This window comes from Eurosta solidaginis, chromosome 3 (genome assembly GCF_040869045.1).
Source record: "Eurosta solidaginis isolate ZX-2024a chromosome 3, ASM4086904v1, whole genome shotgun sequence".
Lineage (NCBI taxonomy): Eukaryota > Metazoa > Arthropoda > Insecta > Diptera > Tephritidae > Eurosta > Eurosta solidaginis.
This window is the reverse complement of record NC_090321.1, coordinates 10,839,023-11,047,218: the sequence shown is the minus strand read 5'-3', so window position 1 is coordinate 11,047,218 and position 208,196 is coordinate 10,839,023. Positions and strand designations below refer to the sequence as shown.

At 36.4% G+C, this 208,196-nt stretch overlaps 7 protein-coding genes across 21 annotated transcripts; 3 read left to right on the top strand and 4 right to left on the bottom strand.

Annotated features, from left to right (window-relative positions):
* Window positions 1-1,483: 1,483 nt before the first annotated feature.
* Window positions 1,484-55,610, bottom strand: sei (seizure). Of its 3 annotated transcripts, none has more exons than XM_067770748.1 (16): window positions 55,486-55,610; window positions 54,517-55,408; window positions 53,282-53,525; window positions 48,295-48,476; window positions 44,447-44,467; window positions 33,679-33,833; window positions 30,715-30,835; window positions 30,511-30,631; window positions 22,828-22,946; window positions 22,571-22,761; window positions 14,568-14,710; window positions 12,685-12,878; window positions 11,170-11,264; window positions 8,663-8,784; window positions 8,308-8,599; window positions 1,484-1,671 (listed from the first exon to the last, which is right to left on the bottom strand). In XM_067770748.1, the coding sequence occupies exons 2-16, from the start codon at window positions 55,405-55,407 to the stop codon at window positions 1,548-1,550; spliced, it is 3,015 nt and encodes a 1,004-aa protein (XP_067626849.1). In that variant the 5' UTR covers window position 55,408; window positions 55,486-55,610; the 3' UTR covers window positions 1,484-1,547. The 3 variants fall into 3 exon arrangements, with proteins under 3 accessions (XP_067626849.1, XP_067626851.1, XP_067626850.1); XM_067770750.1 differs by having other exon boundaries at window positions 1,484-1,647; XM_067770749.1 differs by lacking the exon at window positions 44,447-44,467.
* Window positions 55,611-67,067: 11,457 nt separating this feature from the next.
* On the top strand, window positions 67,068-71,511 carry gammaSnap1 (gamma Soluble NSF attachment protein 1). The gene is made up of 7 exons (XM_067777312.1): window positions 67,068-67,332; window positions 67,380-67,447; window positions 68,140-68,255; window positions 68,316-68,510; window positions 68,568-68,638; window positions 68,701-69,088; window positions 71,354-71,511. Exons 1-7 carry the CDS (start codon window positions 67,277-67,279, stop codon window positions 71,429-71,431), a joined length of 972 nt encoding a protein of 323 aa, XP_067633413.1. The 5' UTR covers window positions 67,068-67,276; the 3' UTR covers window positions 71,432-71,511.
* A 2,913-nt stretch (window positions 71,512-74,424) lies between these two features.
* ttv (exostosin glycosyltransferase 1 ttv) lies at window positions 74,425-117,203 on the top strand. Its single transcript, XM_067770751.1, has 10 exons — window positions 74,425-75,798; window positions 94,531-94,683; window positions 94,956-95,030; window positions 95,214-95,340; window positions 97,626-97,745; window positions 113,649-113,752; window positions 113,825-113,975; window positions 114,038-114,457; window positions 114,519-114,835; window positions 114,914-117,203. Exons 1-10 carry the CDS (start codon window positions 75,008-75,010, stop codon window positions 115,020-115,022), a joined length of 2,367 nt encoding a protein of 788 aa, XP_067626852.1. The 5' UTR covers window positions 74,425-75,007; the 3' UTR covers window positions 115,023-117,203.
* LOC137246216 (uncharacterized) lies at window positions 86,900-89,132 on the bottom strand. 2 transcript variants are annotated; one of them, XM_067777311.1, is made up of 3 exons: window positions 88,531-89,131; window positions 88,350-88,453; window positions 86,900-88,282 (listed from the first exon to the last, which is right to left on the bottom strand). In XM_067777311.1, exons 1-3 carry the CDS (start codon window positions 88,561-88,563, stop codon window positions 86,950-86,952), a joined length of 1,470 nt encoding a protein of 489 aa, XP_067633412.1. In that variant the 5' UTR covers window positions 88,564-89,131; the 3' UTR covers window positions 86,900-86,949. The 2 variants fall into 2 exon arrangements, with proteins under 2 accessions (XP_067633412.1, XP_067633411.1); XM_067777310.1 differs by having other exon boundaries at window positions 88,350-89,132.
* On the bottom strand, window positions 102,670-108,647 carry LamC (Lamin C). Of its 2 annotated transcripts, none has more exons than XM_067770746.1 (4): window positions 108,018-108,647; window positions 104,037-104,631; window positions 103,141-103,955; window positions 102,670-103,071 (listed from the first exon to the last, which is right to left on the bottom strand). In XM_067770746.1, the coding sequence occupies exons 1-4, from the start codon at window positions 108,416-108,418 to the stop codon at window positions 102,960-102,962; spliced, it is 1,923 nt and encodes a 640-aa protein (XP_067626847.1). In that variant the 5' UTR covers window positions 108,419-108,647; the 3' UTR covers window positions 102,670-102,959. The 2 variants fall into 2 exon arrangements, with proteins under 2 accessions (XP_067626847.1, XP_067626848.1); XM_067770747.1 differs by having other exon boundaries at window positions 103,224-103,955; window positions 108,018-108,646.
* A 1,915-nt stretch (window positions 117,204-119,118) lies between the features above and the next one.
* Window positions 119,119-136,879, top strand: LOC137246214 (cocaine esterase). 4 transcript variants are annotated; one of them, XM_067777307.1, is made up of 5 exons: window positions 126,682-126,776; window positions 130,080-130,228; window positions 130,307-130,399; window positions 132,791-132,958; window positions 133,029-136,879. In XM_067777307.1, the coding sequence occupies exons 2-5, from the start codon at window positions 130,106-130,108 to the stop codon at window positions 134,715-134,717; spliced, it is 2,073 nt and encodes a 690-aa protein (XP_067633408.1). In that variant the 5' UTR covers window positions 126,682-126,776; window positions 130,080-130,105; the 3' UTR covers window positions 134,718-136,879. The 4 variants fall into 4 exon arrangements, with proteins under 4 accessions (XP_067633410.1, XP_067633409.1, XP_067633408.1 ...); XM_067777306.1 differs by lacking the exon at window positions 126,682-126,776 and having other exon boundaries at window positions 129,983-130,228; XM_067777309.1 differs by lacking the exons at window positions 126,682-126,776; window positions 130,080-130,228; window positions 130,307-130,399 and adding an exon at window positions 119,119-119,608.
* Window positions 136,880-139,896: 3,017 nt separating this feature from the next.
* On the bottom strand, window positions 139,897-194,383 carry LOC137246213 (Krueppel-like factor 7). 8 transcript variants are annotated; one of them, XM_067777298.1, is made up of 6 exons: window positions 194,144-194,383; window positions 185,347-185,656; window positions 164,058-164,093; window positions 161,839-161,896; window positions 140,566-141,549; window positions 139,897-140,509 (listed from the first exon to the last, which is right to left on the bottom strand). In XM_067777298.1, the coding sequence occupies exons 2-6, from the start codon at window positions 185,356-185,358 to the stop codon at window positions 140,337-140,339; spliced, it is 1,263 nt and encodes a 420-aa protein (XP_067633399.1). In that variant the 5' UTR covers window positions 185,359-185,656; window positions 194,144-194,383; the 3' UTR covers window positions 139,897-140,336. The 8 variants fall into 8 exon arrangements, with proteins under 8 accessions (XP_067633399.1, XP_067633398.1, XP_067633401.1 ...); XM_067777297.1 differs by having other exon boundaries at window positions 185,347-185,633; XM_067777300.1 differs by having other exon boundaries at window positions 185,347-185,566.
* Window positions 194,384-208,196: the final 13,813 nt, after the last annotated feature.

Below are 208,196 nucleotides of genomic sequence, written 5' to 3'. Positions count from 1 at the left end.
ACTTAATTAAGCTGACTCCCTTATTCATTTAGAAGGCACTTAGGGCATACAGGTAAGGGGCCACTGAAAATCAGGTGCGTCAGTGGCCATGGTTTTTGAGGGTGGGACAAGGCACCGGGCGTCGCAACAACATCCGCGGCGCCCCCTATATATATTCGGCCTTTGTTTTTTTCCTTCCATTTTCAGCTTTTTATTTTAATTTAATTTTCAGCCGTTTTTTTGATTTTGATTTCAGAGTTAGTAACCGGTCATGTCCGGTTGGTAATTTTTGTTGCGCTTAGTTTTTTTTTTGAAGTGATTTTTTTTTTGAATTTAAATTTTGAATGTTGTAACGGTCTGTCCGTGACATCCGGTTCTGCCGGATATTGTTTTATTTTGAATTATAAGCGTTTTGAGTCGGCGCTGCGCTTTTTGACAGTTGATTTGAATAGGCATGATATGACCATTTTTTCTGTTTATGGCGCAGGAACAGTAAGGTTGGCAAGGACCCGCCCCAGCCGACAATGACTAGCCACTGTGCACCACAACATCATGCCGACCGCCTTCCTTACTGCTTCCACCGAAAATGCGAATCCATAACACCCTTTAATCATCACCTAAGATCAGAAGTTATTTCACACACACATGGCCAGCAGCCAGCTGCTAGGTTAGGTTGAACTGGATAGGTATTTGTGAGTGTTGCCAAGTTAATGGTTAAAAATGCATACATCTCTTGAAAAAACGTTTTCGTAAATTTTTTTTTAAAGATTTCGTTTTTAAACAGTCACTTATATATATAAAAAAGGATGTATGCTTGTATGCAGGCTTGGACTCCGAAACCACCCCGCCGATTTTATTCCCATTTGTGGGATCTATCCGAACAAATTTTAGTCGTGGTTCGTTTGCCTGAAATTTGATATACATATGTATAGATAACCCTTTGCCTAGATTGGTATGTACCACCCTTTTTTTCCGGGAAATGTCCCCGGGACCGACTGGGACTGGGACAAGGATGGGAATGAGACTGCGACTGGGACTGAAACTAGGTCTAGGACTGGATTGGGACTGGGACTGGGACTGGAATTGGAACTCCGGCTGGAACTGGGACTGACACTGGCACTGGGCCGGTACTGGGACGGCGACGGGGGGCGGGCTTGGGACTGGGACTACCACTGGGGTTAGGACTAGGACTTGGACATGGACTGGGAATAAGGGATGGAGAAGAATAAGAAAAACTAGAGAGAAGGGAAAAATGGAGGAGAAAGAGGTAGAGTTTGACGAAGATAGAGATATAGGGATAGATGAAGCCCAAAAGAATTGAGCGAAAACATGGATAGAGAGAAAGAGAAAGGTGGAGGGATGAGTGAACCAAAGGATAACAAAAAAGGGGAAAGAGATAGTAAGAGTTAAAACTTATGCAGATAGACAAAAGTTAAGGCGGGACAGCCTCTGCCGGGTCTGCTATTTTAACATAAATGTAGCCTAAAAAAATTAAGAACGTCGATTTATATGAAAAGTTAAGTTACATATTTATTGGTTTTCGCAATATATGCAATAGCGCTTTGATATCATACACTGTCCAGCTCATCCCATGATTCCGTTGTAGCTATGGTTGCGTTCGGAGTAGCCAGCACCTTATCTGGAAACAAATTATATTTGGACGATTCCCTGCAATACAAATGCATTATATTCCTGAAATAAATGTATACATACATATTTATATGTATATATATATACGAAAAAAAAAAAACCAACGTATTACTTCATTCCCTCCCCGCGCATTTCCTGATAGCTTGAAAAAAGGCAGGTATAAAAAACAGGATATATATAGTGCGGAAAATCCCATGCACCCAGAACCTAAAGTCTAAAATTAATGCAAAAAAGGTTGCTAACATTAAATTGATAATCGCTCCTAAACAATCCTACATAAAAAAACAAGTAAGGAAGGCTAAGTTCGGGTGTAACCGAACATTACATACTCAGCTGAGAGCTTTGGAGACAAGCTAAGGGAAATCACAATGTAGGAAAATGAACCTAGGGTAACCCTGGAAGGTGTTTGTATGACATGGGTATCAAATGGAAGGTATTAAAGAGTATTTTAAAAGGGAGTGGGCCATAGTTCTATAGGTGGACGCCATTTCGGGATATCGCCATGAAGATGGACCAGGGGTGACTCTAGAATGTGTTTGTACGATATGGGTATCAAATTAAAGGTATTAATGAGGATTTTAAAAGGGAGTAGCCCTAAGTTGTATATGTGAAGGTGTTTTCGAGATATCGACCAAAGTGTGGACCAGGGTGACCCAGAACATCATCTGTTGGGTACCGCTAATTTATTTATATATGTAATACCACGAACAGTATTCCTGCCATGATTCCAAGGGCTTTGGATTTCGTTCTTCAGAACTTTTTCATTTTCTTCACTTAATATAGTAGGTGCACACCCATTTTACAAAGTTTTATCTAAAGTTATATTTTGCTTCAAAAAACCAATCCAATCACCATTTTTCATCCCGTTTTTCGTCTTTGGTATAGAATTATGGCATTTTATTTTTAATTTTTCGATTATCGAAAAAGTGGACGTGGTCATAGTCGGATTGCGCCCATTTTTATTACCGAGATAAAGTGAGTTCAGATAACTACGTGAATTAGGTTTCGTAAAGATATATCCATTTTTGCTCAAGTTATCGTGTTAATGGCCGAGCGGAAGGACAGACGGTCGACATAAAAATTGGGCGTGGCTTCAACCGATTTCGCCCATTTTCACAGAAAACAGTTATTAATAATAATAATTTATTTATTTACGGTCTTTAAGACCTAGTTCAAGGTAAAAAAAAATATATATATAAATATATGTATATATATAAATATATGTATATATATAAATATATGTATATATATAAATAAATTGTATACATTACATGCTCAATGACTTACAGTATAAAAATAATTTTGCTTTAAACTTATTAATATTTTCACAGTCTTTTATCGCATTTGGTAATTCATTGTACATTTTATAACCTATATATTCTAAAGTCTTCTTAGCGAACTCCGTTCTTACTCTAGGCAGTCTTATATTTCCGCTGCTTCTAGTTCCATAGTTATGTATTTCATGATTAAAATGTATTCTCCCGTTCAGATAATTCGGTGTTATTCCTAATTTCATATGATGTATAAATTTCAATGTGAAATAATATATCGACTGTTTTACACTGAGCCAGTTTAACATATTTAGCATTGTAGTTTTTGGTGTTCTAAGCGAACATTTTAAAATTAATCGCATTGCCTTGTTTTGTTGTATCTGCAGTTTTTTTATTTGTGTGTCATTTGCTAATAGCAGGATTGTTGGACAATAGATAAAGTGCGGTTCAATAATTGATCGATACACTAATAATTTGTGTCGTTGACTAATATATTTACAAGTTCTGTACATAAAACCAATTTTTTTTGCAATTTTGTTTTCTAAATAACTTATGTGTTCTCCAAATCTAAGGTTTTTGTCGATCCAGACTCCTAGGTATTTGATCTTGTCTACTTGCTGAATTTCAACATTTCTTATCTTCAGAGTAATATTGCTAAGGTTATTGGCACCCATAATGCTTTGATTTTTGCAAAATATCATACTTTTGGTTTTATCCACGTTCACTTTCAACTTTCTATGGCATAGCCATTTGTAAAGGGAGTCTAAGTCTTCTTGCATTTTCGATACCGCAAAGCCCGCACTTCTTTCACTAATGGTTATCAATGCATCATGCGCAAATAGTCGAATATTGCAATATTTCAAGCATTCTTTAATATCGTTAATATATATTGTAAACAATAGCGGTGCCAATACTGAACCTTGCGGTAGCCCAATATGTACATCAGCAACCGGTGAAACTGCACTTCCAATTATCGTCTTCTGTTTTCTATTACTCAAATAGCTTCTGAACCATTCCAAGGATTTTCCTCTTATCCCATTATTAAACATAACATTCAGCAGTTCCTCTCTATCCACAGTTTCAAAAGCACGTTTTAAGTCTAAAAAGACTGAGATCACAACTTTCTTATCAGTTATATCCTCTTTCCATTCCGCAATAACCATATTCAGTGCGGTTTCGCAAGAATGGCTTTTCCTAAACCCAGATTGTTCAGGTATAATAATTTGGTATTTATCTAGATATGCCACTAATTGATTTTTAACCACCGTTTCCATAATTTTTTCATCTGCGGGTAGCGTATTAATTGGGCGCAGTTCCTCTGGCCTTACTGTATTTTTGACTTTTTCCGCAGGTACTATAGTTGATACTTTCCAGCAATTTGGAACAATGCTACTGTTTATTGATTCATTTATTATATCTTTGTAGAAGTGAGCAATGTAAATCATGGCATCTTTAAATACCCCTCCGACAAAAGCTTTTTTCCACCATATTTGTTTCTAAAAGATTTAGTAATGTTCATTATATCATCTAACTCTACGTCGGTGAATTGAAAAGTTTCAATTGCATTATTTACACTTGTTTCTGCCGCAATTGGAAATATTTCAATGCTATCATTAATTTCAGCTATGCTCTGTACAAAAAATGTATTTAGGGCATTGGCTATATCGTATTCCTTCTCGAGGCATTCACCGTTAATTACTATTTTGCTAACGACCTTTCTGTCATCGGTGAGCTCAGCAAGATGTTTTAAAGACTTCCACATCCGCTTCATGTCTCCTGCACTATCGAGCACTTTATCTTCCATATATTTCTTCTTTTTATACATAACAGTTTTTTTATATACTTTTTTTATGCCATTATAATCCACCCAGTTGCCAGTATTTCTAGCAGTATTATAGAATTCAAATTTTCTTTTGTGCAGTTCCCTTAGCTCACGGTCATACCACTTATTCCTCAGTTGTATTTGGATCCTCTTCTCATACGTCAATGCTTGCATAGCTTCAGTTAAAATATTGTTCAGGATCTCAGTTCTACGTTCTATTCCTACATGAGACACAGAGCTAAAGTCGCACGTTCGCAGCAGATTTAAAAGATTTTCAGCGCTATAGTACTCCCAGTTGGTGACAGTAGCAACTTTTCTCATTTTGCAATATTTAGCTGTTGGTACTTTGAAATGAATTGTTTCATGATCGGAAATTTTATATCCACTTACATGTTCAGTTTTAACTTGCTCATTATTGCTGAAGAGTAAGTCTATTTTCGTAGAGGAGTGCTCAGTTATTCTTGTGTTGAAATTTATTCTTTGTACCATAGCCATTTGTGCAAATAAACTTATAAGCTGGTTTGAGTATGTTGATGATATATTCATATTAATGTTAAAATCTCCAACTATTATAATGTTGTCAGATTCCCTGAGGTGTTCATTGATGACATTGTTTAAGTATGTCATGAAGTCAGCATCACTGCTATTTGGTGAGTGATAGAGTACACCAATTTGCCATTTTAACGCATATTTTTTAAGTTTTATGACAATGCACCACACATTCCTGTCAATAACTTTATTACACACTATGCTATATTGTAAATTTTCATGTACATACATTAGAACACCACCTGTATGTCTACTGTGGGAATCGCAGCGGATGAATTTATATGTGGAAATGCATAGCTCAGAATCCATGATTTTATCTGTTGTACATGTTTCCGCGCATAAAACAATGCTGGGTTTTTTTATTTCTATAAGATGTTCCAGCTCTAGCTTATTTGCTGTAATACTATTAATATTAAGATATATACAGTCCAAGTTGAGCACTTTGTTACGCAGGTCTGTTTTAGTTTTTGACTTCTGCTTTGTGGTTACAGATTCCCTCGTTGGTTGCTAATAGCCAATCTTCCTCTTCCTTGCTATGAGCTTTTGTTGATACACAGGACACATTCTGTCCATGGAATCGTGATTTTCGTCCAGTCCCAAATTTAATTCTTTATTTGCCCTGATGCAGTTGATGCATTTATTTATTGCTTCTTTATTGCATACCACATATTTATGCTCACCCAAGCATTTTGTGCATACTTCTTTTTCTTTGCAGTCACTGGCTTTGTGATTGAAGCCTTTGCATTTGAAACAACATAGTACTTGAACTGCATCATATACTCTGCACCGCTCCCAGCCTACATTGAGCCTTTCTCCGGCAAGTATATTCATAAAAGCTTCAACCTCCACTTCAATTACGGCATTATAGTAAATTTTCTCATTTTTTTTAACTTCATATTGCTTGACAATTTTTATGTCTGTTTCGGATAGACAATTATTCTGACGTTTAATTCTCTGGGTAAGCTCATCATTATCATACTTGAAATTTATACCAGTTACAATAACGGTTGGTTTCACTTTCATAGGAATCTTCACATTGTAGTTATTTCCGAGGCTGTTCTCAATAGCATTTTTTATTTTCTCACGATCGTGGTCATTTGCACTCTCTACAATCACTACACCGCTTTGTCTTGCTACTATATTTGTAATTTGTAGCTCCTTTGGATCGACATTCAAGTTTAGATCATTTTTGGTTTTTTCAGCACCTTGCTTTGTATTTGGCTTAACTATTAAGGGAACAACTTTTCTAATCTCTGGCAACGCTTTTGTTACACCGTCATAGAAGCTATGCCCTAACCAAATTTCACAAGGATTGGTAAATTTTTGTTCGACTTATGGCATTAAAAGTATTCTAGACAAGTTGAATTAAAAAGGGCGGAGCCACGCTCATGAAATTTTATTTTATTTTTGTATTTTGTTGCACCATATCATTACTGGTGATAAATGTTGACATAATTTACTTATATACTGTAAATATATTAAATTTTTTGTTAAAATTTGACTTAAAATTTTTTTTTTTTTAAAGTGAGCGTGTTCGTCATCCGATTTTGCAAATTTTTATTTTGCACACAGTAATAGGAGTACCGTTCCTGCCAAATTTCATCATGATATCCTCAACGACTGCCAAATTACAGCTTGCAAAACTTTTAAATTACCTTCTTTTAAAAGTGGGAGGTGCCACGCCCATTGTCCAACATTTTACTAATTTTCTATTCTGCGTCATAAGGTCAACCCACCTACCAAGTTTAATCGGATTATCCTTGGTAATGAATTAGCGCACTTATTCGGTTTTTCGAAATTGTCGATATCGGGAAAGTGGGCGTGGTTATAGTCCGATTTCGTTCATTTTAAATAGCGATTTGAGATGAGTGCCCAGGAACTTACATACCAAATTTTTATTAAGATACCTCAAAATGTACTCAAGTTATCGTGTTCAGGGACAGACAGACGGACGGACGGACAGAGGGACGGACGGACATGGCTAAATGAATTTCTTTTTTGGCCCAGATCATTTTGATATATAGAAGTCTATATCTATCTCGATTAGTTAATGCCATTACGGGGTACAGTTATGCGAACAAAATTAATATACTCTGTGAGCTCTGCTCAGCTGAGTATAAAAATAAATACAAGGAGAATAACCTCCGAAGAGATTTTAAACCCAGCTTCTCTTTCTATTTGCGTCGTGCTCCTCTTAATTTTACCTATAAATTGGCGGAACGGTACTGACATGTTTTACGCCGACTCCGAACGGCATCTGCAAGGTAGGTGTGGTAGGCGGAGCACACTAACAACATACCACGCGGCCGCCACGTCTATAAGTTACGCCCTACCTAAGCTTTGTTTCTGTTAAGTTTGGACTAGATTCAGTAACTGCCAGTTTTTAAATGTATACTTTTCTTTCAAACAAATTATATGAACCAAAAGTGTACTTTACAAAATTCACGCTTACTGAATCTGCATAGGTTTCCGTTGCGTTTTAATCCATTTCTGTAGAGGAAGTGTTTAAAAAAATTGTATCTTCTTTTTATTTTGCCGTTATGTGTCATTGTCTCGGTGCTTTGAACTATGTGTGAATTATAAAGTTTGTAATTCTTTTGGTGATTTGCAATTCTTTTAATGATTAATCGCAATACACCTCCCTTTTCGTACAAGTTTTCTAAAAACATCGGCCCATGCACCTCAAGGGGATTGTATTCTCTTTGGCATCGGAAATTTTTCAAAAATTTCAAGTCTTCAGTTTAGCAGGAACCTACGTAAAAATCGATCGTAAGATTCCAAGCTATGAGTAATAGGTCTCTAAGCTATGTTCAAAGTTTCAAGTCTTAAACTGATTGGGAAAAAATCTCTGCTCACGATACCTACATCACTTTCTCATGTTAAACCGTCATCGGGCTCTGAATTATGTTCCAACTGTCAATACTCTAGCTCCACGGGAAGATACTAAAAAATCGATTGCAAGATTCTCTAATATTGTACTGAAATTCGCTAACTTCATGTTTGTCCGAAACTAATAAAAACGAAATAAAAACTTACCTTCGATGAGTTGCATTTCCTTGCTGCTCCATGTATAACGATACATCTTGTAATAATTTATCTTGAATAGTGTTGTTAGGCAATTTGTTTTGGCGTATCCATGTCGCTCGTTGTTTTTGCTTCTCAAATGTTGACAAATTAATTTCATTGATATAGTTCACCTTATGATTTTTGTTTATTATTTCCTCGACATTGCTTTCCTGAAGGCTATGCTGCCTTATATTTCGCCGATTAATTGAAGTTGGTCTGACTTTCGAGTTCTTATATAAGGGATGCATATTTTCTATTTCATCTGTAGAACAAATTACAGAGTTATATATTTAAATATTGATATTATTTATGTTCTTATTAATACCTTTTTTTTGAATATCAAATTGATGGCCCGACGTGTCTTTGCCCTCGTTTATAGAATCTCTGTTGGAAACTTTAACCTGACATGAATTATTCTTTGGTTTGTTTTTTTGATGTATGCCAAAACTGAAACAAAATGCCATGATTGGAGTTTATTACTTTTTGGACATCGCTCTAAATAGTTGAAGAAATTTGACCAAAAAGAGTTAAGTAACTTCGTAATGTATCTTCACCATACATCATATTGAAATATATATATATATATATATATATATATATGAGCTATAAATTGTCTGACGAAGAGCTGTCCCAGGCAAATAATGGGGCACCCACATGAATAAATAAATAAATAAATGTAAGGCGCGATAACCTTCGAAGAGATCTAAGGCCGAGCTTCTCTTCCAATTTGCGTCGTGCTCCTCTTGATTTTCCCTACAAATTGGCCGGATGGGACCTACATGATTTTATGCCGACTCCGAACGGCATCTGCAAGGCAGATGAGTTTTCACTGAGAGCTTTTCATGGCAGAAATACACCCGGAGCGCTTGCCAAACACTGCCGAGGGGCGACCCCGCTTAGAAAAATTTTCTTCTAGTTGAAAAAACTTATTTCTAAAAATTTTGATGTTGCTTTGCTCGGGGTTTGAACCCAGGGCGTCCGGTGTGGTAGGCGGAGCACGCTACCATCACACCGCGGTGGCCGCACCCACATGAATAGCTTAGTGATTATATACATAAATGGGTTCCAAATTGGTTTGGTTGTTAAATAGCTCAGTGACATAAAATGTAAAAAAGTAAATATGCTTCAAACGATCTTGTACCTAAAAATAATTTCATTCAAACGATAAATATGAACCCGTCGAATTATTCATAAAAATGATAATAAATTGTGGATACTGGTACTGAGTAGTCACTACACCTTTTCTAACAGTGCTTTAGTAAATATCATATTGATTTTTGAAAGCCTCAATACGAATATAGACAGCATCAGTTTAATTCTAGAATATATAAGATGCTGTTTAGAAAAAATCAATGCGATTCTAAAAAGCAAAGCATGTACTTGCATAATGTGAACAATATTAGCATCACTAAGTGATACTCACATCACTAATCTGATACTAATTAAATAAAGGCACAACAACAATAAAGTAAGCTGCCACTCTTGTGTACATCAAATCAATCATCATTTACTCACATACATACAAGGCAACGGAGAGATACGGACAAACACATGTAATCATCGGCCGAAGTAGTACTAACATATACACACGCATATGGCTATGCAAGAGGGTTTAAACTACAAATACACACGCATACAGCACCAAGCAGGAGATTCTAGAAGAAGAAACGTCTAGACATTTGGAGAAATATGCGGACAAGGCAACGGAGAGTATAAAAGCAGCACAAGCTGAGTAGTCAGTAAGCAGTTTGATTTAAACACGCAATTAGTTCTAAAGTAAGAGTTATTATGAAGTACTCTCAAAGTAGTCTAATAAAGACCATTTTGCATTATTGAATATTGGAGTTATTTATTCCACATTTAAGCGATTCGAACGTTAGCAGAAGGTTTGGAATAAGCGGAATTTCCCTAAATTCGTTACAATACATATGAAAAGTCAAACGTAATTTAGAAAGTATTAAATGTACTTTAGAAAACATCAACTGTACTTCAGAACATGTCAAATATACTTTTGATATTATACAATATATATGTAATTATTGTTTACATTTAGGCAATTCACAAGGTTCCTTTTCGCCTTATGAGCGTTGCTTTAATCAAATTTTTGATTGGAACTCAAATCTTAAAACTCAAATCTTAAATTTTTACATGAATATGATTCTGTTGTTGTTGTTGTAGCCTTGCTTCGCCCTATCCAATAGGCGCGACCGTTCACCAATTGTCATTAGTACCCTCTAACGGGTGTCCAAGGAAACTTGCAGTTTCAACAAGACTGAAGAGTGAAAGGGGCGTTAGAGACGTTGGTTCCACATTGCAATTAAAGAGATGGTTGGTGTCATGACACCTTGCAAGCAGGACATACATAATGTATGTCGGGGTTGATTTTGGATAGGTAAGAGTTTAACCTGTTACAGTATCAGTTACAGTGCCGTATTTCCTCATAATGCTTGCGGAGATAACTTCTTAAACCCCTGGGAAGTGTGGTATCTTCAAACAGACGTCTGTTGGGATGCCCAGGGTATAATACGATATAAAGATATTTTTTCGAATCAAAAAAAGCAGGGCAAGCGAAAATTTCGAATAAAAAACCGTGCGGTTTTTAATTCCTAATTTTTTATTCGATATTAGTTAGACCTTTTCGCTTGCGTCGCTTCTTTTTAAACTTTGGAAATTAATTTGTTTGAAAAAATATCGCGCGATTTCTTATTCCAAATTTTCGAGTGTGGCACTTTTTAAACCTTGGAGAGATCAAATGTCAGTTGACGTAAGTTCCAGTGACACCATTACATGTCACCTTAAATACGTTATTTACTTTGAAATTGTACCACTTACATTCTTATGGATGTTATATCGCTTGTGCTCCTCTCCCTATCTAAAGATTTTGCTCTTAAATATCTATGTTTGACTTCCACGCCAGCTTGAAAGTCCTATAATTATATAAATTATATTTTATATTACTTAGAAGCTATAAATATTTGTTCTATAGCATAATTTATAGTGGCTACATGCAGAAAAACAAGCACAAACTTTATGACAGACGACTGCAGGCCATCCTAGATTTAAAAGTTTTGGTAATAACTACACTGGTTTACAGCCAAAATGCACCAGAATGACATTATGAAATTCCTATGTAAAATCACCCCCTGATTTCGAAATTATTTTTAATTCTATGGTAACGTTTTTGAGATATTTACGAATATCGGTTTTTTCGAAAAAAAAAAAAAAATTGGGTCCACTTAATCATATATATCTCAAGAACAAATTGAGCAATTCCAAAACGGTTTGAAGCTTTGAAAAGGTAATACAATTTCCTATTAACTGTGCATACAATACTTTTTGCTGGCCCTGCAGATTCAAAGATAACGAACAATCATTGTGGATTTTTTCAATTTTTTTTGCAAAAATATAAAAAAATTTGTACTTTGCGAGGAAGGATCTCGAAAACTTTTTATTTTTTTGCAGATTTGTTTTTTTCCCTCTAAGCTCTGTTTTATTACAAAAAAAATAAGCTTTCACTCAACAAAATCGATCGACTAATATAAAAGTTATAAGCTTTCATTATTTACTTGAATGCTTATAACTTTTGTATTAGTCCATCGATTTTATTGAATGAAAGCTTATTTTTTTTGTAATAAACCAGAGCTTAGAGGGGAAAAAACAAATCAGCAAAAAAATAAAAAGTTTTCGAGATCCTTCCCCGCAAAGTACAAGTTTTTTTCATATTTTAAAAAAAAAATGGAAAAAATCCGTAATGATTGTTCGTTATCTTTGAATCTGCAGGGCCTAGCAAAAAGTGTTGTATGCACAGTTTATAGAACATTTTATTACCTTTTAAAAACTTTAAACCGTTTTGGAATTGCTGTTTGTTCTTGAGATATATATGATTAAGTGGACCAAATTTTCTTTTTTTTTTTGGAAAAAACCGTTATTCGGAAATATCTCAAAAACGTTACCATAAAATTAAAAATAACCTTGATATATATATGATTAAGTGGACCAAATTTTCTTTTTTTTTGGAAAAAACCGTTATTCGTAAATATCTCAAAAACGTTACCATAGAATTAAAAATAACCTTGATTTTCGAAATCAGGGGGTGATTTTACATAGGAATTTCATAATGGCGTCTCTGGTGAAGAAAAAAAATTGGAATTTGTGATCCAGTGCTATTAATCAACAATCAAACCAGAGACCAGTTTAATTTGCTTGGCAGAAGAATTAAAGTCGTTATTAAAATATTTTAGGATCATCATTGTTTTAATATGACTTTAAATTTCATTCAATTTTGTCCGTTGTTATCTTCCAGCATACGTGTTTTCTTCGCATGTAGCGACGAATGAATCTACTTACATCACGCATATTGTAAGTCAAAACTAGATTATTAGCAAAACTGTCAGAAAATTCCGGATATAAATCTAATATATCAAGTAAATCATCCCTATGAATTTTATGAATGTCGCAATAAGTTAGAGCACGAACATTTCCATTTGATTTTCCTATAGTTGAATAATGACAAGGGTTTTCTCCAAAAATGTCATCTTTACCTAAATAAAAAATAAACAAATGATATGTTCAACATTTTTTGGACAATAAAATAAAACACAATTTAAAGATAGCAAAGTCAAACGCTTCTCTTGTTAATTTTTCCTTGGCAAATATTTTAAATATACTTAATTTCATATACATATTGTAACGAATATCATCAGCCGAAGTACAAACTACAAATATATGTACATGTATATAGCTGGTAAAGAAGCATGTAGTTCACGAAATTACTAGACCTTAGAAGAAATGGGTGAACGAGGAATCCGAGAGTATAAAAGTAGCACAAGCTGAGGCATGACTAACCAGTTTGATTTAAACACGCAATTAGTTGGGAAGTAAGAGTTGTTGTGAAGTATTCTCAAAGTAGTCTAATAAAGACCATTTTGCATTACTGAATATTGGAGTTTTTTTCAACAGTTTAGCGATTCGAACATTGGCAGAAGGTTTAAAATAAAAGGAATTTCACTAAATTCGTTACAATGTGTACATATAGTATTAACCCTTACATATATAGCGCACTCGCGATTTTTCCATTTTGTATATGAAAAAAGGCCGTGGACATTACTTTCCTTTTTTCAGGCGTTAATTCCGCTGACATTACTTCCATTTATTAGGCGTTAAATCCGGAGACAATGTTTAATAACGCCAAAATTACTTGGCTGGATCAGAAGACTACATTGTCCCATAGCCTAAAGAATATGGAAATAGACCGCCCACGTCAATGAGAAGACTAAAGATCATGTTGTTGAGCAGAGTATGAAGGCTTGTAATACGAAAACTCAGGATTGACGGTATGCGGTCCTAAGACTCAACATTTACCTATCTAAAACAAGCGTTTAGAGGAAGGCTCATTGAGCAGAAAGAGGTGAATGGTAAAAAATCTATAGCGGCATAGGTTTTGCTGCAAGAAATCGAAGCTTATAGATTTACCTGATGGCAAATTCAGTATGTGAAAGAAAAATCTACATTTCAAACCTTACTTTCTGCCATATTATGAAATATGATAGACAGTAAGTGAACCTTTTTGGTATAGACAGCAGTATGCTGTATAAACTTTTCCTTAATATATTTTTTCCTTTAACACATGTTTTCACCCCGTAATCGTTGATGTTAATAAGTTAACGGAGACTTTACAAACATTTTTATCCAGAAGAATACGCGAACAGACCTACATATTTATATATCGCCACCTAGATCAAAACCGCGATCAACTCAAACATCGCAATGTTCAGAAAACGCGAAAAACTGACTGCCTATCCTATTTCCAATATTTATCTTTGGCAAATCAAATTTTTGTAAATCGAATGCACAGTTCGGTAGGTATTGAATTGGGAATGCCGGAGGTACTCACTACTTCGAAACTTCACATTTTTGAGTTAGCTCCTTATTGATCTAAGTATGCGATATTATCATCTCTATGGTAGCCAATTTGTATTTGTATTTTATTTGAAAATTTGTTCCTAGCACAACAATTTTGACAAATTATTTAACAGTGCTAGTCATAAATAACATGAGCTATAAAAATTGAACATTTATAATAATAAATTAAATTTAATTAAATATAACATAATAATTAAATATTTATGTATTTTTAGATATAAATCTTAAAACTATAAAAAATAATTAATAAATATTGATTAATAAATATTGATGTTGAAAAAAATAGTTTTAGTTACAAAATATTATACCTAGAATTATCACAGTGTTGTTATCTCTTTGAATTTCAATAGATCCTCTTGCGATAAAAAAGAGGGATGTTAAAACGTCCCCTCTATGTACCAAAACATCTCCTGGTGGCGCATGCGTAGTTTTGAACTTAAGTGATAGCGCTCTGAAAGTATAGATATGAATAAGTGTATGCTTCATGCATAAATATACATACATACAACACAACAAGTAAATTTAATTCCATATTCATAGTCGACATTATAATAATTGTATAATAAATATGTTAATTAAAAGTAAGGACGGAATTTTATTCGGCTGTGCAGAAGACTTTATACCTTTCATGAATGGAGCTAAGCAATAATCTTATCCCATTCCTAATACTCAAATTATAAGCTGTATAAGATATGTAATATATATATGTGTACATTAGGGTGGTGAATTAAAATTTTGTTTATATATTTCGGGGCAGCCTCCTAAAATATGCCAATTGATCAGAAAATGATTATTGCAAATTTTCAGGCCAATCCGATAATGTTAACACGTGCCTCATTGAGGTCAAAGTGAGGAAAAACAGTGATTCTTCAGAAAAAATTTTAGTGTTTCGTCAGTAAAAGTGAAACCATTTATGCCAGGAACTTCACTCTTATATCATTCGATAGGTGCTTTTATTTGTATTAATTTTGATCTTAACAATCTATATATATAAAAAGAAGTGTACATTTTGATTGTCACTCCATAACTCGAGAACGGATAGAAAGATTGCCATGAAATTTTTAGGATAACTTAAAAGGAACCTGGAGAGTGTTTGTGAAAAGTTTTTTTTTCGGGATGTGGACCAGGGACCGATTTATTCTAAACTGTCGTATATATGGCTCGCTTTGCCTGAAATTTGGTATGTAGGTAGCGCTATATCTAGAATAAAATGTCGGATAATTTTTCTTCCGGGAAGTGGAGCAGGATACATATTGGTGACTAGGGTCTCGAGAAATAGGACAAAAAGTGGACCCGGGCGCCCCTAGAATGTGTTTATACAATATGGATATCAAATAAAAGCTGCTGATGAATGCTTTAGTACAGGGTAGTTTTCATACCTACTGGTGACTAGGGGCCGAGATATAGGCCAAAACGTGGACCCGGGCACCCCTAGAATGTGTTTATACAATATGGATATCAAATGAAAGCTGTTGATGAGTGCTTTAGTACAGGGTAGTTTTCATACCTCTCGGTGACTAGGGTCACGAGATATAGGCCAGAACGTGGACCCGGGCACCCCTAGAATGTGTTTATACAATATGGATATCAAATGAAAGCTGTTGATGAGTGCTTTAATACAGGGTAGTTTTCATACCTATTGGTGACTAGGGTCTCGAGATATAGGCCAAAACGTGGACCCGGGCACCCCTAGAATGTGTGTGTATTTTGGATATCAAATGAAAGCTGTTGTTGAGAGCTTTTAAGTAATTTTCATTGTGATATTCGATTTAGTCGCATCAACCTGGCAAAACTGATAAATATGCATGCGAAGCCGAAATAAAGACATGAATTAATAATACCTACATACCTATTTACATACGTCCTATTCGATTTGCCTGAATTTGGTATATAAATTTGCCTATATTAGTATTTCCAATGCTTTTTTCCGGGATGTAGACCAGAGACGGACTGGGACTGGGATTAGGACTGGGACTGAGACTGAGACTCGGAGTGGGACTGAGGCTCGGAATGGGACTGGAACAAAATACATACCACCCTCTGGGACTGGCAATAAGATATGAAGAAGAATGAGAAAAACTTGAGAGAAGAGTAAAGAGAGAAGGAGACTGAGAAAGAGAATGAGACGAAGATGGAGATAGATGAAGCGAAAAGTACGGAGGGAGGAGTGAGTACAAAGATTAGGAAAAAGTGTAGAGGGGCGAGGGAGAGTTAGACGGAAAAAGCTTATTAAAATGTATGCAGATATACAAATTTAGGGCAGAACAACGTCTGCCGGGTCTGCTAGTATTTTTATAAAACGGTTATTTTTGGCAGTATTTGGCAATTATCCGATCAGGGTGAACGCATTAAGATTAAGATGATCGGATAAATGCAAAACACTGCTAAAAATAACCGTTTTATAAAAATATTGTTAAGATCAAAATTAATACAAATAAAATTACCTATCGAACGATATACGAGTGAAGTTCCTGGCGTAAACGGTTTGCTTTTACTGACGAAATACTAAAATTTTTTCTGAAAAATCGCTGTTTTTTCTAACTTTGACCTCAATGAGGCACGTGTTAACATTATCGATTGGCCTGAAAATTTGCAATAATCATTTTCTGATCTATTGGCATATTTTAGAAGGGTGCCCCGAAAGATAGAACAAAAATTAAAATTCACCATATACCTTGTAACCACCCCAGTGTAGTACATAGCGACATTTTCGATAAATATCAAATAAATAACACAGGTGGGCAAAATTGCACTTTTCGTCTGTTGCATGGGGTTTTTCTTTTCTTCCTCACTAAATTGGGGTCGCTGATTTCAAATCTGCCCTCAAATTTCTTCTAGCAGCTCGAGTTTTTGAAATACGGGTATCATAAAAAACACTTCTGACATATTACCATAGTAAGTGTAGTAACTGCTTAATGCATTGCGGTATTTATTATGAGTTTATCATTTAGAAATAAATTTTTTCAATTCGCTTTTCAGTGAAAACTCATCTGCCTTGCAGATGTCGTTCGGAGTCGGCGTAAAACATGTATATAGGTCTCGTCCAGCAAATTTTTAGGAAAAATTAAATGGAGCACGACCCAAATTGGTAGAGAAACACGGCCTAAGATCCCTCGGAGGCTATCGCGCCTTACATTTAATTTGTATTTATTTATCACTTCAACATACATTCCTGGTTTTTAATTGAAAAATAAGTATTTTGGACTAATTTGGATGTGATCTCCTATTCATGCAAAAAAAGTACAAATTTTACTTCTTATACGCGAATTTGACGCATTTGTAGGTGAATAATCTTTTTTTTTATTAGGACGGCAGAATAGTTGCCATATATGAAAGCATCTGGTGAAACTTGATCTGATAAATTGAATAAAAACCTGTTTTCTGGAAAATCAGTTGTATCGGGGATAAACATATGCATTAGTGGGGACCAAAATATACCCGATCACTAAATTTCATTAAGATATCTGAAATATTTAGGGCCTAGTTTGCGTTCAAACAAACAGACATACAAAGCTAAGTCAACTCAGCTCGTCATCCTGATCATTTGGGTACACTTATTTGTGGAGCCTTTCATGAAAAGTATACAAATAATAAATGTAGGGAAATATATGTATATTAGGGCGGGTCAAATTGATTGGGGAAAAAAACTTCAGGTGGACATCCAGTTTCTGAATCTATGGGTCATACTGAGTAATATTGTCCATGGGACCATAGGTCTTAAATGAATTTCGAGCCTCTCTAATTTTGTTAGAAAATTTTATATCCCAATCCGAATCCGAATTTGACATTTATTTTCATGTATTTTATTTGTGATAGCCGCTATTCCGATTGGGATATAAAATTTTCTAACAAAATTAGGGAGGCTCGAAATTCATTTCAGACCTATGGTCCCATGGACAATATTACTCAGTATGACCCATAGATTCAGAAACTGGATGTGCCTTTTCAACAATAAATTTGACCGACCCTAATGTATATGTGTTACGATTTATTTGTCTTTTTTTTTTTTGTTTTCGGGGAAAGTGGTCCAAAAATCTCCTTCGTCGTTTTGTGGATGCTGAAACACAATTCCTCAGCTTTCTTCACTATCCTTGGACTGATTTCGCATACATCGCTTATCGGTTAATACTTCTTGTTATTGATGCCATCCAATTCACTTGATTCGATAGCAAATCTGTACTTTATTATCTGCTGGTGCTTTAATATTTAACGACCAAAATTCAGCATTGAATAGTTGCCATTCCTGTTGCTCCCATTTTTGTGCAGTAAAGAGTAATATATATGTATATATTTGATAAAATACACATATGGTATCGCTGCCACTTACATATTATGTTTATAACATTTTAATTTTAGTATGACAAGTGTACCACAGTAGATGGTATCGTTTTATTTTTTATTTTATATTTTTAATCTTCCATATTTTTTAATCTTTTTTCTTGTAATTATGTTTTATTTCTTTAATTTAATGCCGTAATTCAAATGTAAGTGAAAATTTGAAAACTTATAAATCAATGTTAAATGTTAATATGTGTAATTGTGATAATTTCAAATTAATGTTGTTGTTTTTGTGTTTTTATTGTTAATAAATACAGAATTGCTCCAGAAGAAGCCAAGGAAATTTGGCGAAACGTCGAGCTGTAAGGTGAAATAAATTGTTTTATTTGCACTAGTTCAGAATAGATCGGAAAAGCTTAACAAAAATATATGAAAAATACTTTTCATTTGTATACTCATCCTATAAAGCTGTTCGTGTACAAGAACATTTTGAGATTCAAAGTTTATCAGGTGAAGCATATAAGTGAAAAATTTAAGTGAAGCCAAGTAAGTATGTATATGTCATAGCATTTTACATTATAGTAAAGAATCACAAGCTCGATTTAAACAATTTGTATAATGATGCAAAATCAGCTTACTTCGAAATATGTAAATACCGAGCTCGTTAAAAAAGCTAAATAAACCACGAAAAAATAGTTATAGAGATTGAAAAAAGATTAATAAAGTAAATATGTATATTTTAATTAAAAAAATAAATAGCATTAAATGCGTATATTCCAATGTCTCATTTTTAAAGGTATTTTTTGTTTTTTTGGATGTCGAAAAAGCTCAGACCAAAAATTTTCAAGCAGCTAATACGGCAAAAAAATGGAACTATCTCATTGTATTATATAGTATTATAATCATATGATATATGTAAGTCAAATCGAGTAATATTGATATTCTACTTATATACTTTTGTATGTGTGCCCAAGTATAAGCAATTATGATAAATAAGTAGTGGATATTATAATAATTCTATTTGTAAAGTATTGTAACAAATCTATTAAACTCAATTGATTGTTTTATAATAATGACTTATTTTATCATCGTATTACATAAGCTCTATTAAACTATATAGTATATGATAATGTATGTACATGTGTAATTACATAGGTATATATTTAGGAAATTTATAAGGTCTCTTATTTGTCGTATGTGCAAGATTATATTCAAAACCATGGGAACAACTTAAAACTTAAGATTTTACAATGAACACTTTTTTGAATTGCCTAATTATATGTTTGGACTCGCTTTGTAAAAGCGGATTTACATAAGTGGTCGGTTCAGACCAAAGAACGCGTTAAGGCGTTTTATAGTTATCTTATGGTGCTGTCAAAACAAAACAAGGCGACCAAAGCATTTATGTAAAGGGCCAATTAAACTTCCTTAACCTTATCGCATAGTCATAACCATAGTTTTACTTATTCATATCAAACTGGCATCACTTATTGGTGCCTTAACCTAAAAATTGTGAAAATTTCATAAAAATGAAGAAAACGTAAAAAAATACAAACATATACCACAAGAAATAAGTTTCTCAGTCAAAACGTATCCAAAACAATAAATAAAATCTACAAAAAGTTAATAAATTCTCGACCTCAAATATTTTTAGGTTATGGATATGGCGAAAACCCAAAAACCAATTGGTTGGCTATGATATGGTTATGGGTTTAGCGTTATGGTATGGCACCATTAATCGATTACATTGATTTCCATAAGGTTGGATCGATCAGCTGTTTTATCTGGTTATGGATAAGACACCATTAATTGGCCCTTTAGCCTAGTGAGCAAATGAAACGTGCCATGTATAATGTAAAAATGGCACATTTTATTATAAACAAATGTCATTCGAATTGTAAATTTGTTTCAAGAACGCAAAGTTTTATTCTTTCATACAGTTTCATTACATAAATGATATTCAAAAACCACAAGGACGTTAATTTTTACAGCTAGGAGTTTTCTATACATGTATGTATGTATGTAAACATAAATCCATCAGCCGACTGTTTTTGGGTATCATAAAATCCCGAAAAATTAAAATATTGATTTACATCTGTTTACAACTAAACATGCGAAATTGTTTTAGAGACGTTCACTTATGTAAGAGAAGTCAGAATATTCTCGAACTAATGCAAATTTAAATAATGGTCAAAGACTTTCAAAAAAATAAATGATTATAAAAATGCAAACTTTTAGTTTTTACGATCATTATTTAATCTAACTTTTGCTTCCTGCTGTTTAAAAATAATGATTTAAACAATTCGTAGTAATTGGTGCGAAAAACAAACGCAGGGATTTATTGGGCGGCGTGTTAAACGATAAAAAATGAAAATTATTGATTAAGTGGGATTATATGTGATCGAACGACACAAAACAACGCATTGTAAAATATAAAATTAAGGGAAGAATAGCGATTAAAATCATCATCAACATCGCATTGCTAGTGCTTTTCAAATTGTTCTCTAATGGAATTCTAACCTAGTTCTCCAACCTAGTTTTCGATTTAAGTGCATTAGAAAACTGCATTAGAACTCTAAATGTTAAATCCAAAATACATTTCGCCGCTGCGTAAACAAAAACAGGGTCGTATCGATCAAAATTAATTTTTTTAAATCACATAAGCTCACAAATGTTGAAGCGGAATTATGACATATGTGAGCTAATTGAAATGCGTACTCATTAGATCTATAATTTAATATTATTTTTATTATAGCGGCCGCCGTGGTGTGTGATTATAGAGTGCTACGTCTGCCACACCGAACATCCTGGGTTCAAAGTCCGGGAAAAGCAACAACACTTTAGAAAAAAGTTTTTCCCATTAGAAAAAAGTTGTGTAAGCGGGATCGCCTCTCGGAAGTTGTTTGGCAAACATTTTGAGAGTATTTCTGCGATAAAGAGCTTTTCAGCGAAAATTCATCTCTTTGCAGATGTAATTTGTTGTCGCATAAAAATGTAGGAAGGAAAAATTAAAAAGTATTTCGGAGGTATACTGTGCCTTGCTATATACATTTTTTTTATAAATACTTTGACAGTTTTATATTTAGAGATTGAGTAAAAGTGGTTTTCGATAGATGCTCGTATAATGATGCGGGTTCAGTTATATGCACCTATCAAACGTTTGATAACTTCATAACTAAGGGAGATATCAAAAAAGTGCGAACGAGGAAATGGTGTTAATAAATATACTAATACAATATCCAATAACCAAAATTAAAAAACTTAAAATTACTTATGTATGTATGTTGACGAAATGACAATTTTCATATTCTGTTTGCCTATGCTGTTTTCAGACCAAATCACATTTTCAACTTCGAAAATCGTTGAGCCTATTCAAACTAGGGCTGGGACTATCCGCATACTCGAATATCCGAATATCCATACGGATATCCGTTGACACGGATAAAATCCGAACGGCATGGATATCCGGTTAATATTTGTGAAACTATCCGGATATTAGGATTTATGAAGATCCGCTTAATAACCGTACTTTTGGATACCCAGTGAAAGCAACAAATTTATGTACCATATATATTTATTTAACATTAATAACAATAAATGCGTGGGGCATTTAAATCAATTAACAGTGAATACAAAAAAGGCTCGTATTGAGAAATATGTAATATGATGTTAAATTATTTTCTTAATAATAATTTAATAATCTACAAACATATTTTGTGAATAATTTTTCGATGTTTGCTTCGTTCAATTCTGATATGCAGATATTCAACTTTTATATTCCAGTATCCGGACATACGGATATCCGGATTTTTCGTTTACGAATCCGGGTATGCGGATAGCCGAATTTTTTGCTTTGCTATCCGGTTATTCGAATATCGGGTTTATCCGAATAGTCGAAAAATCCGGATGCAGTTCACAGCCCTAATTCACACAAGCGGCAGTTTATATTAAAAAACATTTAAATATGCACAATAATAAGTTTGTAAGTGATTATATGATTTAAAGTATATACTTTTTATTTGTTCAAACATACCTTAAACAACCGGGACTGGCTCCTGAAAAAGCTGAGCATGTCGTTAGCAGTTTTCTATTTAAATGTAAGCAAATATCAGCTTGAAGGCATTCCGGAAATCCTTTTAAAACCGAATTCATGTCTATTCCGTTCGTGTAGGACCAGGCGTGCTGAAAATATTCTTCTAATCGTTGTCTAAGTGGATTTGGAATCTAAAATTAAGCATTCGATCTCGTATTATGGATGTTTTCCATTTTGTACAAATATAATCGGATTACCTGATGAAATCTAATAAATTCACGCACTCTCAACATTTGTGTATGATACCTGGCAGTACCCGAGTAAAGTCTTTGTATTATTGCAGAAACATTTCCAAATATGCTCGCATACATGAGAGCTAAAAAATTAATTTGTATTTTATACAAAACTTTTTGTGTGAAGAACATAAACACTCTCAGGTATACCTAGGGATGTATGCATATACATCTATAGCTAGGCTTATTATATCCCAGCGAATTCATAGAACGACAATTAATAAAAAGCAAAAAACTTTGTAATAACCCTGCAGCGGGTTTTAGGTACAATATTAGCTTTGCGTACCAGTTACGGAACTAGTTTGAGTAGTTTATTATGCTACATATCGCAGCATTTGGAAGGGACTTTGGTAGTGAAATAATTCACATTTCCTGACCCTTAAAATCGTAGAGCTTTATTTTTTTAGTTGAGAAACAAATTCACTGCCAAAAGTTACAAAAACTTGAATAGAGAGCTGGCAAGTGTCACGCTTTTTGAGTTGATCCTTATTGGTATTATGTGTGAAAGGTAGGCCAAGTTACAAGCAATAGTGTTTTACCGTCTACAGGCTGTCTCGTCCTAGCGATACACCAGTGGAAAATTAGGCAGTAGTTAATTTCATCTCGAAGGACAGGATCCAAAAAAAAAAAAAAAAAAACTTGCAAACTAATTAGTTCTGTACTAGTACATTTCGCTGCAGGGCCATATGCATGTATGTTGCATGCTTATCTAACATTAAAGAAATATCGGAATAGGTGGGTATGAACATATGCATACAAAGCATATTATTAGCTCAGAAGTTCAAGTTAAAATAGTTTGAGATATAAATTATAAAGAAGGAAGTACCAGTTCAGCGTACACTGGGCAATCGTGACAATCCAGCAGAACAAAATCACGGTGCTATGTATGTATATGTTTAATTCCAATAAAATACGCAGAAACATTCTCTAAACAAAGATTAAGGAAAGTAGTAATTCTGATTTGGCGTTATGCGCCTGAATAAGCTACAGGCGATTTTGTGAGGTCATACATCTTTAAAAATTAGTTTATATATTGACATAGCGTATGCGATGAGAACGTCCGCTGCTAATGCACTTAGTACCTCGTACCTTAGTGAAAATACCTTCCTTGCATATTCTAATACAGAAAGAGTTAACACTCGCCGCACAAACACTTCAAAATATCTCTGAGCTAAAGAGCACATGTAATATGAAAATTCATAGGAAAATCCCGTATTGCAATTACGCCCTGCAATGGTCCCTACGCGCAGAATCTCACGAAATTTTGAGTTGTCTATTGTGAACAAAACTCTTTGGGAAACAGGGAATCCATATACTTACCCTGACTGAGAGGTCTGGTTCACGGATGGATCAAAATTGATGACGGTAGAACGGGCGCTGGCATGTATGGGCGACTATTTTTCAGGCAGAAGTGGTGGAGAATGTCTACGAATAGGCTTAATTAACCTCGAGGAGTAACCTTATTATGTCAGACAGCCATTTTTGCCTTGCAGTCTTACATAATTACTTCCAAGCTATATAAATATTGAAGTCCTAAATGATGTGGGGGCCAAAAAAAAGGTTTTGTTAGGATGGGTTTCGGGACATAAGTTAATTGAAGGAAATGAACAGGCAGACTACCTAGCCAAGCAGAGTGCTTTAGCAGCATTCTATGATACGGAGCCATTCTGTGCACTCTCAAGGGCACACACTGGGCAAACCATGAGCAACTGGGAAACAAGGTCGCAGTGCATCGAGGCCAACAATAATAATATTAAATAAGTATTAAAGTATGACATATTTGAATAACTTTAACATTGACCTCGAATACCTTTTAAGGGAGTATGTTTATCGAACATTGTGAGCAGGTCTTTTGTGTAGAGCATCAAATATCAAGCACAACCACTATAATCAGTATTATCAAAATATAATTATAAATAAAATTTAGAAACTCCTCACCATTCCAGTGTCTGAAAAAATTAGTTTTTTGCGATTTTCAGCAAAACGTTATGTTTTATCAGAAACATATATGCACAAAAATTGTAGATCATAAATTTATCTATAAAAAACGTCTCAATAATTTTTTTCCTACGTACCACCATATGTGAGATATTATGATCCAAAAAGCCGTACAAGGCCAACGCGCCGATTATTTCTTCGACTACAGCAAGTACTTCGTCTTGTCTTCCTAAACACACACTTTTTTGCCTCTTTGTCCCGTCCAGAAAATACAGAACTTATGGTGCGTTTGATAACTTGTCTGAAGCGTCGTTTGGTTTCGAATAGCTCGGACAGGTCCCAATCCCTATGAAGCTGGCTGTGTAGCTCAAAGTCTTTGGCATAGCTTTCACTGGTAATTTAAATGCAGTCAAAGCATCATACAAGCAACTCCTTATCGAGCTATCTAAAGTTGGTTTGAAGTCAACAAAAAGATGGGACGTGTAGGTTCGCTTACCGCAAGCCTTCTTCAGATAGTAAGATCTGGTAGAAATTAGACTTATTACGTTTACATGCTACTTTAAAACGATAGATTTTGAGAACATTGCCTTACACTCATAAATTAGCTTGTACACTGAAAGAAACGGTACTAGTAAAATCAACAAACTGTTCTGTTGTTCTTGACTTAACGGAGATTCGGTGAAATTGATCGAATTACGGTTAATTCGACCGAGTTCTTTGTCAAGCGAACAAATTAGTTTAGTCATTTCAACAGAACAGAAATTGTCGCTCTCAAGTTAATAAAATTCTGTAAAATTGACAGATTCCTAATCAATCTAACTGATTTTTTTGTTAACACAACTGATCTCACTGGTCATTTCAACAGCGATCAACAGTCAATACATGAGCAAATTTCAAAGAGAAGAGAGAGCTCACTGCGCTCTCTACTTTGTACTTATGATGATGGTGCCACTTAAAAAAAAACACCAAAATACGAAAACCACCAAATCGAAAAAGACACAAAATGGGAAAACAACAAAAAACTTGTTTTTCAGTTATCAATACAAAACGAAAAACTCTTTTTTGAATTTACTGTGCAAAAAATTATGAGATACCGGGACACCTATTTATCGGGTACAATTTTGCAACTTCTCCTCCAAGCGAAATGCAAAATTGCGCCCTCTTGTTGCAAAAGTTTTGTTTGAACGAACAGGATTTTTCCAAAGTTAGTAACATTTTCTTGAAGTTTTTACGAATTTTCACTCCCGCAAACGTATCTAATAAGATAATAAAAAACATCCTTTTTAATGTTGATTTAAAGTTTGAGTTGTTTTGGAATCGTTTCAACTTAAAGTGTTACGAAAATTAAACTTGTCGAATTACATGTAAAGTTACTTCAGTGGTGAATTACCTTCCTGCGATTTAATTCTTTACTTTTCTATAACTTACAAGTTCTCTATTTAAAATGTTATGTCAAACATTTATACTAAAAGTTGTGTTCGAAACAATCAAGTGTGGCAACTAAATGCGAGAGAAGAAATTGAGAATGGGCTGAGCTGCAACTGAAAGAATTGAGAAACAGTTTTGTGACTACTATTTTCATTTCTATTTGCAAAGCGAAGTTAAAAACTATAAATTAAATAAATTATAAAATATAAAATTTGGGTAAAGTGTGTTTAATAAAACAAAATAATAAAGTGTATAATGTTTAATGAGTGCCAGCATATTTGATGCGCGCCCAATTGAAGTACGGTTAGTAAGTGCAGCCGTGGTGTGATGGTAGCGTGCTCCACCTACCACAACGAATGCCCTGGGTTCACACCCCGGGCAAAGCAACATCAAAATTTTAGAAATAAGGTTTTTCAATTAGAAGAAAATTTTTTTAAGCGGAGTCGCCCCCGGCAGGGTTTGGCAAGCACTCCGAGTGTATTTCTGCCATGAAAAGCTCTCAGTGAAAACTCATCTGCCTCGCAGATGCCGTTCGGAGTCGGCATAAAACAAGTAGGTCCCATCCCGCCAATTTGTAGGAAAAATTAAAAGGGAGCACGACGTAAATTGGAAGAGAAGCTCGGCCTTATATCTCTTCGGAGGTTATCGCGCCTTACATTTATTTTTTTTTGTCGCAACAACTTTTTTTTGCTCATTTGACTACTAAAACGGTCAATTACGAATCAACGATTTGAGCACAGTTGATTCAACATCTTCCCTGCAAAAATCGTTGGATCATGTGGTCCACTGGAGTACTTACCATTATACTCCACTGTAATGCAGCAATGGACCAACTCATGTTTCTACACGAGCATATTGTAAGCCGATCATTGCTCGTTTTTAACGATTGCAATCACTACACGATGTTTATTGGACTGTGGGTATTCCATGGATTACTCTGATGTAATGCGGAGTTGGAGTATATGGTCCAGTCATAGGGCATCGCAATGTTAATTGGACCATATTTTTTGTATGAATTGTGGTTAATTTTGGAGCACTCGGTTGGTCCATAGCGAGTAATCCGTGCATGCATGCATGGAGTACTCGCGATTTTTGGAGGGTTGTTGCGATGGATAAAAATTTACAGAAATTTCGGTTGAATTGACCCGTATTTCGGTTGATTTTACTAGTCTTTTTCTTTCAGTGTAGTTTATTTGGCGTTCTAAAACTGGGCCTACTTTTTTGGTGCGGCATCCGGAGAAGCGTATTTAGGATTAAGAATCCGGAACTAAACTTATTTTGACCGCCTTCAAGTTATGAGTAAACGAACCAACGCACATAGAGTTTTAATAGACTTTACCGAATTTTTGTAACAGGGCAACTCAAGAAAACTTGCAAATAAACGTTTCATTTGGGATGTTTCCATGGTTACGAGACAGTGTGAGTGAATTGCTTTAATATCGAAGTAACGGATAAATTCAATAGTTTTACTGAATTTTTTAATGAGTACGATACGCGTAAGTATCGAGTACTTTCCCTCGATACTTTTTTTGGTATCGATTACTTTCCGAGACTCTTTTAAATGAGTACAGGCAGCGAATACGGGTACAAGGTGGTATCTGGGGGCATGTTTCCCAACTCGATTCTTTTTTATCCTCAAAGAATGTTAGGATGTTGATAATCTAATTCGATTCTTTAAATCATTTACCATACCTAATTCTGTCAATGCATATGTGACCCGGTCTATGAAAAGGTGGCTTATGACTAAAAAAACAGCTGTTTTCAGCTATTTCTCGCAAAAAAAAACAGCTGTTAACAGCTGTTTCTCGCAATTTCTTTTTTGAGTCATAAGCCACCTTTTCATAGACCGGGTCACATATTACAAATATTGTAATCTAGTGAACGCTTCCATTAAAAATCGTGCCCGTACACCAGGTTACTTACTTACTTAATTGGCGCTTAACCGTCTAAACGGTTATGGCCGTCGAACAAGGCGCGCCAGTCGCTCCTTCCCTCCGCCAACCGGCGCCAATTGGTCACATCAAGGGAGTTTAAATCGTTTTCCACCTCGTTCTTCCAACGGAGTGGGTGGCGCCCTCTACCTCTGCTTCCATAGGCGGGTTCCGATAGAAATACTTTCTTGGCCGGAGCATTATCTTTCATTCGTAGAACATGGCCCAGCCAGTGAAGCCGCTGCGTTTTAATTCGCTGGACTATGTGGATGTCTGCGTATAGCTCGTACAGCTCATCATTAAATCTTCTTCGGTACTCACCATCGCCAACACGTAGAGGTCCATAAATCTTTCGAAGCACTTTTCTCTCGAACACTCCCAAAGCCGCTTCATCTGCTGTTTTCTAATGGTCCATGCTTCTGCCCCATATAGCAGGACGGGTACGATAAGTGACTTGTAGAGTATGATTTTCGTTCGCCGAGGGAGGACTTCACTTTTCAATTGCCTACCTAGTCCAAAGTAGCATTCTTCGCTGGATTTCAGAGGTGATGTTGTTGCTAGGGCTGATGCTGGTTCCCAAATAAACGAAGTCTTTTACTATTTCGAAATTATGGCTGCCAACCGTAGCGTGGTTGCCAAGGCGCATATGCGCTGACTCTTTGCTCGATGACAGCAGGTACTTCGTTTTGTCCTCATTCACCATTAAACCCATCTTTACCGCTTCTTTTTGGAGTAAGCAGAACTAACGGGGCGGTTGTTTAGGCCGATGATATCAATGTCATCAGCATACGCCAGTAATTGCACGCTTTTATAGAATATTATTCCAGAGCGGTTAAGTTCTGCAGCTAGTACAATTTTTTCCAGCATCAAATTAAAGAAATCGCTCGATAGGGGGTCACCCTGTCTGAAACCTCGTTTAGTTTCGAACGGCTCGGAGAGGTCCTTCCCAAACTGACTGAGCTGATGGTGTTGCTCAACGTCATTTTGCACAGCCGTATAAGTTTTGCGGGGAAACGAAATTTAGACATAGCGGCATATAGGCAGCTCCTTTTCGTGCTGTCGAAGGCGGCTTTAAAATCGACGAAGAGGTGATGTGTGTCGATTCTTTTTTCGCGGGATTTTTTCCAAGATTTGGCGCATTGTGAAAATCTTGTCGATAGTGGATTTACCAGGTCTGAAGCCGCACTGATAAGGTCCAATCAGTTTATTCACGGTGGCCTTCAATCTTTCGCACAATACACTTGACAGGACCTTATATCTAGTGAACGTTTCCATTAATAATCGTGCCCGTACACCAGGTTACCTGCATTGAAATTCTCAAAACATATCTCGTCTTGATGTTACCTAATAAGTTATCTGAATGTTTGTTAACTTCACTTAAATGATATTCTGAATTTCATGTAATAAAAATGTAACAAATGTGTTATTTTATAATTTGGCTGCCAGTGGCCATATTACAGCAACATACAATTTCCTTTCTAAGCTGGTTCGTATTGTAAAATCATATATATTATTTCTAATTGCTGTTTTTTTTGTACGGGTCCCTTTTTCGCTCTTATTTGGAATCCAAATATATAAATAAAGTTTTGGTTGTAAAGATGGATGTTCGGGCTATTAGCGAGCTTTGTTTAGCTATATTTTATTAAAATAATTTATTAAAAATAAACGATTGTGAGCACTATTGTGAATATTTGCACTGCATTACCGGCAGTTGCTACCATACCCCAAGAGGGCAGCGCAAGCTGTAAGAAGTTTTAATTGATTGATAGAACAGCTGATTTCTGTTGATATTTGATAAGAGACTTATATTGGTTGCGCAAGATGCGCACGGGTCCGGCTCGTATTGATTAATGGGGATGGCTAAGTCAGCTCCTGATATGTATTTAGCAAGGTGCGCACAAAATATCTACAAAAAAATTATTCAGAGTTTCCTATTCAGCGTAAATAAATGTTTTTATGTAATTTACATGCATTTAATTTGAACACGTATCATTATTGAAATTAAATAGCACCATACAACTTTTTGCCTCTATGCAGCGCTTCGGTTAGCTCCCTCGAAAAGAAAAAAAAACAGTTTTTATTTAAGTAGCATTCACTTAGTTGCCCTTGAAGGAATGTGGGCAGGAAGAGATTAAGGAAATTTGTTTCCTATTTGTTAATTTTAAACAAAATACAAATAACATACCCGGGCAAGTGAGGGATCAAATCTGGTGAAGACTAAATATTTCACATTTAGTAAGTATAACGATTAACGTTACATGAAACAATTAACCTATCATGAATTTATTAACATATCATTGAATAACGTGCTTAATATTTTAAAAATTAAAACACATTTTAGTCTACTTACATCCCACGAGCATCACACAAATTGTAAATACTTTTTCGGCGTCAGTATTTGGAGCAACATTTCCAAACCCGACAGAAGTCAATGATGTAAATGTAAAGTAGAGTGCAGTAATGTACCTTGACTAAATGTTAATAATTATATATATACATGTATGTAAACGTAGCTTTTTGTTTTTCAATAATTAAATGCAACAAATTTGAATACCTTAATTGTTGGTCCACCGGTGTTATTGTCGAAATATGGTTCTTGAATATCATTCCCTAGTGAATGCAACCAACCAATGTTTTTTGTTAAAAGGGTTCTTTCGGCATTTCCTATAGCATACCTAAATATTTACGTTAACTGATATTCAATAGACGAGGTGTGGCAATAAAGTGCCGCAAATTTAGTTATAATTTTAAAACTGGCAATACTTTTTCATTCGTCATCATCTGTCTAAAAGGAGATTTTCTTTTAGTAAGAGTTCAAAGTTGAGGTAGATAGCACGTTTGGTTTGTGTTTTATGCGTATTTTTTGTAACCTTTTTAGTGGCATAGCAACGTGCTGCGAGCATCTGTTACACCGCATTCAGAGCGACAGCAGATACTGAATGAGTTGGATAAACAAAGTCAACAGTGGGTGGAAAAGAGTGTGGAGCTTCCAACAAAAACGAGGACGTCAAACTCACATCTGAAGGCAATGTTGATTGTTTTTTATTTCTTGTTTATATCAACGGCATCATTCATCGTGAATACGTTTCCGCTGGCCAGACAGTGACTGGAAAAATCTATGTTGGCGTTTTGGAGAGGATGGCTGGATCTTGCATCGGCCGTTTCCTCGTTCGTCTTGCAAAAGTTGTTGGCGTAAAAAGGCATCCCAACGTTGCCTTAATGTACATATATAAAAAACTAATTCTGTGTGTGTGGTACCTATGGAAACGTATTTCCCACACTTCAATCATCACCAAATTTTGGCTATAGGTTCCTTCGGTCAACACGAAGGTTTTAGGCTAAAAATAATTTCGATATATAAAAGGGGCGTGGTACCTCCCATACAAATGGAATCTTTGGTACTGCATAACTCTGAGGGTATACATGTCAGAACATTGAAATTCAGTAAGGAGTTATATAAGGGCAATACCTAACACCACCAAGAAAATGTGGAGTTGGGAAAAGGGGGGCGTGGCACCTCCCATACAAATGGAATATATCATACTGCATATCTCTGGATGTAGTAATGGTAGGGTAATGGTAAGGAGCTATATGACGTTAAGTCCTAACACCTCCAGTTAAATGTGGAATTTGGAAAAAAGGGGCGTGTCACCTTCCTTACAAATGGGATTTTTCAGAACTATGGCTGCCGTACAAACTTAGGTTATTTTAACACCTAAAGTTTGACTGCATTGTTGAGTTTGACTGTTATTCCTTTTGAACGTTTAGTAATCTGCCGCCGTTAAAAAAATTTGATAGCTTCAGTCTATCTACATCTATATATGTGACTCGGTCTATGAAAATGTGGCTTATGACTCAAAAACAAACAGCTGTTTACAGCTGTTTCTCTCAAATATGGCTGGATAGGCCACACATTACGAAAGCCATACGATGACGTTGCACATGCTGCCTTAACCTGGAATCCTCAAGGGACACGATGCAGGGGCCGACCAAAGATGACTTGGAGGAGAACGGTTCTTCAGTAGAGTGGCAAATCGTTTAACGAATTAAGGCAAATAGCACGAAATAGAGATAATTGGAAAACTTTTGTTGAATCCTTAAGCTCCTAATGGAGTATGGAATAATAATAATGGCTGCCGTACAAACTTAGGTTATTTTAACACCTAAATTTACTGCATTGCTGAGTTTGGCTGTTATTCTTTTTGAACGGTTAGTAATCTGCCGCCGTTAAAAAAATTTGACAGCTTCAGTCTATCTACATCTTCTATAAAAATCAAATTCTGTGTGTGTGTCCCTATGTGTCCCACACTTCAATCATCACCAAATTTCGGCTATAGGTTCGATCAAGACCAAGGTTTTTCATATTTCAGAATAAAGAATTTTAAATTTAAGTTTTTTTTTGGCTATGCGAACGAGCAATCTTAGCTCCCAAAAATGATCATGTTAACAAAATCATTGGTCGCATTCAAAAACAAATCCTGGTGAAGTGGCGAAATATAAATCGATCGACACAGTTACAGATGGAGATCAAATTGTGAATTATCCAATTGAATTTCTAAACTCTTTAGGACCACCTGGAATGCCTGCGCATATATTAACTTTCAAAAATTGGCTCATTAATCATGCTTCTTCGGAATTTAGACCCACCAAAATTGTGCAATGGAACCAGACGTTGCCTTAAGGAATTAATGCCGAATGTAATCGAAGCAACAACCATCAGCGGTAAAATCGAAGGTGAAGATGTGCTCATTCCACGGATCCCAATGATTCCTACAGTTTTGCTATTCAATTTTAAGCTCTTACAGTTTCCTGTACGCCTTGCTTTTTCAATTACAATCAACAAAGCACAAGGAGAATCGCTTACTGTTGCAGGCTTAAATTTAGAGAGTCCGTGCTTTTCCCATGACCAGCTATATGTTGCTTGCTCTAGAGTTGGAACGGCAAAAAATTTGTTTATCTTTGCACCGAACGAAAAAACCAAAATATTGTGTACCCACATGAATTACAATAAGATACAATAATAAAATGTTTTAAACGAAAATTTCACCAAATATGCGTACAAAATTCAATTCAATTTACAGAACAATAAACTAAATTATGAACAAACAAAACATAAAAAATAACGCAACATTCATTCGATTTCGGGCGTTACAACGTACGACGGGTATAGCAGTCACTCTATAGCCCCGATAATGATCCCTGCGACCTTTTTCTATTCTCCAAGATGAAGTAGCACATCAAGGAAACTCATCATGATGGCGTAGAGGAGGTCCAAGAAGCTGTAACCGTGGTGGTAAAGGGGCTAGCCTCGAAGGACTACCAGGGGTGATTGCAATCATGGGAAAAACGTTGAAATCGTTGTGTAGTGCTAGGGTGAGACTATTGTGAAGATCGATGATAAAATTTTTTCTGAAACTTCATTTTCTAGTTTTTTATTGACAAATTCCCTGAACTTAATTGCCATACCTCTTAATATAGGAAATTATTGCGGTTTGATGGTATCTATACATTTACTCACCAAATACAAGCCAACCAATGAGCGATTAGTACAAAAGTCGCCATAAGTAAAACTAACACAGCAGCGCCATATTCTGAATACCTGTCGATTTTTCTAGCTACTCTTACTAGTCTAAGTAATCTAGCAGTTTTAAGTAATCCTATCAGGGTAGTGGTCTGCAAAAAAGAAGAATAAGTTAATAAATTATTTAGTTAATGTTTAGCGCATTCTTAATTGTGTATAAAAGCATATGTGCGAATTGGGGATTTTAACCCCGAGGAATTATATTAGTAATAATAGTAAATAAACTTAGCCGCAAATCAACGACTAAATGAAAAAATTAAATGTGAAAAAAGTGCGACTGTTCCCAAGTTGTCGTTTTTGTTGCAAAATAGCCGAATACTTCATAATATGAAGAAAATTCTGAAAATGCGATAATCTATGATATATACAATTTTTATTTACGCTGACCTCATGCAACTCAGATTTTAAAACTGTCAACTCAGAAAGAAGATTAAGTTAAGATTTTGTATGTGCAAGAGGTTGTGCTTGAAAAGAAGCAATTGCAACAATTTAGATTGGCTTTATTCTTTTCTTACGAAACAAATCAAAAACTACACCTTTAAAATTTTTGTTTCCTATTCAAATGTACATATGTATGTACATATCAACTCATCCTAATAGAAAGGTCATCACATCAAAATTATGTTGAAAAGACATTTCTCCACGAAATTATTAATAAATCCGCGTCTCAGGAGATACACGAAGCTTTAAATCCTTTTTAAATTACCAAATGCCTTGACACTTGTGCCTAAATTTGATATCATTTCCCACCTTTTATACTCAGCGTGCTTTGCACACAGAGTAAATTAACTTAGATTGGATAACGGTTGGTTGTACAGGTATAAAGGAATCGAGATAGATATAGATTTCCATATATCAAAATCATCAGTATGGAACAAAATTTTGATTGAGCCATGTCCGTCCGTCCGTCCGTTAGCACGATAACTTCAGTAAGTATTGAGATATCTTCACCAAATTTGGTACACGAGCTTATCTGGACCCAGAATAGATTAGTATTGAAAATGAGCGAAATCGGATGATAACCACGCCCACTTTTAATATATATATAACATTTTGGAAAACACAAAAACCTGATAATTTAGTAAATAATGCACCTAGAATGTTGAAATTTGACGTGTGGACTGATATTGAGACTCTTGATAAAAATTTGAAAAACAATTTTAAAATGGGCGTGGCATGGGAATCAATGATATTTCACTTATCAAGTTTTATTGTAAGAGGAAATGGGGAGAAATTTTTGTTAGACGGGCGGTGCCACGTCTTATGTAGAAAGGTAATTTCTCTGAAATGAAATGTACAATTAAGATTCGCGCTGAGTATATAATGTTCGGTTACACCCGAACTTAGACACATTTACTTGTTATACATATAAGGTGCTATGAGCTGAATCATGTACCACACTTTTGGAGAACTGCTCGTTTATGGCTGCGAAGATCGGTCATATTTATCCTACACTGCCGTCCATAGGAAAAAGTCATTAAATAGTTTTATCTGGTACACAACAAAAATTATTGAATATGACCTATTATATGACTACATATATGGAGAGCCATTATCATGTAATTTTGGTACATACTTCTTTTCGGAGCCCGAACCGCCTACATGTCTTATTATTTTAAAAGCAGTTAGGCAATTCACAAGTTCTCCTGTTCGCCGTATGGGCTATACTTTACTCACATTTTATATTGGAAACCATGAAAACAACTCAAAACTTTAAAGTTTAACATGTATACGACACTCTTGTGAATTGCCTAAAGTAAAATGAAATTGACTGCTTCTCTGTTCTTCTTTTCGTACAATTGTTATGCTTTGAAATCATTCCTACAGCAATATTTTATTATAATGTTGAAATCGTGCCAGTTAGAGGCCAGTATCGTTCAATCTGAGAATGAGGAAGATGCTGATGATACTGCAGTAACAACCAATAAGATTGGTTTCAGGCTCAAACGACGGAATAGCTTTTAAAATACCGTAGAAAGATTGTTGTGAATGGTAAGTGGTTTGGCATGCCCTTCGGGTGTATTTCTGCCATGAACAGCTTATCTGCAAAAATTTATCTCCCTTAGCAGATGTCCTTCGGAGTGGGCATAGAACATGTACATAGGTCGTATATCGCACTAAATTATTATCTATATATATAAAATTCAAATTATGTATGTATGTATGTATGTAGGTATAGATCGAGTTGCGTCCTAAACGGATCGACCGATCACAACCAAATTTGCACAACCCACTAGAAACCTTCAGAGGATGGTCACAGGCTAAAAATAATATCGATTTATAAAAGGGGCGTGGCACCTCCCATGCAAAATGAATATTTGGTACTACATAACTCTGAGGGTATTCATGCTAGAACATTGAAATTTAGTAAGGAGTTATATGAGGTCAATCCCTAAAACCGACAAAAAAATGTGGGGTGTGGGAGAAGGGGGCGTGGCACCTCCCATATAAATGGAATTTATCATACTGCATATCTCTGGATGTAGTAATGGTAGGATAATGAAAATTGGTAAGGAGCTATATGAGGTTAAGTCCTAACACCTCCAATAAAATGTGGAATTGGGGAAAAGGGAGCGTGGGACCTCCTAATAAATAAGATTTTTCAAAACTATGGCTGCCGTACAAACTTAGGTTATTATAACAGCTAAAGTTTGACTATAGAGTTGTTTGGCTGTTATTCCTTTTGGCTGTTTAGTAATCTTCCGCCGTTAAAATTTTTTGTTAACTTCAGTCTATCCACATCTTCTATCTATCTATATATATAAAATTCAAATTATGAATGTTTGTATGTAGGTATAAATCGGGTTGCGCCCTAAACGGATCGGCCGATCACAACTAAATTTGAATCACCCACTAGAAACCTTCCAAAGATAGTCATAGGCTAAACATAACTTCAATATAAAGAACGAGAGTGGCACCTACCATACAAATGGAATGTTTGATACAGCATAACTCTGGAAGTATTCATGCAAGAACATTGAAATCCAGTAAAGAGTTAAATTGGATCAATCCAGAAGGGGCGTGGCATCTCCCATACAAATGCAATAATGAAAATTGGTAAGGAGCTATATGACGTTAAGTCCTACCAGTACCAGTAATATATGAAATTAAAAAAAACAAGCCACCGTGGTGTGATGGTAGCGTGCTCCGCCTATCACACCGTATGCCCTGGGTTCAACTCCCGACCAAAGCAACATCAAATTTTAGAAATAAGGTTTTTCAATTAGAAGAAAATTTTTCTAAGCGGGGTCGCCCCTCGGAAGTGTCTGGCAAGCGCTCCGAGTGCATTTCTGCCATGAAAAGCTCTCAGTGAAAACTCATCTGCCTTGCAGATGCCGTTCGGAGTCGGCATAAAACATGTAGGTCCCGTCCGGCCAATTTGTAGGAAAAATCAAGAGGGGCACGACGCAAATTGGAAGAGAGTCTCGGCCTTAGATCTCTTCGGAGGTTATCGCGCCTTACATTTATTTTTTTTTTTTTAAAAAAACAAAAAAAAACAAATGGGAATTTCCGAACTATGGCTGCCTTAAAAACTTAGGTTATTTCAACACGTAAAGTTTGATTGCAGAGTTGGGTTTGGCTGTTATTCCTTTAGTATTCTTTTATGTTATCTTTAGGGTCGGCATTTTCGGATACGCCTGGAGGAACCGGAAAAAAACATTTCTGTTTAATTTGATGTAAGAGCAAAAAGAGAAGTCACTATGGCAGTTGCTTTCTCAGATACCGCGGATACCCTTTGTGTGGTGGACGTACAACTCCGCATTTAAATGACCACTGTTTACAAACATCTGATACACCGATGTGCAACATAAGCAAACGGTCAGGCCAAAGTGAGGGTGTGCGATGTATGCACCACGACTCATAAACAGTCGGTGCAAGTTTTAGACCAAACCCCTAAGAATTTAAGGTGTAATCACCATCCCAAAGGTGGTGCTTTCCTCTTACTTGCTGGAGCAGCCGCAGTTGAAGTAAATGCGTGCTTTTTCGTCTATAGACGGCTTTACGTACAACTAGTTTGCATACAAACAGACAGACGGACAGACGGACATGGCTAAATCAACTCAGCTCTTCATCCTGATTATTTCGGTATACTTAATGGTGGGTCTATCTATTCTCCTTTAAGGACTTACAATTTTGGGTTTCGGGACGAAATTAATATACCATTTCATTTTCATTTTCATTTCTCTTTAGAAATATGAGAGGGCATTTTGGCGGAAAAACTTCTGCAGCAGCTTTTGCTAAACAACTTCTTGAAATTAATATTCCTATTTCTTTACTAACAGATTTGATTTCTTTTCCTGGAAGTTTTTGAGAAATTATGGCATCACCTGAAGCTTTAATAGCTAATGTTTCTTCCTAATATTGAATCTATCTTTACAAACTAGAAATGGCTTTGAGAAAAGGCGATTTAGGCACCTTAAAATGAGGATGTTAATATCACAAGAACAACTTATCACTCTATTAACACAGTCGTGGAAGAGTCCCAAGCTGCGCATATCCGGTTGAGTTTATTTGCTCTTTTGAGCCATCAGAAATTTCTCCTCATCGACTGATCCTTAAAAAGGGCCCATAATATCATAATATATATGCTTTGATATTTCGATTCTCCACGCTTATGTAGTGGGACTAGGCTTTTCACAAAACTTTTATGAATGTCATTGAAGCAATTCATTTTATCGGAAAATTTCGGAAAATTTTAAAACCAAGGATTCCATTGATACCGATAGATTTTTCTTTTCAATTTAGATGCCTTAAATTTCCTATCCCTATCAATGAAGCTCAAGGACGATCATTAGCTGCAAATCGAGGGATTGATGAGCGCAATACAAACCTTTATAGCTTCAGGGCTTCTGCAACTCAATTGTCAACCTCACCTACGCGAGGAGAATCCTGTTACAAATATGAATATATCATACAACAACAGTCATTAGTTGTAGCAGAAGTCAATCTTACCAACTCACGTTTTACCCAGTTACGCGTAGCCCGCATATTTTTATAGAAACGTGTGGTAAAACCCACGGGCATAAGCTAGTAACTTTTATAAAATAAAGTTCTGAGTTCATAGATGATATAGATCTCTGGTATACATTTTCAGAAATTGGACCTTTTTAAGATTATTGATCTAGCAGTTTGTGGGAAAATGCGTATACATTTGTATAAACAAAAGATTATAAAATCGTGGTTATGTTCATTTATTAAAGAAAAAACTACAATAAATTTTAAGTTAAATAAAATAATTTATTAAATTTTGAAGAGCTCAAGGCAGTTTAAAAAATTGAAACACAGTTTAAATAAAATGTTCATACTTCGGTTTAATAATTTGATAATCTGGAACGATCAGAATCCTTTCCGAAAAAGGGGTATAAATCAGGCAACAATCCTCAAAATCTTGTTGGAATAATCTTATCATTATACCAAAAAAACCTTAATGAAACGCTTTGCTGCCTCCTTCGCTTTCAAGCGACAAAAGCGTTCATGTAAATTCGCTTTTTTTAAATGGAAATTTTATGCCACATTTACATTGAATCCTTAGTAGCATGCTTTAGTTTATAGAATATAAAGCTAAACGAAAAGTTGAGATTATGTTAACTCATGGCACAGTTAAAGCGTCAAAGGACCATTGATTGAACTCATCTGTCTGGCGAAGCAACGCAGCAAAGAATTTTTCTCCAAACGCTAACAAGAAATTTTTTTGTCAATGAAAGTGCCTGTGAAATCCACTCTGTTTAGTCCATTGTGTGTTATTGGGGTGGATTTAGATGGGATTTGCGTTGAACGGTTTACAGATTGCTTCACTTTGAAAAATAAATACTTCAATATATGGTTTAAAATGAATTTACATATAACGAATTGCCAAAAGTTTCGATTTCGGCATATGAACGCGCTATATGGTAGAAAGATCCTAACTTCTTTTTTCGTACATACGTCACACTAACTCTGTTCGGCAAAGCCGTATCTAAACCGTTATTTATATCCATGTCGGACTTTATGTGCTATTTTGCTACACGGGAAAGTAAAAGCGGAGTCATTAGTGCCGTTTGTCGTATCGCTGTAGTCGTATCCCTAACGTAATCAGCTGTTTATCGTTACGGAGGAAAACCAAAAACCAATTGGTTGGCTACGATACGGTTACGATCTTAGCGGCACCAATAATCGATTGCATTGATTCCCATAAGGTTGGTCGAATCAGCTGTTATAAGGTTACCGCACCAATGTCTGCAGCTTAAATCGAAGCAAAAAGTTGAGATATTTTTATTATATGGCGTGCTTATCTGTCAAAGTTGAAGCATTGGGTAAAGCGTTCTGGTAAATACGGTTTTCCATGGAACATTTTTCTCAGCATTCAATTTTGCGTGTGACGCCTTAAATCGGCGCTATTTGAGTGAGTTTAATTTTTCAATTGTTTACTATACTATGTTCAAACAGAAAAACTAAATGAGGAAATTTCGATTTGAATTGAGTGGTGTTCATACAACTCAATTTAGCTTACACAATAGTAATTTGATAGCTGGTTGGCTCAAAATGTACGTGTTGGTATTAGACGAATAGAATGGAATGAAAACATAAAACTTTGAAATTTTTGTGTGTTGTAAGAAAATCTGTTCAATGTGTTGGTTTCATTTTAAGTTTGCCATCTTCTTTTGACAATCCCTAATCCAGTGAAATAAAAAACATCAAATCAGCTGATGAGATGAGCCAACCATATAGTTGAGCCATGCGTAACTGATGTTTAAATCTACTCAATGAACACACTTTACAACGTTGCATTTGCAGTTTGAAACAATTTTATTTAAGTTGGCAATTTATTATTACAATTTATTATATGATAAATTGCGTAAAAATTGCCCAAATGGTATAAATTGCCAATTGCCATTGTGTGTTTGTACATAGTATTACTCTTATTCAATAATCGAATGTCCCTAAATTACAATTTTTTTTTGTCAAACTTACATATGCTGCTACAATTATACTAGGTACAAACACACGCCAATTTAATTGGCAATTTATACCATTTGGGCAATTTATTACGCAATTTATGATCTAATAAATTGTAATAACAAATTGCCAATTTAAAAAAAATTGCGTAATAAATTGTTTCAAACTGTAAATACAACCTTGTAAAGTGTGTTTATTGAGTAGATTTAAACGTCACTTGCGCATGGCTCAACTATATGGTTGGCTCATCTCATCAGCTGATATTATTTTTTTCATTTCACTGGAGTAGGAATTGTCAAAAGAGGATGGCAAACTCAAAATGAAACCAAAACATTGAACACATTATCTTACAAGACACACAAATTTCAAAGTTTTATGTTTTCATTCCATTCCATTCACCTAATTCCCACACGCACATTTTGACATTCTGAACACAGGTATGTTGTTGCTGTAGAGATGAGCCAACCGGCCATCAAATTACTATTGTGTAAGCTAAATTGAGTTGTATGAACACCACTCAATTTGAATTGATATTGCCTCAATTAATTTTTCTGTTTGAACATAGTATTACAAAAATTTTCTAGGCTGTTTTTTTTTTTTTTTTGATTTGGAATTCAAAACTCATTGCATATTGTACTATCAATATAGGAGTATTACCATTGTGAATTCATACAAGTGCCGAATGTTTGACAAAAACGTACACAATAGTAAACAGCCTCCATCATCTGTTCAATCGATGTTCGATTACTTAAATTATTTGCTCAACAGTGTTTTTTGAAGTTTTTTTAGACGACTGGTTTATTGCATTATTTACATATTTTAAAATGTTTGCTTAACGGGCTGCTCAGATTTTATCTGTTAACCAGATTTCAGAAATGAATAGAAATATGTAGTCTGATTTTCAGTATACACATTTAAAAGAAAATCTGATTTGAGACACAAATGGGCAATTCATGGCAGTTCAATTTAATAACCGCGAGCAAAAACAAACCTATTTTCCATTCTCTGGCCATTCGCGACAGCCATTCTCCATGTCAGCTATAATTTGACAGGTAGGTATGGCAATGGAGGGATAGAAAGATTTTTCACTTGTATGAATTCACAATGAGCATTACATAAATGAGAAACATATTATTTTAGAAAACATTAGTGAGAACACTTTTTTCAGAAAGCCAAAATACAGAACTCAAAGTGCAGAAAGCAATCAGAAAAAACAAAAATTAAATGCTTGCTCAGCGTTAGGAGGCATATCCAATCATTAGGACTACAAAGACAACTAGGCAATTCCCAAGAGTATCGTATTAGGGTATTCGTTGTCAAATCTTAAGATTTTAAGCCATGGTATCCAATATCAAATTTGATTAAAACATATCATATGCGACGATCAGGAGACCTTGAGAATTGTTCTATATTAAACTGTGCAACTTTCGCGATGAACTTGTTAGCTCTTGCTTTTGTTCCATAGGAAAGGATTATTGATGCACTCATTTCATATCCGAAATGGACTGGATAATGAAGAAAAGTCAATTTATTCAACTCAACCTTTCCTAAGGTCCGGTTTTCCAGTGCGATTTTAAACTCCAGTTAAAGTTGACTAGAGTTTAACTCTGAAACTGCGGCCGTTTAAGCTGAGATGAGCAGTAAAATTTAATGTTTTTAAACAAAGTGGCAAGGTTAAACTCTAGTAAAATTTAACTATAGTTTAAATTCGCAGTGAAAAACCAGCCCTAAGTTTGCATTGGCGATTATCTTTAATCAATAATAGCTGTGTTTTTTTTTTACACGTAAACGTCTATACGCTTAAACTTTATATGGACTGCTAAGCGTCAAACTTTAAATACACCTCTGAAATTGCTGCGTATAAAATGTGTACTACTAAATTTCAATACGCATTATACTCAGATGTAACTGAATATGTGTCTTTGTGTCACCCTCTACACTAATTCTATGTATTCTATGTGTGTCCACAGTTCATCGCAACTGAATCAGCTATATGTTATACCGTATGGCCATCAGAGGGTTGTGTCTCCGCTTTTCAGCACACCCTGTAGCTGTAGCTAGTTATTTAACCACTGCCGCTAGATGGGTCTCCTAAGCATTATCTAAGCGAGGATAGGCGTTTTTTTTCACGCGCAAACGTAAACGTATACGCGTGTATAAAAAAACACGGCTAATAATAAATTAATTTTTTAACCGATAATAGTTACTGACTGCGCTATGACCTTTATAAAAAAAAAAAAAAAAAATGCCACGACTAGGTATAAAATCTTTTTAAATAATGAATGCACGCACAACCTAAATATATAGGCCCGTAATCATAGTCGCTGACCCTTTAGTTAAAATCTTGCCTAAAGTAAAAATGGGATTTAAAATTTTGGTCTGTCATAGACATATTAAACACAGTTCCAGCTAAAATAAGCATGGACAGGGTATCCACATGAAAAAAGGGTATTGATTGGCGCTATGAAGAAATTTTTTAGAAATTTTAAAAGTTCACCCTGTTCCTTACAACCGTGGTTACTTGACTCCACGTATAAAAAATGGTAATGGACCTGTGTAAGTCCATTTTATGTTAGAAAATCATTGAACTCAAGTCGATCATGACATAGACTAAGAGGGTGATAAAGGGGGCAAGTAGTTCAGCGGCGCCCATGCCAAGCAGTTCTTCCTAATTCTTGTTGTATTCCGTGTTTTATTTCACGCTTTCTTTTAAGAGGAATTGGGAAATGTAAATGGGAATAGAAGACACGAAAGGAAATGCCAGCAGAATTGAATTCAAGAATTCTGTAATGTAATTCAATAATTAGAAGTCGGAAATAAGAAATTGTTCTTTTATTAATAGATATTCACAAAAAACCGAATAATTACCCTCAAACGGCTGCGAAACTGGTGAAAATTGTATCAGCACAAAACTCCTTTTTAGTTAATTCTTTTCTGTGTACAACAATATCACCACAATTACATCAACCACATGAAAGTCTTCAACTGTTTTTTTTTTTTGTTTGCAAAAAGATCTTGACAGAGCGGAAGCATTACTTTTCCGCCTTCGGATTATTGCTTCCGAAATTAAAATGCGTCATTTGACACCTCTCCCGAAATTTTTTGACATGTATTAAAAATCGACGCCTGTGGTAAATAATTCCTTCCATTGAATATTTATTTTTAATTTAATGCCAAAATCCGTATAGGATGCTACTTTTTCCTCAAAATGTACTAAAATATCAAAACTCACAAATATCTTGGAATGCGAAATAGTCTTAATTAAAGATTTCGCATATGTGGAGCCAAATAACCATCGCACATTTTAAGATTGTGTAATTTTCGTCACAAACATATTAATACGCATTCTAGGTATAATAAATTAGCTCCTGACGTATATTTGCTGTCGGGGAAGCATTTTTTCACTTCCGTTTAAGTTTATCGCGTTTAAATAGCAAATTGTTTAATTTCTCGCAACTTTTGACAGCAGACCACCAATTTAAAACATATTTTAAAAATTAAAATCGAGCTCATGTCATTTTAAATTTAAAATATTTTTTAGAGATAAAATAGTGTTCAAGTGGACTATAACAGACTTAAAATGATATTTAATTTAGAACCATGTTTAAACCAATAAAACTCTATTTTATTTCGACTATGATTACGGGCCATAGTGTAATGGCTTAATTGTGGAGTTGAAGCTACTGGGGAGGAGTTACAGCGTTTTAGACATAACATAAGTAAGTAATTATGCTCAAAAGCTCATTTAAGAATGATTGTCTTATAATACCTCTTCATTATCCAAGCCGAGCTGTAAAACATTGGATATATAAATAAATTAAATTAAACATATAAAAAGTTCAAAAAACATTGCAAAATCAGATTAAAGATCTTATTTTATCAATTGCCTACAAGTACTGTATTTTATAACTTCGTAGAAATTAAATTTTATTTTGAAGTTTACTTTGCATATAGTACTAAAATGTTTTGTCTCCTCACATTTACATCAATGGATCATAATTTTGTTAACTATTTCATATTTTTATACAATTTCACTAACTTTGCCTTGGCCAAGCGAATAAAATTAGGTTTGAGATACGGGTGTGGTTTTTGACTTTGGGATCTCATGTAACCCGGAATTATTTTTGCATATTTCAGCAACTTTATTTTTCAACAAAAATGGCCTCCCTCAGCAGGAACTCAATACGCTTGGGGTGAGAGAAGCCGTTTTTGAACAAAATCGGAGATGAAGCGCCGAAACCCAATTCTGAAATAGCGCGTTTTTGGATCCAAACCTGAGATGAGCGTTCTTCAAAACAATTTTAAGATAGAGGTCTTCGAACTGGATTCCTATGTAGATGGATATTCCACTCGTCGATTTGTGGTTGTATTTTAGAGAGGGTCAACGACATTAGAAGAAGTCAGCTGGATTTTAAGTAAGCCCACTGGATTTTAGAAAACGTTAGTTGGAATTGGAATGTTCTGTTGAATTTTATAAAAGGTCGTCTGGTTAATAGAAAAGTTATCTGCATTCTAGTAACTGTAAAAAATTCGCATTTACTCTTCCGCATATCTAATCTAAATTTTCTAAAATCCAATTGACTATTATTATTTAATATTTCCATTTCATTTAAAAGGCTTATATTTGGCCAATTTGACCTCATGGAGGATACGAATTATGCTTGGTTTTCCAAATGTTACCATAAGTACATATAAGTAGTAGAAGAGGAAAATCGTTCCAATATACATCATTTATCCACCCTGTCGGAAAATCAACAAAACAAGAGAAGTAGTAAAAGACTCTACTGCATTTTAAGCCATAATTCGGAGTACCTGAACAATTTTGGGCTCTTACGTAAACTACTTCAAATCTTCGATCACCATCGGGAAATATAATAAGTAGCTTTTCATCAGCCATTTTTATCTATGCGGAATAATTAGGCAATTTTTCCAAAAAAATTAGAATAAAAGATTTTATTATTCGAAAAGCCCTACCACTAGTTCTGAGCTACCGTATGGGTACTTTCAAAAATAAAACGAGAACAAGTAATTCAATATTTTTCTCGAAAGTGCTTAGGGTAAATCTAAGCTTTATTAGTTTGATTCATGCTAAAATTTCCAAAAAATTATGAACATATTGTTACGAATATTAGCAAAACTAAGGGGTGCTGCTATCTCTAAGCCGATGCTAAGCAGTGACGTGATTCACATCAATAATTCAATCATTATGTCTACACTATGTACATACCCGCAGCGGAGATGAGATGCCCAAACACATGCAGACATCTTATTGAGATGCTCCTAAATGTAGGCAATTATAATTGTGGAAGTGTCGCTCACACATACAAGCGCATGGGGTGTGAGAGAAGCTATACAAATTATACAATTGTAGCTACACTGAGAAGTTTGAGAGCTGATGGACTAGTAGATTCTGGAAGCGCCTAGAAGATGCGAACAGAGAGTATAAAAGGCAGCAGATGTAGAGGCGCTGGAATTCAGTTTGATTTGAGCTATCAATCAGTTTGGTTATTAAGCAAGCTATTCGTTGCACAGTTTGAGTGTTATTGTGAAGTACTTTAATAAAGGCAATTTTGTATTATTACAAATTGGAGTTATTTATTCAACAGTTTAGTGATTAGAACTTAGCAGAGGATTGCAAATAAGAGGATTTGCAAGTAAATTCGTTACAATATTTTGATTGTTGACAGGGTATTTATGATGCAAAAACTTCTTTGAGTCTAATCTAATGTACCACGTTCGTGGAATCCTAGGCGGCAAATATATACGCTAGCAAATAATAATCATACTTTGCGGGATATATTCCAAAGAGATTTATGCCGTAACCGAACGGCTTTTGTAAGTCAGATGAGTTTTTACTGAAAAGCTTTGTATGAAAGAAATACACTCTGCGTGATTGTGCTAACTCCACACCACGGCGGCCTCATGTAAACATTAAAATTTATCTTCCCTATAAACACAAATTTGTTCACAAAAAATGTTTTTATAGGGCGTATAAACCTTAAATACTCGAAAAGGCCAATATTGTTCATGCAGAAATTTACTCCGGCCTTAAAAAAACCTTTTCGAAATTATTTTATCAGCAGGCCTGACCTCCCAAACTGTTCGCTCTTATGTTTTTTAGCTCAGTTAAATTTAATTTATATCTACTTAACAACAAAACATTTTGTAAAATAAAGTAAACGAGCTAAAATATACTTCAATGCTTCATATAATAAATAATAATAATAATCATAATAATAAAACAAGTAATTACATTAAAAAATAAAATAAATTGGCGCTAGACGGACTTCGTCAGATACTTTACGTTTTCATATATGTAATTTGTGGTTTGCTGTTGTCGCATTTCTCCCACAAAGTGGGGGACCTGCATGTTTTATGTTATGGCAAATGTTTTTTTTTTTTTTACAGACAAGTTTTTCAGGGCATAACTACGCTCGAAGAGCTTGCCAAACCATATCCCAGAGGCGAACCTATTTAAAAATTAGTTTGAAGTATTTTTTACATTGCCCAACAAACAATGAAGTCCGCTGAAGATTATGTTGGAGAAAGACTCGAGAAACAGTTTTCGAACAAAATGGGACCTAGTTATCAAATCAAAGAAAGTTATAGTTCTCCAAACGAACTCCAATGCATTTCTTCAATGGGACTCTAATGTGTGTTGAACTTCTCTAATCATTCTTGATCTCGAGCCAAGATTATATAACTAGTCACTTTATGGAAAACCTATTAGGGGAAAACCTATTCCCGTAACACACCGAAGGTTTTTGGTTCAGGGTCCGGGAAAAACAACGTCATAATCTTTAGAAAATATTGCTTTCTTAGTGGGGCTCTCGGCAGTGGTTTGGCACACGCTCGGGGTGTATTTCTGTCATAAAAAGCTACTCGGCATAGAAAATGCATGTCTCGTTTTGCCAATTTGTAGGAAAAATTAAAAAGGATCACGACGAAAACGGGAAGAGAAGCTCGGCTTAAATCTCCTAGAAGGTATAACGCGCCTTGCATTTTTATTTAAATTTAAGTGGCAGAGTTCGAAAACAAATGCTCAGTATTTTTCTCAAAGCCAGCAATTCACGAAATTGCCCAGAGCTAGATCCTTTGGAGTTATATTAATGTGGTGAAGTGAAACCTCAAGTCAAAAAAGGTGTGCGACCATTGGAAAACAGTTCACAAAAAATGTGGAAGAGTACCCAGAAAAACCCCGTCAAGCAACTTCGTAAGCGGTAAAATGGCATGCTAAGGGAAAACCTCGCGACATTTTCAAAAAAGGGTTCTTATTGAAAATTCGTTACTCACTACCAACTTTATGTTATTTAAGGAAAATAATAGGTACCTACCCGACTAAAATAATGGTAGTCAATTGCTTGCTTTTTAGAAAGAAGCAAATATATGTATAAGCGTAAAATTTACGTGCATACTCCTTATATTAGAGAAATTTGTTCAAATTTGTAAATGGCTCGTAAATTTCTCAAATCTTGTTAGTAATTCAAAATCAATACAAGCCTACGAGGCTTACACATTTTGCAAGGTATCGATGTATTAACGACTTTTGATGAATTGTCCTATTGTTTGAACTATAAATTTTTATAAACTAGCAATTTTTATAATTTTTTAATTTACCTCATCAGTATCACTTCCAACCAATAATAAATCGAATGGAATTGCAGCCACTAAATCGATCAGGAACCATCCACTCAAATAGTGTACCGCGATACGTCCGGGATGAGACACGACTTCGTCTTGGCCGTCAATGAACGTAGTTCGAAAATTTATTAGTATATCAATAACAAACGTAACATCGACTGAAATAAATCAAACATACAGATGCTATTATTTATCGGACATGAAAAAAGAAATAAAATAAATTCTAGCATTCAATAGAATTGTCCAGCATCAAAACATAATCCCTCAAAGAAATCACTGTCATAAACAGCGAAATTCGCTAAGTTTTCATCGAACACAAATAAGCAACATTCGTCAGCAACCTGCGAAAACAGCTGAGTACTTTAATGCTTGCGCAATAGATGTAAACGAGCTGGACTCGTTGTGTCCCCACATGACACCAACCATCTCTTGAATTGTAATGTCGAACTAACGCCTCTAACACCCCTTTCATTATGGTCCACCCCTGTCGAAACAGGGACTCCCGTTAGAGGATATTGATGACAATTTGTGATCGGTCGCAGCTATTAGCTGGGGCGAAACATTGTTACAACAACAACAACAGCCGGACTCGTTCCCATCTTTCGCAACCAACATAAAAGTCTCTTATCAAATATCAACAGAAATCAGCTGTTCTATCAATCAATTAAAAATTACAGCTTGCGCTGCCATCTAGGGCATGGTAGCAACTGCCGGAAATGCAGTGCAAATATTCACAATAGTGCCATAATACAAATATATTTCATTGGGTGCTCACAATCGTTTATTTTTAACAAATTATTTTAATAAAATATAGCTAAACAAAAGCACTACGACCAAAATTGCCCAAAGCTCGCTAATAGCCCCAATCTCCATCTTTACAACCAGAACTTTATTTATAGAACCAAATAAACGTCGTGCTTAGATTTGCTGACTTATTGTTTTTAATGATAAAAAAAATACTTGGCACGAATTACCCCCAAGGAGATTTAGGCCGAGCTTCTCTTCCAAATTGCGTCGTGTCTCTTTTAATTTTCCCTAAGAAGCTTTTCATGGCACAAATACACTAGAGTGTTTGCCAAATCACTTCCGAGGGGCGACCCCGATTAGAAAATTTATTTCTTATTGAAAAACAGTGTATTAGCCAATCTTTTGACCGCGTTGTAGATAAAATGAAAGACCTATTAATTCCCATAAGTTTGGATCAGCTATTATTTTTATAGATATAGTTAGTAAGCTGGGTCAATTTATTAACCTATATCGCGCCATCGATTTTTCGATAGGTTTTGGGCTCAGGAAAAAAAAGTTCCACTAAGCATACCCAAAAAAATATTTTTCGAGCCTGCAAATTTGAGTTTTTTGACTTTTTTTCTTTGATATTTAAGGTTTTTTTCATGACCTACTTAAAAAATTTTCATTTGATTTTAAAATTTTCATGTATACCATGATACAAAAAATGGAGGTAGTTCCATTTAGTGTAACATTAGCCACTTGACTTTTGCGGGGACAATGACAATATCACAAAAAACAAGCTACCAGATTGAAAAATGTTACGAATTTTTTTAATTTTGATGGATTTCATTTTAACGAAGACGACTAAATTACTTTCATAGTTATTTTAAATAGAAAAGAAAAAAAATGAGTCTTGGAAATATTTTAATACAAAATATCAGCCTGAAAAAGAAGGTTTTTAATACGTTTTTCGAGCTCCTGAAAATTGTTTTGGTGGAAGAAACATGGATCGAAGTATGCAAAGCAAGCGAATATAGCTTTCTTAAGTATCCGTACGTGTGCTCAGAACATTTTGACAAAACATACACGTTTGTCCTTATAAACCGACACCGCAATTTCTTGATAAATTGGCTACAAGTCCACATTTTTAATTTTTTATTTATTGTATAATTCAAGCGTTGCGCTTTAGGAGGGAATTGTCAAACCATTTTTTAGGGAGAACATTACCCTCTAGCTCTGCAGGTTAGCCACTAGTTTTGAGAGTGTTTTTGCCTGTTGTACCAGGGGTCACTTTGGGGCAGCCCCGCCTATACACATTCTGTGCGCTTTTAGCATTGTCATAGATGTGCAGACTTTGGAGGTACGCTTTTTTCCAACATGCCTTGAGAAATATCCACTGTAGAGGCATGATAATAGGGACATGCTAGAACAAAAGGATTTTTCGTGTATTTTTTTTCTGTCTACGGGTCAAGCTCCCATAAATATATGAGTCATTAACCAATGTATGAGTCATTATCCACTATTTTTCAATAAAATTGCATGTTTTACTTTATTCTCAATCGATATATATACACATAAATCGTGCTAAAGCATATTATTATTGTCTCCGATGACCATTGCGTTTTAATCCTAAAGGAAATTTCCATCACGAAAAACCACAATTTCGCCTTAAACAGTAACGGTATGGCAACGCTTCTGGCAAGACAACAAACATATTGTAACGAATGTTAGTAGCACTGAGCAATGCTATCGTCTCTAAGCCGATGCTAACCAGCGACGTGAATGCACATCAATAATTCAATCATTATGTATCTACATAAACGAATAAATAATTACGTCTACACATATGTACGTATACGAACATCGGAGCGGCAATGCACAAATACATGCATATATCTTATCTGAGTTGTCACAAGAGAGAGCAATAATTTGTGCACGTAGTTGTGGCTGGCGATTTTGTAGCCGAAACTAACTAGTAACTTCTGGAAATAGAAGAGCCTAGATGTATGCAGCGTAAACTATAAAAGTGGCGCAGGCGAGTAAGAAGTAATTCAGTTTGATTTGAGTTGTCAAGCAGTTTGATTAAGACGATATCTAGCGAGCAATAGCAGTGTTATTTTGAATAATAGAGTTTCATTGAGCTATCAATCAGTGTGGTTATTAAGCAAGCTATTCGTTGCACAGTTTGTTATTGTGAAGTACTTTAATAAAGGCCATTTTACATTATTACAAATTGGAGTTATTTATTCAACAGTTTAGTGATTCGAACTTAGCAGAGGATTGCAAATAAGAGGATTTACAAGCAAATTCGTTACAATATTAAACTTCAAAAATCCCCAAATACGTCAAAAAATTTTGAGTGGAACTACCTTCTTTTTTGTATCATGATGTATACCCTGTCCGACTCAAAATTGTCCGCTAAAAACTTTGGCGACGGACGTACGGACGGATATGGCTAAATCAACTAAGCTCGTCCCCTGATCATTTTGGTATACTTATTGGTGGGTCTAACGGAAACATATACATAAAAAATGATTTGGAGCCTTGAAAATGAAAAAAATCGATTTCGGCCAAAACAAGTCCCAAAAACCAAAAAAAAATTTTTTTTAAAAACTGTGAATGCCAACTTTTTTATCGCATAATTTTAAGTGGGATAGGAACTGTGAGACAAGTTCGTTTCTGAAGAAACCCTTAAAAAATGGCGAAAAGGTATATTTTTTCACCAAAACACTCCTCAAAACCCAAAAAATATCTTTTTTTTTTCAAAAAACTGTTATCGCCAAAGTTTTTAGCGGACAATTTTGAGTCGGACAGGGTATACATGAAAATTTTAAAATCAAATGAAAATTTTTTAAGTAGGTCATGAAAAAAACCTTAAAAATCAAAGAAAAAAAAGTCAAAAAACTTAGATTTTGCAGGCTCGAAAATGGTTTTTTAGGGGATGGTTTTTTTCCCGAGCCCAAAACCTATCGAAAAATCGATGGCCCGATATGGGTTAACTTTCGTCCATGCAAATCAACCCAGCTTAATAGTTAGGTCACAGCCTGTTAAAGCTCGGTATAGATACACATCGCAAGAAAAGAAAAATTCCATACAAAAAATCAAGAAATGCTCAAGAAAAATGTCGGATGTGAAGTAGTATCCTCTCTCAAGAAATCTCATACGCCTTTTCTAAAGATTTTCACACAAGAAATCAGGGCCGAAACTGTTATTCCTTTTATAATATAATTCCTTGCAAAACTATTAATTTTGGACTTTTAATATATTTGGATCAAGATAAAAATTATTTTCGGATTTTTATTTTTTGAGTCCGATAGAACTAGTTAAAGTCCAGAAATAAAGTTAAATCCGTACTTTTATTTTTTAAGGTCAAAATAAAAGTCCCGCTTGATAACAAAGAAAGGGCTTATCCGAAACAAACAATTTTTTTTTTTAATTCGGATAGGCCGTTTCTTTGTTATCAATCCGAACTTTTATTTTTAAAAGTCCGAGTTTAACTAGTTCTATCGGACTAAAAAAATAAAAATACAGATTTTACTTTTATATGTGGACTTTTATGGAAAAAGTTCGAAAAATAAAAAGGATGCCTGATTCGACATCATATTGCTATAGGGATACCTGGGAACTCAAACATTTTCACCTAGGGACAATTTTTTGACCAGGACTTTTTCAACTCCGGAAAAAAAAATAATTATTATTTTCCGTCCCTGCAAGAAATATATACGAATTTTTTTCTTGAGCGTGAGAGGTATACTTTACCTATACAAACACCACCTCGTTTTTAGAAATTGCATTTTTGAAAAATTGTGGGCGTGGCAAATGTCAAAGTTGTGAAAAATGCGTGAAAAATTACGGTAATAGGTACCTTTGAGCTGTGATAATTACGGAACGGCTCAACCGATTTCAAAGATCTTGATACCATTGGAAATGTATTCAAATCGACTTTCGAAAATATAAACTGTAAAAATATTTTATTACACTCAAAAATTTTACACTGCAAAGCATTTTTTTGTTTGTTTTTAAATGCTTGATCTTTGAAGTTTTTTCCAAGTTTAGTTTTTAAAAAACTTAAAAAAATGGTTTTACAGCGAAATAAAAATTTCATCAAAATCTGAGGGGTCGGGTTCAATGCATATCGGTTTTGAAATGAAATTCATCATATGTGGAGACCACGTTTAAGGCCTATGATTGTCATGCGTTCGAACAATTCACGAATTCCGTGTTTCGTACTTACCAATCAAATCTACGATGACAAGGGGATCACTGTTGATATATTTATTTGTACGTCTTTGATAATCGGGTTCCCCAAGTAAGAATGCAGCTACATATGGTGTGAATATGGCGGTGTATATTACAAGTATCAGTATTATCCAATCCCAAACGGCTTTAAATGGCGAATAGTGTAATATTGTCCATTTGTGATATTCGGTGTTGTCAATTTTTTTGTCTGGCAAAATCGTTGAACCAAGTGATAGGACCTGGAAATTTTTATACAAGGTGTCCTAAATATGCAAGATACATATGTTCATTTTTGCAAATATATATACATAAGTACTAATGATTCATTGCTTTCATTTTGTAATATCAGGATTCGGGGTATATGCTAGAAAAAGCTAATACGTTTTTCACGAAACTCTCTTCTTTTGGAAATTAATAATAAATTAATGTGCTTTTAATATAGTTATTTACTTTAAACGAAATGTGTTCATCTATGTATATTTATACGTACATACTATATTGTGACGAATATTATAATCATTAAGCGATACTACCATCACTAAGCCGATACTAAGCAGCCACTCGTATGTACGTAAACAAATCAATCATCATGTGCACACATACATACAAGGCAGCAGAGAGATACTCACAAACGCATGTCATCATCAGCCGAAGTAGTACATACGCATATGGCTACAAACTACAAATATACATGTATATAGCTGGTAAACAAGCATGAAGTTCACGAAAGTACTAGACCTTAGGAGAAATGGGTGAACGAGGAAACCGATAGTATAAAAGCAGTGCAAGGTTATGCAGGGCTAAGCAGTTTTGATTTAAGCACGCTATTGGTTGTGAAATATAAGTGTTATTGTGAAGTACTTTCAAAGTAGTCTAATAAAGACTCTTTTGCATTATTGAATATTGGAGTTATTTATTTAACAATTTAGCCATTCGAACGTTAGCAGAAGGTTTGGAATAAGCGGAATTTTCCTAAATTCGTTACAATATATATTTTAAATCAAACCGTCTGTTTGTCTGTCTGAACCAGTTAAACAAGGCAAGTTTTTAATGTGGTTTTAATTTTGAAATTCGTTCCGTTTTCGACGTTTTAAACTTGCCTTGTTGCACTCAGACTTTGAATTTGACAAAACTTTCTTTGTGAATTGCGTCTTACATAAGCGCAATAAAGTGTTCAGGGTTAATCCTATTCAGGGAAAGGAAGGTATTTATTAATGTTAAATAACTTACAGCTTCTACTGAGTCAGGCAATTTTAACGGCTTAGGTCCTAGCAATGGTTCTTTGTCTGGAATATCTTCGGTGTGTTCCTTTGAAAGCCTATGGGGAGCTTTCTTTTTTATAAAGTTTTGAGCCGATATTTTAGAGCGAACGCTGTCGTATGAAATTGTTTTCTCAAAAACATTCGCTTGACTGTGTATTCTTTCTTTACGTTTATTATGTGCTAGATCATTCCCATAAAGATGATTGTTTTTATGAAATTTATCCTTCTCACTTGGTGTAGCAGATGTGTGGATATTACATTTTAGACTTTTCTCCTCACATTTCATGCAGTTTCCACCGAAAACATTCCACTGATTTACTTTATTTATATCATCGTTAGGGTTTTTGTTCAATGATGAAAATTGTTTTTTATTTTTGCTTATATTCTCTACCATCATACACTTGGTTGTTTCACATTTAAATTTAATATCAGACTCTGCTAGTTTATTTTTTATATTTTTATATGCTATATTATCATTTTCTTCTGTGCGCCCAATTTTATGATAGATAAATCGATTGAGACCCGTATTCATGGGATTTTTATAATCAAATGCGTTTTTGTTATAGTTAGAACCTTCCGTAAATATACCGGAGTTAATCAGTATATCCGAAACAAAAATAGTTTTCTTATCCATTTTTCTAAGTTTGCACATAAATGAAAAAAGTTCTTTTTCTACAAATTTGTTTAAGTTGGTGTTCAGTAGTAATTCGTTAAAATTATTTGTTTTCAGGCAAACTTTTTTATTACGTGACTGCGATATATGTTGTACGCCATTGTGCGAAATATAGTATTCACATTGTCGCAAAATCTTATCCAATATACGGATTTCGTTCAGTTCGAAGCAAGAAGTGTGGGACATACTGAAAATAATATATAATAGATTTATTTTAATTTTACTGGTATTGAAAAATTTAGTTATCTTAAATCTATAAGTTACTTTGCTCTTAAAAAATTTTTCTGTTAAAGAACATGCCAGCTCAATTGACTTTGCACAAGTAACAAATAATGTTGAAAAATCAATATTTGTATGGTTAATTTACAATAGTGCTGCGCGAGTTTCCGTTTTAATGCAAAACCTTTGCCAAACACACTACTGGCATTTGTTCGGCAATTATGAGTACATTAGCCGGTACTTTTTATACTCAGCGTGCTTTGCACACAGATTATATTAACTTTGATTGGATAAAGGTTGGTTGTACAGGTATAAAGGAATCGAGATAGATATAGAGTTCCATATATCAAAATCATCGGTGTCGAAAAAAAATTTGATTGAGCCATGTCCGTCCGTCCGTCCGTCTGTCCGTTAACACGATAACTTGAGTCAATATTGAAATATCTTCGCCAAATGTGACATACGAGCTTATCTGGACCCAGAATAGATTGGTATTGAAAATGAGCGATGATAACCACGCCCACTTTTTATATATATAACATTTTGGAAAACACAAAAACCTGATTATTTAGTAAATAATATACCTAGAATGTTGAAATTTGACGTGTTGAAGAAAAATTAACGAAATCGGTTAAGGAATACGCCCAGTTTTATATAAAATCTTTTTAAAAGGGTCGTGGACGAATAAAACGAGCTATATCTTTGCAAAAAAGAGTTTTATAACAATGGTATTTCATGTCCCAAGTGGATTTATAACAATAAATAGGAAAAATTTAAAATTTAAAAAAATGGGCGTTGCACCCTCCCTTTTATGACTAAGCAATTTTCTATGTTTTGGGAGCCATAACTCAAAGGAAAAATTAACGGATCGTCATAAAATTGAGTACACTATAGCAGAAAATATTTCTAGTAAAAATGGACGGGATTGGTTAACGGTAACCACGGCAACTTAGATATAAAACAAGTTTAAAAGTGTCGTAGACTAGAATAATAAGCTATAACTTAGCAAAAAATAGTTTTGGATCAGTTGTAATAGGAAATGGGGAGACATTTTTTTTTTTAAACGGGCGATGCCACGTGTTATGTAGAAAAGTAATTTATCTGAAATGAAATATGCAATTTAAGCTCACGCTGAGTATATAATGTTCGGTTACACCCGAACTTTGACACCTGTACTTGTTTAATCTGGAATATTTGCAGGTATAATTCCAAAAAAATATCTGTAATTTCACAAAAAAAAATACAGTAGCTGACCTAAGTCCTTTGTAAAAGCTCCTATCCATTTAGGTTGTTATTCCTGGTAAACATATTGTAACGAATTTACTTGCAAATCCTCTTATTTGCAATCCTCTGCTAAGTTCGAATCACTAAACTGTTGAATAAATAACTCCAATTTGTAATAATGCAAAATGGCCTTTATTAAAGTACTTCACAATACACTCAACTGTGCAACGAATAGCTTGTTTAATAACCACACTGATTGATAGCTCAATGAAACTCTACTATTCAAAATAATACTGCTATTGCTCGCTAGATATCGTCTTAATCGCAACTGCTTGACAACTCAAATCAAACTGAATTCCTTCTTACTCGCCTGCACCGCTTTTATAGTTTATGCTGCATACTTCTAGGCTCTTCGATTTCCAGAAGTTACTAGTTGTTTCGGCTACAAAATCGCCAGCCACAACTACGTGCACAAATTATTGCCCTCTCTTGTGACCACTGAGATAAGATATATGCATGTGTTTGTGCATTGCCACTCCGCTGCTCGTATACGTACATATGTGTAGACGCAATTATTTATTCGTTTATGTAAACACATACAGATTGAATTATTGATGTGAATGTTTGTAGTTTACAGTCTCTCGCGCGCACATAGCCGTATAAGTAAATGCACCTGTGTGTGACATCTCTCTGGGCTGCCTTATATATGTGTATACTTGATTTGATTATTAACGTAAATACTGCTTGGCATGGCCTTAGCATCGCCTTAGTGATGGGATAACTTAGGGGTGGTAATATCCGTGACACTGCCCTCCACCTAAGTCTGATCGTCCCGATCAGACAAATCTCTCGATCTAAACGTTGCCAGCCTTTCCAAATGGACCACTTTCATTTTGGTTCGTGGTTTACCGATGGTTTGTATGCGGTACACTACATCGTTGATCCGTTTTACAACTTTGTATGGGCCTTCCCAATTACACTGCAATTTCGGGGACAAACCTTTTTTACGTTGTGGGTTGTATAACAGCACCAAATCTCCTTCCTGAAAACCTTCTGAATTAATTGCTTTATCGTATCTGGCTTTCATCTTGTCACTCATAATCTTTGTTCGTTGCCTTATCAGATCATGTATTTCTCTTAGCTCTTCTTCCAAATCACTAGTGGATTTCCTGACATTTCTCTCCGCATTGGCATCTATCCCAAACTTCAAATCAGCTGGCAGTCTAAGGTCATTGCCAAAAATTACTTTTGCAGGGGTTTGGCCCGTTGTCTCATGCACTGCTGATCGGTAAGCCATCAAGAATAATGGTATGCGGGTATCCCATTCTTTATGGTACTTGTCTACTACTTTCCTTAAGTGCTCCTCCAATGTTCTATTGAGTCGTTCTACCATACCATCGGATTGAGGATGCAATGCAGTTGTCCGTGTTTTTCGAATGCCCAATGACTTACACATTTCCTGGAACACAGCTGATTCGAAATTCCTGCCTTGGTCAGAATGCAACTCCATTGGTACACCATACCTTGCAACCCATTCGTTTTTAACCACTTCTGCTACTGTTTCTGCTTCTTGGTTTGGGATTGGGTATACCTCTGGCCATTTACTGAAATAATCCATAACCACCAGTACGTATTTGTTTCCGCGGTTACTAGTAGGAAATGGACCTGCGACATCCATGGCGATCCTTTCAAATGGCGCACCTGAGTTATATTGCTTCATCTGGCCATGACTTCGTGTTCTGGGCCCTTCCGCTCTGCTGCAAACCTCGCAGTTCGCAATCCACTCAGTGACCGACTGACGGCAACCAACCCAATAGAATCTCTGTTTAATCTTCTCGAGCGTCTTCGTGATTCCAAGATGACCTCCGCTTGGACCATTATGCAGCTCGCTGAGCACGTCAGGAATCCTCTTTCTGGGAACAACTATCAGTTTATTCTTGTATTTACCATCCTCACTCTCCCATACTCGATGAAGGCAACCGGATATCAATTCTAAACTGTTCCACTGTGCCCAATATGACTTCGCAATGGGACTCTCTGCTGACATCTCTTCTCTGTTTGGTCTTTCATTTCGTTCGAGCCCTTGCATAACACGCGACAGATCTGCATCTTCTAGCTGGCACTGTCTTAGCTGTTCCTTGTCCCATTCATCTGTACATGTTATATTCATTAGCCGGACATCTATAATGTCTTCTTTAGCCTCGGCTTTTGAACAGTGCTTGCATTCCAAACTACATGGTCTTCGCGACATTGCATCAGCATTTCCATGGGTACTACCTTTTCGATGCTCAATGGAAAAGTCGTAGCTTTGTAGTCGCTCGATCCACCGTGCCTTCCGGATTACGGAACTGCAGAAGCCATTTCAACGCTGCGTGATCTGTCCTGACACGGAATCGCTGGCCGTAGAGGTATTTGTGAAAATGTTTAATGCAGTCTACCAATGCCAACAGCTCTCTCCGCGTAACACAGTAGTTCCTCTCTGGTTTTCCAATCGAACGGCTGTAATATGCAACTACCTTCTCCTGTCCATCGACCAGTTGTGATAAAACGCCTCCTATAGCATATCCACTCGCATCTGTATCCAGAATAAATGTTGCTCCTGGAATCGGATATGCTAACATTGGGGCAGTGCACAAACGCTCCTTCAATGTTTGGAAAGCCACTTCTTGCTCCTTCTTCCATTCAAAAGCTTTGTTTTTTCTTGTAAGCTCATGGAGGCTATGGGCTACGCTGGAAAAATGTGGTACAAATCGGCGGTAATATGTGCACAGCCCAAGAAAACTTCTCAATTCATGTAGGTTCTGTGGTCTTGGCCAATCCTTTACAGCCTCTATTTTTTCGTTCGCAGTGCAGATGCCCTCTGTCGTTACCTTGTGACCCAAATAATTGACTTCCTTTTTAAACAGCGCACACTTTTTGGGACTTAACTTCAGACCAGCGCCAGCTATTCTCTGGAAAACTTCCGCCAAGTTCTTAAGATGTTCATCAAAACTCTTGCCCAATACGATGATGTCGTCCAGGTACACCAAGCATGTTTTCCAATGTAGTCCTTTCAGTACCTGGTCCATGAGTCTCTCAAAAGTAGCTGCTGCATTACAAAGTCCAAAAGGCATCACTGTAAATTGCCAAAGACCATCACCGACACTGAAGGCTGTTTTCTCTTTATCTTCCTCCTTCACCTCAACTTGCCAGTAACCGCTTTTCAAGTCCAGTGTGGAAAACCATTTCGTACCAGATAGCGAGTCCAGAGTGTCGTCAATTCTTGGCAACGGGTAGCTATCCTTTTTCGTAACGTCATTCAACTTCCGGTAGTCCACGCAAAACCTCATTTTTCCATCCTTCTTCTTCACAAGTACTACCGGTGAGCTCCATGGACTAGCTGATGGTTCGATGACGCCGCTGTCACTCATTTCTTGTATGATTTGACTCACAACTTCCCGCTTCGCTAGTGGAACACTACGTGGAGCTTGACGGATCGGCCTCGCATCTCCAGTGTCAATTTGATGTTTCACAACATTGGTGCGGCCTGGTTTGGAACCATCCTGGTCAAATATGTTCGCGTATTTTATGAGCAGTTGTTTTGCCTTACTCTGATAGGCTTCCTCTAGCCCATGCGTCCATGCCGTGATATCATTTGAAAGATCAGTATTACTAGATGAAACGTGTTCCTGGAGCTGTTCACAGTTAATAACTACTGCGGCCTCTTGGCATCTTCCCAAAATAGCTCCTTTGGTCAAATTGAATGGTGACTTGAACTCATTTAGTACTCTTACCGGAATACGTCCATCTTGTTTTGTCATAGCCAGGGTTTTTCCTACAAGTATGTTCAGTGCTGATTTATTTGCTGCTTCGACAACCCACAATTTGTTTGTCCCACAATCTCCATCAACCTTTGCCCAGATGACTGCTTCTGATTTTGGTGGTATTTGCTGACTCTCTTCCACCAGCACTCGTTTACTACTGTAGCCTCTCTCGTAGCCGAAATTAAGTGGCACATCCATGTTCTTATATCGCATCGTCTTGCTTTGCATATCGATTTTGATGCCTTGGTTGATTAAGAAGTCCACTCCAATTATGATTTCATCAACAATATCTGCCACTATAAAATTGTGTAGTACCGTGACGTTCCCAATTGCTACTTCACATTCTACTTCTCCAATTACCTGGGTGTCTTCTCCAGTGGCTGTACGCAATATTGCTCCATGCAATGGTCTTATCTTCTTGTTGACTAAATCCGCTCGAATGATGGAATGAGATGCACCCGTATCTACAGTCAGTAAACGTTCCTTTCCATCCACATTTCCTCCGACAGTAAGATTGCTCGACCTTCTTCCAATTTGTGAGATAGAGATTATGGGGCATTCAATTGAGGGAGTCAGCTGTCGCCCCTTGCTGCTGACTCGCTTTAGTTTAACGATTGATTTGTCTTGGAGATTTGCTCATCTCCTTCTGCTCTGCGTTTACGACCACCCACATTGTTGGAACTGTTAGGGTTGGTGTTGCAATAACGCGCAATATGCCCTGGCTTTCCACACTTAAAGCATTTGACTGCATCATTATTCTTCTGCTGCGTACCCTTCAATGCTTCCAAAATTGCGTCTACCCAGTCTGGCTTTTCCACTTCCACGCGATGAGCTTTGTACGCTGGCTTACTCAAAAGTGAGGCTGTTTCCTGAGTCAGTGCATGCGATACCGTTTCAGCAAACGTTAGTTTTGGATTCGCATATGTAGCCCGCTTCGTTTCCACATCTCGTATGCCATTTATGAAACTCTGGATTTTTACCCTTTCAGTGTATTCCACGGGTGCGTCTGCATTTGCAAGATGAGCCAATCTTTCAATATCTGAAGCAAACTCCTGCAATGTCTCATTTGCTTTTTGGTAGCGGTTTTGCAACTCAATTTGGAATATCTGTTTCCTATGCTCGCTTCCGTAACGTCTCTCTAAAGCGCTCATCAATGTTTCGTAGTGGTTCCGCTCGTACTCTGGGATGGTCTGTAAGATTTCCGCGGCAGGCCCTTTCAGTGCCACGAACAGAGCTGCAACTTTATCTTCAGCATTCCATTGGTTCACTGCTGCGGTCTTCTCAAACTGTAGCTTAAAGACCTGAAAAGGAACAGAACCGTCAAAGGATGGTGTCTTTACCTTTGGATTACTCGCTGAAACAGCTGGGCGGTTTAGTTGTAACTGCTCCATACGACCTTTTAACGCTTCTATTTCGGCATCAATTTTGTCCTCGAGTTGTAAAATTTTTGCATCCTGTTCTTCCAGTTTCACAAAGAGCTGCGATGATACCTGTTCCGAAATTTGTGCCGACATTGCAGATATACGTGCCTCTTGCGCTTCCAGTTGAGACGCCAAATGTGTCTTCTGTTCTTCCAATTGTGATGTTATACGGGTTTCCTGCGATTCCAGTTGGGATACCATATACGTCTTCTGTTCGTCAAGTTGTGAAGAAATTTGTGTTTCCTGTGCTTCAATCTTCGATGTTATTCGTGTCTCTTGGGATTCCATCTGTGATGACATATACGTTTTCTGTTCTTCCATCTTGGATGTTAAACGTGTCTCCTGCGATTCCAGCTGAGATGCCACTGTCGATGTTTGAGCAGTTATTGCAGCCAATATCATGTTCAAGTCTGTGCTCGTAACTGTCTGCGATGTTTCGTTTTTCTCTTCAATTTTTGTTGTTGTTTCGTCCCCATCAGGATAAAAGACAAACTCGTCCACATCAATTCCTTGCGATTCCATTACCTCTCGTAGCCGTGCTTGAAGTTCGATCTTATTCCCAGTTTTATTTAATCCCCGGTTTTCCAACTCCTTTTTCAGTTGCTGGATCTTCAATTCACTGAACTTTGCCATGTCCAAGTTGTATTCCCAATCTTCGGAATTTATTCAACAATTCCTCTTCTGACACCAATTGTAACGAATTTACTTGCAAATCCTCTTATTTGCAATCCTCTGCTAAGTTCGAATCACTAAACTGTTGAATAAATAACTCCAATTTGTAATAATGCAAAATGGCCTTTATTAAAGTACTTCACAATACACTCAACTGTGCAACGAATAGCTTGCTTAATAACCACACTGATTGATAGCTCAATGAAACTCTACTATTCAAAATAATACTGCTATTGGTCGCTAGATATCGTCTTAATCGCAACTGCTTGACAACTCAAATCAAACTGAATTCCTTCTTACTCGCCTGCACCGCTTTTATAGTTTATGCTGCATACTTCTAGGCTCTTCGATTTCCAGAAGTTACTAGTTGTTTCGGCTACAAAATCGCCAGCCACAACTACGTGCACAAATTATTGCCCTCTCTTGTGACCACTGAGATAAGATATATGCATGTGTTTGTGCATTGCCACTCCGCTGCTCGTATACGTACATATGTGTAGACGCAATTATTTATTCGTTTATGTAAACACATACAGATTGAATTATTGATGTGAATGTTTGTAGTTTACAGTCTCTCGCGCGCACATAGCCGTATAAGTAAATGCACCTGTGTGTGACATCTCTCTGGGCTGCCTTATATATGTGTATACTTGATTTGATTATTAACGTAAATACTGCTTGGCATGGCCTTAGCATCGCCTTAGTGATGGGATAACTTAGGGGTGGTAATATCCGTGACAATATGGTACTAAATGTTGCATACTTTTCCGCACGCTTGTTACTGTATTATGTATTTTTGGTGGTGGAGTTTCAGCGTTAGCCCATTCGTGATACCCCCATATTCTGAGTATCTACGATGAAGGAAACTTATCCACAATTTTCAATACTGCATTAAAGAAAAAATTCACAGATCTATGCATGTACTTGGTACATTGTACTAATTGTGACAAATCCAATACAGCCCCCTAATTCAAACTTTCGCTAACGCTAAAACTCCATCGCCAAAAATATATAAGGCAGTATAAAGTGCGCAGAAACGTACGCAACATTTACTACTATATGGTCACAAGGAATAACAACCTAACTTCTACATTGGACTTAGGCGATTATTCCTTATGACCATATGGTACTAAATGTTGCATACTTTTCTGCGCACTTTGTTCTGCCTTATAGCGTTTTCCTTTCTGAAATAATTGTTGTCTAAGTAAATGGTAAAGCCTTAATAGAGTTCTCCTACCCCAGAAACAATTTTGAACATTTATAGTGCTATAGTGCTACCCCGTATATTGGCTGATTTTCACAAACACGCTGTCAATGATAATAAAAATTCATTAGCAATTATTTCCTTTATTTCAATTTTCTTCGCCTGAAAATATGTGAAGTTACGAAAATAAATTGTAAAGATGAGCTAGTTAGCAGAGTTGCACTGCCACACCGCCATTTTATGCACGGTAAAAGTGTAGCGCTTTTGCGTTGGCAGCATGCAACAATTTTCACAAAAGAACGAAATACCCCGTAAAGGCGTTACGCTTTTTAGAACAGAACAAAATATATTTACAACCCTTGCGCGGCGTACAAAAAGCGTAACACTTTTGCCAGAAAAGAAAACGCTAATATATATTTTTGGAGTTTTAGCGTTAGCGAAACGCCTAGAAACGCAGTTTATTTCACAGCAGTCTATCAACGTACACATATAACTATATTCGTAATGCAAGGCCCCTCTCCAAAAACTCTATGTACACTGTGAAAACGCGGGCAGTGGAGTACTGTTCTGCGATTTCCAATTCGGTGGGACAGAAAGGATCCTCCTCTATCCTACGCTTATCCAGCTACTCCTTCAAACCACCGTGCCAACTTATTGCTCGTGGCCTTGTGCTTTTTCTTGGCATTTTCAGATGATCGCTCGATTGCAATGTCATACAAATAATTAATTTCTCTTGACAGTAGATCTACTGGGATTTTTCGAGATAAAACAAGGATCGCCGGACACCGTCCGGTAAGCACATGCTATTCGTATAGTAGTAATAGGGTAGGCTTCTAGTATATCTTTTTGGTAGGTCATTTTAGACCCGTGCGTACGTTGGACGGGTAGTTTCGCCCGCCTGTTCTGCCGATGGTGGGCATTATTTGTATTAGGGCTCCACTAATTCTAGAAACTTTCTCTGCCACCGCTCTGAAGTGCTCCTTAAAAGTTTTTTTGAATCAATATTTACTCCTAAATATTTCAAGAAAGGCTTTAAATTTATTTGGTAATCTCCTATGATTAGGACTAAGTCATCCACAGTCTGCTATGAGCTCACCAAAACCAGGTTAAGGTCTTACAACCTAACATCTTACAACATTAGACTAACAAAGTTACTCTTATAATTAAAAGGAGATGACTTTAGACTCATGACGGGTATTCCGACTGGACACTACCCTCTGGCATCACATGCTTTTAAGTTAGGCCTAGTTAGAGATAGCAGATGTAGGAAGTTTGGGTTGGAGGAAGAAACGATCAGCCACGTTTTCTGCTTGCCAGGCTAAGAGTCCAGCTATTAGAAGTGCTACAGCTGTCAGACCTAGAACCAGCAAGTGGCCTAGGTCCAAGAGGACGGTGTTATGTTACAACATAGGTCCTGGTTTTTGTTAGGGGTTTTCAGCTTGGTCGTTAAAAGACTTTTGGTAACACTAAGCACTCATGCAGTCTACGTGAGGTCCTCACGGAACTACTCACTACTTGAAACAGGTATTCAGTATTTAGTATAGGGATTATATGATAAGAAAATTTAGGTGGGAGAGCTGAAGGTAGAGGGAGTGAGAGTGCGGGTGAAAGTGGTGGTGGGAGTGGGAGTGAGAGTGGGTTTGAGAGTTGAAGAATGATAAACGAAATAAGGGATGGATAATAGCTGTGAGCTGTGTTTTTTTACATATATGTAGATAGATAGATAGATAAATGTTGCGAGGTTAATGTCTATTGTGCCCTCATTCTCTTTACAACACTTCATCCAAGCCGAGTTCTCTGAGAAAATCCAGAATGGTTCTCGGCTTCAGAGAGTGTATGTGACTATTTTCTAGTTTGGATGATCCTAGGATCCTAAGTATTCGTCTCGCGACTGCCTCACATTCCTTCAGGATGTGTTCTGCAGACTCATCTTCGACATCACAGAATCGACAGAGGCTACTAGCTGATATGCCCAATTTATGCATATGGCTCTTTAGCCTACAGTGACCTGTGAGTATACCTGTTAAAATCCTAAGGCTACTTTTTGGGAGGTTAATCATAGCCTTATATCGCTTCGAGTTGTACCCTCCTATTAGTGCCTTTGCCTGCCGAAGTCCTGGACTTTCGCGCCAGTGTTGTTCTCTGAGGCACGCCTCCTTTTGTCTAAAGTCCCCCTTATTGTATGTGACCCTATTAGCACCATAGGCTCGGGTCCTATTGGCTTTGCGGCCGCTGCCAACCTGGCAAGCTCGTCCGCTCGCTCGTTACCATCTACTCCTCTGTGTCCAGGTACCCATGCCAGACGGATGGTGTTATTGACTGCTAGATTGTTTAACCTCTCCACGCACTCAAGGACTGTTGATGATTTAATCTCAACTGAAGATAATGCGTTGAGTGCAGCTTAACTGTCGCTGAGTATAGCGATTTTCTCGTTGGTGTACCCCCGCTGTAAATTTATCTCTGCACACCGGCTTATGGCGACAACTTCGGCTTGGAAGATGCTCGGATATTTTCCGAGTGGTAGGGATATTTTGGTACGGGGGCCGAAGATCCCCGTTCCTATGCCCTCTGGTGTCTTCGAGCCATCGGTGTACCATATTATAGTGTGTTCCTGGTGAAGCGCTTCAATCCTGGAGGTGTCCCACGTACATTTGTTCCCCAGCTCTATTTTGAAGCGCTTCTCAAACTTAGTTATCTTCCTCGTATCATCTCTGGGAAGTTGGATAAGTGCAATCTGCTCCTGCAGCTTCGCCATGCTCCGTGACTGTACCACTTTGCCTCTTCCACATCCCTCTTTAGCTATGTTTACTAAAGTACTCCTGGCTGCCTGCTCAATTATTATATGTAGAGGCGTTAACTCAAGCAGCACTTCTATTGCTGCCGTCGGGCATGTTCGCATGGCTCCCGTAATGCAGACACACGCTAAGCGTTGAAGCTTCGTGAGCGATTTTTGTACGGTCACCATGGTTGTTCTTGATGCCCACGCAACTGCTCCGTACACTATAATAGGTCTCACTATCATAGTGCACATCCATCTTAGGATCTTTGGGCTGCATCCCCAGGATCATATATGTAAGTTTAAGCTTAAACTTTATATGGGCTGCTAAGCGTCAAACTTTAAACACACCTCCGATGTAACTGAAAGATGTGTATATGTTTCACCTCAACACTAATTCTATGTATCACCTCTAAAAATGGTGTGTATTCACTATTCATCGCAACCGATTCAGCTATATGTTATACATTAAGGCCACCAGAGGGTTGTTTCTTCGATTGCGAAGATAAGTTTTTTTACGCGCAAACGTAAAGGTATACGCGTATAAAAAAAACACGTCTAATATAACCAATTTTAGTATAGCAGTAACTGAAACGGCAACATTGACCTTGCTTCAGAAGATAAGGCAACCATTTCGTACATATTTCTCAATTCCTGATGTACGGCAACATTCCTTCAAAAGTGCTGGCGAAACTATTATTGATTTGGTTTGTGGTGATATAAAATAATAATTGTGATGGAATCAAGGAAGATTGAAGAAGGTCAGGAATTCATCCGACAAGCAGAAAAAAGGTAAGTCGTCGTCATTATAATCTTAGATACTAACTGTAGCGTTTTAGCTTAAAAGTTGGACTATTAAAGTGGAGGCCAGACTATGACGTAGCTGCAGATGAGTACACAAAAGCAGGTATTCAATGAAAATCCTGAAATGTATCATATTTTGTTGATCTATTATGTTTAAGAAAAATGTGTATTGATCTTTCCTATTAACTTGATTATTGGCTGCATAATCCATTAGTGCACCATTAGAAGTACGGTTGTGAGGGTGGAGCCCCTCTAGGAAAAGATAAATACAATGTTATTATGCAAAAACAATAAGCCTGCGGAATATGAAGTATTCAGTTTTAGTATCTAGGATTTCTTTACCAACTCTTGTTTGAAATTTTTTTTTATTCGTGGTGCACTAAGGGAAAATTTTATCTAGTAATTCACCATCACTTATTTAATATATTATTTTTCACTACTATAATGTGATTACATTGTTTATGTTAAAATGATATCGAGATCTCTGATGCTATTCATGCCTATTGTGATATCCGACGGAGGGAGTTACGGATTTGAGCTCTAAAAATAAAGAACAGAAGTTATAATTTTCTTAAGAAATTAATCAAATTAAAAGAAAATAACTAACTTAAAAGGACGAAATTGGGTTTTAATAATTTCCAAACTAATTCGCGACTCTTTGTAAAGAATCTATATTCGCACGCACCTGGCAAAGCATCCGTGGGATATCCTAATACGCACGAAATTATTTTGTTGATCATCACTTCTTTCAAATATCAACATAATAACAATAATAAAACTTTATCTGCGTTGTAGCTACGGCTTTTCGTATTGCTAAATCCTACGATCAAAGCAAAGACTGCTTACTGAAGGCTATTGAGTGTCACAAAAATAATCGGTCTTGGTTTCACGCTGCAAAATGTTATGAGCAGGTGGGAGTTTTGTTTTTCATTTGTATAAATTATTATATAATTACACTTTTTTTATCAAAGATTATACTTATATTGAAAGAGATGAATACATTACCTGAAATTGAACAAAATGTAAATAAAGCGTGTAATCTTTATCAACAACATGGATCACCCGAAGCTGCTGCAACTGCATTAGATAAAGCAGCTAAAATTGTCGAACAAAAGCATCCAGAATTAGCTCTGACATTCTACAGACATGCTTTGGAAGTTGTTATGGTATTAAAAATTACTAAGTAAATTCTAATTATATATAATAATGTGGGAAAATTGCAGTTAGATGACTCAACACGTCATGCCGCTGAGTATGCATCGAAAATTTCGAGAATTTTAGTAAAATTAAATAGGTAAGTTTTGCTAAGAACGTGGAAAATATGTTTATTTGTTTAACCATATACATATATTATAGATACGACGAGGCTGCTGATGCAATTAGACGCGAAATCGGTTTAAATCAACAAACTGAATCATATGGTCAAATTGGACGGTTAGCTGTGGCTCTTGTATTAGTTCAACTCGGTCGCGGCGACTTTGTAGCGGCTGAAAAAGCTTTTAAAGAATGGGGAAATTGTTGCGATTCAGAAGAAGTTCAAACTTTAGAACTTCTTTTGCAAGCATTTGATGATGAAGATCCAGATTCAGCCAAACGCGCGCTGGCCGCGCCTTTCATTCGTCATATGGATGTTGAATACAGTATTCTGGCAAGAGACATTCGTCTTCCATATGGTTTGGCTACCGCTCAAAAAGCTGATGTGATCAAAGATGCTGCTGCTTCTTATATGTCGCCAAATTCAGAGGTAAAACATTTTATTTGTACAGTTTCACAGAAGCGGGTTAACTTTATTGCGCTTTGATTTTTCCGAACTATTTTAGTGCATTTTTTTTGTTAATAGAAAAGAACGAATTTCATTTAGCTTTATATTTTACAAATGGCCAAATCCACGAAGCCTTAGAAAAGAATAAAAGTTAATGCCACATTTTTATTTTCTACTGTAAATTTCGTGACCATTTTATAGAAGTAGCATATTGGAATTTTTGCGCACATGGTTTATGTTAGTTTTACACAGCCATTGTGCAGCCGATTCTTCTTTATGGTGCCTTGGTCTGGTGGCCTACACTAGCTAAAAGTACCTATCTTAAAATGCTTCAAAAGGTACAACGCAGTTCGGAGCTCTGCATTACCGGGGCTCTTGGCTCCACTCCGTCTGAAGCACTCAACACTGCTATACCTTCCACCTCTTGACCTGGTGACGAAGGACATAGCGGTCATCGCCGCTCTACGCATAAGGGAAACAGGTCTCTGATTAAATGGATTTAGTGGACACGCAACAATCCTGGGCACGAACGCCCCAGTCCCAATACCGGTACGCACTGACTACTGCACACCAAAGAACTTCTTCGTTAAAAACTAGAGTATATATATACCATCGCGACAAGACTGGAATACCAGACAACATACGGTACCAGGTGCCATCAACATATTCACGGATGGTTCTAAGCTTGACGGGAAGGTGGAAGCAGGCCTCTTCACCGGATCTGGGTCTAGAGGTCTATTTTCGCCTACCAGATCAATGTAGTGTTTACCAAGCGGAAATGCTGGCAATACACAGGGCTGTGAATCATCTCGGGTCCATGCCTAAGGATGGTAAACGGGTGTTTATTTTCCCAGACAGCCAGACCGCATTAAAGGCCCTGGACTCATTCGTCGATAACGCAAAGTCGGTCACTGAATGCCGCAGATCTCTCAACGAGTTGGCTCAGCAATTCAGTATCAGCCTTATATGGGTACCTGGGCACAGGGATATTGAAGGCAACTGCAGAGCAGACGAGCTGGCCAGAAGAGGCACCGCCAACCATATCCTTCCGGGAAATGATTCGGTAGGTATACCCATGTCCACTTCCAGGCTTCGTGTGAACACAAGCACTATAAGAATTGCAAATGGAATATGGTCAGCCATATCATCGTGTGAGACATCCAGGCCAACCTGGCCCTCATATGACAAGGGGCGCACAAGAGCGCTTCTGATTTTAAACAAAACAGTTCTATCGGCCCTGATAAGGGCTTTGTTTATTAGGCACGCATGGTGTTAGAATGGGGGTAACGACCTTCGACTGTTGTTGCAGCTGCAGATGTACAGAAGAGGAGGATAGGACAGCAACAACAAAAGATTAGCGTCCAGCACCTTCTCTGTCATTGTCCAGCGGTTAGTAGGCGTATTTTTGCCATCCTTGGTAAACCTTTTCTAGATGACCTTGCTGAGGTCTCTAGCTATGAAGTCAAGGCTCTAGCAAAATATATAAATTCCACGAAGTGGTTTGACCCGCTTTAGGCAGGGTAGGGGTCCTCTTTGAGACCGTATAGGGTATTACAATGGGCCCATTGGTGGCCTAAGTAGTAGTGAGCTGTTACCATAGTGTCCAGCTCAGCCCTCGCAACCTAACCTAACCTATGTTAGATTACAAAATATTGGGGAGAATTTTTAAATTATTTGTTTATAAATTTTATGCCCATGATCCGTATACATCAACATTTTTTACTAGCCGGAAAATTTCTATTTCCAAAACAGAAAATCACAAGTTTCGAATTTATGGGTAATAAATACAAATACAATACAATCGCTTTTAAGAGTTATAATAATTTGTATTCTACCCATTAGGATATTGAGACCGAGCTTAAAATCCAATTTGTGGTATATTATTATTTTTCCTACAAGAGGCACATTAACTTTATTCAAATGCGTGCTATTCCTAACCAAAATCCATTTTTTCATTTCTAAACTATTCATTAATGCCCAAAAATCTATAAAGTAAGTCAAATGTAATAATACAAGAGTATTGCAATACGAGCTTTTTCCACATGCACATAATCATAATTGAAAGTCAAGGCATCGAAGGAAAGGTTGTGGCAGTGGGATTGGTCATTTTTTGCACATACATATAACCTATGTAAATCATAATGGTTTAATAATTTTATGGTGTTAAAATTGCAATTTTGTATAAGTTAACTCGTACTTGAAGGCTTTCCTGAACAGTTTAACAACTTGAAAATTTTAAATTTCTAGCAACCGCAGTCTGACGATGATACAACTAAGTCAAATGTACCTAACGATGAGGATGAAGAAGAGGAAGGCTTATGTTAGTCGATATTAGCAAAGTGTTTTTCGGAAAGTAATATTAAGTTTGGTGTTTAATAAAGTTAATAAAAGTTTACTCCCTTAAATATTATGCAATTTGTTCTCTTGTTAACTAACAATATCTGCGGGTAATGATTTAAGTAAACATACACATGACCGCAAGTTGAAGGTGGCAAACCCACATAAAAAAAATTTACATTGGAGGCAAAAAACTATTTGAATTTTTCATTGAAAGCAAACGAAGTGAACTCATCAAAAAGTTGATTTAATTTTTTGTTTGAGCAATATTTGATGTTACTGTTATACCTGGTTGATGCATTAGCTCGTGCTCTATCAAACTGCATCAGTAATTTTTTAATTTTTTTGTGATACTTAGCAGGTTTGCAGTCTGAGCCGAGCCGACGATAATATATTCTCTATGTTATGTTATTTTGTTTTGTTTTTTGTATTTTTTTTTTTTAGAAAGTTATACACTTCATGCAGATAGTTGATAAATTAGATTTAAAATTTTCATCGTGGTCCTTATAAATCGTTCTCCGGATGGTCGGGATAGTACCTTAATGTTGTAGCGATAAAGACACTCTCCGAAGGTTTTGGGCAGTGTTATCGATGCACCATTAGGAATTCAATGGGTTGATAAGCGCAATACAAAGCTTTATAGCTTCAAAGCTTCCGCAACCCAATTGCAAACCTCACCTACGCGAGTGAACTCCTGTGACAAATATGAATGTATCATACACATATTTAGCAGGCGAGGTTTTGGCGACCGTAAGTTCCTCATGCAAGGACGGGGAGTGTGGCGTTATGGCCTAGAATGTTTGTCGTTGTTGTTGCCTAGAAGGTTTAATGTGGTCATATTAACCGTTCTCGAGATGGTCGGGCGAGTGCTTTCTTATCGGAACGTAGCGGATCTATAATACAACAACAACATTAAGGTACAAACCCGACGAACTGGGAAACGATTTAATATGACCACATTCAACTTTCTATTTTTATTTTGACCCCGTTCCTCTTTTCTTTGGTTGCACAGAAACAAATCCTCGATTTACCAATGTTCCAGGGAAGTGTCAATGCTGGAATCTCCCAGGAATAAGAGGGTGCATGTCATGATCTCGACTTTCAGAATTCCGACAATTTTCGAAATACCGACAAGCAATATCCATAGAACACACTATCCCGAGAGCAACATCCCAACAATTCAAACAAATTTTCTGTAACAATAGACAATTTTGACACCTTTAAAATAATATTCATATTTGGTAGGTAATTTTGTCGGGGTTATGTGCATGGAATTTGTTGTTGTTGTTGTATCTATAAGGTTACTCCCCGAAGGCTTTTTTGAGTGTTATCGATGTGATGGTCCTTTGCCGGATACAGATCCGGTACGCTCCGGTAACAGCACAATTAAGGTGCTAGTCCGACCATCTCGGTAACGATTTATATGGCCACATTAAACCTTCAGGCCATCCCTCCCTCCCCACCCCCAAGTTCCATGAGAAGCTTGGGGTCGCCAGAGCCTCGTCTGTTAGTGAAACGGGATTCGCCGCGGATAGGTGAGGTTGACAATTGGGTTTGGAGAAGCTATATATTGCGCTGGCAACCTGAAGGGTTGAGCTACACAGCCCTTGAATCTGGTATTTTAGTCGCCTCTTACGACAGGCATACCTACCGCGGGTATATTCTGACCGCTTACCCACATGGAATTTGTCTTTCGGTGTTATGTATGTATGTGTGTAGTGTTAATACTATGTATTGCGGGATTGTGTAAGTCACGATTATGCTTTAAATCCAATAGGTGATACCCGTTGGAATCTATATCCTAAAAAAGTTTTAGGCGATGACATTTATTTAGGTAGCGGTACATGATACCTATACACTATAAGCGCCTGACTTTGGCAGATGAGTTCAATGAACGATAGCAAACCGACTGCCGTGATATATATACGATGTCAAGGTCCCAGGTTCGAGTCACATCAAAATAGCTTATAATGGGATCGTTCCTTCGCACTGATTTGGCTAAAAATCCAAATATATTTCTGCGGAGAATCCAAATATATTAAGCTCCTTATGGAACTTGGGGTGGGGTAGGAAGGGATGGCCTGAAGGTTTAATGTGGCCATATAAATAGTTCCCGAGATGGTTGGGCTAGCACCTTCATGGTACTGTGTTACCGGAGCGTACCGGATCCGTATCCGGCAAAAGACCATCACATCGATAACACTCCCCAAAGCATTCGGGGAGTAACCTTATCGCTACAACATCAACAACAACAACATAGATACCTACCAGGAGATTTAGGCGGAGCTTCTGTTTTAATTTATGTCTTGCTACTTTTTAATTAATGTAATAAAAGTTGTTCTGCGCTCTTTCGCATGACGTTCTGAAAGGCAATCCTTGAACGTGAATATAAATTCGAGATTTTGGAAATTGATTTTGAATTCTCACCACAATAAGAATCTTTCACCAGGCAAAGCAAATGTTGATCAACCAACTTTTGTATGGCAGATGGTGTTATTGTCGTCCAATCTGCTGTTATTCTTAAAAATATATGCAATCTACTACAATGCATACGATTGCTTTGAACCGGGATTTAAGAGGTTGTGTGTGGCAATATATAGCTTCTCCAACCCAATTGTCAACCTCACCTCCTCATGGAACTTGGCGGTGGGGAGAGAGAGAGGGCATGAAGGTTTAATGTGGCCAAATAAATCGTTCCCGAGATGGTCGGGCTAGCACCTTAATGGTGCTGTGCTACCGGAGCGTACCGGGTCTGTATCCGGCAAAGGACCGTCACAACGATAACACCCCCAAAAGCCTTCGGGGAATCACCTTATCGGGACAACAACAACAACACAAACAACATTGTGTTGAACCAATTGAACTCGAAAAGTTGATTGTCACGCCCCATCCCGTTACTTATAACACAAAGGGTGGCATCACCGATCTCAATGTTTTGACAACTCATTTTCGTTTTGTTTCATGGCATTGGTCATGTCAAAATTTCCAAGAGTGGGTTGGTCGGCTTGAAATTTTGTAAAATATTTTGCAAAAATTCAATGTATGTGATTGAACTAAGTGGTCAAACATAGTTGTATTAACAAAAAAAGGGAAATTTTTAAAATCTACGGCACATCAAAAATGCTTGCTTTTTATCGATGTTACCAAATCATCGCGCCTCGGTTTGTTAGTGGCTGCGATGTGTATATACAGATGTGAAAAAACGATATATGTAATGGAAACTAAAAAAAATATGCAACCTGCCTCCGTGTATTTTGGAAATCAATTTTGAAATTTAAGTAATCTACTTAACTGTGTAATAATTAACGTTTTGAAACGACGCTGTACGAAAATGGAAAACATAGTAAAAGATATAGCCATATCAGATCTATATGATCGTATTAAATAATTATCTTAACCTTAACTCAAATCAAATTGTATTCACAAGATTAACCAAACGGCGATCAATTTATAGCAAACGTATAATTGTAAAATTATGAACTATTTAAAAACTCAAAACGTGTTAAATACACGGACGCAATAACTCTGGTATAAGATTCACATCGAAAATATATCAACTGTAATATGCAAGCTAAAAAACGCTACATTTTAGTGTTTGTGTCTTGTGCATTTCTTGCATATTGCTATTTTGGCGGATACCGCCTCAAAAAGGTTGATGGTTACCGTAATCTCCAAGTATTAGATTCATTTACTCGTGGTCGGCTCCTCGAAAAATTACCAAGTTTTAAATCAACCGACATTGAACGAATTGATAAAAATGTGAAACAAAACCGAACTAAGGATACGTCGTTAAACAACAACATAAGCAAGACACGTTCATGCAGAATGGAAAGCTGTTTTGACTTTACGAAATGTTATGAGGAATTTTTGGTATATGTCTATCCACCTGAGCCGCTGAATTCCCTTGGTGCAGCACCTCCCATATCTGCCAACTACCAAAAGATATTATCTGCAATTAGAGAATCCAGATATTATACATCCAAACCCGAGAGAGCATGCCTTCTTGTCTTAGCTATTGATACTCTTGATCGAGACTCATTGTCTAATGACTACGTGCGTAATGTTCCATCGAGATTATCACGCTTGCCATTTTGGAACAATGGACGAAATCATATTATATTTAATTTATATTCGGGAACATGGCCTGATTATGCAGAGGAATCACTTGGCTTTGACGCAGGCGAGGCGATACTTGCCAAAGCCAGCATGAGTACTCTACATGCCCGTCCGGACTTCGATATCAGCATACCATTATTCCACAAACAATTTCCTCTACGTGCAGGTGCATCCGGGCTTGTTCAATCAAACAATTTTCCAGCAAACAAGAAATATTTACTAGCTTTTAAGGGGAAAAGGTAAGTGATAATATCAAATATCTAAAAATAAAAAATAAATGTAAGGCGCGATAACCTCCGAAGAGATTTTAGGCCGAGCTTCTCTTCCAATTTGTGTCGTGCTCCTTTTTAATTTTTTCCTACAAAATAGGAGATTTAATGTTGTTTATAACAACATTGCTAGATACGACTTGACCACGTCTCTCATCATGCTGACAGGTTGCTAAACATTTCTTTCGATAAACTTATTAAACTTAAAACGCTCACTACGCTACATAAATTAATATATATGAAGGAACCTGACTATCTGTATCGGAGGCTACACTTTTCTCCAGTCGTCTAGATCTGTTCTCCTTATTCACTTCAGACATCGTATGCTAATATCTGATCGCCAGTTCTTCATTACTTCTATACGTAGTTGTTGTTGTTGTAGCGATAAGGTTGCTCCCCGAAGGCTTTAGAGAGTGTTATCGATGTGATGGTCCTTTGCCGGATACAGATCCGGTACGCTCCGGTAACCCAGCACCATTAAGGTGCTAGCCCGACCATCTCGGGAACGATTTATATGACCACGTTAAACCTTCAGGCCATCCTTCCCTCCCCACCCCCAACTTCCATGAGGAGTTTGGGGTCGACAGAGCCTCGTCTGTTAGTGAAACAGGATTCGCCGCGGATAGGTCAGGTTAACAATGGGGTTTGGAGAAGCTATATATTGCCCTGGCAACCTGAAGGGTTGCTCTACACAACCCCTTGAATCTGGTATTTTAGTCGCCCCTTACGACAGGCATACCTACCGCGGGTATATTCTGACCCCCTAACCCACTGAGGAACTTCCATACGTCTTTGGAACTCGCTCCCTTCTAGACTTAGGCTTATAAGCAATGCTCTGCTCTTCAATAAAGAATTAACAAGTTTCTATAATAACCTAGACAATTAAAATACTGATTTCTGACTAAGTATATGTACTCTATCATTCGTTTATTTATTTATTTATTATTTATTAAATATATTATTTATTGTAACCTTTTCTTAGTCATAGTCATTAGCTTTAAGTTTCAAGTTTAAATTGTTCCTATTTTATGCCTTTTACCGACTAGCACTATAAAATAATTTTTGCCAAATTGTTGTGCTAGGATGAATTGCCTTTTAAATACAAATACAAAATCGGCGCGACGGGCCTACCTGTTTTATGCCGACTCCGAACGGAAACTGCGAGGTAGATGAGTTTTCACTGAGAGCTTTTCATGGCAGAAATACATTCGGAGTGCTTGACAAACAATGCCGAGGGGCGACCACGCTTAGAAACATTTTCTTCTAATTGAAAAACTTTATTTCTAAAAATTTGATGTTGCTTTGCCAGGGGTGTGAACCCAGGGCAATCGGTGTGGTAGGCGGAGCTCGCTACGATCACACCACGGTGGCTGCCAAATATCTATTCAGGTTAAATTGATCAATATTGTTCTAATGTAGATCCATTAGGTTTCCTTTAAATTGTTATAAGGCGAGTTTACGCCACTATATTTTCTCTAATGAGGCTTCTTGGATTAGTAGCCAGTTCAAAGAAGCTCGAAATACAGTTTGTTTATAGTTTCAAATGTAATTTTTTTGTTTGACCGAAAATCTGCATATGCATACAAAACATAAAATACTGCTTATAACAACATACCATAATGAAAATGCTCTAAATTAAGGATCAAATCTAAAAATTGAACAGTAAGCTGCTAGATGCGGCTCCGCTTCCCGACAAACAAGATCACATGTTGTTGTTGTAGTGGTAAAGACACTCCCGAAGGTTTTGGGGAGCATTATGGATGCTGATGGGCCTTTGTCGGATATAAATCTGGTACGTTCTGATAACACGCACCACTAAGGTACAAGCCCGAAGACGATTTAATATGAAAACATTGAGCTTTCTAGGCTATCCCTCCTACCATAACCTAGTTCCATGGCTCTACCTCGTCTTCGAAAAAAACAGGATTCTCCATGGGTTGGTGAGGTTGACAATTGGGTTGGAAAGCTATGAATTGCGCTGACAATCCCTTGAAATGGTTGCGCTACACAATTTCTTGAACCATTTGGGTATTCTAGTCGCCTCTTACGACAAGCATGTGGAACCACCCCTGTTGATACAGCAAGTTTTCTTGGACTCCCGTTAGAGGATATTGATGACAATTTGTGATCGGTCGCACCTATTGGATGGGGCGAAGCACTGCTACAACAACAACAACAAGCATACCTGCCGTGGGCATGTTCTAAGCCTCCTAACCCACCTCTCCGTAAGCCCTATGAAGACATTCGACATTTACGAACTCAGCGGTTTAATCTAGAGATCATGAAGCTATCGATGTTGATGGCCCTCCATGACCACATCGAACCTTCTAAAATTCGCACAAAAAAAGGGATAGGGCAGATAAATAAGAGGACATATCCGTAAGCACCATAGGGCCATTTGGCATTTGGGAACTTAGCCATTTAATCTAGAAAGACATACGGCCGCCTCATTATTAAGCAGTGGTAAACTCTTCTTTCTAATCATACCCGGTGAAACCCATTTTCACAGTTGCATACCAAGTTCTTGTCGAGGAAGGCCATACTATTGTGCTTTTACATAGGACTTAGGCGGTTATTCCTTATGACCTTATGGTACTAAATGTTACATGTTTTTGTATGCACTGGATACTGTTTTAGGTATTTTTCTCGATGGAGTTTTAGCGTTAGCGAATTTTTGAATTCCGAGGCAGTAAACTTTGGTCCACCGTAAAGTCCCTATCGAATCCGTCTAGGCACAATGACAAAGTTTCCATCGCCTTTGGCGATAAAGTGCTATCGGATGCGGAAAAATGCGCGAGCGCTTTCTGTCGACAATATATAATGCATTCTACGGTCGACAAAGGTAGACGGACGGCCAACTGACACGCACATAAACATAAATTCAGCGCGTAACCAATTACCATCATCGCCAAAGAGGTTGAGGATGCCATCGGTCATGCTAAACCATCCAAAGCAGTGGGCCCAGACGGCATAGCCATGCCGATGCTTAAAAGCCTAGGGAAAGAGGGTTTCAAATATTTACCACATGTCTTCAACCTGTCTCTTTCCATCTTTGTCATACCCGAAAAATGGAAAATGGCCAAGGTGGTCCCGCTACTAAAGCCTGGGAAACCAGCTAAAATAGGAGAGTCGTATCGCCCGATATCTCTCCTATCGCCAGTAGCCAAGACGCTTGAAGTCATTTTGCTCCCCTACTTCAAAGCAAATTTGCAGCTAGCCTGTCATCAACATGGCTTCAGAAAACTCCATAGCACCACCACCGCGCTAAATGCCATCAGCACCCAGATAAATTGCGGTTTAAATCAAAACCCCCACCATAGAACAGTACTCGTTGCGCTAGACTTATCAAAAGCTTTTGATAGGTTCACCCATGGCACGTTACTGCAAGACCTGGAAGGGTCCACCATTCCCCCATGTCTTAAAAGGTGGACCGCAAATTATCTGGGTGGTCGGCAGGCATCGGTGCAATTTAGAAACGAAACATCAAAACCAAGAAATAAATAAGGGGTGCCACAGGGCGGTGTCCTATCCCCACTTTTGTTTAATTTCTATATTTCTAAGCTACCTCCGCCACCAGAAGGAGTTACTATCGTTTCCTACGCCGATGACTGCACAATAATGGCCACAGGCCCAGGGCCACAGATCGATGAACTTTGCAACAGAATAAACGGCTACCTCCCTGATCTCTCCATTTTTTCCACCTCGCGAAACCTGCCATTATCACCTACTAAATCCTCCGCGACCTTATTTACAACATGGACGTTCCAAATGTCGACCATTTTGAACATCCACGTCGATGGCACTACGCTACCGACTGTTCTACACCCCAAAATCTTGGTTGTGACGTTTGATCAGGATCTACATTTTGGTGAGCACGCAGCCGCAATTGTTCCGAAAATCCAGAGCCGTAATAAAATCCTCAAATCCCTTCCTGCCAGTACTTGGGGAAAAGACAAAGAAACGCTTATTACCACATACAAAGCAAATGGCCAGCCGATTGCGTGCTACGCGTCCCCTATATGGTCGCCAAGCCTAAAAATTACCCACTGGAAGAAGCTAAAGGCCTGCCAAAATACTGCTCTCAGAATCGCCACGGACTGTCTTCTTATGTCCCCAGAACACTATCTACATAATGAGGCGAGAATAATCCGCATCAGGGAGAGAAATGAGATGCTAACCAAACAGTTCCTGTTGAATACCTAGAAACCTGGACATCCCAGCATACATCTGATTGTTGAGCCAACACCGCCTAGGGACTTAAGGAGTCATCTCCGTAAGCATTTTGAGGAAATACGGCACCTGAGAACTGAGCCGTATGAAGAAAAAAAACACAAGCAGGTCCTTGGTGAACTCCACAAACAGGCGTCCAATCTTTATGCCAGGAATTGCCCGGTGAATCCAGTACTCAAGGAACAGTACCCAAAACTTGCGGAAGAGGAACGCATACTCCCCAGGGAAACGCGAGTCACTCTACCTCAACTTCGTTCTGGATACTGTAACAGGTTAAACTCTTACCTATCCAGAATCAACGTCGACATACAAAATGTATGCCCCGCTTGCAATGTGTCCCCACATGACACCAACCATCTCTTTATCTGTAATGTCGAACCAACGCCTCTAACACCCCTATCATTATGGTCCACCCCTGTTGAAACAGCAAGTTTCCTTGGACTCCCGTTTGTGATCGATCGCAGCTGTTAGGTGGGGCGAAGCACTGCTACAACAACAACAACAATTTGTGATGTGTCGCACCTATTGGATGGGGCGAAGCACTGCTTCAACAACAACAAGCATACCTGCCGTGGGCATGTTCTAAGCCTCCTAACCCACCTCTCCGTAAGCACTATGAAGACATCCGACATTTAGGAACTCAGCGGTTTAATATAGAGATAATGAAGCTATCGATATTGATGGTCCTCTGCCGGATATAGAACCGATGTTTCGCGGTAGCAAGCGTCATTAGCTACTTGCCCCACCATGACGGGGACGATAATATGACCACATCGAACCTTCTAAAATTCCCACAAAAAACGGCATCGAAACAGTCAACTGCTAAATGCGCCTCGCCGCTCAGACAAATAAGAGGACATATCCGCAAGCACCATAGGACCATTTGACATTTAGGAACTTAGCCGTTTAATCTAGAAAGACATGCGGCTGCCTCACCAAATTATTACGTAGTGGTAAACTCTTCTTTATAATCATACCCGGTTCTATTTATCTCGATGGAGTTTTAGCGGTAGCGAATTTTTGAATTCGGAGGCAGTAAGTGAAAAAGACAGTTGCACAACGGTATGGCAAATTTGACATTCATATATCATTTGCTAACATGTTAACAATCTATTTTTTGGTACCATGTGGTCATAAGGAATAACCGCCTTAGTCCTGCGTAAAAGTATAGTAGTTAAGCATTTATTCCATACCATAAAAATAAAAAAATTTTACTTTTTTCTTTATATATAATTTAATACTCCATTTAAAGAAAAAACACGTAATCCTTTTTGATTTAAAAGCACTTGAATATGTAACAAGCGCGACATGGTAATCTTTTTTTATTGCTTTTTTGTTTGATATATCCACAGTCGCTATATACAAATGAAACGCATCCTATTTCGATATGTATTCTAAACAGCTCTTTTCGTGTTAAATTGGCGTTAAATATCTTGAAGTCATTGAGCTCAAAGCTTTGGCCAATATCTCTAAAACGAGTGTAAAATGGTTAGTACCACTGATGTCGATTCTATGTACCGAAGCGACTTGGAATTTTTGCGGACCAAAGCAGATCCTCGCAGCGGGACTTCTCCATACTCTTTTGCTCTGTGACGGTGTTGAACCTAATCCCGGCCTAGAGAAATGGTTTTGCTGCGTGTGCTAGAAACGAATCTTTTTGTGACGGTCACACTCATGTCAGTGTGTCACGTCCAGAGGATGGTTGCATTGAACGGGGTGTTCTGGGCTAGATCCCAACATTCGCCAACCCCGTAATTTCTTCAAAACTTTTGTGTAAGCCGCGCACCCAACTACACCGGGCACCCCCGCACTTTCCAAGGGATATTCTGTAGCAGGGCACAACAGCACGTGCGAACTAGCTTACTACCACCTCGGCGCACCCACCCGTCTCCTACCCTCAGAGTGGCGCCGTCTTCCCCGTTGCACTCCACAAAAAGTCGTCAAATTACTATTCCAATAAATACCCGGTGAACACCGTTTACAAAAACAAATATATTGTAACGAATTTAGGAAAATTCCATTTATTTGCAACCTTCTACTAACGTTCGTATCGCTAAACTGTTGAATAAATAACTCCAATATTCAATAATGCAAAATGGTCTTTATTAGACTACTTTGAAAATACTTCACAATAAAACTTATACTTCGCAACTTATAGCGTGCTTAAATCAAACTGATTGATTCTTACTCAGCTTTCGCTCCTTTTATACTCTCTGCTATCTCGTTCGCATACTTCTAGGCGTTTCTTCTTCTGGAATTTACTACTTAGTTACCAGCAATAAACTTACTAGCTATAAACTGCAGATGCACGTTTATAGCCTCTCGCATAGCCATATGCGCGTATATATGTGAGTAATGATGATTGCATACTTTTGCGAGTACCTCAAATATATGCATGTGTTTGTGCGTATCTCTCCGCTGCTTGTATGTACATATGTAGTAGTTTAGGGTTCAAACTAAATTCCAATTTTAACTGTGTTGATCATATTAACTACGTTTTATCAAAAATTTATTTTGTGTTAAGGAAATTGTGGTACACAGCTGCTTTCATTCCTCCAAATGTCAAATTAATGTTAGTCAGATCACTAATAGTTCCTTTCATTTCGTTGGGAGGGTTAGTGTTTGGTGATATAGACTGCAGGTTTAGAAATAAGCTACAACTTGCATTGAACAAGTGTGCAAGATATATCTACTTGAAGCGAAAATTTGACCACATATCAGAGTTTTCATTTAAAATACTTGATTGCAGTCTTACTACCTTCCTAAACTATCGCAATCTAATTTTCCTGAATAAATTAATTTAGAAAAAACAACCAGAATACCTATTCCGAAATTTATGTTTTGCTAGATCTGACAGAACCTGTAACCTCATCGTTCCACGCCATAGATATCTCTCATCATCAAGGACGTTCTTTGTCAGTACTATCAAAGTATGGAACTCATTACCTAATTTTATTAAAAATTAGCCCAATGCATCGCGCTTTAAATTGGCTTTGTCTGAATTTTTTGATATACGAAAAACACTATTCTAGCTATTTTCTCGAATCTACATTGTCTATTTCTGCTATTTCTTTTATATTAATATAAATATTGTTATACTCACATTATTATATTGTACACATATCCAAATATCGATGTACTTTAAGAGACAATAGTCTCACTTGTACAAATGTGTTAAATAAATTGAATTGAATATGTGTAGACATAATGATTGATTTGTTTATGTACATACAATTGACTGCTTAGTAACGGCTTAGAGATGATAGTAACCCTTAGTGTTGCTAATATTCGTCACAATATTAAACTCGCTGTTGAGAAAAGCAGCCTCCTCTAGCTTAACTTCTATCTGGATACTGTAATAGGGTAAAACTTTTACTCATCCAGAATCAACCCCAACATACACAATGTATATGTCCCGATTGTAACGTGTCCCCACATGACACCAACAATCTTTTGAATTGCAATGTGTTTTCATCTCTAACAACCCGATGGAACTGAAAGTTTCCTTGGACTCCTGTTACAGGATATTGATGAAAATGTGTGAGTGATCGCACCTATTAGATGGGGCGAAGCACTCCTACGATATCATAAACAACAAAAAAATATTTTTAAATTACAATGGATTGATACCAACTAGTGGCGAGTAACTCGCTGGAAATTAAAAAAATTGAGGAAATTTTTCATTGTCTTGCATTTATCCATGCTGTGTAGTCATCTTGCGTAATTGTGATTTTTGGAAAGAGAATTAATTAAATACAGTCGGGAAAATAAACATAAATACCCCACAAAAATGTATAGAAGACATTTTATGCACATCTCGCCCAAAAAACCAGCGACTACCTCGAAGAGAACATTTAGCAAATGGCTACAAGTAACGAGTGACGTCTCTTAATATATTTATCCTCTTTGGTCCTACGTTGTTATCATATTGTAACGAATTTAGGGAAATTCCGGTTATTACAAACCTTCTACTAACGTTCGAAACCATAAACTGTTGAATAAATAACTCCAATATTCAATAATCCAAAATGGTCTTTATGCACTTATACTTCACAACCAATAGCGTGCTTAAATCGACACTGATTACTGACTGCTCAGCTTGTGCTGCTTTTATACTCTCTGTTGCCTTGTCCGCATATTTCTCCAAATGTCTAGACGTTTCTCCTTCTAGAATCTACTACTTGCTTACCAGCTATATGCATGTGTATTTGTAGTTTATAGCCTACTGTATATGTGAGTACTACTTCGGCTGATGATTACATGTGATTGCGAGTATCTCTTCGTTGCCTTGTATGTACATATTTGTATAAATGATGATTGATTTGTTTACGTACCAAGAGTGGCAGCTTGCTTTATTGTTGTTGTGCCTTTATTTAATAACCGTTCTGTGATGTGAGTATCACTTAGTGATACTAATATTCGTCATAATATGTTAAAGTTTTTTGACCTTGAAAGATGCAATTTATTTATTAGCTCAGATGGGTTGTTTTGGTGGGAAATCCCATATGTGGAGATTCGTACCAAAAAGAAACATTTGTACATGGTGTACACAAGTAATCCAAAAATGCGAATGAATTCGTGCCCCACGAATAAGGGTGCGAAAGTACTATGAGAAAAGTTTTTGGTTTTCTCAACAAAAAACCCTCTGTTTGGGCTATTTACCACAATAAAGTTTTTATTCGAGTTCAGGAAATGAAAAACACTTAATTGAAAAAATTCTCAAAAATTATTGAAATAAAATGAAATTCAAAACATAACAGTTATTTATCGCCTAAATATCTGCTTGGTAGAAAAATTCCCTTAAACTATTTTTTTGTTTGTGAAATGAGTTTAAATCGCCTTAGTATCGAATTATTTACTCCTGGGTGATAGACTATAAAATTATCAGAAAGCCATTACGCTATCGGTTGAATCAGTTTTAATCTGTAATCCAGCGTTTTTCAAAAATATTTAGCCAATAATACATCCGTTGCAAAATATAAGTTTACCCAGTAAACATTTTAAGTCAAACAAGAGTCGGGAAAATATCTAAATTGGAACGTTTACAGTCGGTATGTGCTCATTTGGGATGCCGTAACCAATGTATTTCCTATAAGTCATAAGTAAGTCTTAAAAGGGGTTTGAACAGCTCATATTATACTCTACTGGAACTCCCCGACGTCATTTTTAACTCTAATAAACTCTGATTATCTGAGACCTATATGGCCTATTTATTAGGCATCGTCAGCGCTTACTGGGGTCATATATAGTTCGCCACACCTGAACAGAGCGTGGAGCTTTGCGGTCACATTAAAGATGTCGAGAAGCGTCCATGCGCAGAAAAACGTCGATGCTTATACAAGAAAAGAATAGCATGGGTAACAATAATGTACAAATGTAATTCATTTTGTATTAAAATTAAAAATTGTAACAAAGTTTCAAAATTTGTTCCAAACTCGCTGTGACGAACATAAATAGTTGATAAATGATAATTTTTGCATGCTATGTTAGCAGCTTTTAGGCCGTTAAATAAAAGGCAAAAATAAAATTTTCTTTTACCCTCCTACGCGTTTCGACGCTTTTCTGATTCCTACATTGCCCACTTATTTTGGGTTCGTTTCGGATTCTTAAATTATGAGCGCCGTGAGCATGTTTGAGGGGTAGCTTTGTTTGCGTAAATATGTGTACCCTATAAACATTCTCTTACAGTTCTGGAATTCAATATGGGTCCGAAAAATATCAGCTTCAAAAATGCTATCACCTTAGAGCCTTTTATGCCTCCAATTTGATGAAATTATGAACAAACGAAAAATATTAAAATCAGTAAACTAGGCAGCTCCGGAATAAAAACTCAGAAATTTTTCTGCGACAATTTATTCTAAATAAATAATTAATTCAACTAATACTTATTTCCTTTCTATCTTATCCTCATGGAGTTTTGTCACAACAATTTTCTCCCCTATGTTTTCCGCTTCGGATATATGTAAAAAATTCTTCCTAAAAACCCTGAAGTAGTGTCATTAAAAGACTAAAAATTAGCAGTATATGACGCCAGTAAGGCTCATATATGATATCGGAAGGAGGCCTGTATAAGACTTATGTTAAAGGCAAAATATGAGCATATAGAATTCGCTTCAGGCTCGTAAATGAGTTCATAACAAGTGCAAACGATCCAAAGTTTGGACTCCTTTCAGACTAATTGTTGACTCCGAGTGTTTGCTGGGTTGTTTGTTTAAAATTAAAACGAAATTTTTTTAATTTCAAAAGACGTATAAATTTAATTGCTGAATTGTAATTCCAAGCAGCCTCGATTCAAATGATTTTTAAATACCCAAAAAAAGATACAAAAAATGAATATTCCGGGTATTTTCCTGGTATTTACCCATAAAAATGGTAAATACCCGGTAGAATCCCAACTCTAAATATAGTATCTATAATTTCTAACCCTTTATGTATAATACTCAGCTGATAAATTCTATTCTGTTGGCGAACAGGTTTAGATCGCGCCGCTTATCAAACCTACCGCCTACCAATGACTGGACAAAAATAAAATTTGTGCGTCAGACGGATGCGCATCTCATGTCAGCTGGGTGGGTATGGTGGGTAATCCATCACCATCATTAATTGTCGCTTAAGTGATTTTTGCCGTTTCGTAACAAGTCTCGTCAGCTATCCCTGCTTCGCGATAACCGACACCAATTGAGGCTACGGGTTATGGGGAGCTTAGAATATACCCACGGTAGGGGGCCGTAAAGGGCGCTTAAATCCAAGTCCTATTCGTGGGTTGTGCGCTAGGCATAGGATTTGCCAATAATACATGGTGGGTAAACCGTTGCATTATAAATTTAAATATTTCTTAATTTCAATATCGTATTTATTCAAAGTTTTTAATATTAAAAATTAAAACTTTATTTATTCTGTCAAAATTTTATCACCAAATTTGATTCTTCCACGATTATGTTGTCGAAGTTCTCGAATATTTGCGTTTTGGCTTATTTTTGTTGGTGTTGACATTGGTAATTGTGTTTTTAATCTACCAGCAGATCGGACGCCAGATTCTGCACTGGAAGTTGCTGGTGGCGTTGTTGAGGTAAATGACCAAACTTTCGTTTCAGCTGGTTTTTCATATGTCGAAAATCTATCTGGTACATTTGGAGCCCATTTTTCATTTTGAACATGAGAAGACATTCCATGAAAGCGACCTTTTATTTTAAAAGTTTCCCTATTGTTAGTAATATTGTTAACCTTAGGCAAACACGGCGTATTGAGATCCGCTGTGTTTTTTTGTTGCTGTATTCGTAGTGTGGGAGCAGTACTTGTTACAATAGGCAGGTCTGCAGATAATTTAGAACGTTCGCGGTAACGTCGCAAAAAGTTGGCTGGATAGTTTGGCATATCAACCGAAGATGAACTTTCTGCTATAGGAGCAATATTTGTTTCCCTATTTGCAACTTGTTTGTTGGTGGTTTGTATTGAAGAAAATGTGGATGGTGCCGTACCGATCGGAAGCCTTATTTGGGAATCACTTATTAAAGGTAAAGCTATAGACTCTTCGGCAATATTTTCTGTTACTTCATAACCATTTGAGTGCCTTGTATTGTCGTAGTATTTTTGCTGTTCTACGAAGTCGTTATTTTCTTTATCATTTGCGAAAAATATAGATTTTTGTTTTGGTATCGGCTTTTCTTGGCCTTGTAGTGGTTCCGCCACAATACTTGTATGCAATGAAGTTACCATACTCGGTTTGATGGATGAAAAAGAAGATATTTTACTAGTTTCAGCAACTGGCAACCAAGAATTGTATTTTTCATCTATTTCTTGTTTTGGTTGTTCTGTATAGTTTTCACGATCGGGTATATGATTAAATATCTCATTCTCGTTATTGAGCGATATGCGTCCTTCAGTGAGAAGTTCCTGTTCCATTTCTATTTTTTTCATTTCGTCTGATGTGGGATATGTAGGTGCTGGTTTATTATGTTGTCGTAAAATAAGCTTCGGTTCAAAGCCAATATTGGGTTTAGGAATAATTTTAACAATTTTTGTAGTTGGACGGATTTTAATGATTTTCATAGGTTGGTTTGTTGTGGGATTCCGGATGATGTATTTTATTCTAGTGGTTTCTGAAGGTAAATAATTCAATGCTTTATTTGGCTTCACTGAATTTATTGTAGGTACTAGATCAGATAGTGCGTTCCTCATTAAATTCTCCATATGCATTTGTTTCCACATAAACCGACGTTGTATCCTGTATAGGTTAAAGTTATCACACATTTTTCATCACACATTTTTTTCTCTGTACAAACGGAACTCACCTTGCTTCTTTTCCGTATATGATCTTCTGATAATTGATCAAACAAAATATAAAAAATACAAATCGTAATAGCTTTTTATTCAAAGAATTATTCCATTTTAAACACTGAAAATCAGGTAGAAAATAAGAACCAAAATAAGCTTTCATTGCCTTTGTAGTACGTTAACATTTTTAAAACTTACAAAACTTCTGTTAGAAAAACAAAAACAATTCATTTTATCCAATGCTTTCACAACTGGTGTGTTCACTTTAGTATTTCGTTTAACATTGACTTTTACTCGAATAGTTAACACTTATTATATAACGGTTTACATAATTTCTATCATAATTCACGATTGGCATTCGTTTGATCTTCAATTTGGTGCATGGTACAATCTCAAAAGCCAATAAACTGCGTTGCGTCTCGTTCCAAAGGCGAATGCTACATTTATGTATGTTTATATGAGTGAATGTATCTCTACTTTTGTATGACTTGAGAGAAGACAGTTAATCGTAGCGTGATTTTTATGAATTTTGTATTTATTGTTTAAATGTAGGTTTATTGCCTTCCTTTTCCGCAGTATATTTGTTAACAATTTCATGGTTTTTGATGTTATTTTTCCAAATATTACACCGATATTTATGTACATTATGGTGGTTATTAATAATCAAATGCATTTTTTTAGTCTCCTTTACAAAAGTAATTAGACGGTCCAAGGTATAACATATAACATAAGGTATATATTTTGGTCCCGATTGAAAACGGTTAAGGCGTGTCGCACAGTCGCCAAATTTCAGATTTCTTTATGCGAACTGAAAAAATTAAATAATTTTGCTACATCTTTAAGCTTAGTAGCCACATCAAAAGAAAAATGAAAAGTCCATATAGAAAAACGCTAATGAAATGCTTAAGCAAAATTTCGTTTGTCAAGTAGTAGATATCCAATTTTCAAAAAAACTCTTACGCTTTCTGTTACAAGAAATATATGTGCGAAATCCGACTATGACCACGGCCAAATTTTCGATATCGAAAATTTCGAAAAATGAAAAAAAATGCCATAATTCTATAGCAAATACGAAAAAAGGGATGAAACATGGTGATTGGATTGGTTTTTTGATGCAAAATATAACTCTGGAAAAAACTTTTTAAAATGGGTGTGACACCCACCATATTAAGCAGAAGAAAATGAAAAAGTTCTGCCCTTGGAATCTTGGCAGGAATACTGTTCGTGGTATTATATATATAAATAAATTAGAGGTACCCGACAGATGATGTTCTAGGTCACCCTGGTCCATATCTGGGTCGATATCTCGAAAACGCCTTCACATATACAACTCCCTTTTAAAACCCTCATTAATACCTTTAATTTTATACCCATATCGTACAAACACATTCACCCCTGGTCCACCTTTATGGCGATATCTCGAAAAGGCGCCCACCTATAGAACTAAGGATCACTCTCTTTTAAAATACTCATTACCAATTTTCATTTGATACCCATATCGTACAAACACATTCTAGAGTCACCCCTAGTCCACCTTTATGGCGATATCTCGAAATGGCGTCCACCTATAAAACTATGGCCCACTCCCTTTTAAAATCCTCTTTAATACCTTCCATTTGATACCCATGTCACACAAACACATTCCAGGGTTACCCTAGCTTCATTTTCCTAAATGGTGATTTTGCCTTATTTTGTCTCCAAAGCTCTCAGCTGAGTATGTAATGCTTGGTTACACCCGAACTTAGCCTTCCTTACTTGTTCTTATTAATTTCTTGACCAACGACCCTGTGAGAACACAGTCGATTATATACCGGATATAACAAACACTGTATTTATGCGTTGTTTAAAAGGAGTGCAAATGTGTTTTTTCTCTTTCTTAGTGTATTCTCTTTTACTTAAGTGCATTCTCAATTCAAAAGTATTAACTTTAAAATTTTTTTTGATCTGTTGCTGAACCTGACATTTGTGGCTTACAGGGAAGTTTCGCCGCTTCATAGAAAACGAGGAGATAAAGTAAATATCAAAACTACTTGGTTACTACTATTTTTCCCATAAGAAATACATACACATGTATATTCGTCATTTTTCTTTAATTTTCTCTTATGATGTGAATACATAGCTTATACCAAAATCGATAAAACTATAGTTGAAGGTGTCATATATATTGGACCCGATAAGTGACGGTTACGGCGGTCAAAGTCGGGGTACAAAAAACCATAGTTGGGGGCGTGCACTAAATTTTAAGAGTAGTGCGCACTATTTTTTTAAACGGTTTTTTTAGCTTGGCTGGCTGGCCGGCACAAATTTTGTAATTGAAATTTAAGTAACTTCCCGATAAGCGACAAGCTTGAAACTTGGAATATAGTTCAGAACAGGCATGCTTAACGAACGAAACGATATCATTTCGTTACGATAATCAACGTTAATAAACGAAACGAAGTCACTTCGTTTCGTTTATTAACGTTAAGATCGTCAAATTAACGTTAATTTGGCGTTCTTAACGTTAATAAACGAAACGAAATGACTTCGTTTCGTTTATTAACGTTGATTATCGTAACGAAATGATATCGTTTCGTTCGTTAAGCATGCCTGGTTCAGAACCCGATGACAATGCAATAATAAGAAAAAAACTCCGATAGGTGGCGCATGGATCGAAATATTTCAAAAAGTCGTATGCGTGGTCCGATTTGGTTTATATGTGGAACACATAATACATACAAGAATAGAAAGAGACCTATGAAATAATCACCGCTAGGTGGCGCAAGGATCGAGATATCCAAAAAAGTCGTATTTGTGGTACGATTTGGATCATATTTGGAACAAATATTACATACAGTCCTGTAGAAGTGACATCAAAATACCTTGGAGCTCGAGGACTTAGATTGCAACAAATTGCCAGGAGAGAGTCCTTGTAATAATGAGTCACTAAACGAACTAAATAGAATGAGAAATAATAAGTAATTAAATAAAGACTAAAAACTTGAATATAAAACAACTTAAAATTTTCTTAAATTTTTTATATCACTATAGTGATAATGCCTGCCTTTCTCCACTATGACTTACAAACTTTATTGCAGTTATTTTATTTCTTCACTACTACACTTTTGTGCACTAAGCTGAAGCTGAAAATAATTTCACTACTAGCTTTTAAATTTTAGTGAACAATTTTTTAGCTTCACTACGACTACAGCTGAGTGAGGCTGATATTTCTTGCATTACCACTGTTGCATTAATGCACTACCCCCATCTTTGCAAAAAAAAATTTGTTTTTGGCCGCGATAATTTCTGACACTCGAAAAGTCACAAATATTACGTCCGGTGTTGATATTTAGCCTTGTTTCTTAATCTTTTATTCACAAAAAACTAAAAAATCGTTTTTTTGTTGTCAAAAATAGCTCCACAAAAGATGAAGAGATAGATGAATTGCACACATTGAAGATGAGTGATGAGCAATAATAAACACAAATGGGGCCTGCGCTTGCTGTGGTGCTAGCGAAGCTTGCCGTCGAAAAATCGGGATAAAAGTAGCAAGCCCAGGTTTCGTGTATGGTCACAAACTGCTTATGAAATATTTGCTCGTTTTTTCTCTTGCTCATTGATCCACATTCTCCGCACGTTAGGTTTTGTTTGACTTCTTATGAGATCGCTGTGGCGTTATCACGTTAGAGACGTGAATAAATTGATACAGGCCCGTCCATATGAACATACATATATAGTCACAAAAACATTTAGACAATTTTTTTCTATGGGCCCTTCAGTCTTTCTTCCAAATAAGAAATAAAATTGTATACACTATGTAAACAAACTTAGACCAGTCAATTGGATTTGGAAAAATGTTTATTGGACTTTTCAATCGTCAATTGGATAAACATTTTTTTTGGTTTTAAAAAAAAGTAAAACAAGTACAGGTGTCTAAGTTCGGGTGTAGCCGAACATTATATACTCAGCGTGAGCTTCAATTGTACATTTCATTTCAAATAAATTACTTTTCTACATAACACGTGGCACCGCCCGTTTAAAAAATGTCTCCCCATTTCCTCTTACAATAAAACTTGATAGGTGAAATATCATTCATTCAAAACAATTTTTTGTTATAGCTTATTATTCTAGTCTACGACCCTTTTAAACTTATTTTATATATAAGTTGTCTTCAACCGATCCCGTCCATTTTTACTAGAAATATTTTCTGCTATATAAAAAATATGTGTACACAATTTCATTACGATATGTACATTTTTCTTCGAGTTATGGCTCCCCAAACATAGAAAATTGCTTAGTCACAAAAGGGGCGGTGCCACGCCCATTTTTTTAAATTTGAAGTTTTTCCTATTTCTTGTTATAAATCCACTTGGAAAATGAAATATAATTGATATAAATCTCTTTTTTTGCAAATATATAGCTTATTTTATTGGTCCACGACCCTTTTAAAAATCTTTTATATAAAAGTGGGCGTGGTCCTTAACTGATTTCGTAAATTTTTTTCAAAGCATTCCTTATAGTAAAGGCAACCACTCTGCCCAATTTTATAGTGATAGGTTTAACGATTTTTGATTTATGGTTAATAATATTTGTAAAATTGATTTTATCACAAGTGGGCGGTGCCACGCCCATTTTAAAATATTTTTTCAATTTTTTATCAAGAGTCTTAATATCCGTTCACACGTCAAATTTCCATTCCTTATAGTAAAGGCAACCACTCCTCCGAATTTTGTAGTGATAGGTTTAACGATTCTTGATTTATGATTAATAATATTTGTAAAATTGATTTTATCAGAAGTGGACGGTGCCACGCCCATTTTAAAATATTTTTTCAAATTTTTATCAAGAGTCTTAATATCCGTCCACACGTCAAATTTCCATTCCTTATATTAAAGGCAACCACTCTGCCGAATTTTGTAGTGATAGGTTTAACGATTTTTGATTTATGATTATTAATATTTGCAAAATTGATTTTATCACAAGTGGGCGGTGCCACGCCCATTTTAAAAGGTTTTATGTCTTTTCCAAAATGTTATATATATAAAATGTGGGCGTGGTTATCATCCGATTTCGCTCATTTTCAATACCAATCTATTCTGGGTTCAGATAAGCTCGTGTACCAAATTTGGTGAAGATATCTCAATATTTACTCAAGTTATCGTGTTAACGGACAGACGGACGGACGGTCATGGCTCAATAAAAATTTTTTTCGATACTGATGATTTTGATATATGGAAGTGTGCAAAGCACGCTGAGTATAAAAATATCATATACTTATGCTTGGTAGGTCAAATTTGACCACCAACTTAGTAATATCAATGAAAACGGCCCGTCATGCAACGTTAAATGCGTTTGGCGTTCGTTATGACCAAAAGTGGCAATTTAAATTGACCAATAAGTGAAAACGGCTATTGGCCTACGGCATGGTATATGCCAACAAGCGTCCCATCAATAAATATGAAACAGCGAGCGAAAAAACGTGAAATAATGAAATGGTTTGTAAAATAAATGAATGGGTTTTGACCACGCACTGCTTTATCGGTTTCAAGTCAGTAATGTGACACAATGGGAACGCTTTTGACACCAACTGACCAGCGGGTCAGATTGCGGCAGTTTTTAATGTCAGTAATTTTGACTCAATCAAAACCAATCTTCACGTTTTCTAAAGTCTAATTTCTAAAATCTAATATGACTAAAGGGCGGCCACCGTGGTGTGATGGTAGCGTGCTCCGCCTATCACACCGTATGCCCTGGGTTCAACTCCCGGGCAAAGCAACATCAAAATTTTAGAAATAAGATTTTTCAATTAGAAGAAATTTTTCTAAGCGGGGTCGCCCCTCGGCAGTGTCTGGCAAGCGCTCCGATTGTATTTCTGCCATGAAAAGCTCTCAATGAAAACTCATCTGCCTTGCAGATGCCGTTCGGAGTCGGCATAAAACATGTAGGTCCCGTCCGGCCAATTTGTAGGGAAAAATCAAGAGGAGCACGACGCAAATTGGAAGAGAAGCTCGGCCTTAGATCTCTTCGGAGGTTATCGCGCCTTACATTTATTTTTATTTAATATGACTAAAGTATATATTTATAAATGAAAATGCAAATGTTTAATTTAAGAAAGCGTCAAATGAATTTCAAAAATGATATTCGCACTTTTTAACCTCTTTTAAAATTTGATAGATGTATTCTAAAATCTAATCAAGAAGCATTTATATTTTTTTACAGATATGTTCATGGAATTGGTTCTGAGACACGCAACTCCTTATTTCATTTGCACAATGGACGTGATATTATTTTAGTTACAACATGTAGACATGGTAAAAGTTGGCGGGAGCTTCAAGACGGCAGGTGTGATGAAGACAATCGCGAATATGATAAGTAAGTTTAATCGTAAAACGTATAAGAACAAATTTTGGTATTTTAGAATCTACCTTTTATATAACAGATGATCACACAAAATTTTATCTTTGTTAAACTACCTTCACTTAAAATCCCTGTATCGAATCATCTTTTTCTAAACTACATTCGTAGTTTCTGTTAAAAAAATATTATGGTTTTGAACAAAATGCCAATTTTCGTCTTCCCTACTTGGTTTTAGTTTGTTATGTTACGAGAAAATAATGTTTATACTTTATTCTTCCAATTTTCAGATACGACTATGAGACTCTACTGCAAAACTCAACATTTTGTTTGGTACCAAGAGGAAGACGTTTGGGTTCATTCCGGTAAGTTTTAGAAATTTTAAGATTTAGTTTATAATACATTTGAAAGAAAGTTTTTTGTTGGTACCTAGCTTACTGTAATGTTTATCATTGTATTAGTGTACTATTTTGAGTTTGCCATACAAGCATTTTTTTATATAAAATTTACCTAAGAATTAATTAATTCTTCATTTATTTTGTTTCAAGGTTTCTTGAAGCTCTACAAGCTGGATGTATTCCAGTTCTGCTTTCAAATGGTTGGGTTTTGCCTTTTGAGTCCAAGATCGATTGGAAAGAAGCCGTTGTGTGGGCCGATGAAAGATTATTGCTACAGGTGAGTGTCATTTACATAATAACAAGTAAGTTTTTCCCGAATCTTGCGATGCGTTGTATGTACATTAGGGCTGGGACTATCCGCATATTCGAATATCCGGATATCCGTTGACACGGATAGAATCCGGACGGCATGGATATCCGGTTAATATTCGTTTGTGAAACTATCCGCATATCCGGATTTATGAAGATACGGTTAATAACCGTATTTTTGGATATCCAGTGAAAGGAACAAATTGGTGTACCATATATTTAACATATATTTAACATTAATAACAATAAATTCGTGGGGCATTTAAATCAATTAACAGTGAATGCAAAAAAGGCTCGTATTGAGAAATATATAATTCGCTGTTAAACACCATTTTCTTCTTGTTCTGGTGTAAGAAAACAAGTGCCGATATCATTTCCCGACTCAAACAATTTCGTGTTTAACGAACTACATTTCCAGCACTTGAAAATATCCTTTCAAAAGCTGCTGAAGTGGGAGGTACCGCAAGATATCTTTTGGCGATTTTCGACAGATTGGGATATATTTTTTCATGGTCTTGACACCAATTGCTGGCACTGAGATTGTGGTTTATTTGTTCTTCGAATAAGTAGCGCTGAAACTAGTCTTCTTCCCTTGTGTCACTGTCATTATCATTTAGGAGTATATCCATGGCCGTGAGGTCATGTTTTCTCAGGCATTCATATCAGCAGTACCCATTTTATTGCCATTTTTCCACATGATTTTTTATTTTGTTACGAAAAGCATCGGTCTCAACGTGCTTCAACTGTTTGATTCTCGGATCAAGACAACTCGCCATATGTGCAATAATGATATTTTCCAGAGATGAATTTTCAATGTCTTCAAAAGAAAAACGTCTTCTCAAGTGTGCAGCTACTTTTTCTTTGAATGTTTTGCCATCCTCGTATCAGTGTTTTTAAATTTCATATGCTTATTAATAATTTTATGAATGATGGGTTTCACTTTAGAAAATGTAATCTCGCTGTCACTGCTAAGCACATTTGTCGCAATTTCGAAAGGGGTGAGTAAATCTATTTAAGAACATCAACTGCATCCCAGTCACTGTCCGAAATTGCGATATTTTGAGCGGCCTTGTTGTTGAAAATTGAACCATCAGCAATTACTGCAATAATAGAAGATCTAAGCTCTTTAACTAATTCCAACATAAAAGCACTGAATTCCATCTAGTTGAACAACTTTGGATTACTTTTTTAACTGTGTTTTCAGTTTGTATTAAATGTTTCTCGAGAGCATATGTGCGTTTACTCGAATGATTGAAACTCATCACCAGTTTTGCAACCTTTTGGATGACTCCAAAACATTCCGGTAATTTCATTTCTAAATTAACACTCAATTGAAGTGTATGTGCACTGCTAGGATGACTGGTTATGTCAGGGCTCAAACCTCTAACAGCATTTGCGTCCATACCATTCTCTTGAAGATCGAAAACCGAATAGTGGCTCCATAGACTTGATGTCGATACTTTATTTTGTAGCGTTTTTTCAGAATATAAACAAATGGCACTGTTCTTATTTTCACTTGTTTGCACAATTGTAGCTTTTTAATTTTTGACGTTAATTTAATAATCTACAAACATATTTTGTGAATAATTTTTCGATGTTTGCTTCGTTCAATTCTGATATGCAGATATTCAACTTTTATATTCCAGTATCCGGACATACGGATATCCCGATTTTCCGTTTACGTATCCGGTTAGCCGAACAGCGGATATCCGGATTTTCCATTTATGAATCCGGATATCCGGATCTTTTGCTTAGTTATCCGGTTATTCGAATATCCGGTTTATGCGGATAGTTGAAAATCCGGATGCAGTTCACGCCCTAATGTACATACACTCGTCAAAGTGAATATTAAGACTTGTTTTTTTGAAAACAATTTTCTCGACGTTTTTTAAAATAAGTAAAATAGCAGCAAAAATGATTTGTAAATTTTATCAGTTATTTTTGTAAGTTAAAAGAATCATTGAATTGGACTGCAAAACAATTTCGAAAATGTTTACAAAAAAACCGAGAAGCTTTACAAAATGTCTACATATTTTGAAGTATTTAAGTATTTAGAATTTCAGGAACCGTTTTGAGTATGCAGCCCTATTCATTTTGGTCTAACTAAAAACTAGTTTGAATTATCTCAAAATTATTAATATCAACTAAAAATGATAGATAGTTTAAATCGAAATCGGGAATAATGTGTTAGCACACGTTGAAATATTTATCTTCATTCGTACGTACAAATATTTTTGCCATTTTATATTTCAGGTCCCAGACGTGGTTCGCTCTATATCATTGGAGCGAATTTTGGCTTTACGACAGCAGACTCAAGTACTTTGGGAACGCTATTTTGGTTCAATTGAAAAAATTGTATTTACTACATTTGAGGTGAGTACAGAATAAATAAAAGTATTTATGTATGTACATTGTCACCACTATTTTTTCATACAACACTTGTAAGCCAAATATCTTAAAATAGGATCAGTAACAGCACACATTTTTGTTCACAACTTAGGACCAATTGCACCATCTACGGTTAACACTGATCGGGCGAAATCGTACGATTATCTGTGAGATAAAATGCCGACTTTTGTCGGTGGTTGTGGTTTTAATTGTAAAAGTACTTCCGGCAAGCGTAGAGAGTGTGGCGATGGTGGACAATCATTTGCACATTGAAGCTCCGGTATCTGCACCTTCTGGAACTAACCCGACTGCCTCAAGAATGATTTTTTTTTACCCCTCGACTCTTGGGGTTTCAATATGACAATTTACCCTACTGAAAATACCGTTCAGGAAAGAAAAGCAGACATGTATATCAAAACTGCTTGAATTTTTCGATTTCAATTCGATAGCGGTTGACCGTACACCCGCGCACTTCATAAATGTTATTCAAGAATGTTGCAGGGAATATCAAAGATTTTTTTTTCGCCGGACATGGATGTACTCCGAGCAACTCAACTGCAATCCTTTAGATTATTGCTCATGGGGTTGTAAGTGGTGTACACTTATACGGCGACCGACAAAGCGTGTAGATTTTGCTGAAGTCACAATTATAAGGCCCCGAACCGCTTCCGGTGCTAAAAAAAAGTTTTCACTTCAAAAATATGCGATGAAAACGAATTAAATAATCGTTTAGTGTTAGGAGAGATTTTTGTTGAGAAATTGATATACTTTGGTACTTCGTAAACCTGATCTGCAATTCCAGACTTTGAGGGTGGGCACATCGTATCTGTGCATCATCTACACATGCCATCCATCCATGCTTCTGCACTTCATAGCAGGGCGGGTGCGATAAGTAACTTATAGAGAATGATTTTCGTTTGCCGCTTTACTTTTCAATTGCCTTCCTAGTCCAGAGTAGCATTTATTGGCAAGAGCGATTCTTCGCTATATTTTAAAGCTGATGTTGTTGTTTGTGTTAATTCTGGTTCCAAAATAAACGAAATCTTTTACTATATCAAAATTATGTCTGCCGTCAGTGCTAATTCTTTGCTTGATAACTGCAGGTACATAGGTACTTCGTTTTTCGTTTTGTCCTCATTCACCATAAGACCCGTGATCTGCACAGTGAGGCGAAAATTCTCAATGTTAAAGATACATGCTAACATGCTAAAAAGTTAGTTAGTGCTAATTTGCTATAAACCACGACTCCCCAAAAGACAACTCACATAACTCCCAGTGAATTCCGCTATCAACGTCAAATCCCTCACCATTGCAGAAGAGGAATGAAGGTGGACGTTCGTTTGTCCTGACTTCGAATAGGTTGAACTTCTACTTATCCAAACTCAGACCCGACATACTGAATGTGCGTCTCCACATGATGCAATTCATCCCTTCATTTGAAATGTGTAACCAACAGGATACATCTGGTCCAATCCTTTTAAAACTGCCAGTTTTTCTGGGATTCTCTCTCGAAGAGACACAATTTTTGAACTGTTAGTACAAAAACACCATCACATTTTTTTATTTGTTGACCAGTTTCAACGACTCGTTCAGTTTTTGTTTGTTTTAAGGAACCATGCAAAAACTACGACTTTTTCAACCCCTTTTTAAATTTATGAAAGTTTTTAAGTTATACATACAAAAAAGGAGTGATGAGTACCTATATTCAAAACTACGCCGGAGGGTGTAGAACAGATGATACTGGTGTAAATATCATGTAAACTTCACACAAAAGATTAACATGGAACAAAATATAATTAATATTTTCTAAACCATTCTGAAATGGTCACAAAGTCAATTGTCAAATGTCAAATTGTGCCGAAGGTTTTCCGAATAGCTCACAAACGAGGACAGGATTGGTTTGAACACAATCCCAAAATGGTGGAAAATATCCCTGACTAGGTTCCAGAAGTATATGACAGAGTTGTTAACGAATGCAATCCGTGCATTCCCATATATGTGAAAACACTTCTGGATTGCACGCTTTATTCCATTTTTTTTTGATTGCTCTCATTTTTTTAATCGTTATTACTTTTTGTTATTCCGTTATATCATTCCTTATTCCTTAAGTGGCCCAATGAAACCAGGCTTAGCCTGTTCTTTTTTTTGTTTATCGAGTCGTTGATGGGCAGCGGTTTGTCAAGCGTCGAGATCTAAAACTACTCAGCTACAGAAGAGATATCATCAGCTGACTGTAATACTTACACTAATAGATCAGAAACATACATATGTATACGACAATAGTTATTAAAAGAGGTAGGAAGAATCCAAGCTACACATCAGTTGAGTTTGGCTCAAACACCGCAAAGGTTCGTTTAGTTCGAAATTCGTTCTACATTGGTTAAAAGAAGAGTGTCTCGTAATACGAGAGGGAACATTAAAGTTCACTTCGTTCAGAATAAATGGGCCTAATTTTATCATATTGTAACGAATTTACTGCAATTTCCCTTATTTACAATCTTCTGCTAACGTTCGAATCACTAAACTGTTGAATAAATAACTCCACACAAAATGGTCTTTATTAAAGTACTTCACAATAACACTGATACTTCACAACCAATAGCTTGCTTAAATCGAACTGATTGACGTGCCTCTACTGTGGCCGCTTTTATACTGTCCAGTTTCATCGCCGGCATATTTCTAGGCGCTTCTGTTTCCAGACCTTACTAGTTAGTTATCAGCTATAAAATTACTCAGCTGTAACGACAGATGTATGATTTTATAACTTTTCTCATTGCATACTTTCGGGTGTATCTCAGATATATGCATGTAGTTGTGCGTTGCTTCTCCGGTGCGTGTACGTACATATGTGTATACATAATGATTGATTCGTTTATGTAGATACAAGTGACTGTCTGCTTTATTGTTGTTGTGACTTCATTTACTTAGCATCAGGCTAGTGATGCGAGTATCACTTAGTGTCACTAATATTCGTCACAATATATATTTAACCAAGCATTTCCCTTTGACTAGCAAGAGTTGGAATATTGATGAGCTTTAATCGCTTAGTATTAGTTGGGAGAGTATATAAAGAGTCCCATTCTTAAGGCAAATAGTAAAAATTGTGTTTGTTGATTTGAGCTGTCTGCATGTACTTGATAACGAGTGTTCTATATTACTGAACATTATTCTAATATTGGCCTAAAGAATGTTGGAAAAAGAGCTTTAGTTACATATGTGATGTAAAAATCTTTTGATCACTGTAAATGAATTAGTAAATCGACGAATATGGTTCAAAAAGTTTTACATCGCGAACAAGAACCAAAATGGTGCAAGATGGCCACCCTGAGAAAACACCAGAGGAAATATCTACGGCGAGGGAATGTGAACTTTTTATAAATTACTTTTTGTGTATGATAAGAAGGGATCCAAGGGGTACACTGAAAGAAATGGTGCTAGTAAAATCAACAAATCGGTTCTGTTGTTCTTGACTTAACGGAGATTCGATGAAATTGATCGAATTATGGTTAATTCGATCGAGTTCTTTGTCAAGCGAACAAATTAGTTTAGTAATTTCAACAGAAGAGAAATTGTGCTCTTAAGTTAACAAAATTCTGTAAAATTGACAGGTTCCTAATCAATCTAACTGATTTTTTTGTTAACACAACTGATCTCACTGATCATTTCAATAGCGATCAACAGTCAATACATGAGCAAATTTCAAAGAGAATTTTACGCTCACTGCGCTCTCTACTTTGTACTTATGTATGCTGTGTATTATATGTATGCACATATTTACGTATGTATATGGCGGCCGCCGTGTCGCGATGGTAGCGTGCTCCGCCTACCACATCGAAGACCCTGGGTTCACACCCCGGGCAAAGCAACATAAAAATTTGAGAAATAAGGTTTTTCAATTAGAAGAAAATTTTCCTAAGCGCCGTCGCCCCTCGGCACTGTTCGGCAAGCACTCCGAGTGTATTTCTGCCATGAAAAGGTCTCAGTGAAAACTCATCTGCCTTGCAAATGCCGCAACATAGGTACTTTCGTACAAAGCTGTCACAACAACTTTTTTTGTTCATTTGACTTCTAAAACTGTCAATTACGAATCAACGATTTGTGCGCAGTTCACTCAACATCTTGTTGCGATGGATAAAAATTGACAGAAATTTTGGTTGAATTTTTTTTGAATCTTTTTCTTTCAGTGTAAAACCGGGTTGAAATGCAAGCCGATAAGTTTTTAAAATAAATACAGATTGGCATACTTTGTCAAAAATCGTTATAACTTAATCTGTACGACGATTTTTTCTTAAACCGTTAGAAATGTGAGTTGTGAACTCCAGTAAATTGGTGATGGTAGATCTATTCTTACAAAACTCATTTTGAGAGCGTGCAATTAAAGAAAACATATGTCACCTGGTATCATGAAAGGGACATATTGTGCGAAAATACCGTTGTTCACTTTTTGAGTGATTCTTATAAGAAATTTAACGCTCTTTCCAATGGAACAACCGCAGTTTTTCGCAAATCGCATTTAAAACCAAATCGGACCACAAATACGATTTTTTGAAATATTTCGATCCATGCGCCACCTATAAGAGTTTTTTTTTATTATTTTCTTAGTATTCTGTGAGACTGATAAATGTAAGCAGTACGTTTATAAGGAAGCAGGTTGGGAATATCACAGGCCCGAATTTCATATTCTTTCAAGTTCCTTAAATATAATAACACATCTTCTGAAGATAAGTACGGTTACTAACTGAATGAAATGGGTGCAGTGAATATGGATATCCGGTAGACACATTATAAGGTTCTTTTGAGCAATTGGATTTTAAAGATTCTGCAAATAAGTTAACAATATCTTGAACCACGAATGATAGGTTCCGGATCGGCGTCGTGTCAACCTCATCAATAAATAAAACTTAGCACGTCTTGCAACCGTATTTAAGTGCATATTTAATGATAGACAAAAGCATTTTGTACATTACATTTAGTAACAACATAAATAGTGCCGAGTGTAAATTACTTACACATTTTGCTTAATATTGAGGATATGTTTAAATGCACAATATAAATTTGAAATGTTTACTTATTTGTGCTAGTCTTGACTATAGCGTAGAGTTTATTATTTAATATTATGTATTTAATATGTAGAAACGTCTGATAGCGCTTTCGCGCTCTTGTTTATTGATACTTAGAATAGTAGTGAAAAAAGGCTTCTTACGCCCGTTGAACCAACGCCGGAGCCGAGCGTAAAACCGGTGCCTGTTGATCGGTGTCGGGATGCGTGACTGGAAGTGTTTGAACGAACACGGTCGTAGCTGGCAACATCCTGCATAAAAAAACATAAATGAAAATAAGTGTTATTAAGATACTCGGTGTGAAATTTGAAATAATTTACTGGTCGATCAAAAATTCTACTTGCTGACAATGGCTGCAGATGTGACACATGTTACAAGTGTTGTAAATCGACAAAATTCTCACCTCTTTGTCAGCGTTCGCTAAAACGCTGCGCATGGAATCAGCTACTGGCCATTTTTTCTTCATAACTAGATTTTGTGGGGGATCATGTGCAACTCCGGCATCTACTGACCATATTGTAACGCTAGCGCCGGCATTAATTTTGGAACCGCGTGAAAACTTGAATGCTAACTCTTCGTCACCTGCTATACGAGTTAGCTGCCAACCTGTTAGATGTATCTCTTCGTTACCCTTGTTATGTAGTTTAATATATCGCCCTTCACTATCTGCGTCGATTATTTGTAAATCGCCTTTAGCGGCAGAGTTTACAGAATATTCGGACAAATTACGATCTTCCGACTCATCAATAACGGTGCGACGACGCTTGACAGCACTGCCACCAACGCCTGGTGGAGCAGAACGGCGACCACTTGGTGTAACGCGTCCAGAACGTGAAGTTGTGCTTACTGATAAATGAGTGCCATTTGAATAACCTGAATCGGTATTTGTGCTTGTTGCCCCTGCACGGTTGGGAGATGAAATATTTAGTCGGCGTTCCTCTCCACACAGCAATTTGTCATAGGCAGCAATCTCTAGATCTAACGATACTTTAATATCCATAAGATCTTGATATTCTTGTAGTTGATGCGCCATTTCGTCACGCATACGTTGAAGTTCAGCCTCCAACGAGGTTATGTATTGATTGTGACGTGCTCGTTCACTATCTAATAGGTTCTCTAATTCACGTATACGTGCCTAAAGAATTCGCAATTAAATAAAATTAATGTTAAAATTAGTTATAGATACTGGTATTAGAGTAAAAACAAACATGCTTACATTAAGGCCTGCGTTGGTGTTCTCTAGATCCTGTATCTTAGCATTAAGCCCATCAATTTTTGTACGCATTATACGAATTTCTTCGGTAGCATGTGCCGTTGAGTTAGCTGCACGATTGGCGGCAGCTTGGAGATTTTTGATTTCATTGTCATATAACAATTCGATTTCCTCACGATTGGCGCGCATTTGCGCTTCATACTGATCGCGCAACTCTTGGAGAGATTGCTGTAATTTAGCTTCATATTGTTTGGATAATCTGCCGTCTATTTCGCTAATTTCGATTTGACGGCGTGATCGTGTTTCAGTGAGCTCCCGAGTGTGTACCTGATCTTTGAAACTTAGTTCCTCACGTAGGCTTTGGTTTTGATTTTCTAAGTCTACGCGTGCCAATGTCTCAGCTTCGAGTTGTTTACGTAGATCAGCGAGTTGCTTTCGTAATCTTTCATTTTCAGCAGCAAGATCCTTAGCGAGATCATCCGCTTTCTTCCGATCAGCTAAAGCCTGGTTGTATTTGCCGTTTACTTCATTATAGCGAGTTTCATATACACGTGCACTATTTTCAGCTATGGCGCATTCCTTGGTTTTTTTGTCCAACCTGTTTTTGTTTTAATTTAAGAAACAAATGTTAATTGGTATATGCATATGTAGTATATTTTGAAAAATTTAAGAAGCAGAGAAAGTCGATCTGGCCAACACAAACAACTAATTAAAAAAAAAACACTTGATATTTTATATACATACCTATGAATGTATGCATTTACATATTGAAATGAGTAGAAAGTGACGAAAAAAATACACTAAATGACATCATCAGAAGTATGAAGATTTATGTATGTATGTGTGCACGCATAAAGTACGTTTTTAGGAAAATGTGATATATTTTGTTTTAGAATAAATTTACCGTTAAACCTTAATTAACATTTTTATAGCAAAGTGCCATAAAACGGCGTGTGTTCCGTCTGTGCGAGTTAAACTTAAAAACTACATGGCTATTGTTTTTTTTTTAACAGCGCTCACCAATGATCGGTGAGATTCGTCAGAATATTTTTGAGTGTTTTTGTTGTCCATATTTCAGCCGTTTCAACGAGACGTCAAACAAGTTAATATTTGGGTACGCAAACCTGTGCGGGGTCTGTTAGTTTATTATACGATCGTTCGAAAAATTTTGAGTTTATTTCAAGAAGCTTATACATACATACATACATGCATACAAATACAATATATATCTATTCTCTATAGCAAACAAAGGCTTTGTCTGTAAAACTTTTTACGACAGTAGCATTTGTTGACAAAAATGTATATTTTGCACGTATGTACATGAATTGTTTACAATGATTATTTTTAAACCCCTAACCAAACATTCATTAATGCCGATTTCACACAGAGGCTTAATTAAATAATTAGTCAAGCTTTCTACATTAAAGCCCTAATTAAGCTCAATCTTCCATACAAAATACAAATTCTTAATTATCTCATTATTGCTTTGTTGAATGCCTAATCGAGTGAAAAATTCAGTCGGTTTTGCTTGGTGCTGTTCGAATTTTGTTGTCAGTGTAACAAATGAAAATCAAAAATAAATTATTTCCAATAATTTACGAAAAATAGAAAAAACACGAAAAAATTTATAATTTAATAATTTTATTTAAGCTGGCTCGAAATTATTGATTTCAACTAAAGGTCGCTTATAAAAAAAAAATCAAAATCTGTTATTCAAAATTTAATTTTCGCTGCATTTGCTGCAAAATATAATACTGCTTTTTCAAAAATAGGCACATATTCGGTTAGGTGCAACATCTATGGGTAGTTGCGTATGCATTTCATTTTGATTGTATTTATAGTTAAGAAGGCAAACGGCTGCTTTCCATTTTAACTATTTTTTTGTAAAAAGGAAATATTTTTTTGGGGCTGCTGACAGATGTTCGCTTAATGAAGCAAAAAGCCGTGTATGAAAAGGGAAACTTAAATATTTCATTAAATAGAATTGTGATTTGATTAAGTTTCTGTGTGAAAACGGTATAAGGCTGCTTAATCCACTGAAGGAAAGTGTGTGCGACTTTTTGGTCAATTTATTTTTACAAAAGTTGTCTAATGAAATATTTTGTACCTGATTTTTTTAAAGCTTATTTCTAGTAGTTAATTATAACTTTTTGTGTAACGAGTTCATTATTTTCTTTCCCTTTGCCTTATATGCATATGTATGAGAGTATAAAAAAACAACAAAAATTATTAACAAGTTTTGTGAAACGAAACAAAATTAAACAAATTTTTGGAAATTCTATTTTATAAAAATTTCTTTTTATTAAAGAAATAAGTGCATTTTCTAGCGAAAGCTATGCTAACTAATTCAAAAATAAATTTTGAAATATTAAAAGTTAATAAAGAATATTATTATTTTTTTTAATTTTACATACTTTTTTGGGTATTGTTTTTTAGTTCAACTCATTTAGATTTTCTTCTATGAAATAAAATTAAATAAACTAAATGTTTTCATACATTTAAAGCGATACGGGCAATCCCCGGTTAACTCATATAAATAAAAGAAAATTTTCAACATTCTTCGAAAATAAGAAATTATTAAAAAAGTAATGTGAAACTCGAGTGACTTGAAATTTGTTATTAGTTACACTAAAACTGAACTAGACTACTTAACTGCAAACTCAAATTGTGTCCCAAAATTATAGGTAAAAATTTAGAATTGTCAAAAAAAGGTAGAATTCGAAAACTTTTTGAGATTTACATAGTTTTTATATTATTATTCAATACAAAAATTTTCGCAATCTTTTTTTGTTAGTTCTATTTTTGCTAAAATATTTCGTTCTTTCTATTTCGGACGAAAAAATAATATAATTTGTTATATATGTATTAAATTATATAAAATTATCGATAAAAATTATTAAAACAAATTAATGAACTAAATAAATTTGTTAAAAACTTTAGCTATAATTTTTTATACATACATACATACATATGTCTAAAAGAATATAAATGCTACTTTTCAGAATTTTTTTCTTTTAACCTAGAATTTCCTAATTTTCCTGCGAAAATGGCACGACAAACAAAGCAGCAAATATGTTAGTAAAAAAAAAAAATTTGAAGTAGCACACCGTTTATTGAAGTGGAATCGCAGGCCTTAATTTCTCAGTATATCGCGCCAAATTATTATCATGTAAATATGAACTAAATAATGCCCCTAATTTATTGCTTTTATGTGCTGATTAACATTCCATTTAAACTTTTTGAATTTGCTTGAACACGTTTTTGTGTATTTTTATGCCGCTACATTTTTTGTTTGTTTATGCTTCCAAAATTTAGCGCGGAGGGAACGTAATAATCTTTATTTTTGGTCAAATGACATCACGCTAAACCGCTTTATATATGTATGTATGTATGTCGAGAGCTTTGTGCGTATATATGTATGTACATAAATATTTCCATTTGATCAAAAACAACCGACCTTCGGATTTTGTTGATGTTTTCAAATGCATACATATATATGTACATAAATATCTATTTTGTGTGGTTGTATTGTATATACAAACTAATCCGTATAATTTAATGTTAAAATCAACTAACTTCAACCCGGTTGGAGTTTCTTTGTATTTTATTATTATTATTTATGTACACATTCTCCCCTTTTTATTCAATGCTCTTCGTAATGCTTGCTACATATTTTTTTTCTATGTTTGAATGACATCATTCATTAACTTTATTGCCATGTGCTTTTGTAACTTAACTGCTAGAAAATACAACACAAACCCATGACATCATTGATTAAATTCGGCTTTACGTACTTAATAAATGCGTGATACAAATTTACGTTTACCTTCTGAATGAGCTGTAGCCAGCATATTTTTCTTTTTACATATCTACATAGTACATATGTATATACACATGCAAATATAGAATATGTATGTATGTATGTACATGTGTGAGCTATTGGAATTTGTAATTTACGTTTCAAGTTGCTACGTTGTTGTTTACCTTTGTTTGAGGTCATCATTTTCTTCCCATAATCGTTTGATGTCAATCTCCAATTTAGCTTTTTCCTTTGAAGTTTCATCCAATAATTTACGCGCAGCTGCTAATTCCTTCTCATACATTGCCTTTATATTGGACACTTCTCGAGTGACCGTGTCTTGTGCTATATGCAGCTCTTGCGTTAATCTGTTGTTATCATTTTCCAGATTACGCATACGATCAATGTAGCAAGCTAGACGATCATTCAAATGCTGCAGTTCCTCCTTTTCCTGTATCCGAGTGGTACGTGCAGGACTAGTGGTGCCGGGACTTGTGGCACCACCTCTGCCGGACTGTCCACCCACTGGCGTAGAGGTTGAGGCACGTGAAATGCGTGTAGACACTGACGCACGCTTTTGCGACATTTTTTAAATTTTATTTATGGGTATTACACGCAAAATTAAATGTAATGTGGTAGTTTTTTTTTTTGTTTTGGCCTTTTACTAAGGCAATGAGCGAAAAACTTATATGTATCTGTTAGATAAGTACTTTTTTGTAGTTAAAATTTAGCCGAAGTTATTTGGTTTATTGAATACCAAATTTTATAAACACCTCTACTCTGGTCGACTTGAAAATTTCAACTGAATATAAATACTTAACGTTAGCTGCAAACGTTTGTAGACCAAAGCAAAAAAATGAAATCATCATCGACGAAATTAGGCGAAGCTAATGTTCACAGTTGGGCATAGTGCACTAAATTCTTAAGAAGTGACTCATTTTTTTCTTATTCATCTCAAATGAAGAACAGAATAGCGGATGAATAGGTGATAGCCAAATTTGTATTTGAAGTAATATTCAAAGCTTACTTACTCAATTGGCCCTTAACCATTCAAACAATTACGGCCACCAACAAGGCGCGCCAGTCGCTTCTTCGTTGGGTTAACTGTCGCTAATTGGTGGCGATACCAAGAAAATTTAAATCGTTTTCTTCCAGCGGAGCGTGGCCGCTCTCTTCCTCTGCTTCCATAGGCGGGTTCCGATAAGAATACTTTTTTGGCCGGAGCATCATCTTTCATTTGCATAAGATGGCAAAGCCAGCGTAGTCGCTATGTTTTAATTCGGTGGACCATGTCGGTGTCTGCATAAAGCTCGTACAGCTCATCAATTGATAGACACGTAGGGGCCCATAAATCTTTCGAATAACTTTTCTGTCAAATACTCCCAGAGAGTGACTTGCAGAACATGATTTTCGTGTGTCGACATAGGACTTTAACCTTCAATTGCCAACTCAGTCCAAAGTAGCATTTGTTGGCAAGAGTGATTCTTTGATTTTTATTACTGCCAACAGTGACGTGCTGACTCTTTGCTTGATTACAGCAGGTACTTCGTTTTGTGCTCATTCACCATAAAACCAATCCCCTCCGCTTCCTTTTACAATTTGGAGTAAGCAGGAGCTAGGGAGAGGCTGTTTAACATGCCAACCTAATATAAACGCACGCAAGTCATTTTCTGTCAAAAATGGCTCATGCACATACAACTTGTATGAGAGCAACCCAAATTGAATTTGCTGCGTGAAAACCTAACTCGATTTCCAATTTTTGTTCTGCGTGACATTTAGATTTGACGTTTGCACACATGCTTTACATTGTCGCAACGCAGGCTTATTTGGGTTAGGGCAAAAAACGCCGGTCGTTTGCGGTCGCTAAAAAACGCAGTGCGGTTTTATTAGGTTGGCATGTAAGCCGATGATGCCAATGTCGTCAGCTTACGCCAGGCAGTGTATTGCTTTAGTACGCAGCGATCAAGGACATAGAATACAAAAATTAAACAGCGTTTGTGAGGGAAATGATTGTGCTTTCAAAAGGTATATGTAGATTTTTAATGAAAATAAGTTTTCGTATTGAATCCAGCCGAAAGATTCATACCTTTGTACGAACAAAAAAAAAAAACAAAAGGAAAAATATGATTCGGTATCCAGATCCAACGCGCCGACGACTTTTCGAAAAGTATCAGCTCGTTTCTGTTGTTTTTTTTTCGAATTGTTTAATTTGCGTCGAAGACTAACACATTTCGTTTTTTGAAAGATGCTAGTCTTGCATGCAAACTGTGTTGTGAATCGTGCTAGTCTTCCACGCAAGTAAAGAATTGCGCTCATTTTCTCCGCGAATAATGGCACGTTTTCGTCTTCCATAGGAGTTTGAAATGAGCTAGTGTTCGTTGGGAGCGACGCTATGTACTGGCTAATTTTATAGCTCTTACAAGCCTGCAGACCTCAGAAGTTTTCGTATTTCAATATATCACTTTGGTTTTTGTTTTGCCTTGAATAATAGGCACAGATACAAATTCACACTTTGAATATAAAAATATATTTTCACAGCACTCCCATATGCCCTCACAGAAAGTGCTTGAATTTCAAATGAAAGTACAAAGAAAACGCAACAAACAATTTTTCAAAAATATTGTAGGACTGAGAAAAATTTAAATTCAAAATTTATTTATTAAGGGGACCGTCAAAATTCTTTAAACATTTAACATAATTTTTTTTTCAATTTAAAAAAGTTTTAGTGTACATTAGACTGGGTCGATTTATTAACCGATATCGCGCCATCGATTTTTCGATAGGATTTGCGCTCAGGAAAAAAAGTTTCACTACGCATACCCAAAAAAATAATTTTCAAGCCTGCGAAAAAAAAAATGGCGAAAGGGTAAATTCATTGTGAATTCATACAAGTGAAAAATCTTTATATTCCTCCATTTCCATACCTACCTGTCATATAATAGCTGACAGGGAGAACGGCTGTCGCGAATGGCCAGAGAATGGAAGAAAGGTTTGTTTTTTGCTCGCGGTTAATAAATTGAAGTGTCATGAATTGACCATTCGTGTTTCAAATCAGCTTTTCTTTTAAATGTGTATACAGAAAATCAGACTACATATTAATATTCATTTCTAAAATCTAGTTAATAGATTAAATTTGAGCAGACAGTTAAGCAAACATTTTAAAATATGTAAATAATGCAATATACCCGTCGTCTTCAAAAGCGTTTGAAAAACGCTATTGAGCAAATGATTTAAATAATCGAACAGCCATTGAACAGGTGAACGGGGCTGCTTACTATTGTGAACGTTGTTATCAAACTTTCGCCACTTGTATGAATACACATTGGGTACATTTTTCGACCAAAACACTCCCCAAAACTGAAAAAAAAAAAAAATTTGTTTTTTCAAAAACTGTTATTGCCAAAATATTTTTTGGGTTTTTGGGGAGTGTTTTGGTCGAAAAATTTACCCTTTCGCCAATTTTTTTTCGCAGGCTCGAAAATTTTTTTTTTGGGTATGCCTAGTGGAACTTGTTTTTCCTAAGCCCAAATCCTATCGAAAAATCAATTGCGCGATATCGGTTAATAAATCGACCCAGTCTAATATGCACACTGGTATTTTATTTCTAATTAATCAAGTTAAAATATTGGATAAAGATTTTTTACCAATAAGCATTTTTTGAACATAACTTTTTTTTGTCTTTTTGACTATTTTGATGAAACGCCCATATTTTTGTTGCTTCTTCAGTTTTCTGTGATAAAAATAACAATAACTTAATTAATTTAAACCGCCTATAGCACATGAAACATTACTAATACAACCTTTTTAGTGATAGTAGAAAGTTTCTAACAATCACTACCCAATAAGTGCAAGTTGTGTGTTTATTGCACTTTGCCCAACTATGCAAATATTTACATATTAAACGAGTCGGAGCTCGACAGCTATAAGCAGTGCGCACTCCCAAATTTATGCCATACCCTCTCTGGCTAGAGTGTATCCGAGCACAGTTTTTTTTACATACATACATAACTGTATACTTGCTTTGATACAAATATGTATACACTCAAACTCAAAACAATAGGTACGAAATTTAAAACGGTTTTGTTTGTAACTTAATTTACTTAAGTGTATTTAATTATTCGCACATACTAATGATAGATATTTATATTGGTAACAACTAACCCAATTATTTCTATATTATATTTATATTATATTTTTTCAAATTAAGGGTGTTTAGCGGTCTGTTGCAATTGACTCAGTTGCGGATTCACCATGCCCCATATAATAAATTGTACGATTTAAATACTTTAAGAAAAGTGAAAAGGAAATAAAGCTTCATATCGAGCCATAACAGCAACTTTAGTGTACCCAACAAACATAAAAATTTGCAGAAGGCTTTCAAGTGCAACTCCATATTTCCAGGGGCAAATTCCAAGAAAATAAGTAAGGATTATCTCATCTTTTGTATAGAGACATAATGCTAACCTTTTTCCTTGGAATTAAGTCACTTGAAATTATGTCGTGGCTTTTAAAATACCTTCCCCTATGCGGTATGAGGGAATTCTGAATGTAAACGTAAGGTGTCAGCGTAAGCGTAGTAGAGTACTAGAGAATATGTAGGCGTCGGCGTAGTTTGTGCTATTGGTATAGTGTATGGAGTACTAGCGTAATGTGGGAACAAGGTACGTGGTGGAGTAGATAGTATGCGCCAAATCACAAAGCAAGTCACCTACATATGTACATATACTTTTTTAAAGTCTCTGAGCATATACACAATTTTTATACATGTAATTGCACGAAGATATGTATACACTGCTGTTTTGTTGGAAATAATGAGCCAGAGACATAATGGCAAACATGAGCAAATGCTTAATTTTTATTACTGATATTATGAAATACATTTGTTTTATCAGAATTTCATTTAAGTTTTTCTAAAATACTTAGGCCCAATTGCAGAACGGCAAGTTAACCTCGCATGAGAGGTTGAATTCATAAATTTTTGACAAATTTTTTAAATTAACTCTGAGCTAAAAAATAACGTGCCGCTCTGCCAGTGTCCTAATTAGCTTTTCTAAAATACAGTTAAATTTCTTCGAAATATTGTTAGAAAAGTTTTAGTGCCGCTCTCGGCTTATGTATTTTCTTCTTTTCCCCACTCCCATTTTCAGTGCTAAGTCTTACCAATGACGGAGTAAACTGCGCTGCGTCATCAACTGCTACTACGCCACATCACAAATATCAGTTTCACAATAAATACTAAGCTATAGCGTGGTTGTTGTTGTTGTTGTAGCGATTAGGTTACTCCCCGAAGGCTTTGGGGAGTGTTATCGATGTGATGGTCCTTTGTCGGATACAGATCCGATACGCTCCGGTAACACAGCACCATTAAGGTGCTGGCCCGACCATCTCGGGAACGATTTATATGGCCACATTGAACCTTCAGGCCATCCCTCCCTCCCCACCCCCAAGTTCCATGAGGAGCTTGGGGTCGCCAGAGCCTCGTCTGTTAGTGAAACGGGATTCGCCGCTCGAAGGTGAGGTTGACAATTGGGTTGGAGAAGCTATATATTGCGCTACACAACCCCTTGAATCCCCTATAGCGTGGTAAACTGCGTCTGTTACAATTTGCTATTTTCATAGAGAGAATAAAATTATGATTAAAATTTATTTATTTTATTTTTTTTTTCAAATAAGAAGGGCACAAAAGTTCTTCCATACCCAATCTTTACAAGCAGTAAGAGCTTTGATAAAAGGATAACGAATAGGCTATGTTATCAATCATATCATATGTTGATACTTATTTCTAATTATTTTCTATTTATTTATTTTTTGTATAGATAATTCGCGAACGCTTACCAGATTATCCGATTCGCAATACATTTGTATGGAATACATCGCCGGGTGCTCTTCTAACGCTTCCAACTTTTGCTGATAGCTCTAGGTAAACATAAATATTTGCTTTTTATACTATATTGATTAAATTGAAATATATATGTTTTATTTTAATTACTAGATATATGCCATTTTTATTGGATTCATTGGGAGTAGAATCTCGTCACAATTATACCGCTGTCATTTATGTACAAATTGGTTCAATGTTAGGTCCAAATACGGCGCTATATAAATTAATCAAAACCATTTCAAAAAGCCAATTTGTAGATAGAGTAAGTTAAATTTATAAATGCTAACAATAATTGTTAATTTTAACATTCAATTTGATTCTTAGATATTGGTTCTTTGGGCTGCTGACCGTCCTATACCATCAAAGAAACGATGGCCAACAACTTATCACATACCATTCCATATAATAACTTTAAGTGGATCAACTGTTGGAAAATCCTCTCGCTCAATAAAGAAAAATTCAAGTGAAACATTAATAAATAATAGCACATATTCTGCTGGCATAGCTGATAAGCACGAATTGAAGCATACTAGAGAAGAACTGTTAAATATATATGATGAGCGTCCGAGTATATCGCAGCGTTTTTATCCATATCCTGAAATACAAACTGATGCTGTACTTTCGCTCGACGAAGACTCAATACTCAATACGGACGAATTGGATTTTGCGTATATAGTTTGGCGCGACTTTCCAGATAGAATTGTGGGTTATCCTGCTCGCGCACACTTCTGGGATGATTCAAAGGTTGTAGTGTAATATACGCTGAAATCTATAATTGCCACTAACATTTTTTATTTTTCTAAAGAATGCTTGGGGCTACACATCTAAATGGACTAACTATTATTCGATAGTTTTGACTGGCGCAGCTTTTTATCATCGATACTACAACTATTTGTATACCAATTGGCTTTCACTATTGCTTCTCAAGACTGTACAACAATCATCCAATTGCGAAGATATACTTATGAATTTATTGGTATCCCATGTAACGAGAAAACCACCGATTAAAGTGACTCAACGCAAAGGCTATAAAGACCGCGAAACAGGACATTCCCCTTGGAACGATCCCGATCATTTTATACAAAGGCAAAGTTGTCTCAATACATTTGCTGCAGTTTTTGGGTGAATATATTTTTATTATTTTCATATCTTAAGTCATAGTTAATAACATTTTGAAATCGTTTTAATTTATATCCTTAGTTATATGCCGTTGATACGATCAAATTTACGTCTTGATCCGGTATTATACAAAGATCCTGTGTCCAATCTACGTAAGAAATACCGCCAAATAGAACTCGTTGGCAGCTAGCACTACATGCATATGTATAAGTTATAAAATAAAGCTTAACTGCATTGAGTTTCTCAGCCAAAATATATGTATACATACATAAATGCATTCAAAATGCACAAGATAAGCTATAAAAGTAGTTACAGATTTACAAATCAAATGTATTTATTGCAATAATAGACTACAAGTTAATGATGTAGCTTGCGACTTGACGAATATAATAGAAATAGTCGTAGAACTGTAAGCCAAATTACTGCTAGAACTTTATAAGTTGTGTTTTTGATATAACGAATGTAAATGGCTTAGATACATATATAGTCTGTCGTCAGTCAGGCTGATAGCGTAGCGTTTGGCGTCCAGCTAACTTTAAAGGATATTTCCCTTTCCACTTATTTGAAAACCCTAAAAAATGTAAAGCAAGAAATCAATTTATTTTTTAAAAAGTTTTACATATTTCATACGTGAGTTAGCCAGATTTAGGCACGCCAAACTGCGCCATTTTAGAATTGAAGCTGTGAAACACTACTTTTTATCGTTAAGTGAATTCAGGCCCGATTTTTCATACAATAGAAAGCCAAATCAAAACAAAATGAGCGGTATTTCCTGTTACTGACGTCCTACCGTAATATATCGCACTGGAAATATTTCAAGAACAAGCAGCAGTCTGTTGATGGATTGACATCAGCTTGCACTAAAGTATTTTGTTATTAAACTCATCATTGCCACAGAATGCGACTGACTGATTAATGTTCTCCTAGCATTTAAGGTGCGTGCTAATAACTATAATTGTGTTAAGATTTTATAAAGATCTTGCAGTAAGTTGTTGCCCAGGTGCTTTACACTGTCTCACGATGCGAAAAGAAATGCGATTGAAAAGCTGTCAAATCACATAAATTTGTTTAAATTCTTCGCGATGCAGAGTGAGGGCCCAGCTCTTGGACAAAAAATATTATACATATGTAATTATCATTTAACCAACTTTAAAAAAAATCCATTTGTATATATGTACTTTGTGAGCCTGAAATGTGTCACGATTAAGCTGCCGTCCTTGGTAAAAAGGCAATATAGTGTTAATAAGTGAAATGAGAGAAAGTGGTAGCGGAATTTTATTTACTTAAAAAAAATAATAAATAGTTTCATTATTAGTCTTGCACTTTTGAACGATATTTCACGTTTATTTTCATTTAATTCTGACAAAAGTATTGTCATGGTGCTCGAAATAATTCAATACGTAATACACGAATAATTTTTTCCAACTAATTTTAGTAGCATCAAACCTTTCAATGTTCCTTTTAGTGTTGCAATACTGCAACTTTCTCATTAATAACTTCATTTGTGCATTCATTTCATACATTAGCTTCTTTGTTTTTATTTGTATTTTTTTGTGTTTCTGTCAGATTTCGATAAACTTCCGAATGACGCGTGGGAAGGTGTGACGAATAAAATAAGCGGCGCACTCTGCGTATATGTGATTTACTACATTTCAGACCTTTTCTTCATAATACAGTTCAATGCTCAGTACTGCTTTTGCTTTGTAGACTTTCCTACAGTCAAATATAATTGTGATGTTATTTTAATGCTAAAATTGTATGCTGCATAAAATAAAAGCAGGGGTGGCTTTCCGTAATTCGATAGTCGACACTCGTTGATTCGATAATTCAAGTCGATATCGAACGCTCGATGATGCCATTTTAGTTCCCGTATCTTGGTATGATCTCTTTCGTTTGCAGATTTCAAAGGGTGTTTAGAAAGCTTTTTGTAGCTACCAAAATATTTTCTTTTATAAATAGCGTTTGTTTCTTAATCTCTGATGAAAAAATCATTCCCTAAATAATCACCAAAGCATAAGATTATAACTTTCCAAAAGGCAATTCAACACCTAATTTGGTATCGAACAGTTTGTATCTAACGTTCGATACGACGCGTCGACAATGTGTGTTACGGAAAGCGAAAACGATTATTTTATACTCGTTCTTGATCGATATCGAATTACGGAAAGCCACCCCAGTATAATTTATTTAATGCCGGTTTGCCTTGAACAATTGCTTTACTTATTTTATACTTAAGTTATTTTAAAAATTTGTCTACATTTTGAAAAACAAGTTTTAATAATAAATATATTTTTAAATTTAAGTTTAAGGATAGCAGAAATTATTGCCATCAAAATTCGAAAATTCAATAATTTCTCGACTGCCTTTTTGCTTAGTATGGCAGTATAATATAAATTAGTAAAAAATTATTTGTATGTGCGTAAGATGCCATTTATAATAATTCAGTCACAATAATTAAAATTATGTAATTATAATTATAAGATGTTATAAGTTAACAAATGGTAAATGTTTATGATGACTTGACATAGCGGTTATTACTTTAGGTCGCTATTTTTACAATATAAAAACTAATAATTTTTACATTTAGCTAATTTTTTATTGTATGTACATTTGTATATGTATGTAACTATGCTTATGTAAATACATTTATATACATGCACATGTATATATGTATATGCATATTTAGTATGTATATCTGTGTATATAAAACATGTGCATATTAAAGTGTATAAATAAATTCGACACAAATCAAACACCTCTCGCTTTGGTTGCTTTAAATTTTTTTGGCAGAGGCGAATTTTGGAAACAAGCTTATTTTTATTTGTATCCTACTTTTCCCAAACATTTATATTGCAAAAACTTAAGTTAACATCAAGAAAAAATATTTTTTATTGCCAACATAGCTTAAATTCAACTCGTTTTGAATAAAATAAAAATTATTCATCATCTATTATAGATATAAATAGGCAAGCTGAAATTTTCGCGTCCTTTTTACGGCCTAACTATAATTCTAAGGTTAACAACTATATCTGCATCGTAGGAGTGCGGGTTCAAATTCCACTCCCGGGAGAAAAGGTTTTGAAGAGATTTACAAGGTATAATCGAAACAGCTGTCGCCTCACGTTGTTTAAATTTTTTCCAAATTATTAAGCTAAAATATTAATTTAAAAATTTTTCCAATACATAAGCCAACATGGCATGTGACTATATCGTGACGCTGTGTGTGCAAGCTCAAAAGCAATCACCCTTATTGTCATTAGCCATCATCCGGTGGCAAAAAGCTTTAGCCATATAAATAATTTTGTACGTAAATGCAACAACAACGAAAGATAGAAGTCTGGTTCAATTTGTGAGCCAGATAATTTGTTAATTACTTCTTTTTAGTTTGGCAACGCTGACTTTAATAAACCTACTTTTTCAAAAATAGATATCGCTGCTTAGCCTTTCGCCGTATGAGTTAAATGAAAAACAGCGGCGACATCTGCCTATCACATTTCACGTGTACGAAAATTTCACGACATCTGCTTCTCAAGTCTCTCAATGATCCAGAGCATTCCCGTGAGAATTGAGCGTGAGCCGAAGCTGGATGACGGCAATTGTCGTCGTCTGCACTGAACGACGACGACGTTTTAAATTCGGTGTTGCCATCGTCGTTTTCGATAACTATTGACGACTATAGACACATGTTTGGTATTGGCTAAGCAAATTTGCTTTCGTCGTCGCCCTCACACGACGCCATTTTTGTCGACGCTGTTTTTACTGACGACAAGGAAAATTGGTAAGTGAAACATTTATTTTTTAATTAATTAAATATACAAACATGTAATGTGCATTGTTATTTTAGACATTCAAAAGGAAAATAACGAGTGCGCAACAATTCGAGGTTCTTGTAGCAGGGCTAGAAAAAATCGGAGTTATTTCTGATTTTTTTTTCTATTGAGTCTAAGCTCCTCTTTATTATTTTTGTCACTAGAGCTCGCACTACTGTCATAATAAAACATTTTTGTAAAATCTTGAAATGAAATATTTAAACAAATCTTATCCAGAAAAGGCAGAGTTGGTATATTTTCCTTTCGTTTTATCGATAAATTGTCGTCGTCGTCTCAACAAGCTCAGCCAATACCGATTTGGTATCGAACTGATACGATGTGACGTCGATACGATGTGACGTCGACTGAAAAACGACGACGATGTCGACGACGACAATGACAATGAGGGTGAATACCTTTCTTGTATGCTTAAAATAAAATAATTTTCTTAGTAAGAGGTGAGTGTTTTGCTTTTGTTAAACACAAACGCCCCACATTTAACTTAAAGTGTCAGATGAAAGAAAGTTCTCATTTATTGGAAATACAGAGCCAGCCAGATACAGTAAACATGATCAAATGTCCAATTTTCATTACTGATAAATATGGAAGCACGTTATAACACATTATTGGGGTGTTTTATATGAAAATATTGTTCCAAACAAATAATATAATAAAAAAACATAACATTAGATAAGGTAAAATAAACAAAATAAAAATGTTTGTAAATTGTCGAGCTCGAGGCCATACAATCAGCCCAATTCTGCATTTCGACTTGGATTGGAATTTTTTCGATTTGGCAATTTTGGTATTCTGTGTTCCAATCTCTTTCGATCCAACTTCGAATCGTTCGATTTTTTGTATTCTGCATTTCGATCGTAGTTCCGTTTTTCTAAGTTGCAAATTAGTTGGCGGAAAAATATTTTCTTTTTATTTTTTTATTAATTTATAACAGAATTTTAACAAAAATGTAAGTAAAACTTGTTAAGAAACATATAAGGCTTGATGATGATTGTTTTTTCTATGTGTCCAGGTCAAAAACAACATGTCCTTGGACGTATTTGCCCCGCAAAAGTATCTTACACATACTTGAAATGCATCCTTGTTAAGTCGAAAGTTTTTTTTGAACCTAAATAAGAAAATAAGTCATTAAACTTTACCACTTTTAAGTTCAATTTCTTACAATTCGTCCCTCATCTCAAATGGATTACACAAATCTCGCAATATTTGCCTTTCCATTCTCGGCTGGCCATTTTCGTATGCGTTGCTTTCCAACTCCATAAATAATGCCGCGGCTATTGATTCCATTATAATAGACAGCTATAATTTGTGTCTGTTCTTGGGTCCAGTTATATGCCAAAGCAAGCTGTCGGCGTAGAGGAAGATGAAGCGAAAACGTAAACAATCCTTACGGAAAGAATAAATAAACCTTTATAAAGTATTTTAGGCCAGTGCAATGAAATTAGCATCCTTAAAATTCAGAAAATGTCAACTATATTCATGCAGGAATCCGTTTTAACCAAACTTGTTCGCCACGGCAGGGAATCGGCCAAAAGAACGACAAAAACACACTTACAATTATGAAACCACTTCACTCAAAAAATATAACACTGCGGCAATATATTCTATTACTTTTTTTTGTACAAAATGGCGTGGGTAATAAAATATAAACGTTTTTCAGTCTTTTTTTACAAATTTTCTTTAATTTATTTTGTTCCAATGTTCACACATTCCGTACCAACAGCTGATTTCGAAAAATCATTTGCTCTTCCTCTTCTCTTTACGATTCCGTCGTCATGCAGAATACCAAACTTCGATTAAAGCGGAGCGTAGAACGGGAACGTAATCGAAATGCAGAATAGGGGTGAATATTAAATAACACACAAAGAAAACTTTTTATTTGCATATGTTATATGTATATTGTCGTTTTTTTATTTATCGATATTTCGACTTCAATTAGAAGTCATCTTCAGGAATCGTTGGTTGTACCAGATCGATCCTGAAGATGTCTTCTAATTGAAGTCGAAATATCGATAAATAAAAAAACGACAATATATAACATATACAAATAAAAAGTTTTCTTTGTGTGTTATTTAATATTGTATAGCCTCGAGCTCGACAATTTACAAACATTTTTACAAACTAAAGGCCAAAAAACCAACAAAAAATAAACAAAATAAATTAAAATTAAATATTATAAAATGACATAAAACAAACTAAAAACTTGAATGAAAAGAAAAAAATAAAAATAATTGAAATAAAATAAGATGAAACAAAATTATAATGTAAAATAAAATATTTGTATGAGTTAATCGGGGATTGCCGTTATTACTCTTAAATGTATGAAAACATTTATTTGAAGCAATTTTTAATTTTATAATTTATTTAATAATTTGGGAAAAATTTAAACAACGTGACATCAGGACGGACAAGGCGACAGCTGTTTCGATTATACCTTGTAAATCTCTTCAAAGCCTTTCATACTCCCGGGAGAAAAGGAAGAAAAGAGAAAAATAAAAAAATTATAGTAAAATAAAACAAAATAAAAAGTTAAATAAATTAAATAAAAATAAAAAAAGTAAAATCAATAAAATAAAAATAGTAAAGAAAGAAAAGAAGGGAAAGGAAAGCAAAGGAAAAGAAAGTGTGTGGGGGAAATGAAATGAATTGAAGGGAAGGAAAAAAGGAAAGGAAAATAAACAAAAAGAGGAAAAGGAAAGGAAAAGAAAGAAAGAAAAAGGAATGACGATGGTATGTAATTGTTCTACTTATGTGGTGTAATCAGTGACCACTGCAGTGGTTGAATTTCAACTTTAGTTCATGTAATTTGCCAAAATGCCATTTCTCTCAAAAAAATCTTTATTTTGGTTACACCATACCTGTATACTGATACCGAGAATGGTAGCTGTTTTCAATGGAGGCCTCGGCGGCTAGAGCCGGAATCACGATAAGGAATTTTTTAAAACTAATCTCATAACATACTGTTAAAAACACGCACTCAGCACCTAGCCACTTGGTTGTGTACAATTTTATTTTAAATTTTTTGACGGTTTTATAGAGCACAAAAAAGGTCCTTCTAGTGGTGTATATAATAGTTAACGAAACTCTTGGTATTTGTGCGAATTTTCCCAACAACAAACTTTGGCGTTGTTTTATAAAAGTTTTTATAATTTCATAGCGACATTCGGTCAATGTGCCCGCTAGGCAATTTAGAACCAAAATTTGAAAACAGGCTCTAGTTGCACTTGGTAATAAACTGTACGTTGAAGAGAATTGAAGAATACTCTACTCTATAAAATAAAATATTATTTAACAACAAAGCCATAGTTTAAGAAATATTTCAACAAAATTTTAGTCTGTTGCACAAGTACGGGCATATATCAAAATTTTTCTTAACTACCATTTACTTATACTGTTAAATATGACTAAATTTCTTTTCTATAAAACCGATAAGAAATCAGCAACAGGATGATGAGTGCGCCTGTCGTAAGAGACGACTAAAATACTAGATTCAAGGGGCTGTGTAGCGTATCCCTTTCATGTTGCCAGCGCAATATATAGCTTCTCCAAACCCAATTGTCAACCTCACCTAACCGCGGCGAATCCTGTTTCACTAACAGACGAGGCTCTGGAGGCTTCGTTCGATACACATAACGTACATTTAATTAGAACTAAAGTGTGGAATAAATGTTGACCCCCGCTTTTAAATACGCCCTGAAAGATTAATACCTCTCATTGCTCAAAAATCACAGAATGGTTAGTTCGACCGCTTGTTGTACAACAGCGACTGTTGTATGCTAAAAATTGGTTAATTTGCATCCTGTTGCATGAACCTGTTGAAGAACCTCTCATAGTTGTTGTTGTTGTTGTTGTTGTTGTAGCGATAAGGACACTCCCCGAAGGCCTTCGGGAGTGTTATCGAGTTGATGGTCCTTTGCCGGATGCAGATCCGGTACGTTCCAGTACCAAGCCCTACCACCTCGGGAACGATTTGTTACGACCACATGCGCCCTAGGCCATCCAGCCCTTCCATCCCCTAGATCCATGAGGATTTCGGGGTCGCCAGAGCCTCGGCTGTTAATGAAACAGGATTCGCCACGGACAGGTGAGGTTGACAATTGGGTTTGGAGAAGCTATGTATTGCGCTGGCAACCTGAAAGGGCTGCGCTACACAAACCCCTTGAATACGGTATTTTAGTCGCCTCTTACGACATGCATACCTACCGCGGGTATATTCCAACCCCCTAACACACTGGGGGAACCTCTCATAGTATTTTGTGTTAATGCATGTCTTTAATGCAGAGACATGGGCTTGTTCAAATTTTGCTTATGTTGAGATATAAACGAAATCTGGCGGTACATACGCCAATATATCTCGGAAATTCTCTTTACATTGAAGCCCCATGTTATTGTCGTTGTATCGATAATGACACTTCCCGAAGCTTCTGGGGAGTGTTATCGATATTGATCGTTCTTTGTCGGATATAGATCCAGTACGTTCCGGTAACAAGCACCATAAAGGTACAAGCCCGACTATCTCGGACGCGTTTTAATATAAACACATTGAGCCTTCTAGGCCATCCTGCCTCCAACCCCCTTCTTCAATGAGAACAAAGCCTCGCCTGATAACGATAGAGGATTCGGCACGAGTATTTGAGGTTGACCATTGGGTTAGGGAAGCTATAAATTGCGCTGGCAAACCCTTGAATAACATTGCAGCTCTCATCATCAGCTTTCATTATTGGCGGGACTTGCTGCTGCGCATTTAAGTGCCAATTAGTGATGATGAAAGTGATATGGAGTTAGTAGGTTTTCATATTTTTTTTTGCCTTATGATGTACATATGAATAAAATTATGAACATTTCCTTTACACGCATATTTAGCATAGGTGGGCAGTTAGCATTGCCATTAAATGTTCATTAGATAAATTAAAATTTGGATTCTGAATGAAAAGCAGAAGTAAAAACCATGTTTTTTACATGTATGTACATCTACATTTGCGGGTAAAAAACGCTTAACATCACTTATATAATATTTAGGAGACCCATCTAGCGGCGGCCACCGTGGTGTGATGGTAGCGTGCTCCGCCTACCACACCGGGCAAAGCAACATCAAAAATTTTAGAAATAAGGTTTTTAAATTAGAAGAAAATTTTTCTAAGCGGGGTCGCCCCTCTGCAGTGTTTGGCAAGCGCTCCGGGTGTATTTCTGCCATGCAGATGCCGTTCGGAGTCGGCATAAAACATGTAGGTCCCGTCCGGCCAATTTGTAGGGAAAATCAAGAGGAGCACGACGCAAATTGGAAGAGAAGCTCGGCCTTAGATCTCTTCGGAGGTTATCGCGCCTTACATTTATTTTTTATTTTACATCTAGCGGAAGACTCGCGGCAGTGGTGAAATATCTCGCTATAAAAAGGGTTGTGCTTAATAGCGGAGACACGCACCTCTGTTGGTCATAGTGAAAAAAAAAAATGTGAGTTTCAACTTGAGCGGTGGTAGTGTCTAGCGACTTTTTTTCTATAGCTGATTAACGTCAACCGAACAAAAATTGGAAAGGGAGAAGTGAAATAACCCACAAGGATTTTTTATTTAGAATACGAGGAATGGGAGAAGAGAAAAAACTCGCAACGAATTTTTGTTTAGAATTTTGCTGAATAAAAAACGTATGAAAAATTTGTATCATAATGTTGACTTCAATTTGTCGCAACATGATTTCTTCATTTGTTGTTACTACTAGCTTACTCAAGGCGTTCACTAGGGTAGGCACTTTGTCGATGGTGTGATAGCTTAGCCGAACTCCATAGCGTCCGACTATGTGTATAAGACCTTACGAGATTCCCATGTACGCCGTTCTATCTAAATATATGGTGGGCGGCGGGATATCGGTGACCAAGATTTGTGGCTCTTATCCCCGATACCTTGTGTTGATAGCAAGATGGAGAGAGGAATAATAGAGCCATAAGCAAGAACAGACAAAAGCGCTACAAGCGATGGGTTGGACTCTGGGAGTTATGGAACGGCAGGTGAGTCCTATCGGAAAAGAAGAGTGGCGAAGGGTACGGACCACAAGAATAAGGAGAGCCCTCCCACAGCACCGTACATTGTCAAGCGCTTAGAAGCAGTGGTCGACGCAACAAACCTGTAGAGTGAACGCTTGGCATGGGCCCAGAGGTGATGCAAGTAGGCTGAACGCAGATTAAGGTCAAGCACGATCCTTTGCTGTAACTTTAAATGCTTTCAATGAACAACAACATTTCTAACGCTGTGAACTGTTTAAAATAACTCGAGGTTATCCCGGTCTTTGGGAGTTTTAACGAAGAAGAGAAGTAAAATTAAAGCTTAATAAGCAAAGTGGCAAGATTAAACTCTGGGAGTTATGGAACGGCAGGTGAGTCCTATTGGAAAAGAAGAGTGGCGAAGGGTACGGACCACAAGAATAAGGAGAGCTCTCCCACAGCACCGTACATTGTCAAGCGTTTAGAAGCAGTGGTCGACGCAACAAACCTGTAGAGTGAGCGCTTGGCATGGGCCCAGAGGTGATGCAAGTAGGCTGAACGCAGATTAAGGTCAAGCACGATCCTTTGCTGTGACTTTAAATGCTTTCAATGAACAACAACATTTCTAACGCTGTGAACTGTTTAAAATAACTCGAGGTTATCCCGGTCTTTGGGAGTTTTAACGAAGAAGAGAAGTAAAATTAAAGCTTAATAAGCAAAGTGGCAAGATTAAACTCTGGGAGTTATGGAACGGCAGGTGAGTCCTATTGGAAAAGAAGAGTGGCGAAGGGTACGGACCACAAGAATAAGGAGAGCTCTCCCACAGCACCGTACATTGTCAAGCGTTTAGAAGCAGTGGTCGACGCAACAAACCTGTAGAGTGAGCGCTTGGCATGGGCCCAGAGGTGATGCAAGTAGGCTGAACGCAGATTAAGGTCAAGCACGATCCTTTGCTGTGACTTTAAATGCTTTCAATGAACAACAACATTTCTAACGCTGTGAACTGTTTAAAATAACTCGAGGTTATCCCGGTCTTTGGGAGTTTTAACGAAGATGAGAAGTAAAATTAAAGCTTAATAAGCAAAGTGGCAAGATTAAACTCTGGGAGTTATGGAACGGCAGGTGAGTCCTATCGGAAAAGAAGAGTGGCGAAGGGTACGGACCACAAGAATAAGGAGAGCCTTCCCACAGCACCGTACATTGTCAAGCGCTTAGAAGCAGTGGTCGACGCAACTAACCTGTAGAGTGAGCGCTTGGCATGGGCCCAGAGGTGATGCAAGTAGGCTGAACGCAGATTAAGGTCAAGCACGATCCTTTGCTGTGACTTTAAATGCTTCCAATGAACAACAACATTTCTAACGCTGTGAACTGTTTAAAATAACTCGAGGTTATCCCGGTCTTTGGGAGTTTTAACGAAGATGAGAAGTAAAATTAAAGCTTAATAAGCAAAGTGGCAAGATTAAATTGACCTCACTTTTGCCTGAAGTTTAAACTCGCACTGAAAAAACTTGCATTAAAATTAAATTAAATTTTTAATTTAAAAATTGTATGGTATTCACGTACAAGTAAAGCAATTAACATACACGTTTTGTCTTTAATATTATCTCAGTTTTACAAGCAGTTGCATGCTTGCTTCAGCCAGTCTGAAAAAGTTTTATCACCCGGGAACATGAAGATTAGGGGATACACCTTAACTTATAAAGCTACAGCTAAAATTTTATAGGAACATCTTTAAAAGCATGATTTAAAAAAACGGGTAAGGCAACTGCACACCGAAAAATACAAGATCGACCTTATTCCTACAGAGTATCGAAAAAATTGAGAATGTTACGCCCAAGGATGCAAGGTTTTAAGCCACGCATAGTGGTCGGTTCCATAGGCCAAAAATTAAAAAAACCAAAGTGAAAAGTTTGTCATCAAATGTGTCGTTAGTATCTCTTATTAGAATAGCCTTTTGAAAGGTATATTTGTTTTTGTTGTGTTCGAACTGTACTCTTTAAGAATAGCTTCAGAAGTGAGGTTATGGTATTATTGTGTTTTTGCAGTGTGAACAAGTTAAAAATAAAGTGCAAGTTTAAGCTATTTAAAAATACATAAAATATCATTGTATTGAAATAAATAAAAATGAATATTTAAGTCAAAGGTATTTACTCCATTTTGAAATAATTTTAGTTTCTTTAGCTTCTTGTGTTTTTTTTGTTATTTAAAATTTCACCAGTGCCTATATATATCTTATTATTAACCACTTCTGCCACTATGTTTTGCGACAGTTTTCTGATAGCGTCACACTGATAAATTATTGCCGTATGTTATATGTGCTCACATGTAACATACGACATTATTTTATCTAGTCGACGATATGCAAATGTAAACTTTTGTGTGTGCTTGTTTTTTTGTTATTGTTATGTATGCAAGATCTTTTAATAACTTTAATTTCTTAATTTAATCCTATTAAACATTGTATTTGCGATAGGCACTTACCACTTTTCCCCCCACATCTACTTACTTTTTATATGCATGCGGTGAAAGTGGGTGGTTGTGGGTCGGTATAAAGGTATCACCCGCACCAATTTTATGAAAAAATAATTCTCACATATTTGTAAACCCGTGACCAAAATTTCATGTTGATATCTCTTCTGGAAGTATTTTTAGCCACCAACTCCGTATAAGACCCACCACTGTGTCACGGTCACATTTCAGTCACAAAGAAAAGCGCGACCTGATAACCAATGTCCGGGAGTGCTGTCATCTTAAACGGAGGCAGCGATGAAGCACCTAGAGAAGATGATAATAATGCACTCATGCTACTACAAGATTTTTCATTGTACTTCGTGGCTGCCAATGTGCAAAATATGCACTCAAAATAAACACTCAAAAAACTTCTTCAGAACCTAAAAATTGGAGGGATTTTTGCAATAGACAATAGCAATTTTTTCTCCCCCGTTAGTAAAATGCTCTAAATATTTAATGCAATCTGCCCATGTGTTTTTGTGTAATAATGATGGGGACAAAAACTCATGTTGACCTATAATATTCCCGTACACGCAAAATATATTCATTTGCGTATAATTTGTAAAATGTATATTTCAAAATAATGAAGCTAAATACATTCAGCTGCTAGCATGTATGTATGTATGTGTGTTTCTACGCTTATGCAGATACACTTACCCATGCTTGCATATACGCACATACATACTATAACCCCTGCAAGAACATTGACGGTCATTTGACTTTAAAGGTAAGTCGGTGTCATTGTTTAAGGTTAGGTTAGGTTAACCGGCCGAGCCGTAACAACCTCAAATATACTGAATGTGCCCATGGTGTTAACAAACGTTTGGGCGAGTTTTATGTCATAAAATAGCTCTGCCCTCATAATGGGATAGGTAAGGTCGAACTGACCGGTCAATAAAGACCTCAAACAGACTGAATGTGTTCATAGTTTTACCAGAATTTGTTTAACGACTGAAAGGAAAATCCTAAATTAGGTACCAAGAGGACGTAGGTTAAGTTATGGAATAACTACGTCCCTTTGGAAAATACTAGATGATTTCTAGGTCCTAGCTTAATTGCTGCCTCGAGATCTGGCAACTCAGCCATCCCTAGTAGCTGGAGCCTTCACCTCGCGAGCGCAGGACATGAACACAAAACGTTTTCAACCGTTTCCTCCTGAAGCTCGCACTACCTACGTCTGCCGTTATTGACGAGGTCTAATTTATAAGCATGTGACACCAGGAGGCAATGCCCAGTTGGCATGCCCATCGTGAGCCTTAAGTATTCTTTGTTTACAGATATGAACAGCTTTGTAACTTTGCACATGATCTTCGAAATTTTGCAGGCCCGCGCTTCTATCTACGCCTCTCCTGCTTAATGGATTATATGCAACTCCTGCCTCCTTTTGACTTCTTCCAAGCGGATTGGGATATCTACCGTCGATTCATCGAGTACTGCACTCTATTTTACCAACTCATCGTTCTTTTCGTTACCACCTATTCCTTTGTGATTGTAAATCCTATATAGGTGTATGGTCCAGCCTGACCGAAGTCTCTCCAATGCTTCTTTGCAATCCAGGACACTTCTTGTGATGAGGTACTGTGTGAGATTATTGCCTTAATCGCCGCCTGACTATCAACATATATATTGATGCGACTGCAACTTAAGCTCCCTTTCTCTAGAGCTTCCGCTGCTTTCTTTACGGATTTAATTTCCTTATGAAAGACACTGAAGTGTTCTGGCATCCTGTTGGATCTATTTATTTCTAGATCGACACAGTAAACAGCAGACCCGATCCCTTCCTTTTGGAATCATCGGTATACACGTATAAAGTGTGTTCTGCCGTTTCCGCACACCTTGCGCCAACACACCGACTCTATTGTGTTCCCAAGATCTCTTTCGAAATTCAGGCATTGGACCATGTAGCCCGTTTGCTCTATATATGTGGCTACCTCCATACGGTCTGCACTCAAGCTGCCCAGAGGCCTTAAGCCTTGTTGTTGTTGTTGATAACGCTATATTTTGGCCATTGCGTCTGGAGTTGGGATGTGCAGAACTGCATGCAATGCTGTTGTCGGGTAAGTTATCAGGGCTACCAAGCTTTTTGGTATACATATTTTTTTGTGTGGCTGTTCAACAAACTACCGAATAGTAAAATATGGGCTTGACAACTGTTATAAAATACTCAATGAGAGAGAGTTTGGGCTATAGTTCCCACGAGTGCCTAGTATCCTCTTGTATGCATACAGTGTCATGGAGGCTTTCTTCGTTCTCTCTTCCAAATGAAGTTTTCACTACAACGTACTATCTAGTATAACTCCTAAATATTTTGATATGTACTTTTCTTGAAGGGCTACCCCTCCTAGCTTAGGCTTAGTCCGCTTAGGGACCTTATATTTTTTTTGCATTGGTGGTTAACCCGACTCCAGATGTTCACCCGGAAGCGCCAGATCAAGCAGAGAGCTGATTGTTGGTAGACATCTGCCGCTTATGATGACTGAAAAGTATTCTGCATACATCGTGAGTTTGACTAGTCCTCTTTCGAGCCATGGTAACTACTAAAAGCCTTCTGAGGCCTGAACTAATTTTTGTTTCGGAATGTGATAGCTGTGGCGCTCCTTTTAGCTGAAGCCATATGCAATAATTCCCTCCTTTTTATCTCTATATCCCGCAATGAATTCTTGCAATTTACCGTTTCTTGCAGGGACACAAGTACCTTTACATCTATTGTATTGTATAATTGCGTTAATATTATGATTTTTTTGTTAATAACTTAGAACTTTATTCGCTATCCATCATCGGGAATGGTTTTAGTATTGCAACATATTTCAGAGCTTAAACATTAAATTAGTTTCGGTTTGTGCAGTGAAATAATAAATACAAGCATATACATATGTATGTATGTACAAAAATACATACATACCCATTAATACCTATATTTTTGTTGTACTAAAAGTAATTAAGTTATACAACATACATACGATGCTCGCCGATTTCAAAAACAAGATCCATCGGCTTTTGAGGCCTATATTACTGTATTGGCAATTATTTTACGTGAATGGCTTACGTCCAACTATAATGCTCGATCAGGGGCCTATCATGGGGGTTCGTATTCATTCATAATTACAGACAAATGTATAATTCAATAAATTTTTTTCTATTCACTTGTTTTTGATCATATAGTTGAAAATATTTCCAGATTCCTCTCGGGCCGCTGTAAGCGCATATCTAGGTGTTCCATATGCACAACCACCAGTCGCTGATCTACGCTTTGCGGTATGGAATAGAACATGAGATCTATTATATTGAAATTTAAGTTCTTATTTATCATTATTCATCATTCGTACCTAAGCGATTGTTGCCGTTTGGCAACACGTTACGAGATCTATCCCTGCTTCGCAATAACTGAGCCAATCGGGAGCACCAAGAGAGATGAAGTCTTCCTCCACCTGCCATCCCTCAACTTAGTGAATGTCTCCCTCTTCCTTTGATTAAAATACTCTCCTGGTCGTAGCGTCTTTGTCTATTCGTATAACATGACTTAGCCCGCGAAGCCTTTCGGCTTTCATTCATTTCACCATCTTCAATTCTGCGTAAAGCTTACACAGCTCATCATAATACCTTCTTCGATACTGGCAAAACTATTCACTCACACACACTCCAAGAGCAATCTCATCTTCTCTCGGACACAGTGCATGGTTTCATGTCATGCATCAGTAGAGGTCTGATTAGGGGATTTAAGGGGCTGTTAAGCTTTATAGGTTCACAGCTTATTCAAGGCCATTGTGAACCTGAATACTGATAAGTTACTTGATCGCACCGAATCTTTATCCGACATATCAGCATCAACACCAATAACACTCCCAAAATCTTCGACCGTTTATTTTTCGTTAAAACAACACAGATATGATAAGCAACTTTAAGAGCTTGATTTTTGTTGGTCGCGAGAAGACTTACCTCTTCATATTGCCGATTCAGTCCAAAATAGCACTTGTTTGCATGAGTTATGCTAAATTGGACTTCTAAGCTGACATTGTTCTTGCTGTTAATGCTGCTTCCCAGATATACGAGCTCCTTCACAGTTTCGAATGCATATTCGTCAACACGACGTGGCTGCCAAGGCTCATATGGGTCAATTCTCTCTTGGACGACAGCATATTGCTTGTTTGCCAGTTACCGCCTCTTTGTCCAGTCAGAGAAGGCAGAACCTATGTCGCGTTTGTTAAGGCCAATAATATAAAAAATCGATTCACACGCAAACAAGTAATTTCTCGATAAGGTCGCTCTATGTCTTCCAGTAATGTGCAATGGTTAACTGTATCAAAAGCTTTTGAAAGGGTCTAGAGCTACAAGTACTGTCCTTTATTTGGGTGTCAATGGCGTTTAGCGCGTTCGTAGTGCTATGCAGTTTTCGGAAGTCATGCTGATGACTGGTTAGATTTGTGGTAAATTCAGGGAGCAGTAAGGGTTCCAGTTTCTTCACTACTGGCGACAAGAAAGATATCGGCGATATGACTCTCCTTATTTAGCTGGTATCAGAGTGTGCGGGCATTTGTACAAATCCGACAACAATATCATCAAAAGCGGTAAATTTTTTTTCAGTGTGCTTTATCGGACAAGGACTTTCCGGCTGACCAAAGCTTAGCATAGCCGACAGAGAGGCTGCAATTTGTAAGATGTTCATTCCTTTGCGCCTGCTCTCATCGTCTCTTGTAGCCCAATAATGCGGGAAAGTGACTTTTATAAAAATCGACGATCCCTGTGATCTTTTCATTTAAGTTATTGGAATTCAGTCGCAGTTCTACTGACGTCAAAGTCGCCAGCCTGGAGGCCGAAGCCGGGTGAGTGTGGTTTTGACGATAAAAGGCAAGTAAGCGTGTGCTGTCGTGGCTCTGGAGCAGGATGCCCAAGGCAAGTGCCGTGGTGTTATTGGATGAGCAGCTATGCAGTACAGTGCAATAAAAGGAACAGCTAGGATAATGGGAGTTCAATCGAGGCTTAATCTTCACTAGGCCATAAACATATATATTATAAACTGGTATACGGTGAACAAGGTTACCGAGACCAGAAGTTCTTCACGTATGTTCGTGTCCGAAAGAGGAGGGGAAAACGGAGGTAGGAGATTGTAGTTGGGGGGAATGTAGTGGTTGTGGGTAACAATCGTGTGAGCTGAAGGCGCCGTTCGCCACGAACAACAGCGTGTACTTGTTGTGGCGTGCTGCATTTCTGCCAGAAGGTAATGAAGGTACACTTAGGCGCGCGCCGCCTGCCATCGTTGGATGAGAGCTGTAAGGGGCCACAAAAGGTTTGGAGATTTTACGAAGTGATTTCATCCATCCCAAAACAACCATTCGTGCAACTCTACTTTCCAAAGAGGCACACTGGCAAAAGTGTGCCAATCCTATATACATATATTCTCTACAGGCACCTCAAAAATATTTCCTTGAACTAGGGTTAGCTTCAACACCTTCCCGGAGCAAGAGAGAGTATGGAGCACTCTAGCTGGAAAGAGCTAAAATAACACCGGCCACTGTGGGAAGTGATAATTGGCATGAGGCATATTTGTTTCGATATACCTAACACACTTATACATTTAATTTTCATTGATATATCATATTTTATTATTAAACTGTTTAATATTTTTATTTTTTTATTTTACGAATAAAGCCGCCTTTACCTCATAAAGGCTGGAATCGGACGTTATTGGCAATGAATATGCGTCCCCTTTGTCCACAACCTTCAAACACTGTATATCATGAAACTGCAGATGGAAGTTTGCCCAGAGAGATAGCGACAAATGAAGACTGCTTATATTTGAATATTTGGGTATCTGAGGTATTTAAATATAATTTATTGCCATGAAAAGTGTGATAACAGTTAGTGTTTTTGTTTTTTTACTTTTCAGTCGAGAAATACTCAGAATAAACCAGTTTTGGTATTAATCAGTGGAGAAGATATGATTTATGATTGGTCGCAAAATCGTTTATCAGGCGTTGACCTTGCGCTCGATGATATTGTGGTGGTCTCAATACAATATCGCAGTAATATTTTTGGCTGGATAGCCATAGAAAATGGCAATATTTCTGGAAATTTTGGTCTACAAGATCAACGATTGGCTTTATTTTGGATACAAAACAATATTAAACATTTCGGTGGTGATGCGAACCGAATTACACTGTTGGGACATGGTACAACTGGTGGTCCATGCGTTTTAGCGCATGCTCTTATAAAACCAAATAATAATAAGAAACTATTTGCTAAGATAGTAATCATGTCTAGTGGAGATATGTCAGAGTATTTAAAAACAACGGAAGAAGTACTGACAGCTTCAAATATTTTAGTGGCCAAACTTGGTTGCCAGTTCGAAACGCCAAATGCCCAACTTATACGATGTTTAAAGTTGAAAAGCGTTAGTGATCTATTAAATGCATTTGAAAGCATTTATGAGCATGGCAATGGCAGCCTTCGTATTGGCCCTATCTTAACAAAGCCTTTATATGACTTGTTTAGAAGTCAAACCGATATATTATTACCTCCTATACTTATTGGCATCACTTCTAATGAAGGTGCGTTCATGGACCAGAGGTGGATAAATTTAGCACGTGAAAGCTACCAATCGCTTCGTGACTATGTGGATTATACTGTGATACCACGCATTTTACGAAAATTTGATAAGCAACACAGAGATAAAGTACAGTACGCGCTCAAATGGTTTTATTTTAGTAAAGGGTATGACAATAGCGTAAAGCATTTATTGTACACACTGCAACGTCTCATATCCGAATATTTTTTCGAATTGCCTTTTTACCGTATAATTAATATCTTAAGTTCTACAACTTCGGTTAGCGCCACGACTGTCTTTGCATACATATTTGATAGCTCAAATACCATGGACATAAGGGGGAAAGTAAATTATTTTGGAGGCGCTTCTCATACATCTGATTTACTTTTCTTTTTGGGTACCAGCATGTTTCAGCAAATAGCTAGAAGACGTTTAACAACGGAGGAGGAACGCAAAATGCGTAGATTGCAAGAAGCTATATTAAATTTTATAACGTCCATACATAATCACGATTTCAATTCTCACCCATGGTTGCCATATTCGAAAGTGGATCAATTCATATATTTTATAGGTGAAGAAGATAAAAATATTCCCATGGAAATGAGCGAAAACTATTTTTCTGATTTTCATAAAAATGCATTTAAAATTGACGAAATGTTAAAAAAAGAAAATAGCGATTTTTCGATAAAGAATACGAATAATAAAACATGGCGTGATAATAACCTACAGCGCCAATCGCCGGATAATGAAATCAATTATGGCTATGCGCACCATTTGAATAGAATTTATCAATTTTGGGAAACGTTTATTCCGAACATACCAATCTACAACTTCAATGATGATCTTCATGCTCCATTAGGACAACGAAATCAATTAATGGAAGCTGTAGCTGATGCAGCTCGTTACCGTAAAGGATTCTTTGCTCTATTAAGCCTAATTGCAGCGCTTTTGAGCATTTTGGCCCTCTGCATGTATTTCTTGCATCGTGATCACATGCGTAAGAGGAGTCATTCCTCGTTGTTTCAATTATGACACAAATGGTTTCAGAAGCCAATCTGGTTACAAACAAAGCTTTCTAAAATCCGAGGAAACTCTAATGATACCAAGTCTGCAAATTTTTTTTTTAGTAAACAAAATTCAGGCGTAAAAAACATCATTGAAGATAGTCGAGAAAGTAGTAATTATGGTATGGATAAATATACAAAGCATGACGTTTTGAAAGGTAGCAATCAAAGCAACAATCATACTAAATATGCAGTAAAACATTGGCAATATGAATTGACTTGCGATACATTTTAAAATCCAATTTGTTTTTCTATTTTTTATACTAATTTGCAAAAACAAATTAGTTCTTTTATTTCATATTAATTTAATTTAATTTAATTTTAATTCTTTTTAATTTATCTTAATTTATTTAATAATTTGTGAAAAATTTAAACAACGTGTCATCAGGACGGACAAGGCGACAGCTGTTTCGATTATACCTTGTAAATCTCTTCAAAGGCTTTTTTCCCGGGAGTGGGAGTCGAACCCGCACTCCTACGATAGTTGAAATGGTTACAACCGCATTCAGCTACGTCATGCCTTAGTTGTTGTAAAGTTTTTCCCAATTGCCTTCTTTTTGCATATTTTAATCTTTTACACATTGCATACTTCGTATGCAATTATGTGTTAAAGCTATGCTTGGTACAGCGGTTTTCAAAGAAACTTTGGTATTTGTTGCTGTTTTTGTTCTATTTATAGAACTACAACGAATTAACCAATTTTGTCTGTTTGTATGATTTAATCGGGGATTACCCGTATTGCTTTTTTAAATGTATGAAAACATTTATTTGAAGCAATTTCTTTATCTTAATTTAGTTTTATTTAGTTCTTTTTTGATTTATTTTTCCTTTATATCATATAAATTTTGTTAACTAACAAAGTAGTGCACACAAATTTTGCAATCAACCAAAACGAATTCAAACACTATTTTTAATATTCGCGTTTGTTTTTGTAAGCACTTTGAATATTAGCAAAAAAATTACACGTTCACTCATACTTGCTGACTTTCGCGCTATACTTTCAATAAAACAACTATGTACACACTATTCGTTCATTTGCTCGCGGGATCAAATCTGTGTTCACATGGATGAGGCCATAGTTAAATACGTGCCTGGCATTTGTTGTGATGTCATTTTTAAATTAATATCTTAACTTCTTTGAAGTTTAATGGCCTGCACTGCTCCTAGAGAAGGCCATCGACGCACATATAACTGCTTATACCAAAGAATTATAGTAGGGCCGTAAAAGGGGCGTAACATTTTCAACTTGCCTATTTGTATAAAGATAATATGAAAATACTTATATAAAGGATATACCAAAATCAGATGTTTTTTGATGTAACGAATTTTTTAAGATGTAGATATGAAAAGTTCGTTTTCTCCGACTAGTGTGATAAACCAATGAAGACCATATTATGAGGCCGGCTTACAATAGCCGTGTTTTTTAACATACGTATATCCGTTTACGCTTAAACTTTATATGGACTGCTAAGCGACAAACTTTAAATACACCTCTGAAATTGCTGCGCATAAATTTTGTCCTACTAAATTTCAATACGCATTATACTCAGATGTAACTGAAATATGTGTCTTTGTTTCACCCTCTAAATTAATTCTATGTATTCTATGTGTGTCCACAATTCATCGCAACTGATTCAGCTATATGTTATACCCTATGGCCATCAGAGGGTTGTGTCTCCGCTTTTCGGTACACCCTGTTGCTGTAGCTAGTTGTTTAACCACAGCCGATAGATGGGTCTCCTAAGCATTATCTAAGCGCGGATAGGCGTTTTTTTCACGCGCAAACGTAAACGTATACGCGTGTAAAAAAAACAGCACGGCTAATATATGTAGAATGGCTACTTATCGCGCACATATGTATATCTAAAGCCTTGAAATCAAAAAAATCGAGAAAAACCATTTTAGAACATGTGGGAGAGGCAGTAAATTTTTTCTGTTTAAATCTAGGTATAAAGTATGTAATAAAGCATGTTAAATAAAAAATATTAACTAAACGTAAGTTAACACTGCACTTTGTAAGCAAGTGCATATATTTATGTAAATACGTCCATACATGTAAATATATTTCCCGTTTTTAAAGGAAAGTTAAATTAAAAACGTTACACTTAAATATTTTTATTGCAAAAGAAACATGAACTTTGTTTTAATGGTCACGACAGGCATTCTTTATAAAGATCGTAGTGGACTTAGGATTCAAAGCTTCAAACTAAAAACAATTTACTACAAGGTATAATGTTAGTACATGATTATCTAAGGATTTATTTGGATAATTACCCAATGCAACAGCGATTTTGCGAACAAGTAATCTAGTAGCATGTTACTAAAGACTATGAACATTTCCAGTTCAGTGATGAAAAGCTGTGGAGAGTTCAAGTGCTGGTATGAAGTGTTAAGATTTGTACAGGAAAAACTCTGTAGTGTTTTTGGAGCTTGAACAAAGGGCTCGTGTGACTCCTTAATTTTTAAGTTCAAACAAAAAGATACTCAGACGTGCTGGACCGTAAGTACGTCCACTGGAAATGATCTGTACGAGGTTCGTGGTTACTCTAAACAACATAAAATACTTTACCTTGGTAACTACATGTATGTAGGTAGGAGAGCTTAAAATGTATCGTACAAAAACTCATCCAAACGGGTTAGCCCCTTTTCGAGAGAGTAAACAAATACATATAAAAGATAGCGTCAATTTGAAATGTTTCCAAAGGAAGATACCGATATTAGTAAGCCCTATGTTTGTAAATGTTTTTTTTTTTTTTTTTGATTTTGATGTGTAAGCATCTAAGCGTGGTCTTTAAAAGTGGTATGCAATATGGAGCAATATAGAATGTAAGCAAAAGCGTAGTCACTACATTTCAGCCAAATGTGATGCTGAAACAGAAGAAGAGAAGGAAGAAAAAGAGCAGTACAATAACTATTTTGATAATGATGTGGATGGTAATAATTGTGCCCGTAGTTGTCGTCAACGTTGCGAAGCTAAGGCAAGGCAAGGAAAAGAAAGGAGCGTAAGGAAAAGTAAAGGAAAACAGAAATAGAGGGAAGACCGAAATCGAAACCGGACGGAACATTGTTGTTTTTGTAGCGATAAAGATACTCCCCGAAAGCCTTGGGGAGTGTTATCGATGTTGATGGTCCTTTGCCGGATGCAGATCCGGTACGTTCCGGTAACAAGTGCCAGTAAGGTACTAGCTCGACCATCTTGGGAATGATTTGGTATGACCACATGAAACCTTTTAGGTCATACCGCCCTCACACCCCCTATTTCCATGGGAACTTTTGGTCGTCAGAGCCCCGGCTGTTAAAGAAACAGGATTCGCCACGGGTAGGCGAGGTTGACAATTGGGTTGTGCAAGCTATATATTTCGCTGGCAACCCCTTGAAAGGGTTGCGTTACATAACCCTTTGAATCAATTTGGTATTTTAGCCGCCTATTACGACAGGCATACCTGACGCGGGCATATTCTAAGCCCCCCTAATCCGCTGGGGTACCGGACGGCATGTTATCAAATTGTCATCGACGGGATGTGGGCGTGTTATCTATTTCTCATCGATGGGTTATTGGTTTGTTATCGTTGGTTTTCCAACGAAATATAGAAGAGTTATCAAAACAAAAGTTATAAATGAGTTATCAAGAAGTTTTCGATTTTATATCAAAAAGATTGATTTGTTATCGATATATACGCGAAAACTAATCGATCATTTAGCTTCTAAAAAAAGTTATCAAGAAGTTATCGATTTGTTAACGAGTTGCTATCAATTTGTAACTGCCGTGTTATAGATTTGTTGTCGTTTTGTTATCAAAAAGTTATCGATTGGCTATAGAAAAGTTGCTCATTGGTAATTGTAGTGTTAGCAATTTGTTAACGGCGTGTTAGCCATTTGCTATCGATAATACTTCGGTTTCTAATGAAACAAATACAGACGAAACTTCTATATAAAATCGATACAGTTGTGTCTGTAACGCGTCGATAACAAGCCGATAAGAAATCAATAAAAAGCCTATGACTCAGTCATATCAAGCCAAAAATAAATCGATAGCTCAACGATAGTTTCGTTATCAATAATAAGACGATGATAAAACAATAGTTTTTCGACATCAGTTGTTACCGTTGAGGCTGACATTTTTTGTTTCTGGTGAACTTACCGCTGTTGTGGTTTAACATGAACTCCTGAGCGAGCTCTAGTTAATTTAAAATAATAGGATTTCTAGACGTACTCCTGCATATTTACACATCGAACTTTACGAATACTTAGGTTAGGTTAGGTTGTAGCTGCCCTGATAAGGAAAGCTCACTTGGACAACACGAAGGCCCGTTGTGATACCACATACAACAAAAATAACGGTGACGGAGATCTAGCTACTTAGAGAATGTTTGGGTAGCAACGATAAAGTTCCGAATGATACCGATCTCAACCTTGGATAAATCCTCGGGAGATCCAAGTGAGTCGCGACCGAAGTACTTTCGCCTAGTTCTGGCAAAGCCCGCCTCATCATCCTCCACACAGCTACAGCAGGATGGAGTTTTCAGTATATTGAGACGTACCGCATGGATACCCATGGGAGAGTGCCCTGTCAAAACCCCAATGACTATTGATAGGTGAGCCTTTTAGAGCCGAATACTTGGTGCTCACGCTTTTTTTTAAGTTCATATAGGTGATAACCCTGCAAGCACATCTTACTGGCTGGAAACAGAAAAGATTTTAGAACGTAGTCAACAATTCAGCAACTATGTACACACATTCACGTTTAATGACCCAACGATTAGAGAAAAAATAGTCGAATTTTCATCTACATATATCGGAGCTGCGTTTTTGATTTCGTCTTACAAAACAGCAGCAGTCGAAATTGGTCCGGTACGGAAAATAGCACCATTAAAGTACCAGCCCGACCATCACGAGATCGAAGTGAGTGGGATTAGTTTGTTGGTGTTGTTGTTGTAGCGATAAAGACACTCCCCGAAGGTGTTGGGTAGTATTATCGATGTTGATGGTCCTTAGTTGGCTAAAAATCTGCTACGTTCCGGTGACAAGCCCGCCCATCACATGAACCATTTGAGTCGTAATTGTTTCTTCCTGTATTGTTACTTGACACATTCTGGTTTGGAGTAAGATTTATGTAAAAGGTGTGATGTAGGTTTGCAGTAAATGAATTTTGGTTTCTAGGAATATTTTTTTATTTATTTTCAGAATATGTATTAAATCTTTCACAATAGTAAAATATAGTAACTTGTTTGTAAAATGAATGAACTAATAATACGTGTACCTTAGTTTTGTCGTTATATGCAATATATATGCATCTATAGGTATAATGGATCAATATTTAACAAATACATACATATTTAATTGTGTATATTATGTACGAATATATACATACAAATGTACATATGTCTACACATAGTAATTTTTTTTTTTAACAAAGCCTCATGAGATGCTGCACTTACGAGACTAAAAGAGCAATTGGCTAGGCTTATAAATTATAAATTTGTCTAAAATTTGCTAAAGTCCTCTCCTTATTTTATTTATGTAAGTCGTTGTTTGGATTGCGCTAATCATCAATTCATTAATAAATGTTAAACAGTTTATTTTAATTTTAATGCCTGCGCATGTGCAGCGATAAGTGATCAGAACGGCTAAAAGAGCGAGTACAGAGCTGACAGCGAAATGGTTTAACACCGGTATGCTTTCTGTAATGTCGGGTCAATTCATCCGATCGTGCAAATCGCCACACACATCCTTCCCATGTGCATACATATGGTTTCTCACCTGTGTAAGGCAAACATAATTTAGTACAGTTAACATTGAATACATGACAAACTTACCTGTGTGAGTGCGTTTATGCGCTTTAAGGTGAGAACTCTTTGTGTATACTTTATCACAACCCTCGGTGTCACATTTGTGCACCTTTTTGTTTTTAGAGAGATCAGTAAAGCCCGTTATATTTGATTCTTCGGATCGTCCAAAGATACTACCACCACCGCCTCTTAAGATCATGCTGCTGAAATTATTCTTACGATTGTCATTAATGAATGATCCTTGGTAACCAGAACTAAAAGCTGTTTGGTGCATACTATTAGTTTGATTTGATGAAACCATCAGTCTCCATGGCGATAAAGTGTTCGCATTATTGGCACCTTGAGTCATTTTGTTGTATGTAGACGTAAGTATGGGAGCTGCGTTTGATGGCGCTGAGGGCAATATCATATCATTGGAAGACCAAAGTTTTGAACTAAATGTTGAAGATTTACGTTCGTTTGTATATTTGGCGGGATTTTTCAGAAGGCTTAGTAAACTAAACTTTCGGTCATAATCGTGCGTTATAGCAGCTGTAGCAGAAGCTGTTGTAGGATTACCAAAAAATGTTTCTGCAGTAGATGATACGGCAGATGATGCGGTATTTATACCTTCAGTGCATTGGTTATGTCGAGCAAATCCTTGATTGAAATTTTGATACGAACTCACACTACCGACATGGAAGTTGTTACTTGAAGTGGCGTTGTGTTTATCGCTGCGTCGATATGGTAGAAAGAAAGGCGACGCTAAAAATGGTGACATAGGAAGCTTAGAGATTGCTGATGTAAAAGGTGAGATATGCTGCCGCTTAGAATGTAGCTGAGTTGATGTTGTAAATGAGGAGCTGGAATCCGAAAAGGCAGAATTAAATCGCTCCCTTTTATAATTGTTTAAACTGCCCTTTATATCTTTGCTTCTTTCACATGTGTCAGTATTTGTATAAGTATTACAAATGATATCGTTTCCGCTATTGAGCTTATTTCCAAACAACTTACAGTTTAAAGTTTGAGATCCTATAAATAAAAAATTTTTTTTTAGGTTAAACGAGTTTTGAGACAATATGATTCAAGTGTCAAACTGTAATGCCTTTTTATTTTATATTTCGAGTCTTGCTCTCCTGAACAACTCTTTCCTTTTTCTCTCTTTTTTTACTTACATATATGTTTGATTTATGTGATAGAATAGATATCCAGTAAAGGACCTTTTAAATATGTCCAAGGACTGTTGTTGTTGTTGTAGCGGCAAGTACACTCGCCGAATGTTTTAGGGAGTGTTATCGAAGTTGATGGTCCTTTGCCAGATGCATATCCGGTACGTTCCGGTAACAAGCACCCTAAAGGTGCCAGCCCGACCATCTCGAGAAGAATTTAGTATGACCACATGACCCCTTCTAACCCATACCGCCCTCCCATTCCCCTAGATCCATAAGGTACTTGGAATTGCGAGAGCCTAGGCTGCTAAAGAAACAGGATTCGCCACGGGTAGGTGAGGTTGATAATTGGGTTGAAGAAGCTTTGAATTACGCTGGCAACCCCTTGAAAGTGTTGTTCTACATAACTCCTTCAATCAATTTGGTATTTTAGTCGCCTCTTACGACAGGTATACCTGCAGCGGGTATACTCTAAACCCCCTAACACGCTGGGGGTACAAGCAAGGACTGAGGTTTCTTGCTGCAGTTTTGTACAAAAACAAGTTTTCTTTGAAGATGTGGGATATTTTTGGCTCAAACCATTTAATGTGTGTTACTCAGCTAATAAGTTTTCTCTGTAGCTGACAAGTTTTTGATCTCTGCCTTTCAAAGACTCGGCGAAATTAAAACGCACTTCATTCGGATGACCCTTTTGTACCAGTTTGGCGGGATAGTGAGTAATTCGATGGGTCACTTTAGAACAATAAGCTGCGATAATATTCATAATTGATTCTGCTGTTTGTGCTACAACTAGATCAGACAGCTGTGACCGATAGCGTTGGCATAGCCACTAAGTAATAGAGAGAGTATATTAAATTGCGCACGTGTGTTATGCTGTCACTGATTCGCCACGGGAATTACAGCTTAACCATAACAAATTGTTCCAATGATGAGTTTGTCACTGCGACTCTTGGTAGGCTAATTGTTCCACTGATGAGAGCTGTGGTTGAGTTCGTCAATGCAGCTGTTGGTAAGTGTGATTGCGAACGAGACGAAGGCGCTGGCGCAGTAAATTTGTCAGTGATTTAGTAGAAGATGTCGCTGTGATTTACTGTGATTGCTCAGTCGCTTTGTCATAATAACAGGCGCATGAATATGTGCTCTTCTTAAATGAAGCAAGTTGTTGCGGGAAGAATTGTATCTCACTCTCTGGCTCTCCCACTACCTGTCCCAATCCTGCTCCCTTCCCTACAAAATACCAACCAATTTAATTAAATGGTTTACAAATATGATTGAAATAGGCATAGGGTGACCTTAGTTTGTATTCAGGATATTTGTACAGTTGTCGTACCCATTCATGTTAAGCAACCATTTCAGAGCTATTGTGATTTAAAAAGTTGTTTTCGATCACTAAACGTATACCACGATGTGCACTGATTTGGTGCGATTTGAAATTTTAAGTTTCTAAATCACGAATAAAAGCTATTCTTATGCTCACGTTTGCCAATAAATCAATTACTAAGTTTTAATAAACTTGACTCATCAATTACTAAATAATTTTGCCATTTCTTTATTCAAAAGACAAAGGGAACAATTTAGTTTTGCGAACCGAAAAATTATTTTTCATTTACGGGCAATAAGTAATGTCTACTCAAAAGGATGCACATCCGAAATCAATATTTTACGTGACCGATTTATACAAACAAACAAGCAATTTCTCCCCTGGTACATATATTAGGGCGGTTATATTTATATTTCAAATTCTTGAAACGATAAAAATTCGGCTTAAAATTGGGTAAAAAAATGAAATAAAAGCCAAGGCTTCACCTGCATATCCACTGCGAAGTGGAACATTGCCCTATTTCGGCAGCCAGGGCTTTTTTCAAAAATTTGCTGAGGTAGAGTGTTTTTGGAAACTAAAGACCAGCTAAGGTGATATTCCAATCCTCAGTTGATATATACTCCAGTGCGGGGGCACTTCAATCGGGGGATATAGGTGCGAAACTCAGCTAAGGCTAGCTAAGTTTGCCATGAGAGGGGGAAAAGTACATTCGAAAAATATTGCTCAAAACTAATAGACCTTTGGTTTCCAAAATTCCATAATACAACCTGGCCTGACCAAAATTGCAATGTTATTATTATCCTCCTGATTCAGCCGTGTTGAAACTGCATGTTTCTTCGGACTCCAATTAGAGGATATTGATGACAATTAGTGAGTAGATGCGGCGAAGCACTGCTACAACAACGACCAAAATCCATGACACTGCACAGGACAGGCATACAGCTTAATCTACAAATGTAAAAACTTATAGAGACCTTAAGCGAAACGACAAAATCACGTAGCTATATAATAAATAATTACATGTATTCAGAATTAATAGGATTCATGATGTCGCTTCACATAAGCCAAATACTTTTAACTGTACTATGTGAGCGTAACGTCACATCATCAAAGTTTGTTTGCTCAAAAGGCAAACCTCTAAGCTGTAATGACTGGTCGGGCTTAATTTTGGCTACCCGCCGTAATTGGCGGCACAAATATCCTGAATGTGTATACTTTATAGGGTCCAAATATTGAGTAGGAGTAGCAAATACTTCTCTACAGAGAAGCCAAAACATGCACTAATACAAGGAAAGTAACTTCTCACGAAACAGAAATCTAATGATTTTTCCAACTGCTAGTATTTGCCAAGAGGACGGAGTTATTCGATAACATATATCCCGCCACCTGATTGGGGTTCTACCGTTTGGTCGTCGAACAAATTCTGGTAACACTATGAACACATTCAGTCTATGTGAAGTCTTTATTGACCGGCCAGTTCAACCTCGCTTACCTACAGAGTGCAACCTTCGAGCTAATGATATAACCGACAAAGGGAGCACATTTAGCACTACGTACCGATAGTGCGGAGGTGGATTTTGAAATTCCACAGAAACATATAATAAAATACCGGAAAGCGTTGGGACCAGTGCATAAAAAGCGCGCATTTGTTCAGACTCGATTTTCGGAGTAAAAGTTGCATTAATTGTTTTTGCTACACACAAATCTCGGCCGAAGCAACATTCAAATTGTTTTTATTAATATAATTTAAATTGTATTTTTAGAAAAGTTAGTTTTCAGCAATTATTGGAAATGAAATTCACACTATTTTGGTTACAAAAAAAAAAAAAAATATATGTATATAGACCAACACCACAAAGTGCCATTTTGATGCCAACATTTTTTCAAATAAAAAAAACACATTTTCAGTTAGATACTCGATTCCGATAAAATGCTAGCTTTTCATGCATAAGATCCATTGTTTGGACCCACTCTTACTTTCAATCAGTGGTGGACCCAAGGAGGGGGAGGGCGAGGGGGCGATTGCCGCTCCCGCTCTGATCGGGAAATTATGAAAATTATAAACGTTTGTGTTAATTACATATAAAATTTTAAAACTTTTAGCTTTTATGTATGTATAATCTATAAGATCGTCCTCCGGTCCGAAATTCGGTTAATGCAGCAGAAATTCTTTGAAAGTCGAGGGCTCGTACTTTATGAACAATGTGGAGGGAGAGTTGCTTAAATGTGGATCAACTTTTAGTATTTTTCAGCTAAGATAACTAATAAAAATAGTCGTGAATTAGCCTAATTGGCACATTTATAATATTTCAAAACCTGTATAAGAGCTTTCAATACACGACCCGGAAAAAACGAAATAATAAGATATCCTTTCCAACAGGTTGTTTAGGGTTCACAACCTAAATTATTGTCCCTAATTTTATAAAAATATGTGTTGTTATATAACACTAACAACCCAAGGATAGGATAGGATAGGTTAGGTGGTAGCTGCCCTGATAAGGATAGCTCACTTGGACAACACGAAGGTCCGTTGTGATACCACATACACCAAAAACAACCCAAATAGAAACATAAAACTTTTTAGAAAATTCAGGAAAATTCTGTGAATTTTCATGCAAATTTTCAGCTTTCCGGTAAGAATTTTTAGAATTTTTCTGAAAGATAAATTCTAAAAATTCTTACTGAAAGCTAAAAATTTGCATGAAAATTCGCGGAATTTTCCCGTATGTTTGTATCAAAAATTTCAAGGTCACTTTATCTTACTTAAAAAGTTGACTTAAATTGCCCCCTCCCAAATCGTGCTGGATCCGCCCCTAATTTCAATAGCTATAAGAATGGAATTGGACTACGTAACGCTACGCGGCGTTGTGTTATTGCGCTGATAGCGAAGGTGACATCAAAGGCGTACATGCACTATTTTGCAATACCGTAACCAAAAGCCTTCAGAGTATAGAAAACAGGCTGGTAGTGCTGAAAACAGGACTTAATAAATTTATAAAATGCATGCAACTGATACAGATTTCAACCTAAAGTTATACATTATATAATACGCTTTATATAATGTACACATTTTTGTGGGATATTACTGTGTGATCATCCTTTATAACAGATTGCGCACATTTGTGTGATGAAAATACTATATATTTACACAAACGTACAAACTTAGTCATCGTTTTAGACACAATTTGGTTTTGTTGCGTATTTTAACACCAAGAGTAGTACAACAAATATAAATGATAACAGTTGCGGTAAAAATATTTGGAACTGATGGCAGTTACAGGCGGCTGGTTGACTGGTACCATAAAAAGTGAATGTTGCCCCTGAGTAGCTTGCCGTTGTTTTGTTCAATTAAAACATGGTGAAGCGCAGTAACGACATTAACAAAATTGTATGTAAAAACAAAAATCGTCGTGGAAGCACGAAAAAGAAGAACAAATAAAAATATGTGAAATACAAAAACGCGTCTTCAAGTGGCACACTCATAAAACCCATAAACTGCTCATTTGACTTGGCGTGTGAAATGGTTAGCAGAAGCAGTACAAAGTTAGCAGGTGGGCAGAATGGTTGCCTAAAGTAGCAATCAGGCATAAGTGGAGAGTGGAAAACGTAAACAAGCTTCGAAATAGTCAGGAAATGAAGCAATGCAACAGCTATATGCAACGCGCTAGTGAATGCTTGCCGCATGTGGCAAGTGTGGCAAATACATACCGTTTACACATAGTCATACGTTTGTATGTCTATACGTAGTTCTATGTCTCGACCGCCTTTCAACTATTTTCAGCAATAATTATGATGAACTGAGTGAGTGTATTTGGTTGAGACATGAATCGGCGGCGTATTGACACACACAGCGACAATGCTGACCAAATTTAAACATACCAAAGACAAAATCATCATCAAATTCGCAATAAAGGGATACTACTATTATCAATGAATGTAAAGGGGCCTTATTCTGCAGCTCAATTCGAAAGTAAATGCGATTCGAAAGCTATCAAATCACATATTTTGTTTTTCAAATCCGAATGAAATTTCTTGCGCATGGAGTTACATGATAAGGTCTCAGGTGTACTCCTTTGGTTCGTTTTGTAGTTTTTTATACAAAAAACTGGTCTTTTCACTCAAAACGATATGAAATTTGTTTCAAATAAATGGGATTATTTATGTAGCGCTTAATATATTGATAACATGTCATGAACCCAAGTCCATCAGTTCATAAACATTGACAAATACAATTTTACAATAGCCTAGCCTTGTTTTAACCTCATTTTTATCCGAGCATGTGATTTCGGCAGAATTACACCAGCTTTTTGGAGTTTTATAGAATTTCGTCATAACTGTTAGCCGACAACCGAGGTGAAAGTCACGCAGTCTGCAGTGTCTGAGAGGACACTCATAGAGTGAACGAAAGACTTAAGATACGAACCTGAATGGAAAAGAGATGGTTTAGGAACATGTTTAAGATATATATAGAGAAGGTCAAAAGGCATTTACTCTAATGCAAATGTTGTACTTAATATTTTTGTGGCTGCAATCAACAATCATCCTTTAAACTCAAATTAATGTGAAGCTGTCAAACTTGTTATAAAAATAGCTATAAATTGTTGATTTAACGAGAACTAATTGTCACTATATAGACCTAAGATTGCGCAGATACTGTTACTTGTTCGAATGGTGTCGATCACAGAATGTATGACGTATTTCAGTCATGGTTTAATTAATTTCAAAAATTAAGGTATCTTCAAAAAAATCTTTTGAGATTTAGCAAAATAAAATAACGTACATGCGGACTAGCATGTAATGTACAAATATACATGTAAGTATGTCAAAATCAAAACAAATGCTCAATTAAAATAAAAGATACGAGTGTGTTTAGTAGAACACATAATGTTCTTTTTATTCGCACATAGTGTATTGACCATGAATAACCATCAAAAAATTGTGTAAGCGGTTGTAGACAATTAGTTGTATTACGGCAGCGCTATTACTTTATCTTACAAGAAGTTAAATAAAGCAGATTATACATCGCTTATTGCACGCCTTTTTTAAGTATTACTTGCGCTACAAATAAGTCTGTGTTCATGTCGAATTCTCGATGCCAGCTAAGATGTTTCTCACACCTTCTACATAAATACTTGGCACCGGTTTCATCATCCTAGATAGAAACCCTTTGAAAGCTATGATTCAGATTTTCGTTTCACCAATATGGGGTGGACAACCCCCAGTTAAATTGTTAATTGTAAAAAAAAACAAAAAAATAAAAATAAAAATAAAAAATTTATAAATAATAAAATTAATGATGTATATTGGAACGATTTTCCGTCATCTCTTGTCAAATTTGGTTTTGAGACAAACCGGTTTCGGCGTTGTGCCATCATCAGTGTCGATTTTCGTTCTGATCTGTTGTTGTCGTTTGTCCTGTATTTATAGTTCGTAGGTATATGAGCAGGTATTGACAAATTGATGCTTGTCTATATTTAGTTATGTGTATGTGCTGTGTGTTCATTCAGAACCGAAACACAAAACAATTAACACACCAAAACAAAAAACCGACAAAGAAGGTCAAGCGACTAAAATCACAGATTTCTACCTACCCCAGTCAGCCACACAAATCGATTAGTAAACCACCCTCGGTTCTGAATGAACACACAGCACATACACATAACTAAATATACACAAGCATCAATTTGTCAATACCTGCTCATATACCTACGAACTATAAATACAGGACAAACGACAACAACAGATCAGAACGAAAATCGACACTGATGATGGCACAACGCCGAAACCGGTTTGTCTCAAAACCAAATTTGACAAGGGATGACGGAAAATCGTTCCAATATACATCATTTATCCACCCTGTCGGAAAATCAACCAAACAAGATAAGTCAATAAAATTAATAATAAACAAGTAAGGACGGGACTGTCTTCAGCCGAAGACTTCATACCTTTCATGAATGGGGCTTAACAATAATCTTATCCCGTTCGTAATCTGCAAATAATCGGATGTATAAGATAAGAAATAGATAGTGAACAGATGTATGTACATACCTGAACGATTTTTAAGATAAATATAAAATAAAAAACAGGTAGGTACTTTGTGTGAGGATGCAAAGTTTCACGTTTTTTGTGGTCTACATGTAAAAACTATGACTACGAATCACTTATATCAACAATATATGACGTAAACGTAAGTATTTGATGCAATTTGATGAAGTTTGAAGCTTCTAGCCGTAAAAAAGTGGCAAAAACGACAATTTATATGGGGTATATAATATATACCACCGATCTCTATGAAATGTATACTATATACGTATGCATTTAGTGAAATTTGAAGCTGAACAATCGGTTGTATGAGATATATACTATATATACCACCGATCTCTATGATTTTTTCAGATAACAATATATGCTATATACGTAAGCATTCGTTGAAATTCGAAGCCTCTAGCTCTTAAAATAGGGCAGTAATTACGAAAAGTTTCTTATCTGAACACTCGGTTGTGGGGGATATATACTATATATATGACCGATCTGATCCATTTTTCAGACAACAATATGTGCAATATATGAAAGTATATGGTGAAGTTTGAAGCTTCAATCTGATAAATTGAGGAAGATATGACAAAAATTCTCTTTTTCTGAAAAATCGGTTGAATGGAGGATATATGCTATAGTGGTCCGATCCGGCCGGTTCCAACAAATGTCTAATCGGACACCTAAATACATCCGCTGGCCAAATTTTAACAAGATATCTAAAAAATTGAGGGACTAGTTTGCATACAAGCAGCAAGACGGACAGACGGACATGGCTAAATCAACTCAGCTCTTCATCCTGATTATTTCGGTATACTTAATGGTGGGCCTATCTATCTTTAAGGACTTACAATTTTGAGATTCGTGCCAAAGTTAATATACCATGTTATTTTCATGAAAGGTATAAAAATAAAAAATAATGAACAGGATTAGCCTGGTGTCATTGGGCCGCTAGAGGGCATTGCGTTGCCAAAACGTCCAATTATTATTACTATTATTAAAACAAATCGCAAAAAATATATTATGTCTACAAACAGCTAAGTTTTGTTAACAATTTTGCCGTGCATTTATCAGACAGTCGATGCATCAATTAGCATGGAGAAAATGAAAATTTCGATAACTTTCAGATAAACGACTAACTGAAGATCAGATCAAATGAAATAAGCATTATAAAAAAAATAAATTTTTTCTACGGTGCTTTCATGTATGCATATGAATATGCGCAAAGCGAACTCGAATACTATGTACGTAAGAAATTGAACAAAGGACCCTTGTGCAACTTTGACTGACGGATCGTGCGGCAGGTTGTCAATACTTGCCACCTGCCGTTCAAACCAAATGGGCTTAGTTAAGTTGACTCTTTACAAGTTTACCAACAGAAATGCAAACTGCTGTCTATCCATATGAAATTTTTGAGATCAATGAGAAGTGCAGAAGTTGACTTAGTTTGCATTTATATTAGGGTGGTTCTTAAGTAATTAATTTTGAAACTCACCCCTTTAAATTATATATGTAATACTCCTATATTACTACTACTTGTTTTGATTTCGAATTCAAAACTCATTGCTTGTAGCTTATCGGGAAGTTACTTAAACTTCAATTACAAAATTCGTGCCAGCCAGCCTGTCAAGTCAAGCTAAATAAAACCGTTTAATAATAACTCCGTCCTCTTGGAAAGTACTAGAAGTTTTGTAGAACATACTTGATGTTTTAAATTAGATTAAAATACAAATCCTAACTGGGTTGCACAATCACAAGAAACAATTAGTAGTTACTCCAACTTAACAAAACTGTTCCACAACACTCAACGGTTCTTTTGAGTATCTGCAAGTACATACATATATTCAGATGATGTGTATACATTGTACATAAATAAGTCGATTTACGAACTCATGGCCAGTCACATTGTGCGGTCATTTCTTGGTATTCAGTATCGTCTGATTATCGCAGTTGTACGTAGCGCGGAGCTAAGCTGCATCAGAAATCGATCGAAACAGATTAACTGGCACTAAAACAATAGCAGCTACTACAACATGTCATTGCTAAATTATCACCAAAAAGTTGCTATAGCGAATCACAAGCACACTCTGTTTTTTTTAGTTAATTCGTCTCTCACAGACTTATTCTGACCCTTGCCATTTAAATTATACGCGGTATATTTTGTTACGACGAATTGGTACAACTTCTTGCCAAGAGATACTTGACAACATGCTTCCAATGTCAGATACGATTGCAGGTCAATACAGACTGATTAATTTTGTTTTGTTGATTTCCCGACAGGGTGGTTAATAGATGTGTATTGAGACGGTTTTCCGTCATCCCTTGTCAAATTTGTTTGGGCGACAAACCAGTTTGGGCGTTGTGCCATCTTCAGTGCCATTTTTCGTTCCTTTTCCAATACACATCCATAAGACCTCACAAAGACTGAATATGTCCTTGGTATTACCGCAATTTGTATGACGACCAAACGGAAACACTTAATTACAACTAGGAATGACATATGTTATTAAAAATTTCGAAGCAAACATCTGGAGGTTTGAGGGAGTATTACGGATGTGGCCAGTCTTTTGCCAGATATGCATCGGGTACACTGCGTCACTTTCTGGTGCGAGACCGACTTCATCGGGAATGGTTTTTCGATACCAGAACCTTCGTTTTTGCATTTTGATCGCATTTTACGTCAGACATGGATAACGTGGTAATATTCTAAGCCTTTTAATAAACTGGAGTTTTCTGCAACAATTTATCACGTCATAATCAACGGTTGGCAGAGCGCCAGTGCCTTCGCTTGTGAAACCAGTCGCACACTACTGAAAAGACGTGCAGTGACACGAGAAAAGTTAACCGCTCAAAAGCTACATAAGGAGGAAACAGCTGATTATTTTTACACTAGGTTCTTCATCTGAGTTCTGAATGAAACCGTCGGGCGGAATGAAATGGAAAGTTCAATGTGGTCATATTAAATCGTTCCCGAGAGGGTCGGGGCAATGCTACTTGTTACCGGAACGAACCGGATTTATGTTTAGCAAAGGGCCACCAGTATCGATAACACTAGAAGAAGAAGACATTTCAGCACATTTCTTAGTCACAATAACTGTTAAGATGAGGAGTGCCGCGCCTTTAATAAAAAACGAGCCAAGAAGAGCGACGCCCAGTTAGTAAAAAAGTTTAGGCTGAGCAGTGAATGTGAGGTGCTGCAAATGCTTCCTGATTAGATTAACGCTAGAAAATACAACAAGAAAATTCCGCGGGTTACGGAAGGTTTCAAGACAATGTTAAGTTCGGAAATAACAGGGGTTACCGGGGACTTAACAAACAGAACGTGTTTAAGTTATTGAAGGAAAGGACAAAACCGATACCTCAATTCCTGTCGTCGGTATAAACATTCATTCCACCACTTGATTTTGATGTCTGAGTATAGCAATATCCCGAAAAAAATTAGGAGTTGTACAAGGAGAACTGCCGGCTGAATTACAAGAGAGGGGTTTGGTGAAGAACATGTTTCAATACTTACGCAAAATATGTAAGAGCTCTCTGCCTAATCTAAAAGTCGTATACAAAAATCAGTGTAGTATCGGCCTCTTTATTTCGAAAGCAAGGCTTTGTATAGCATATTGGACCAGAGATTGAAACCCAGAGTCATTGAAGTGATGGGATTTTATCAGCGTTGCTTCAGTAAATCACCATACGCCAAATTATAGACAGGGTCTTTGATAAAAGAAACTACACGCACCATTTTATTAAAAAACTTTAAACAGATAAGATAAATAAGTATTGAGGATTGCACAGCGACCATTGATCTATTTTACGCTCATCTCCTTCGCAGCACCTCCACCAAGCCGACTTCTTTCATAAATTCTAGTAGTTATCTGGGCTTGATGGTTTGTATGCCCGAATGCTGTGGCCATGGTGAGCCAGAATCTTAGCGTCTTCACTGATTGATCACAGAACCGGCATCACTTGGTTTTATTTTCAGTTTGAACTATAGCCTTATACTTAAGCATTATGGATACATTCTATGTGTAGTCTTTATTGATCGGCCAGTTCATAGCTTTATATAACTTCAACGCAGCTTTTAACGCCACATGGAGCAGCCTATATGTGGTTATGTGTGAGTTTCAGTTCCCTACGAAGGATCAGGTAGATGACGTTAATCAACGAAATCCGAACGGCTTTAAAAGAGTCACTCCAAGGCTATCGAAAGCAAAAGAGGATTTAGGCAAGGCTATGATCCTACTATTCCTTTAATCTGGTGCTGGAGAAGATAATTCGAGCAGCAAAACCACATCGCATAGAACTATCTGTCACAAGGGCGCACAGTTTCTGGTGTCTGCTGATAATATTGGTTTTGAACATAGCCTCATTGGAGTTATAACATTCTAGTTGTGTACTAGTATTTTTTCTATCAAATTTTGGTATTTCACTGCAGGGCAGATGCTCATGCCCACACCTATTACACATGTATATTTGAACACCATAAAGTACTACAAAGCAGTCGTTAGCGCATTGAGCTCATCTGCCCAGGCAAGCAAAATGTGATTTTTTTTTAATACTTTATAAGAATTGTAAAATCGTGGCATAGTGGTGGCACGTTCGTCGTCTATTTTTCTTAGCCATTCCCTTGCGAGCGCTGTTGTTGCATGCAGAAGTTACCAAGTTGTTGTCAGTGTCTTCTGCCTGCTTGGTTGCAGCGACCGAAATAAACATCACCGTCACCATCGCCGCGAGATGAGTAGTTGGCAAAAATGTTTGAATGCGATCACGAACTTGACCTTTCACATGAACTTTAAGCAGTCATTCAGTCAAACCGCCAACAAAACAGCAACAATCACACGGACTAAAATCACATCAAGAAGAGCACTTTTAGCAACAAAAAATCAGGTCTTCGACAGCGTCAGCTTTAACACATCCCTTTTTGTTTTTGGCGTTCCACCAGCGTTTTCCCAAACACCAATGCTTTGATGTTAACGCTGCTGCTGTTGCTGCTGCCCTCATTGTTCTGTCAAAGTTCCGCGGTTGCATCTTGCCGGATGCGAATAAGCTAGCGCATGGGAAAGTTGCGTTTAACTACTAACAGTATAAAAAACTGGAATCAATATTTCGCATTACAGTACCGCACTTAATACCAATCGGAATTATACAATTATAAAAAGATATGACAATGAGACAACAAGGGTGTGGGATGGGTTTGGTGCCAGTAGGGCTTTTCAATAACGAGAACATGCAAAACACGATGTACTTATGTATTCACAGCCATATTCATGACAAGCTATTTATATGTATGTATGTACATATGTACGCTGAATCACTGAATGGGAAAGGGATGAATGTTTTTTTTTTACAAATTGTAATGTTGTTGCTTATGGGAATGTTTGCTTTGCACCTCAATACGTTCACTTGTAAATGGATACACGTCTCCGAAATGGGTGGAGCTTCATCGTGATGGCTCATGATAACGCAAGTATGCCTATTCAAGCAGAGGTACAGATTCAAGGTTTCAGACTCGTATCAGGGTGTCTTCACGGTTCGGTACAGATTTCTGTTTAAATTGCACCTCTGTTGGTTTGGTTTGATTCGCCATTTAATCAAGCGCTTTTAGTGTATTACTTTGACATAAATCTACTGGGTAAAATATCTTGTTCTTCTTTCTGGCAAATAGCACCATTAAGATAGGAACCCGACCATCTCGGGAATTATTTGATATGACCATATTGAACTTTACAGGCCATTTCACCTTCCTGTCGTAAGGTATTTGATGTCGCTAGAGCCTCGCCTGCTAAATAAAGAGGCAACCTTTTCAAAAGGTTACGCTACACAACCCTTGAAATCAGGTGAAATGATTCAGAGTCACAAAACTCCAAAGGCTTCTATTCCTTAATGAAAGCAAACGTTTAAAAAATTGTGTAACGGAAGGAGCCTTTATATTGCAAGCACAGGACATGGGTAGACTATCACTGACGAGGTCCATCTTACATTAAAGCATGTGGAGCCAGAATTTTCTTGCCTGTAAGTATTTCTAAAACGTGTCTTAAATAGTCTCCCTTTCCAGAGTGAAATAAAAAAGAAGCGTGAAAATTTGAGGGCTAATAATCAAGTCCGTAGGGATGAGATATATGTATATGAACGCCTGGGTTATTATTTTTGATTTATTGTAGATGAGGACATGTGTAATCGTGGTCTTATTCTTATATGATATAATATCCATATCATAGCATAGCACTTCACTCCAAACCTTCCCTGCTTTTTTATAATATACTAACAGAGTACCCGACGTCGTTCGGGTATAAATAAAAGCAGTACTATATAGACTAATATATTAGGCTAATCCCAACCCCCATTTGTATGGGAGATGCCACGCCCCTTTTTGGTTATACCCAGTTCTTCTGGAGGGGGTAGGGATTGGTATCATATAACCACTCACTTAATTTCAGTCGTCTAGCCTTAATACTTTCAGATATATTGACTACGAAAAATTCGATTTGTATGGGAGGTGCCACGCCCCCTTTTTCGTTATACCCGGTTTTTCTGTAGGGGTAGGGATTGGTCTCATATAACCACTCACCTAATTTCAGTCGTCTAGCCTTAATACTTTCAGATATATTGACTACGAAAAATTCCAGTTGTATGGGAGGTGCCCCCTTGTCTAAAACTTTTTTTATATAGCCTACCATAGATTGACACACTAAGGGTATGTCATGGAAAAATTTCGTTCGATTCCATTCTGCGGTTTAGGCTGCAAGTCCAAACATACATACAGACATACTTTCACAAATATATAGTAGAATATCTCAACATCATCAATTTTACTAGGCGATTAAACTTCTAAGTGATTTTCACCGTTTTGTTACAAACAGTGGCGGACCTACGAGGGTGGAAGGGGCCGAATTGGCGGGACAGGACCTACACATTTTACGTCGACTCCGAAAGTTATTTGAAAGGCAGATAAAATTTCACTGAGCAACTTTTCAAGGCAGAAATACACTTGGAGTGTGCATTATGATCAAATCACTGCCGAAGGGCGACCCAGCTTAGAAAAAGTTTTCTATCTGAAAATACTTGTTTCTACAAAGCAACATGTCGGAATCCAGGACCTTCGGTGTGGTAGGCGGAGCACGATACGTTATTTAGTATAAGAGAAAATCGAAATTTAAAAACACATGAGCCTCGTACAAACAATTTAATTCTAAATAATTTTTGTTTTTTCGAATAAAACTATTTTAATTTTTTTGTTATTTTAACAAACAGTGTTACAAGTACTAGCAAATATTGTGTTTTTTTATTCACATAATAGCTGTGTTTTTTTTTTACATGTATATACATATGCACTTAAGCTTTATATGAACTTCCAAGTGCAAATCTTTATCTACATTTATGAAATCTTTGCGCTGAAAGTTAGTACTGAAAAATTTCAGCATGCATTATACTCAGTTGCAACTGAATGTTTTCTCTATATTTTATCTCTACACTATTCTTCACTTCTATCACCGAAAAGTTTGTGTGTCTACTATTCATCGCAACCGGTTCAGCTATAGGTTGTACACTATGATCAACAGAGGTGCGTATCTCCGCTATTAAGCATAAACCGTTTTGTAGCGAGTCATTGAACCACTGCCGCGAGTTTTCTATAATTGCCGCTAGTTGGGTCTTCTAAATATTATCTAATTGATGATAAGCGTTTTTTTAAGATCCCTTTCGAAGCTCAGGAACTGGGTCATGTAGTCTGTTCGCCCTATATTACGCTGACGTTGTACTACTATAGCCATGCGAAAATACTGAAAAACAGTAACGGTTGCTAAAGGAACTAATGACATTTAAATTTAAAACTTTGGATGTCAAGTAACCAGATTACAATCAAAAATCAATTTCCGCTGTATTTGCGAGGACTAAACAAATTTTTTTAAAAATTCCTCGGACCCTCCCAACACAACTTTTAAAATTAGGCACGGACTTTTAAAACTTTGTATCCTAAAGCTTAAAGCTTACAACCAGTTAACGGAGATGATTTTTTGAAAAAAAAGAAGTCTACATAAAGCTTTGGCGGCTTTCAGCACAGTGTCATAGCTTTAGCCAATATTTCTTCCTTTTCATATTCCCTGCGCGATTTGACTCACCTGACTGTGTGTAAATATTTGTGACTATATATAAAAGAAAAGAACTTAACTCGAACTAAGGAAAAGGTGATAAACTTAAAATAAATCAGAATATATTATCGACTCATCGTAGTAAATTATCACATTCTGTGAAGGTGATATAGCGCTAAGGTAAGGAATTAATTACATTGTGGAAGCTTTAATTTCGATCAATAAGACAATTCATCACCGCTTTCCTAACTCGTGGTAATCATTTTTATTAAATTGCCAAATATACATTAGGGGAAGCTTCAAAAGTATTTTTTTTTTAGTTTTGGTCAGGCATGCTTAACCAACGAACCGATATCATTTCGTTACGATAGTTAACGTTAATAAACGAAACAAAGTCATTTCGTTTCGTTTATTAACGTTAAGAACGTCAAATTTACGAAATGATTTCGTTTCGTTTTCTGCCATATCAAAACGAAATCAAATCGTTTATGTTGATTATTAATTTCAAACTATGCTGGCAAAGCTGATTGATGGCGGAGTCATTAAAGGTGAAAGCATTAGCCAAGGTGATTGCAACTTTTCTCATGAATTTTGACAGTACGAACATTTCTCAGAGTATTTTTGACATTACCACCAACGAATTACACAAACAAATTACATGGAGTTTGTGTGTGTATGTGCGCTCGTTGTTACCACCTTACGGCTTCACCATGGCTATAGCATTGCCAGCACAATTCAAACATAAAGTATCGCGTTTTTGTTAACGTTTTTAACCCTAACGAAAGCTTTTCGTTTCGGTTAAAAACGAGATACAATTTATCTTGATAATTTCTTTATCGATAATATTTCGAAGTGTTTCAACGGAAACGGTGGAAATTTTTTGATAAACGATTAGCTTAACGTTAAGGTGCATCCCTTGTTTTGGTATAGTGAAAATATTGTTCAATAAATGCACTCAAAAAGATAGCATGTGAAAATTTAGTTTAAGTTCTTCCATACAAATTGTATTGCGGATAACATACTCGTACAATTGGAGGTTGCACTTCAACCCCGTATAACTACTAAACGAGTCAACTTAGCAAAAAAAAAACTGTTTGGGCCTTTTTTGTAGAGCGTTCAATTTCCTATAAGAGAATGCATGGCTTATCATTTGATTACTACGGGTAAGAGCTCTTTATAATAGCTTGATAATTCCACAAACGGCGGCGGCCGTGGTTTGGTGGTGGCGTGCACCGCCTACCACGTCGAAGGACCTGAGTTGAACTCCCGAACAAAGCAATATTAAATATAAAGAAAAAAGTGTTTATACTGAGCGTGCTTTGCACACAGAGTATATTAACTTTGATTGGATAACAGTTGGTTGTACAGGTATAAGGGAATCGAGATAGATATAGACTTCGATATATCAAAATCATCAGTATCGAAAAAAATTTGATTGAGCTATGTCCGTCCGTCCGTCTGTCCGTTAACACGATAACTTTAGTAACTAGTGAGATATCTTCACCAAATTTGGTACACGACCTTACCTGGATCCAGAATAGATTGGTATTGAAAATGAGCAAAAACACAAAAAACCTGATTATTTAGTAAAAAATACACCTAGATTGCTGAAATTTGACATGTAGACTGATATTGAGACTCTTGATAAATATTAAAAAAAAAATTTTAAATGGGGGGTGGCACCGCCGACTTGTGATAAAATAAATTTTACAAATATGATTAATCATAAATCAAAAATCGTTACTAATCTTTACTATAAGGAATGCTTTGAAGAAAAAGTAACGAAATCGGTTATGGACCACGCCCACTTTTATATAAAAGATTTTTAAAGGGGTCGTGGACGAATAAAATAAGTTATATCTTTGCAAAAAAGAGCTTTATAACAATGGTATTTCATTTCCCAAGTGGATTTATAACAGTAAATAGGAAAAACTTCAAATAAAAAAAAAATGGGTGTGGCACCGCCCCTTTTATGACTAAGCAATTTTCTATGTTTCGGGAGCCATAACTCGAAGAAAACTTAACGGATCTTAATAATATTGGGTACACAAATTTTCCCCATAGCAAGAAATATTTCTAGAAAAAAAATGGACGAGATCGGTTAAAGACCACGGCAACTTAGATACAAAAGAAGTTTAAAAGATTTAAAAGGGTCGTAGACTAGAATAATAACCCATAACTTGGAAAAAAATGGTTTTGAATCAATGATACTTCACTTATCAAGTTTTATTATAAGAGGAAATGGGGAGACATTTTTCTTCAAACGGGCGGTGCCACGTGTTATGTAGAAAAGTAATTTATCTGAAATGAAATGTGCAATTGAAGCTCACACTGAGTATATAATGTTCGGTTACACCCGAACTTAGGCACCTTTACTTGTTTTAATTAGAAAAATTTTTCTAAGCGGGGTCGCCCTTCGCAGTGATTTGGCAAACACTCTGAATGTATTTCTGCCATGAAAAACTTATCAGTGAAAATTCATCTACCTTGCAGATGCCGTTCGGAACCGGTGCAAAACATGTAGAACCCCATCCCACTAATTCGTAGGAAAAATGAAAAGGAAGGGAAGCTCTTTTTAATTCTCCATATGATTTTTAATTCTCCATTTGAACTAAAGTCGTGATGATGCTTATAAACATAAATTGATATATAAATGGATGACCCACCCTAATACATACGCACGTTTATTTATGTTAGGATTCCCCACCGTTTGAAAAAATTAATGATTATTTTGCTTATACCATGTTAATTATTAACTTCTATGAATTTGGATTTGAAAGCTTAAACCCGCTGGCTGTGGTCATCCTACTTGAAATAAATCGATAGCGCATTAATTTCGTTTAGCATTTATCTGTCTGTGGGCTCAAAGCAATAACAGCCTAAGTCACATATATTTACAAGAGACTTAGGCGGTTCTTGCCTATAATCTCAGTTATGTAGGAATTTTGCAAATATGCCCCAGGTGACAGTTCAGTAATTATAACTGTTATAGCCTAAATCGAATTTTACTTTACCGAAAATTACTAATTTAATTACCAATATTTGGTTTCAATCTGTTGGTTCGAAACTGTTTCGCATTGAATGTGAAATTTAAAAGGTATTTCTTTTTTTTTTTCAAAGAAATATAATAGAAATAATAACATGGTGTGATATTCTGTAAATGAGGAACTATACTTTTTGCAAAGAACGGCGAGATAGTTGAGACTTATATGCGCGATTTTTGCCTTAAAAAGAACGCTGTCTATAGAACCACGTTTAAATGGAATGGGAAGAACAGGAGACCTTTTGGAGTAGAGAAAAAGTAGAGAAAGAAAGATAAGAGTGCTAACGGCTTCAGCTGCTAGCCAATTGGAATAAATTATTGATTAGATACCTACACAATTTTTAAGATATATATAAAATTTAAAATTAGGTAGGTACTTTGTGTGAGGATACAAAGTTTCACGTTTTTTGTGGTCTGCATGAGATAGCTACCCTGCAAAAATCGTTGGATCATGTGGTCCACTGGAGTACTTACCATTATACTCCACTGTAATGCAGCAATGGACCAACTCATGTTTCTACACGAACATATTGTAAGCCGATCATTGCTCGTTTTTAACGATTGTAATCACTACACCGGCATCACTATGGCGGCCACCGTGGTCTGATGGTAGCGTGCTCCGCCTACCACACCGGATGCCCTGGGTTCAAACCCCGGGCAAAGCAACATCAAAAATTTTAGAAATAAGGTTTTTCAATTAGAAGAAAATTTTTCTAAGCGGGGTCACCCCTCGGCAGTGTTTGGCAAGCGCTCCGGGTGTATTTCTGCCATGAAAAGCTCTCAGTGAAAACTCATCTGCCTTGCAGATGCCGTTCGGAGTCGGCATAAAATAATGTAGGTCCAGTCCGGCTAATTTGTAGGGAAAATCAAGAGGAGCACGACGCAAATTGGAAGAGAAGCTCGGCCTTAGATCTCTTCGGAGGTTATCGCGCCTTACATTTTTTTTAATCACTACACGATGTTTATTGGACTGTGGGTACTCCATGGATTACTCTGATGTTATGCGGAGCTGGAGTATATGGTCCAGTCCTAGGACATCGCAATGTTAATTGGACCATATTTTTTGTATGAATTGTGGTTAATTTTGGAGCAATCGGTTGGTCCATAGCGAGTACTCCATACATGCATGCATGGAGTACTCGCGATTTTTGCAGGATTGAAGCTTTTAGCTGTTAAAATAGTGCAGAAATTGCGAAACGTTTATTATCGGAACAATCGGTTGTAGGGGACATATGCTATATATACAACTCTTCGATTTTTCAGACAACAATATTTGCTATATACGAAACCGTATGGTGAAATTGAGTATACTGTTGCACTCCAAGATAGAATTAAGTAGGCTTCCTACATTCATAAATATTAAGACATATTTCTGAATTTCACTTCATTAGCTAGGTTTTCGTGTACTGAGGTTTGAACTTAACCCCGCTGCATGCTTTGCAATTTGTCTCTAGCTCTTGCCTTTTTTATCTAAAAAAATGAATAAAAAAACTTAAAGAAAGCTGTCTTCTATTAGGATATGATAACTCCTTCATTCACGAAATAAAATCTAATTTATGTATTAAAATTTTTCACCAGTGCTGTCTTCTACTCTGGAACGACCCTTCTGATTCCGTGAACGTGATACTGTTCTTAAGTTCAATAATTATAAACGTATACATATGATTTGTTTACCTTGTAAAGAGCGTAAGCTTAAGTCGACGGGTTCCACTTGAACCGGAGGTTCTTCTGCCTGTAATAAAAAAAAAAAAAATCTTAGCAAGGTATCAGATAGAAAACCTTGTTTAGAAATGGTGAAAGGCAATATAAGCTTTTATAATAATAAAGTGGCTATTTGTCCAAAAAAATCGTGTTTCCTGGCCAAAAAAAGAATAATGAGGTATAAAAGTGTAACTAATGAAAGCTCTTAAGCCTCGTTAACTTTATAAATACAGGTTTCGTTTGGGGTATTTTACTATCTAAGTATGATAACTTATAAGGCGAAATCTTAAGCCATTCCCGGGATATATACCTAAATACAGACCAGGGTACCCCTGGATGAGCTTTAGCTATACGGGCATAAAGCGCAAGGTATTGAAAGGGGTATTAAAAGATTTATTATCTTAATTTTTTCTTGAGATATTGATCTAAATTGGGCCAGGTGTAGCCCTAGGTTATGTTTTTTACGCTATAAGTACCAAATGCAAGGTATTGGTGTGGGTTGCGACACACAATGTTTTCACGTATAGTTGGTAAGTATTCGAATATACTGCTAGAGTCTCAAGATACAGATTGTAAAGATGATCCAGGTAACCCTAGGGTGGGTTTGTACAATAGGGCTAACAATTGAAAGCTGTTGATGAGTGCTCTAAACATAGGATGACCCTACATTATGTTTTCACGATATGGGTATTATATGAAATGAATTGACGAAGGTACGAAATTGAGTAATGGAGAAAGACATAGGGTAGGGAGAAAGAGAAGCAGATGGCGATGGAGATGGAGATGGAGGCTGAAATGGAGATGGGGAGAGAGATGCAGATGGAGAGGGAGATGGGGATGAAGTAAAATAGAGAGAGGGGGATAGAGAAAGGAAAAATAAGAAATTATTTTCAAATATCAAAGTAACCTACAATTTCGTGCAGGACAAGGTCTGCCGGCTCTGCTAGTATGTACGCAAAAACTAAAAGAAAATAACGGAGTTTTTCGTGCTGAGGAGCTTTCATTTTTTTCAATTACCACAAAAAGGTATAAACATATACGTTTGAGTAATCCTTGCGAGTTGAATAAACGTGTTTTTTCAGGCTCACCCCTTCAGACAATTATACTTATGAAGAAAATATCACATATAAATTTTTGCCTTGATTAGAGACCATTATAGGTCAAAGATAAAATTGCTCCATAGAAAGTCAGACAATTAATTTTTCCGTCCGGCAGTAGGGTGATAGGCCTATTTGGATGATTTGGAAGCAAGCTTTGCAGCGGTTAAAACGAGACTTAAAGAGAGGTAATGAAGAGACCTTTTATTTCTTTTTACTACAAAAATGACGTCCTTATATTATGTCTGAGTGACTAAAGCCAATACCCATGCTTTCTCCGCAGGAAAAATAAACAAAGCGAGCTAACGTTCATGCTTTTTGTACATAAATTTAAAGCTTTAACCAAAATTTTCTCTAAACTTAATTTTTTCGACTTAGCACCTTCAAACGTGCGTATCTTCATCTATATCTAAGTGCAAAATTTTCTCTAAACTCAATTTTTTCGACTTAGCACCTTCAAACGTGCGTATCTTCATCTATATCTAAGTGTTAATGTAATTAACTGGATTGTTCATGGGGAGGTATGTACATCTTTTACACTGCCCAATCAAAATAAAACGTTGGGCTGCAAGAAGAGAACTGTGTGACAACTTTTGTGTCTTGTTATGACAATTATTAAATTGTTCACAGATCGTATGGCATAAAAGAGTAGGCGATGCATGCAGCATGTCACTTAAATTATAATGACAAAATTTTTGTAGCAAATTTGTTTGTTGCAAAGCTGAAACAAGAAAGGTCATAATGGTAGATATAAAAAAGATCAAGTGACTCACTAAATATGGAAATACATTGATGGAAATATATGGGTAGAACATCAACAAATATGCTACAATAAATAAAAATTGATAATGATGTCCTATATACATACATATGTATAAAAAACTAGAGAACCCGCATCCCTGACAGATATAATATGTACTGTCATAAACCCTTCATTAAGTATTTGACTGATTTAGGCTTGGACCCCATCGTGATTTCTCTTAAAGACTCAAAATATGATGCTGTGAACTAAAGTGAATACATCAAGGTATGATGAGAAAAGCAACTAAAACATATGAAATTCCTTGTACAGTAATATAAAGTTTATATACTCACCTCCTTCACTGACATAGGGTCAGGTGCCAGGCCATTCTGAAACAAAAAACCGTGTATTAGTTTTTTATTTATTCCTATATTAATTTTTAGGTTAAACTTAATCATAGTTTTAAAGAATGTAAGTAACACATATTTTATACACTTGGCGCGATTTTCTACCAAAAAGATTTAGGCCGAGCTTATCTTCCAATTTGGGTTGTGCTCGTTGTAATTTTCCCAAGGCGTTGAAGCTAAACCACAACAGAGGCAGGCAGCTTCACCAGATACAAATAATTTCGGGTTATTTGAGAAGAGCTTTTCGGCATCGTATCGGTAATGGCTTATACCGAAAAATTATCGTTTTATTATTGGCTTATTATCGCCAACGAACTATTATCGCCGAGTTATCGATTTGTTATTGGCTTCTTATTGGTTTCTTATCGGATTTTTATAGCCGGCTTACAGATGTGTCATTGATTTTATAGTGAAGTTTTATCCGTATCTATTTCATAACAAGCCGATAAGTACTGGTAACACTTCGATTATAAACCGATAATTCATCGATAACAAACCGTTAACAGTTGAACAAAAAATTACTTTCCTTTCACTCCCTTCCCTTTCCTTTCCTTTCCTTTCCTTTCCTTTCCTTTCCTTTCCTTTTCTTTCCTTTTATTTTCTTTTCTTTCCTTTCCTTTCCTTTGTTTCCTGTCCCTTCCCTTCTTTTCCTTTCCTTTCCTTTCCTTTCCTTTCCTATCCTTTCCATTCCTTTCCTACTTTCCCTTCATTTCCTTGGCTTCGCCGCCGTGATGATAACTTTAGCTTCATTATTATCATCCACATCATTATCGACATTGATCCTATACTGTTCCTTTTTTCCTCCTATTCCGTTTCATACTCTTCACCTTTACTTCTTTTCCTTTGTTTGTTTCACTTTTTCCGCTATACACATTGTACGTATACGATTTGTTTTTCTCGCTTCGTTAATTCCATTGATTTGCTGTCTGATTTCGCTCATATCAACTCTAACACGTAAGTTCCCATGTTGTTGTAGCAGTGCTTCGCCCCATCCAATAGGTGTGACCGATCACAAATTGTCATCAATATCCTCTAACGGGAGTCCAAGGAAACTTGCTGTTTCAACAGGGGTGTACCATAATGAGAGGGGTCTTAGAGGCGTTGGTTCCACATTACAATTGAAGAGATGGTTGGTGTCATGTGGGGACACATTGCAAGCAGGGCATACATTTTGTGTGTCGGGGTTGATTCTGGACAGGTAAGAGTTTAACCTGTTACAGTATCCAGATCAAAGTTGAGCTAGAGCGGCTCGCGTTTCCCTGGGGAGTGTGCGTTCCTCTTCCGCAAGTTTTGCGTATTGTTCTTTGAGTACTGGATTCACCGGGAAATTCCTGACATAGAGGTCCGATGCCTGTTTGTGGAGTTCACTGAGGACCTGCTTGTGTTTTTGGCTTCATACGGCTGTATTCTCAGGTGCCGTATTTCCTCATAATGCTTACGGAGATGACTCCTTAAGCCCCTGGGCGGTGTTGGCTCATCAATCAGATGTTTGCTGGGATGCCCAGGTTTCTAGGTATTCAACAGGAACTGTTTGGTTAGCATTTTATTTATCTCCGTGATGGGGAGTATTGTGGCCTCGTTATGTAGATGGTGTTCTGGGGACATAATAAGACAACCCGTGGCGGTTCTGAGGGCGGTATTTTGGCAGGCCTGTAGCTTCTTCCAGTGAGTAGTCTTTAGGCTTGGCGACCATATCGGGGACGCGTAGCATGCAATCGGCTGGCCAATTGCTTTGTAAGTGGTAATGAGTTTTGTTTATCTTTTCTCCAAGAGCTGCCAGCAAGAAATTTGAGGTATTACGGCTCTGGATTTTCGGTACAATTGAGGCTGCATGCTCGCCAAAATGTATCAGAATCTACATACGTCACACCCAGGATTTTGGGGTGTAGGACAGTCGGTAGCGTAGTGCCATTGACGCGCATATTAAAACTGGTCGACATTTGGGGCGTCCATGTTGTAAATAAGGTCCCGATGATTCCGTAGGTGATAATGTCGGGTTTCGCGAGGTGAAAAAACTGGAGAGATCAAACAATAGCAACTCCTTCTGATGGCGAAGGTAGCTTTGATATGCAGAAGTTAAACAAAAGTGGGGATAGGACACAACCCTGTGGAACCCCTTGTTTAATTCTTCTTGGTTTGGTGTAGTGTTTCTAAATTGCACTGATGCTGCCGGCCACCCAGATAGATAATTTGCGGTCGACCTTATAATAATTTAATGGGGGAAGGGTAGGCCCTTCCAAGTCTTTCAGTAGCGGGCCATGATTGACCGTATCAAAAGCTTTTGATAGGTCTAGCGCAACGAGCACTGTTCTATGGTGGGGGTTTTGATTTAAACCGCAATTTATCTGAGTGCTAATGGAATTTAGCGCAGTGGTTGTGCTATGTAATTTTCTAAAGCCATGCTGATGTTACAGTGTAGTGATTACACTTCCACTTACATTCTGTATTCCCTCATACAGCTTACCAATCCCTACGCTACAGACTACGCCTACATTATAAGCTTTGTGCTTATATTCTTATTTCCCCCATATAGCATACCACTCTTAAATACTACTGTTAAGCATTTACTATGCTTACGCTTTCTTTCTGGATTACCCCATACCGCGAACAAAAAAAATGTTTACAGATCAATAATTCTCTTCAGTTTGAGATTACTATATGACGTAGCGATCTTATGGTATTAATGTTGGAAAAAGCTTTTACGTATTACGCAAATAATTTCCCAAGTAAACTGCCTAATTTGTTTCACAGTGTTACCTTGTAGACTTACGTATGTATATATAGAAAAGTGACATGCCTCAGTAAACTCTGTGCTGGAAAATATCAGCTTAACCAATGTTAGTTGGGCCATTACAAATCGTAAATGAAATTACTTAAAAAGGCATTAAGTTTGCATTATTTGCCACAGTATAATGCATAGAATGAATTCGAAAAAGAAAGAGAAGCTGACGATCAATATTCAATGAACTTCAGAAGAACAGTGTTTCTTGCCAATCAAGTGGTGTCACACTTAAGATTTTTTCGAAAGGCTTTTATAAATTCGTACGTTTATAAAATTTATATAAAACACAAACTTCGGAAAATACATATACATACATATGTGCAAAAATGGCTATCAAGTTTATACTAAACGCTATTTTTCCGGCTCAGAGTCATTTATTTTTCTCTAATTGATATAACATGCAATTCTACAATACAACAACTCTACCAGATGTTCAAGAAAAACACTAATTGGGCATTTGTGTAATTTATGAAACCATTTATTGAGGCACAATAAATTAATGTATTTTGCATTACGGCGTATGTGCTTAAAGCTAACTTGGATCACATAAAGTTATGTATGCTCTAAATTTTATGTACTTATTACTTTAACGGAGACCAATGATAATCACTAACCTCCTTATTCATAAAAATAAAGCTCGTAAAATTCGAAATTTTTATGGAAATGTAATTCTAAAAAGTTTTGTAACCCATTTTTATTATTTTATGAATAAAGGGTTAAATATAAATGCAGTTTGTTAACATATAAGTAGAGATGGGAAAGGGGTAAATACCCAAATGGTAAATACCCGGTAAATTGTTTATATAAGGTAAAAATTGGTGAATACCCAAATATTTACCCAAAAGAAGGGTAAAAATAATCTTTTGGAAAATATGGGAAACAAACACACAAATTCAATCCAAAATGTATCCAAGTTGTCCTATATTGGTGGGTAGTTTATCGCTTTACGCTATCGGTTGAATTAGTTTTAATCTGCAATCCAGCGTTTTTCAAAAATATTTAGCAAATAATGCATGCCGTTGCAAAAATTAAGTTTACCCAGTAAACATTTTAAGTCAAAAAAGAGTCGGAAAAATATCTAAATTGAAGCGTTTACAGTGGGTATGTGTATGTGCTCATTTGGAAGGCCGAAACCAATGTATTTCCCTTCTTGCAATGGTCGTGCTATATGAGCCTACTAACGTATATCATTTGAGCCTAAATAAGAGTCCGACTTAAGTCTTAAAAGGCGTTTAAACAGCTCATATTATACTCTACTGAAACTCTCCGGGGTCATATAAACTCTGATTATCTGACACCTATATGGCCTATGTAGTTCGACACACCTGGATAGAGCGTTTCAAAATTTGTTCCAAACTCTCTATGACGAACATAAATAGTTGATAAATAACAGTTTTTGCATGCTAGGTTAGGAGCTTTTAAGCCGTTAAATAAAAGGCAAAAATGAAATTTTCTTTTACCCTCCTACGCGTTTCGACGCTTTTCTGATTCCTACATTGCCCACTTATTTTGGACTCGTTTCGGATTCTTAAATTATGAGCGCCATGAGCATGTTTGAGGGGTAGCTTGGTTTGCGTAAATATGTGTACCCTATAAACATTCTCTTACAGTTCTGGAGTACAATATGGATCCGAAAAATATCAGCTTCAAAAATGTTATCACCTTAGAGCCTTTTATGACTCCAATTTGATGAAATTATGAACAAACGAAAAATATTAAAATCAGTAAACTAGGCAGCTACGGAATAAAAACTCAGAAATTTGTCTGCGTCAATTTATTCTAAATAAATAATTAATTTAACTAATACTTATATCTTATCCTCATGGGGGTTTTATCACAACAATTTTCTCCCCTATGTTTTCCGCTTCGGATATGTGTCAAAAATTCTTCCTAAAAGCCCTGAAGTAGTGTCATTAAAAGACCCAAAGTTAGCAGTATATGACGCCAATAAGGCTCATATATGATATCGGAAGGAGGCCTGTATAAGACTAATGTCAAAGGCAAAATATGAGCACATAGCATTCGCTTCAGGCTCCTAACTGGGTTCTTAATGAGTGCAAACGATCAAAGATTGGACTCCTTTTAGACTAATTGTTGACTCCAAGTGTTTGCTGGGTTGTTTGCTTAAAATCAAAACGAAAATTTTTTAATTTCAAATGACGTATACATTTAATTGCTGAATTGCAATTCCTCGATTCAAATGATTTTTAAATACATAAAAAAAGATAGAAAAAAGTATTTACCCATAAAAATGGTAAATACCCGGTAGATTTCCAACTCTACATATAAGTCCATACATATCAAGCTTGTCTAAGTTCATTATAAGCAAATTTAAGGAAATTCGAATTATTTCTTTTCTAGCATTACATTTGATATACCTGTTATTGTATGCTGGAATCATGCAAATTTCGTACCTTGTGAAATCCAAATAAATATGTCACAATATGCTGTAGCAGAGCGCAATCCGAATCGCTTGAAATAACTTAAGCGATTTTGGTTCACACATATAACATGACTTAGTCGGCTTTAGAAAAATATAGACCATGACCTTTCAAGATAATTTCTGGGTCATTTTGAGTTTATTTCGAAACCATTTAAGGTCCATTAAGGATCACTACGGAAATATTTTAAGCTACATTTAGCAAAAAAAAAAATCCGAAACAGTTTGGAAATTATTCAGAAGTTTTCTTGAATAATCCGAAACTTATCTTGTAAGATTTCTGAAATGGTTTAGAAATAATCTTGCAATAGTTCCAAACCCAAAGTGTCCATATATATCATGTAGCTCCTCCAAAATGGATGTAGTTATCATAGAGTGATACCTAAAATAATACCAAAGTGATACAGAATTCTTCCAATTGGTCTTGAAATAGCCCTGATATGATTCCGACAATAACCTAGAAAGGAAACTGAAATTTCCTCCAAAATTGCACTGAAATAGTTTCGAAATTATCCTTATAATAATCCTGCATTTTTCTGGGAGCCATCTCGAAATGTTGATGAAAAAGTCCAGAAATAGTCCCAAAATAGTTCAAGAATATACTTTCAGTACCAACATCTTCCAAATTTGAACGAAGTCCGTCAATTCGTAACACACAGTTAGAGATGGAACTTAACTCCAAATTAGTTAATATGCACATGCATATAATGTAAGTCCCCCTTTTACCGGTAACCGTTCAGTTACGGGCAATCCAACGAACCCAAAATCAAAAGTGGTCAGACTTTATTTCTATCACTTGGGAGTAAAGGTCGAATACACATGTGTATGAAGTCGAAATAAAATAGCGCATTGGTTCCCCTTATCCAAGTTATAGTGAGTTTTTGAACTCAAAGCTATATACGCATGTTAGTTCTTAACCTCTTTTACAAAGAAAAATAGGAGAAAACGAGTTCTTAAAATGAAATATTTAAGTTTTCGGTTTATTTTGTTCTATTTCTTGGATATTTTTGTCAAAAACACTAAGGAGTGTACTAACGTAGCACAAAAATGTACTCTATTGAACGACCTAAAAATTGATCAAAGAATAAACAAAATGCCATTATATGTTTCGGCCCATGAAAAAAGGGTTTTGGCCTCTAATCCCGAACTTTGAGGACGTATTCGAAATTTTAGGTATGCCGATTTTATTTACTCGATTATACTTTAAACTTAAGGTATGTCTCGCAAATAATACATTTTCAATGTCATATAGTGTTATTCATTGAGAAAAATGTTTGCGACCGCGCAAAGTTTTGCGTACATTAAAAAATTACTTCTACATATTTTGTAAGGGCGTCCGAGCCCATTATATATGGTCATGTAAAAATACTTAAATGTTTGAGGTACCCACAATTTTTATGGAATGGGGCATTATGATAGTGACCTCCAAACATTATAGTATCCGCTCAGTCCGTTGCACATGCTCCCTTTTGTGCCAGTTTAAATGCGAGCGAATGCCATGTCCGTTACCCAGAACTTGCCCATTTGCATGTACGTGATGAAAATAAATTTAGGAGCTGAAAATTTGGCATTTTCAAGTCAAGTGAAACCTTTTTTCTTGTCAAATGAAACTTTTTCAAATCAAATCAAATTTTTTCATTTTAAGTGAAAGTTTTTTTGGCTTATGAGATTTACAGCTTTTACGCCCAATAACTCTTGTGCAATAACTAATGTGCCCTGTATTAGCTTCATATATCGACTGCTGAGCATTCTATCTCGACGGCCGATATGAACACGTCCCATCTCATAAAATTTCCTATTTTAGATTTTATTTAAGACTATTCCAGAAATTTATATAATCGCCCGTTAATGACAAAAATTCTGAGATAAGTTTGGAAAAAAGTTTCTGAGATAGGCCGCTTTCGAACTATATAGATATGTATGTAAATATATTAAGATTGGCCAAATATGAAATAAAAAATATTTGATATAGTGGAATTTTTGTTGACGATATCGAAAAAGTAAAGCCGTAAAAGTTTGAGCTTTTAGTTAAAGTACAACCGACTACAAGCCCTAATCGCAAAGTAAGATAACAAAATTGTTTAACTTTTATTTTGTGATAAAGTATAAGTAACTGTGACTCCTCTCCCATTAACATAACAAAATACAGATCTTGATTTTCTAAGCCATTTTATTTCCTCAATTGGAACAATCAGGGAAATAGCCACAGCCTCAACTCACACTGAACAACAGCGCTTTGGGTGACAGGGTCTGACTTCAATAAGGTACAAAAGAAGTAGCTGTCGGTGCAAAGAAAATAATAATACTTAGGTAGCAATTTTATAAAAATTAATAAGCATAAATATATTGGCAACCACTTTGGTATACATATCTATGAAATAAAAATGGTTTAATTTGAAATGAAAAAAGTTTCATTTGATTTAAAAAGAAGAAATAAATTTGATTTGAAAAAAAATTTATTTGATTTGAAAAAAGTTTAATTCGAATTGAAAAAAAGTTTCATTTGATTTTAAAAAGTTTCTTTTGACTAGAAAAAATGTTTCATTTGATTTGAAAAAAGTTTTATATGAGTTGAAAAAAAGTTTCATTTCACTTGAAAATGCTATAGATTGGTAGGAATCTACTGTGCTTCTTCTTCCATCATAACGTTAAGAACCCACATTTGTTGCATAGAAAATTTACGAACACAGTTTTAATGACAGCATTTAGCCAAGTTTAAGTTTTAATTTTCACATTGTCTGTCGATGTGCAAATACATACATACATTCGTATTTAAAACAAGTATCTGAACTTTGCAATGGCTACTGTGCAGCATTAACTGCATTAGGAGCTATAAAAGTAATTTTACAAGAAGATTATAAAAGGAAGAGGAATTAGTTACGTCTGGAACAAAAAGCCTAAAAATGGAATTTAATTTTATTCTCATGCGCATCGAATGATAAAAAAACAAAAATTGTTCGAGTGATTCTTTTTTGCGAATTAGTATGAAATTAAATTTTTGCTTGAATAAGAGCTCTTTTAGTACGGTTAAGTAAATAAAGTTAAACAACACGAACTTGGATAGCTTACTAATATCTCAGTAGATCATTTAAGAACCCGCCTATGGAAGCAGAGGTAGAGGGCGGCCCCACTCCCTTGGAAGGACCAGGTGGAAGACGATTTATACTCCCTTGGTGTGACCAATTGGCGCCGGTTGGCGGAGCGAAGGAGCGACTCGCGCCTTGTTGGACGGCCATAACCATTTAGACAGTTAAGCGCCAATTAAGTAAGTAAGTAAGTAAGCTCATTTAAGAAGATTCTAGTGATTATAGGCCTTCAATTTTACTCTTCTTACTTCTACACAGGGTCGAATTTACTTAAAACACCGCCCTGTGCACTAGAGAAAATGCCGCCTTTTTTCTGAATTCTACGCCGTGGTGTGATGGTAGCGTGCTCCGCCTACCACACCGTATGCCCTGGGTTCGCACCCCGGGCAAAGCAACATCAAAATTTTAGAAATAAGGTTTTTCAATTAGAAGAAAATTTTTCTAAGCGCGGGCGCCCCTCGGCAGTGTTTGGCAAGCGCTCCGAGTGTATTTCTGCCATGAAAAGCTCTCAGTGAAACTCATCTGCCTTGCAGATGTCGTTCGGAGTCGGCATAAAACATGTAGGGAAAATCAAGAGGAGCACGATGCAAATTTGAAGAGAGCTCGGCCTTAGATCTCTTCGGAGGTTAGTGCGCCTTACATTTTTGTTTTTTTTTTACACGAATAATTAAAAAAAAAATCCACAACGATATTATGTAGAGTAGAAATAGAAAGGTTTTCATTTGTTCACCATCTAATTATGAGAGAATAATTACGTAATGTACATTTTTATATGTAAATTACTATAAAAAGTTGACAAGTTGATTCAAGATTAATACTCAAGAAGGGTAAGAACTGATGAATCCTTTTCTATTTGATATAGTTCTAATTATAAATAAAATCCACAAAGAAATAATCATCCATCATTTGACTTACAATATTCAAACATGTAGTAGCAAATTAAAAGTTCCTATAAAGATACAAGATAATTGCTAACTTATTATGGGATGCGATACATCTTATGAAACGCAAACACGTCTGACTTTTTAACGCAATTTTTTTGATAGGCGAGTCTGTAGGATTTCTCAACGGTGTATCGATGCAGTAAAGGAATTGTACAGTGCTTGGCCTTTATTAAAGAAAGAAGCTGCTTCAGGCGTATTTTCTACCGCATGGAGCCCAACCAAATTCGTTGAATGATCTGCAAAAGGAGCGTGTTCTGCTAGATCATTGATTTCTTTGATTCCTGCCGGTAAACCTGAATAAATTCCCGATACATTTCGTGCGTTTTCGTATGACCGACTTCGACAATCTGTAATATTAAGATCCAGAAACTCGAGAACTGATATTACAGCAATAAACAAATCTTCAGCTTTGTGTCCTGTATTTTCAATAAACATTAGAAATTTTTCAACAGGCGTTACATCTCTTTTTACAAAGTTGATCAACATGCGATACGTCAGGTGTAAAATCCACTTTTGCTATTTCACGCAGTATATAGAACTTCAATATTTTTCAGTAGGGTTAATATACAGATAGTTTGCAAATGCGGTGCAAAAAGAGATCCAACCAATGTGAATTATTGTTAGATATGTATTGTAACGAATTTAGTGAAATTCCTCTTATTTGCAAGCTTCTACTAACGTTCGCATCGCTAAACTGTTGAATAAATAATTCGAACATTCAATAATGCAAAATGGTCTTTATTAGAGTACTTCACAATAACACTTATACTTCGCAACCAATAGCGTGCCTAAATCAAACTGATTTCATTATTGCTCAGCTTGCGCTCTTTTATATTCTTCGGTTTCCTCGTTTGTATACTTCTAGGCGTTTCTTCTTCTAGAATTTACTACTTAGTTACCAGTTAACTACAGATGCACGTTTATAGCTTCTCGCATAGCAATATGCGCGTGTTTATGTGAGTAATGATTGCATACTTTGTGAGTTATCTGAGATATGTATCTCTTCGCATATCTCTTCGCTTCTTGTATGTACATATGTGTAGACATAATGATTGATTTGTTTATGTAGATACAAGTGACTGCTTAGTATCGGGTTTGAGACGATAGTATGACTTAGTGTTGCTAATATTCGTCACAGTATATACCTCCTTGCTCCGAGATAGAGCAATCTTCATTATCAATAGGCTTTTCTTATGTACCATCTTTTTTGGTGAAAAAATTATATAGTTTTGGAGTTTTGCTCAAAATTTCCTTTTCTTATTAGTTTTCTCTAAAGCCCGCTTTTCATACGCCGAGCCACTTAACCTTTTACGCCCCCGTCACTCATATCTTCGAAATACACATAATAATCCTCAAAAGAACCGATAATTATTGAAATTAATTGTTGCAAGCCGTCAAACGTGCAAAGATTTTTATTCGATCGGGAACAGAATGACAGGTGATCACACTTTGACTGGGTATGTCAAATTGAAAAAGTGAATTTGTTGAAAAGTTTTTAACAATATAATAACCATAATACAAAAAGAAGGTAGTTCCACTCAAAATTTTTTGACGTATTTGCGGATTTTTGAAGTTTCATAATGTTTGTTGTTTTGCCAGAAGCGTTGGCACACCGTTACTGTTTAAGGTGAAATTGTGGTTTTTCGGGATGGAAATTTCCTAGAGAATAAAAATGCGATGGTCATCTGAGACAATAAAAATATGCTTTAGCACGATTTATGTGCATACATATCGTTTGAGAATACAGTAAAACATGCAATTTTATTGAAAAATAGTGGATAATGACTCATATATTGGTTACTGACTCATACCATATCGCAGCTTGACCCCTAGACACGAAAAATACTGTATCATGCCCCTACAGTGAATATTTCTCAAGGCATGTTGAGAAAAAGTGTACCTCCAAAGTCTGCACATCTATGTCAATGCTAAAAGAGCACAGAATGTGTATAGGCGGGTCTGCCCCAAGGTGACCCCTGGTGCAAAGGGCAAAAACACTCTAATAACTAGTGGCTAACCTGCAGAGCTACAGGGTAATGTTCTCCCCAAAAAATGGTTTGACAATTCCCTCCTAAAGCGCAACGCTTCAATTATACAATTAATAAAAAAAATAAAAAATGTGGACGTGTAGCCAATTTATCAAGAAATTGCGGTGTCAGTTTATTAGGACCTCCTTTGAGCAAGGAATTGACAAACGTGTATGTTTTGTCAAAATGTTCTGAGCAAACTTACGGGCTATATTAACTTGTTTCTTCCATCAAAACAATTTTCGGGACCTCGAAAAACTTATTAAACACCTTCTTTTCTACGCTGATATTTCGTACTAAAATATGTCCAAGGCATGGGGGTCATTGTTTTTTATTTTTTATTTAAAATAACTATGAAAGCAATTTAGTAGTATTGTTAATAGGAAATCCATCAAAATTAGAAAAATTCGTAACATTTTTCAATCTGGTAGCTTGTTTTTGGTGAAATTGTCATTGCCCCGCGAAAGTCAAGTGGCTAACGTCACACTAAATGGAACTACCTCCATTTTTTGTATCATGATAATAACCAAATTACATTCGAACTTACCGAAAATATGTGAGTAAAATTTAAATGCCGTTGGTAGGTGACAATTAATGAATAAAGCTGCGTTTGTCGGAACTTTACACATTCATAGTTGCGAGAAAAACGGTTTTCTTACGCCCTTTGAACAATTTCACGGAACAATAAAAAAATGCATTTTATGTTCCAAATTTTGCCACCCCCAAAATCTGCCGTCCTGTGCGGGCGCACCGAGCGCCCCTAGTGTAAATGCAGCGCTGGTTCTACAGCAACTCAAGCTTAGCACAAAAACAAAAAAACTTCCGCAGGATGGGTTGGGCGTTTATTTGAATATATTCTTCTTATTATTAAAGAAATCTACGCAGAACCAGTATTCAATTCTATTTCAATTAAAATGTGACCGGAATATAGAAACAGAAGCGCTTCAGGTGAAAATTTGGATGCATGGATGCAGGGCGGGGGCAGTTAGTAGCCACACCTGTACCAACAGCGCTTAAGTCTAAGCTATATTAATTTATATTAATTACTTATAGTGTTTAAGTGACTTTAACTATGAGCATTTTTCTTTCGTTAGTTCCGTTAGCCAGCGAATTAAAACGCAGCGGCTGCGCTGGCTAGGCCATGTTATGCGAATGAAAGATGATGCTCCGGCCAAGAAAGTGTTTCTATCGGAACCCGCCTATGGAAACAGAGGTAGAGGGCGGCCCCCACTCCGTTGGAAGGACCAGGTGGAAAACGATTTAAACTCCCTTGGTGTGACCAATTGGCGCCGGTTGGCGGAGCGAAGGAGCGACTGGCGCGCCTGGTTGGACGGCCATAACCGTTTAGACGGTTAAGCGCCAATTAAGTAAGTAAGTAAGTTCCGTTAGCCATTGAGTGCGCTTGTAATTCTCAACTGGGTAGTGAACAATTCTAAAGACATAGTTCAAAATGTGTATCCCAAAGCGGGGGGTTTTCAAAGCAAAATAAGGTAGCTCAACCCGCAGCCAATACCTTAGAGCCCCCAGTGCTCGCCCCCAATGAATACATACAAGGTGTAACAGGCGCATAGTGACCTCTCTCCACTAAAAATAACAAAATCGTATAATTATAGAAAACCGATTCTCCCGCCGAATCACCAAAGTATAGACACATAGTAAGCGACTATTTCAGAACCATCTACGACTAAACCAGTTAGAAGCGTGTCAATTGAAAGTACTGCGAGGGGACGGAATTAGAGCGAGTAGGGAGGGCATTCTATGACCATTACCCCAATGTCACCTCGGCAATACCAAATTGGGAATTTTTGATTTTAGTTAAAGCAAAATAATTTAGAATGTTCGAGTCCATATAAGGTAATGTGAATTTTGACCCCTGTACGACACATCTTAACCCTCTCCAATCGGTTTAAAAATGTAAATGTGGGACTGAAAAAATCCATTATTAATGTTTATGGGCCAATCTAATGTACAAAAGATACATAGACAACTTAACACCACAGCGAATGTCGGAGAGTTGACAGATATCCACAAATCCAAATCATTCACTTGGCAGTCGGGCTGGAAACGGAAGGCGCTGGTGCCGAAGAGTAGGGAATCATGTCCGGCAAAAGAGTTTCTAAGTCTGAAATATTATACTAACTTTTCGGGTAATGTTTTGCACTATCAACAAGAACCACAACAACGACAGGTAAGCTAACTTACTTCTGAAAACTATTTGAAACATGAACGTGAAACATTGTTACCACTAAATTTCTAATTCCCCAGCTCATTTTTCGCTACAAAGATCAGTGTTGCTACTTCCGAAACCAATTTGATGATAGATTGAATAAAATATATCGTTTAAGATCTATAAAGAGCGTGGTAGAGTTTTTAAAAGACAATTTGGTTCCAATAAATTCGAATATTGTTCGTTGGTGCAATGTGGTAGATCTACCACAATTTTTGTAACGTGGCTACACTGAACAATATCCAATTTAGCGTCCAAGTCTGAAAATATTTTAAGAAAATGTTTGTGTCCTTTCTTCAGCGTAGAAAAGAATTTGATATGTAGTCCTTGTCGTACATCTTCAAGGAATTACGAGACGTCATTATAGCTTTTTTTTACTAAAACATATGTTGAAATTTCCGTGTAGTCCAGGATACGCCCATCGTGATATAAAGGTAGTAGGGCGCTGGCCTAACTAACCAAATGTCCCCTACTCAAGTGAGGGTGCAACTAAACTTATTATTACTAGGTCTCGAAGCACTGCGGCCTTTTTGCAGATCTATTGTGCAAGTACTAACCCTTAAATTCTTTAAAAAAAATTAACCGGGGTCGCTCCTCAGCAGTTATTTCGCAAGATTTTTTAAGAATTTCCTTTATGTGAGTTTTCTGAGTTTCTTTAGACCGATCTTGCTTGTAAGAACTACAATGAATTTCCCAGAGAAATTCACCGAAAACCGGAGAATTCTTCTACGAGTCGGCTGTCCTTGTATTCATTAGAGTTTATAGACATTTAGTTATTTAAGTGTATTGATTGTCACTAATGACAATTGAGTAGTTGTATAAATAATAACCTACAACATATAAATATTTCAAAATGTCTTGTAAGGCATTTGGTAAATAAAATGATCATGGCGTCAGTATATTTCATCTGTCAACAGTGGTTGTCTTCAATGAGAATCTTTGTAATGATGGCTGTAGTTAATCTGCGCAAACTGCCAACAGCTGTCAGTTCAACATAAGGCGCTGCCACTTTAAGTTCAAATCGGTGTTGATCCAAATGTCAATTGAATCGCAGTGAATTAAATGGATTCACATAGAGTGATAAGCTTTTTAAACTATAGCCGACCGCTGTGAGATTTATGGGAACGATTTTCAGCCGCAAGTAGCATTCCAATGGGTACTATTAACGTACTATGCACTAAAAATTGGACAGCAACTTAGCGATTTCTAGCTCAGGCGACCATACGGCTAGCCAACTAACAACCAACGTAAGTTGGTTGTTTAAACATCAAATTTTTTGTTTTGTTTTTGTTTTAAATTGGCTGCCAGTTATATGTACCTTACTACTACAACAACTGTTAGAAGCACAGCTGCTGCACTTGATATTCAACGTTAAGCCAAATATAGCCAAAGAGGGCAACATATCGTTTGGTGCTTGCAACGCAAAAGCGCATTTGTAAAAAGAGTTATATACATACATATATTGCCCCACATGTGCGGCATCATACACGATGTCAAAGTGTTAACGTTCAAAGTTGTAAACAATGGCACTCCATCGATCACAAATCAAGTGCCCGAAAACCACTACAGGCGTAATCTAAGACTTACCAGCAGGAATCGGCAAATGTATACATATATACGCATGTAAAAACGAGTCGTTGATGGTTATGAACAATTGCGAACGTATATCTGTAGTACAGACATTTATGTTATCTGCGAGTACGATGGGAACGAAGATTCGTATTTAAACAGCAGGGTTTTTGAAACTGTAACAAGCAAATGGCCTTAGTTTTTTACCAAAAAAAAATAAATAAAAAATATGAAATCTGCTCGAGGATGCCGATTTGTCTTTAAACGATTTTAGCTGAGTGGTAACAAGTAATGATGTAAGTTTCTACTGCACGTTAAACGGCATTTACAATGAATCCTTCGACTCAGATAGTTAGGGATATAATATCTGGTACAAGCGTTAACGATAGAATTGAGACACGAACTTATTCGATAGCCAAACGTGCTTAAGCCGTAACGACTTGTAAGAAAAACTTAACCGGATTGGCAACTTTGAATTGGCTACTTTTCAGAAAAATTTGGTTAAAAAAACAACTTCCGAAAAATCCGAACTTGGTTTTTAATATATTAAAAACAGTCAATAGTTCCACTGTCGCCCTAACATCTGTGAGAAATAACAAACTCAGTTTTATTGCTCGTTTTTGTCGGACCCAAAAAATCTGGTGCTAGTTTTCGTATGACACATCGATGTGAGGAATTTTCATAAATTTATTAAAGCTATTTCTCAAAAATTTAATTTTGAAGCAAACAGCAGCAACAGCAAAATTGTTTAGTTAAAAATGTCTTTAATAATATTATTAAAATTTATTTAACTAAAATTAAATTTCAATACAAATTTGGTTAGAATAAATTCTCTTATATTTTTACAAATTCCGAATATTTGAAAAAGTTGTATAAAAGAATAGAGATACACCAAATCGCCAGACGTTCACAAAGATTTTTGCAGCTTCAAACTGATTTGCAAAAGGGGTAATCCGATGTGGCGGGAAAGACATTTTTAGAAATTTCTCTTTGACTAGGTATTCAAGATATTTTTAAATTTTATTAATTAAAAGCGAATACTTGTTTGATACGAAACAAATGGAATAAAGTACAGCTTAGGGCCACTTGTAGAACGGCAAGTTAGCTTTTTAACTAAGTGTTAACCTGACATGAGGGATTAAACTCATACATTTAGGTTGTGACAGGTGGGATAAATTGTATTGGAGGCATACATATAAGTTGTGAATAAATTTTAGCTGGATTATTCGCTCAAATATTTATCCTATCTTTGACAGAACAAAAAAACTTAACAAAATTGGGCTCCGAAAGGATTGGTGTATCTGCTAAATTTTTTCCACGGACCAAAATACAATCATTTAATTCCAATTTTTCTACCCGAGGTGTGTTTTTCGCTGCAGTGAACAGTTATAATTTAATAACTGTGTTTTTTCGTCTGTGTGACTAAATCAACCCAGAACTGTAACACGGATTTTGATGAAATTTGGGATACAGATAGACAATAGTCTACTAGCGAAATTTTTTTTGAAAATGGAAGGGGGAAGGTCCCACGACCCTTCGAACAATTACTTTTTAATAATTTTTACACATTATAACTTTACTTTTACTGACCTTCACTAATATTACAAACTTAATAGGTCAAATACAAGGTGAGCAGTAACATCCCTCCGTCTCCTCACCGCCCCCTCGTCCCCTTCATTCGCTCAGCGCGTCTGCTGCCTTATTAACATGCTTTTATAATTAGCTTCACCTTATTTGTAATCCCGTCAGGGTCATATCTAGACCCCTCCGGGATCATTTATGGATGGTTTTCGGGATCCCGTCGGGGTCATGTCTGGACTTTTTCGGGACTATTTCGGTATCATTTTGGGACTCTCCGAGATCATTTCTTTATAGTTTTCGGGATCCGTCCGGGTTATTTTGGGACCTTTTCGGGATTATTTTGGGATCATATGGGGATCCTTCCGGGATCATTTGGGGCGCCTTCCGGCATCATTTCTGGATGGGGGATCATTACTGTATTGTTTTCGGGACGCCATCAGGGTAATTTCGGTACTTTTTAGTGATCATTACTGTATGGTTTTAGGGACGCCGTCAGGGTAATTTCGGGACTTCTTGGGAATCATTTGGGGACCCATCCGGCATAATTTCTGGATGGTTTTTGGATGCGTCCTGGATTCCGTCCGGGTCATTTCTGGACTACTTCGGAATCATTTGGGGACCCTACCGGCATCATTTCTGGATAGTTTTCGGTATCCGTCCGGGATCCCCTCAGGGTCATTTCGGGAATATTTCGGGATCATTTGCGGACCCCTAAGGGATCATTTCTAGATGGTTTTCGGTATTTGTTCGGGATTCCGTCGGGATCGTTTCGGAACTATTTTGGTATCATTTTGGGACCCTTCTGGGATCATTTAAGGACTCTGCGTAACCGGTAGTTCAGCACACATCCCTTTTTAAATTACGAGCTCTTATGGCCATGTATTTTCTGCTAATTAATCGTAATTTAAATTCGGTATGTTCTATCTTTAATATCTAACACAGCTTTTTCGTTCTATTTTTGATTTTTTTTAAATGAATCCTGTAAGGAACTCTTATAACTATAATTACCCTTTTTGAAATATTTTAACCAACTAAATACCCGAAAAAGCAACACCGTTTTCATCTAAAAAATTCTCTTTGTGTTAAGTTAATTGTAGTTTCACTCCTTTGTTCTATGAATAGTAATTTCTTCACCCTTGTCATATCAATTAATTTAACTTAAAAACAAAATTTATTTTTTTTTAATTCGAAAAAACTGTATTGTACTATTCACGTAAGCGTGCTTATCAGGTTATCAATTCATTCAGTTATTCTTTTAACTTGATAAGCAGGCTAATGTGAATAGCCCATATATTTTATTTTCTCCTTGCGGACGGGGCCGCGGGTAAAGGTTATTTTAATATATATAACATATCCAAAAACTAAAATGGCATATTTTTTCTTTTTTTTTTTTAAATTTTTAAGTAAGTGCATCTTTTCAAATTTTGATATCATGGTGCTTTTGAGCTGTGATAACTACGGGATGGCTTGACCGATTTAAAAGACCTTGGTACCATTAGAAAGATATTTAAATCGGATTTCGAAACCGTATACTGAAAAAATTTGTGTTACACTGAAAAAAAAAAAATATTCCAAAAAAATTTTACTTGTAAAAAACTTCAAAGATCAAGCATTTTTTTGTAATTCGAATTGATTAGAAAAGGAATCGTGTTATCTAATTTTTCAGACACCCCCAAAATGTGGTCCTACCCTTGATAATTAAAAAAATTTTTTTTCGATTTAATATACAATTTTGCGCACCTCATACTTTTGACTTTCGGAATGTTTGCTAAATTTGATTGAAGATTCATCTAAAGGTATGAACGAATGGTAGCTTTAAGTTCCTGTAATAGTTTCAGCAGTTTTGTACCTTGCACGTAGCTCTTCTATTGTTTTGTGGTAGTCGTCAGCGTCTGCATAAGCGACTTCAATGGAGGTCTTATGAGTTTGTGAAGCCCAGTGATAAAGGTCTTTCGCCGTTTGAATTAGATTTTTATTTGCAATGCTATAATTCCGAGCGCCCCGTTTTAATATCCCACCTATACCATCACATGCTGGTTTTCCATGGCTGGTGGCGTAAAAGTGCCACTCAGCGAATATATCGAAACAACTTTATTAAAATTTTTTCCATGTAATAAAAATTTTTACAGTATACATTTTCCAAAGCCGATTTGAATACCATTACAATGGTACCAAGAATTTGGAAATCGGTTGAGCGATTCCGTAGTAATCAGAGCTCAAAAGTACCATGATAACAAAATATAAAGATATATATTTACTTAAAAAAAAGAAAAAATACGCCATTTTAGATTTTGGATATGTTATATATATTAAATAGAGTTTTCTAAAAAAATAATCTTTTAGCTTTTATTTTCAAGCGCTTCGTTGGCCCTTGCAGTTTTTTCCAAGTTTAAAAATTTATTTTTGAAAACAAATTTTTTTCAGTGTAATAAAAAAAATTTACCGTGTATATTTTCGAAAGCCGATCGGAATATCTTTCCAATGGTACTAAGTGTTTTGAAATCGGTTGAGCCGTTCTGTATTTATCACAGCTCAAAATACCTATTACCGTCATTGTTTACGCATTTTTCATAACTTTGACACCTTGACAAGCCCACAATTTTTCAAAAAATGGAATTTCTAAAAATAAGTTTGTGCTTGTATAGGTAAGGTGTACCTTTATGGAAAATTTCATCACAATCTGAGGGGGTCGGTTTCAAAATGTGCCTTTTTTTATAGGTTTTGATATGAAATTCATCATATATGGAAATTCAACAATTTGCTACTCCGCTTTTGGAGTTTAATCTTATTTAAAGAATAAGTCTAGAATATTGAAATTGCTTTAAAACAAAACCAAAAAGTGCCGCAAGTAGTAAATTCATTTTCACAATATTTTGTAATAAGTACATATGAAGTCTTATGATATGTTTCTTTGTACAGTTGTGATAGCTCAAAGCATAAAGGAAATAGCTCTAATTTTGACAACTACGGCTAAATATCTACCGACTAAAAATCTACCGTCCGATCCACTACACATTTGCCAATCCTTAAACTGATCTATAAAAATGAAACATTGTGCAAAGAGTTCTATGTAAACCCGGCCTTAAGCAGCGCTGACGCCATGTGAACCTATATAAGCTGTCTGACTATTAGATTCCTGTTTAGTGTCCGATTTTGAGAAAGGAGCAACTACAACCTCTAAGCAAAGAGAGTATCAAAATCTATTAACACCATGGAAATTTTACGCATACTTTTACCGTTCATAATGGTGTGGAGGCCGAGGCCTGTTCCACTTTCCGCTTCCGTTTTCACCATCTCTAGTTAATTTGGATTTTAGTTAAAGCATGTCTTACATATTTTTCAGCAGGATTTACTTATTTGACATTTTTGTTTTCACTTGCACAGTGTGGCCAACCGCCAGTTATGAAAATTTTGAAGAACAAATTGCGAAAATCTATTGCGAATATACGAAATAAACGAAAACAGCTGACTTTTGTTTACGCTTTTTGTTTTCACTTAGCTGACAGACGATGCTTTACCTATTGTTGATGCCCGAAAACCAGAAACACGGCTGAAAACGAAAATTTCAATAACTTAAAGATAAGTGTGTGAGTGAAGAAGGTGGAAACGGCTCTTATCCATATAATAGCCGTGTTTTTTAACACGCGTATATCCGTTTACGCTTAAACTTTATATGGACTGCTAAGCGACAAACTTTAAATACACCTCTAAAATTGCTGCGCATAAATTTTGTCCTACTAAATTTCAATACGCATTATACTCAGATGTAACTGAAATATGTGTCTTTGTTTCATCCTCTACACTAATTCTATGTGTGTTCTGTGTGTCCACAATTCATCGCAACTGATTCAGCTATATGTTATACCCTATGGCCATCAGAGCGTTTTGTCTCCGCTTTTCGGTACACCCTGTTGCTGTAGCTAGTTGTTTAACCACAGCCGCTAGATGGGTCTCCTAAGCATTATCTAAGCGAGGATAGGCGTTTTTTTCACGCGTAAATGAAACGTATACGCGTGTAAAAAACACGGCTAATGTATGTTAATGAATTTTACGTGGTCTTGACACATGTTGAAAATCTTTTTGCCTAGGACCGTTTTCACAATCTCTAAGTAATACAGAATTTATCTGGAGGATAGCAATCCTTCAGATAGCTTCATTCGACATTATGACCAACTACCAGTTAAATCGACAATTGTGAATATTTTGTAGAATAATTGGCAAAAATCTACTCTGACTTTACGAAAACTTACAAAACATCTGACTCTTGTTTACACTTTTTCTTTGCACTTATCTGACAGAAAACGAGAAAAATTCGATAGCTTATAGGCAAGTGACTAATTGGAGATGGTGATAACGGCCCAGAGAGAGATTGTTTACCTTTCCTCAACGTATTAAGATTTGCATCCCAGTATTCGAAAAGCTAGCAGATGAAGAACTGGCGATTCAGAGAGATTTCGAAGTTATAAGTATTTCTGTAATTTGTCTCTTAATCAATAACAAACATTTTTTCACAGTTGTGAATACATTGTAACTTACGAATAGAACAAGCTTAAATGTAATTAAACGTAAGGATACTTACCATAAAAACCATTAAACGTAAACCAGTTTAGAAAACAATAAACGTCTTTTGTTGCTATTGTTGTAGACCTTTATTGCTGTTAACGCCAATATTGCAATTTCATTCGATTGCTTCCAATAGTTTAGAATATTTTCGCGAATGCGTGTGGGTTCATGTAAGTGCGTGTTTATGCGCAAAGCTTTTTCGCGACCCATGCTCCACCACTCAAAAACACAAAGTTCTAATACAGAAAAAAGCAATGACACCTGTTTATTGTTTTCCGGCCTTTACCAAAGCCCTTGCGCTCTCTATATAACAATTGTTATAAACTCTGTAATGTTGAATTCATATATGTATAACTAGCACAATTGATGCAATGGTAGTATGTACGTATGTATGTATGTGGTTGCGGCATTTTGCAGTTGAGTTTTAGTGGCAATGCATGCTGAAATTTGATGGGGGAGCGAGCGTAGTTTACAGTGCGCAATACTAGAGATGTTTTGATTGCTAATATTTGTTCGACTTATCGCGCTAAAATTATTATGGAAAAATTAACTATAAAGAGGGCAGGTCACGAAGGTATAAAGGTTTCAAGACACCCGGTCCGCGCAGGACATGATTGTTGATTTTGATGAAATTTTACTATGTTGTTCTTTGGTCAAAATAATGAAACGCGTATTTTTTTCTTTTGCCTCATAAAAATGAAAATGGGAGTTTGGGCCTAACTCTAGTTTTTGATGATCTATTGGAAATTCTGAGTATGCACTTTTACTATACTCGATTAAATATAAAACGTGATGGATGTATCGCAAAAAGTATATTAAATTTTTTTTTTTTAATATAAAGTGCAATCACGAGGGACTGACTAATACAAATCCTGTACGAGTGCATATATTTTCCAAATCCCTTGAAGACTTGAGTTGTGAACACAATAAATGTTTGAAGCTGTAAAGTTGCTACTCAGCTCATACTTGCCATGGTAGCTGCAAAACTCTTCGGAAAAGGAGAGAGTTTTGCTAAACGACAATAGACCTACTCCCACTTTTATGAAGATGTATGAGAATGGAAGCATGCCATCGGAAATATCATACTTTAGATTGAACAATTGTTACGTTTTTAATTTTTTTCGTAGAAAATAGCGGATCAACATATTTTATACCCACTTCGAATGACATATGCAAGGTAAGATTTATTGATGAGTAGTTTTTCCTAGCAGAAATAGTAATAAAGAAAATTTAGTGTTATGAACAAGGTACTGACTGATATGCGCATGTGGCTCCATACGGCTGCATACAACCTACTTACGATGAGTTGTAAACAATACCTCAATAAGGCTGTGTTGCTAGATCATTTTACTATAACACGGTACAAAGTCAAAATGCCAAAAAAAAAAGAGATTTACAAAAAGCAAGTACAGTGCAAAGAAAACCAGACTTAAATTAGTGCGAACGAAATGAATTTTCTTAATATCTAGTGCACAAAATATCTCTGCAGAACTTCAGTGCAGAAGCGTGCCCCAAAGACGCTAACGCTGAAAGGCGTTCTGCTTGGATAACCTGCGGATCGCATAGTTGGTGTGTTATTAGAAGAGTGTTATTCTTTTGAAGCGCGGCCAGATCCCTTTTCTTATAGACGTTTAAAAATTAATGCGCCCTGTTGTTGTTGTTGTAGCGATAAGGTTGCTCCCCGAAGGCTTTGTGGAGTGTTATCGATGTGAATGCGCCCTCAAAGTGTAAAGTGAAGCAAAGTGGCTAAACTGTTCATGTAAAGTCGGCTTCAGTTAAAACATGTCAACTATTTGCCTCACAAGTCACATATTTTGTGTAGCAAGATTTAATTTCAGCCATACGCTGAACTCATCTGCCCAGCGTAGCAACGCAGCAAAATCTTTTATGTAAATCCGGCAACACACATACATGAATGCAGAAAAGAGTTCCGTGGAGAAATACTCTGAATCACGTAGCCGATTGGGCCCACCCAGCGCTATTTTTTAAAGCGATACTACTGTTTTAAAGCGGTCCCATGTAAGTTTTTTTAAACCACCATCTAATATTTCGCATAAAATATAGACAGTGCATCGACTTATAAATCGTTACCCGCTATTCTCTTATAGCAGTTAATATTCTAATTTAAAAAAAGTCATATAACTGCAGCTGGAATAAATTACGAAAGTGAATACGAACCGCGAAGGACGTAAATATTATATATTCCAGAGTATTCTCAAAAGATTTATGAAACAACTGCAAGTGCTAAGGTAATTTTCTTGATAACTTATAATCAAACAAAAAAATTTGTGGATAAATACAACTACTTTTTCTAAAAATTTTCTTGGTATCGGCTCAAAAGTGTCGATGCCTACTTTTATTTACTAGTATCGTTTCATCCCTGAGTCTAAAGCATTTCGCGAGAGTGCCCAATGTACTTTTATATAAAGTATTAATTTTTAATTTTTTGAATTGAATTTAATTTGAATTTGAATGCCAATTATTGCCAAATTTCAACATCGTGAATATTTTATGGCATATCTCAAAAACTTTTGCAGTCTTCTGTACTACCAACTATATATTTGTGTTCGGCAGAGTATGATTGACACATCATATTCCATACCTTGTCTTTTCTTACAATAAATGACATTGGAAAATTCTATAAAATATTAATATTTTGCATCGAAGTGCATATACTTAACCAACGTCAGAATATATTTTAAGGGTCTGGCAAAGTTGACATAGTCATAAAGCCATAGTCATAATCATAATTTCACTTATAAATATTGTGACGAATATTAGTGACACTAAGTGATACTCACATCACTAGCCTGATGCTAAGTAAATGAAGCCACAACAACAATAAAGCAGGCAGTCACTTGTATCTACATAAACGAATCAATCATTATGTCTACACATATGTACGTACACGCAGCGGAGAGAGACGCACAAACACATGCATATATCTTATCTGAGATGCTCTCAAAAGTAGGCAATGATTTGTGCAAGTATCACTCACATATAGACGCGCATATGAGAAGCTAAAACGTGCATCTGTAGTTATAGCTGGTAATTTTATAGCTGGTAACTAAGTTAAATTCTAGAAACGCCTAGAAGTATGCGAACGAGGAAATCACAGAGTATAAAAGGAGGTAAAGCTGAGAATCAGTAATCAGTTTGTTTTAAGCACGCTATCTGTCGAGGAGTAGAAGTGTTATTGTGAAGTACTTTAATAAAGACCATTTTGCATTATTGAATAGTGGAGTTATTTATTCAACAGTTTAGTGATTCGAACGTTAGTAGAAGGTTGCAAATAAGCGGAATTGCCCTAAATTCTTTAAAATATCAATTGGTATCAGTTATTGGTGCCTCAACCTAAAAATCGTGGAATTTTCATAAATTACAAACGTATACGACAAATAAAAAGTGTCTTAGCCAAAAGGTATCCAAAACAATAATTAAAATCTGCAAAAAGTTAATAAATTCACCAACTCAAATATGTTTGATATGGCGAAAAGCCAATTGGTTGGCTATGGTATGGTTATGGATAGGGTGTTATGGTATGGCACCATTGACCAATTACATTGATTTCCATAAGGTTGTTTGGATCAGCTGTTTTATATGGATATGGATACGTGAACTTTGCCAGAGATTTTAGACATATGTATATATGTCATACAAAAAATTTCAATAACACACACACTGAGGCTTTTATAGTGGGGCAACTACAGATAAACGTACTACTGTATTGCTAAGAGCTGTGTACACTTTTTGAGCGTAATGGCTTTTTTTAAGCAACATTCTGGCGTGATTGATACACTTCTGCTCCCTATTTTAAATAATAAACATACATATATCATAACTCAATCAACAAATTAAACTTTGGGTAGCTCATATAAAACAGATTGTAACGGATAAATACATGGGACTTAGTAGGCTTAGAATATACCGACGGCAAAGCATGTCAAAAGCCGTTGCCATGCAAAATCTGATTCATATCCCACAAAGGACATCCCATCTCCATATTATTTTTTTTAGCACTTAGCGAGTATTTTCGCGGTTACAACAACATTGTGAAGGCTTGCGCAGTTTTTTCAATGAACTTGCTTCCACTTAGGCAGTTATGTATTATTTGGACTCAAAATCAGATAGTGCAATAAATAAGTTTTACGTGCTTTTTTGGTTTTTTTGACTGTATTGAATATATGCCGTTTTAGCATACGTCGGCACACAGCCCCTACAAAAATCGTTGGATAATGTGGTCCACTGGAGTACTTACCATTATACTCCACTCTAATGCAGCAATGGACCAATTCATGTTTCTACACGAACATATTGTAAGCCGATCATTGCTCGCTTTTAACGATTGTAATCACTACACGATGTTTATTGGACTGTGGGTTCTCCATGGATTACTCTGATGTAATGCGGAGCTGGAGTATATGGTCCAGTCCGAGGACATTGCAATGTTAACTGGATCATATTTTTTGTATGAATTGTGGTTAATTTTGGAGCACTCGGTTGGTCCATAGCGAGTAATCCATGCATGCATGGAGTACTCGCGATTTTTGCAGGGGCATACATACGTACACACATGCACTTATGAGTTATGTTAGTATGCATGCAATCTTCTAAATGATGCAGGTGCAATTCAAAACGTTACTTGCTGAAGCTCAAATATGTAATAGTTACTTATGTATATTTTATATATTGCAAGTAAACGTTGAGAAGTTGCATGCAAAAAGGCACAATTTTAGTGGGTCCCATCTTCTCGAACTTACTCAATGAAAGACCGTTCTTTTTTATGTCCACGCCAAATATTAAATGTGTATCTGATTTGTAACATCGGAAACCGCCGATAAGATCCTCCAAAAGCACGCAAAATTAAGGCTCCCCTTGTAAACTACAGAAAAATACAAAAATGTGTAAGCGTGGTGTAATTTATTGCTTCCAATGGCTCTTAAAATAAAGCCATGACATGTATCGAGGAAGTACTTGTAACGAACTGTATGAGAATTAAAACACAGAGGTGAAGCTGGACAGCCCGTTTTATTTGAAATAAGATGGTAGCAGAGGAAGAGTGAAGCGCCGCCTTCCCTGAAATGATAAATTGGAAACTGATTTGAGTTACCTTAGTGTTTTCAATTGGTGCCAGGGAATGCAGTAAAGAAACGACTGGCGCGGTTTGTTGGACTGCAAAAATTGTTAAGACAGTAAAGCGCCAATTAAGTAGGTAACTTGGTAAATTTTATGCATAAATTGATGCTATAGAGGTCATATGCGTAAAATGCACAACTAACTATATCAAATATGAGGCTGAGTAACGCAGCAAGTTATTCCACAAGTGCTGATGTGCTATTTCGTTATATCACTTTAGTTATGGAAGAAACGTATGAGAAAGGAATAATGAGAGAAAATGGAAAAATAAAACTGATAATAAATAGTCAAAGCGACAATAATAAACGGTAAAGATTTACACAAGAAGGGGGGAAATAAAAGTTAGGTGCCGACTTCGGTTCTTAATCCTGGTACGAATACGGTTTGTTAATACCCCGTTTAACTATTTTAGATAAACATCTCAAGTATGCCTAAGCTGAACCGTAGCCAAAATAGGAGCCATCCATTAGAACGGAAGTATCCCCACACGAAAAAAAGGTGCATAAGACCGCCCCCCCGTTTGGGGCTTATGTTTAGAGAACCTTAGAAACATTTAACAACAGTTTAGTTGATCTATGCAAATATAGCCGAAATGTTTTCTTTTTCTTGTAACTTGCTTATTTAACATCTGTTTTTCTTTAAATTGATGTGCCATGATTTTGGCCTTGAGTACCTCTGTTATTATTATTTTTAATGTCCTTTTCACTGCAGTCCTTTTCTTAAACTAGTTTTTTCATAATTTGGTGAAAAGATGTTTTACTTTAGGGGCTACGACAGATTTAGCAGGAAAAACTATTAGACAACGACCTGCGTAAGTACTTCTGAGCACTGGGATATAGAAGGAATTGTAGAGATTGTCAAGATTGATTAGAGATTCTCAACTTGATATGTTACAATTATATATATTATAGATATAAAACAAAAAGCAATTCGGCCTTATTCGCAGGATACAAATTTTTATTTTTTCCGAAACACTCCCAACATGGGCTTCAAATTTAGGCACGGATTTTGTTACTCTTTTCGACCCAGTCTACAATTCATGACAGCTTTTTGACAAGGTTTAACTTGTATAATGTTTGAAAGTGTTATGGCTTTTGTTTGCACCATGATAATATTCCTAATAAAAGCTCAATATTTCACAATTACATTTTGAATCTCCACTGCAATCCAGTTCTATCAAATTTTTGTAAAAAGTTAAAATTTTGAGTAAATTTTTAGCAACATGTGGAAACTTTATGTGCTAGTTTAAGTTTGTGTGTTGGCCTACCTAACGATAAGTCCCCAACTCAAGTGACGGCACTAACAAAATCAACCTCACCCACTATGTATACACCGACGGGTGGACTGCAATGTTGTTAACGGGATTATTTCCGAACACATTGTGGACGCTTTCTCAATCCACCTTCCAAACTCAGCTTGTATCTTTCAAGTAGAGCTAGTAGGTACAGATAAGCCCTTGTTTGTTGGAGAACCCTATTAAGGGTCGAGAGGAAGTTATATTCTCAGACAGCCAAAGGCGCTGGACTCATCACTAACGTCCCCTAAAGCCACCGATAACGGAAAGAGGGTGCTACGAAATGCAGTAAACTCAATGACTATTACTCTAACATGGGTACCGGGTCACAGGAATATAGACGGTAATGAAAAAGCGAATGATATGGCAAAGACCGGTGGTTCGCTAGACCTCACTGAGGCAGTTACGTTACATCGACCGCTTACATCTATTAAAAGTGGCATTCGTATGCATTTAAGAAAAATCGCTATCCAAAATTGGTACACTACGAACTCATTCATGTAGGATCACCAAAAGAGTTTGTGCGGCCTACAACCATAAAAAACTGAGGATTTTCTAAAATTGTCTAGGCAAGGGACAACATTTGTATTCCGGGCCACCTAAAACAACTTATACTTAGATAACTTAAATAATTACCTTGTTTGATAGAAGGTCAAATATTTTGATTTTCTTCATACTTTGTTTTTAAAAAAATTGCATACTTTGCACAAAATTGCGAATTTAAAGTGGAACTCTCATTTCTTGTATTGGTCATAACTTCTGAACGGGTGAAGATATTTTTACCATTTTTTGTTTTAAATAAATCTTACAACTCTATATTTTAAGCAAAAGCTTTTAAATTTGAGTTAGAGCTACTATTTCTAGTACTTAGCAGTGTTTTCTTTATGTCCTCAAAATTTCCAAAAAAAAATTAAATGTGGCTCATTTCACGCAAAAATATTTTTTACATCGATTTAAAAATAGAAAAATTAGTAACAAGAGAATGCAACCTTGAACAATTTCATATATATTTCCGTAAAAAAAATTTCACTTTGATTTCCTCAGAAGAACAAGTAAAGTATTTCGAGTAAAAATCAGTTTTGAGTATTTGTGACATGAAAAGCTTATAAGAAATAAAAATGTATCTGGGTCCGTATCGCGTTATACGATCCGTGATCGAAATCAATTTTTTAAATCGCAATAGCTCTGAAATGTGCAATCGGATTGCGGAAATATGTGAAATGGTGGCTACCAATACTTGTTATATCCATAATTTATTATAATTTTTACGATCCATCGTTCGAGTGAAATTGCTTTTCGATACGTGATCGTACAAAACGATAGCATATATTGAGTCCAACGCCAGAACAATAATTTTTTTCTAATGATAATTATTGTTATTTTTTAATTTTTCTAAATTTCAAAAATTGTATTGGCCTTGAGCTCGAATCGAACCTTGAATCATTTATCAATAGGCCGATAAAAACAAAAACAATTGTTAATAAACCATGAGCACTTGGGAATGTCAAACGAAGTAATTGACAATAAACAAAAATCCAGCATTATCAGTGATTTGCACCAGATGACGCAACACTGAATAAATATTGTTGGTAAAAAGGAATAGAAGTAGCAAATTTGCCAGTCAAACAAACCACCACTGTATAGCTAAATTAGCTAATTAGCGCAGCATGCCTAAAGCGTACTGATGATGAAGGCTTAGCACCCTTCGAAATGGATCTATCTGCGCAGCTATGGCAGGTTGTCTGAAAAATTTTCTACTTACTATTCCAAAAACAAAATACATTGTTCTGGCCTTGAGCTCGAATCGAACCTTGAATCATTTATCAATAGGCCGATAAAAATAAAAACAATTGTATCGAGTCCGTATACAAAAGGTAGGCCCATCAATAAGTTGAACGGCACACCATAAATTGAAGCAGAGTCTCGTCCCTTATAGCGTTTTCAAATTGTTTTTATCATATGCCATTAAACAATTGAAGCTAAAACGATTCAGGATATGGCAAACATCGTCCAAACCAAATGCCTCCAGTGATTAGCTAACTTTTTTTTTGAAAAAAAAAAAAAACTATCTGGGATTTGCCAATTTTCTTAAGAATATCGCGCTTATTCTGTTAAAAATTTGCTGTTGCACCTAAAATAGTGTTGAGAGGTATTCTTAAAGTTGCATAATTAGTACAATTGCGTTGACACCGCCCATTGCGCTGGCTTCATGATAGTAGCGTGAAAAAATTGGCGCCAATATTCAACCTTAATCGCACTTATTTAGTTTATTAGTATTATTTACAATGGTTGTGTTTTAATATCACACATACAGACACGCATGATTCATACAATTTAATTTAATATGCTTCTGAGTTAATTTTTTTTTGTTTTGGGGACGTACCCTTTATTATTATACACAATTTTTATTTGTTTTGATATTGCACGAACTGTGCGCTTTGCACGTGCTCAAAGCCGGTGATAGATTACCCCATATACAGAACATATGTAAGTACAATTTAATCACAAAGAGCGGCAAAGCTGTAAAGCAATAAACATAAGCACTTTTCCGGCATTGAGCGCAGAATTAAACAAAATAATTATTTATATATTAAAGCGCACAAACGTCACGCTACATTGCAGAATAATATCGAACTGGATGCTACTAAAACGCGCACATCATATTGAGGGTTACTAAGTGGAAGCACCTCAAGCGATCGCTGTTGGATGTCGTGTTTAAGACAAAGTTCCCCACATACACAATAGAGTATGCTCAGGGCTGCCGTTCTCAATTCGATTGGGTTTCAACAAAACATGTCCAACAACTATGATACACATATCATATCACAAATGCATTGTTGTATATGAGTGAACATATGTGGAAGGTAGCACAAAAAGCACACATCACATGCGTTTCGGATAGCATTGCCCATTCGCCTTTGAGGAAAAACTTTCATTGAGGGCTCGGATGTATCTAGGCCTTGTTTTGTGAAATGTCAAAAAGTATGATGACAGCACAAGGAAATCTAAGTTCAAGTGTAACCTAAGACTATAACTGTGAGCTTCTATCCTAAAGCTTATTTGGTTTCAGTTTTTGGCACGAAATATGATCAAGAGTGAGCGTGATAACTAAAAGATTTCGTCTGTTTTTACCGGAAGTATTCTTCGAAATAGGGGAAATATGTTTATCGAATTCTGTCGCGATGAGAGAAAGCATTTAACGGTTAACCAGAAAAAACAATTCCCTTTATTACGGGTAACAACTGATATCCAAAAATAATCAAGAGCTTTCCCGATGAGATATGTTTGATTTTATTACGGTTGTTATTGTTGTAGCGATAAGGACACTCCCCGGTGGTTTTGGGGAGTGTTATCGATGTTGATGATCCTTTGCCGGATACAGGTCCGGTACATTCCGGCAACAAGCACCATTAAAGACCTAGACCGAAAATCTCTGGAACAGTTTAGTACGACCACGTGAAACCTTCTAAGCCATACCGCTCACCCACACCCTATATCCATGAGGACCTTGGGGTCCCCAGAATCTGGGCTGCTAAAAGAACAGGATTCGCCACGGGTTTATGAGCTTGACAATCGGGTTGGAGAAGCTATAAATTATTAATATTGGGAATGGTTAAGCTATCGTAATATAAACAAAAGTAATTCAAAGCAGACAAATCAAACGTCCCGATGGTATATTTTTGGGGCCATGCAGGGACTAGTCCAAACACGAATTTTCGATTATTTTAGGACTGGTTAGGGATAGTTTTGAGACCATTCCTGAACTACTTTGAGATCAATTTGACATTCTTTAAGATACTAAATTTGGCAATGTGTATGGGAATATATCGGGACTATTTGCACGACTGTTTCGGGATCCTTTCGGGTCAATATCGGGACGATTTCGGCGATATTTAGAGATCGTTATGGATTGATCTTGGGATCATTTCAAAGCCATTTCGAAATAATTACGGGATTATATAAGCGATAATTTTTGGTCTATTTTGGAGTAATTTAGCAGGGATCGTAAAAATTCGAATATGAATAGAAAAATCATTGAACCCTTATTGTTATCGGCTTGTTATTGGTACTTTATTTGTTTAATATCGACGAGTTATCAACAATTTATCGATAGAAATTGTTCTCATAAGTTTTTCAGTAATCTATCGGCTCGTTTTCGATTTATTATCCAGAATTTATTGATTTGTTGTTGAAATAATGCTACCAAAATATTATAGGAAAACTATCGATTTCTAATCGAGAAATTCTCGACTTGTAAGAAAAATATCGGTTTTTTATCAAATGAATGTCGATTTTTGATTGATTTTATATCGAAAAAATATAGATTTGTTATCGAAAAAATATCGATACAAATAATTATATTATATTAAAAACAATTTATAATATCATGGGTTCGAATCCAACACAAGGCCTTAAAAACAATTTTTTGTCATTGTTATATATTTTTCTCAATTGATTTGTTTAAAATCAGGATAGGAGAAAGAAAATTTGATTTGATTTTTTTTATTATAAAAAATTATATCATAACAATAATAATAACAAAAAATTATTGTGAATACCATGAGCCCAATTCCCACACATAACCTCACAAATTAATAGGCCGAATAAATAACAGGAGAAACCTTTCTTAACATTTCTTAATTTTTTTTTGTTAGCTCGGCAGCCCTGATCATGTTGCGATGTGCAAAGGTAAACAAAATTATTTGATATAAACTCACCATAATACCTGTCGTTGTACGTCTGGTGCGAATATGGTGAATTATGTTTTAGCTTTTTTCCGGTTTTATTTTTATAGCTCCTCTTTCTGGGGGTTAAGTGATGAGTAGCATGTGATCCAACATCTACAACATCCGTTTCAAAAAAAATATTTTTTTGCAGCCACCAGCGCTCAAGTCACGGCTAGAGCCTTTGTTTTATACATAGATACATATACATATATATATATACATTTGCAAAAGTGTTAAAGCTCTGTTTAGCCAGAACTCTATAAGTAGCCTCTTAGCGTTAGCGTTCCAGGTTTTGTAGTTGTTCACGTTGTTTGTTAGCTTTGTAGACATAATACTTGACAAATGAGTTGAAATGTTTGAACGTATGCAACACCCAATAGGTTACTTATGGAGTTCTGGCTTTAGTGATTTTCATAGATCGACTGATTAGTTCTCCCATGCTTGAGGTGGAGCTAAGCTAAATAACAACAAATATGAGCTTGTCTCATTTGGTGCGGCAACGATCGAAGCGAAAGCAATGAGATGACATTGATGGTATTGGTGTTCCTGTTGCTGCCGGTTGGTGATTGCTACATTTGTATGTATGTATGAATGTTTATATCAGTGTAAATTATTCACATGTAATCAAAATATAAACAGATTTATATACTAAATAGATATACTCTATATGCAAATATTTATTTAAGTATAAACAAGTAAGGAAGGCTAAGTTCGGGTGTAACCGAACATTACGTACTCAGTTGAGAGCTGTGGAGACAAAGTAAGGGAAATCACCATGTTGTAAAAGGAACCTAGGGTAACCCTGCAATGTGTTTGTATGACATGTGTATCAAATGGAAGGTATTAAGGAGTATTTTAAGAGGAAGTGGGCCATAGATCTATAGATGGACGCCATTTAGGGATATCGCCATAAAGGTGGACCAGGCCTGACTCGAGAATTTGTTTGTACGATATGGGTATCAAATGGAATGTGTTAATGATGATTTTAAAAGGGAGTGGGCCTAAGTTCTATAGGTGGACGTCTTTTCGAGATATCGCCATAAAGGTGGACCAGGGGTGACTCTAGAATTTGTTTGTACTATATGGGTATCAAATGAAAGGTATTAATGAGTATTTTAAAAGAGCGTGAGCCTAAGTTCTACAGATAGACGCCTTTTCGAGATATCGCCATAAAGATGGACCAGGGGTGTACGATATCAGTATCAAATGAAAGGTGTTAATGAGTATTTTAAGAGGGCGTGGGCCTTAGTTCTATATGTGGACGCCTTTTCGAGATATCGCCATAAACGTGGACCAGGGGTGACTCTAGAATTTGTTTGTACTATATGGGTATCAAATGAAAGGTGTTAATGAGTATTTTAAAAGGGCGTGGGCCTTAGTTCTATTGGTGGACGCCTTTTCGAGATATCGACATAAAGGTGGACCAGGGGTGACTCTAGAATTTTTGTGTACGATATGGGTATCAAATGAAAGGTGTTAATGAGTATTTTAAAAAGGCGTGGGCCTTAGTTCTATAGGTGGATGCCTTTTGGAGATATCGACATAAAGGTGGACAAGGGGTGACTCTAGAATTTGTTTGTACGATATGGGTATCAAATGAAAGGTGTTAATGAGTATTTTAAAAGGGCGTTGGCCTTAGTTCTATAGGTGGATGCCTTTTCGAGATATCGACATAAAGGTGGACCAGGGGTGACTCTAGAATTAGTGTATACGATATGGGTATCAAATGAAAGGTGTTAATGAGTATTTTAAAAGGGAGTGGGCCTTAGTTCTATAGGTGGACGCCTTTTCGAGATATCGCCATAAAGGTGGGCCAGGGGTGACTCTAGAATTTTTGTGTACGATATGGGTATCAAATGAAAGGTGTTAATGAGTATTTTAAAAAGGCGTGGGCCTTAGTTCTATAGGTGGATGCCTTTTCGAGATATCGACATAAAGGTGGACCAGGTGTGACTCTAGAATTTGTTTATACGATATGCGTATCAAATGAAAGGTGTTAATGAGTATTTTAAAAGGGAGTGGGCCTTAGTTCTATAGAGGGATGCCTTTTCGAGATATCGCCATAAAGGTGGGCCAGGGGTGACTCTAGAATTTTTTTGTACGATATGGTTATCGAATGAAAGGTGTTAATGAGTATTTTAAAAAGGCGTGGGCCTTAGTTCTATAGGTGGACGCCTTTTCGAGATACCGACATAAAGGTGGGCCAGGGGTGACTCTAGAATTTGTTTGTACGATATGGGTATCAAATGAAAGGTGTTAATGTGTATTTTAAAAAGGAGTGGGCCTTAGTTCTATATGTGAACGCCTTTTCGAGATATCGCCATAAACGTGGACCAGGGGTGACTCTAGAATGTGTTTGTACGATATGGGTATCAAATTATATGTGAAGGCGTTTTCGAGATATCTACCAAAATGTGGACCAGGGTGATCCAGAACATCATCTGTCGGGTACCGCTAATTTATTTATATATGTAATACCAGGTACGGTATTCCTTCCAAGATTCCAAGGGCTTTTGATTTCGCCCTGCAAAACTTTTTCATTTTCTTCTACTTAATATGGTAGGTGTCACACCCATTTTACCAAGTTTTTTCTAAAGTTATATTTTGCGTCAATAGAACAATACAATTACCATGCTTCATCCATTTTTCGTATTTGGTATATAATTATGGCATTTTTTTCATTTTTCGTAATTTAGATATCGAAAAAGTGGGCGTGGTCATAGTCGGATTTCGGCCATTTTTTATACCAATACAAAGTGAGTTCAGATAAGTACGTGAACTGAGTTTAGTAAATATATATCGATTTTTGCTCAAGTTATCGTGTTAACGGCCGAGCGGAAGGACAGACGATCGACTGTGTATAAAAACTGGGCGTGGCTTTAACGGATTTCGCCCTTTTTCACAGAAAACAGTTATCGTCCTAGAAGCTAAGCCTCTACCAAATTTCACAAGAATTTGTTAATTTTTGTTCGACTTATGGCATTACAAGCATCCTAGACAAATTAAATGAAAAAGGGCGGAGCCACGCCCATTTTGAAATTTTCTTTTATTTTTGTATTTTGTTGCACCATATCATTACTGGTGGTGAATGTTGGCATAATTTACTTATATGCTGTAAAGATATTAACTTTTCTTTTAAAATTTGAATTAAAAAAAAAAATTTTTTTTAAAAGTGGGCGTGGTCGTTCTCCGATTTTGCTACTTTTTATTAAGCAGACATAAAGTAATAAGAGTAACGTTCCTGCCAAATTTTATCATGATATCTTCAACGACTGCCAAATTACAGCTTGCAAAACTTCTAAATTACCTTCATTTAAAAGTGGGCGGTGCCACGCCCATTGTCCAAAATTTTACTATCTTTCTATTCTGCGTCATAAGCTCAACTCACCTACCAAGTTTCATCGCTTAATGCGTATTTGGTAATGAATTATCGCCCTTTTTCGATTTTTCGAAATTTTCGATATCGAAAAAGTGGGCGTGGTTATTTTCCGATATCGTTTATTTTAAACAGCGATCTGAGATGAGTGCCCAGGAACCTACGTACGAAATTTCATCAAGATACCTCAAAATTTACTCAAGTTATCGTGTTAACGGACAGACGAACGGACGGACGGACATGGCTCAATCGAATTTTCTTTCGATACTGATGATTTTGATATATGGAAGTCTATATCTATCTCGATTCCTTTATACCTGTACAACCAACCGTTATGCAATCAAAGTTAATATACTCTGTGAGCTCTGCTCAACTGAGTATAAAAATCGTTGAGAAGGATCGCAATACAAATACATATTCAATTCATTGTAGCTTGGTTTACATAAATACAAACATATATACATGGAAATTTCTTACAAGATTTATTCTGAAGACCTAATTATGTAATTCAGTTCATTGTGCCAAGGACGTCTGATGGTCATATCCATTATCTTAAATTATCTTTGATAACCTATTTATCCGAGAGATACTTTCCAGTTATGGTCCTCCGCAGAGTAGAACTGGTTTCAAAACACTGTTTAATTTTGTATATAATCTACCTTTTGTAGCCCGGGTACCCTTCGTAATACCAATGGATGAGCTTAAGCATTCTTAGTTTAGTTATGAAGGAAATTGGACCAATGTGTTCGTTTTATGTAACGCAGGATGTCTTTTATTTTAAGTACTTGTTTAGAAATTCCTTACATGTTCTAGCGACATAGGGTTATCTGCAACCTCAACAATTTCTGTCTCTCCTTTGTCCGTAAGCTAAGGCAAAAATCAGAATTATGGATCGCACCGCATTCGCCATGTTATTCCATCAGAAAGTGGCTCGTTCGTATCCCAATCGAAGGATCACAGGAGAGACGATTAACATTTGTGGGTTCCAGTTCCCATATGGTATTAGTTTTCTTGATGAAAACAGACACGGGCCAGCATTTGCATGAAGTTAGAGAGAGATCAATGCCTCTTAGCTTGCTTTTACTTGATCGCTCAGGCTTCCCCGCTGTTTGGTCAGTAGCACAGTTCCTAGGTACATCATTGCAACCTGAAACCCATATCACCGCTGTGACGCCACAAGAGGCCAATTCTGACGGTGTGCGGTCTATTGCTACTTTCGATGTAGTAATCCTGCCCTGTTGCTTGACTGTCAGTGCGAATTGCCACAATGCGTCCTCCTTTATGGTGCGCGCATAGCAGGACGAGGGTAAGCATAGATAGAGCCTTTGTGGGTATTGAAGAAAGTGTCCTGATACAGATATTGGCGTTAAGCACTGGACTGTGGTAATCTTTGGTTTCCCTAGATTTTCGGCCATTAAATCAGCATGCCGAAGAATGGGATGGCTCTCACGGCCAGGATGTATAGGATTTGTATTAAGTTTGGCTTAAGTAACCAAATTTTACCCATGGATGCTGCAGAATCATAGAGGGCAGTTAAAGTCATCCTATTTCCGTCCTCGCATGTGTAAGCGGGGTCGCCCCTCGAATGTGATTTTGCAAAGCACTCCTAGTGTACTCGTGCTATGAAAATCTTTTCAGGGAAAACTTATCTGCCTCGCAGGAAACGATGCAAACTGGAAGAGAAGCTCGGCCTAAAATGTCTTCGGAGACTAACTCACCTTGTATTTATTTATTAACATTTATTTCCGTTCAGTATAATATCCAAGATAATCGGAGTGATTTAACATCCGGTAGAAGTTTAAGTCTAAGTAGCCATTGAGCCATTTAGTGAAGACTTGTTTTTATAGTCCCTAGCGAATAGATCAATTTCAGTCTTCACAAGATTTATTTTAATGTCACTTTGATGTGACCATTTCTTTTTGAAAATGTTTTCCGGTTGCTGTAAGGGCTATGTATGTCATCTGTTTATGTGATCACTTGGCAAACAATCTTTTATAGTTTCCTTAGTAAGCTATTAATCGTTAGGATTCCCAGCAAAGGGGATAACTCACTTCTTTTTGGGGAGCGCACTTGACTGGATAGTCCTTCTTGTTAAAATTTGCTTCTAGAACTCCACAACGTTGAAAAATTTTCCACAAATAATCGATGACTGTTCGAGAGCAAATTGGTAATTTTTCTACAAAAGCCCGATAGCTTAGCGACAAAAATTGGTAAGTCGTTGATAGACTTCGTTATTGATACTAAATTCACAACATTTTGATAACTCGTCTATAACAAACCTATAACTAGTCCATTACAAACCTATATCAAACCGATAACTGCACGATGAAATATGGATGATACGCCCTAACATTTCGAGAGCAAATTGAGTACATTCCGTCCAGTTTTGGTTTCGGTTACCGTTCCTGCATCAGTTTTGACAACTACAACAAGCAGCTCGGTAGCGACTATATTTACACTTAATTTCTATATTAACCTATATAGCATATCACTTCCAAAGCCTATGGTTACGCGTACACTAACCTTATGCTTACATTCTGGAATCCCCTCATACCGAAGCAAAGGAGATTTAAGATATCAGTATTATACAGAGGATCTCCACTGCTCTTTAGATGGCTCATCAAAATCCGAAGAAACAATTTTTCTTATATCGAGATGCATTTTGTCTTGGAGCAGTTCATTCAAGCTTAATTGCAAGTATACAAGAACAAACATTCGGACAGCAAAACATCCATCATGCCTGCTACATATTTACTAACATTATGTTGTTGTTGCTGTTGTTGAAAGCGAATAGTTAAACTTTAACCCCAACACACTGGCCATCATTGTATCACATTTTTTTATTAGGTTAAAAATGTTTGCTTCTTTTGACAGGTTGATGTTTGATAGGTCAAATATGTATTGTCACAGGTTTACTCACATTGGCATCCTTAATTTAATTGACAAAATGTATTTATATTCATTTTTATATTTGCCGCACTTGGCTTGTACATCCAAAAACATTCAGCACGATTTTGTTGTTTCTGTCAATTCAAAATTAAACGCATGTGGAGCAATCTCCACAGCTCAGCCAGTTGCATCTATTCAAACATATGGGCATTTCCCAGAGTTGTGGCCATTCGCATTTTTGGGTTATCTAAAAAGTTTTTTTTGAAAGATTCATGGTTCTTTCTATGATTTCAATGGCGTGCATCCAAGAAGGTTTAATGTTGAGCTGCATGAGCTTTAATCATGCTTCGCTGGGTAGGCCATGTTATGAAAACCGACGAAGACGCTCCGAAAAAGAAAGTATTATTTTCGTCATTCGCTTACGGGTAAAGAGGGAAGAGGGAGCACATCTACTAAGCTGATAGGCGGGAGCGAATTTGCTCTCCCTTGGTGCTCCCACCTATATAAGAGCTAAAATTTAAAACCCGTTTCAATTTTTTCTGAACGTCGAACTTTATTGGGAAATGCCCAATATGCATCGCAATCAATAAGTACATACATACATATCTATAATCCCACAATACGTTTGAACGCGCCTGCGCTGTGAAACAAACCAATCTATTTTTAATGGTAGTATTTGAGCTCATTGCATGCTCGTTGTCATAGCTTAAAAGTATAGGAAAGCAGTGTGCTCCAATTTTTATTCACATTCAACGCCATTTTTGGCTACTAACCCATCAGAACAAGTAGTGATCCGAAATCAGTAGTGATGTACTATTGTGCATACAATTTTTTTTTTGTTGGAAAGTACGAATTTATTCAAATTTTAATTGAAATTGTCGTTGTTAGAGCTGTTGAATGACGTTATCTCGTTTAGTTGGGAGTTGAGAGCATTGAGTGTGTGAATTTCTCACGCTCTATAAACATACATATACACGAGTATGTATGCATATACATATGTGTGTGCGATCTTGGACATTGCGTAGCAAGTTATGCCAGGCATCCTTACTTCGCGTTAACTGACATCAGTTGGGAGTACCAAGGGACAAAAAAGTCTTTCTTTTGCTGTGATTCTTGATTCAATGAAGGTTGCTCCTTTCTGTTGCTACTAACTAGAGGTGGCGATTTCTGAGCTGGAGCTTCTTCCGGCATTCGTTTTACATGGCATAGCAAGCTAAGCCTTTGAGCTTTTATTCGATAACATCTACCAAAACTCATATATATCTCATCAATAAACATCCTTCAACGAACGTCGTTGGTATTACGGCGAGAATCATATTTCTTCCTGAAAACCTTTTTCTAGAATACCCCAAGGTGCACGCAATGGATTGGATCTGCTAGCGAAAATTGTGGCTATGAAGAAAGAAGGACAAATTCTGGAGTAAGCGTGCTTAAGCTGTCGGTAGTGGATTTACTAAGCCTGATCCCGTGGCGATCAGTACCGACTTCTTGATCGCATCTTTTTTGGTTTGGGCAGAGCGTACAAGCAAAATAAAATTCCAGTCCAGAGACATGCGCACTTCAAATAATATTTAACATACATATAAGCTGATGTAAGCTGCTTACCAAGTTTCAGCCTACGTGTTCGATCAGCTTAGGCAATAATAATATATTGTTTCCCGGTGTTTTGTTTTATTTAGCCGGAGACTGGACGTTTCAGGTGGGGATACATATCTATTCCATCGTCAGGGAATTTGAGTGGACACTTGTGGCCCTGAAGGCTGCTCCTTTTATTTCGTAGACGGCGCGACACTCCTCATGTCACCCACTGCTTTTCTGGCTGCGCTCGAGTCCTGTATTTAATGCAGTGGCAGTGCGTATAGAGTAAGTAATGTACCCCAATGGCTCTGTTACATAGTTACGTCGATAATTGCTCTCAGTAAACACGCGTGACGGCTGAGTGGATAAATCATTAGCACTTGATTTCATAAACCGCTTTTCGACGGCAAACATTTATTATCACTCGCTCGCTGTCTTCACTGCATACAACCGAGTGCGTATCTCAATTATTCGAGTCAATAGTTGGACCTACTACAGTGTGCACTTGTAGGAAACTATTGATATGTCCAGCGTCAATCATGGTGTGATTAATTCGGTTTTTTGTTCTTTGATCAGGGAACACAGAAGTAGCTTGAATTATATTTTTATGCTGGGAACAAGTACCACAGGTGACCACGTTGCAAGCCGTGGTGAGCATACCTCGATATCTTGGGAAATGTTTCAACGTGAAGGCTTATTAAACTGTAGGCCCAAAGACGTGTTTATTGGTAGCGCGGACATGATTTTGATTCGGCGGCCACCGTGGTGTGATGGTAGCGTACTCCGCCTACCAAACCGTATGCCCTGGGTTCACACCCCGGGCAAGGCAACATCAAAATTTTAGAAATAAGATTTTTCAATTAGAAGAAAATTTTTCTAAGCGGGGTCGCCCCTCGGCAGTGTTTGGCAAGCGCTCTGGGAGTATTTCTGCCATGAAAAGCTCTCAGTGAAAACTCATCTGCCTTGCAGATGCCGTTCGGAGTCGGCATAAAACATGTAGGTCCCGTCCGGCCAATTTGTAGGGAAAATCAAGAGGAGCACGACACAAATTGGAAGAGAAGTTCGGCCTTAGATCTCTTCGGAGGTTATCGCGCCTTACATTTTATTTATTTATGACATGATTTTGAAGTCAAAGCGGTGCAGTAATCGGATGAGTTTTCTAGTTTATCATACAAGAAATCCGTATCCACATAAGTTTCAACCGCTATTGGTGCGTAGACGTAGGTGTAACGAGACGCTCGTTTACAACCGTCAACGTCAATACTTGGCTATGAAACCTACCTCTCACCACAAAACCAGCACCGTGGCTACGTTTTGCGCATTTTTTTCTCTGGCCGATGAAGAATACTTCACAGTGTCCGATAGTCCTCTTACCTTGCCCCATTCATTTAAAAGTACAAAGAAGTAAAAAAATAACTCGGTTTTTTCTGCGTTGTCATTCTTGTGGAAAATTTTTTACGCGACCTATCCTAATTTCTATTATTAGAAGCGTTACTATATTCATTGTTTCCGTATGTTTAATATCTTAAAGTTCGAACACATACACATATTAAGTGCATATAAAACCAAGTATATGTAGCTTTGTATATTTGCTTGCTAATACAATTCTATGTTTTAACGTAATTTCTACGAACGCTCGCTCTACTTGGCACTAGGTTCGTGTCTTAAGTCTATTGATTTGAATGATTTGCTGCGACTATCAAATATGCGAATGACGACACTGAACCCGGCAGACACAAACGCCGCTACTATTTAGTTGATTGACAACAGCAAACATATTTATATGCAATACACAACATAAGTTAATGGCGCCTGTTATTGGCTGTTAATCGTTGATTATGCATTGATTCGCCAAACATTGCAAATACGTTCAATAGAGTAGATACATAAAAATTAAATTCTAGACAGTTTTGAAAGCAGTATATAAAATTTCATTTGAAAGCGTTAAATATTTTCGAATCTAGATTGAAATGGAAGCTTGGTTTGATGATCCATATCGAACAACAGCGAAACAACCACACCTAACTTCGCAATATCTAAATTAGGAGTCCAGTAAAAGGATACGTTTTCCCGGTGGTATTTTGTGACAGTATTTATGATTTTTTCTCTTTTGTTGTTGTGGCCATATTGACGCCACTATAACCGTTAGGTGAAAAATTTGACGCCGTTTTGAGTGTATTTTAAGTAGGCGAATTAAGAACATAGATTTGATTTCAGGAAAGTTAGCTGCGCGTGGGCTAATGTTCGCAGTTTTCGATAATGTCTTTACTGCTGTTTGTTCTCTGACATGACACTATGGACTCATATAGTCTATATGAGGTCCTCACGGACCGGCCAGTTCAACCGACAGAGCAGATGTTCCTTACCAATTCGCGGTGTATTCTCAGCTTAACCGAAAATGATTTAAGGGAATGTATCTGTAATACTCCGACCAATTTTAGGCAATGTATCGCCGCCCGGATAGTCGATGGCTCCGTGAATAAAATGACACAATATCCACGCAATGCAATAAAAAGGCAAAACACGGAAACAATAGACAAACCGAAGACCAAATACGTAGCCGTAGTCCTGAATTTGAAGTGGGAAAGAAATAAAAGCACGAAGTACGGTCGTCCTTGCCTATGAATGAGGGCCTCATCACAGTTCGCATCAAATCGGAGAGAAGGCGGCGAACGTGGATAAGAGCTCAAAATCATGCTGTCGTCAAAGAGAAATATAATAAGAGACGTCACTCGTTACTTTGCGTAATGTTTTTTGGTTAGAGTAATCGCAGGTTTTTTTTATTTAGGCCAGATGTGCAGAAAAGTCTTCTATACATATCGTGGGGTATTTGTGTTTATTTTTCCGACTGCATTTAATTAATTAATTAATCCTCTTTCCAAAAATCACATTTGCATAAGGCATGGATAAATGCGAGACAATAAAAATGTCCCTCACAGAAAACATTAGATATCAATTTTTTTGATTTCCAGCGAGTTACTCGCCACTCGTAGCAGACTGGTGGCTCTTATTTATTTATCCACTTTTCTGTCGTAGCTTTAACGTCAGGGTCATGATCAGGGTTTTATGGTAATTCAGGCGGTAAATTTGCCGCTTATGGCGTAATATTTCCTGATCTATTTTATGGAAAGAGAGATGAGACCTTCAGGTACTGGCTGATATAATGCTCAACAATTCTACTAGAAAATGCGGCGAATGAGGGGGAGTTACATGGCAGGAACAAATACGTGCAGGGAGGATAATAAAAGAAAATGGTAAAAGCCTTATACGCCAATGTTGTATTTTTCTTATTAAGCTTAAAGGCCGTGGGTAAAATAAGACATAAATCGTTCCAACGCAATCACATGCTCCTGAAAATGGCTTTAGATTTAAGGTGAACAATCGAAAAATTAAACGAGAATGCAATTTTAAACATTTTGTCTTATTTTACCCACGGACTTTAAGTATTATCATAAATCATAAAATAAAATAAAATTAAATGAACCAAAATAAAATAAAAAAAATCTAAAATAACCTAAATTACAATAAAATAAAATAAAATAAAATGAAATAAAATAAAATAAAACAAAATAAAGTGAAACAAATTAAAATGAAGATAAATAAAAAAAAAAACAAGAATATAAATTAAAAATAAAATAAAATAAAAAAATACAATAAAATAAAATAAAGTACTGTTGAACAAAACAAAATAAAATAATGTAGGGTTGTTGTTTTAATTTATCATGTTACGAGTTAATTGTTGTTATTTACTTTATATAGTTCCTACATGAAGTTTTGTTATGGATTCTTGTTGTTAAATTTTCAATCTTCAATATTTTCATTAAATTAAATACACTGATAAATGTACAACGTTATTAATAATTCTT

Coding starts and splice junctions, on each gene's coding strand:
- sei (XM_067770748.1), bottom strand. CDS start 55,407: ATGTCCCACACTTCTTGCTTCGAACTGAACGAAATCCGTATATTGGAT. Junction 30,632..30,714: donor CCGGTGGACCAACAATTAAG/GTATTCAAATTT, acceptor ATTAACATTTAG/TCAAGGTACATTACTGCACT. Junction 12,879..14,567: donor CAACACTGTGATAATTCTAG/GTATAATATTTT, acceptor TTTTTTATTTAG/GTAAAGATGACATTTTTGGA.
- LamC (XM_067770746.1), bottom strand. CDS start 108,418: ATGTCGCAAAAGCGTGCGTCAGTGTCTACACGCATTTCACGTGCCTCA. Junction 103,956..104,036: donor ACACCAACGCAGGCCTTAAT/GTAAGCATGTTT, acceptor CGAATTCTTTAG/GCACGTATACGTGAATTAGA. Junction 103,072..103,140: donor GTAGAATTTTTGATCGACCA/GTAAATTATTTC, acceptor TTTTTTATGCAG/GATGTTGCCAGCTACGACCG.
- LOC137246214 (XM_067777306.1), top strand. CDS start 130,025: ATGTACAAAAATACATACATACCCATTAATACCTATATTTTTGTTGTA. Junction 130,229..130,306: donor ATCAGGGGCCTATCATGGGG/GTTCGTATTCAT, acceptor TTGATCATATAG/TTGAAAATATTTCCAGATTC. Junction 132,959..133,028: donor TGAATATTTGGGTATCTGAG/GTATTTAAATAT, acceptor TTTACTTTTCAG/TCGAGAAATACTCAGAATAA.
- LOC137246216 (XM_067777310.1), bottom strand. CDS start 88,495: ATGAAAGCTTATTTTGGTTCTTATTTTCTACCTGATTTTCAGTGTTTA. Junction 88,283..88,349: donor ATATACGGAAAAGAAGCAAG/GTGAGTTCCGTT, acceptor TAACCTATACAG/GATACAACGTCGGTTTATGT.
- gammaSnap1 (XM_067777312.1), top strand. CDS start 67,277: ATGGAATCAAGGAAGATTGAAGAAGGTCAGGAATTCATCCGACAAGCA. Junction 68,511..68,567: donor ATGCTTTGGAAGTTGTTATG/GTATTAAAAATT, acceptor GGAAAATTGCAG/TTAGATGACTCAACACGTCA. Junction 68,639..68,700: donor ATTTTAGTAAAATTAAATAG/GTAAGTTTTGCT, acceptor CATATATTATAG/ATACGACGAGGCTGCTGATG.
- ttv (XM_067770751.1), top strand. CDS start 75,008: ATGCAAGCTAAAAAACGCTACATTTTAGTGTTTGTGTCTTGTGCATTT. Junction 95,341..97,625: donor ATGAAAGATTATTGCTACAG/GTGAGTGTCATT, acceptor TTTATATTTCAG/GTCCCAGACGTGGTTCGCTC. Junction 97,746..113,648: donor TTGTATTTACTACATTTGAG/GTGAGTACAGAA, acceptor TTTTTTGTATAG/ATAATTCGCGAACGCTTACC.
- LOC137246213 (XM_067777298.1), bottom strand. Junction 141,550..161,838: donor AAGCTTACGCTCTTTACAAG/GTAAACAAATCA, acceptor TTTTATTTATAG/GATCTCAAACTTTAAACTGT. Junction 140,510..140,565: donor GCATAAACGCACTCACACAG/GTAAGTTTGTCA, acceptor TGCCTTACACAG/GTGAGAAACCATATGTATGC.